General features: G+C 34.0%; 1 long non-coding RNA gene and 1 other non-coding gene across 2 annotated transcripts; both read left to right on the top strand.

Annotated features, from left to right (window-relative positions):
- Nucleotides 1–74,958: 74,958 nt before the first annotated feature.
- Nucleotides 74,959–75,066, top strand: LOC143681920 (U6 spliceosomal RNA). Its single transcript, XR_013174962.1, has one exon. It is a non-coding gene; the product is annotated as a U6 spliceosomal RNA (small nuclear RNA).
- A 5,291-nt stretch (nt 75,067–80,357) lies between these two features.
- On the top strand, nt 80,358–227,325 carry LOC143679352 (uncharacterized). Its single transcript, XR_013173678.1, has 3 exons — nt 80,358–80,465; nt 103,600–103,644; nt 226,678–227,325. It is a non-coding gene; the product is annotated as an uncharacterized LOC143679352 (long non-coding RNA).
- Nucleotides 227,326–288,358: the final 61,033 nt, after the last annotated feature.

Genomic DNA, 288,358 nt, shown 5'->3' on the forward strand with positions numbered 1-288,358 from the left:
TACAAAAATATTCTGCTTTTTATTAAATTTGTACCCACTAGTTTTAGAATCAATCGATATTTTAGTAACTTCTGTATCTATACACATTGTTACTCTACTATAATAGAAAAAGTTGTCTTGTTGATAGTTGTATTTGTTCATGTTTTCCTTTGAATTCAAATGGATTTTCTTATTCCTGTATTAGTCAACAGGTTATAATACACTACCATTTACTTTTATGATCAGATTGCTCCACATTTCGCCAGTAGAATCCCTTTTCAAGCTGGCTTTTGACTTTTGATATGTTCCCATTATCCTTTGACTATATACTTAAAGGCACAACAAGATAATTCAGATTTATCTGTTCATATTTTTCATATGGATACTCAGTTTTCTGTGATTAATTGATGAAAAAACTGTTTTTCACACTAAATCACATTTGTATATTTCTCAAAGAATAAATGATCATGTGAATATTTGCTGATTTCTTAACTCTCCTTTCCATTCCATCTACTGTTATCTTCATGCCAATGCATGCTGTCTTTATAATGTATCTTTATAGTATATCTTGATATCGAACAGTTCATATCTTCCAATTTTGGCTTTTCATCAGCAGTTTTGGAGTTTCAGTTTATAGATTCCTTGTATTTCCAAATAAATGTTGCAATTAGACTGCCAATTTCTTTGAAATTGCTACTAGATATATGGTTGGAATGGAATTGAATCTGACATTATGTGTAGAAATAATTACTCAGTCTTCCTTTCCTGTAAAATAAAATAACTCTCTCCATGTATTTAGGTGTTCTTCAATTTCTTCCATTAGTACTATGGGATTTTGATTTTTAATGAATATGTACTGTCTGTGTTTTTATAAAATTTGCCCCTCTGTGTTATATATTCGAAACCTTTGTGAATGGAATATTCATTTCATTTGTCCCAGCTTTTTTTTGCTAACAGCTAAAAATACAGTTGAATTTTATATTGGCCTTTCATAATGCAAACTTGCTAATCCCACTATAAATTCTAGTAGTAATTATTATTCTTTAAGATTTTCTGTATTAGATAATGCTTTCTGTGAATGGATTAAAATTTTGTTTCTTGATTTCTAATCTCTATGACATTTGTTTTGACTTCATTAATATACTGACTTAGACAAAAACTAATAATGAATGTGAATAACCAGGACATCTATCTTTGCTTGATTTCAAGGTCTAAGAAGAAATTATTTAGTCTGCATTTTGGTTTGCTAAAGCTGTTGGAATGCAATATTCCAGAAATAGAGTGGCTTTTATAAAGCGGATTTATTAAGTCGCATTTTTATAGTTCTAAGGTTATAAAAATGTCCAAACTAAGGCATCCAGAAAATGATACTTGATTCTGAAGAAAGGCCAATGTTTGTAACAAAGAACACACGTGGCTGGTATCTGAGTCCCTTGATCCTGATTTGTTTCTTCCAGCTTCTGATTCTAGTGGCTTACTCCCCAAGTGTCTGTGGGCACTCACGTTTCTTCTTAAAGGAAAACTCTGGGCTTCATCTCTTATCTTGGCATCTCCCAGGAACAGAGATTTCTTCTTTTCAAGTGTCTGTGTCTTAGTTTCATATGGCACTCCAAGCATCCCCAAATGTCTGCATCTGAGCTTTCTTCAAAATGTTTTCCCTTTTAAAGGACTCCAGTAAGCTAATGAAGATCTATCTTGAATGGGTGGGGCCACACCTCCATGTGGCAATAATCTAATCAAAAGACCACACCCACAATTGGGGGTGTCACATCTCCATGAAACAATCTAATCAAGAGGTCCTACCCTACAAAATTGGATCGAGATTAATAGAACATTGCTGCTTCCACAAGATTGAATTAAAATTCTGGAGTACATAACAGTTTGAAACCAGCACAATCTGTCACCATTTCAATGCCACTCATTATAATCTGATCTTTATTTGCTATTATTTTATTTAAAAACAGCATCTTCAAAAAAAGGAAAGAATGAAAAACTCGCATCATACTCACATATTTTCAAAACTTTTTTTATTGTATAATATAACATATATACAAAGCAAAGAAAGAAAAAAAGCAATAGTTTTCAAAGCACTCTCTAACATGCAATTACAGGACAAATCCCAGAGTTTGTCATGGGCAACTATGCCATCCTCTCAGATTTTTCCTTCCAGCTGCTCCAAAATATAGGTATATTCACATATTTACCATTTCGGGTGCTCTCATTACTTTCTGGAAGTCAGAGCTATACCATCTGGTGTTAAATCTCACCAAGATACATTTTTGTTTGTTTGTTTGTTTACTCTCTCTGGCCTATTTCTTTAAGTGCAAAGTGAATATTACTCAGCTCATTTTGAAGTGTTTAGCACAGTGCTTGGACCATAACTCATGAGTAAAAACCAGAATCTTTTTCTCTCCTACTCCTTTTCCTTTTTGCATTGTTATACAAAATGTGTTCTCCTTGGTGAAAAGTTGCAAGACTTCAAATAGAAGTGCATCATGTGACAAAAACATATCTGCATATGTTCTCCTGCTTACCTGACTTGATCTACAGCTTACATTTTTAATCAGCATTAATTTAGTTCATAACTTGTTTCCTTTTTTCATTAAATTTTTTGATATGCTGAAAAATTTGTTCAATGTCTGAAGTAATTTGTCTCACATAGTATAAGTACTGGTTTGAAACTGCTGTATGCCCCAGAAAAGGCTCTAATACTAATCCTCATTTAGTATTGCTGGTTGGGATATTTTTTATTGTTTCCATGGAGGTATGACCCACCCAATTGAGGGTGGAACCTTCATGAGGTACATTTCCATGCAGATGTTCTCCATCCATTCAAGATGGGGTTGCTACCTGGAGTCCTTTAAGAGAGAAATGTTTTAGAAAATGCTTCAGACCCCACAAAGCCAGACCTTTGGTGATAAAGAAGGAAAACTGCCCTTGTGGAAACATTTTTAAATGAGGAGAGAAACCTGAAGGTGTCTCCCTGTGCCCTCCCAGCTGAGAGAGGAACCCCAAACTTCACTGGCCCTTTGCTTGAAGTTAAGGTATCCTTCTCTGGATGCCTCAATTTGGGCATTTTTATGGCCTTAGAACTTGCAACTTAATAAATTCATTTTTTAAAAGCCATTCCATTTCCGGTAGATTACCTTCTGGAAGTTAGCAAACCAAAACAGTATTTTTCAAAACTTGTTATTTTTACAAAGGGAATTATTCTTCTACCAGTTACTCTATCAAAAACAAAGAAAATTACTTTTTCTTGAGGAACTTAAATAGAACATTTAGGAAGCCTCTATACTGTTAGGTCATATTCACATATGTGTTTACATTTTATGTGTATATAAACAATTCAAATGATGGTGTTTGATACTAAAATATCAACATAGGCCTGACACAGCTAGACCACATGACACTCTTTTTGCAAATTCCCAAAGGCAACCCTTAAACTACTTCATATCCTGGGATGCAGACTCACAAGTGGAGCTCAGGCTGGATTTTTTTCCATCTACCCCTTAGACCTGTGGAAGACAAAACATTTATTAATATTCCTGGCAATTCTTCCCACTGGTAAACTGAATAAATCAATTGTTTTTATTTAGTATCCATCTTAGGGAGTTTCATTGGTTTGTCTAAAATTAGTTACTCCTTTATGTTTATAGTGGACTGCATAATGTTGATGTTTTGCTATAACTTGCTATTTTTGGGGTGTGTGTGCTATATGGTGGGGTCACATTTGATTATTTTTCTATGTGACCATTCCATTATTGCAGCACCATTTGCTGAATTTTTTTTTCATATGTTTTGTTTGTTTTGCTTGTTCGTTAGTTTTTTTGGAAGTGCATGTGCTGGAAATTGAACCCAGGTCTTCTGCAGAGCAGGTGAGAATTCTACCACTGAACTATCCTTGCACCCCTAGAACTTGCTATTTAAGAAATGTTCTTTAATACATTTTCCAACTAATTATATACCTGAGGGGATAATTTTAGTTTTATCTCAGCATTTGTTCACTGATATTTTGTTGTTCAATGCTAAATAATAGCAAACTTTGTTATATTTATAACCACTACACTCCCACAACTGGCAAATAGAGCTTTCCATATTATCTTTAGCTACATAAATCATCCAAAATAACTATTATTTTTGTTTTCAGACTGTAACTCAGTCAAGAAAAACTATGAAGGTTTACTTTGCTTAAAGTTAACTCTGTCATGTTGCTAGAGTTTTTAAGGGAAAGGTGACAACTCCATTCTCAAGAGCATTTAAAATTGGATCTGGCAGATGGCTTGTCTATTTCTCTCACAAATTAGAAAATAATTTCAGTTATTTGATGTGATATGCTATAAGCTTCAAGTTAGAATAAGTTTTCTGTCTCCTTGGCTTCTGTCCACAAAGATTGATGAGCTGATATTTCCTAAATCCAATCTTAAGTATTAGGGATAAAATTTCTTAAACATTCTTAACTTATCGTTTCAGTTTCCTAAAGCTACCAGAATGCAACACACCAGAAATGGGTTCCTTTTTACAATGCAGATTTATTAACTTACAATTTGCAGTTCTTAGACCATGAAAATATCCAAATTAAGACATCAACAGGATGATACCTGAACTCTGAAGAGAGGCCGCTGGCATCTGGGACACCTCTGTCACATGGGAAGGCACATGGCTGCCATCTGATGGTCCTTAACTGCTGGGTATCATTGTTTTCAGCACCTTGTTCCAGTGACCTCCTCTGAACTGTAAATGCTCTCTTAGCATCTCTAAGACTTTTCTCTCTAAACTCTTTTGGCTTTTTCTGTCTTTTAACATCTCAGAAAGGACTCCAGTCAAAGATTAAGACCCACCTTAAATTGATGGGCTGCATCTCAATAAATTGGCACCCACAGGAATGGATTAAAATAACAGGCCTTTTCTGAGATATGTAACAACTTCAAACCTGTACACATCATGAAAGGGTGAGGAACTGTTGGCTTTGCAGGCCAAATTCATTGTGAAGGATGTTTTATTTTTCAGTGTTAAAAACAAAGAAAATAATGGATGGATATATTCTTAAGCAACAGCATCAGGCTTCTCTTTGCTATAGATGGCATCATCCCTCATTATTTCATTAAACTCTAACTGATCATATAATTCATGTAACCTACAGTCATCTGTTTTGTAACACTTGATTTAAAATTAGTTTAGGAGCAACAGGTATACTCTATCTAGTGTGTACTACGATTTCTTTGCTTACATTCATGAAAATTTTGCTTACTGTTTATGACACTGTTTACAGTGGGAATCTGAATTTTTTCTCCTTTTCCTTCTATATCCCCTTCTACTTCCCCTCTTCTTTCTGTCCTTCCTACTTTGTTCCCTTCTATCTTTTCTGTTTTCTCCTTCCATTTTTATCTTACAATTGAATAAATATTTGTAAGATACTCTTCTAGATATTTGGATTATAGCAATGAAAATTGTTTACATTCTAGTGAAAAGTCTTAGCTATTCTGATTCTTATGGAATTAAACATTTAGGCTCACAAAAAGAGCTAAAATATTTACAGTGAAAAAATAAAAGCAAACTACTCATATAAAAAGGATATTAAAAAGAACAGTCTCTTCAACAGGTGGAGCTGAGACAACTGGAAATCCACATGCAAAACATTGATTTTGGACCCCTAACTTTTACCATATACAAAAATTAACTAAAGTGGATCAAAGATCTAAATATAAGAACTAAACTATAAAACTCCTTGAAGAAGTAGAGTAATATCGTAAGAACCTTGTATTAGGCAATGGATTATTAAATTTTATATCAAAAGCACAGACAACATAAAAAAATATATAAATTGAACTGTATCAAAATTTCTAACTTTTTGCATAGAAATTTATTATCAAGAAAGAGAACAGACAAACTACAGAATGGGAGAAATTATTTGGAAACCATATATCTAATAAGGATTTAGTTTTCCACAAAATATCAAAACAGTAACAGAGAGAACCCAATTTTAAATGGGCAAATGATTTAAATAGACATTTCCCCAAAGAAGATATACAAATAGCCAAAAAGCACATGAAAGAATGCTCACCATTAGCTATTAGAGAAATGAAAAGCCAACCCACAATGAGATACCACTTCATGCCTACTAGGGTGGGTATCATTAAAATAATGGAAAGTAATAAGTGTTGGCTAGGATGTAGAGAAATAAAAACTCTTGTAAATTGTTGATGGGAATGAAAAATGGTGCAGCTATTGTGGAAAACACTTTTGAAGTTCTTCAAAATGTCAAAAATAGAATTAGCATATGATACAGAAATTTCACTTTTAGGTATATAGCAAAAAGATTTGAAAACAGGGACTTAATCAGGTATATGAGCATTGATAATCATAGCAGCATGGTTCAAAAACACCAAATGGTGGAAGCAATCAAAGTATCCATCAACAGATGATTGGATAAGCAAATTGTGATATTTACAAACAGTGGAATGTTATTTAGCCTAAAAAGGAATGAAGTGCTAATCCATGCTACAACATAGATGAAATTTGAAAATATCATATTGAATGAAATGGTTCAGACAAATGAGGACACATATTTTATGATTTAGCTTATATGAAATATTTAGAATAACCAAATCCATAGAGACAGAAACCTGAATATTGGTTACCAGGGCCTAGGAAAGCTGCGAATGGGGAGTTATGCCTAATTAAAGGCATACTAGTTTCTGTTTGGATGATGAAATTGGTTGACAGTTCTGCAACATTCTTGATTATCTGCTGCAGATTGTAGAACTGTACACCTAAAATTAGTTTGTTATATATGTATATATATATATATTTCTCCTAATTTAAAAATAGAGAAAAAGAAAGCTAAATCCCAAACATTACTAATTGGACATTTGGATACATTTTGAATCTTCAACTATTAAATACTCATCACTAATACATTTTACTCAGATAGTAAAAACAAAAATTTCCATTAACTATTCTTTAAAAAATAATTTTTCTCATTTAGAAGTCATTGCTCACTTCCAGTCATGATTGTGTTATTTTTTACCTCTTTCTAATATATTTTTTTTAATATAAATATTTTTCTCTATCAATTACACAGCAGATATTCACAAGTAATAATATAATACCAGTTTATAAAGTTTAGGAATTACAGAAAAGTTGAAATGACATTTTATTGGATTTATAAAGTTTGGTTGAAATCAAGATAATACTTTTTTTTCTTACTCTTGTCTACCTGCATCCTAATCAATTATATAATTCCTCCTTTTTTTTGTATTGCTGCTACCTTATTAGACAGAGGCAAAGAAATTTAGCATAGTTGAGCTTATTAGAGAAGCCCAATTAGGTAAAATTACAGAATTGAATTTTAAAAATTATGAAAAGCCTTGTTGATAGGAAAAGAAAATAGATTTTCACAAATATGTAGAAAATTATCAAAAGACTACAATTTGTGGCCCAATATGAGTTGGCTATTTTAGTATTTTAAACTACCTTGGGTTTTATTAGTTATTAGAGGTTTGTGCTTTAGTTCACAATTATGATCATTTATTTGGGAATGCAATATTTTTTTAGAAAGAAAGAGTTAGAATCCTCATCTAACATAGTTAAGATATTAAATTGAAATTGTGTCTTCACACACTCTTGCTAAATAATTTATTTTGTCAAAATAGCAATTACTACAGTCGTATTTTATGGACTCTCAAGATTATTAAATCATTGATTGCATCAATGACCTGAGAAGTGTTTAAAATTAATCTGTTGAAATGTAATGAAAGGAAAAATTACAAAATTCCAAGATCCACAAACTATTAACATTTTTTTGTTGTTGTTTCTACTCTCTCTAAACATGTCATTGATCCATTCACTCTTTCACTATACATTGTCAAAATCTACTTCAGTCCATCATCATTTCAGGCCTGGATAATATAAGAACCTCTTAAATAGTCTCTCTCCCTCGATTTCTACTCCCAGCAATTTAATTTTTTTTTTTACTTTTAATAAGAAGGTTTATAAAACATTAATTTAATGTTTAAAGATGGGAATTCTTCAACAGAATCTCCAGAAAGCAACACAGCTCTGCTGAGACCTTGAATTAAGTCCAAAAAGAATCATGTCAAACTCCTGGACTATAGAATATGTTATTAGTAAATTATATTGTTTTAAGCCTCTAGTTTGTAGTAATATGGTAATATGTCACAATAGCTATAGAAAGTCAATATTCTTCTTTTAACAATTTATACAAGTGCCTCAACTTCAATGCATAATTTTATTCTTAAACTTCTTGTTCAATATTGAGTTTTTGAAATGTTTCCAAGTTAATTCTTATAGTTGTAATTCATTCATTTTCATTGTTTCTGTGTATATTGCTACACTTTAAAAAATACACAGTAGTTTATCATACATCATACAATAAATATAATGAAATTTGGGTTTTTTTCCTGCCTGAGACAATTATACAGAGATCTTCAATGAATATTCTTATTTATTTACCCTGTTATGCCTATCAATGGATTTTTCTAAGATGTAAGTTCGGAACAGGTTTGCTTAGTCATAGGGTTTTTATGCCTTAAAAAAGGCATAAAACTTTACTTATATATTCAACTTGTGTTTTGATGATATTGTGTCACTCCATTTCACCAGTGCAGCATAAGATCTTGTTATGCATCTTATCCCATACTTGGATTTTTAGACATTTTAGTTTCAGCCAATCTGATGATTGTTGTGATGGAATGAAATATTTTGCATGTCAAAAGACATTTCTTTTGGGGTCCATAGCATGGAGTGTGGTGATTTGGAGATGCATGTACACAAGAAATGCATATTTTCTTCAATTTAATACATTTCTGTGGGTGTGAACCTGCTGAAAGTAGGAACTTTTCATGAGGTTACTTCAGGTAAGGTGCGACCCATCCAATCAGGATGGGTCTTAATCCTATCAGTGGAGTCTTTTATAAATAGAATGAAATTCAGATAAATGGAATGAAAGCCACAGGGAGCAGCCAGTAGTTGAAATTTGATGGAAACCAGAGGGAACAGAAAGTCCAGGAAAAGTTGCTGTGTGCATTGCCATTAGACAGAAGATTTTGTGATCAAGGATTGTTGGCAACTGGCCCCAGAATGCCAGTTTCAGGAAGAAAACAAAGCCTTGCTTTGGACCATCTTCTTCTCCAAAACAATTAATTAATAAATTCCCAGTTTTTAAGCCAACCCATTGCCTAGCATTCGCTTGAGCAGCCAATGAAACAAAAACAGGTATTTAATGAAGTCTTAGCTCACGTACGTCTTTTGGTGGGTCCAGGGGATTCTCAAAGCCATCCTATAATTATTTTCCCAGATCAGAATGTATAATTGGAACAGTCTACTCAGCACTGTCAGAATCCCCACATTGTTTTCCTGACCTGTGGAGTGAGGGTTATTAAGGTTGCAAAGGTCAAGTTGAAACTACTAGATCTAGCTCCACCTAGGAAAATAATTTTCCAAAGCAATACTGCATTCTTGGAAGGATCTTCAGAGATGCAATACTTGCTACAATCAAGTAGTAAAGTAAGTAGGGGTGGTAGGTCCCACCATATACTCAATCAACTCTCCTGTTGGCCTGTGGAGAAAACAAATTAAACTTGGAGAATAGCAGTGGAATTATTGAAAATTTAGCCAGATGGTTACTTCAATTGCAGCTGCTGTCTAAATGCTATATCATTGCTTGGGCAAGTTCAGACCTCCTCTGCTACCTGGTATGTAGTTTTTGAACTAGCAAAAGTTTTTCTTCTTGATACCTCTTAGTGAAGGCCACAGAAACAGTTTGTTTTCACCTGGTATGGCCAGCAATATATTTTTACATTTATTAATGATACTCCTTAGAGGTGTATCAATTCTTCTGTCTTATGATATAATGTAGGCCACAAAGATGTTGATCAATTTCCATTACACAAGTCCTCACACAAGTCTATTTTAATACGGGTATCATTACACTTACTGGTCATGGAGAGGAGATGTGGTAACTACTCTAGACGTATTGATAATATATTTATGTGCCAGAGATGGGAAATAAATGCAACAAATTCCAAGGTTCTTCATTTCTCAGTGAAATTTCTAAGTATCTAATGGTATGGCTGTGTCAAGATATCCCTTCTAAAATGGAGAAAAACTGTTATTTAAAGTCTTACCTGCAACAAAAAAACAGATGCAATGCTGAGTGGACTACTTTCAGTTTTGGAGTCAACTATTCCTCATTTTGAGGAGTTTCTCTGAGATCTGAAAAGCTGCTAGTTTTGAGTAGATTACAGAACAAGAGAAGGCTCTGCAACAGGTCCAAGCTGCCACATTCCTGGACCTATGATCTGAAAGATCCGCTGGCGCTTGAAGTGTCGATGGTAGATAGAAATGTTATTTGGAGTCTTTTGCTGGCCCCTATATGTGCATCACAACAGAAACCCTTACAATTTTGAGGTCTCAAGCACCTTCTCTGCAGTTAACTACTCTTCTTTTGAGACTCACCTTATGGTTTACCACTAGAACTTCAGATAGATTAAATGCTTATCTCTGGTCCATCAAGTTACTATGAAACATGAGGTTCCCATCATGAACTCAGTGTTGCCTGACCCACCAAGCCATAATGTTGAGTGTACACAGCATCACTCCATCACCAATTAAAGTGGTATAAAACAGACCTGGAAGGCACAGGTAAAGTACACAGAGAAGTGGCTCAAATGGCCATGACCCTGACTCCTTCTCTCTGCCACATTACTTTCTCTCTCCCAGCCCAAACCTACAGACTCATGATAGGCCAATCTGAGGAAGAGTAAATGCAGCCAGCCTGACAGTTGGTCCTGTGACAGCTCCATTCAGAATTCCCAGCAAATTGTCCTCCACTATAGATTTTTAACCTACCATTTCAACATCAACTCTTACCACAATTTCCAGCCTGAAGTCTTCTCCTAAGGATTTGGGATTCACAACTGCAACATAACTTTTACCTTGATTTCCTACCTACCCTGATGATTGCAGGCTTTGCAGGTTCCTGCACTCATGTGAACCAAGTTCTTAAAATAAGTTTCTTTCTCTGAGGAGTCCTGAACAATGCACCATGTTTCCCTAGATTTAAGTTTACATGTTATACGCTGTCAAGATCATTACTTAAAACTTCTTTGTCTTTCACTTAATGTGTTTCTCTTATCAGCAGCATTTAGGTCATATGTTGAACTTCTTGGCATTATCTCACAGCTTCTCGTTATCTGTTCATTTTTTTTCCAATCTGTTTTATCTCCAAATTGAGATTGCATGCTTTCATTTGATCTTTTTAATCTTCCTGATTCTTTCTAATGTCATATACAAGATTCTACTAATTCTATGCAGTGATTTTTTTCTCTTAATTTATTTTAATTTTTTTATCTTTAATTTATAATTGTTCTCTATTTACAAATTAAAACAATATTTTCTCAAATCTTTGGACATAATTTTCCTTAATTCTTTGAATGTATTTTAATAGATTTTTTTAGGCTGTTTTCTGCTAACTACAGCCTTGGGATCACTGTGAGTCAATTTTTACTCAGTGTCTTATCTTAATTGCAAATGTCACTTTTTTATTTCTTTAGATGCATGAAAATTTTGGTTGAAAAATGAAAATTATAGATAATATATTATACCAAATATGGATACTCAGAAACAGTATTTCTTTTTCTGCTAAACAGTCACATTGCTGGGATTTCAGTGCAAACTTAATCTTCCATGCATTAAGCAGCAGCTGAAATTTCTGTTTAGTGCGTGTGCCTTCCAGATGCTGTTTTTTCAGCATGTCCTCCTGAGGGTATCCATAGTTCCTCCACAATTGGACTGTCAGTCTAATAAAAACATTGGCATACTCACATTTTGAGGCCAACCCCTTTGTGGTTTCCTTGTTTCTGGGGATTCCTCCTAATCCAGGTGCTCCATCACCCTTAGGTTCTTATCTCTGGACCAAAGTCATTAGGGCATCAGTTTTTGTTGCTCAAGCTGCCCATGTTTGGGGAACTCATTCACTGAGGCCACAAATGCCCAGAATGCCCATGGCACAGTTTATCATATAAAGACTGATTGCTTTCTGTCCTCTGTCTTCTTTTCAACTGGGGCCTGCAGTGCATATGTGCAGTTTAGTGTTGAGTCAGATATTTAAGCTATCTATTCCCAGATCTTTAGCTCACTTTTTATAACTCTCTCATTTATAGTGTTTTCTGTTCTTAAATTATTTAGTCTTGAGTAGTTTTGTCTGTAGACATAAGGGTTGGATAGTGAAAAGCCACTAGCATGCAATTTTTACGTTTCCTGTTATAATTTTTCAAAAGTAAAGTGTCTTCTTCTGCTTGTTTTAGATACTGTCTCCTTCCTCTAAACTATATTTTTAAATCCTTATATTTTGTTCATATGTTATGATTGTTATGCCAAGATGTTTTTGCTGGACCAATGACTCAGCCACCATTTCTATAAGTAAAAGATTATTTTAATTTATTTCATTACAAATTATTTACTGAGTAACTATTTTATGCCAAGAACTGTTCTAGAATTGGGAGATATATCAGTATATGTATATTTATGTGGCTTAAAATGATTTCTCAATTGAATGTGTGTGTGTGCGCGTTTCTATGTTTGCATATGAGAAAGAAACATCCAAAGGGAGAGAGACAAAAAAAAAAATAGGAAAGAGGTTGTAGCTAGAGTCAGAGAGTGAGACAGAAACAAAGACACAAAAAAAGAAATGAGATCAAAATTCAGTTGTGTCTTTTATAGGAAAACACTTTTGATCATCCAACTATTCTACTGGGGTTCTTTTAATCACTTACATAAAAGCTTTTCCATCCTTATCTTAGCTCTCATTACAGTATATTAAAGTTACTTATTTACATGCCCACATTATCTAATAGATATAAGCCCTAGTATCTTTTTGAAGATATTGTACATATTCAAGAATTAATTGCTGACCAAATGACTCACTGTATTAAAATAATTTTCTGAATGAATAAACTAATTAAATTATACTAACTAAACTAAACTAACTAACTAACTTAAAACTAATTCATAAAACTATCCACATAACTCTAATGGTCTCTTCGATTTTGGAAAAGCATCAAGTGAGATAGAAATGGATAACACATTACATTTTTAGAATAAAACAATAGTCTAGAGTTTCCATGTAATTGTACTTATACAACTCACAAGTGAGAGCAAAGAAGTTTCCAATTAAAAGGAGCAGCACTATTTTAAAATTTTATAATCAAATTCAGTGTTAGGTATTTCAATTGAATTTTATACAAAAAGTTTTTTAATTCTGTGTTAATGATTTGGAGTAACAGAGGCAAGACGAATCAAAGGGATCATCTACGTGTGAAGATAAGATTGCAGGCTTACCTGGGATTCAGTCCCAATTTTGAGACATTAGCTATGTCATCAAACATATTTAAAATTGTTGTGACTCTATTTCTTTGTCCTTAAAATGGGATGATAATATTACTTAAATTCTAGATATGTATTAAGATTTAAAGGAGTTAAACTTTTAGGAAATATTAAGCCCAAAATATATGCATGCATCTATGTCATCCTGAGAGTTGTTGAGATGAAATTATCACAGCACTGACACAAATATCAGTATCAAGACACAAGGAATTGCAGTATTTTAATTTTTCTTTTCCCTTTTTTTTCCACTGATGCAATCACTGGAATAATAATTATAGGTAATTCTGAAAAATATTCTATTTGTAGATTTTACAATTTCATTATGGGTCTGAATATTTAGAAATAAAATGATGCCTTGGAAAACGCAAATGAGAAGGTAAATTAGTGAGCAAGAGTTGTAATACTGCTTTTTAAAAAATATCATCTGAGACTATGAGACTTAAATGCTATTATAGTTCTTGACATATGGTCAACCATTGTATAGACACTTTGGGTTGCTAATGCTAAGACTTGTTTAACTTACCACAGAAGAATAATGTCCTCAAATTATTAAGGATGGGATTTTATTTAACATATTATTTCACCTTTTGTTCTTAAATGTTTCACACCAATTTTCTTCTCTTGTGAAGTTTAAGAGCTATATTTTGACATTTTAAAGTCAGGTTCATTCCTGGGGGATTCACTGGCTAAAGTCGTTTCTGAATTTGCTGATATGAAGCTTCCACCATAATATAAATCTTTTATAGAGTGTCTTTTGAAAATGTGTGGATATGTATGTGTGTGTGTGTGTGTGTGTGTGTGTATGTGTGTGTGTGTGTGTGTGTGTGATGGCAGGGGTGGAGGAAGTCAGATGAGAATGGTAAATTGAGCCTGTAACATCATACTTTTTGACATTTAATAAAATAGGGATCACAAAAACTACATGCCCAGAAGCCTTGTTATGCCATCATAAGTGTGAACTTAATATCCATGTCATAGGTTTTGAGAAGTAAAAACATGTTTTGGAAAACTGATTTCACTTCCTTTTATGGAAAAACTAACATTAATTCTATTTCAGCTGTAAGGGCCTTAACAGTGATTCTTCAAACCAGTTCTATATATAAAATATTAAAGCCAAGTTTATGCCCGAGTATATATTTCTACTTTACTGTGATTATCTGGATATTCATAAATAAAACAAAGAAAGTGTACAGTTTGCAATATTTGTTTCTGAATTCTAAAGTTAAATTTAAGGCTTGTTGTTTTGTTTTGTTTTTTTTTTTTTTTGGCAGGAGATTTCTACAGCTAACCTTACAACTAAATAGTCTCAAAGTTGGACTTTTAGTTTTGGGAAAAATTGATGTAGACTCACTTTTACTTACTGCTCCCCTGTAAATACAGGGAAATAACCTTGAAGTAATTCAACAAATACAATTATTTAAAAAACAAACAAACAAAAAACTTTGAAGGTGGAAAGAATAAACAGACTGACTACAGGTCTCAGGATTTCAAGAACATTTAGCAGTGTTTCCTGGGTTTTCCTTTTATCCCCCATGTATCTCAGGTTGAGTGCCAGAGAGAGGTACGCAACCAGGAACCACCAATGGGTGTACACAAGCAAACAAAGCAGGGAGAGCCTGCTATCTGTGACTAATGACATACAGAAAATACCAACCATATATATATTTTTAATTGGTAACATGGGTCTTTTGAAAACATGGACTTTTTTTTTTAATCAAAAGACATCATCAAGAAAGTGAAATGGCTTTTGCGATGAAAATATTATACATATATTGAACAAAGGACTCTATGCAGAATATATAAAACCACCTACAAATCAATAAGAAGGGACAAAAATTGAACAAATACTTATCAAAAGCAGGATTACAAATGGCCAGTATTTCATATGACAAAGTTTTCAACATCATTGTTTATGAAGTAATTGTAAATTAAAATCGCAATGTGGTGCTACTGAATGGCTTCCATGAAACTGATTGACAATAATAAACATTGACATGGATTTGCTGTAACTGGATTTCCCATCCATTGCCCAGGAAAGGAGAAATTTCCATTTTGTAAAACTGTTTGGCCATGTCAATTGAACTCAGCTATAGACTTACATTATTAACCGACATTTCCAATTCCAGTTACATAAACCTGGTAAATAGGCACATATAATCATGAAAAAAAATGTCCAAACATGTTTCTATCAGCTTTATTTATAATAACCTCAAACTGAAAACAATCAAAATATTCAATACTAAAATGGATTCATAAATTGTGGTGCATTCTTAAGGAATAGCATACAAGAGTGACAAAAATGAAAACAGAAATACCTTACTGATAGAAACGACATGTGTGATTCTCACAGAAGCAATGATTATCAAAAGCAACCAAAAATAGGAGAATAATATGCTGACTGATTCTGTTTATATGAAATTCAAGAATTAAAAAAACTACTGAATGGTCAGCTATTAGAATAATTACCTTTGGGAGAAATGTTGACTGAGAAGTGGCTGGAGAAACCATCCCAACCTGCTGGAAGTGTTTTATATCTTGAACCAAATCACAACCACACAAATATTTATATTTATAAAATTAATTATATGCATTAAATATATACATTTGCATTTAACATTTAGCTCCTTCTTAAATGTAAAGGATACCTCAATGTTAAGATAAAAGAAAACAGAAAATATAAAAGTCCCTTCATTAACAAATAGAAATCAGAAAAAAGTAATATACATGTATATATAAAGCACATAAATATAGGTCACTCTGATCAGCTCTTTAATAACATATATACATAGATAGTTTATTTTAAAAAGGATTGAAAATCTAATTTTTCAACATACTATAGGGTACTGAATATATTAAATAATGAACATTTCTAAAGTTTATTTACAATATGTATTGTACATTTTTATACTCTAATTCAACATTACTATTGAGATGAGATCTGAGCATATGTAGTCCAAGAAATTGTTCATTGTAGATAGTTGAGTTTAATTGTGAACTCTACAAATTAAAATAGTTATCTCTCAGTCTTATATTTTGATGTAGATTTTTCATGTTATATTTTTACCATGAACTTTTCCTCTATGTATCAGGTTCTTCTATTTACAAGATATTTTCTAAACTCACAATATTGTGCATTAATATGATTGATATGCCAATCTACATTTACTGTGAAATTACATATTGCCAAGCTTTTGACCAAAACATTTGCTGTTTTAAACAAGTACTTGCTATTTAAAAACTATTCCTTAATCTTTGAAAAAATATAATTGAATGAAAAATAAAAAATAATTAATAGATCATGTGTCTTCCTAGTAAAAGAGTTATTTATGAAGGAAAAAAATTTCGAATTTTCTTCCTTGACATAGTTCCATTTCTAATTTCATCAATTTATGCTAGAAAGAAAGATAGGAAGAATGGTGATAGAGATAGTCAAATCGACATATAAATCAATAGATAGATGGATTAGAAATAGAAACCGTTATAACTAAAGGCAAAAAAATCCAGCAGTTTTCTTTAAGAAATATAGAACATTTTACAGGATATTTTATTAGCTGCTCAACTGGAAATATGTTTTTATTACAATGTAATGTCATAAACTACTGATTTATTTCATAAACTCTTGTAAAATATTACTTTTCAGATTGTAGGTCCTTTGTCCCCTTCAATGGCAGCTAGACATTTATAGAGGAAAATCCAGATATTCTTAATGAGTTATGAGTCAGAAAGCAGTATCAGCATTTTTCCTGCAGTATCTTAACAGTTATCAGTTATCAACCACCACATCAGATTTCCTCACCTGTTTTTACTTTCTATGACTAGCATTTTAAATTCCATGCTCCAACCATGTTAATTGAAATATAGGAAGCAACTTTGTAAACTTTGTCATGTCTTATTTTATGTAATTTTCCTAATATCTTTCCCTCTCACTATAGATTGCACAATAAATGTATACATGAACAGAAAATAATCTTGCATTTATGATTTGTGGTCATTTTTCTACCTGATTATTTATCATGCACAAAAAATATGGAGAAGTGATTATCATATCATGAAGTCCTTATAATCAAGGGACTGGCATGCCAATATCAGCATGCTTGATCTTCCCAAGAGTTACTTCCCTGATTTTATTTTTTCAACTTATTCTCTTACTCACTCATTTTACTCAATATATGGAGGCCTCCTTGGTGTTCCTCTGCCAGCTCAGGTGATCTCATGTCTTAGGGTCTTGGACTGCTTTTACCTTCTTTCTTGATCATTCTTCCCCTGGCACTATTTTAGAACCATATTCCTAACTACTTACATGTTTTCATTCTAATATCAATTTCTTAATGAGACACATGGGTAACCCACACTACAGATACACACATAATCATGAGTCCCCTTAGCCTCCTCTCTTTTTTTTTCTCATCACATTTCTCCCTCCATCATATAATACACATTTGGCTTATATACTATGCTTATTGTTTATTCTCCCTTCTGCAACAAAAATGAAAACTTTTTATGTGCAAGGGATCTTGTCTTGTGCTGTGATTTTTTTCCAAGTACCTAGAATGTAGTAGGTGCTCTTTAAAATTGGTGGACATAAATCATATCCATAGGCAATTTTCTGGTCTACAATAAAAAGCACGTATATTACTACATTGAAGAACCAATTAAAATTATGAAATAGCTTCCATGAATGTTAATTTCATACACTTACCCAAGTAAGTAATTATTTATATATTTATAATGGGTAATTAAGTATACTTCTGCATTTAGACAAGATACATTCTTCCACATGGGACAATTTTTACTCTTCGATTAATATTTAAAACTTTAAATAGTTTATCTAGTTAATAGCTGTTGATTTTAACATCCAGACCCTAGTGGTTAACAAATTCCAGAACTATTCATAAAAACAAACATTGAAAAAGACTGCACTAATTGCTTAGTTAATTCTTTCTTGTCTTTAATTTTTTCTTACTTTTATTCTTTAATCAGATCATCTTGAAACCTGGCAATGTTTTCTTTAGATGAAGGAAAGCTATCACAGTAGTGAGAATTGAAATAGAATACACATAGCATGTGCAAAAATCAGAATAGTTACACCTCCACATAAGGGATGTGATCTTTTAGCTAAAATAGTAATTAGAATAAAAAGACATGGGTGTGCCCAAATCCATATACATGTACAAAAGGAAGTGGTTGGTTAGGTAGGTGGGTTAATTTATTGATAGCCATTTCTATAAACAGAAAATCAGTTCAACTATTTTGACAAGGTTGAAAAAAAGTGTTCTGAATGAGTAAAGCAATCAAATTAGTTGATTCCATCAAGGGTAAAATTGAAAAATTGATTGAACACTTGTATTAAAATGACCTATGCTTGTTTATGGTCTCTTGGAGATACAGCCTTTGGCAAATGAAATAGTTGAACACATCAATAGTGTTGAGAAGCAGGGCAAAGGATTCTGTGAACATTCAAACATGTAAGATTGAATTTTGCCAGTAAATGTCAAGTTTTTTCAGACAGTTCTTTGTCTCAGCACAGTGTAATACATGTTAATCAATCCTGAAACCAAACTGCACAAGTTGAGGTCACACTGAGTGATTGCGGTGCCTTCAGGTGAAAACAAGCTGAGATTCATTGCAGTCACATTGGATAGGGAACCCCACAGGTCTTTTGGACACTGGTTAAAGCTGGAAATTTTATGAAGGCCCAAAGTGGGTAGAAAAATCATATTTGCCCTGAGTATAATTAGGAATTGTAGCCACTAACATGAATTCTAAGTTGTCTAAATTAAATCCAATAAGATCTTGTTAGTTCCCCTCAGTAGGATGTCTCCAGACAATCTGTACCAGATTAAGTTGGGTGCTAATTTTTAAAATGCACATTAGTAGATCCCGCCACAATCTTATTGACTCAGATTTTTGTAGGGGCCTGAAGATATGCTTCTAAGCAAAGGTTCCAGTTAAGTCATATGTCCACTGCACTTCAAGAATCATTGAACCAAATCAAATAGTCCTTGAGAACTGCTAAAGAGATATTGTTTTGTGTGTGCATGCACCCGACATGTAGTTACTTATGGCAAATATTTCAAACATATTTTTAAGGAAATTAATCCTTTAAACTGTAAAATCTTTCAGATTGCTTCATCCTTTATTGTTAACTTTCAGATTTCAGGAATTGTGCTTTTCATACAGCAGACTTGGAATGAGTAGGATCTACCCTTGAGAAATAAGCCATGTTGGATGAAGTCCATTTTTAGCTGACATTTTCCTTGAAGGCAGTCCCTAGTCTTCCTGGTTCACAGGGGATAGAGCTCAAACAGAATCAGAAGTGTTGCTAGGTTGATGAATTATAAGTCAAATCTCAGTGATTCTAGAACAACTTGGCTTGAAGGAGAAATCCCAAAATGGATGGAGTGACAAAAAGGCCCATGGAAGAAATGTTCATTTAAGAACTGCTGAACTAAATTAGGGTAATAACTCAAGATACCCAGTGTAAATAACAAGAAGGTTGAAAGAGGTGAATAGAAATTTCTGTGCTGTGCTGGTGGTGGAGCTAATTAAACACCTTTGCCTTTTCACTTAAACAGTGAATTTACCAGCTCTAGGCCCATAACTAAGAATTCACCATAGATGTAAAGGGAAAACCATAATACTCCCATTCTAAGAAAAGCCTAAAATCAAGACATCACAAGATCAAGGTAATTTGCCAGTCATTTAACTGCCTTCTGGAGCAAGACTTAACAATCTTCAAATGAAAATACCATCTATAGTCTCTGCAACAAAAAATACACAATATGAAATATAGAATAAAAGTTACTAGACATGTGAAGCAGGAAAATATGATGTACAGTCAAGAAGAATTTTAATGAAAAAGAAAAGACTTCCAGACAAGCAAAGAGAAGGATTTTAGAATAACTGAAAAGTATGTTAAAATATCCACAGGTAAAGACAGATATAATGGTTATAGAGAGGAACATTTTCAGAATTTAGGTGAAAGCTCTATGAAAGAACCTAATAAAGCCTTTAAAACTGAAAGAAATTCCATGAAATTAAAATTTCATCATAAATGATTTACAGTTGATTGGATAATGTGAAGGTCATGTGAAGACAGAAGGTTAATAGAAAGTATTCAAGCGCATGTGTAAACAAGAAGATGTTTGAAAAGCAATGAGCAGTCTTTGGAATACACAGAACCACAACAATATACAGAAAGGAGAAATAAAATAGAGCAGGAAAATTATTTGAAGAAACATTGAATGTAAACTCTCAACTTGATTGAAAACATAACTATTGCTATTCAATTACACATAGAATTCATTGGAACTTCAAGTATATGAAATGCATTCTATAATGCCTTAAGTGAAAACTAACACATATAATATTTTTTATATCCTCAAACTGGATTTAGACTTGTGACCTGCAGTCAATACCTGAGCACATCTTTGCTTGAAACCCTGATTTTTTTTTTTGCATCAGCTAATATTATATTGTATATGTCTCATTACACTCATGAGTTATATGAATTATATTTTATATGAGTCTCATATTATATATGAGATACAGCCTTTGACAGGTGAAATAGTTTCTTCAAAATTTGCATTTGAGTACATATGTGTGATAGTTTTGCAGACGTAAATAAAAGGAGGTATGTCACTAAATAATTGTCTCATTAATGTGGTGTATACATAGGACAGTGTAAATTTTCAAAAGAAGAAAAGGTTTCCCTTTTTCACTGCTCACTCAACAGTAAAAGCAGAAGCAGTGGTGACCGCTTGCTAATTATTTTTCTGATTTGTCCTATTGATCCATTTTTGAAAGATTGCATGTCAGTACAGCTCTTTTAATTACATATTAGAATTTGAAGAATGGTGAAAAGAAGAATATATGTCTTTGGATTACTGAGATAAGGTATGGAGTTTGAATATTAAAAGTATTTGAACTTATCAATATGCCAACCTTATTAAGAGTAATGTGTCTATTAAATTAAAAAGATTACATACTGAAAATATTGGCTGCACTATTTATTATCTTTGGTTTACAGTATTTCATGTCATGACATAGCTATATGAAAGTGTTGACATTGCAACTTAGGCACTTATTTAAATTATAAGTTCTTTCTCATTTTATGAATTACACAGTGTACTTCATTATAACATGGGCTTGAAAAAGCTTATATTTAAAATAACATATAAATGGACTGGGCGATTGAAAGTATAAGAAGGAATATCAAAATTACATTTGAGTTGCTTTGTCCATCATGAGAGGCATTAGAGTTCCTGCCATAGTCTAAGTAAGTTTTCAAAGATCCGTTCTTATAGAATTACATGTACTCTATTTAGAGTCCTTGCAATCTCAATCACTGCTTCATGGACCAGGAATGTATACCTGACCGAAGAACAGTTATCTTTATTTATCCAATTGGCTAAGAATTGGCCCCATCCAGACTTTGCAGTACCTTAGTTCTGCTGAACACTACTCTGCCTTCTTAGGAGAGCAGATTTTCACTCAAGGCATATTATCACAGGACCTAGAATAACAATTACTTGGAACTATTTGTCAAAAGAGGCAGACAGAGAGAAACTGAGTGGATCACTAGCATCAGACAGCTCAAACTTCTATTTATTAATTTCATCAACTACTGTGACAATTATTGAGTTATAGTAATCTAGTAATATTATTGTTTGCTTAGAGAATATCAGCATAGCTACATGTTTTGTTTTCCTTATATCAGTTTATAACCAGAGTATACATCTGCCCTTAACATCGAGTTTAAATTATACTAAGCATATGAACAAAATGTGGAAGAAAGTTCTCTAAATAATATAGTGGTTTTAAATAAAGAATTAACGTTACTTACATGGGTATATTCTGAATATTTTAGTTCTGAATAAATAGAATTGGTTTACTATATATATTTGAGAATTGTAATATTCTGAGGTTGAATTGGTTGGTTTCAGAAAATACCTGGGAAAATGGATGAAAATATATTTTAGTGCTTTTAATAAGGAGGAAAGAAACAATTTATATCATGTCAGACTTTCAACATGTATTACATGACTAAAACCTGGTTTTTATCTGATCTGTTGGCTTTATTAGATTAGAATAAATATAAATTTTTGCTGGATTGGCTGCTTTAACTATGTTTTATACTAATTAAATTTCATGTCAAATATACCTTATTTATATAGAAGAAAAAATTCAATGTCTTGGAAATTAGTAAGAACCTTGCATTTGCTACTTGACTCAAGAGAAAGTTTTGTTTGTTTTACAGGGAGGTATCTTGATTTGTTAAATGCCACCGGAATGCAGTAAACCAGAAATGGAATGGCTTTAAAAAAATAATTTATTAAGATGTAAATTTACAGTTCTAAGGCCATAGAAATGTCTGAACTAAGGGATTTAAAAAAATAACTTGACTCAAGGGAGATTGATGTCTGTCATATGGAAAGGCACATGTCTGGTGTCTGCTGTTCGTTGCTCCTGGTTCTGTTGCTTTCAGTTTCTAATTCCAATGGTTTCTCTGTAAGTGTTCATGGGTCCTCATTTAGTTGTGAGTTCTGGCTTGCTTAACATCTCACGGGAAGGCACATGGCAGCATCTGCTGGGCTTTGAATCTTTAAACATCCGTATCTAGGTATTTGCTCTCTCTGTTGGCAGTCCAAGCATCTCCAAATGCCTGTGTCTCTTTCAGTTCTGAAGGAACTATGTTTTCTCCAAAATGTCTCCTATTTTAAAGGACTTCAGTAAACTATTCAAGAGCCACTTTGAATGGACACAGTGACATTTTCATCTAGACAAAAGGTCATACCCACAACTGAGTGGGTCAATTTCTATGGAAGCAATCTAATCAAAGGTTTCTACCAATCAATACTGGATTAGGATTAAAAGACATGGCTTTTCTGAGGTACACAACACTTTCAAACCAGCACAGGATGCTTATATGGAAGCTCTGGAGCTATATCTCCCCAGGAAAAGGTCTTAGAAATTGATAAGATCCTTGCATTTGTTTCTTGAATCAAGTGAAAGTTTTGGGTTTTATTGGGAGGAATATGTGGGAGCTTCTGGAGCTATATCTTCCCTGGAAAATAGTAAATGAAAAATAGCATATCATTAGGGGTATTAAAAAGACTTCAACAATGACAAACACTAAAGGCTTATAAAGCTGCTTCTCAGAAGATTCACCTTAAGTTCTAAATTTTACATCCAAAGGAGTATGTCAGTGAGATGTTGCCCATGGAATTAATCTTACCATGTACTCATTCCTAAGTGATAGTACCATGTGGTACATCAAAGCCTGTAAAATGATGATCTAGAAAACATGATGTGGTAAATGCTTTGAAATAGAAGATAATATAAGGTGTTTCCTTTTCCATCATAAGAATACTGAAGTCTGGGAACGCAGAGGCAGAAGACGGTTGGGAAATCTCATTCTTTTAGAAATAAACCAAAAAAAAATGTGCACCTATTCATCACATTTCTAGGGTCTGCTATCTTAGAGCTTTTAGTGCTCAATGGAAAAATTCTTACACCAGTAGACATATCAACTATTCTACTGAATTAGAAGTTGAAATATCTATCTGATGAAACTACATAAGTAGGTAAAAATGGAATTATAATTGACTGACAAACAAGAAAAAGTAAGATTGTTGTCTCACAGTAAGATCTAGAAGAATAATTGTTTTATCTGAGGATTCTTTTGGATAATTTTGAGTGCCATTTTCACTGAGAACACTTAAAGAAGTTTGTGGCAATAGTATGGGCAGGAACATCAAGAGTTCAAATGCTTCAGGAATGAAGACTTGGCTTAAACTAATGCTCAATAACCTCAACCAGATCTGGTGCCAACTGAAGGTATACAGAGTGTGGAATGGGATGTCATAAAACAAAACAAAAATAAAACAGATAAAGCCTTCAAACTGGTGCAGACTTGAGTAATGTTGAGACACACTTATTTTCAAACATTCACCATCATTCCTATAGCTTTTTCCTCTTTATGTCTCCCTTTAAATATCTTTGTCATTTTAGGTCTTCAAAGAATCAGATACCAAAACAGGATAAGATGTTTATAAATGTTTTAGGGAGAGGGATCAAGAAGAATATAGGGGGAGGTAGCAGGAATAGTCAGAGAGATTTACAGGGTGATTCAGGCCTGACACTTGTGAAAGATAGAGAAGGATGGGGTAGGAAAAACTTCAGAGTGTGGTGCAGCTATGTTAGTGTCATTAAACAGAGTGCAATTTGCAGATGAGTTCATGTCATTTCCCCAAAATGCATATTCCTTTAGCCAAAGTTATCTATAAAAGAAATGAGCCAGTCCTAGTAGCTCCAATGTAACCAGATATTGACTGGGCACATCCTCAAGAAAGCACAATATCATTTGAACACGGTGATGGATTTGAAGTCAGAAGCTGGGTTTGTCAGTTAATTCTGCTTATCACAGCAGGTTCTCTTGAAGGGAGATCTGAGCTATGTACCTCCATGGCCACAATATCACTACCTACATGGGTATCTCTTGGCAGGAAGTAACATATGTTGGTTAATAGGATACCAATGGCAAAATGACAGAGCAAGAATGGGCAGTCGTGAAAGATATTGGAATTAGAAAATGCTGCAGCAAATTTTGACCCTAGGTATTTAGTTAAAATATTCATTTTTTTCCTATTATATTAAATTTTACTCTAATCCCAAACAGGAAAAACAATAATATCCCCTCCTAAAAGAGAAATTCTTAACATTTGCTTGCTATCATTTACTTTTCAAGAACTATCAGTGGATGACCTACTGTGAACTAAACACTATTCTAAATATTGTGAATGCCAGAGTGGTAAACAATCGCATTCTTCCTTCTGTGAAGACAGACATTTGAACAGAGACCTGTAAGAGAAGGGTAATGAACTATATGAAAATCTGTGGGAAATGCATTCAAGACTGTAAAAACAGCAAGTATAAAGATAATGAGTCAAGAAGAGTCCAGGGAACTCTTTTCTGCAGTCCAGGAAGAGAATTGTAGAAGAAAGGAAAGTTAGATCAATTCATTTAGATTTTTAAAACTGATTTCAATTGTCACACTGAAATTCTCATGAATGTTGGTCCTTCAATCACTAATGTATTCCTTCCTGCTTTATGGGAAGGAATGGCCTCTGACCCTTTGGGGTACATAGACATAGTCTGTGGGTGTGTTCTCTCGTCACCTAATAAACCTGCTCTAATGTACCACACCTCTTTCTTCAGTGCTGTGTCATAACAGTTTTAGCAGCTCTACTTCATTTAGTATAGATTATTTTATTCAACATCAAGGAGTGGCCTGACTGCATGGCCTGACTGAATTAAAAACAGTTCTGGATTTTATTGTCCAAATTTTATATCCCAAGTCACACAATAATGCCCCCATATCAATAAATTCCTCCACATTCAACTTTACATTGCCATCTCCACTCCAGTTCAGCTAACACAAAATCTATTTGCAAGGTATGTATTTCCAGTTCCTGCCAGTATATTAGCCAAACTTTACAGCTCCTTTGTTGAATAATCCTTTACTTCTTAACAGAGGCAGTGCTGCTCTAATAAGGTCATGCTGAGACCTGACATTGATCTACAAGCCTGAGGGATATTAAGGGCAGATCCTGAGGATGTCAAATTAGAATCCTGCAAGAAACTCAGCTCAGGTGAGGTCTTTGTATAGTCTGCAGTAAAGGGAAAACTGTCATAGTCTCAGAAGGTGGGAATGGTCACTAATACAAGCACACATGACTTAGGATACTTTGGACTTCAATTATCTTAAGCACAGTAATCCAGGTATCTCTGTCAAAGGTCCCAGCACTCCCTCATCCTATGTGGGCTGTGACTTTAGAGTAGGCATTCATTCAGTCGTTTGTAATGCTGCAATGCTCACAATTAGATCTCCTGTCTGATTTTCAGCATATCTACTTTCAGGCTATAAGAGATAAGGAAAAACTCTTTAAAAACTGCCATGAAGGCATTGCATTCTGGTTTTCACATCATGCCCTAAGTTGATATTGGCTCTACTGGTATGTTATTTTCTAGGATTTTTGTGCAATTTACGGTAATCAATCAATTCTAAATGCGACATTGCTCCTCATATTTCTTAAGTTCGAATCCCTATTCACTTCATGGGAGAATCTTCACAATTCTGATGATGCAGCATATGAGGTTATCAATACCCTTTTTAACTACCAGCAATCATTTATTAGTTTCCATTTGACTAATTTATTCAATTCTAGAGTCTTTTCCAAAGTCTTTTTCTGCACCTCAGGTCACTTTTTTAATTTTTTTTTTTATGGTGAAATATCACACAGAAACAAAAAAGCAATACATTTCTGAGTACATTTTAACAAGTAGTTAAAGTACAGTTTGGTATGGGTTACAGTTCCACAATTTTTTGGTTTTTTTCTAGCTATTCCAGGACACTAGAGACCAACAGAAATATCAATATAATGATTTAGCAGTCATATGCTTTTGTTAAATCCTTTCTTCTATATTACACTCTTCCTTCTCTTTAAATAACATATATACATTAAAACTATAAATTTCAAAGTATATCATAATGATTAGTTGTAGAGCAGATTTAATAGTTTGGTATGAGTTACAATCCCATAATTTTGGGTTTTTATTTCTAGATGCTCTAAGGTTCTAAAGGCTGAAAGAAATATCAGTATAATAATTCAGCATTCATACTCATTTTTAAACCCAACCTCCTCCATATAGCTCAATCATCACCTTTGATCTTTCTCCCACGCTTTATGGGTATTTGGGCTATTTCCATTCTAACTTTTTCATGTTGGAAGGGTCTGTCAATAATGTAGGATGAAGGATGGAACTAGTTGATGTTCTGGTAGGGCTGAAGCCTCTGAATTTCAGGACGTATCTGGTCCAGGGACCCATCTGGCAGTTGTAGGTTTTGGGAAGTTACCCTAGTGCATGGAAACTTGGTAGAATCTTATATAACGCCTTAGGTATTATTTAGGGTTGGCAGGAATGGTTTTGGTTGGCATTTGGCAACCGAACCCCAGGCATAGGTAGCGATGTCTAAATGAAGCTTGCATAAGAGTGACCTCCAATGTAGCCTCTTAACTATATTTGAACGCTCTCAGCCACTGTTTCCTTTTTTGGTACACTTCTTTTTCTCCTTTTGGTCAGGACAGCATTTTTGACACATGGGACCAGAGAAGGCTCATCCCTGGGAGTCATCTCATCTCCTACACTGCCAGGTAGATTTTCATCCCTGGATGTCATGTCCCATGTAAAGGGGAGGGCAATGGTTTCACTCACAGAGTTGGGCTTAGAGAAATTTTTTGGTCTCATCTGAGCAAAAAAAAAGATCCTCTGGAGGTGACTCTTAAGTCATATAAGCTTCACAAGAGCAAGCCTCAAGACCAAGGGCTTGGCCTATTGATTTGGATGCCCCTAATGTTTGACACATTATCTGAGGCTTCCCTGGTGGTAAAGTTTAATTGTTTCATAATTTTTCTCCCATCCCTCAAGGGACTTTGCCCATGCATTTGTATCATCTGCTCAATATACTTTGGGATATGTCCAAGCATTACATTAAGTTATTGAGGAGTAAAGGCTCTCATTCTCATTCTGGGGTCCCTGTATTTGCATTGTTTAAATGATCTATCCAGACAGGTTGAGTTAGATTACATGCTACAGAAAACCTAAATTCTGGATGTAATCGAACTTTCTTCTTTTGGTCTCAAAGAGTAAGTGAAATTCTAAAATACAGGCAATGTTTTCCTTACCCCTGTATTCTGAATTACCTTAGTCCTGACCTGATCAACTTCATACTCATCTCTGTATACCAGGTTATATATATATATATATATATATATATATATATATATATATATATATATATATATAACAACGCCTCAAAATCCATAAATCACAAGTACCACTGCAGACTAAATATGACTGCCATAAGAGCTTATAAACTAGGCCACAGTTTTCTTATAAATATTTTCTAAATTAGATTATACAATATCTTCTCTTTTGTTTCTGGCTTATTTTGCCTCACCAAATGTTCCACAGGTTCAGTCACATCACTGCATACCTCACAACTTCATTCCTTTTTGTAGCAGCACCATGCTTGATCATATGTTTACACTATCATTTGCCAATCTACTTTGCAGTCAGCGTATCTACTAGGCCTGATGTATAATGTCCAAAGTCAACAGTCCATCCACACTCTCTATTTTAGGTAATTTAATTGTTCCCATGAGAAAGTAAACACACTCTCACCAAATAGAAAACCCAAACCTCCCCCTAACCTTTGTCCCTCCCCCCCATTCCATACCCCTGGTATTGCTGTGGTGCTGTCTTCCTGGTAAACATAGCCAGAGCATGCAATATCGCTTTCCCCCTATATCCCCAAATTATACACTCTTTGTGAAAGATTTATACTTTTGCAGTAGTTCATCTAAGAACTTATTGATATTTGTAGTGTTAATCAGTGGGACACATGGGTCTATACAATCCCTTTCAATTACGTTCATTTTCAATATGGCAATATTACTTATAGACCCACTAGGGAACTACCTTCACTTCTGTCTATTCCCTTGTCATTAAGTTCAACTTCATTAATAAACTGTTCACCCATCTCAAGTTTCTGTCTATCCTCTAGGTCCCCTGTATTTTGAATTGTAAGCCTCTGATTTTACCATTACTGTAGCCATAAAACATGCATCATACAGTATCTGTCCTTTTGGGTTTGGCTTATTTCACACAGCATCATGTCCTCAAGGCTCATCCCTTTTGTCATATGCTTCAGGACATCATTTTGTCTTATGGATGTATAATATTCCATCATATGCATATACTACATTTTGCTAATCCACTCATCTGTTGATGGGTACTTGTATTGCTTCTTTATTTTTGTGATTGCGAATAGTTCTGCTACAGCATGGATGAACAATCTCTGTTTGTGTCACTGCTTTCAGCTATTCTGTGTATATTCTAAGTAGTGGTATTGCCAGGTCATAGGGAAACTTGATATTAGTTTTCTGAGGAAACGTCCATAGAGGCTGTACTATACTTTCCCACCAGCAGTGTGTAAATGTACCGATTGCCACATCCTCTCCAACATTTATAGCTTCCTGTTTGTTTACTAGCAGCCATTTTATAGGTGTGAGGTGGTATCTCATTGTTGTCTTGATCTACATTTCCTTATAGCTAATGAGAGTGAGCATCTTTTCATGTTCTTTTAAGCCATCTGTATTTGCTGTTCAGGAAAATATCCATTCAAATCTTTAGCCCCTTAATAATTAGATTTCTTGTTCATTCATTGTTGAATTGTATGATTTATTTATGTATACAGAATATCAAACATTTATCCAATGTGTGATTTCCAAATGTTCTCCCTTTGAGTTGGCTGCCTCTTTATCTTTTTGAGGCACAAAGATATTTGATTCTGAGAAGTTCTCATTTATCTATTTTTGTTGTTGTTTTGGTTGTTGCTTGTGCTTTGGGTATAAGGTTTAGGAAGCTACCTCTTTTTACTAGGTCTTGAATATGTTTCCCTACATTTTCTTCTAGGAGCTTTATGGTACTGGTTCTTATGTTCAAGCATTTGATCCAGTTTGAGTTAATTTTTGTATAGCGTGTAAGATAAGAGTCTTCTTTCATTCTTCTGACTATTGATATCCGGTTCTCCTATGCCTATTTATAAAAAGACTATTTTGTCGCAGTTCAGTGGATTTATGGATCTTGTCGAAGATCAGTTTAACGTAGATTTGGTAAGCTATTTCTGTGCTCTTTATTTGATTTTTTTGATCAGTACTTCTATCTTTGAGCCTGTACCATGCTGCTTTGACTACTGTGGCTTTATAATAAGTTTTAAAATTGGGGAGTGTGAATCCTCCCACTTCATTCCTCTTTTTTAGAATGTTTTTAGTGATTTGGGGTCTTTTTCCCTTCCAGATGAACTTGGTAACTAGGTTTTCCAAGTCTTCAAAGTAAGTTGATGGAAATTTTATTGGTTCTGTGTTGAATCAATAGATCAATTTGGATAGAATTGACATCTTGTCTACATTTAACCTTCCTATTCACAAGCATGGAATGTCTTTCCACCTATTTAGATCCTTTTTTATTTCATTTAACAATATTATGTAGTTCTCTGTGTACAAGACCTTTCCATCCCTAGTTAAGTTCAGTCTTAGATATTTGATTCTTTTAGTTGCTATTTTGAATGGAATTTGTTCTTTAATTGACTCCTCAGTTAGGTCATTGTTTGCATATAGAAACATTACTGATTTTTGCCCGTTAATTTTATAACCTGCCACCTTGCTGAATTTATTAGCACAAGTAACTTTGTTTTGATTCTCAGGATTTTCCAAATATAGTATCACGTCATCTGCAAATATGAAAGCTTTACTACTTCCTTTCCAATTTGGGTGCCTTTTATTTCTTTTTCCTGCCTGATTGCACTAGTAGTACTTCTAGTATAATTTTGAATTATAGTGGTGACAGAGGGCATTCATGTCTCATTCTCAATCTTAGGGGGAAAGCTTTCAACCTCTCACTGTTGAGTACAATGCAGGGCATGGGTTTTTCATATATGCCTTTTATCCTGTTGAGGAAGTTAACTTTGATTCCTTACTTTGATTTGTTCTTCTCAGAAAAGGATGTTGAACTTTGTCAAATGCTTTTTCAGCATCAGCTGAGATGATCATATGAATTTTCTCTTTCAATCTGTTAATGTGCTATATTACATTAACTGATTTTCTTGTGTTGAATTATCTTTGCATTCCTGGTATAAACCCCACTTGGATATGGTGCATAATTCTTTTAATGTGCTGTTGGATTCTATTTGCTAATATTTTGTTGAGAATTTTTGTATCTATGTTCATTAGGGTGATTGGTCTGTAGTTTTCCTTTCTTGTAACATTTTTACCCAGTGTTGGTGTTAAAATGATGTTAGCCTCATAAGATGAGTCAGATAGTGTTCCTTTTTCCTCAATTTCTTGGAAATATTTAAGCAGGATTGGGGTTAGTTCTTTTTAGAAATTTTGATAAAATTCCCTGTGAAGCCATCTGGCTCTGGGATTTTCTTTGTAGAATGATTTTTGATGACTTTGAATCTCTACTTGTGATCAGTTTGTTGAGACCTTCCCCTACTTCTTGAGTCAGTGTAGCTTGTTTTTGTGCATCTAGGACTTTGTCCATTTCATCTAAGTTTTCTAGTTTCTTAGCATATAATTGCTCATAGTATCCTTTCATGATTTTTATGTTTTTATTTCTTCAGAGTCTGTGGTAATGACCCCTCTCTCAGTTTTGATTTTGTTTATTCGCATTGTCTCTCTTTTTTACTTTGTCAGTCTTGCTACTGGCCCATTGATTTTATTGAAGAACCAAGTTTTGGTTTCACTGATTCTATTGTTCTTTTCTCCCATTCATTTGACTCTGCTTTAATCTTTGTTATTTCCCTTCTTCTACTTGTTTTGGGGTTAGTATGCCATTTTTTCTCAAGTTCCTCCATGTAGGCAATGAATCCCTCAATTTTTGCTTGCTCTTCTTTTTTAATACAGGCATTAAGGTAATAAATTTCTCTCTCAGCACAGCCTTTGCCACCTCCCATAAGTTCTGCCATGTTGTATTCTCTTTCATTCATCTACAGATAGGTACTGATTTCTCTAGCAATTTCTTCTTTGACCAACTCATTGTTTAAGAGTGTGCTATATCTTTTTCCATCCTTTTACTTTCAGTCTATTTGTATCCTCATATCTAAGGTGAGTCTTTTGTAAGCAGCATATAGTTGAGTTATATTTCTTAATCCATTCTGTCATCTATAACTTTTAATTGGTAGGTTTAGTCCATTAACATTCAAAGTTAATACTGTAAAGACATTTCTTGAATCCACCATCTTATCCTTTGGATTTTATTTGTCAGATGTATATGTTCTTTTCCCTCTTTCTCTTTTTTTTTTTTCACTCCACGCCTCCCTCTCCATTTTTTTTTCCAGCTGGCAGAACTCCCTATAGTATTTCTTGTAGAGATGGTCTCTTGTTGACCAGTTCTCTCCTTTGTTTGTCTGTGATAGTTGTAATCCCTCTCTTGTATTTAAAAGATAATTTGGATGGGTACAGAATTCTTGGCTGAAAGGCTTTGTCTTTCAGGATCGTAAATATATATCATTCCACTGCCTTTTTGCCTCCACAGTGCCAGTTGAGTAGTCCAAACTCAGTCTTATATGTTTTCCCTTGTATGAAGTAGATTGTTTTTCTCTTGCCATTTTCAGCTTCTCTTCAACATTTGACAGACTGATTAGTACATGTCTTGGGGTAGGCCTATTTGGATTTATTCTATTTGGAGTTCTTATTGGACTTCTTAGATTTTGCATATTATGTCTTTTTAAAGGTTGAGAAGCTTTCCCCCATTATATCCTCTGTTAATCTTCCTAGTCCTTTACTCTTCTTTTTCTGAGACACTGATGATTTTTATATTTGCGTGTTTTATTGTATCCATCATTCTCCTGAGATCCAAATCAAATTTTTTAATCTTTTTTTGTCATTTGCTCTTTTGTGTGTTCAAAATCAGTTGTCCTGTCCTCTACCTCACTTATTCTTTCTTCTGCCTCTTCAAATCTGCTGTTGTGTGTCTCCAGTATACCTTTGGTTTGGTCTGCAGCATTGTTAATCTCTGTAATAACTGTTATTTTTCTATTATTCTTCCAAATTCCTCTTAATCCTCTTCCAGTGTCTTCTTGAACCCTTATATGTCATTAGCCATCCCACTGATTTTATTTAGTAAAATTATATGAACATTTTTAATTAGTTGTTCCAAAGTCTGTGTTTTTTTCTGGTGTTTGTGTTTGGTCATTAGACTGGGTATCTGTCTGCATCTTCATATGGTTAGTGATCTTCTGTTATCTTCATAGAAACATCTTAATAGTATTACTTTGGATGTTGATTTCCTTCGGTAGTCTGAAGCCTTGTATTTGGTGGATGATATGGAGCAGAATGTGGGGCTTGGGGATGGGCTCAACAGTCTGGTGACATGTTGCGGTGTAGGTATATGCACAGCAACTCTACTCCGGTGCTCCATGTCCCCATTCCCTGTCCTTGCGCTCTGATGGCTCTGGGCTTCCATCTGGAAAATCCATGCAACTCATTTTACTGCATCGTTACTTGTCCGTTTATTCTTAGGTTGTCCAGTCAGATGTCTGGACATGGAACTTTGAAACAGTTTCTTTCTTTGAAGCTTTTTAAAGTGCTTAAATTCTCTGGAGTCTGGGCAAAAAAGAGAACTCTGATTTCTGAGCATCTAGACTAAATTCAATGTCAGATCATTTTTGATATCAGCTATACTACCTTTCTTGGTTTGAACTTCCCCAGAAATAGAGCCTGCAACAAGAATTTAGCTGCAAGTGGGTTATCTGAGAATTAATTCCAGGAAATAATTGGTAGGAGTGGAGAAGTGAAAGAGGGAAGTGAGGAAAGCTAAGGAAGTGTGAGTTATCAAGCCTTTTACCAGCGTAGGTAACTTAAGGTCAATTTCAGGGGTGAATTTGCTGCCAATATGGACCATGAACCTTCAAGATATCCTACCATATGTAGAAAGAAGCACTGGTATTTATCTCCCAACTCTGTCTACCATTGGTTAAGGGATGCTACTGGTATCAATATCTCTTCAGCAATTCTGTCTTTCCCTATATGAAAAAGAAGCCTGTTTCTGTGACCAGAATCAGGGCTTGTGACTCTAAAATATAGTAATGAAGAAATAACTCCAATGAATTATGATGCAAGCATAACACTTCATTGTCCACTTGATATGAAGTAAAAACAACTCCAGAAGAATGCACACTGTCTTCTGGACAGTAAAAAATGGCATAGCTTGTTGATCAGAGTCCTGAAAAGAGCAAGGTTAGATGTGGAGATCTAGAGGAAAAAGCATGAATGTGGACATTTGCAAGTGGGTACAGAGTATGTGAAGCTATCTTATATTAATGATCTCCAAACACAGAACAGGAGACATAACACACTGATAAGAACATATCCAGTGTATATCAGCTAGTATCTATCATCATCTTCTCATATCTTTTCAATGATTTGAAGAAGAGTGTCGTAATGCTAACACTGAAGGAGGCTAGGGGCAGCCTTTAAAACCTAGGGTCTTGGGCTGGCTATGGTGGCTCAGCAAGCAGGGTTCTTGCCTGCCATGCCAGAGACCCAGGTTCAAGTACCGGTGCCTGCTATGAAAAAAAAACAAACAAAAAAAACCCTAGGGTCTTCTCAACTGAGAGTAATAACAGGGACTAATCTTAGCCCTTTTATATGGCATGATTATCAAGGAGATAAGCCAGTAACTTAGTGCTAAGTTGATTATGTTCAACCCTTCCCACACTCAATTGGTCAATGATTTGTCCTTATCAGAAATGATATCTACTTTGACTATGAATTTACATCCCCATCATTTTTTTCCTACCGGGATCATTATTAGAAAGTTTTCCACTTGTGTAATGCAATAATCCCAGTAACCTAGTGCTTAATTCCCAATGTGGGATCCTGTATAATATTGCCTCAGAATAAAGAAGCAGTTTTATAGCAAAGTGGATAAACACAGAGTGAAGGACAGCTAGACAGAATACCAAATGCTCTATCACTGGAAGGAGCAGTCCTGATAGAATACTGGATTGAGCTACAAATTGCTCAGCTAAGGGAGCAGCTCAGAAGTAACACTGCATAGAACCAGTGTCCACTACATAGAGTTTTGTCCCTCAGAGCTAAATTACATTGGTCTGAAAATCAATGGGTGGAAATAGAATGGGTTTTGCCTACCAATATTCCAGTGGCCTATTCATAGAATTTGTGATTTATATGCCCATAGCTTTGGTCTCTAGGGGGCTCAGTTCCTGAGCATGTGAGGGATGCAGAATAGCAGGAATGACAGCTCCCTGGGGTCCTTATCCTGGTGCACCATGAGGGAAAGGAAGAAGTACATATATCAAGGGGAGTATTGACTTTGGTTATCACTAGGAGCTAGGACTGAAGGTGCACACTGCCATCAAGGATGAATGTTTGAAATGCACGTATTTACTGAACCATCTCTTGGTGTTTCCATGTAGAGTATTAAGTGACTGGGCTACTGAAGGAAACATTGAAAGCAGGGGTAAGAAGGTCTGGATCACCCTATCTAATCTAAGTGACTTAGATTAGTTAAAGTGCTGGATGAAAGTAAGGGACATTTTTAACAGATTTAGTGGAGGGTGATGATTAAAATTAATTCCTAGCTTAACGACAAACTGCAGAAGAAGGCACACTTGTTTATTCAAAGTTGGGATGAAAATACCTTATAAATTAACAGCAAATAAAATTAGAAACTAAAACAGATTTTGGTTCTGAAACATGACAAATTTAAAAAGAGTCACAGGCAAAGAAAGGACTGTCTTACCCAAACTAAAAATAAAATACCAAATGATGGAAGTAAAAGTAAATATATAAGTATGAAAAAAGTGTTTAAACTCTCCTATTAAAAGAAAAAGACACTCAAATAATAATTTTACATCTCCATATGTTATTTACAAGTTATAAGGTAATGAAAAAAAGCTAAAAATAATGTGCAATGTTCAAAGACAAGCTGTGAGGCAGAAAGTATTATGCTAAAAATGTAATCGACATAATAATTTACTAATTAGGGAAAAGGTGGTTACAAATTTGTATGAAAAATACAGGTTATAATTGATATAATGATCTTTTTATATAAACATGTGAAACATTCAAGAAAACTGCAAAGAAAAATAAAATAAACATTCATTAACCAATGTCTAGATTTAATGAATGCTATGTTATTCTATTTGCTTTGCATCCTTTATTTTTAAGTGAGCATTTACAGATAAAAATGAACTTCTTTGCATCTTTCCAAAGTACACCTGTATTTTGAAGTGTTTATGATTTTCTATCCAATTTTTTAAAAATTTTACATGTATAACTATATTCTCAAATATGTCATATCATTTTGTGTATTCATTAATTTCCCTCAAAATTATACCGTGATTTTCATCATTTTTCATTTGGCTAATTTTATTTAATTATATGTCTGAGATTTATCCATAAAGTTTATTCACTGTAAAAGCTTGAGAATATTCTAGTGTTTGCACCAAAAATAACATATTCAGTTACATATTAATTGTTATTTAGATTGTTTACTGTTTGCACTATCAGAAAGAAAGGTTGCAAAGTATCTTGTTCCAAGGGTCTCTGTCAAAGCGTTCTGTCCAAGGGTATCTTTCAATCACAATATAGAAATGTAATTGAAAGCTTCTGTTTATTAGATATTATTATTTTCTTTTACCAAAAATTCACACCAATTTTTATTATCTACCAAAAATATTTGGGAATTACTATTTATTAATTATTTCTAGTGCTGGCACTCTCTGACAAACTTTTAAAATTCTAAGTATATGAAATACTATCTAATTTTTGTATTAATGAAATTTCACCAAGATGTGCCTTTTTATATGGTTTTAAGAATTTATGTTTACTTTAATATAGTTTTATCATGCCTCACAATTTTTGAATGGATGCTTGACAGTGTAGATTTTAAAATGTAAATGATTTTGGAGATGGTGCTTCCAACAAAAGATGATTAATTATTTTTTAAAGCAAATAGTAATATATATTCCAAATTATGTACAAGGTTGGCTGTTATTTTTTCATCTTCATCATTTTATCTCATTTTGTTTATTTTCTTAATTACAGCTATTTCAAACTGCTTCTCAACAAACTTCTGTAGATCTTTTTCCTTTTTCCTTCTTGTTTTCGGTAATATACTCTCCAATTTTGATTTATTGATACTTTTATCTAAATGTTACACATTTGGAATGAAAAGTTAAAGAAAAGATTCGAGGCACTGAATAATGTTAATTTTTTCCAGTGAAGATTCCTATTGCCTTTGACAATAGATATTGAAAAGGTTGAATACTGAAGACAATCAGTGATTGATCTGATTGGGAAGACTGGTCTATTTTAGCTTTACCCTATTTCCCAAGGTGAATTCCTGAAAATTTCCTACTTGAAGCCAGAAGTGTTCACTAGATGTCTTCTATCTTACTGGACCATGAAGTCTAAATACCAAAACCTCCAGCCTTATTAGAATTCTGATAGTTTTACTCTTTTTCCTAGAAACTTATAAGCTGTTTTCAAATTGCCATATATTGAAAAGAGGAAATGACACCCTCGATTTGAAATGAAAGATTATGTTCACTCTCTAGGCTTCCTTCTTCCTTTTGTTTTGCCTTTTCAAATTTGTTTGTTTCATTGTGTCTCCTCTGCCTTTATATACATTTAAAATATTTTTCCTTGATTTTCTATTTTTCTTGACGTTGTATTAGTAAGCAATAAGCTGGTCTCCTATATCCAGACAAAATTTTGTTCCTTTTCCCTCCTATTTTGGTTTGGTTTCTGTTGATTTTTTTCTTTTTCCTCTCAGTTTGTATTAACAGGGTTTAGTGGTTTACTTGTATAAGTACTCTGATTACTATTTCAGAGCATTTGTAATGTTAAAATCAATGAATATTTGAAATGTCAATTTCATTAGGAAAGCAATAGTACATGAGTAAATGCAAATGCCCTTATTACTCTTACTAATATCTCTATTTACCTGTTTTCATGTAAATATTTTCTTTCTTGCCTCATGTGCCTATTCTCTGACTGTTCTAGCAAGATGATAAAAACTAAATTCTTTTTACAGTACCAGTCATTTTCAGATAAACTTAAAAATTCTCACCCAGGTACAACAGAAGTCTTAGGTTAGAATAAAAATTTTGGTTTGTTTTTATTTACTGCCAATTGGCACTAAATCAAAACATAATTTTGTTTATAAGTTTTCACATATCCTATACTGGTTTGTGCAAAATGGGATGAATTTGATATGAGAAACATATTGTTTTAACCGCTACACAAAATTTAGATTTCAGGAGTTATTCTTTTATGATGATAAAATAATTGCTACCAGATGAGTCCTCTCATATGAACATAATAATAAGCAAAACCTAAATAAATTAAATATCTATGTATTGTTTTACGACATAAAATCAATCATTAAAGTGTTGTGATCCTGAGAGAGAAGTCGTTGTTTGCCAAGGCTGTTATACCAAAGTGCCACAGCTTGCTTGGGTTAAACAGGCATTTATTGTCCCATGGTTTGGGAAACTGTAAATTCAAAATCAAGTTATTGGCAGGCCAATCTTTCTCTGAAGTCTGTTGCCTTCTGGTGGTGGCTTGTTGACAATAAATCTCTGCTTCCATCATATAGTTATTTGTCTCTTTTTGTCTGTTCCAGGTCCTTCTGTTTCAGTGTACAAAATTCTTTTTGTATAAGGACTCCAGTCATATTGAATTAAAGCTCACTATAATTCAGTGTGGCTCCCTGTTAGTAGGATCTGCAAAAATCCATTTACAAATGAGCTCACACTCACAGGACCAGGGTTTAAGACTTGAATACCATTGTGGGAGATATGATACAACGTACTACAAGGGGGAAAAGTTATCAACTCAGTGTTCTAACTGGGGAACTGTTTCAGTTTGCTACAACTGCCAGAATGCAAAATACCAGAAATGGGTTGGATTTTTCAATGGTAATTTATTAGGTTACAAATTTATGGTTCTAAGGTGGTGAAAATGTCCCAATTAAGGCGTGAAGATGAAGATGCTTTCTCTGTAGAAAGGCTGCAGGCATCCTGGGTTCCTCTCTCACAGGAGGAGGTACATAGTAACATCTGCTGGTTCTTCTCTCCAAAATGTCTCCAAGCTTCTGTGGGTTGTTGCTTGTTTCCCCATACACGTTTCTGTCTAAGATCTCTGGGCTTTCTCCAAAATGCCTCTGCTTTTTATCCTGTCTTAAAGGATTCCAGTAAGGGGATTAAGACCCACCTTGAATGGGCTGGGTCATATCTCCATGGAAACAACTTAAACAAAAGGTCCCGCACACAATAGGTCTGCACCACAGGGATGGACTAAAAGAACATAGACTTTCCTGGGGCACACAGCACATTCAAACCAGCACAGGGACCTTCCCAGATGAATGAATGCAGAAGTAAATCTCAGGTAGAGCACACCATTCTCACCTGAGTAGAGCATACCATTTTCACCTAAGTGGGAGAGGCAGAGACCAGAACTCAGTGGCCAATTTTGTTGGATTTTGCAATGCCAGCTAAATGAGTGAAAAAAGTGGCACAGTGAAAGATCTACCAGAAATCTTAGCAATTTCTGTATTTGATTAATTAGTCAACAGTCTATGCATAAGGTAAGATTTTATTAAACCTTACAGAAAATGGCGAATGAGTATCTATGAATTGAATAGAAATCCCATGTTACATATAGTATTAAAAGAGATACTAGTTCCAATCAGCCAGAGGTAAGCAAACTTAATGAACCCTCTAGGCACTAAGTTGATACCCAAAAAAGTCCATGTCTTAAAAATAGAGCTTTTAGAGTAAGGGCTAGGTCCATTTGATTCGACTTTATTTTTAGGTTTTGAAATTATATAAGCTTCTATAGTTTATCCATCAGTGAAGTAAGTTTCTACCAAAGCAAACCTCAACATGCTGTAAAACAAGCAAAAAGATATATTCTCAGAAAAATAGCATGCAAATTATCCAGTATATGAAGACTTATGAGAAACAAGAGAAAGAGAAATTTGACCATTAGCCAAAGAACAAAAAAAAAACAGTCAGTTGAATCTTACATCAAATTGACACAGATTTTATGATTAGCAGACAAAGAAACACAAGATAGTGATTTTAAATATGTTAAAAAAAAACTTAAATAAAAATATGAACATGAGGAATTATCACATGAGTGACCTTGGTCTAGAAATGAAAGCTATAAAAAAGAGTAAAATAAAATATGTACAATGAAAAATAAAATATTGAGTAAAAAAATAAGCCTAAGTATATTGGTAAAAGAAAGACTCAGAAAACTTGAAAATAAAGCAATAGAAATTATCCAGTCTGAAAAATACAAAGAAAAAAGTGGGAAATAATGAAAAGAATATCATGGATCTGTAAGATAATGGCTTGTCATCTATGATACACAGAACTGAATCCCAAGAAACAGATGATATGAAGCAGAAATACTCTTGAAGAAATAATAACTCAAATTTTCCAATATGTATTCAAAAATAAATGATTTTTCAAATTCAAAAATTTCCTGATTGCACAAGGAAACCTTTCTAAGCCAGATAAATGACTAAAAATGAAATGTAAAGAAAGAATCTTGAGAACAATCAAGAGGGGAAAACAATAAAAATGACAACGGATTTCTAACTAGAAGTAATGGAAATCAGAAGAAAATGAAATGATACTGTTGGACATATGAAAAATGATTTCAATGTTCTAAATTTAAAGTGCTAAGTCCTGTTAAAATATATTTTGAAGAAAAGTAGACTCATATTTTTTTGAGATATTATTGGAGAAATTTTTTGATGCAAACGTTTCACTAAAAACAAACTAAAGTAAGTTCTTCATGCTGAACGGAGTTGAAACAAATAAAAAATGAAAAGATTTCACACATCAATGGTAAATGTGTGAAAATATAGCAAAGATCATGTATCTTTTGTTTCCTTTATTTCTTTAAAATGTATGTTGATTTAGAGCAAAATTTCAAATAATGTATTTTGGCATATATTTAAAATAAAATGTGAGGCGCATACAAATATATGCTGTATTTGACATGCAGCATATATGATATATGGTATGTATATGGTTTATGCACAGATTCAACATATATGTCGTGGATCCAAATTTAATTACTACTACCACCACTAAAAATTAATGCAATATTTACAGTTCAAAGGACAACAGACAAAAAAAATTAGATTGAGCCAAAAGAAGCTAGAATATGAGAGTAAGATGATGAAAAATAAGGTGGGCCAAATATTAACAGCTAAAAATGTTTTATAACTAAATATAACAATATCAATAATTGTAATCATGAAAATGAGTCAATGAATGTAATTGAAAATTGGAGATTGTTAGGCTAGGAGATTGTGTATTTTTCACAGGAAAATATTCACAGGAGGCAAACATAAATATAAAAATACATGGGAGTTGAATGGATAAACAGATGTGCCTTGAAAACACTATGAAAGAAAGATGGATTGGCTATATTAATTCAAATCACTATGCATAATTCAAATCAAGAAAATAAGTATTATCAAAGCTAATGAGTGGTGATGACTTACAATGATGAAAGTCCAACTTTTCAAAAACTCATAACAATCACAAATGTGGATGCATCTAAATTCATAGCTTCACAATACATTAAGGATATAAGGATAGCTGACAATACTATTGGAAGAAAATTAGAAATCTACAAGTGTATTTGGAGATTTTAATGCTCCCTTTTCAGTAACTACTAAAAAATTAATAAAAAATCCATGAAAAGTCATAAATGAATTATGCATGCCCATATATCACTATTTAATTGATGTTTTGGACAGTAAATATAAGAGCTACAGTATAAAAAACTTTTCAAATCTGTATGATACACTTACTATGGTAGACCACATACTGCATTGCAAAATAAGTCACATTTACTTCAAAAAGATTGAAATTTATAGAGTATATTTTCTATTCAGAATATAATTAAATTAGAAATGAATAACAAAATATATTTAGAAAATCACTACTTAATTTTAAATGAAATAATGCCTGCAAATAATGCTGGGGTCGAAGAAAATAATCACAATGGAAATGAGAAAATGTGTTAAACTGAGTGACAATAAAATCACAACATATGAAAATCTGTGGGATGCTGCCAATACTATGCATAGAAGGAAATCTGTGGGTCTAAATGTATTTAATCACTGGAATAAATCAATTCTCTGATAATTTATGATTCCTCACAAGAGCTCCTTTTCTAAATTCTTACCAAATACTTTTGAATGTATGTACTTTATTAAAAATACCACAGTACATACCTTTTAATTATTAACCCTATTTTTAATGAATTCTGACATTTTATGCCTTAAATTGTTGCTGTGCAGAAGAAATAAGAAAAGCATTTGTAAACATAGAAAGAAAGAATCAGTACTCTCCAGGTCTTATTGACCCAACTGTGGGTCCTCTGATGCCTTCGTATCATGTATTCCAGATCAGGGCTTATGGGACAAGGAATTTGTTCGGCACAATTACATCCACTGATAGTACTACTTAGCTTTGACAGGCTGTAGTTTGCCATAAATAATAAATAATAGACAGAATCTCAATACAGTGAAACAGCTGTCACCAGAGCTAACAGTAGAACCACTCATGAGGTCAGACAAGAAATATAAGTGGAAACACACTCAGACCCCAGGTGCTGGGGCTAACAGAACGCATTTCTTAACATCTGGGAGATAGTGGCTGCCAAATATTTCCCATAAACAGCTTTGTATGTTGACTTCAGTCCTTGTAGAAAGATGGAGAAATAAGCACTTTGCAGATTCAAAACTGCTCAAAATAGAAAGGAGAATGTGCCAAGTTAACACTGATTTTTTATCCTCCTTTTCACTTTTCTAAATACCGTTTTTACTTAAAATTTTTTTTATTAAAGTAATATGTGCAACTCAAAATTTTCTATTTTAACTACTTTCAAGTGTACAACCGAATGCATTAATTATATTCACAATATTTTGCTACCATCACCATCCATTGACAAACTTTCTTATCACCGCAAACAAAAACCATGTAAACATTAAGCAAGGACTACCCATTCCTCCCAGCTGCTGGTCTCCCCATGATTTGCATTTCCCTGTGACCACTGATGCTGAATATCTTTTCATGTGCTCATTCTCCATTTGCATATTTGTTTGAGAAGTGTCTACTCAAGTCCTTTACTTATTTTAAAAACTTGGGTTATTTATTTTTGTTGTTGTTGTTGTATTGCAGCAGTCTGCTGGGATCTGTCAAAATCCCAGCAGACTACTATGCAGATATAGAAAGAAAACATAAACCTGCAAATCAAGTGGAATTGCAAGGGACCCAAAATAGCCATTTCGATATTGTAAAAAAAGAACAAATTTGGAGAGCACATACTTCCTGATTTCAAAACCTACCACAGAGCTACGGTAGTCAGAATACAGTGGTACTGGTGTAAAGACATAAATGCAGAACAGTGGAATAGAATAGAGTTCAGAATAAATTTGGCCAACTAATTTTCAACAAGGCTGCCAAGTACATTAATTGGGAAATGAACCAATAGTGCTTCTATAAATGGATGTTCACATGCGAAAGGATGAAATTGGATACCAACCTCTTACCATATACAAAAATTAACTCTAAATGGATCAAATAACCAAACAAAAGAACAAAAACCATAAAAGTATTGAAGAAAATATAGCTAAAACATTTTAACTCTAGATTTAGCAGTGATTTCAGAGATGATACAAATACTCCAAGCAACAAAAGAAAAAATAAATTGGGATTCATCAAAATTAAAACATTTGTACATCAAAGGTCATTATTAAGATAGTGAAAATGCAACCTACAGAATTGGAGAAAATAATTGTTAACCCTATATCTCAAAAGGTTTTAATGTTGACATTTTGATGCATGACTAAGGTTTTTATTTTTGTTAAAGAAGAAATATCCTTTAAAAAAAGATGATATAATCTAATTGGACAAGGACTATTTCTAATATTTTCTTTTCTCAATTTTAACAATTAAGATAATCATTTAATTTAATATAAATAGCAAAAACCCATTGTGTTAAATTGTTCAATTCTGTGTTCACATAGAGCCACAAGTCTATTTCATGAACACATCAATGTCATGGTCAGGTTCATGTGTTAACTTGGCCAGGTGGTGGTGCCCAGTTGTCTGGCTGAGCAAGTGTTGGCCTGTATTTTCCTAAGAGGACATTTCTTGGACTTAAATCATGACTTCATTGGCTGCATGCAAGGGGGAGTGTCTTTTGCAAGGAGTGATGCTTAATCTAATCACTAGAAGGCTTTTAAGGAGGGTTCAGAAGAGACAATCACTTTTCCTGCTTCAGCCAGCCAGCCTCTCCTGAGAGTTCTTTGAGGACCTTCACTTCATGGCCTGCCCTACAGATCTTGGACTTTTACATCCCCATGGTTGAATGAGAAACTTTTATAAAGTTTATATTTACAGAACTCTCCTGCTGATTCTGTTTCTCTAGAGAATCCTAGCTTTTACAATACATATTAATGAAAATTATTTTCTGAATTAGAAAGTTTTGAATTCCTTTTATTCTTTATTGGTTTTTGGTCTAACTAAAAATATTAACTTTTGCCATAAAATTATGGTGCATTGCTAAATAAAAAGACAACACCTTCACAGTTGGCACAAGTGTAAATTTATATCATAGAAGGAAACCAATAGATTTAGGTAAAATATAAAATTTCAAACATATTTAATGTACTTCTCTGGTGGGGGACACATTCATATATCCTCTGTCATTATAGAATGGATAAAATCATCAATTCATTAAGAAGATATAACCATTTAAAAATAAGTGCACCAGACTATATGAAGTAAAAAACGAAAGGGAAAATAGACACATCTGCAATAATGGTTGACTTCAGTACCCCTCTTTTAATAATGGATAGAACCAGACAGGAGCTCAACAAAGAAATAAAGAACTTGACGTGCTGTCCAACAGTAAGACCTAACAGATACATACAAGGCATTCCACCCAATAAGAGAATATTCTCACAGATGGATCATATCTACGAAATCATTATGTATCTTCTCCTACCACAGTTCAATGAAATGATAAATCAACAACAGAAGAAAAAAATATAAATTGACAAACATGAAAAATAAACAAAAAATAGATCAAAGGAAAATTGCATATGATTGAAAAAATAAATAAAGATTATAAATAAAACAAAAGAGTATAGAAAAACAATAGAATCAATGAAACCAAAGTTGTTTCACTGAAAAAATCAACAAAAGTGACAAATCTTTCGCTAGACTTACTGAGAAAAAGAGACCATGCAAATAAATAAATTCAGAAATGGAAATAGAAAATTATTGCCAACATTATAGAAATAAAGAGGATTAAAAAGGAATATTATAAACAATTTTAAGCCAACAAATTTGATAGTCTTGATGAAATGGGCAAATTCCTGGAAATATACACATTAGCAACACTGACTCAAAAAGAAGTAGAAAATCTGAACAGACCTATAACATTAAAGAAATTGAATCAGTTATCAAAAACTACTAAAAAAAGAAAAGCACAAGACCAAATGACTTTACTGAAGAATTCCTTCAAATATTTCATGAAGGATTACACCTATCCTCCAACTCTTTAAAAAAATATATGAAACAAAAAATAAGAATTGGAGAATTAACACCAATCTTCCAATTCTTTTTTTAAAAAATATGAAATGAAAGTAGGGTTCCTAATTCTGTAAGACTAGCCATCCTCTGATATATTATTAGAAAAGAACACTAAAAATCAATATACCTTGTGAATACAGATGCATAAATCCAGAGGAAAACTAGAAAATCAAATTGAAAAGCACTTTTAAGGGATTATACACCATGAACAAGTAGTACAAGAGTGGTTCAACTGGAAATCAAACAATGTAATACACCATACACAAAAAATAAAAAGAAAAAGAAGAAAGAAAAAAAAACCTCATGATTATCTCAACTGATGCAGAAAAACCATTTTACAAAATCTAACACCCTTTCATGATTGAAAAAACAACAACTCAAGAAGCAGCTAACATTATACTCACAGGTATTGAAAACTGTGGCCCTGTACACGGAAGAAGATAAGGATGCCTGCTTTCACCACTGCTATTCAACATTGTACTGGAAATTCTAGCCAGAGCAATTGGGCAACAAAAAAACAAATAGCATCCAAATTAGAAAAGAAGAAGTAAAACTTTTATTTTTGCAGATGCCATAATCCTTTATAGAGAAAATTCCAAATAATCTATAAAAAATTACTAGAGCTAATAAAAAATAAGCTGAGTTGTAGGATACAAGGTCAACACACAAAATAAGTTGTGTTTGTATACACAAACAATGAGCATTTGAAGCGAAATTTAGAAAAAATAATCCTCCATTTTCAAAAGAATGAAATACCTAGGAATGTACTTAAACAAAGGTGTGAAAGCTTCATATGATGAAAACTATAAAACATTGTTGAAAGTAATTAAAGACCTAAATAAATGGAAAAACCGAAAAACCTGTGTTTGTGGATTGGTAAAATCAATGTTGTTAAATTGACAATACCCACCAAATTGATCTACATGTTCAGTATAACCTCTGTAAAAATTCTAATGGTCTTTTATTGAGCAGAAATGGAAAGGCTGGTGCTGAAATTTACATGAAAATGCAAAAGTCCATGAATAGCAAATAATCTTGAAAAAGAGCAAAACCAAGCTTAATTTTATTTACATATGTCAGCAACAAAAAGTAATACCTTCAATATTTGAGAATTCATCATTTACAAGGGTATTAAAGATAACAAATGCCTAGGAATAAATGTAACAACAGATATAAAAGACTTCAAATTCAAAATTGACAAATCAGTATTGAGATAAAGATTTCCTAAATAAATGGGAGAACAGAACATGTAAGTGGATTAGAAGGCTTAATATTTCAAGAATGTCAATTTGCCTAAAGTTGAGCTATAGACTCAATGCACTTCTAATTATCATCCTACTGTGGAAAATATAAGCCTGATTCTAAAATCTACATGGTAATGCATAGGTCCAAGAATAATCAACAAAATACTGACAGAACACAAAGATTGTGGACATTCACTGTAAGTTTTCAATATTTATTATAAAGCTGCAGTAGCTAAGAGAGCAAAGTATTATGGTCTTCAAAGAACAGAAATATAAACCAAGCAAACTTAAATGAATTCCAGGAAAAAAATTCACTGAACATAAATGGACAATTAATTTATAACAAGGTTGACATCAATAAGGAGTTAGCTGGGAAAGAAATATTTTTTATTAATTAGTGCTAGACAAATCTGATAATCATATGGAGCATAAAAGACTTCTATTTCAGTCACAGAAGGATCACTGATCTAAATACAGAAGATCAAATAAGACATTTAGAAAATGACTTCGGAGAGTATTTTGACAATCTCTAAATTGGAAAATATTTCTGAAATAGGGCACAATAAACACTAGCCATAAAGCACTAACCTTATTCTATCTATTCTGTTACACTGTCCACTTTGGCCAATTAGCACCATGACTTTGCATTCACATTGACAACAAATTGTGGGACATACTACTCTGTACCCAGAACCAAGATTGCTTACCTTAAAAGAAGATGTAGAAATACAAGAACATAGCAATCATGTCCAAGGTGGGGTGGGGATGTGTTACTCTCACAAAGCTTTCCATGTCATGTTCAATTTAGGTGTGGGATGTGCATGATCATGAGACACGTCTAAGGAGATTCAGACAACTACAGCTCAGATGAATGACATTTACTGTGGTTCTCCTTCAGCTGCAATATATTGCTAGTCCCCTCACAGCTATGTAACTAACTTCTGTTTCTCAGAGTGTGTTCGCATCTCATCAATACAATAAACCCATTAATTGATAAATTCAACCAAGACTAATAGCTAAATATGGTTTATAGTAATCTTGACAGAGTTCTTATTCGAACTCTGGATTTTATGATTTCCTTGAGTTATTGTTGAAAGGGGGAAAGAACCAACACTACACATTTTTTCCTGATACAGAAAGAGAACATACAATCTATAGGAACTCTTTCTCTCTTTATATATATAAAGCTAAATTGTTATATTTGTATCTGTATCTGAATCTATATTGATGTCAATTCCAAATGAGTCATGTTATGTACTGAAGGAATTTTAGGAGTCACAAAGAGAACATTGAAGAAATTTGTTCTATAAAGTATCAAATACATGATTAAAGTGATGGAAGTGAACTCGAAGAGAGCCCTGTCAGTTAACAAAACAAATAAATATTAACTAGAGAAAAACTTTACCCTTTCTATTTAATTACAGATGAAAATAATATTTAAGTTTACTACCTTGGTTGAAAATATGTATCTAATGATTTGATTTAAAATAATAAAAAGAGGAGATTTTTGTTGTTTGTTCACTTTATGTTAGAAGTCTGCTAGGAGAAGCAAAAAACGAATCCTGATGACACATACTACACATATTATAGGCACCTCTTAAACATGAATATCTAAGGTACTCAGTTTTATGATGGTTTTCTTTATCCTTTTGATTAGACTGTTATTGTTTACTTTATGAATATTTATTTTGCTTACTTTTATTTCATGATGGAATATATACAACTGGGAAAAAATGATCACAGATCAGCTGTTACATTACATAATAATTTACATCAAGATGTTTTTACTACAGATTTTGCTTAAGTGGGAAATAAATGGTACTTCTCCCTCCCAGTGATTCATTTTGGATATAATGTGCTCTGTTTGCTTGCTGCTGGAATGCAATATACCAGAAACAGAATGGCTTTTAAAAAGGGGAATTTAATAAGTTGCTAGTTTACAGTTCTAAGGCTGAGAAAATGTCCCAATTAAAGCAAGTCTATAGAAGTGTCCAATCAAAGGCATCCAGGGAAAGATACTTTGGTTCAAGAAGATCGATGAAGTTCATGGTTTCTCTCTCAAGTGGAAGGTTACATGGCGAACACCGAGTTTCTCTCTCATCTGGAAAGGCACATGGTGAACACGGTCAGGGTTCCTCTCTCATCTGTAAGGGCACATGGCAAACAAAGCGTCATCTGCTAGCTTCTTCTCCTGGCTTCCTGTTTCATGAAGCTCCCTGGGAGGCATTTTTCTTCTTCATCTCCAAAGGTCGTTGGCTTGTGGACTCTACTTCTCATGGCTATGTAGTTCTGCTCTGCTCTGTCTGAATCCCTCTCATTCTCCAAAATGTTTTCTTTTGTAGGACTCCAGAAATTTATCAAGATCTACCCAAATGGATGGAGCCATGTCTTCACCTAATCCAGTTTAACAACCACTCTTGACTAAATCATATCATCCAGGGAGATGATCTGATTACAGTTTCAAACATATAGTATTGAATAGGGATTATTCTGCCTTTATGAAATGGGATTTAGATTAAAATGTGGCTTTTCTAAGGGACATACATCTTTTCAAACCAGGACATAATGGAAGCAATGAATATGTCTCTAAATTAGTTACCCAACTTCTGAAGAAGTAAGAATATGATTTAAGGGACAATGTGAATCTTTATGTCTATGTATGCATGCTTGTGCATTTATTCAAAAATTTATTTTCCATAAAGATAAATATCTGCATGGTGTCGGGGCTTGAGATTAGGCAGAGAGTACAGATTTATTCTTATTTTGTGTCTACTGATGCTAATGAAAACTGTTGACATAAAAGCCCATCAGCATAAAGAAGTGTGAAATTTTGCAACAATTATTGTCCATATACAGGTTCTACTAAATTTTATTTGTAATTACCTTTCTCAGGAGGTGGAGAACCAATACTTCGTAATGATGGGGGTGAAGAAAGAAAATTAAACTGTATTTTTATCGCCAACCTCTGAGCACAAGAGTATATTTTAGCTCCTACTTTCTAAGTACCCTCCTTTGTTCTTATATGATTTTTTCTTGCATTTGCAGTCATTCTTCATAGATTTTTCTGAATTAATTTGTGTTTCTAATTTCACTATTTTTGCCATGTTGCTAGAAGGCTGTGTTTTGATCTCAAACAAAAATTGTCAGAAGGAAACCTAATTTTTAAAAGTTTAATTTCAAGCGTACTAAATATGGATAATTTTCAAATTCTAAAAGAAATAATATACAGGAATTGTGGTTAGAGATGGTTTCACAGTCTTTAGTTACTTTGTTTTCCTGTTGTTCATTTCCCTCTACTTTGTTCTCCCTTTATTTCCAAAAATATGGAAAATCTGTAGTAAAATCTAATAAACTTTATAAAGAACTGTGAAAGGGGCCAAACAGGAGCAAGAACTCAATCAAGAATGGAAACTAAGCAGAAATAGATGCTGAAGAGCATGAAAGCAGCGAGGAGAAAAAGAGAAAGAGAAAAGAGACTAACACAATAAACAGAGGATTGAGAAGAAACATTTTACAAACCTGGAAACAGAACAAAGGTAAATATTCAGGAAAGGGTAAGAATGAAAAAAACAAACTTTCCTTCTTTGTCCAAGTAAATAGCTATCATGTTTTTGATGGGCAAGTGTATGTCTGCAGTTTTCATATTCAGATTCATACGAACATATCTTCATATTCAGATGTCCCTTCTTAAATATTTTTACTCCTTTCTAGAAACTTATCAATCTGCATGATAGTTTTTGGTTCTCTCTCAGAAAGTCTGACTATTCTGGCAAACAAACTCTGAAATAAAATCACGGAGAAGGATTGCTTACAATATTAATTGTGGCACGTATAATAAGAGAAAACTTGAAAACCATAAATTTCAGGGACCAAGCTTGACTGAAGTGGGATTGAAGAAGTGAAAAGCTCATAAAGGTTGTGGAAATGTAGTAAACACTACCAAAGGCAGAATAATAAACAATAAGAAAGACTTTTAGTGCTTTTACAACAGTTCTACCATATATTTAAGTTATAAGCCATAACAATAGGTGGTAAATCAGGAGAATAAAAAGTTATTCCCACAAATGACCCTGTGATTTAAACTATAAATTAACTGAAACTGTAGCAAAATAAAATCATTGAAAGTTGACTTAAAGGGTATTGAAGCCAGGTCATTATAATTTAGGAAAATCCACTTTCTTGAGGTACAATTAACATAAAATGAACTGCATCTATTTAGAATGCACAGCTTGACAACTTTTGGAATATGTACACATCCATTAAATCATCACCACAATCAAGATAGTGAACATATCCATCACCTTTCTCATGTCCCTTTGTAAATGTTCTCTGCAACCCTTTCGGCACCACCCATCTCTGGTAACCACTGATCTGCTTTCTGTTAGAATTTAATAGTCTTCATTTTATGCAGTTTTAGATAAATGAAATCATACTGCACATACCCTGTTCTGTGTGACTTGTTTCACTTAATGTAATTATTTTGAGATTCATTAATGTGATTGTGCATGTATTATTTTGCTTGGACTGCTGTAGCAAACTGCCAGATACTGGAATAAAACAAGGGAAATCCCTTGTCTCAGTTGCGCAGGTTGGAATTCTAAAATCAAGGTATTAATGAAGAGGACCATGTTTTCTCTGAAACCTGGAACGGAAAATCCTTCTTTGCCTCTCCCTAGAATCTGTGGATTTCAGGTAATGAATGTCATTCCATGGCTTGTGGTAGCATAACTCCAAATATCTGCCATCACATGGCATCTTCCCCTGTGTCTCTATCCATGTCCAATTCTCCCCTTTTTCGGTCAGCAGTTGCATTGAATTAGGCCCCGCATAATCCAGTTTAGCTTCATTTTAACTAGTAGCAACTTCAAAGACCCTATTTCCAAATAAGATCACATTTACAGGACTTAGAGATAGGATTTGAACATGCCTTTCTGAGAGTCAACCCGTAAAGACATTATCAGTAATACATTAATTTTTAATTCTTATACAGTGATTATCAATTTTCCTGTTGATTAATATTGGCCATTTCTAGCATCAAATAAAGCTGCTATGAACATTTGTGTACAAATATTTGAATAGGTATATCCTTTCATTTCAATTCAGTGATTACTCAGGAGTGAGAAGCTGGTTCTCATGTTGGCTGCATGCTTGAAGCTTTAAGAAGCAGCCAAATTGTTTTCCAAAGTGGTTGCAACATTTTACATCCCAGACAGCAATACATGACAACTGCGTTCCCTCCACTTTTTTGTCAGCATTTGATATGGTTAGCCTTTTAAATTTTAACCATTCCAATTTGTGTGTAACCATAGTTCATTATGGATTTAATTTGCATTTTCCTAATGACTGATGTTGAACACCACTTATAAATTTTTAAAAATAAATTTCACACATATACACTCTATCCACCAGACATACAATCCCCGTTGTTTCCTCCTCCCATCCCCTGATAAACTGTTATCCACTTTTCATTTCTGTGAATTTGCTGTTTCTTACATCTCTCATAAGTGACATCAAGCAATATTTGTCCTTAAGTGTCTTACTTATTTCATTGAGCGTGAAGTTTTCAAGGTTCTTCTATGTTGCAGCATGTCTCAGAATTTCATTCTTTCTTATGGCCTAAGAAATTCCAGTATGTGTATGTACAAATTTTTTATATATTCATTCGTTGATGGATTTAGTTTGTGTTGAGTATCATTTGATGTATTTATTTCTATCTTTACATCTTCTTTGGCTATGTGTCTGTTCAGTTATTTTGTCTATATTTCAATTGGGTTGTTTTTTTGAATTTTGAGAGCTGTTTATAAATTATGAATGTAAATTCTTTATCAGAAATATGACTCACCTGGGAAAACTGGACATGTACATACAGAAGAAGGTAGTTAGACCCCACCTCACATCATAAAATTCAGCACAAAATGAATCAAAGACTAAATACTAAAGCTAAAACTATAAAACTCTTAGAAGATAGCTTAGGGTCAAATCTGTATAAATGGAAATTTGGCAATGGATTCTTAATATGTCACCAAAAATACAAGCAACAACAACAACAAAAAAACAGTAGGTAAATTGGACTTCATGAAAATTTAAAACTTCCATGCATTGAAGGAAGTTATCAAGAAATGGATAAAACAACCTACAGAATAGGAGAAAATACTTTTAATAGTCAGAATATGTAAAGAATTTTATGATGCAATAACAAAAAGACAAAGAACACAAATTAAAAGTGGGCAAAAAGTTGATTGCCCAAGTCTTTGATTGGGTTGACCCTGAGCCTCTTTTGGACTTTATTTGGTACTTCGATGTAAAGCCAAAGTGAACTGTCACACAAGTCGTCAACAGGAGAAAAGGAGCCAGGCGTTACCCTGTCTTCTGCCTCCACACATCTGCACATTCTATTTTGTTCACGTTGGCCTGTCCTACAACTTGACTAGGTTGGGGTTCTGGTAATAGTGGCAGACATGAAATTCTTGGTCAGAATTTAGAGAGATGTAAGACTTCCAATTAGTGTCTTATTTACTTCTTCACGTGGATTAGTCTTTGATATATGTGCTGAATCAGAAACCTAAATAAAGATTATTTTTTTAATGTAAAAAAAATGGCAAAAAGTTAAGGAGACATTTCTCCAAATAAGATATACCAATGGTTGATGATCTTTAGCAAAACATTTGATCTTTTGCCATAAAATATACAAGGTGTAGGAATTTTGTAGAAGGCTTAAATGATGTTGAGGAGTTCCCTTCTTAGCTGAGGGAACTCAGTTTATTAAGAGTGGTTATGAGAATGATATTGACTTTTTTTTCTGTCTTGTGAGATTATCAAATGAATACCATATCTTAATTTGTTAATAAGAATATAATATTGATCTTCAATTGTTAAAGCAACTCCACACCCCTAAGATAAAGTTCACTCTTATATTTCTTTTTATATACTCTTGGATTCAATTTGTTAAAATTTGTTTCCAATTTTTCATTTATTTTTGTGAGGGATATAGGTTTGTAGTTCTCATCTAGTGTAATATAGTTATATAATTTTGGTATCAAGTTGATGCTAGTTTCATAGGATGCCCTGGAAAATATTCGCTCCTATTCATTTCTGGAAAATTTTGCATGGAACTGAAATTAATCCATCATTATATGTTTAGTAAAATTTACCAGTGAAGCCACTTGTTTCTGGGCATTTCTTTCTCAGGAATTTTTTACTATTAATTCAATTTATTTAATATGTATATTTTTGTTCAGGATATCTATTTTTTCTTCAGTGAGCTTTGGTAATTTTTTTCCTTAAACTGTCCATTTCATCTATGTTTTAACATTTATTGCAACAAGTTTGGTTATAATATTCTCCTACTATCCATTTAATCTTTTACATTTTGTACATTGGTGTGTTTTAAGGATCCCACTGTTTTCATTCCTTTTAATGGTAATTTATGTTTTCTTTCTCTTTTCTTCTTGTGTTTCTTTTTCTTTTGTGGCAATTTGTTGCACAGCACTAGAACAATGATCTGTTCTCCTTAATAAATGATAAAATAAGTACTTAGAAAATCATGGTGGCTATTGAAGATTTGAACAATATAGAATAAACGTCCTTTTCATATGCACGTAGACCATTTACCAAGATAAAACATGTTTGAAAGATTTTAAGTTATATCAAATATATTATCTGACCAGAGTGTAACAAGTATTAGAAAACAATAACAGAAAAATTTCTAGAAAATCACAAATATTTGGAAACTAAAAGCCCATCGTTCAAAGAAAATATCAAGGAGAAAATGTGAAAGAGCACTCTTTGATGAGCTCATAGTTTTGTAAGTCAGATGTCATGTTCTATTCAATTTAGCGTCTGATACTTGTCTCAGAAAACCAAAGTTAAGATGTTCACCATGTTGGGCTTTTATATTGAGGCTTTGGGGAAGAATTCCTTTCTGAACTCATGGAGGTTATTGGACAAATTCAGTGATACAACTGACATTCCTACTTCCTTACTGGTTGTGAGCTGGGGGTTGTTCAGAACTCTAAAAACTCACTTTCCAATTCTTGCATTATGCCCTCCATCTTAGTCAGCAATGGCAAGTTGAATAATTTCCATTCTATGATTCTCTCTGATTTTATTTTTAACTACTAGTCAGGAAAATTTTTTTGAAAGTGTTCATGTGAATAGGTTGGACCCAAATGGATAGTGTAGTCTCTCTATTTTTAAGGTCAACAGTATCATAAAACATAACATTTTCATAACAGTGACATTTCATCACATTTAATGTCCCACAGATTATGCAGATGGTGTATATAAGGGAAGTGTGATGAACAACACAGAACTCCAAGTACTTGATGTTATAATTAGCCAATAAATAAACTATATCTTCTTTACTATTTATTTAAAACCTTCAGTTATAAATCACTATACTTCATGTTAGTTCATAAATTTTGAAACATATTTTAATCAAATTGTTTATATAAATAGGGTTCCTGCAAAATATATTTGTTTGTGGATCCACATACCCCATGGATAGCCCTGTCCATGACACCTGCCTTGGGTTTGCCGTGGACCTTGATTTCAGCACCACTAGGTTCCTGTGAGTCCACCAAACGAGGCCCTAGTGTGGATTATCAGGACAGAACTTTGTTCATGCTTTCCTCAGTTATTAGGCTAGCAGTTTTCTGGAATTTTTTCCACTCTTTATGAGTTTTTATGTCTTAGTCACATATTATTTATTTTATTGTTTCTGCCTAGATTATATAAGAAATACATATTCATTGTAGAACATTTGAAAATGCTACTATAAATTAATGTTATCCCGTTTTAAATCATTCCTCCAACACAACTACTGAAAATGGTTGAAAATACAACACACCAATCTTTTGTCCCTATGTATGTACTCACACACATTACCATTAATATAATTAATTTTTCCGAATGACAATCTATGAAAACTATTCTACAACTTGCAATTTTCACTATGTAATCAGAACTATTAACATGTCTATTACTTCAAGTAGAATTTGAAGACCTGGGAAGACACTGTGCTTTATTAAACTTTAAAAATCGAATATCTTGTACAATATTTTATACATAGTAGGATTTAATAAATATTTGCTAAACAATGAACAGATTAGTGAATATGACACTGATTTTCCTAAAATTTATCATGAATAGCTTTATATGTTTGTCCATTGAACCATACTTCATTATTCCAGGGTTACTTAGAATTAGTTATATGAATGCAATTTATTCAATAACCAATAATGTGTACTTGGGTCACTTTCAAATTTTCAAGGGACATCTATATCTATATCTAGATATCTAGATATATCCATAGATGCCAATTTATGGAAAAGTTGATAAAACAATTTTTAAAAAAGACTGCTATACACCCATCATTCAGGGGTTAACACTTTATCCTCATTTCGCTCTCTCTGTCATTATTTTTCTGAATTTTTGGAACACAGGTTGCAGACATTATATTCCATCATCTCTAAATATTGCAGTGTGTATTTCCCCAAAACAAATTCACTATGCTACATAGCTCCCATGACTCCAGATCAGGAAGTCAACCCTGGTACAACACAACATCTCATCCGCAGATCATGTGCAGGTATTACCAACTGCCTTGATAATATGTCTTTTTCTTCCAGTTCAGGGGCTTCTCCAGTAATATATATTGTATTTAGATCTTTTATGTCTTCAATTTCCTCCGTTCTGGAAAAATTCTCTATCATACCTTTTCTTTTGAGTTCTCAACAATTTTATGGGGAACAAGCCTTACATTTTGCAGTGTTACCTTCAGGTCGGATCCACCTGATGTTTTCTCATGACCAGATTCACGCCCTGCCTCTTGGAAGGGATGACCAGAGGAACGGGGCTGTGCTCTTTCAGCACATCTTTTAGCAGGAAGCATAGAGTGATGACTCATCCCAGTACTGTGGAGATGTCAACCTTAATCATCTGGTCATGTCGTTATCCACCAGGTTTCCCAACCTTAAATTCACAATTCCCTTTTGTAATTGAACTGCATGTTGCAGGGAGGTTTTCTCAGATTATGCCAATTTCCTGTTCTTTGCCAAACCTCCATCCAGCAGCCTTAGCCTCTCAGGACAACTTCTGTATAGATCACTGAGATGGTTGCCAAATGGTGATTCTTTTATTTCTGTCATTCCTTCTACACTTACTAGTTGGTACTCTATTGTAAGAAAAATATCACCCTTGCCTCCACTTACTTATATATATGTATCTGTATGATTTAATGTCTTCCTGTTTTATAATCCACTTCCTTTATAACTGTGATATTGAAATTCTCCCAGATTTTGTCAGTGGGGCTTCCAATGACCGTGTTTTGTTTTGTTTCCTTGTTGGAAGATTTAGTCAAATAACTCAGCCAACCATTACCAGAAAGAGTATACCCATTATTTCCAATGTTGTCTTTGCATACTAATGTGCTAGAGAAGATTTTGTGTATGTCTCCTATTGTACATATCCAAGAATTTTTCCAGATACCTAAAGATGGAATAGATGTGTCACAGGGCATGCATATTCTGTACTTAGATATTGTCAAATGCTTATGCAAATAGATTAGAATCATATGCCTATCTGCTGAACATTTCTGTTGTTCCACCTGCCAAATTTGGCATTCTCAGAATTAAAAATAAAAGCTTATCCATGAGTAAATGTTTTTCTTTAAAATTGTATTTATTTTCAATTGATTTTGTAGTATCTTACAGAAATTAAATCATTTTTAAGTATTTGAAATCATTAGCTAGTTCCTTTGTGATTTGTGCATTTTATGAACTTCCCTATCAAAGGTCATGAAGATAACTTACTATATTTTATGGAAGGGGGATAAGGAGATATCTGAGAGAGTAGACACAGATTAAAACAGAAGAAAGGAAGGGATTGATTAAGAAGAACTTAAAATCCAAATGTTAATTTTCTTCATAAAGAAAAAATTAAAAAAGCTGCCTCCCCCCAATTTAGGAATAGGTTTATCAAACATTGCAGATTGTTATGCTTAGCTTTCAATGTCTGATGATTTATCATATATAAAATATGTATGACTTACTTTCTTTTCTAACATCTGAAATGGATGATTGAGTAACTAAGAAAAAAAATGGCAAGTGTACCTGAGGGTTCAAGTTCAAACTGTACCATTTACCTTGATGTAACAAATGTGAATTCTAAGTAATTGATTATTATTTGAACTTTATGAATTTTTCTTCAATTAATTTTTTCAAAGAGTTCTATTTATATAATCATAAATGAAATCTTCCTTTTCATGTTGTCTAGGTTTAATTCCCTTTGCCCGTCAAATAAATATTCATTTCATTTTGTCCTTGTCTACTTTATAGTTATTAAATTCACATATGGACAATTTCTTATGAAAAACTTTAAAACAGAGTCTTTCCTTTATGAGGAGCATTATAATGGGAATACTATGGAGGTTTTGAAACAAACATCTTGCAAATTTCAAAAATCTCGTTCTCTTTCATTTCCACCTTTCAAAGTCAAAGAATTGTAATATAAGATGAGGGAAAAATAAATCTAAATAATAAGACCCTTCCTCTAAATCTTTTGTCACACTTATTTTGTTGTATCTATTCTCTCCAAAAAAAGAAAATAATATATATTTATAGACTGTCATGTGTGAGAATTTGTTCTGATAGCAGTTTATAGAAATGATATCTTCTAATTGTAGGAAGAAAATGTTGATTTATTAAAATAAAAGACTTTTTTAATTTATTTTTTCTTTATTAGAGAAGTAGTGAGTTTACAGAACTATCATGCATAAAATACAGGATTTCCTTATAATATCTAATTATTAACACCTTGTAATGGTGTGGAAAATTTGTTAAAATTGATGATAGTACATTTTTATAATTGAACTATCAATGACAACCCATGTTTTAACTTAGGGTTGTAGTCTAGTGATATGGAATTTATAGTTTTTTTATTCTGTTATCATCTGTGTAATCTGACATTTCCACCTTTAACCATGTTCAGATATGCATTTCAGTGCTGCTAATTATATTCACAATGTTGTGCTACTATCACTGCCACCATCGATTACAAAAACATTTCTATCATTCCAAATAAGAACTTGTACATTTTAAGCTTTAACTTCCCATTTCCTACCCCCACCTCATCCCCTGGCAACCTATATTCTAGATTCTGAATCTATGGGTTTGCCTACTCTAATTATTTCAAATCAGTGATATCACGCAATATTTGCCCTTTTGTGTCTGTCTTATAGCATTCAGCATGGCGTTTTCATGGCTCAATCATGTCATCACATGTACCAGAACTTTATTCCTCTTTATGGCTGGATAATATTCCATTGTATGTATATGTTACATTTTGCTTATACAATGATTAGTTAATGGAAACTAGAGTTGTTTTAATCTTTTGGCAGTTAGGAATAATGCTACTATAGAAATCAGGATGGAAATATCTTTTTAAGTCCCTGCTTTCAATTCTCTGGGGTATATACCAAGTAGTGGGATTGTGCTGGGTCATATAGTAGTTCTATACTTAGCTTTCTGAGGAACCACAAAAATGATTTCCACAGTCACTGCATCATTTTATGTTACCATGAGCAATAAATGAGAGTTCCTATTTCTCTGCATCCTCTCCAACTCTTATTTTCTAATTATTTAATAATAGTCATTCTAGTAGATATGAGGTACAATCTCATTGTGGTTTTGATTTGCATTTCCCCAGTGGCTAATAATGTGTAACAACTTTTCATATGTTTTTGGTTATTTATATAACTTTTTTTTTTTTTTTTGGAGAGCTGTCTATTTAAATTTTTTGTCCATTTTTTTAAAAATAAGTTGTTTGTTCACTGTGAGTTGAAGGATTTCTTTATATATACTGAATTTTAATCCTTAATCACATATGTGGTTTCCAAAAATTTTCTCCCATTGTGTAGGTTGTCCTTTTACTCTCCTGACAAAAGCCTTTATTGCACAAAAGGTTTTAACTTTGATAAGGTCCTTATCTGTTATTTCTCTTGTTGTTTGTGCTTTGGGTGTAGTAGGTAAGAAACTAATACCTTATTCAAGGCCCTGAAGATGCTTCCCTAAGTATTTTTCTAGGAGTCTCATAGATACAGCTCTTATATTTAGGTCTTTGTTTCATTTTTGAATTGATTTTTGAATAAGGTGTAAGATGAGGTCCTCCTTTTTTTTTTGTCTTGCAACTGAAAATTTTTTTCTTAACAGTATTTGTAGATGAGACTATTATTTCCCCACAGAGTAGTCTTTGCCCACTTTTCAAAAATCACTTGGCCATAAAAAAAAAAATCACTTGGCCATAATGTGAGAGTTGATTTCTGAGCTCTCAGTTCAATTCCATTGGTCTATATGTCTGTCCTTGTGCCAGTACCATGCTGATTTTATTACTATGTTTCTTTGATAAGTTTTAAGGTCAGGAACTGTGAGTATTCTAACTTCATTCTTCTTTTTCAAGATGGCTTTAACCCTTTATCCTTCTATACAAATTTGATGATTTTTTTTTTCCATTTCTTCAAATGTTGGAATTTTGATTGGGAAGAAAATATTTTCAAATATTTTTAAAACTTAATTTTTTTTTACTATAGTTAAGATAAAATAAGCCAAAGGCAAAAGCTTGCATTTAAAACCCATAGCTGTTACTCATCATATATAAGTTTTTAAGTAATTAAATTCTTAATGCTAAATTGTCTTTTTAATCTCTACTAAAACATATTATATATACATCATATACATATATGACCTAAATATAAATTATGTCAACTTTTAGAAATATATTAGGTACATATAATCCTATAAATCTATAAATGGATAGATGGATTTAAGTATAGACACATACACACAGGTGACATAACTTTCCCTATGGCTCTACCATTTTAATATTAATAACAAAAGGCCTTTGAAAAATGTTCAAGTTCCATCCATCACATAAGACAATGATTTTGAAAGCATATTTAGAATTGTTGTTATTAAAATATGAACAACTTTCCTCAAATGAATTTTAATATATTGACATCATGCATCAACCAAGTTAATGGTTAAAATACTCTGATAGATATATTGCAGATGATTATAGATATGAGAGTATGTATGCATGTAAGTAGGTAGGTAGATAGATATATAGATATACGTAGGTAGGTAAATGAATAGACAGATAGACCAGATAAGTGATAAGGCAAGATATATACAGGTAGAAAGAAAAGAAGAAAAAAAAAAAAGGAGGAAAGGGATAAAAGGAAAAAGAAAATTTTATATCTAAAAAATGCTAAGTGAAAATCTAGACCAACAGCATCATTTTAGAATGTAGGTGACACCATCAAGTCCATCAGTGACACAGCTATTAGCTTTTGATGAACCTATTTACTTTTACTATGGCAAGGTGGGATTGAAGAGAACTGACTCATAACTTAAAATGAAGTCCACCATTATGATAATATAGCAGAAAATTATTTAAGATATTTTGATGACTTTAACAAAATTAAAAAATATATAAGACTAATCAACAATGGTGTAAATAAAACAAAATGTAAAAAAATGGCTTTACCTCATAATGCTACTCTCACTGGAAACAATTTAACAATGAGATTGTCATGGATTTGTCCTTTACTTAACTAATTAGATATATGTACACTGAAACCCCCAAACATCTAGATGATATTACTAATCTTGAACTTCTTTAGATGGATTTAGACTCTCTAAGGGCCTTTTACCTCAATTTTCTTATGCATAAAATATGATAACAATAGTTATAATAATAAATTATAAACAATAATTCCAATGCCACTCTTTAGTAGTGCTGATTATTTTTAAGAATGTAGACTGCTAGAAATGTGTAGTTAGGAAATGTGAAGGGAATGTAATATAGTCTTGCTAGGTAATGCTTATTGCTTAACCCATTTTTTTAAGTACTATTTAACAGGAGGGGCTATCTTTGAGTACAGATATATATTTGCATTTTTAATTTTTGCTCATAAATTATGTGTTAACATGGATAATGCTGAGTAACAGAATTAAGTAAATTATAAGAGGTGATATTTAATGCTTTCTTATAAACTACAAAATTTGTGGTCATTTTTCACTCCATTGTTTACACTGAGTAAAAAGTTATTTTGGTGTTTGAAGAATTTCTTGTGTAGGGCTCAATGTTTGATTTGAAAAATTCAGAAACCTCTCAGCACTTGTGCTGTAGCACCTTTTCTCCTCAGGCAGAATCTGAATTCCAATTCCTCTGTGTCACACATCTCCCATTAAAACCAAGTCTGTCAGGCATACAATATCCAAGGGTGCAGTCTTCAGTTCCAAGGTGGGAAAAATTGCACCTCTTATGTGTTATATACCATTAGAGGACTAACAAAAGATGGCTATGCATGTCCCAATGTGTTACAGTGCTTTGGTGAAATATTCCTCATCATGTTGATTTATTGTCCCTCTGTTCCCAATTTTCTCACACATTCATCTAACAGTGCTGCACCAAGCAATACACTTGAGCCATTAAAATCCAGGATCTTGGCAGGAAAGCAAATTTATCATAAAGACTAGCAACTGTGTAAGCCAATACCACACAAAAAGTACAAGAGGAAGAAAGCAGGTATGAAATATCCTGATTTTCTTCAACACTCTCTGCTATGAGTTGAATTGTATCCCCCCAAAAGATATATTCAAGTCCTAATCCCTAATCCCATGAATGTGACTTTATTTGCAGAAAGAGTTTTTAGAGAAGTAATTAATTCAAATGAGGCCAAAGTTGATCAGGGTAGACCCTAATCCAATATGACTGGGCTCCTTTTAAGAAGAGAAATCTGGACACAGAGACAGATGGCAATGTAGGAAGTCCACATGACGATAGAGGGGCAGAAATAGGAGTGATACATCTACAAAACAAAGGACACAAAGAATAAGTTGGAACACACCAGAAGCTAAAAAGGAAAAGGACATTTTTTCCCTTTCAGGTTTTAGAAGGAGCATATGACTAAAGACTCTTGTCTTCTAGCCTCCAGAACTTTGTTTTACGTTATATTATAGTATTTTTGCAGAAGCCCTAGGAAGCTAAAACACTCCTTTTGCCCTTTATCTACCTCTTCAAACGTAATTGGAAGCCAGATAAGAACTAATATTGGGTGACAATAAGTAGAGACGAACATCTCAGCAGAGAAGGTAAGTCATGTACATGAGAGAGAGACAGAGAAGGAGAAAAAATCATTTCTGACTTCTAACAAACATGAATTTTTATTTTATTTAATTATTATCCAAAGAATATTCTTTTCAAGGAAGTTTTTAGTGGCATTTATAAATAGTTCTGTTTGACAGATATAATTCAACATGCCCAAATCACCATTTTAGGCATAAGATGTGACCTATACACATACACACACACACACACACACACACACACACACACACACGAGGGGGGAGGAGAAGAGAGAGAGAGAGGGAAAAGGAGAATGCCAAGTGTATATAGCTCTATAACTGGGTCAAGTGTGTATAGAAGAAATATCTAATACTATCTCAAATCATCAAAGGAAGCTTCATAAAGCACTGGAGTCTTGAAGGACAAGTGGGAATTAGATGTAACTATCACAAAAGTATAAGGTTACGGATGAATATAATGAGTCCAGAAATCTGAAGTAGCATTAATGGGATTAAAACATAGTTTAAATGGAAGAAATTACTTGGATAATGGTAGTACAGTTAAGCAAAAGGGAAATCATGGAAAACCATGTATACTGAGTCAAGGAATTTTAATTTTATTCCATAGGCATTGGAAAACTTGATCAGTTCTGTGACATGGTTAGCTTTCTGTGATTAGAAACAGATTCCTCTGTCAGAAACTGTTCTAGCTGCTGGAATGCAATATACCAGAAATAGAAAGACATTTAAAAAGGGGAAATTTAATAAATTGCTTGTTTGCAGTTCTAAGGCCAAGAAAATGTCCCAATTAAAACAAGTCTGTAGAAATGTCCAAACTAAGGCATCCAGGGAAATATCCTTGATTCAAGAAGGCTGATGAAGTTCACGGTTTCTTTCTCAAGTGAAAGGGCACATGGTGAACACAAGCAGAGTTTCTCTCTCATCTGGAAAGGCACATGGTGAATATGGTCAGGGCTCCTCTCTCATCTGGCACATGGCACAGAGCAAACACAACGTCATCTACTAGCTTCTTCTCTGTTTCCTGTTCCATGAAGCTCCCCAGGAGGCTTTTTCCTTCATCTCCAAAGGCCGCTGGCGGGTGGACTCTGCTCTCCATGGATATTTTATTCTGCTCTACTCTCTCTGAATCTCTCACTCTCCAAAATGTTTCCTCTTTTATAGGACTCCAGAAACCTATCAAGACCCACTCAAATGGGTTGACACATGTCATCACCGAATCCAGCTGAATAACCACTCTTGATTAAATCACATCTCCAGGGAGATGATCGGATTACAGTTTCAAACATACAGTAGTGAATAGGGATTATTCCGTCTTTATGAAATGGGATTTAGATTAAGCATGGCTTTTCTAAGGGACATGTATCTTTTCAAACCAGCACAGAAACTTTAACAATTGTTTGGAAAGTGGCAAACCAAAAGTTGAGAGCAAGCTGGAGAGAGTAACATAATTTCCAGGGAAGTGTTAAAGGTCTAAATTAGAGGTGAAAAAGTGGTCATGGAAAGGAGTGGGATATTTTTCTTGCACAAGTTCAACCCATGGCTATTACTTCTCAAAGTAATTAACCTACAGCACACTCTACTCTGGAATGTGTTCATGCATCTCTACAGAGCTCTATAAAATGTTGACAATGTTCATGTGAGTTCTGATGAGAATTTATTGATGAGAGTGTATTTGTGATGGTGTGTTTTAGTGATAATTTTTAAAATTTGTGTGCTGATTTTTACTGTCACAAAAATAATCACAATTGTAAAACAGGAGGTGGGGGCTAACACCCATCACAGTTGTTATAAGATATATACAAAATATGGAAGCCCTTATCTCAGTAATTAACATAAAAAGTAGGCAATTCTCTCTTTTCCTCCCTCTTTTTTCTCTGATTAAAATCTGGAAATGCCTAAGTTTGCAAATTGTATTAAAGGAAATCATGCTTGGATTTCAAAGAATTTTTCTGTAAGAGTTAGGCAGCTGTTTTGTTTAGGTTTATGTACTCAAATGCTGCACAAATACACAAAACCATCAGAGTTTATTAACTTCCATGGTATTCTGTTGTGTTGGTATTTAGTTATATAGATGGATGGATGGATGGGGGAACGGACGGATAGAAACATAGAAGCAGCAATGATAATTCTTCATCCATTGATGTAAAGATTGCACAATAAAGAAATTGTTATCTACTATAGCAATTGGACAACGGGGTGTTCATATCTTCTTAATAATCCAAACAATGCTCCATTGCCCTACTTGTCACTAGTATAAAGGATAGGAAAGTAAAATAGCATTTGGCCAACATTTTTAACAGAAGAGCATTTACGCATTCAAAGACAGTAATAACGAGAGTTTATAAACTTCTGAATAAGCTTTGCTTTAGATCAATTTATTCTAACAATTGATCATTAAAGCTTATGTTAGCAGATAAAGCTATAAATATAATGTTCTGTAGAAATACATTGTTTAAGGAGACAATAAATATTGCACATTGTTTTAGTTTCCACATTCAGAAACAGAACCTATTTTTTTAAGAAGAGGTAAATAGATTTTATATTCAAGGAAATTTCAATAAAAATACTACAAAGGAGACCTTTCATTTAAGGTTGATAAACGTCTACATAACAGCACTTTGATTTTTAAATAAGAAAGACTCTTTTATTCTCAAGAGCCAATACCTAACAAACAGAGATGGAAAATGTATTTGTCAGGTTTTCCAGAGAGATAGAACTGATGGGACATGCATGTAACATATATATATATATATATATGCATGTATGTTAATATTAAGAGAGTTCTTGTAAGAGTTGTCTCATGTTACTTTGGAGATTGATACTGCCTCATGTCCATAGAGGAAGCCAAAAGTTGGGGACTCAATGGTGACATTGAATTCTCTAAGAGAGTTTCATGGGTGGAATTCCTATGAAGTTGATGATGAATTTCCCAGGAGAAACTGGATGGTTGAAATAGATAGAAATTCCTCTGACTGACTGCTGAAGTCATCTGTTCTCCCTTTGACTCCTTCAATTGATTGCATGAGACTTCTTTCATTGCTGAAGGAAATCTCTTATTGATATAACCAGCCATAGATACAATCGACTGACTGATGATTTGAATTCATGAAATACCCTCACAAGAATAATAGGCCAATGCTTGCTTAACCAAACAATTGGGCACCATAAGCTAGCTAAGTTGATACATGAAATCAACCATCACTGAAAATAAAGATAAATTGTTGGAACCGTCACACTGATAATAAACATTATTAAAATTGATAGCTGGAAAATATATCTATTAAAAATTCCTTCACTGAAGCAGATCTGGATCTTCTAATACCCTAGCTGCACTGAGTTTCTAGTAATCCAACCTTAGCAGTCTACTCCCTGTACTTAGTTCCCAATAGGACATTAACCAGACCTTCTCAGTTCTGCTTACAGGGAAAGATAACATATTAAAGCCATCCAGATAAAATAACATCAAGAACACACTGTAATTCAGTGAATTAGTGAGTTTCTCCTCAAAAGACCAAAATTTGATGTTCCTGAGTGGTCACTTGAGAAAACAGTCTTAAAGACCGCACATAAGAGCTTGCACATTGATATCTAAATCTAAACTGTGACTGATGAATCACTGAAATTAGAACAACAGAACATGCTTGAGACAACACAAGATTGAGAAATGTGCTGGTGCCCTCCTCACAAAGGCCCAATGTCATAGCTTACCTGACAAGAATAAATCATGTGCTTTAGTTAAAAATAAATAAATACATAAAACCAAGTTGTGTTTTTTTTTTTTTTGACTCCTAACCCCCTTTCCTTTAACTATTATAATCTTAACTCACACCCTCAACTCAAGATGATTTGGGGAAGATTCCTCCAGTTCCTTGATTATGCACATGCAATAAAGTCACCTTCTCAATGAAAGATAAGTTTCTCCTTTGTAGCACTGATCAGGCAGGCCCTTCTATAGGAAAAAATGCTTATAGTTTCAAAGTCTGTGGCTTTGTGTCAATTTCAAATGTGCCTGTCATTGCTCTTTCATTATCTCTGTATCTCTCCTTTTCTCTCTCTCCATCCATCCACCCTACATCACCCATCTAATCATTATTAGGGAAGATTTTTTGCCTGTTTTGTTTGTTGTTGTTTTTTTTTCACTTATAGTATCATAAATTATTATAATGAAATTAGGGATTGATTCGATGTTATGCATATGGGAAGGAAATAAATCAATGGTGACATCTCAGCTTTTGCTGGTGTTGCCATGTGGTGAGTCTGAGAATGTGAAATAAGGAACAGCTTTTGTCATGAAAATAACACCTTCAGTTCTGGAAATTTGGAGTTTGAGGTTCTTATAGATCACTGAATTGAAAGCATTTATATGCATCTTGGGAAACCATTTCAATTTCAGGGAAAAAAATCTGAACTATGTAATATTGGATGAAGAATATTAAGTGCAAGTATTCGGCTTAATGTGAAATTAAAGAATGTATTGTAGATTAAATTATAGTAAAAATCAAAATATAATTCAAACTGTCGTAGTGAATCTAAATATTTTATCTATACAATGAAAAATTAATCACATCTGATTTATTTACTATAGACACTCTATCCTTTACATATAGTAAAAAGTCAATAAATATGTGCTGAATAAATAAATTGGTTAGGAACTATCAAAGCTGAAATCTAGAAGCAGGTGATCTAGGGAATTATTTTGTCATCACTTATCACTAGATATGTTTCATTTTGCTGGAGAGAAGACATAGACTCCTATGTATACACTGAACATTTTTATTTTCAAACAATCTTTGTCAGTTCAGAAAAGATATAGTATATTTCTTACAGTTAACTTATGCCAGTATATACCAGTTTTAGAAATCAATGACTTCTACTGCTCCTAGTTGTAAACTGCTTTTTCCTTTGTAGAAAACATTAAAATAATAAATTTAATTATTTTAGCCCATCTTTGAGGGCTTCTAAAAATCTGTGCTGCAACAATACAACGTGATCAAAAAGCATGAAAATGCTATATAGAAGGAGAGTACATAGGGAGCTATATGTTCTTTCCTGGTTTTAAGTCCTTCTAGAGACTTAGCACAAAATAAAATGAAATTGTACATGTCACAGTCAGGTTCATGTGTGAACTTGTCCAGGTGGTGGTACCTGCTTGTCTAGTCAGGCAAGTGCTGGCCTGTCTGTTTCATGGACTTAAATCAGGATCACATTGGCTGCATCCACAGCTGATTGCATTTGTAATCAGCTAAGGGGAGTGTCTTCTGTAATGAGTGATGCTTATTCTAATCACCCGGGGGTTTTTTAAGGAGGATTCAGAAGAGACAGTCACTCTTTCTGCTTCAGCCAACCAGCCTCCCTGAGAGTTCATTGAGAACTTCCATGGTAGCTGCCAGCTTGTGGCCTGCCCTACCAATCTTGGACTCTTACATTACCACCATTACCATAAAAGTGAGACACTTTTATGAAGTTTATATTTATGGATAACTCCTGTTGATTCTGTTTCTCTAGAGAACACTAGATAATATAGTATATAACATATTTGTTATGAGAGTTGTATTACCAGTAATAGAAATATTAATATACACACATCACGAACTCGTGAGCTCTTGCCTACCTTTCCTTGAACATAATCTGAAGAAAGTTTCTATAGGGATTTAAAAGCATAGTTAGTTAATTTTATATGTGTATCAATCTTTGGCTTTTCAGCCAAAACTGTCAAGAATGCAATCGTCTCAATTTCAGAAATTGGTTTTGTGATCTATCTCCTCTTTAAAAATTAGGATTTTAAGAACAATTCCTTTCGCATAGGTTGATAAATATTCAGAATTGCTAACCACAGAATACTGAAATACTAATTAAGATTCTCAAAGATTTTCTAATGCAATTGCCTTAAATTTAGATGCAGAGAGAAATATATTTCTCTGAAGCATTTATCACCTCAATATTAATAGCACTTATTTTGAATATTTACCACTGTCTACCTGATAGAAAAAGAGAATTTGCTTATTTGAGGTGTCACTACGTAAGAATGTGGGTAAAACCAATTTAAAGAGGCTCAGAATCCAAATGGTTTTCTTAAACCGTTCAAAATTTAAAAGCTCCTTAAACATTTAAAATTTATATTTTAAATTCAGATTTCCTTAAATATGAATCTAGCAACATCAAATTCAATAAGGATTAGCACTTGAATAGACAAAAAAAAAGACAGAGTATAAGTAAATTACTCACATTAATAACATCTGAGTTCAAAATTGAAATCCTAGCATCATGAGTCAGTAAATGTTTCTATGTGTAGTAGAGCTATATGTATCACTGTACATAGGACTAATGAATTGAAAATGTAGTGTAAATCTGTCCTTAACTACCAGCCCAGAACTCAGAGTTACACGATTAATTAACTATGTCCTTTGGCCTTGGAGGTATTGTTAATTTCATAGAGACTTAATTTCTTTCTGTGCACAGTAGTGGTGAGCACATTGATCCAAATTACTTTGCAGGAATTTGATGGCATGTATAAAATGGCTGCTGAGTCAAGATAAAGACAAAAATGAGATTTAATGTTTGTGTTTCAGGAAAGATATTTTATTCAGTTACAAAGTATTACATGCTAGAGGGTGGATTTAAAATTAGACTACTCTTACCCTCTGATCTAAAAGAGCTTCTGGTTTTTTATCTCAGATTGGAGGGAGGGGCTGATAGAACAGAAGGAATCCCATAAAATAGAGTAATGAGGTATATACATGGTGGAATTCAAAAAAAGAAACAGTTCAATGTGCCTGGTAGAATTGAAGAAGTTTTAATTTTCATGGTAGAATTTACATGGAATTTTGAATGATTAGAAGAATTTCAATCAATCAAGAGTTGAAGAAGATGGTTGTTAATCAATGAAATACTATGAGCCAAAGATGTTTGGAGTCTTTGTAAGAAATTGAATCAGTAGAAGATAACAGGAATAGCATGCCATCATGATGGAACTTCTTCTGTAGGCTTATACAGAATATAAGATTCTATAAGGACATTTTTTGGCTTTCTTTTACAATATTACCAAGCAGTGAAGGACAGAGTGAAAAACAGATGAAAAGAGATAATGAGAGTTGGATAAGATCTGAGTAATCAGACCCAAGGTGGGGTCAAGGAGTATTTGGGAGGCAAGGATGGTTAGAAAGAAAATTGAGGTGAATTAAGAGAGTGTGAAATTAAAATAGGGAGATAAAGTTCATAATTCTTGCTGCAGATTGTTTCTCCTGTGTTTCCTAAAATGTCTACACCTCCCCTACACTAAGGAACGTAATTTATTGCAGAATTGCTACAGATTTTATCCATTGGTAAAACCTATAATTAATTACAGTTTAAGCTGCTCTGCTTTGCATTATTACTTATGAAATTATAAAGGAATGTAATTTTCTTATTAAGGATTTTATGTGAGGACATATTAGGAAGAAGAACCAAGTATTTTAAAACAGATTTATTCTCTTAAACATTTGTTTTGAAATAACTTCAAACTCAAAGAACAGGTGAAAACTGATACAGAACTCATACAGAGAACTCCAGCATAGGACTACCCCCAAATATCTAGATCTACCAATTTTAGCATTTTGCAGCAATTTTTCATATCACTTTATCACTCCATCTATCAATCCATCTATGGCTATCTATCATTTATCTACCTATCTATCTATCTAATCTATCTAATTTAAAGAAAAACACATTTTTTTATACAAGCATACCAGGGTACACCCGGAAATACCTGGGGATTAACCCCAACTGTGACTCATTTGTTATGTGACCTTGAACCCACCACTTATGTATTTTAAGCCTTAGTTTTCTCAGATGTACACATGGTTTACTAGAATCTATCATAGAGGTTGGTTGAAAAAAGTAAATTATAATAAAGTGCTTGGCATAAAATACTGTTTATTAAATTCTTATAGAGATTCATGAACCCATGTAAATACTTTTGATATGGAGGATAAATTTAGTTCTCTTATTAGTATTGTGTATATTTTAAGTATAGGGCCATTTCACTACCCACTTTCAAGATGAGACAAGACTAAAATAAACTAAAAGTGATAAAATGTATGACATCTACGAAACTGAATTTGACATCTTTCATCACATTTTTCACTATAGTTTTGATACCTGAGAATTAGCTGATCGTTTCAAAATATGAGTACAGTTATATTACTTAAACAAAGAAAAAGATCATGAAACAACATCCAATAATATAATGAACAATAAGTCTACAAATATTGAGAAACATTATCTGAAATACACTTGACAGATATTTCAACTATTTGAACATAAATCTGTGTTAGTAAACACACACTTTGGTAGTTGTTGATTTTCCTTTCAACTTCTCCCAGCCCTCAATTTTTTAATCTATTTCAGTATGTTTGTGGACCTCAATAAAAACCAGCAAAATGATGCTTTGGTTGGAATCACTATATCATAATGAAACAACATTAGCTTGCTTAAAATATTCTATAGTTGGAAAGACAATTTTGGCAAGTATAGTATAATGGAAAAGCTTATTTACTGATAATTTAAACAAATTCCTCCTCAAAATTTACTCAAAAGAGAAATGCCCAGAAATAATTTTAAAATACATATCAAGGTAATGACTAAGGAGAGCATGTTTTCAAGGAAGGAGAGTTTTAGTGCTTGTAGAGGTAACTGAGGATGTCTCACTTTTGTTCTTCAAGAGCATAAGCACTAAATATATGCATACAGGTATATATACACATATGCGTGCACATAATACATGTAAAGCATTGCATACATATACATATACATAGCCACATGCTAGGATCTACAGTTTAGATTCTCTATAAAGGTTATAGAAAACTTAAAGGGCTTTGGCAATTGCACTTCCCTCTCCCATTTTCTTTCCTTTACCTCTTCTCTATTTATTTAATTTGTTCATTTTTTTCTTTGTGCGTAAATTTATTTTATTCTTTTTTATTCTTTTGTTTTTTAAACTTTTCTCCATAAGGAAAAAAATGAAAGATTATATTCCTCTTATGATCATATATTCAGTTTTACCATCTTCTACCTTTCCTCCATTTCATCATCTTTGAAATTCAATATCATTACTCCTTACACATTTAAGAATACCAAGTGGGCTCTTCTCAACTCCAGGTTCTTCATCATCCTTGGTGACTTAACTTCTAGGAGATGATGCATTCAATGCCTAGTCTCAGTTCTTTAACTTCTCCTGTTCAATGTTTACTCTTTCCCATCACTTTAGATACCAGTTCTATGGGCATATCTTTTCATTAACTATGACTGCTTTGCTAGAAAATCAGTCATGCCATCACCCCGTTACATAGCTTCCCACATCTACCTTCTACTTCACTTGGTCAACTACTCCAAAAAAGAAACCTCTAGTTATTTTTTTTTTTCAGAAGTCATAAGTATTTAAACCTTAAAGTCTCTCCATCTAAAAAAAAAAAAAAAATCTCTTCTCTCTTAAAGCTCTTTTTCCAGTTTATATTACATGAGAGAAAACTTTCAAAAAGATTCTTGTCAATATCCTAAAGTCCTATGCTTTTGTTTTTTTTTCCATCACACTAATCTGGAGAACTAACCTATGCGATATGTCTATATAAGATATCAGGACAGATTGTTTTCAATATGAAGTGATCATCATAAAACTGAAATAATCCCCAGTTTCCTTAGATGAGCATTCATATTTAACCTTGTGTATGTCAGTGCTGTTAGTTGCATACTGTCAGTTAAAGGTAGATACATACTATATTATTAAGATACAGATTAGTTTATTTTTCAAAGATGATACTATAATGCTATAATCTAGGAAAGCTTAATTTTATGCTAGTTCTAAGTAGGCAAATAATGATACTTAAGAGACACGTTGTCCATGAAACATTGCATATGTTAATTTTTTTTTTAAGTTTTGTTTTTGGACTGTGGTGACAATACATAGATAAATTCTCAAAATATGGAAAAAGTAGACTGCTTTGCATGTCTTGCAACAAGGTTGTTTGAGCATTTATATGATTTCTTATTTTTTATAAAAATGAACAATAAAAACATGCTGGTTTTGTATCATGAAGATGAAGGAACCATTTATTCAAATATATAAATTCTACGAAAATTGTAACAGTTGCCTGGGATTAAGTACACCTAACATTTTTAGACTTCTGTGACTATCAACAATTTACAAAGATTCTCTTATTTTGGACCTTGTTGTGTAAGATCTCATGCATCTTAGTGGAAATATTTAAAAGTTAATGTCCTAGTTAGGCTCTCAGCATTTTCAGTTCTTATGCATTCCTTAACAGGTATATCAGATTTTATTGCTTTATTGCTAAGTTTAAAATCACATTCAAAGTTATTTCACTTCATTGCTAAAGATGAAATAATTTTGAAATTTCATCTAGGCCCTTTTAGAACCCAGTAACTAGCATACAATGGAACTTCATTAACAAACATACTATTTAAAAAATAAAAAAAAGATAAAATGGTGATGAAATAGGGTTCTTTGAGAAATCACGATTTAAAATTGAATAATGAAAAAGTTCAAAAAATTGAATAAAAAAGTAAAGGGCACACCTGAGAGGGCTTTTAGTTCTTTACATTTGGGACATAAAATTTTTGTTAACCTTTAAACTACAAAATGAATTTTTTAAGGTTTAGAGCTTGTATGATTCAAGGTTTTCAAACCCACTAAGCAGACTTAGATATTCAATACAACAAAACAAAATAAAACAAATAAATTAGAGTGCCCCAGGTAGCTCAGCAAAAGTGATACAAAATCAAGGAAAAGTATGTGGTTTGGAGATTAGCTAGTAGGTGTGATGGATAAATTAAAATGTCAAGGCTAGGACCACTTTATTCTTATCAGGGTTGCAAATATTTGTAAACAGACAAAGCAAAACAACTATAATAAGTAATACTTTAATGAAACTGAAATATTTTATAACCAAAAATATTTTATGCTTTAAAATAACACTGAAAAGAGAGTATGTTATTTCTCAAAAATCAATTTCATTTCCATATATTAAAGCCTAAGTATTAGATTATCAATAATTATATACTTTGACTATAAATGAGCTACTCACTGAATCTTCAAAATTTCAAGAATGTCTCCATTTTACTTGAGAAAAGTAGGTAAATTATTAGTTTACTGATATAATCCGATTTTAGATATTCTTGTTTACATTTTGTCTATAGAAACCATCTCAATGCTATTTTTCAATATTGTGTTTACTTAAAGACTTATGGATGAAAAGAAGATGGCTTTGAAGGTTGATTTCTATCCACTTTTTCTGAGATGCCACACTGCTTCAATCAGCCACTGATTGATCTGCGTGTAAACAGAGCGGACTTCCACCATGAGAAGCAATATAATCAATCTCTGCATATTTGCAACTGCTTTGCTCTTTAGTTGTTGTCTCGTTCTTGAATTTATTACAGTGGGATTACAGACCCTTTTTTAACATTTTATGAACTCTCAACAACTGCACAAATAATGTTGTACCATTTTAGTCATCTAACCAATTTCTCCTATTACCCACTACTACATTGAAAGTACCCCAGTGTGTAATTTTTCTAGAAACTTCATTAAAACTTGACCTTCACAGAAAAGAGCTGCAATGTGAATCACATACATTTCATCCTCAGTAACCAAAGATACTTTATAGTAAAGAAATTTGCAGGAGAGTAATTTTGAACATCTCATAGTGTTACTATGGAAGGCAATCTCTTATTAATTGCTGGAGAATGTCAAAGGGAAGTGAAGTACTTTAATTTGCCATAAACCATCTTGCTTAACATTTCTACATAAATGAAAGAAATTTTATGATCCCAGAGGACTTTTAAGAGGTTTGAATATGTACCTAGACAAGAATTCTTGGTTCTCAAAAATTACCAATAAAGAGTGCTCGCTTTGGCTGCACATAAACTAAAAGTGGAATGATACAGAGAAGATTAGCGTTGGGCCTTGGGCAAAAATGACACGCAAATTCATGAAGCATTCCATATAAAAAAAAAAGAAAGCAAAAAAGAAAAGAAAATTATCTATAAGGTGTTAATTCATTATATGCTTTACTGAAATCTTTTAAAAATAATCCTTCTTTTTGGGGGGCGTGTGTGATTTTATATACAAAGAATATCCTTTCCAACTATTGATGTTTTTAAATATAAGGATGTCTAGTATTGTTTATCATTGCTAATAAAAATAATATTAATAAAAATTATGATAGTATGATCATGGTTTTGGTAACTTATTGAGCAATACAAGTTCTAGGTCTGTACTGCATGCTTTATAATTTTCTCATATAATCCTCACCACACTTTATGGGGTAGCTTTTATTATAAACATTTTACATATGAGGACATAGGCTTAAGTTTGCTAAGTATTCCATTTTTATGTATTGGAGCTGAGATCCAAACATCAGCCTGACTCAAGAATGTGCTTAATAAATAGAAGAGAAAACAAGAGTTTGGATCAGTGTGTTTTTTAAAATGCATGCCACAATCCATTAATTTCTCATGAAATCAGTTTAGGGTTCAACATCAAATTATTTTAAAAAATAAAATGTAATAAATTAAAAATTCAGACCATATCACATATACTAAAGGCATGGTTGCTTTGCAAATTTATTTTCAGTTCATACAATCATGAAACTAAAGATATTAACTTATCTAAAATATTTTACAAAACTGAGTCTATTAGTTGGCAGGAAATGGTACACACGCGTATAAAAAAATTTACTGAGTAGTTTTCTGAAGGCAAAAAGTCATTTTCTTAGGTGCTAGCAAGTGAGAAGTTCATGAACATTGTACTAATTAAGCCTTAAAAATTAGTATCCTGGAGAGGATGGAGTAAGTCCATTGATCTGCACACAGTTGGATAAAATGAGTTCCATTGCTCATTGATTAGAAAGTCTCTTCACTTAGGTCTAGTAAGGGTTTGGCATCTCAGGGTTACTCAATATTCATGGTCATTTACCAGCTTCAGCTGACTAATTCCAAGGTGATAAAACACAGTAATCAGTTTTGATACTTTCCAGGCAAGTGATGCTGTAGGAACAAAATTTTTCTTATAATCCTTACTTTGATCTCCCTTGGCCTGAGACAATAGATGATGACACAAAAGATTGACAAATGATAATTTTTGGGAATCAACACCTCCATTTTAGATTTAAATGAATCCTCTTAATGCAAAATCATCTGATGTACAAACTAATTTTCTTTTATTTGGATGTACCTCAATCATGCAAAAACCTTCCAAAGATTTGCCATATTTTGGGTTTCTTTATTATCTTTACATAGAGTCCCCTTGACCTAGTGTGAAGCACAATAGAGGGTCTGATATTTCACCCCACTTACAAACTAACAAGCTAGACAGCTATAGTTTCATGATAATACAATTCTTGCAATACTCTAGACTCAGAGACAAAGGGCTTTATTACTCATATAACACAAGTAGCATGAGCATATTTCTGTTAGTTGCCCTTTCCCCAAATCTCATGGGAAACAGGTGTGTTCATAGAAAGCCAGCACATACAGTACACTGAGTTACAGGAGACAAACCCTGAGTTTAGGGACCCCGAATCGTTTATAATGGATTGCTGGCATGTGTAGCTCTTTGGACTGAAGGGAGTCAATATGTTTATTAAATCATCAGTAAGTTCATTGCATCTATGGCTGACCCCATTTGCAATCAACTGTGGATATTGCCTACAGCAATGAGAAAAGACTTATCCAATCAGTTGAAGGCTTTATGAGGAAAAATGATGATTTCATTATTCAGAAGAAAGAATTTCCATCCATGTTTCAGGCAGCCAGCTTCTCCTGGGGAATTCATTGAAAATCTTCATTGGAGTTCTCAACTTGCAGACTGCTGAATGGAATTTGGACTTATATACTCCTCCACTCATGTGAGAAAAATCTTTTACAAATCTTATAATATTTGCAGATCTCGCCAGTGGTCCTATTTCCCAAAAGAACCCCAAATAATAAACCCAGGTAGAATTTTTTCACAACACTTACCTTTAAGCATTTTTTCCAAACATAAAGGGAGATTTACTTACTGATGATTTAAGCCCATGAACTGTCCTTACAGTAACAAACAGGGCAGTGATTTCTTGCCCAAACAACTGAACACCAAAACTTGGTCGAATCGCAAGTTTTAATTATTGCAATGGGCCTCTCATGTCAGTGCTTGTCTTGTGAGCAGAAGCTCTGAAGAAGAGCCTTAGAACATAAAGATATTGACTGCCTTCAGTCCAAAGGGCTGCACAGGCCAGCAGATGATGACACAAAAGATTGACCTATGATAATGTTTGGAGGTCAATACCTCCATTTTAGATTTAAATGAATCCTCTTAAATGCAAAAGCATCTGATGCACAAACTAATTTCCTTTTATTTGGATGTGCCTCAATCGTGCAAAAATATCCTAAAGAAGGTATGTCATACGTTGGGCTTCTTTATTAACTTTCTTTCCTTGGCAACACCAACAAAAGACTTCTCACTATAGTTTAAATTAATTAAAGTCTAGGAAATGAAAAATATTTTAAATGTGACCTCTCTCTTTTTGTAAGATGAATTAGCAAATACTATTTATGAGGTAGCTGCCCAGGAAATACCAAAGATACCAATTGCAAAAAGCATCTTAATTCCAATATAAGACATGTATTGGAGAAAAGCAATATCAAAAAGAATTTTCAGGTCAGATTGGTCAAAAAAAAGAAGAGTTGTTTTGACTACCTCATTATTCAGAGTTATCATACAACGTATACAATAAGCATTGCAGCAGTAAACATTACAACCCTTAAGAACATTAGAACTTCTGGCAGTGAGGAACCCTTTCTGTCTCATTTAAATATCTTAGAAGCATGGGAATGGGAAGTATATGAGAAGCACACTATATAATCCAAGGTTATAATTTTCCATTAATTATTGGTCCTTTCCTTTCTGACATACTATTGTATATAAATGTTTAAACATATATATGCAGTCATGTTAGATAATTTTAAAATAAAATATATTTCAGCCTTAAATATAATTAACCTTATTAAGAAATTACAATGTACAAAAATTGCATGGATTCTACATTTTTATATAAATCTGATATAGAGCAAATATTTGCATAAAATATGCAAAAATATTGTATGAGTTAAATTTTAGTGTAATTATGTATACATGTCTCTGTATGTGTGTATTATATATATAATACATAGCAATGATTGTAGTATGTTTGCTCTCATTCCTTAAAGAAAAATATTATAGCTGCTGCTATTGGAAATTCTTCACGAAAAAATGGCATTTTTACAGTATTTCTTTAGATCCACAAAATTTGCTGTATATTCTACTTTACAAGAATAAATGGCTTCTATGAAGATAGTGATTATATAATTAAATTTACTTGAACATACAGATTGACATTTTCAAAACCCTAAATAGTTTGGGAACATTTGATTTCAAGATTAAAAAAGTAGAACATTCACTTTATTTACATTTTCTATGAGAAATTAAACCAAATCTCTCATGAACTAGATTAGTTGACATTTTTACACTATCAAAAAATCATGGGGAAGTCATAAAATTGCTTTGCCTTTAAAGGTTCACATTAGATACTTTGCTTAGAAATTGTACCTCTTTTTTATATATATACAAGTAGCAACTTTATTTTAATCACTCAACTAGTTGCATTTCTTAATATCTCTTATCCAAGAGGTAAGTAATCAAAGATTTTTATTTTCAGTGCATTTAATGTTCTGTTTGTGTTTTAGATGTTTCCTTGACAAGTCAATTGGGTAGTTTCCTTAGAAGACCACAAACATTTTACGCATTGTCACTTTATTTTAATCTTTTTGATATTTATATATTCTATTTTAAAATTAAATGAGTATAAGTCTCAATAACTAATTTGAACCAGAGGTACATAAAATTTAAGAGATTTTGTTATCAGGTTATTATTTTTTCCTATTTAGTGTTACATACAACAGAACTAGATATTCCTAGAATGTGCATATATAATGGCAAAGTATAATACCAATTAAAAAGGTTTAACCTTGTAGAAATAAAATTGTCCTCATGGAGGGGTTCAAAGTGTTGTAACTTTCTACTTAGCAATGTAACAGACCCAGAAAGGATTCCTTATATAGCCAAATGACAGAGTTTAGATAATCCTAGGAAAAGGCAGCAATTACTGATCTTTCCCATACAAATCAGAAAATAAAAGGTAATAAAATGAGACTCAAATCTCAGTAGCAGGGAATGATGGCTAGAATTACAAAATAAATTAGGGGCTTTAGTAACGCAGAGTTGAGTGGTCTAGTCTACCACCTGAGTAAACTCAACATAAACTCATGTAGGACTCAATTAATAATCAGAAAACAGTCAACACTGTGAGTCTCACCCACTGCACAAATTCAAGGGAAGACCAAGCGTGAATGGCAGAGAGCACAGGGAAGCCTGAGTTCTGATCAGACTTCCTCAGCACTGGAACCAGTTAAGTGAGACCGGCACAGCAATTGTGGTGGAACTCATAGACTGAGTTAGAGTAAAGTGAAAGCCAGAACCAAGTAATAATGCCAGCACTAATCCTGATAATAACAAAACGAAGTCTATAAACTTGCAAGGCAAGGGAACAGGCACCAGTGAAGAAATTTACTGAGTAAATTGCTGAGTGTGATAATCTGGAGCTTTAAGCCATGGAAAAAAGGTGGCAGATTCTTGCCGATGTGCTCAAACAGCCAATTCCAGGGACACCGGGGTTTCAAAGAGGGAAAACTTTATTACTAGCTGCGTAGCAGATCAGATGCCCAATCACCAAAAAATCTGTCTCCCCAAACTGCAGTAATTCTGATAGTTTTACAGCGTCAAAAGATAGGCAGGTTTTAGTATTATAATAAAGTATAGATGACTTACAGGCTAAAACCAAACTACTGCACATGTCAGGCAGGCCCATTCTGTTTAGATCCAATCTTGGTTATCAACTCAACTTTGGAATTGGGGTGGATTGGTTCTGGGCTGACCTAGGACCCTTCATTACAAATGTTAGGGGTTAACTTTAGTGATTATGAAACTCTGAAGTAAGAAAAAAACTGGATACTGAAAGGTTTAGGAGGTGAAAGGATGAGAAAGAAGGACAGTAGACCGGAAAATTTAAAGCGGGCGGGTTTATTTCTGCGCTCCGGGTTGAGTTCACCCAACCCAAGATAGAAGGAGGTGAGTCAGGGCTTGGGTGATGGTGTGGGCAGCTTTTAAGGAAGGAGGTCAGGTGACATCCAGAAGGGGCGGATCTCGAAAAGTCAGGTGGTTGGAAGGGACAGTTCCAGAAGCCATGTTGGGAGGGGCGACACAGCTCCCGTAGCTCCAGTTGCAGTGCCCTTCCCGGTTCCCCCGACCTAACAGATACATGGATACAAGTGAAGGTTAGTAACAAGCTTTTTACAATCACGAGGGCTCAAGATACAGGCTATACAATCACCAGAGATTCGGTATCCTGTTGGTCCTGTGTCCTCCATTTGGTCCCATAAATGAACGGCATTCAAACTACTCACAGGTCATAGTATCTTATAGTCATCTATTTAGATCTAATTTTAATGAAACACAAGGACCAATTCTGTTATATCCCAGTGAAGCACTATTGTACATATGTTTATGTATAAACTAGCTTATAATGCAAAATACATTTCTTATTTCCATTCTCTAAAAATCTGAATGCGACTGGTTTAAAAGTTGTGTAAAATGATTTTTCATATACGTGTTGACTCTGCTCCAGACTCTGAATGCCCCAAAAGTCCATTATTTTAAAGTCCCAGTTATTCTTTTAAAGATTAAAAGGAGAAAAAATGCTCAGGGATTTTTGTGAAGAATTATTTGCTAAAATTAGTTTAGGATAAATGCTATGTTTTCTTTCCTTTGCTGATCTGCTTATATTAAACTAGAGATATAGAGAAGGAGCTTTTCATAAATTATTTTTATTAGCAAAATAAAGAGAAATGTTCAGATATCTGCTATCAATGTCACACACTGTTAAGAGAAGCTTTACTAAATCTTAGGATAAAAAAGATGTCCCAGGTGCTTATCAGCAAATTCAATTACAAATGCAAAGTCAGGGAGATATTTATAAATGCAAAACTAATAACAGGTTTAGATAATCCAGGGGCCCTTGGGTTGCTTCTTCATGGGTCTATACCTAAGCTTGATGAGATAGGAGTAAAATGGAAATCATGTATTCATAGGCAAGGGTACATACATTAAAAATAATGAACTTAGTCTGCATGCAGTAGCTTAGCTAGCAGATTGCCACAGCATGTTCCGTCATTAGGATATTTCCTTGAAACTTAAGATTGTTAGCATAAACAAGGCAGACATATCCAAGTGATAAGGGCTAGACATGGGTGTTCATCTTCAAACTAATCTGGTCTTTGAAGAATAAGGTGGTTCATGGAAATTCTAATACTTATGTATAGTCTCTATGCCAGCCACATTAAATATTATCACAAACTTTAAATGAGTCCTGTGTGTTCCAGCTTACTTACACTAACAGCTTATGAGACAAGTTATTTTCCTTTCTGTACAGATATTTGAATAAGCAGTTTCCACTGTTAGGGCAGCCACAAACACCTGTTAAGTAATCATCACCCCAGACCTCATATACCCACACACCCTTTTCTGGAAAAGTCAAGAACACTGTAAGCAGCCATCTTTAGACTTTCACTTCCCCATCCCCTTTTCCAGTATGTGCCATTCTGCAGCTGGGGAAAATGTCAAGTCTGAGGAAAAAGCCTGGTAAGACCTTAAACCTGAAGACTAGGCACAAGCCGCCCAGATGCTGATCAAGGCAGGAATTCTCAGTGGCAGGGCCTGAGGTGGATAAAAACCATACTCAAACAGTGTATTTGCAAGGAATAAAAGGTCATTTTCTGAAAGTTTCTCTTGTGCCCTGACCCTGTGCTCCCACAATGTGCCAGTGTAGCAACTTGTTTCATACTCAAAGCAGATTTTCCTTCTGAAAATTGTTTTTCCTTTAATTTGGTCTAACATCTGGCTTTGCAGTCAAGATATATGAGCCTTCATAAGAATATCTAATGTCCTGTTTAACCATGCATTTCAAAATTCCTTAAGGAAAATTTTTCTTTTATTTTTAAAGACAATATAATGGGTCAAATGTTTCTTTATTCGTTTATTCATTCATTCTTATCATTTTTATGTGTGCATCACACATAGGGTAAATTAAATATGCTTTCCAACATCATTTAAAAGTAAGATATACAATATTCTAGTCATATATAAGATATATCTTGAAGTCTTCAATTATATTTCATATTTTTTGTTACTTCAACTTATATCAAAATTAAAGCATTATGCTCTACTTCTGTTTTCCCCTTTCTAGTATTTATGCTGTAGCTGTCATGCATTTTGATTCGATGTATGTTATGTAACCAATAATACATGGTTATTATTTTTGTATAAACAATTATTTATAAAGTGATTTAAATGAAAAGAAAGAAAATGCTTCTTTATCCTTGCAGTGAGCACTTTTAATGTTCTTTTTTCCTTTGTATGTGTTCAGATTTCCATTGTATATTTTTCCTTGTTTCTGAAGGACTTCATTTAACATTTCTCGTGATAATTTCACAGGTGTATACATATGTCAAAATGCATCAACTTGTACACTTAAAATACATAACAAGAAGCTGTGAAAATTTAAAATAATAAAGCAGTATTCTGCTATTTACATATGTATATATATATGAATGTTTCCTAAATTATCTATTTATTGTTTTCAAAAGATTTAGCTAATTTTTATTTCTGTTCAGTTCAGAAAAATAAAAATAGTCCATCAGCTTATTTCTTATCTCTGAACAAATAGGTGGGCATTATATACTTATTTTGTCAATGTTTTTATCATGTATACAATGTATAAATTTCTTCACTGTATATTCTAGCTGAGATTGTTTCTGATTTGAAATCGAAGTGAAGGAAATGCAAATATTTTAGGATTCTGGTCTCAGAACCCAAAAGGACTGCCATTGTCTTTTAAATTTTGATAAATACTTCAAGATGTTTTTACAATTAATGTCAGGATAAACTGTCCTTTAAGATGGTTTAAATATGAGATCTAAAAATGTTTCAGTTATAAAATGACCTTTAGGGCAGTGTGACGGTGACTCAGTGGCAGAATTCTTACCTTCCATGCTGAAGTCCCAGGTTCAATTCCCGATGCCTGCCCATGTTAAAAAAAAAAAGACCTTCAAATAGTACTTGAAAACCCAGAATCAAATCCATATTTATGTGTTCGTTTCTTATGTTCATTTCTCAGAAGGGTATTTGTGACTTTAACTAAATTTGCAAATGGTATAGAGTTCCCTCCAATTTTCACAATCACTGCTTTAAGGGGGCAAAAGTCATCAAAGCTGGTAAAACATAATTATCAGAGTCAGTAGCTAGTAATGTTGCTTTTTCTATTCCATACTTAAATTATTTTCAATCTAATTTAAATTATATTGAAGGAAAGGTGCCTTGTATGCTGTGGTTCTGAATATTCACTTGATAGGGCCATACGGCACCTGAGACCAGTAGTTTGACGTTTACCTGAGTTCTTGCATCAGGGAAAAAAAGCAGAACCTAAATAAACAAGAAGGGCATGCAGAGACTTTCCTCTCTTCTCTTCTTGTTCAGGAAAATACATTGTAGCCCCCCCACAAAAGGTAGTAGTGAAAACAGAGTTCAAAAATTAATGTATAGGAGGGCAGCCATGGTTCAGTGGCATAGTTCTTGCCTGCCATGTCAGGTTCGATTCCTGGAATCTGCCCATACAAAAAAAAAAAAAAAAAAAGAGGAAAAAACTAATTTATAAGGTGGGATAAGATATCTCCTGAACATCATATTCAGCAAATAAAATGTCAGATCCCCTTTGCTTAGAGCTCTGGTGGACAATAGAGACTGGGAAAAAGGAAAATATCAGGTAGGAAATTTCTGTCTGAAACTGCTGACCATCTTCCCTCCCCCTCACTCAGTTCCATGCAAATGCAAAATGGACTTTTGGAGCTCAGAGGCAACAGCCTGGATTCCTTCCTCCCACCAGGAACAAAGACAATAAAGCAACTTGTAGCAGTGAGTTAGAACCCCACATATATCTGGACACAGGGACACAAATCCACAGAGACTAAGGATTGAACACAAGCCTATAAGTAATGTTTCATACAAAACAATGGCTGTCACATGGTGTGCTCCTTCATTCAGTTACTGTCAGGTAGACCATCTAAATGCAAAAGGGACTTTTCTGAAGTACCCTACTTTTCCACATTAGGCCCATCTAGCCTCTCATAGCAGGATACCTTAATAATGAATAAACTGGAAAAAGTGGGGCAAGGGCTTAAACTAAACTGATATAAGACAGGACAGTCCAAGAATTGAAGAGTATAAAGAAATCAACACTGAGCAAGGGAGAGAATTTAAACAAGTCATAGGAGCTGGGAGAAAATTCTGCAAAAAAAAAACACACACAAAAAAAAACCAAATAGAATGATCAAGATTCCCAGAGAAAGAACAAAGAAACAGAAATGTTTTCTTGTAGGTGAGACAATTACACAAAAAGGACAGTCTTAAAAATGTTAGCACATATACAGGGCAAGAATTTTTGAAGAAGAGCTGAAAAAATCTGACCAGTTAAACTCAGGCTATTCTAAAGGTCTAGAATAAATTGGACGAATTATCAAAGAAGAGCCAATCAAAAATATATCACAAGACAGAGAAATTAACCTGCATAGTTACCACATCAAGATAATCAGATGCCCAGACATCAGCAAAATATTACAAGCCATACTAAGAAACAGGGAATATCTGGTTTTTAGTCAAGAGCAAAAAAGTAAAAGAGGAGATGCAGAATTTGAAACAATGTATCAAAGAAGTTCAAACAAATCTCTTAAATCAGTTCAAGGAGATGAAGGCGAATATGCATAAACAGATAAAGGGTAGACAATGTGAGCATAAAGAAGAACGTTAAAGTATAAAAAGAAACATTAAAAATAATGTGATTGAAAACCACAATAATACAGGTATACATTAGAGACATACAACAACAGATTTGAAAAGACAGAAGAAAGGATTAGTGAAATAGATGATAAGGCATCTGAAATCTTACAGCCAAAAGAACAGACAGAGGAAAGAATGTAAAAAATGAAGTAATGTCCAAGGGAATTGAAGAACAGCATCAATCAGCACAGACACATGCATCATGTGTACCCCAGGAGGAGAAGAGTGGGGAAAAGGAGCAGAAAAAATATTTGAGGAAATAATGCCCCCAAATTTCCCAACTCTTATGAAAGACATAAATAATCATGTCCAAGATGCGAAGCATACTGAAAAGAGAATAAGTCCTAATAGACCTACTCTGTAATACATACTAATCAGAATTTCAAATGCCAAACATAAAGAGAGATTTCTGAAAGCAGCAAGAGAAAAGCAACTCATCACAAATGTCAATTCTCAGAAGGCAGTGGTATGGTATATTTAAGCAAAGTTTCCTGTTAGAAACTATTTATCCAGCAAAACTATCCTTCAGAAATGAGAGGGAATTAAAAATATTTACAGATAAACATAAATTGAGAGAGTTTGTCAACAGACGCCCTGCCCCAAAATACATGAGGCCATCACTGGCAAAACTGAAGGGACAAATGGACACCTCTACAATAATATTTGGAAACTTCAATACACAACTCTTATCAAGAGAAAGAGCATCTAGAGAAAAGATTTAAAAAAAAGAAACAGAAAATCTGAATAATATCATAAATAAATAGTCTTAGACACACAGAACATTGCACTCTAAAACATCAGGTTATACATTCTTTTCAAGGGCACATGGATCATTCTCCAGTATAGAGTGGGTCATAAAAGAATTCTAAATAAATTTTAAAAGATTGAAATCTTACAATGCATCCTGCCTGTCATAGTGGAATGAAGCTGGAAATCAATATTAGGCAGAGAACTGGAAAATCCACAAATACCTGGAGTTAAATAGCACTCTTAAAAAAATCAATGGATAAAAAAAGAAACTGCAAGGGAAGTCAGTAGATATCTTGAGACAAATGAAAATCAGAACACAACATATCAAAACTTATGGGATATGGTAGAGGCAGTGCTGAGAGGGAAATTTATAGCCTTAAGCACTTATATTAAAAATTAACACCACAAAATTAATAGTGTTTAGCTATAAGTGGCAAGATTATAGGTGATTTTTAATATTTTATTCATTTTTTCTTTCATAAATTGTTTATTCTGCAACCAGCACAGCTCAGTGTTGGGACTGAAGGGAGGCAACAGGGGATTGACAAAGAAACACAAGAGACAAAGATATAGTTAAAGCTGGGACCAAATGGGACTCTGAGCATGGATGGAGACTCAAAGATGCCAGGAAGTTCACCACAATTTATTTTATAGGGCTGCGAGATAAAGTAAAAAATGTAACTAAAGAACGGGAAGGAAGAAGCATCAGCTGAAACATTGGCTTCCTTGTGGCCGGATGAGTCAAAAGTTACACTTTTCCCAATGTCTCCTTCCTCCCTAGATTCAAGCAGCTTTGGTGAACACTTTAGGCTTTTCAGGACATCACCTGCCTATTTCCACACAGTCAGCTTTGCTGTATCTTTGCAGTGAGAATGTGCCCTCTGTCTCATCTGTGCCCAACAATTTGATATTCATTAAGTAGTACCCACATTTTGTCAGGGTCACTTTAGAGTCTGGGAATGCATAAGTCAATAAGTAGATCAAGGTTCTTTCCTGCCATAGCTTTAATGGAAGTATGGCATCAACTGGTAAATAAGTTAATTCATAAGATAATTTCCACAGGGTTAGGTGCTATGAGAATGTGAAACCAATGTAGTAATGTGATAAAAAGTGATTGGGTAGGGTGGGAGAGGCAGAATCTCCTGCATATACAGAGTAGCAAGGAAAGGTCTAAGGAGTTAAAAAATAAGCTGAGACTAGGATGACAAGATGAAGCCAGACATGTGAAGAGTGATCCAGCAGTGCCTGGGATGAGAACAATCCTGTCCCATCCAATGCATGGGATCTGACCAAAGCAGAGTTTGGGCGGTCTGGAAAGGCTGGGGGTCTGCAGAACAGACTGAGATGGGAGTCGGAATATATGTTCTTCTTAATTTCTGTTAATGTTTGAATTTCCCTATGCTACACATATTATGTAATTTCAAATATTTTCACTGAGATATAGATCTGTTTTATTTAAGAAGGGCAAAGATACCAAAAGCAACAGAAAATAAACCTGGAGATGCATTATAATTGCATTATGTGCCTGTGAACATGCATTTGGATAATGGAGGTATCAAAAAATGTGATTGTGTTAGTTAATTAAGTGACTTTTTTTTTTCTTTTTTGCATGGGCAGGCACTGGGAATCAAGGAAGGCGAGAATTCTGCCACTGAGCCACTGTCATACCACCCAATTAGTTGACTTTTAAAAATCAAAATCCTTTGTATTTTTGCTAATTAATATTTAAAATAAGGTAAAGAAAATATGTTTAATTTCAAAACATCTTTCCTTTTCTCTATTCCTGGAGGCTATCATTATGCTTCTCTTCACTATAAACAAATCTGGATATGTTTAGTGACAGTCAATTTTCCTGACCACTTATAAGAAAAAAAATGTGTAACTCACAATTACTTAAAGAACTGTACACTTTAAACACCTTAGTTTAAAGTTATAAATGATGATATATATTTGCAAAACAGTATGCAGGGTAATTCTGTTTCTTGATCCAGCAAATTTTAGGATTAAAAGTAGACCTTTCTCTTGTCTGCTCTGGCATATGAATGACTAAAATGAGGAACTTCAATTACTCTCTGAATGCCTTAACACAAGATAAAATGAAATGGTAAAATGAGTTGAAGTTAGGGAATTTACTGCATTTGATGTGAACTTGTTGCAGAAAACCAGCCCTGGAATTTTAAATGGTTGGAATATAACAACAGCAAAACAAATTTAAGGTGAACAAGTTAAAGAACATGTAGATGATCATTTTAATAACTATATTTGGCAAATGAGATGATGATAGTCCCTGATTTATCTTCTGAAAACCTACATATATGCACACATGCAACACATATATTTGAAATTGATGGAAATAGATAAATATATATGTGAATATATATAAAAATAGATATATATATATTTATAAATATATATAAATAAAAATAGATATATTTGGAATGAAGATGTGTACCTAATGGTATTTAATTATTTTAACAGAATATTGGCATATAAAATTTATACTCTGGGATACAAAGAGTTTTTCAGCTTGTTTCTCTCTTAGATGCTTCCAGTGTCTGCCCTGGGATGATTCAATCCAGATTAAAATTATCCAGAGATAAAATTGCATTCAGTTGGAAATACATCTTTAGTATGGATTATCTCTGGGTAAACTTGTAGGGACTTTGTGTATAGCCTCTATAATGTTTACTTATTGATATTTAACAAAAGAACTAGCAATTGCATGCAAATCAGTTTATATAATTTTGCCAAACTAAGTAAAGTGATTTAAATAAAATAACATAAACTAAGAAATACATTTGTAGGAATACACATTTTTATACATATAAACACAAACACACACACATGTACATATGAGAGAGAGCATCTGAAAATATGTAAAATTGACATTTTTGTTTTATAGTATATTCCAACACATGTATCTCTTCTCTTACCACAAGCTGTGGCTGTTATATAGATGGTATTGAAGTCCAGTTACTCTATATCCAGGTACACATTTAGAAGCAAAATTAGTTTAAGTTTGAAAGGTGATAACACTTTAACAGTGCAGAAAACATATGTTTAGAATAGATTATTTGACATTTTACAAAAGTTGTTGCAAATGCAAAATTCAAGAGCATGCTTAAACTTTTACCAGATCAAATTCATAGTATTTTCATGTTAATTATAATGGTGAATTAAATATTTTCATATTTGTCAGAAATGCTTACTATAGCTAAAAAACATGAGCTTACCAATGGAGTAATTTTTTAGCTCAGCAGTTTGTTTATCATATGATGCAAAAAGATGATGAAAGTCTAGGCACTTTTATCAAAACATTAAAAGAAATTTATCTATTTCAGAGTATAATCAATGTTAATAATGTTGATAGTGCTAAATAAATATTCCTCCATGTACAAGGACAGTAAAAATCTTTAACAGATAATTTTACGCTAGCTTTGAAATAACAATGTTGAGATGATAAATCTCAATAGGTATGTATGTGACAAGAAAGTACACATGGGGACATTATAAAGCATATTACGACTCAATAATAAGTCACTGGTATCATATTTCCATGTGAAACTATAGGTATAGAATTGTATTGATTTTGTTTGTTTGTTTAAAATGCTATATGCCTAATGTCCCCTCTTACAAAGAATTGCCAGACGAATTTTCTTATATTCCCTAAAGAAAAACATAGTGTAGCAGCAGTTTTAAAAATGTGATCCTGGGGTTCTTAGTTGTTAGCTGTTTTCTCCAAAACAATTGTCAAATTATTCTTTGCCTCTTTAGCATGTTAGGGTTAATTATTTTCAATTCTGTACAGTATCTTTAACTGACCATCTTTAGGCTTAGTCACATTTCAGAGCCAAATCTAAAATTTACCTCAATTCTACATAATGCCACCGTTTCACCCGGTGTGATATTGTGAAACTGATTATTCTACAAACGTTATTATCATACTCATATAAATATGTTACCAAAAACCTTATTTTACAATATATGTAATCATCATTATGTTTATGTAATGGGTTTATGATTTCCTGCATGTGTTAGGCAAGAAAATGTCTCAAACCAGTAGGGGGTCTCAAAAACATGCAATAGTTCAATGATAGTTATTAGTTGAGTTTGACTTAATATAACAACAACAATCATTATTTGAAACAAAATGGGTCTTTGTTACATTGTAAGGTAACAAGTATAGAGTTAGAAAACACATGGTCAATGTAAATGCTGCCAACCACCGACCATCTTTTTTCTGGTTTTCCAACCAGCATTCAAAGAAAACAGCTATCAACTGCCCTCCATGATAACTACTGGTGTTTCACCCATTACATGTGTATTCCAGGGAGGGAAAAGAGGAAGTGCCTAAAGAAAAAAAGCAAATCAAGTATATTCTTTTTTTTTTTTTATTTTTTTATTTTTTTATTTTTTTATTTTTTTATTTTTTTATTAACGGAAAGAAAAAAAAAGAAATTAACACAACGTTTAGAAATCATACCATTCTACATATGCACTCAGTAATTCTTAACATCATCACATAGATGCATGATCATTGTTTCTTAGTACATTTGCATCGGTTTAGAGGAACTAGCAACACAACAGAAAAAGATATAAAATGTTAATATAAAGAAAAGAAATAAAAGTAGTAGTAATAGTAAAAAACAACAACAACAAACAAACCAACAAGCAAACAAAAACAAAAAAAAACCCTATAGCTCAGATGCAACTTCATTCAGTATTTTAACATGATTACTTTACAATTAGGTATTATTGTGCTGTCCATTTTTGAGTTTTTGTATCTAGTCCTGTTGCACAGTCTGTATCCCTTCAGCTTCAATTACGAATTGTCTTACCCTGTTTCTAACTCATGTTGAACTGTGTTACCAATGACATATTTCAAGTTTATTCTCGAATGTCCGTTCACATCAGTGGGGCCATACAGTATTTGTTCTTTAGTTTTTGGCTGGATTCACTCAGCATAATATTCTTTAGGTCCATCCATGTTATTACATGGTTCATAAGTTTATCTTGTCTTAAAGCTGCATAATATTCCATCGTATGTATATACCACAGTTTGTTTAGCCACTCTTCTGTTGATGGAGATTTTGGCTGTTTCCATCTCTTTGCAATTGTAAATAACGCTGCTATAAACATTTGTGTGCAAATGTCCGTTTGTGTCTTTGCCCTTAAGTCCTTTGAGTAGATACCTAGCAATGGTATTGCTGGGTCGTATGGCAATTCTATATTCAGCTTTTTGAGGAACCGCCAAACTGCCTTCCACAGTGGTTGCACCCTTTGACATTCCCACCAACAGTGGATAAGTGTGCCTCTTTCTCCGCATCCTCTCCAGCACTTGTCATTTTCTGTTTTGTTGATAATGGCCATTCTGGTGGGTGTGAGATGATATCTCATTGTGGTTTTGATTTGCATTTCTCTAATGGCCAGGGACATTGAGCATCTCTTCATGTGCCTCTTGGCCATCCGTATTTCTTCTTCTGGTAGGTGTCTGTTTAAGTCTTTTTCCCATTTTGTAATTGGGTTGGCTGTCTTTTTGTTGTTGAGTTGAATAATCTCTTTATAAATTCTGGATACTAGACCTTTATCTGATATGTCGTTTCCAAATATTGTCTCCCATTGTGTAGGCTGTCTTTCTACTTACTTGATGAAGTTCTCTGATGCACGAAAGTGTTTAATTTTGAGGAGCTCCCATTTATTTATTTCCTTCTTCAGTGCTCTTGCTTTAGGTTTAAGGTCCATAAAACCACCTCCAGTTGTAAGATCCATAAGATATCTCCCAACATTTTCCTCTAACTGTTTTATGGTCTTAGACCTAATGTTTAGTTCTTTGATCCATTTTGAGTTAACTTTTGTATAGGGTGTGAGAGATGGGTCTTCTTTCATTCTTTTGCATATGGATATCCAGTTCTCTAGGCACCATTTATTGAAGAGACTGTTCTGTCCCAGGTGAGTTGGCTTGACTGCCTTATCAAAGATCAAATGTCCATAGATGAGAGGGTCTATATCTGAGCACTCTATTCGATTCCATTGGTCGATATATCTATCTTTATGCCAATGCCATGCTGTTTTGACCACTGTGGCTTCATAATATGCCTTAAAGTCAGGCAGCGCGAGACCTCCAGCTTCGTTTTTTTTCCTCAAGATGTTTTTAGCAATTCGGGGTACCCTGCCCTTCCAGATAAATTTGCTTATTGGTTTTTCTATTTCTGAAAAATAAGTTGTTGGGATTTTGATTGGTATTGCATTGAATCTGTAAATCAATTTAGGTAGGATTGACATCTTAACTATATTTAGTCTTCCAATCCATGAACACGGTATGCCCTTCCATCTATTTAGGTCTTCTGTGATTTCTTTTAACAGTTTTTTGTAGTTTTCTTTATATAGGTTTTTTGTCTCTTTGGTTAAATTTATTCCTAGGTATTTTATTCTTTTAGTTGCGATTGTAAATGGGATTCGTTTCTTGATTTCCGCCTCAGCTTGTTCATTACTAGTGTATAGAAAAGCTACAGATTTTTGAATGTTGATCTTGTAGCCTGCTACTTTGCTGTACTCATTTATTAGCTCTAGTAATTTTGTTGTGAATTTTTCTGGGTTTTCTACATATAGTATCATATCGTCTGCAAACAGTGATAGTTTTACTTCTTCCTTTCCAATTTTGATGCCTTGTATTTCTTTTACTTGCCTAATTGCTCTGGCTAGAACTTCCAACACAATGTTGAATAATAGTGGTGATAGTGGACATCCTTGTCTTGTTCCTGATCTTAGGGGGAAAGTTTTCAATTTTTCCCCATTGAGGATGATATTAGCTGTGGGTTTTTCATATATTCCCTCTATCATTTTAAGGAAGTTCCCTTGTATTCCTATCTTTTGAAGTGTTTTCAACAGGAAAGTATGTTGAATCTTGTCAAATGCCTTCTCTGCATCAATTGAGATGATCATGTGATTTTTCTGCTTTGATTTGTTGATATGGTGTATTACATTAATTGATCTTTTTATGTTGAACCATCCTTGCATACCTGGGATGAATCCTACTTGGTCATGATGTATAATTCTTTTAATGTGTTGTTGGATACGATTTGCTAGAATTTTGTTGAGGATTTTTGCATCTGTATTCATTAGAGAGATTGGTCTGTAGTTTTCTTTTTTTTGTAATATCTTTGCCTGGTTTTGGTATGAGGGTGATGTTGGCTTCATAGAATGAATTAGGTAGTTTTCCCTCCACTTCGATTATGTTGAAGAGTTTGAGGAGAGTAGGTACTAATTCTTTCTGGAATGTTTGATAGAATTCACATGTGAAGCCGTCTGGTCCTGGACTTTTCTTTTTAGGGAGCTTTTGAATAACTAATTCAATCTCTTTACTTGTGATTGGTTTGTTGAGGTCGTCTATTTCTTCTTGAGTCAAAGTTGGTTGTTCATGTCTTTCTAGGAACCTGTCCATTTCTTCTAAATTGTTGTATTTATTAGCGTAAAGTTGTTCATAGTATCCTGTTATTACCTCCTTTAATTCTGTGAGGTCAGTAGTTATGTCTCCTCTTTCATTTCCAATCTTATTTATTTGCATCCTCTCTCTTCTTCTTTTTGTCAATCTTGCTAAGGGCCCATCAATCTTGTTGATTTTCTCGTAGAACCAACTTCTGGTCTCATTGATTTTCTCTATTGTTTTCATGTTTTCAATTTCATTTATTTCTGCTCTAATCTTTGTTATTTCTTTCCTTTTGCTTGCTTTGGGATTAGTTTGCTGTTCTTTCTCCTGTTCTTCCAAGTGGACAGTTAATTTCTGCATTTTTGCCTTTTCTTCTTTTCTGATAAAGGCATTTAGGGCAATAAATTTCCCTCTTAGCACTGCCTTTGCTGCGTCCCATAAGTTTTGATATGTTGTGTCTTCATTTTCATTCACCTCGAGGTATTTGCTAATTTCTATTGCAATTTCTTCTTTGACCCACTTGTTGTTTAAGAGTGTGTTGTTGAGCCTCCATGTATTTATGAATTTTCTGGCACTCCGCCTATTATTGATTTCCAACTTCATTCCTTTATGATCCGAGAAAGTGTTGTGTATGATTTCAATCTTTTTAAATTTGTTAAGACTTGCTTTGTGACCCAGCATATGGTCTATCTTTGAGAATGATCCATGAGCACTTGAGAAAAAGGTGTATCCTGCTGTTGTGAGATGTAATGTCCTATAAATATCTGTAAGTCAAGTTCATTTATAGTAATATTCAGGTTCTCTATTTCTTTATTGATCCTCTGTGTAGATGTTCTGCCCATTGATGAGAGTGGTGAATTGAAGTCTCCAACTATAATGGTATATGTGTCTATTTCCCTTTTCAGTGTTTGCAGTGTATTCCTCACGTATTTTGGAGCATTCTGGTTTGGTGCGTAAATATTTATGATTGTTATGTCTTCTTGCTTAATTGTTCCTTTTAATAGTATATAGTGTCCTTCTTTGTCTCTTTTAACTGTTTTACATTTGAAGTCTAATTTGTTGGATATTAGTATAGCCACTCCTGCTCTTTTCTGGTTGTTGTTTGCATGAAATATCTTTTCCCAACCTTTCACTTTCAACCTATGTTTATCTTTGGGTCTAAGATGTGTTTCCTGTAGACAGCATATAGAAGGATCCTGTTTTTTAATCCATTCTGCCAGTCTATGTCTTTTAATTGGGAAATTCAGTCCATTGACATTTAGATTTATTACTGTTTGGATAATATTTTCCTCTACCATTTTGCCTTTTGTATTATATATATCATATCTGACTTTCCTTCTTTCTACACTTTTCTCCATGTCTCTCTCTTCTGTCTTTTTGTATCGGACTCTAGTGCTTCCTTTAGTATTTCTTGCAGAGCTGGTCTCTTGGTCACAAATTCTCTTAGTGACTTTTTATCTGAGAATGTTTTAATTTCTCCCTCATTTTTGAAGGACAATTTTGCTGGATATAGGAGTCTTGGCTGGCAGTTTTTCTCTTTTAGTAACTTAAATATATCATCCCACTGTCTTCTAGCTTCCATGGTTTCTGCTGAGAAATCAACACATAGTCTTATTGGGTTTCCCTTGTATGTCACGGATTGTTTTTCTCTCGCTGCCTTCAAGATCCTCTCTTTGACCTCTGACATTCTAACTAGTAAGTGTCTTGGGGAACGCCTATTTGTGTCTAATCTCTTTGGGGTGTGCTGCACTTCTTGGATCTGTAATTTTAGGTCTTTCATAAGAGTTGGGAAATTTTCAGTGATAATTTCTTCCATTAGTTTTTCTCCTCCTTTTCCCTTCTCTTCTCCTTCTGGGATACCCACTACATGTATATTTGTACGGTTCACGTTGTCCTTGAGTTCCCTGATACCTTGTTCAAATTTTTCCATTCTTTTCCGGATAGTTTCTGTTTCTTTTTGGAATTCAGATGTTTCATCCTCCAAATCACTAATTCTATCTTCTGTTTCTTTAAATCTGTCATTGTAGGTATCCATTGTTTTTTCCATCTTTTCTACTTTATCTTTCACTTCCATAAGTTCTGTGATTTGTTTTTTCAGTTTTTCTATTTCTTCTTTATATTCAGCCCATGTCTTCTTCATGTCCTCCCTCAATTTATCGATTTCGTTTTTGAAGAGGTTTTCCATTTCTGTTCGTATATTCAGCATTCGTTGTCTCAGCTCCTGTATCTCATTTGAACTATTGGTTTCTTCGTTTGACTGGGCCATATGTTCAATTTTCTGAGCGTGATCCGTTATCTTCTGCTGGCGTCTGGGTATTTAGTCAGATTTCCCCGGGTGTTCGACCCCACAGGTTGAAAGATTTTTCTGTGCAATCTCTGGGTTCTGTTTTTCTTATCCTGCCCAGTAAGTGGCGCTCGTGGCACACGTTTGTCTGTGGGTTCCACCAGTGAAAGTTGCTGTGGGTCCTTTAACTCTGGAAGATTCTCGCCGTAGGGGAGGTTCGGCAGCCGAAGCGTCTTGGAAGAATGCCAGCCGGCCTGGGGTTCCGAATGCGGGGAGGGTCACCCGCCGTTGCAGCACAGGAGAGCGTCCGGCCAAATTAGCTAGTCGGCCCGGGGCACCAAGCGTGGTGGGAGGGCGCCAGCTGTCGCAGCCCGGGAGAGTGCACTGTTCCCAGCCGACGGGGGAGTCACGTGTTTGGAAGGGATCCCCCGGTCACTGTTCTCTGCAGTCTGGGGATTTCCAACCCAACTATCTCACTTGTTCCGGGGGGCCTCGTGTGGTGGGGGCACCAGCCACCGCGGCCTAAGGGGACTGCCTGCCCAATTCTACCAGCTGGCCTGGGAAGGTGGAAGGGAGGGACTCCGGTCGCTTGCTGTCCCACCCAGGAAAGCCCGTGCCCCTTGGTGATCTCACCGGAGCTGGTTCTCCCAGATAGTCAGCCATTCCAGGATGGGGTACGCTGTCCCTTTGATCTCCCTCGTGACTCCGGGAGCTGCTCTGTATTATCTCCACTCCCCCAGTAGCTGTTCTGGAGGAGGAAAGGTGAGGGCGGCAAGGCTGTCGAGGCTGGTGGCGGAGGAGCACGGTGAAGGCGGGGGAAGAGGGCACCGTGGTGGTTGGAGAGCAGCCGGAGCAGGACGGGGAGGAGGGGGGAGAAAGAGGGCGGGTGGCTCAGCTGCTGCGGGGCGTGGGCGCCACGCGGCGGGCCGGCGGAGAAAGAGAGGGGAGAAGGAGGGCGGGCGTCTCAGCTGCTGCGGGGCGTGGGCGCTGCGCGGTGGGCCGGCGGAGAAAGAGAGGGGAGAAGGAGGGCGGGCGGCTCGGCTGCTGCGGGGCGTGGGCGCCGCGCGGCGGGCCGGCGGAGAAACAGAGGGGAAAAGGAGGGCGGGCGGCTCGGCTGCTGCGGGGCGTGGGCACCGCGCGGCGGGCCGGCGGAGAAACAGAGGCGAGAAGGAAGTATATTCTTTTTAAGCAAACTTTTTTTTTCCAATTCCCCAAAGCCTCAGTCAACCACTTAACATTTAGAAAAATGCAGGTATTTTCTTCATTTTTTTGGCAATTTATTTCTGAGCTTATTGCCTCAGCACAATCAGTCTTTTTGGAAAAGATAAGAAAACGGACATTTTTGGGCAACTAACTACTGCTATTAAAAATAGATTTGCAAAGCTAATGCATGTTGTGATCTGTGCAGGGCTCAAGACACAGAAACTCATCAAAAAACTAGTTTTCTAGTTTCTTTAACTAATAAATGAATGAAAACAGTTTACTTTGTAATAATTTGAAAACATGACTAGATATTTTGACCAATAAATTATAAAAGATATTCAACCATGTTAGTAATCAAACAGAATTAGAATAAAAATAACAAATTTGAATATCATCAATAAAAGAATAGAGTGCATAGGTGGTTCAGTGGTAGACTGCTCACCTTTCTTGTGGGAGATCTGGGTTCAATTTCCAGACCATGCACCAAAAAAAAGAAAAAGGATCACCCCTTTTGGAGATGCTTTCGTTATTGCACACTCTCCTGCAGGTTATTTGGGCATAAATTGTTGATATCACTGTGGAGGGTATTGTGTTAATATTTATGATAATTAATGAGATACTTTTCCTCTGACTTATAAATTCCACTTTTAAGAATTGGCTTTCCAAAAATCAATAATATCACATATTTGAAAATACATGTGGATAGGCAAAATGTTGGCATAGTTTGTATTAATTTTTTAAGGAAATGACCTAAGTATCTATCAATCAAGATAATATGCACCTATATAATATACTACCTCTGCAAAAATGGAAATTTGTAGATCTATATCTACTCCTCTGGGAGTGCATATAGACATATTGTTGTCTCTGGCTTTAGTTTTTCCTTTATATACTTTCCCCAGCATTTATTTTGCATATTACTTTTCAAGGGTGTGGATTTCAGTCTGTTCACAAATTCTTCTCTTCTAAGATATGGAGATAATTCCCTATATAACATTAATGACTGTTTTAGTTGCATTTTATATTTTTAAAGATCTGCAGATCTTCAAAGAGCCACTTAGATGAGTCTTAATTGAAATGCTTTGTATTGAGAATATTTTCATATTATATAAACATTACTGCAAAAAGTAGTGATAGCTTCCCTCAAAACTAGTACAATTGGGTTTAATGAAAATCTTGGAAATAAAGGAAGGGGTGGGGACTTCCAATAAGGTACTTGTTCATTTAATTCTAAGGGAAAAATTCAATAAAAAGTAAAGAAAATAGAACTATTTATCTGGATCCAGGTATGTCCAAGTTATTAATAAAATCTAAAGCATTTATTTCACTCTGGATAAATGTGGGTGCTTATTATTTTTTTATGAAAAATGAACTTTTAGCTTTATATTTATAAGCTTTGCATGGTTACACTCTCCAGAATGTAAGTTATATATTTTCCCATGTATATTCACTATATTATTAGAACAACCTGACTACAATGTTAAGCTGATCCAAAATATGCAGCACATCTGGAATTAGTTAAGACTTGGAGTGATTCTTTTTTTTTCCTTTAACAGTCCAACTGTAAGCTTACAGTTTACTGTCAATATAGGTATCTTATACATGTGGTACCTGAGAATGTGGTGTTTCTATTTTCTTCTTTTTTGTATCTACATGGTCGAAGTCAGAGTGTTCATATTATATTCATATTCTTACCTAATGGAAGAGGTAAGGAGAGAGGAAACGAAAATAACCAGAATGTGATAACATGGCAACACAATAGGAAGATGAACAATATTTTTTTCTGCCCAAGTGGAACACGGTGTGCCCTTCCATCTATTTAGGTCTTCTGTGATTTCTTTTAACAGTTTTTTGTAGTTTTCTTTATATAGGTTTTTTGTCTCTTTATATATTTATTCCTAGGTATTTTATTCTTTTAGTTGCAATTGTAAATGGAATTCGTTTCTTGATTTCCCCCTCAGCTTGTTCATTGCTAGTGTATAGAAATGCTACAGATTTTTGAATGTTGATCTTGTAACCTGCTACTTTGCTATGCTCATTTATTAGCTCTAGTAGTTTTGTTGTGGATTTTTCTGGGTTTTCGATGCATAGTATCATATCGTTTGCAAAGAGTGATAGTTTTACTTCTTCCTGTCCAATTTTGATGCCTTGTATTTCTTTTTCTTGTCTAATTGCTCTGGCTAGAACCTCCAACACAATGTTGAATAATAGTGGTGATAGTGGACATCCTTGTCTTGTTCCTGATCTTAGGGGGAAAGTTTTCAATTTTTCCCCATTGAGGATGATATTAGCTGTGGGTTTTTCATATATTCCCTCTATCATTTTAAGGAAGTTCCCTTGTATTCCTATCTTTTGAAGTGTTTTCAACAGGAAAGGATGTTGAATCTTGTCAAATGCCTTCTCTGCATCAATTGAGATGATCATGTGATTTTTCTCCTTTGATTTGTTGATATGGTGTATTACATGAATTGATTTTCTTATGTTGAACCATCCTTGCATACCTGGGATGAATCTTACTTGGTCATGATGTATAATTCTTTTACTGTGTTGTTGGATACGATTTGCTAGAATTTTATTGAGGATTTTTGCATCTATGTTCATTAGAGAGATTGGTCTGTAGTTTTCTTTTTTTGTAATATCTTTGCCTGGTTTTGGTATGAGGGTGATGTTGGCTTCATAGAATGAATTAGGTAGTTTTCCCTCCACTTCGATTATGTTGAAGAGTTTGAGGAGAGTAGGTACTAATTCTTTCTGGAATGTTTGATAGAATTCACATGTGAAGCTGTCTGGTCCTGGGCTTTTCTTTTTAGGAAGCTTTTGAATGACTAATTCAATTTCTTTACTTGTGATTGTTTTGTTGAGGTCATCTATTTCTTCTTGAGTCAAAGTTGGTTGTTCATGTCTTCCCAGGAACCCGCCCATTTCATCTAAATTTTTGTATTTATTAGCGTAAGGTTGTTCATAGTATCCTGTTATTACCTACTTTATTTTTGTGAGGTCAGTAGTTATGTCTCCTCTTCCATTTCTGATCTTATTTATTTGCATCCTCTCTCTTCTTCTTTTTGTCAGTCTTGCTAAGGGCCCATCAATCTTATTGATTTTCTCATAGAACCAACTTCTGGTCTCATTGATTTTCTCTATTGTTTTCATGTTTTCAATTTCATTTATTTTTGCTCTAATCTTTCTTATTTCTTTCCTTTTGCTTGCTTTGGGGTTAGTTTGCTGTTCTTTCTCCAGTTCTTCCAAGTGTCAGTTAATTCCTGCATTTTTGCCTTTTCTTCTTTTCTGATATAGGCATTTAGGGCAATAAATTTCCCTCTTAGTACTGCCTTTGCTGTGTCCCATAAGTTTTGATATGTTGTGTTTTCATTTTCATTCACCTCGAGGTATTTGCTAATTTCTCTTGCAATTTCTTCTTTGACCCACTCGTTGTTTAAGAGTGTGTTGTTGAGCCTCCACATATTTGTGAATTTTCTGGCGCTCTGCCTATTATTGATTTCCAACTTCATTCCTTTATGATCAGAGAAAGTGTTGTGTATGATTTCAATCTTTTTAAATTTGTTAAGACTTGCTTTGTGACCCAGCATATGGTCTATCTTTGAGAATGATCCATGAGCACTTGAGAAAAGGTGTATCCTGCTGTTGTGGGATGTAATGTCCTATAAATGTCTGTTAAGTCTAGCTCATTTATAGTAATATTCAGATTCTCTATTTCTTTTTTGATCCTCTGTCTAGGTGTTCTGTCCATTGATGAGAGTGGTGAATTGAAGTCTCCAACTATTATGGTATATGTGTCTGTTTCCCTTTTCAGTGTTTACAGTGTATTCCTCACGTATTTTGGGGCATTCTGGTGCGGTGCAGAAATATTTATGATTGGTATGTCTTCTTGTTTGATTGTTCCTTTTATTAGTATATAGTGTCCTTCTTCATCTCTTTTAACTGTTTTACATTTGAAGTCTAATTTGTTGGATATTAGTATAGCCACTCCTGCTCTTTTCTGGTTGTTATTTGCATGAAATATTTTTTCCCAACCTTTCACTTTCAACCTATGTTTATCTTTGGGTCTAAGATGTGTTTCCTGTAGACAGCATATGGAAGAATCCTGTTTTTTAATCCATTCTGCCGGTTTATGTCTTTTGTTTGGGGAATTCACTCCATTAACATTTAGTGTTATTACTGTTTGGATAATATTTTCCTCTACCATTTTGCCTTTTGTATTATATATATCATATCTGACTTTCCTTCTTTCTACACTCTTCTCCATACCTCTCTCTTCTGTCTTTTCGTATCTGACTCTAGTGCTCCCTTTAGTATTTCTTGCAGAGCTGGTCTCTTGGTCACAAATTCTCTTAGTGACTTTTTGTCTGAGAATGTTTTAATTTCTCCCTCATTTTTGAAGGACAATTTTGCTGGATATAGGAGTCTTGGTTGGCAGTTTTTCTCTTTTAGTAATTTAAATATATCATCCCAATGTCTTCTAGCTTCCATGGTTTCTGCTGAGAAATGTACACATAGTCTTATTCGGTTTCCCTTGTATGTGATGGATTGTTTTTCTCTTGCTGCTTTCAAGATCCTCTCTTTCTCTTTGACCTCTGACATTCTAACTAGTAAGTGTCTTGGAGAACGCCTGTTTGGGTCTAATCTCTTTGGGGTGCGCTGCACTTCTTGGATCTGTAGTTTTAGGTTTTTCATAAGAGTTGCGAAATTTTCAGTGAAAATTTCTTCCATTAGTTTTTCTCCTCCTTTTCCCTTCTCTTCTCCTTCTGGGACACCCACAGCACGTATATTTGTGCGGTTCATATTGTCCTTGAGTTCCCTGATACCTTGTTCAAATTTTTCCATTCTTTTCCTGATAGTTTCTGTTTCCTTTTGGAATTCAGATGTTCCATCCTCCAAATCACTAATTCTATCTTCTGTCTCTTTAAATCTATCATTGTAGGTATCCATTGTTTTTTCCATCTTTTCTACTTTATCCTTCACTCCCATAAGTTCTGTGATTTGTTTTTTCAATTTTTCTACTTCTTCTTTTTGTTCAGCCCATGTCTTCTTCATGTCCTCCCTCAATTTATCGATTTCGTTTTTGAAGAGGTTTTCCATTTCTGTTCGTATATTCAGCATTCGTTGTCTCAGCTCCTGTATCTCATTTGAACTATTGTTTTGTTCCTTTGACTGGGCCATATTTTCAATTTTTTGAGCATGATCCGTTATCTTCTGCTGGTGTCTGGACATTTAGTCAGATTTCCCTGGGTGTTGGACCCAACAGGTTGAAGGATTTTTCTGTGAAATCTCTGGGTTCTGTTTTCTTTATCCTGCCCAGTACGTGGCGCTCGTGGCAGACTTTTGTCTGCGGGTCCCACCAGTAAAAGGTGCTATGGGTCCTTTAGCTTTGGAAAACTCTCGCCGTGGGGGTGGTTTCACCAGCCGAAGCAGCTTGGAAGAGTGCCAGCCGGCCCAGGGGTCTGAACGCGGGGAGAGTCACTGCAGCCCGTGAGAGCGCCTGTCCAAATTTCCTAGTCGGCCCGGGGCACCAAGCGTGGCGGGAGGGCGCCAGCTGCCGCCGCCCCGGGGCACCAAGCGTGGCGGGAGGGCGCCAGCTGCCGCCGCCCCGGGAGAGTACACCGTTCCCAGCCAGACCGGGGAGTCATGTGTTTGAAAGGGACCCCCCTGGTCACCGTTCTCCGTGGCCTGGGGATTTCCGATCCATTCTCTCAGTTGGTGTGGGGGGCCGCGCATGGTGGCAGCGCTATCCGCTGCGGCTTGAGGGGACCGCCTGCCCAATTCTGCCAGCTGGCCCGGGAAGGGGGAAGGGAGGGACTCCAGCCGCTTTTGCTGCCCCACCCGGGGAAGCCCGCATCCATCGGCGATCTCAGCGGAGCGGGTTCTCCCAGCCAGTCAGCCGTTCCAGGATGGGGTACGCTGTCTTTTTGATCTCTGTCATGGCTCCGGGAGCTGTTCTGTATCGTTTCTACTCCCCTAGTAGCTGTTCTGGAGGAGGAACTAAGATCTGTGCGTCTTACTAAGCCGCCATCTTCTCCGGAAGTCCACCAAAGAGCCATTTAATAAAACATATATTAAATGTATGTAATACATTAGTAAATCATTACAGCAGGTAATTAAAATAGTTCATCATATAATTTAAATTTATTAAGGAATATATAATATAATCATATTCATGAGTACCTATGTATGTACAATGAAATACAAAACAAAATAATAACAGATTCTCTCTGAGTGAGGGTGGAAATAAAATTATTTTTTCCTTTTATTGATAGTTATTTTTTATTTTGAATAATTTGTCCTATATATGAATTATTCTTAATGTAAACAAAATTAAATGCTATTACAAATAAAGCATATCTGCCTGTTTAAAAAACCATAATGGCTTCACATGAAAAGGCTTTTTTAATGAAGATTTTGTCTTTATCTGTAAAACAATACCTAAGACATGACTGGCATATTACTCCTATATGTAATAAAAGGAATGGAAACCACTCAATATCTCTATCAGACTTTTAAGCAAATGTATTTATGACTATATGCACCAATCCCATGTCAATAGGCTTTTTCTTTGGGGTTCAGGGATCTACTATTCACATGAGATATTTTGATGGGCTATTTTAATCTGTTCAAATAACATGTAGAATTATCTCTGTTTACGTGCTATTGTGATAGGAAGAATGTATCTAATTTGCATTGGAGCCTGAAAGTGGTCTGTGATATTAAGAACCACTGAACCATAGAACTAGCATCTCTCTTTCAGAATGTAGTTTCTTAAAGCAAATGTCAGAAACAGAAGAAAAAAAAAGAGGTCAAGAAAGAATTAGGATAGCAACTTTAAATTTGACCTTTCCTTACGCAGGCTATGGAAACCATCTCTAGTCGGAGTGAAGATTGGACATCTCCTGTAAGGTTGGCGGTTTTGACACTGTTGATGTATGGTCCTCACTCATTTCTCTCCTGAGGAAAGTTGCAGAAGCCAAAGCTATTACTTCTGCAGTCATTCATACTTAAATGTGCCTATATTTTCTTACACGGCTGTAATCCAACACTAAGTGGAGGAATACGTGCACAGCACAAAGTTCTTTTGAGGCATAGACCTAAGATAACTCTAAAAATGTGGAAATATTTTGGTAAATAGTCTCCAATCTCTAGATGCCTAAAAGTTGCTAGTGTGTTCTAAAAGGCTGAAAGGAGGGGGCACAAATGAAGGGTGAAAACATACCCCATTATGTAACTCCAAACAGATCATCAATAATTTCTTCTATAAGAAAAACCTAAAACGTCTCTGCTTGGTTTCTAAGGACCAGAGCATTCTGATACCTCCCTAGCTACACAAATTTTCTAATATAGTTATAATAAATAATAATTCTTACCTTGCTTTTATCAAAGAATTTATTTTACTGTCAAAAGAATTATTGTATGAAAACATGCTTGTGAAGAAAAGAAACAATATAAATAGTAACATCAAAATTCTTGTTTTCAATGGCAATAGCTACCGAATAGAAAGTAGACCATGTATGCATACTTTAATAAATGAACAGTTAATGGATGCAAATAATATGTAAATTTTACATTTAAGAACTGATTTTTAAAAAGGGTAGCATTTAACCCTGATAATATTAATTATATTCCATGATATGCATTTTACAACATTGAAACTATTTGGTGTGGCCTTAAATATAATTACTATGATCACTGATTATAATTGTAAATTTGTTTCTCCTGAAAATTATGATTACAGTTTTAGAAACTTGGATTTTTATAATAATTATTTAAATAAGCACAGAGCATACATGGCAACCTAAAAATTTAATTTTATTATCTACAGTTGATCATTAAACTAAGATGATAAAAATCCTTAATAATTAGAGGAAATTGAGTATGTTAATGCAAAAAATATATACAACATTTCAAAATGAGGACTACAAAAGGATAATAGATAACGTATATTGCAGTTGCAGTTTAGTTCCCTAAATTTTATAGCAAATTATTCTAAATTAAAATCAGTTATAAAAATGCTTGCCTGCCATGCCAGAGGACCTGGGTTCGATTCCCTTTACCTGCCCATGTTTAAAAAAAAAATCAGTTATAAAAATCAAATATAACATATTCTTTCATTAATTGTCATTCCTGTTGCATTCATCAGTTGCTCCATATTTGAAGAATAATGTTCTCATTTTTAGTTCTAACATGAAGAACATAAAGGTACTATTTTTAAATTTGTTTTGCATATTCTTGGAGTTGTGTGTATTTGAGGTTAAATTTAATGATACATATATATTTAAAAAATATTTTACCTGTTGATATTTAAAATAACTGGGTTATGACTCTTTCAATTTGGTTATAATTAAGTATATGTTCCTGAAAATAATAAAATATTTGGCACTTTCAGACTGGGATATTGAAAGGAACCTTTCTTTTTAGTAACTTTTTCTACTACGGGTTACAAAAACACAGTAAGTATTAATTGCGACATTTTAAATGCAGTTAATTTTTATGGCATTTTGTAGAGATGACATTTTTCAATGAAGTCAGAGTTAATAATTTATGGGTTTTTTCATATTTCTATGCAGTCACACATAGATCAAAAATACAAGTTACATTCTCATTTGTGAAGGACTAAACTTTTCTTTTCAATATGAGAGTAATAAAACCAAGTTTTAGTCTTATACAATATAGAAATCATTAGTTTGAAAAAACTAAATATGCCTTGTTTTGAAAATATTATCAAATGTCTTTATAATGTAATTAAGATCTCTTTAATTGTTTTTCCTGAGTCTTGTTAACATGCTTATTGTGAAGGTGGTTTGTAGGGGACAAAGATTAAGAAATACAAAATAATACTGGGGAAATATAGGGAAGAGCACTGACAGTTATATAAAGAAACTGGTTTAAGCTTACATGAAATGGATAATCACTAAAATTTATTAAATCCACTCAACAATGTTGAGAATATTTATTTTTCTCTGAGTATTAGTCCTTTTAGAAAAAAAAGCAGATCTAAATTGACATTATTATTCTGTTGAGTGGTTTGATTTCTATGTTTACCTATTTCTTCTAACATTTTATTTATTGCACATGGCATTGTTTCTAAGTCAAAGTGCCAGTGGTGGCTTGGAGTTTGTATCCCAAAAAACATGATCTTAGACCTAATTCATTCATGTGAATTTGAACCCCTTGTCAAAACGACCCTTTTATGAGATTAGTTCAGTAAAGGTCTGGGGCCCCACTGAATGAGGATAAGTCAATCTTATTGCTTTAGTCCTTTATTGGAAGAATGAAATTCAGATACAGAAAGCAAAAGCCACAGGGAGTAGTCAGAAAGTAGAATCCAAGAGAACCTCGAAAAGAAAGAAGACATCACCATATGTACTGCCATGTGACAAAAAAAAAAAAAAAAGAAAAAAATCATCATCTTGATGATACCTTGATTTTGGACTCCTCCTCACCCCAAAACCATAAGCCAATAAATACCCACTCTTTAAGCAAACCCATTGCATGGCATTTCTTTAGCAGCCAGGAAACTAAAACAGTGCTGTTCCTTCTTAACAGGATGGGTCTTAATTCATATACTTGGACTCTTTAAAAGTGGAATAAATATCTAGAGAGAAAAAGCAATGGAAGCAAGAAGCTGAAATCAATTAAACATGAAGAGAAAGGAAAGAGTAGCAGATGACGTTATTTGCCTTGTCATTTTCATGGCCTCAAACTTGTAAGTTTGTAAGCTACTAGATTCCCATTGGTAAAAGTCCACCTATTATATGGTACCTGCTTTTGGTAGTCTAGTACACTAAATTACTGACTTTTAAAATATACTGTTCATTTCAGAATAGTAGACTCTGATAACACTGACTCTGAAGGCAAGTTACTATAGTCTGCTTTCAATTTTCTATCAAGATAGGCTGCAGGGTGAAAGAAAGGAAAAAATTATACTTTTTCATTGACAGATCAGAAGTCTTTATCTTTTGAGTCCTAATAAACTATCTATTTCATTTTATTTAAAGGCCAATTTTTGATACCTTATTTCTTTAACCACTGAGCGTTGTAATGGAGAGGTAGCATCCCTAAGAGCACGGCAATCCTCCCAGCCCAGCCACTTGACCTGCTTGGATTCACTGGGTGTTGTAATTGACCCCGAACCATATGCTATGAACATATACTTTGTTTTTCACAATGGTAACATCATAGACTAGCAGCATTTAGATCTTGTACACTTGTAGATGGACACTTTGTGAATTTCTCCATATCACACACTTCCCAGTATCCCTAGGAGACACTGAATTGCAAGGATAATGACCTCAAACTGTTAACTCCAGCATTTCATTAACAGATGGGGTCTACAAGGGTGTAGAAAAGAATATATATATATGAATATAAGAAAAGACTATATATATATATGCTTACCTCATAGTTTTTCTTCTCAATGAGTGTGGTCCAAGTTAGAAGTGATATTACCAAGAGGGTGTTTGCAATTCACTTCAAGGAATCATGTCATTTGTAGTGGTTCTACATTTTATTACCCAGAACTCATCTTATGTCTGGACAACTGCCTTCAATAAATGGCTCAGGCTTACGCAAGGTGGCTCTCCAACTTGGTGTTGGACTGATCATAATTTCATTCCCCTTCTAAAGTTTTCACATGTTTGTACCATTTAATCTTCATTGGAAAATAAAGCCAAAATTTTCTAATCAAGTTAGAAGACGTGATTTGAAAATTACATTGCCTTTTAATGTATCTGAATCTTAACACCTTAAATTAGGAAAGATTCTCAATTAAAGAATTAAGCTGATAATACTAATAAAAATGAATGATTTTATAATGTTTACTGTGTATTGGCATGAATGTACTCATCTGTTACTTGCAATAACCTGTGGGCCAATATAGTTATTATTGCTATTTCGAAAACAAGGAAACTGAGGCATAATATGTTAAGCAATTAGTTTAAGATCACATATTCAGTAATTGCCAAAGCTGAGTTTTGATCCCATGCTGTGTCAAGTTTAGCCACCTTCAAAGTTAGAGGAAACAGTCCTCAAGATGACCCTCACTGTTAACACCAACTGCAAGCTTAGTTGGTTCTCACAACCAAACTTGGGTGCAAATTGACCACAAAGACTCCCAGTACTCACTGACAACTATTATACTCAATGTAAGAGTTTATTTTAGGGAAAGGATACAGACCAAGATCAGCCAAAAGAAGTGATGCATAATATGGAATGCAGAAGTACTAAGCGTGGAGTTTCCATTGTCTTCTCCCTTTAGAGTTCAGCATGTAGTACTGCCAACCAGACATGCTCACCTGAACCATGGTGTTCAGAGTTTTATGTGGACCTGATTGTGTAGGAATGATTGATATAGTGATTGTGAACATGACTGTGTAGGAATGATTGATAAAGTGATTGTCCACATGGTCGATCTCAGTCTTCAGTCAACTAGAATGTCTTGGCCCACAGCCCCAACTCTACATCACATTGCTGGTCTTTTTCATTTGGTAAGCCCATAACTTTACCCGGTGTGGCCAGCTACCACCCCAAAGACGCATCTATCAAGTATGTCATTCCAAGGGAGAAGACAAAGGGCAGATCTCTTTGGTCGTGGTTAAATTCTTTATTGCATAAAAGCCATTTGATCCAGAGTTCTTGGTCCCTATCTGACTTCTCTTAAGTGCATCTTCTAAGGTATGAATGCCTTATGAACATGACTTTGGCTTTGTTATTTTTCTGAAAATCTAAGTCATTTTTAATACTTAATATGAAAAATTGAATAGGATCTAATATTATTCAACCGTTTAAAATTTTTCTTTTAAGTCACAGAAGGTGAAAAAGACTGTTGGACATTTCACATTATATGCATTTAATCATTATCCCAAATGCATTACCCTTGAACATGTTAATGCCATGTATAATGCAATTGGGGCAGTATATGCTTTGTTTCAAATGTAAATTCATACAAAAGTTCAATGAAGTTCAAATGTCCATTTCAATTTTACATGATTTCCCATAGCTGATTTGATTCCTTCATGAAAACAATATTTTGCAATAAAACAGAACTTGCTGTCACTAGTAGACACCTTAAATCCATGATATTTGAAAACATCGACATTTTATTTTGAAAAGTATACTGAACCCAAAATAAAGATCATAATAAAAGAGCAATATTTACACATATATGTGAATTTAGAAATCAATAATCATGCAAGAATGCTACATTTTTAAATGCTTCTAATTTATGAAAATGGTTCTGTTTTTATTTTATTGAATTGAAACATCCATTCATCTCTTTAAACATGCATTTCTGCACATTATAAAATATTTTGTTTTAAAAAGCAGTTTGTGATTTGTAGTTTCCTTACCTAGCTCTTTTATAACTGATATATATTATTACACATTGCTCAGCTGCACCATTTATTAGCACATACTGTACATGTATCTGCATTTATTAATGTGGTGCATTGCTTCGTTGTGTTAGCCTTTCTAGATTAATGGAAATATCAAGGAAACTTGAATTTAAGGGTCAGAATTTTCTGGTATCTCTCTTAACCCTGCAGGGGGATTCCTCCCACTGCAGAAATGTCCCATTCAATCACAGCATACTCTGGTGGCATTTGTCATGGTCTTGACAGGTTAGATAAATAGTGAGTTAAAAAAGGGTGAAGGTCAATAAAGGACAAGTCAGGCATAGCTAAATTAAAAGCAAAATACCAGTTATAACTCTACCTATTATGGAAAAGCATCTACAGAAACATCCTGTCAGTTTATAAGTTTATAAAAATAGATTTTAACTCTACATTATGACATGATTAAAATCACAACCCTATTTTTATATAGTGTTATTCTCAGGACCTAAGGGAACCTGATGTCATCATATTTATTGTAAATGCAAGGAGAAATGCAAGGAGAAAATGAATAAATAGGAAACAATAAGTGAGGTGCAAAAAAAATGTAAAGAATTACATGATAATTTAAAGCTATAAGTAAATTGAAAATGAATGCCAAAGTGTTACTTTATGTCTGACTAGGAAGTTTTAGCAACAAGAATTGAATTGATCACTTTACAATAGTTATTCAATATCAATTAAATATGTGTTAATCATTGTGCTAAGAAAATGTGCTAATCCCTTCTTTCACAAAAATGCTAGTCTACTGTAGGAGACACTGGCTTTCATTATTAAATTAATTAATTAAAACAATTCATTAGTTCCTACAATAGAAAAAAAATGAAATGAGCTATGTATAAAAGATCCTTTCGAAACCAGTTCAATTATAAACAGATATACAAATAAATGAATAAATTTATTTCATACACTGGTAATTGTTTTGCAGAAATGGTTTAAAATGGAGATATTATTTACTGAGACTGATGGGATGGAAAGCATTTTATATGGGGATCAGAGAAAGTCTTTTTGAAAAGCTAATAGAACTGTTGTGATCTAAATGGCAAAAAGGAACCAGACATTTGAATAATTGAGGCATGAGAAAGACTCTAGAGCAAAGTATCTAGGGCAAGGATGAATAAATGTTAAAAACAAAGATGAAAAAGCCAGTGGTATAGCATGGAGAATGTCAAGCACCAAAAGTGTTTTCACAGTGGTAGCACCATTTTACAATGCCACCAGCAATGTGTAAGTGTTCCAGTTTCTCCATTATTATTTTCTGTACACCTATTGTTTTCACTTATGACAGCACAAGAAGTAAATAAAGCAGGTGGGCATTAGTTGTGATTCAAAAGTTAGTTGGCATTGAAATGACCTTATGTTTTGCATATAGGCTCTGTTTTGTCTTGTAATTTTCAGACGTATTCATCAAAAAAAAAAAAAAAAAAAACCCATGAAAATCTTAACCAAAGACTAATTTCAAGTCATCCAGTATAATGGTTGGAAATGGTTTTCATTTACAATAACTTCAGTATTTGTCATGAGATTAAATAATCACTATCAAACTTTACCATTGCTAAGCCATTTTAACATTATATGGTAGGTCAGGATATATGGCTTCTATTTCTGATAAAAGCTCATGGAACAGATCATGGATAAGTCTATGACAGTGAATGAAATCCACTATATATACTATAGCTTCAATAATATATGCCGCTGATAGCTTCAGCCGGGCCGCGCGACCGGTACACTGGGTGGGTTTGGGGCGAGCTCGCAGGAATTAACCTGGGTAAGCTGGAGCCGGCGCTTTCCCCAGCCGGCGATCGCGAGAAGTCGTCACTCAGGCCAGATGCGGGTTTTAAGCTTTTATTGTTACACTCCGGGATGGGCCACCCGGGAACCCAAGGAGTGAGAGGTCTGGGGTCCGAAGACCCCGGGGCTTGGATGACCCAAAGCGGGGTAAGCATGGGGCTTAAGTACTCTCGGGAAGGGGTGGAGTCTTGGGCGCACACGTCAGGAAGGGACAGCCAATCACACAAGGCAGGAGGCAGTTGCTAGGCTGAGGGCTTAGGTTAGGTATAGAGGAGTGAAGAGAATAACAGGAAGGCTTGCGGTTTAGTGGTGAGCTATGGAAATGGGCGGTCTACAACAAGAGGGGGAAGGGGGGAACAGAGAGGGGGGTTACAGGTACGGAGGGCAGAGAGTGAATGTAGAGAGGGAGAGAAGGATTAAAAAATTTTAAGCATGGTTAGGCTCCAGTCCCTGAGAAATATGCCACAATTCCTCTCCTTTTTCTTTTAAAGGCTCACCTGTGTGACAGGTGGTGGGCATTAACCTTTGCTGGGAGGGGTAGGGATGAGATTCCCCTTGCACTTGAGGCTCAGAATTTCAGGGGAAGGGTATGTGCTGAGCCGACCCTTATGCAAATCTCATGTGCCCCAGAAGAGCCAGAGGAGGTCTGTTAGAGAGACCCTCTTCTGCGACTACTTTGTGTCACACCCAGCGGTACCCATCTGGTAGCCGTGTGGCGGCCCCAGATGCACGTACTCTGGTAATGTGCAGCCCCCGTGGGGGAATGGAGAGGACAGAGGAGTAGCGGAGGCACACAGCTTGCTGGGCCAGTATTACAGCAGTATGGGGCAGGCTCCTCAAGGTGATCAGTCTTGAGGGCAAGACCCAGGCCCCAGGGTGATCAGTCCTGGGGGTGAGCGACACTAGTTAGCCAAACTTGTGTTTGCCGACGATTGTTTGTACCGGCAAAGGGATTTTGGAGCTCAAGAGCAGCTAGGGCTAGGAGTTGAGTTTGTCATTTATGGTGAGATATTTTTGAGAAAAGGCACTAGAATAGGAAGAAGATGCAGATGAGGATTATTAGTATAATGCCGTAGAAGATGAGATTAGAGAGTTGAAAGAAGGAAGAACACTTGCGGATGGCCTGGAGAGTAAGGGTGTTGAGTCCGGTCTGCACGGCACTTCAGCGGTGGTAGATGTTTGGGTGAGGGCGACGGCTGCGGTGACGGCTGCTGCTACAGAGGCGATGATGGCTGCAGAGATGGCGGAGGTGATCCCGAAGTCTCGCTTCACGTGTGGGCTGAGCTGAGTGACGGAGCTGTCCATGGGCAGTGCAGGAGCGACCCATTTGGTTGTGTTGAGGGGGATCCACAGGAGTCTAGGTTGAAGTACTATGAAAACTACTGAGAAAGAGGTAGTTAAGTAGGTGACATGTGTCAGGGTGACTATAGTTTGAGCAGGAAAGGAAGTAGAACGGAGGGCTTAAGAAGACCGTGGAGGTGAGGTTTTCGCTGCCTAGAATATTAAACGCGTAAGAGCTCGTATCGATAACTTTATTACCCTGAGTAATGGGCTGCTGGGTGTTGTGGTAGGTGACCAGGCACCATTGGGATTGGGTTGTTCCGAGGAGGGGACGTAGGTCTAGGCAACTGAGGTTTCCACAGAGAGAGAGATGCGTGAAGCCGCTGGTACCATAAAGAAAGGGGGGGTTATAGGGAACGAAGAAGTTATATTTGGAAGAGTTGAAAGTTCGAGGGGGAGAATGACACGGAAGCCACGGGATTTCTGTAAAGGAAGTCGAGGGTGTAAAGCTGCCAGGCGAGCAGAGGGGAACTGGGGGCCGCACCGGCAGGTGCGGGCGAGTTCGGTTATATCCGGGTGCAGTTCCTCTAGCTGGCCAAGGTCCTGTGAAAAGGAGGGCTTCATTGGGGGCGTTATGGGAGTTTTTATTGAGTACTCCGGCGCTTATGGTTCGGGAGTAGATAAGGTGGATATAATTGGGCCATTGAGGAGAACACGGGAGCCCGTTTTCTGCTTGTCCTGAAAGATTAGTGAACGTGAGGTTGAGTAGTTTTTTGTTTGGCTGGGAGACTTCGGGGAAGGCTTGCATTGACGAATTCTGCAAAAAGGTAAGGTTAATTGCTAGGGCTTCAGGAGGGGGGGAGAAATTAGGGAATAACGAGAGGTGGAGAGGCACACTAGTGGGGAGAACATTGGGATCACACGGGAGGTCCAGCAAACAATTATCAACAAAAGGTTGTGGGAATGTGGGGGAATCGGGGGTGAGGACCAGTAATCCTGGGGGATATTGGACTGCGGCCCACACTTCGCTTTCAGGAGGGTTTGCAGAAGTGGCTGTGGAGAAAATTAGAAGTGTTACAGGGAGGAGTCGCCAGGTGGGAATTCCGGAGGGGCGTGCTAGGGAGAACATTTTTACTGAAAATAATAAGCAGGTTAGCACCTAGAGGAAGAAAATGAGCAGGTCAAAACACGTGATGATGCACAGGAAAATTATGGCAAGTAGGATTCTTTCGAAGAGGCTCCAATCCTTTGGAGCAACTGTTGCTGGGTAGCATAGGGACCGGTAAGCCCATCCTCTTTGAGGGCGTTGCGGGGATGGGGTGAGATTAATGGGGAAGAGCGCTGCCTGTGTCAGCGGCAGCGGTTGGACTGGGGGCCAGAGCTGTCCAGGTCCCGGGGAGGGGTTATTGTTAGTGGGATTGTAGCAGGGCGGCCGGGGTGGGCAAGATGGCGGTTGCCCTGGGCACGGCCCTGCGTAAGATGGCGGTGGGGGAACATAAGATGGCGGCTGCGCCTCCGGGAAGAAGGGGTTGGTGTTGCTAAGGGAAGGAGGACAGGCAACCGGGGGAGGGGCAGAGGGTGGGGGGGGCAGGACGTCCCGCCTCCGCATCCTCAGGGAGGGTGGGGTAAAGGCTGTGGCCCTTTTCCGGTCTGGGCAGTGGGGAAGAAGGCGGAAGGGTGGAGTTAGTTTTTCTGCCCTGAGGCTCTCCGCCATAGTCCTGTAGGGGCGGGTGCCTCTCGAGCCGCTCCTCTAACTGTTATCCAAGAGTGCGGCTAGGGTGCGCACCTGGGGGACCTGGCTTTTAGAGAGAGATTGACCCATAACAGAATTTAGAGGGGACTACTCACTGCTTGTAGAACCTAGGACTGCGTTTATTTAGCAGGAGAGTCTAGTAGGCTTACCTTGGTTCAGAAGAGAGGTCCTAGGATCCAGTGTCCAGTCAGCGACGGAAGTGTAGAGGGTCCCTGTTCGGGCGCCACTTGCCGCTGATAGCTTCAGCCGGGCCGTGCGACCGGTACACTGGGTGGGTTTGGGGCGAGCTCGCAGGAATTAACCTGGGTAAGCTGGAGCTGGCGCTTTCCCCAGCCGGCGGTCGCGAGAAGTCGTCACTCAGGCCAGATGCGGGTTTTAAGCTTTTATTGTTACACTCCGGGATGGGCCACCCGGGAACCCGAGGAGTGAGACGTCTGGGGTCCGAAGACCCGGGGGCTCGGACGACCCAGAGCGGGGTAAGCGTGGGGCTTAAGTACTCTCGGGAAGGGGTGGAGTCTTGGGCGCACACGTCAGGAAGGGACAGCCAATCACACAAGGCAGGAGGCAGTTGCTAGGCTGAGGGCTTAGGTTAGGTATAGAGGAGTGAAGAGAATAACAGGAAGGCTTGCGGTTTAGTGGTGAGCTACGGAAATGGGCGGTCTACAACAAGAGGGGGAAGGGGGAACAGAGAGGGGGGTTACAGGTACGGAGGGCAGAGAGTGAATGTAGAGAGGGAGAGAAGGATTAAAAAATTTTAAGCATGGTTAGGCTCCAGTCCCTGAGAAATATGCCACAATATAGATTCAAATATTTTGTAAATAACTACCAATGAACATTATAAAGAATAATACGTTCATAAATTTGTAAATATTCAATTAGGCCTTTTTCTACTGCACATGTATTTTTTACTATCAGTAAGCTTGAACAAACAGGAAAAAAATCTAGCACAGTTTATATATTGCTCTGCAGGCTACACTGTTCCAGAAAGGGGTGCTCTGTAACACCATAAGGAAACACAATTTTCTCTGTGACAAGACTTTGAGAAGAGTGTCTCTTTGCTCACTTTATTTATTAGGAGTGATGCCCCAAGATGTGGCCCTATGCTAATACATATGCAATGGTAGATGAATGCATTGGATCCATGCGGCATTCACAGATACTGTTCTAACTGCATGTTCTCTTTTCCTAGGAAAGAGAAATACATCTAGCTTAAAAATAATCAAAATTTATATTCCCCCAGCCCCTTTGCAGCTAGAAATACTGAGTTGACGTGTTATGCTAATGTTGCATAAGTAAAACTCACTGGATGATGCATTTGAGAATTCTCTCTTAAATATCACATAATTAACTGGAATGTGCTATTTTTTCCTTTTTTTTTTCCCGCTTCTCGTGACCTGGAACATAGATGTAAAATTTGAAGTGTAACTGTCTTTTATAAAATGTAAGGCTACAAACTATAGGCAAAGCATGGCTGAACATAATGTTATAAAGCCCCATAGAATTTTATAATCATGGAGCTGGCCTGTCTTGGCCTATTTTCACCTAGGAAAAATAAAATGGCTAATTTGTTTAAATTGTTTTATTCAAGTTTACTTTAGCTTACAGTTCTTTCACCATGGAGCTGGAGGATAGGGCACATTTGACTACACAGTCTGGATTTGGATTTATTTCATGTCTCCCATGCTTCTGCCAACACCGCTCTCTTTCTGTATCACAAAATATACCTTCTGATCAGTATAATCTAAAAATGAAAGCAATAGAACCATTGCCAAGAGGACTCTAATGTTTTATAATAGACACGATAATTCTGAAACAGCTGGGCCTATAAAATAAAATTGCTTACTGGAGCCTCAGTAACTGAAACATTTGCAAAGCTAGAGGGATGGACGTCTGGGTACTACATATTTTTTCTGTTCTCTTTCAAGAACCAAGATAAAGGATCTTGTATTGTTTTAGATCACCAAAAGGATACATAAGAGACAATTTTTTTTTTACTTGTTAATGACTGAATCCTTACTCTACCCTGCGAAATGAATTAAAATTTGCCTGGGTTTACAATTTTAGAAGCAAATTAATTTTCCTCATACTTTTGAAGGCACTGCTGTACTGTCTTCTAGCTTCCAATATTGTGGTAGAGAATTCTGTGGGAATTTTGACAGCAGACCTTTTTTTTTTTCTTTTCTATAAAAGTTTTACTATTTTCATTTCCATTGCGCTGTTAACACTCATGGTGCTGTGTCTTGTTGCAAGTTTTTATTTTCCCAGACACTCTGATAGCTCCCCAGTAGCCCCATCTATATGACAACTTTGAAACACTTAAAAAAATAAATGTCATTGTTCCCTCTCTTTAGAACTCTTATTGTTTGGATGTTGAATATGTGTAACTAGATTGATAATTACTTTATCTTTGGCTACTATATTTTAACTTTTAAGTTTTTTCTTCAGTTTTAGGAAATTTTCTCAAATATAGCAAATAACTGATCATATTATTATTATTTTTAACTCTGGTGTCATTTAATGTTTTTCTCAGGCCTTATTTTTTTATTTTCTGATTTTTACTTTTAGTGGTATTCTACTTTTTTTTTGTTTGGATGTATTGTATTCTCTGAGAATATTCATGATAAGATGTCTGAGGTGGTTTTTCACCTGCATTGTCACTTTATTCTTTTTCACCTGCATTGTCACTTTATTCTAAACTCTCTTTTTTATTCGGTTTATTTTAATCTCTGCTTTTCACCTAGAGGTTTTTTTTTCTTTTTTCTCTTCAAATACTTGTTTTTTTCCTGCATGTTCAATGATATTTAGTTGGGACAATTAAAAGCTTTTAGGAGGATCTGTATGTGTATGAATGCTTAGGCTGTGGCAAATGGTGGGCTTCTTTGAAAGGTTATCTCTTTAGGTCATTTCCTTTGGCGGGTGCAGTGAATTAAAGGTGGCCACATGCTCTTCGAAATTTCTTCCAGGGAGATTTAATCTATGTTCCTTACCCTTGAATCCGGGCAAGCTCTGGTCTGTTTTGACCAGTAGAATACAGCCAAAGAGGTGCTCATCATTCAATAAATACCTTTTATCAAATCATCCTCTCAGTGTGGAATTCCTACCCTCAGCTATGCCTGGTGATATCTACTCCAGAAATGCCATATGTTAATTTTCTAGAGTAGAAATGCCCAGTTTTTTCTCTGCATGAATTAGAGGAGGATACCTGGGATGTCTGTGTGCTTCTTTAAAAGGCTTTAAAAAATCCTTTGGTTTTCAGCATATTTAATCTCCTCTTTAGAGAGTCTTCATTCTGATAATCACAAGGCCAACAGGAGTTTCTTAGGGAAAAATTCTTTGCTCCTCAGAACATTCTACTGTTTTCTTGGATTAAACTTTTTTGAAATATTAATTTACACTATTTTTTAAGTTTAGGAAGAATGGATGTAAAAATATTATTCATTTATAATAAGAAATTCTGAGAGATTATAAAAACTAACACGAGTACTATCTAAAACTTCTAACAAAAAAACCTGAGGTAACTTTATTCTGATAATTGCAAACCAGAAAGAATAACTCATCTAAAAATGGTATAAAATCATGTTTACTTTGAAATCATTTAGCAAAGCATGATTAGTTAAGTTATATGGAGTGTCCAAGTAGAGCAAATACACAGAGTAATTTAAAGGATTCTCAGATGTAGTTACAAGATTATCATTCTCAGATTAAATATTTATTTTCTCTTTTTCCATAACATCTATGATAAATTAATAGAGAAAATGAGATGTTATTAAAATATTTTATTGTAATTTGTAAAAATGTTGGTAAATAAAAAGAATGCTTAGATAATGAATAAATTATAAAGATTATGGCTATAAAATTATTTTGCAATACTGAATTTGAGATTAACTGGAAAATTCTTATTTACTTACTACATCAAAAGAATGTTAATTTGGGGGAAAAGCTAATTTTTCTTTCATGTTACTGTTATAAATAACTATGATTGAGAATTTCTCATGCTTTTTGCATTTTAATTTTAATTGATTTCTTAATACATTTTAATTTCAGTTGTTTATATTTTTATCTCAGTACTAGTTATGAAAATATTTTCTAATTTTGAATAAATTTTGTATGAATAATTTTAATCATTAGTAGAAATATATATTTTTTCTACCTTTATTATTAAATTATGATAAAATATATGCTTTAGAATATTTTTAATATTTTGGTATACCTGGGTATCTTCATTGACATTAGAATATATTTTTACTCTGCAGGCCAAAAACTCTGTGTTTATATACACAGATTTAAACCTCTTGATAATTTTATGCAAATTCTTCATATTATTACTAATTGTCCTATCTTGCCTGTAACAAATTGATTATATTACTACCTGTAAAAATAGAAATCAGATATTTCTATTTTAAGTTTTAAATAAATTTGTTATATTATAAGCATTTTAATTTTGCTACTTCAATACTATAACATCTAATATGTAAAGTGTATTATTGTTACCACTTCTTGATGGATTAATTTGTTTATATTACATAATGTCTATAACTTGTTTAATGCTTTTGGCAATTGCATTAGTCAGAGTTCTCCAGGGAAACAGAGTGAATAGATTCCCTAGCTTCGGAAGTAAGTACCATGCAATGGGTGGACTTAAACAATGGCAGTTTATTTGCTCACAGTTTTGAGAATAGGAGAAGATTAAGTAAGAATGTGTGTTTTTCTGGGGAACATACTACAAACCACCACAGTAATGCATAACTTTTGGCTGATATGAATATTTCCATACTAGTCACCCTTATTTTTTAATTATATAATATAAGAGACACCAAAGGATATAAGCATCATATATGTGAGCTTAAAAGCACAATACCACATGAAAACTCATGAATTAAGTATGCAATTCATGAGCCAAAAGACCACCTGTGTCTATCTTTTCTGTTTACTCTATCCTATATACTTTTCTCTATCCTAGGGTTAACAGTAACCTAAACTTGCCTAAATGCAGTAATTTTCTATGCGTTTACAAATTCACAATTGATGTTCTCCAAAACACTTTACATATGCTAACTACATATTCATATATACTGCATATGCATATATATATACATGTATGTTTATATGTATAGTTTGTATTTAGATGTTTACATTTCTTTCTGCTATTTAAAAATGTCACCATATTTTATGTAGTCTTTTGCAACTTTTTTCATTATCAATATATTTTAATTATTAGATGCATCTGGAACTGTAGTTTCACTGCTCTATGATATTTCTTTGGCTATACATAATTTGTATAGCCATCCTGCCTTCAACGGTTTTTAAAAATATTTTCTCCAAATGCAAAAACAGTTTTTCTGTGGACAATTCTGAGAATAAACACTGGATGTTGATGTGAAGAAATTGCTTATGATTCTAGGAGTGGAATTATTGCTTGTTAGGGCATGTGGATGCTTGACCTTCCATGATAGTGCCACAGTCTTTATTAAAGTACTTGCATCAATTTGAATATCCGCTAAGGGTGATAGTCAATCTTATATTCAATCTTACTATTAAGAGTGATAAGATTATCTGCTGAGCCACGTTTTACTAACATGATATTTATTACTAAGATTCTTAATTGTGTCAAACTATAAACCCATGTCTCATATTGGTTTTAATTTGCATTTTCATGATTACTAATGAGGAGTAGCAATCTTTCATATATTTATCAACCCTAATTGTCTTCTATGAAATGTTATTGCTTATAATCTAGGAGTTAGCTATACTTTTAAATTAATAAGTAGCACTTATCTACCTGTAATTTACATTCATCGTTTTTTAGGGTTCAAATAACTCCTCCAAAACTATGACTTCTTTTCCCTTTATTATTATTTTTTTTAATTTTAATACTTCTTTGTTGGGATTTTTCATACACACACAAAATTAGAGAGAGGTTTATGAATACCACATTACCATATGTATCCATCCTTTAGCTGCCAAAGATATCAATATTTTGTCAATATTTCCTCATTTAACCCTGTAGTACATTGAAGTGTGTCCCCATGCCTGCCTCTTGCCAAAGATATGTTGAAGTCTAAATGGCTAATACCTGTATATTTGACTTTATTTGGAAATAGAGTCTTAGCAGATGCAATCAAGTTAAGATGAGATCATACGCATTAGGGTAGACTCCAAATTCGATGACTGAGGTCCTACATGGAGAGGAAGATATTGACACACAGAGGGTAGAAGTCATTTGGCCACAGAGACAGAGATTGGAGTGATGAATCTATAGGCCAGGGAACACCCAAGTACTGCTGGTAACCACTCACAGTTAGGGAAACAAGGAAGGATTCTTCCCTAGAGCTTTCAGAAGAAGCATGTGTGTGCTGACACCTTAATTCCAGACTTGTAGGCTTCAGAACTGTGAAAGAATAAATGCCTAATGTTTTAAGTCAGCAAATTTGTGGTACTTTGGTATGGGAGGCTTGGGAAACTAATGCATACCCCTATTTATATTTAAGGGGTATATTAAGGTGGGCCTAGAATAAAATACTGTAAACATTTCAGTAGTCATCTGTAAAAAGGTTTTGCTTTTAGATTACCATCATGCCTTTATCATTCCATACCAAAATAATATTTTTTTGTATCACTATATATCTATTGCACATCACATTTTCCCTATTTTCTCAAATGCTTATATGCAGTTGGTTTGTTTGAAACAGAAGCCAAAGCTCAATCATTGTAGATAGTTAAAATGTGTCTTAAAATTTTCTTTTTTTTTTTCCTGGGATAATTTTTTATCATGAGTTTTGTAAACACAAGCTCTTAAAGTTAATGCTCAATCTTCTTTTATAGTTAACACTTCTGTGTCTAAATTAAGAAATTTAATTTCCAAACCAATGCAAAAAAAAGTTTGCTCCTATTTTTTTAAACATAATTAAATGATTTTGTTCTTCATCTTTAATTCTTTATTAAAGCAGGAATTTATTTTTGCGTGATGTGTCAAGAACAAAATTATTTTTTCCATAGGACTAATGTTTTAATACTCTCCTCCCTTTAAATATCTATGCTGTGGATTCTTTCAAATAAAGAATTTGTACAAATATGGGATATTGGGTGGGCCATGGTAGCTCAGAAGGCGGAGTGATCGCCTGCCATGCCAGAGACCTGGGTTCAATTCATGGTGCCTGCCCTTGAAAAGAGAAAAAAAAGAAAGAAAAAAAATGTGGTATTGATTCTTACCACTTTAACCTATTCCATTGACCAATGTACCATTACTATTCTAATACCAAATGTTATTTCCTATACCTTTACAAGCCATTTCTACATGGTATGGCTGGACTCCCAACTTTAGTGTTTTTCCCAGCAAGTCATGGCTACTTATTTTTAATCCTATTCCCTCCACCAATTAGATTAGAAGTTAAAGTTATACATACACATAAATGCAAAGTAAAAATGTTCATAGGGTCATGACATAATTAAAATTGTTTAATTTTAGAGATCAATTTAATTAATTTATTAATTTAGAGATCAATTTAAAGAAGTTGACAACTTTATAAAGTATTGAGTTGAAGCCTTCAGTTAAGATGTGGCCAATATGGGTCTTAATCCTCTTACTGCAGTCTTTTACAGGAGGAAAAAACATAGAGAGGAACAACCAGAAAATCTCACAGGGTTAAAAAAAAAAAAAAAAGAAGCTGAGAGAGGACACACAGTAAAAACAGAGAGTAAGCTACTGAAGCCAGAAGCTGGAAGCAACAAAACCAGGGAAAGAAGGACGAGCAGATGTCAGCATGCACTTTGCTATCTGATACAGAAGTCCAAACTCACTAGTAGCCAGGATTCAGGAAGAACTTTTCATCCTGTTGATGCTTTAATTTGGACATTGTCTTGGCATTAGAACTGTGAACTTGCAGGCTAATAAATACCATTTATTATTAATTCCATATATTATAATGCAAATAATAAATGACATTGCATTTCGTCAATTTTAGCTAACACACACATAGTGTATATCCAATTTTCATCATATGAAAATGTATTACACTAAATGCTTGTATTATAAAAGAAAAATGAGCAAAAATTGAGGACTGATCTACTCACCTGGAGAAACCAGAGAAACTAACCCCTGGAGAAATATAAGAAGAGCTATTACAAAGATCAAAGTAGAAATAAATGAATTGGAGAACAACAAAAATGATTGAAGAATCAATAAAACCAAAAGTTGTTAACATGGGCATGGAAGAAATAAAAGAAGTAATAAGGCTATACAATGAGCAGCTATACACCCACAAACTACACAACTTATATGGAATGGACACATTCGTAGAAACAATCTATGCTGAATCAAGAAGAAAGAGAAGATCTCCACAAACCAGTCACAAATGAAGAGATTCAATCAGTCATCAAAAATCTTCCTACAAACAAAAACCCAGGGGCAGGTGACTTCACAGGGGAATTTTACCAAACATTCCAAAAGAACTAATAAAAATTCTGTTCAAACTCTTCTAAGAAATTGAGGAAAATAGAATATTACCTAAGTCATTTTATGAAGCTAACATAACTCTACTACCAAAACTGGATAAAGATGTTACAAAAAAAGGAAAACTACAGGCCGATCTTCCTAATGAATATAGATGCAAAAGTTCTCAACATAATACTTGCAAATCGAATTCCAGGACACATCAAAAGAGTCATATACCATGACCAAGTGGGGTTTATGCCAGGCATTCAAGGTGGTTCAACACAAAAAAATCAAAGTAATACAGCAAATTAACATATCAAAAGAGAAAAATCATGCAGTCATCTTGATTGATGCTGAAAAGCATTCAACAAAATTTACCATCTTTTTCTGATAAAACACTTCAGAATATAGGAATTAAAGGAAACTTAAATGATAAAGGGCATATATTAAAAATCCACAGGCAGCAAACATACTTAATGGTGAGAGACTGAAAACATTACCCCTGAGATTGGGAATGAGACAGAGATGCCCACTGTCACCACTATTATTTGATAATGTGCTAGAAGTTCTAGCTAGAACAATCAGGCAAGAAATAGAAATAAAAGGCAACGAAATCAGAAGGGAAGTAGTAAAGTTTTCATTATTTGCAGATAATATGATCCTACACATAGATCCTGACATGTCTATGATAAAGCCACTTGAAAAAATTAAAAAACATGGCAGGATATGAGATAAATGTACAAAAATCAGTAATGTTTCTAAATACAAGTAATAACCCAACTGAGGAGACAATTAAGGCAAAAATTACATTCACAATAACAACTAAAGAACCAGGCAGTTAGGAATAAACTTAATCAGGGATATAAAGAACCTGTACACAGAAAACTACAAAACATTGTAAAAGAAATCAAAGTAGGTCTAAATGGGTGGAAAGACATTTCATGCTCAGGGATAGGAAGGTTGAATATCAATAAAATATCAGTTCTACCCAAATTGATCTACAGATTAATCACTGTATTAGTTAGAGTCAGTTGTCAACTTGGCCAGGTGAGCATAACTAGCCTTGTTGCTGCGGACATAAGCCAACAGTATGTGAATCTCATCTGTTGTCAATTACATCTGCAGTCAGCTAGGAGGTGTGTCTGCTGCAATGAGTGATGTTTGACTGAATTGGCTGGTGCTTAAATGAGAGATTGCAACATAGCAATGCTAAGCAGCTCCACATTCCTCATCTCAGTACTTGCAGCTCAGCCCAGGCCTTTGGAGATGCAGAAAGAAGTAACCCCGGGGGAAAGTTGTTGGAATCCAGGGGCCTGGAGAGAAGACCAGCAGAGACCATCACTGTGCCTTCCACGTAAGAAAGAACCTCAGTGGAAAGTTAGTTGCCTTTCCTCTGAAGAATTAACAAAATAAATTCCCTTTTATTAAAAGCCAATCCATCTCTGGTGTGTTGCATTCCGGCAGCTAGCAAACCAGAACAATCACAATACTAATCAACCTACCTTGAAGACTTGGAAAAACTGGTTATCAAATTTATTTAGAAGGGAAAGAGACCTCAATTAGCTTTTTCTCTAAAAAAAAAAAGAATGAAATGGAAGGACACACTTCCTGATTTTAGAGCTTATCATAAAGCCACTGTGGTAAAAAAAAAAAAAAAAAAAAAAAAAAAAAAAAAAACATTGTGGCACAAAAATAGAAGTATTGATCAATTGAATATAATTGACAGTGTGTAAATAGGAAATAGAACACCAAATCTATGGTCAATTGATCTTCAATATGGCCCCTGAATCCCCTGAACTGGGAAGAACACTTTTTACTATAAATGGGCCAGAGAGAACTGAATATCAATAGTCAAAAGAATGAATCCTACCATTCACCCTAGTGAAAAATTGACTCAAAGTGGATCAAAGAACTAAATCTAAGAACCAGTACCATAAAACTCCCAGAAGAAAATAGGGAAATATCTTCTAGACCTAGTAATAGGATGTGGCATCTTAAACTTTACACCCAAAGTTTTAGAAATGAAAGATAAAATAGATAAGTGGGAATCCTCAAAATCAAATGCTTCTGTGCCTCATAGAAGATTGTAAAAAATATGAAGAAGCAGCCAACACAATGGGAGAAAATATTTGAAAACCAAATGTTGGATAATGGGTTGATATCCATTATATATAAATAAATCTTACAATTCAACAGCAAAAGAACAAACAACCCAATTATAAAATGGACAAAAGATATGAATTGACATTTTTCTGAGGAGCCCATACAAATAGCTAAAAATATATGAAGAGATGTTTATCATCATTAGCTATAAGGGAAATGCAAAGCAAAACTACAAGGAGGTATCATCTCACTCCTATAAGAATGGCTGCTATTAAACAAACAGGAAACTACAAAGATTAGAGAGAATGTGGAGAAATAGGAACACTTATTCACTGTTGGTGGGAATCTATAATGGTGCAGCCACTGTGGAAGACAGTTTGGGTGTTCCTCTGCAAACTAAATATCAACTTACAATATGACCCCATAATATCACTGCTCAGTTTATGCCCAAAAGAGCTGAAAGCAGTGATACAGATATTTGTGCACCAATGTTCATAGCATTTTTCACAACTGCTAAAAGATTAAAACAATTCAAGTGTCCATCAACAGATAAGGTAGATAAACAAAATGTGGTATATATATATGATAGATTATTATGGAGCAGTAAGACAAAACGAATTCCTGAAGCATATGACAACATGGATAAACCTTGAAGTCATAATGCTGAGTGATATAAGTCGTATACAAAAAGATAGATACTATATGAATTGGCTACTTGTGAATGTGATAATGGTAAATTCAGAGTCTTATAGTTTAGAGTATAGGAGACTTATAGATACACAGAAGCTAAAGATAGGTGAATGGTTACCTAATAAGGTTGGTATTAAATATATAGGAATGGATAGAAGTGATAGTAGTTCATTAAAGGATTTATAAATAATATTGGCACATTGAAGGTGAATGTGATTGAAAGGGGTTGCATAGAGCCTTTATCTATCTGATTAACACTACAAATATACGTTTTTGCATGAACCACTTCAAAGGTATGAATCTTGTATCAAACAGTCAATAATAGAGGGATATAGGGGAAAAACTATATTTCAAAGGTAGACACCAGTACCATAGCAACACTAGAGGTAAATAATTGGGGGACTGTGACATGATTCTCAGGTACAGGGCTGGAACTTGGCTCTATAGGGTTGACATTACATTCCTGACAAAAAGTGAGAAAAGAAATGTAGCAAAATAAGGTATCAGTTGCTAAGAGATTTCAAATAGAATCTAAAGCCTATTCTGGAGGCAAATCTTAAGCAAGCTTCAGCTTGATATTGTTAATTGCCATGCTTTGCCAAACTCTAACCAACATCACTCCTGTTAACCTTAAAGAATTTCTAGGGCTCTACCTGGGGTCCTAAAAAAGTTGCATATATTAAGTTTATTTCTTAGAAACCCAAAACCTTCAGATGGTTCCTAGATGAGACAAGTCGAGAGACTGGGAGATGCCAGTCTCTCCAAGAACATCATCAACCCATTCCATCCCTCTATCCCATTTTGTCAGCACCTATTTTCAATATGAAAAAGTTAGAAGAGGCATAATGGAAATATCCCTATAGACTGGGAGAAGGATCAAAGGAGAATGAGGAGTTATAACAGAGAAGTTTGTATTTAACAAATCAGTATGACTGCTGAATTATGATACTGATATTTCTTTTTAGACTCCAGTGTCTTGGAGCAGCTAGAAGGTAAAACCTGAAATAATGGAACTGTAACCCATACTAAACTTTAATGTCTGATCTGTAACTACTTGTTAAAATGTACTCTGAAATTTGTTGTTTTTTGGTAATATATATTATAATATTGCAATAAAAAATGTTTAAAGAGGATATTGGATACATGAAGGATAATTGGAGGATTTTAACACATCTAACAGGATTCGAGAATAGAACACAACAGAATATGGGAGGTGATATTTAAAATTATAACGGATAAAAATTCATCAGACCTGAAAACACTAATCCTTAGATTCTGGGAAGAAACCAGTGAATTCAGAGTGTAGTAAACTTAAAAGAAAGCTATACCTATTATTATAAAATAAGGTAAAAGGAAAATTAAGATAAAAATTATACAATTACATTTAATATATACATCAAAAAATAGAAATGGCAAGGACGGAATAAAGTTTCCCACAAGAAAACAAGATTTTCAGACCAGATGAAAAATGAAATTCAAATTTATTTTAACTAGGAAAAATAAGACTTTCTAAAATCCAAGGATGTTTGAAAGTAAAATAATTGAGAAAGGAATCCCAGAAAAGTACTAGCCATAAAAATCCTGGTCTATTTATGCACATATCAGTAAAATAGACTTTAATGCCCCAAATAAACTAAAGATTAAAAGGATCATTATATGCTAGCCAAAGTTTTATTACATTATGTTTCAGTTTTAAATCTAATTGCTGAGATTAAAATATGTAAAGCAAAACTGAGAGAACAAGGACTTCTATTGTTCATTCATAGATCAAATGCACAAAAAATATGGCACATGGATAGAAGAGTTGAACAGCAAAAATAATAAATATGGAGGGAATAAAATATATAGAAAACATCAACCCCAAACTGGAGGATATTCATTGTTTTCAAGAACTCAGGATGTATTTATGATAACTGACTATGTGATATATTATACCTTATCAAAATATTTTATATTATTTAGGGCTTATACTCTGCCCGTATTGAAATCACATTTCTAAATCAGTAACCACAATAACAACAAAATAATATAAAATATCCTATGCACATTAATATTTAAGAAGTCCAAAGAAAAAGTATCAATACTTTGAAATTCTTCAAAACTCAATAATAATTGAAATATGACTTATTGAAATCTATAAAATTGTAGGGTCTGTAATTATCAAAATATTGTCCCAAAACTCTTCTTAACCAGTGTATGATTTCTCTTTGTATGGATGGAATAACTGAAAAAAGTAAAAAATTAAATTAGATAGCTTTTAAAATATCTATCAGGTTTATTTAACATTCTCTATATCTGAGTTCAATATCAATCGCTGTTAAGACTGTGGACTTAGAATTTTAATTGTGTTGTGAATCTGCCATTATGTGTCTAAACAACATTATCCATAATTTTCCATTGCTATGAGTCTTAATTTTTAATTATTGACTTTCAGAATATCTATTGAGAAAAAAATCAATATTTTCTAAGTATATCTTCTATCATGGTCAGGTTTAGGTGTCAACTTGGCCAAGTGGTGGTATCTGTTTGTCTGGTTGGGCAAGTGCTGGCCTTTTGTGATGAGGACATTTCATAGAATTAAATCATGATCACGTAAGTTGCATCCACAGCTGATTCCACTTGTAATCAGCCAAGGGCAGTATCTTCTGCAATGAGTGATACTTAATCTAATCCTTGGAAGCCTTTTAAGGAGGATTCAAAAGAGACATGCTTTCTTCCTGCTTTGGCCAGCGAGCCTCTCCTGTGGAGTTCGTCCAGACCCTCCATCGGAATCATTGGCTTCACAGCCTGCCCTGCGGATTTTGGACTCTGCCACGATTACATGAGACATGTTTATAAATTTTATATTTGTGAGTGTTCCCTGTTGATTCTGTTTCTCTAGAGAACCCTAACTAGTACATCTTCTATTACTTGTAATACAGAATTCCTCAAGACATGTTTCCCATTTCATCTTGAATGCAATATCCTTCTTTTTATAGCACAAACATTACTTAGCTTAGTGTTAGTGTTTCATTTCTATATTTATATATATTTAATTAGGGAAAGTTGCACAGGTTTATGCTTTGAGTGGATAGATGAGCCTATAAATAATTCACTCCTCTTAGCAATTTTCTTATTGTTTTTAAAGTCCTGAATCAAATGCTAACTTATTTGGGTGGGGGAACTGTCCTATACAACGAGATTCTATTTCATACATTGGGTCTTGATAAATCGTATTCCTTAATTATCCCCCTAGCATTTATATGATACATATGCGATGAAAATATCACACAAATCTTGCTTTTGAAAGGACTCAGACTCTTTTACAAAACAGTGTTACTGAAAAATTTGATAAGGGTTATTGAAAAAATTGACCTTGAATAATTGGTATGGTTTTAAAATTTTTGGACACGGAAAATGTAAAAATGGAATAAATAATTATATTGCGTGACTGGAGATAAATGCTTTATTAATTGTTTGGTTTTGGAAATAAGTGAAAATGTTTGATAGCATAATTTGTTTACTTGGGATAAAAATCTCCTGTGTCTTTACACTATCAAAAAGATTAATTAAACAGTCATTATAGCTGACTACAAGTTTTAAAAATTGTCTTGGCTAAATGGCAAAATTGTGGCTAATAAATGTAAGAGAAAATAAATATATAATATCGTGAACCAGCATGAAATACGGAATTTAACTACCTTAAAATTTAGTATTTATTGATATTCTATTTATCTTCATTTTCAAGATGGTTTTGCATTCACTTATTTATGTTGAATTAGCTCTCTTTTACAGAATAATTTTCATATTAATAAAAGCTGCCAACATAAATTTATAGAACAATAGTGCTTCCAAATAGGTTTGTGTCAATACAAGTAATTCCCAAGAGGAGGTGAGTCTCCCTAGAGTCTTAGTACTTATTATCCTCCAAGAATGAATAAAACAGATTGGGTTACCTTCATCAGTAGGCAATAAACTCAAGGGAATAACTTTCATTATGAGCAAATGTTTGAAAATTTGTTACTCATTACTGAAAATTAAAGACTAAATAGATTCATTAAGGACATTAATTATATAGACAAGTAGCTGGTGTCTTGAAATTGCTTAAAATGATTTCATTAAAATAATTTTAAAAAGTATGCGGATGCCATTGCCAATTTTAGATCTATCGTACTTACCTGGTTATTTCCTGAATGTTGGAGGAAATATATGAAGCTAAAAGAAGTATCCAGCTTATATAGGAATTACTTGTCTTAATAAATTAGTTTTAACCAGAATGTGAATGTTGTAGTTTTAAAACACATCATGCTAGCAGGTCATTAATACTGGAGAAAGTTTAAAGTTAGACTGAAATATTCATTGAAAGATTTGGAACTATTTGAACAATGACTTTGAAATCTCTGAATAATTATTAAGGCCAGTTTTGGATCTAATTTTTAAAATTTATTTAGAACTTTGCTTGTTTAGGAAATGGATGATAGCCAGCGATGTGATTGACACCAATTGTAAAGTAATATTTTCCACTTGCCTGGGAGATAACAAAATTGACTAATATATTTCAGCGGAACTAATTATTTTTAACCAGCTGAAGCAGATAAAGAACATCCCTGCTCATTAAACAATGGGACTATTTCAACCTTCTGTATTTAAAGTATGGATCCATTCTTGCATGGCCAAAGTCCAGTTTTAAATTCTTTAAGAGCATAACCACTATAAAATGCACCTTAAAAACCCTGGTTCTCCTCCCACAGTGAGCAGCTCAGTGATTCCTTCTCTGGCATAATTTCTCTTTCCTGGAAAATTTATTAGATTCAACATTTTATACATTTGATCTTGTTCTTTGACCATAGGTATGTCCCTTTTGTTTTATTTTCTTGTTGCCTGTTATGTAAGATTTAGATTAAATAGCATTACTATTCTGGATCTAGGCTTCAAAGTAGCTATTTCTGAGGGACGTATAGGAAGAAATTATACATAAGTGAAAGTGACAGTATAGATGAATCTGATATATCCTTGTAAATTAGCAGTTAGATATCAGGACCTCTGATCAGGACCTCTCTTGCTCAAGTAAGAAAGTTTGAGTTTTAGACTCAATATCCTGTGCTTCTTTTTTGATGAACACCCTTTGAGGCTCCAACTGAATCTTTGCTTCAAGATCTTAATATTTCATGTTTAGGAAAGACACAGCAACAAAAAAATGTATAACACTAGAAAAAGAAAAGTGATTTCTATGCTCTCAAAAGACATAGAACGTTATTTATCTTAGATTTCTCTTCTTGACTTGACAAAGAAACATACAGTTTTCTAGCAAGAAAAAGCTCAAGTAGTTTCCATTCCAGATGTTAGGGAAAAAGAAAGTCAAACAATCATAAAGAAAGTCAATGCAGATAAACAGTATTCTCTACATATGCTTCCCTTTCATCTCTCATTGCATATTCCTTTTCCTTGCTGGTAGTTCTCCTGGCTGTCTGTAAAAAGAAGAGAACAGAAAAGTATCTCACAGGAAGACAATCCTATTAATAAAATAACTGATGTAAATTCATTATTTATAACAAAATTTTTAATGTTCATTGTAAGCCAATTTAATACATGAAGAAATCAGAATCGAAACCATTGTTTATGATATTATTGCCTGTGTTTAACATGAAAAGCCTAATAACAACAACTACAGTTGTCTAGAGAAATTTCATGTACTATGTCAAACAGTTAAAAATCTGAGGACATTTTATAAGATGCATATTATAATACAATTATTAATGTTTAATGAAATATTTTAATAAAAAGAAAAACTTATTCTAGTCTTGTGCCCTCAACTCCAGAAATGTAATTCCTAACACTCTAAATCTGATAAATTTAATTTTAAAAAGGAGCATATATAGCTAATAAAATAAGTAAAAATGATATAAGATATGATAAAAAATAGAAATGATTCTTAAGATTAAGATTAATAGTGAAAATGACAAATACATAATGGTTTTTAATGAAAGTTATTATTATGAAAAATAGAATTCATTTCAATTGGATATTAAAAATAGGATCTGTTTTCTGGATATCAAGATTAGATTAATTATACAGCATTACATACAGGATGACTCCTTATATTTGCATGCATATATAAGAAAATCAGAGAATAAATAATGACAAGCCTCATATGATTTATGGTTCTAAAAATAATGTAGAAAAATCGATACTTTAATATAAAAAGGTTGACATAAACAACTATACACACATAAAATGTTAATATTAAAAACATACATAGAGTGGAGAAAATAAATAAAGCAATGAAGAATTTATAGAAAATAGATGTCTTAGAAGAAAATTCCGGGCTTTTTTTTTTTTTTAACATTTTTTGGACAATGTACTATGGTACTATAGAAGTCAAAGATTCATTCATCCATCCCACACAAATTTCTGGCCCTTAACAAAACAGTATCATTAAATCAGTGTGCTTTCTATATATTTTTTACATTAAACTTTCAAATTTTGATATAGCTTTAGATTCATAATTATTTGTAAAAAATAACATAGGGAAATCACATGACCCCTTTGCCCAATTTTCTCCAGTGGCGACATCTTGCAAAGCTGTGGTTCAATATTACGGAAAGGATAGTGCAGTCGAACAGGCAAAATTTAGAATTTTTCCAATACTGCAAGGATCTTGCATGGAGCCTTTTATAGATACGCCTATTTCCCCCAAGTGCACACCTTCTCCTTAAGTCCTGGCAAAGCGTAATTTGTTCTCTATTTCTGTAATTTTGTCATTTTAAGGATGTAATATAAAAGGACACAATATGTAACATTTTAGAATTGGCTTTTATTCACTCTGGGTAATTTTCTGATATTTATCCACACTGCTGCCTTCATTAATAGGTTGTTCTTTATAGTTACTGAATAGGAATCCATGGATGGGATGTTTGTTGAGCCATTTACTCATCATTGGATATCTGGATTCGTCTTTTATGAATTAGTTGCTATATACTTTCACTTAGTTTGTGTGTGTGGTGTGTGAGCATAAGACTTAATGTCTCTAGTGTCAAATGACAAATGAGAGTCAAGTTGCAGATTACAATGTTTTATTCAGGGCACCAAGATTGTTACAGCAAGGAAACCAATCACTTCATAGAAATGAAAGCAGTTTCAAGGCCAAAGAGTTTGAGGGTAGGTTTGTAAAAAGAAAGAAGGAAGTTGGCTAGATTCTGATAATTGGAGATAGGAACTGCTAGTCTTATGGGGCAAATTAACTGTGTGTTTTTAGTTGGGCCAGATGTACTTAACTAGAGGCTTAACTGGCTTTTTCTAGTTGGTCGTCTCAGTATGGATTTTCCTAAGAGAATGTTTGCCACATAATTCTGCATCTTGGGAGGTTTAAATTTTGGCTTGGTTCTGAGAAAACCTAGAAGCTGTATTTTATGATATTTATCAATAGAATAAAAGCCCAGAAACGCAACTGATGGTTGCATGGTAGTTTCATGTTTGTGTTTTTTAAAAGAAAATGCCAAACTGTTTTTTAAACCAGTGGCTACACCATTTTGTATTGCCACTACCAATGTATGATTATCCAGTTTCTCCACATTCTAACCAGCATTTGGAGTTGTTACTATTTCATTTTCAGTCTTTCTGATATGTGTGTAGTGACAACTCATTGTGGTTCTGATGTGCAGTTCTCCAAAGGCTAATGATATTAACCATCTTTTCATGTGCTTATTTGCTATCATATCCTTTCAGTGAAATGTCTCTTCATGTCTTTTCTCATTTTCTAATTGGGTTGCTTTTTTTTTTAACTCCTGCATTTTGAGAACTCTTTTTATATTGTAAGTACTAGTCTTTTGTAAGATATGAGGTTTGAAACTATGTCCTCCTGCTGTGTAGCTTATACTTCATTTTACCAAGGTATCTTGCAGAACAATTGCTAAATTTTTAATCCTGATGAAATCCAATTGATCAATGTTTCCCTTATGGATCATAATTTCTATATCAAATCTAAAAACTCCTTATCTAGCTATAGATTCAGAAATACTTTCTCTTATTTTTTCTAAACACTTCATAGTTTCATATTTTACATGTAAGTCAATAATCCAAGATAAAGACAAAATATGAAGACTAGAAAGGATGAGCCTCCTGAATGAGAAGGCCACTTAAATCTATTTCTCCTATGTATGCCTGATTCTTCCCTCAAAATGTTACTTTGTTTGATATACTTTATGGCATCATTTGAAGTGGGCATTAAGGAGTACACTTGTTTTTGTTGTTGTATATACTGTAAATGTGAATTTAGGAGTTCAGAAAACCTATAGGAATTTAATAGACGCAGGCTATTTCAGGCCAGGCTTATTTTTTTTATTGTTTGTTTGCTTTAACGATTCTGGCTCATCTAACACTTAAAAGATTTTCCATCTTCTTATTCCTGACTCAATTCATGTGTGAGTCACCTCCAGGCATAGTTTTAAAATCTAAAGATGATGGTCTTAAATTTATAAATTTATTAGTCCCTGTACTTTACCATCACCTAGTCCTTTAATTACTGCTACTGAAGAACGAATTTCTATCTCTTTTATTTGCCCTTCTTCTTTGTCTTATAGGAAAGTCTTCATGGAAGACACTTGAGAAAGACTTCAGGTCAATATATTCTCATGCTCAGATTGCTGTCAGAGACATAATTAAATATTCATTGTGTTTAAGATCCATAAGCAAGTAGATTTTCAATCTTACAAGTTTCCAAAATAGAAGGATTTCAGAAAATGTAGATTTCAGGTTGCAGAGAGCACTGGCATTAACATATGATTTGTCAAATTATAAGTGTAAGCCTACAAGTTAAACCATTTAGAAAATAAGGATATTTAAGAGAAGGAATACAAGGATATTTAATGATTAACGATTAATTTGAAGTTAGTGAAAAACACATAACAGAACACCTTTAAAGTTATAGAAGAACAGCAGGAAGTGAATGAATCATGAAAATAAATACATAAACACTTAAAGAGGAATGAAATCAAAGAATTATTCTAAAAATAAAACTAATTGCTAATGAGCTAGCTATTTAACTCTGAAACTTGTATTCACATCTCACTCTATTTTGCATAATTTTCATTTAGCTATTTATCCATTAATTCAGCAAATATTTATTCAGCCCCATATGCTTGGTACTGTCCTAGGTACTGATTAGACAGAATTTAGCAAAATAAATATTTTTCTCAACTTTGTAATTCGTATTTGTGAGGGGAAGCTCTCTAAACATTCAAAATACTACTTTATAAGAGTTAGGTCAGAAAGAGCACATTGTGTAGGTTATGTTTGAATAGATATGTGGGCATCGAGAGGAGAAGTGCACCATATATAGAGGGAAAAGAAAGTATAAAGCATGGGTCAGAAGAAAGTGCTTCATGTTTGAGGAATATCAAGACAAGCTGATGAGAAAATATAGTGAAAATAAAGAAGACATGCAAAACTTGAAGTTTATATAGAGACGATGTGGGACTAAATTATCTAGGAACATGCTGGTCATTATAAACAAATTGGATTTCACTTTGTGTGGGTAGGAAATCTGTTAGAAGCTTTCAGGCAATGAAGAAGAAATAATCTGAAAATTTTAAAGAATAACAATAATTTCTATGTCAGAAACAGATTAGGGGCTGAGGGGAAAAGCAGGAGACTACTTAATAAGTCATTAGAATAGAAATAGAGTAGCTTGAACAAAAAGTACAACATTGCATGTTAGTGAGAAATAGCCAGATCCTTTAATAGGTATAGACAAATCTATTTGAAATGGAATAGACATGGACTGTGAGATAAGGATGGATTTCAAAAGTTATTCAAGAATTTTTGCCTGAGCTACTGGAAGAATGAGTTGACAATTTTTTGGAGGTTGAACTGTGGGAGGATTAGCTCCTCAAGTGAAAATTATGAAAGGTATCAGTTTTTCAAATGTTAAGTTTGAAACGACTGCAAGATATTCAAGTTAGGATACTGAGTAGGCATTTGGATGACTTTTGAGTTCAAAGTAAAGTTATAAGCCTGAGATATAAATATGACAGTATTCAGTGTATAGATAATATAAAACAAAAGAGTTTGAATACAAAGTGAATGTTAGCAGAAAAATAAAAGATGTGTGTGGAACATCAATGTACAGGGGCTCAATTAAATGACCTCTTGAAAATTAAAATTTAGGAAACTCAATTGAATGCTGGAAATTTAGAAAGATGATATTCATAATCCAAAAGTTTATGTAGGTTCATTAAACATCATGCCAGGTCTTTTGTAGGAAGCATTTCAAAACACAGAAGTTAAAAATCTAGGGAATATATTTTCCATACCACTTGACTAGCTTAAAAATCAGTAACTCAGCAGGAGAAGAGACTAGGGTTTATCTGACAAGTACAATGATGATGGAGTTGGATTTGTCTCAGGAACTTCCTACAGATTATAGATTTTAGATGGCAGATAGAAGCAGCAAAGATTTACTGCTGGAAAAGGTTTCTGGTAAGGCTTACTGTTGCTGCATTACTTCTATCTGTATAACACTTAACCTTGATTCTCTCCCGCTCGCAAAATTCTTGTAATCTTACTAATAAATTGAAATAAATATTCTTAAGTGGTAGGAGAAGAAAATTCCACCGTCTATAATTTGGAATACAGACTGATGCAAGGTAGCAAGCTTTAGGTAAGGAATACTTTAAAAACTAAACCTCATTAAGAACCACATTATCTAAAACCAATAAAGCATAACCCCTGTGATGAGATATTTGTGGGTAAGATTCGTTCAGACATCAACCAGTGCGGTTTTCTCGCAGTTGCTGATGGAGATTTAGGTATCTTTGTTGGATTCCTTCTGAAGTCACTACTCAAATTAATGCCGTAAAGCCAAGAGAGAAGATTACTGATTGGAAAAGAGAAGGCAAATGGCCAGAATTTCAATAGCTTTCGATGCAACTGTAAAACATGAGGAAAACAACTAAAAAAAGCTTTTCTTCTGCTGAGAGAGAAACCCTGAACTTCATCGGCCTTCTTGAACCAAGGTATCTTTCTCTGAATGCCTTAAATTGGAGATTTCTATAGACTTGTTTTTATTGGGACATTTTCTCAGCCTTAGAACTGTAAACTAACAAATTATTAAATTCCCTTTTTAAAAGCCATTCTGTTTCTGGTATATTGCATTCCGGCAGCTAGCAAGCTAGAACGGATTTCAATTATTTTAATCAAATAATTTTATTCAGGCTACGGATTGGAATGCTCTTGTATCTAGGAGTTCAATGCTTAAATAATAAAAGGGTCATGAACTCTGTAAATTATTTTTAAATGGTTCCGAAAATAAAAGCAAAAACATTATTACTTATGCATTATTCTCTATGAATAAATATATATAAATGTATCTAGGTAGCTTTAGAGAATTTGGATGAGAGAGAGAGATATAACTTACATACATGTAACATAAATTTTAAATTTCTATATTATACCCTTACCTTTAAAACAACCTCCAAGGACTGAAGAATCCCTCATTAACATTATATTATTTTTACAAATGTTATTTTACATTAATGATTAAAGAAGATAATTTTGGGGAAATATTAAATCACAAGATAGTCTAATGGCAGCATGCTCTTTAGAACATCTGTTCATTTGCTAGATCAATTCTGAAAAAAGTTAAACTTGTGAGCATTGATTTATAATCTATAATTTTAAATCCTGTCCTTCATCTCTTCAGTATACTGCAAACTGAAAACATGCAAAAATTTCAGGGCAGGTGTAAAATAGATTAGCTAGGAGTTCATCAAATATTCTTTATCTCCTTGTGAACATAGAAGGGCTCCATCTCCCAGTCATTCTGTGTTCTGGCAAGGAAGTGTGAGCTGAAGTGCTGAAGCTATACTCATCAAAGTCCATCAGATTCAATTGTCTGTTTTTACCTCCTACTATTTTGCTAACAAGCAGAGGGAGACCTTGTGAGGAAGATGATAGAACAAGATGAAGGAAACTTGGGTTCCTGAATCACTGGAAGATACTGGACTGTTGATGAGGCCCAGGTTCCAGGCATTTGGAACAAGAAATAGAGTTGTATTGGGTTAAATCACTGCAGCAGATAATGTTATATTGTCTACTATAGAAAATTATGACTCTAAAACTTGATCACTGTATCTCAAAAATTAGAATCTTTGCATACATTTTCCTCGTGCATTACCTAAGAGATAAGGCTGTTGTGTTTTCCTGTATACTCAACATTTTTTAAGAAAAATAAAAGCAAGGAAACATTTTCAAAGATGCTCCTGTTAAGCTATCATCTGATTTACAGTAGCTGCAAACTTCCTGGACAGTTAGAAAGCCTTTTTTGTAAAGGAATCAACTTCAGAAAATGATGTGAAAGAAGTGCTTTTAACAATTGAAAGCAGTGGCCACACGGAACAAAAGAATAAATGGTGAGGATTCTGTATGATGTTCATATTGAAGTTCTATTCTTTTAAAACTCCTCAGATCAAATGTGATGAGCCACTTGTTACTAAATAAAAGGATGTGGGGCTTTAACTTTCACAAAGCCAAAGAATCAAATTCCTCTTTCTTTTATAAGTACTACTGGAGATTAAAGATTTAGATTTTTTTTTTTTAGAAAAGCAACATACTAACTTCTTCCTGCTATGGGTTGTGGAATATTAGTGTCCTGATAGAAAAGGCTTCTTTTGAAAAGTGCCTAAAGGTTCTACAATTTTGTATCATCCCATTCTGCCACCCAAAATTTAAAAGAGGTGAATGAGAACTACGGATTTTTTTTCATTATCTGCTGATTCTGCATTTATTTGACAACTGAACAAGATATACTGCACCTTTCATTATTATTACTAATATTTCTCAACTCTAATAATTTCTTCAGCCAGGTTTAGGTTATAGAATCTTAGAGCTTGCAGGCTATATATGATACATTGTGATCATACAATAAAAATTACCAAACATGTTTGGAAATAGTAATGCAAAAAGTACAATCTTATCCTGAACAAAATCTCTTATTTCTCTCCACATTCTTCAGTGTGTCGTAGGGGAGAATCCTGGGAATAAATAGAATATACTTTAATTTTCTGCTTACTTGTTTGATCCTAATAGTAATCTGATTCACTTCTTAATAAATTCAATCTCTTGCTCTGTCCCTCAAAGCATATGCATATATATGTATATATGGTTTTTCGACTGTGTTATCGTCTCAATGCCTTTAACTCTTCTTTTCTAATGATTTTGTATTTTACCCTACCCTGGCCATTCACCTCCTTGGGCATACACTGGTCATGTTTTTTATCTATAACTTCAAGTATCCCTCTATCTCAGTTTCATACATCTCAATTTTAATCACAAACTCATACATTTCCAATAAACCCATTAAATAGCCATGGGTTCAATAATATTTCCCAATTTCCTAAAATGTCCAATTCATTGATTTTCACTCTCCTTCATCCCTTAATATTCTCTCTTCTTTCTTTACCCTGCTAAATTCCTGATCAATCTTGACAGTTACCAGCATGCAAATAACTGCACCTTCCTCGCCCTTTCTCAGTTTGCAGTACTTGCCTAATAAAGTTAAAGCTTTCTCATTTTCCTGATGGAAATTTAGCATTCATTCTTCTTCCTATATGATTAAAAAAATCTTTATTTTTCTCATTTACTGCCAAGAACCATGTTTTTTTTTTTCACTGACAATATTTAAACAATCAGAAAAGAATGTCCACAGATTCCTACTAGAAAATCAGTCCACCCTTCAGCATCCACCATTAAGGAAATAAATTATATGTGGTCCTATACAAACCCTGCTCCTGTAATTCAGCACTGGATAGCACAGTTCTGACCCAGTAAGTCTCTGGAATTATACTTTGCTTATATTGATTTATTTCTATTCTGTATTGCATCTCTATTGGTTTATTTCCATAGTCATATAAAGTATGAAGTTATTTTTCGAATATTAAAAAGTGAGACTTTCATTTGGCCTAACTTCTGTTGCCAACTCTTTTTCTATTTTTCTACTTCTTTTAGAGAAAGAACTTTTTGTGTGTATTGTCTTCACTGTCTTTATTTTGACTCTTCTATAAAGCTACTCAGGTTAGCCAATTGTCCACACTGCTCCCGCCAATGTGCATTTTTCCAGATCTCCTGTGCACTGCAAATAGTAAATCAAGCAGTCAACTTCTATTCTCTTCTACTTGAAATTAACTGTTGCATTTGAAACAATTTACCATGTTTTACATAAAAATTTTACTGATATTTAATTCACATATAAAACTCACCCATTTAAAGTGTATGATTCTGTGGAATTTAATAAATTCACAGGGTTCTGCAACGGTCTCTGTTACATCGCAATGTTACCACATTTTCACAACCCCAACAAAAAGAACCTCTTCCTTTTATCAGTCACTTCCTGTTTACTTCTTTCTCAAGCCCCTGGCAACAACTTTCTGCCCCATTAGACTTGCTTTTTCCGGACAGGATATAGACTGTTTTTCCATTCATTACTTGACGTATACTTGTGTTATTTTCACTTTTTGTCTCTCATGAATACCATTGCTATGAATGTTCATATACAAAGTTTTGCCTGTATATGTTTCGTTTCTTTTGGGATAATAACAGGAATGGAATTGCTAGGTAATATGGCAGCTCCATGTTTAACATTGTGAGGAAATTCCGAACTATTTTCTTTAGTGGTACTATCCGAAAAACAATGTTTCTCCACATCTTCTCCAACACCTGTTTCTGTCTGTCTATTTTATTATAGCCATTCTTGTGTGCATAATGAGGTATCACATTGTGGATTTGATTTGCATTTCTATAATGGCTAATGATCTTGAGCATCTTTTAATGACATTTTAACCATTTACAAATATAAACAAATACAAATATAATCATTTGTATATCTTCTTTGGAGAAATAGCTGTTCAAATCCTTTGTCTGTTTTTTATTTGTGTTATGTTTTCTTATTATATTGTAACCACATTTGCATATTACATTATGAAAGTCCCTTGGTCAGATGTGATTTGCAAATATGTTTGTTCACTTTGTGAGTTGTATTTTCACCTTTCTGATAGGGTCTTTTGAAGCACAGTAGTGCTTTTAGATTTGATGAAGTTCACTTTATCTGCTGTTTCTTCAGTCACTTGTGCTTTTGGAGTCATAAATAAGAAACCATTGCCCTCTCCAACCCCAAGTTCACAAGATTTGCTCCTATGTTTTTTTTCCTAAGAGATTTATAGATTCACCTTTTATATTTAGAACTTTGATCCATTTTGAACAAATTTCTTTTTATGGTATAAGATAGGAATCCAAACCAATTATTTTCCTAGTTCATATCCAGTTGTCCCAATGTCTTTTTTTGAAAAGACCATTTTTCCGCATTGAATAGTCTGCATTTTTCTGAACATCAGTTGAGCATTGATGTATAAGTTTATTTCTGGACTTAGAATTGTATTCTTTTAATCTACGTATGTACACTTTTGCCAGTACTGTACTTTCCTCAGCTTTGTAGTATGTTTCTGAATTAGGAAGTGTGAGTCCTCTGATTTTGTTCTTATTCAATCTTTCTGATACTCTAATAGTTGCATTTCGATGTGAATTTCAGGATTAACCTGCCAATTCCTGCAGATTGCCATAATAGGGAAAAGCATTATACTGAAGCTGTGGATTGATTTGATGTATATTGGCACTCTAATAATATTAAGTCTTCCAATCTATTAATGGCATAAATTTCCATTTATTTAGGTCTTCTTTAATTTCTTTCAATAATGTTTTGTAGTTTTCAGTTTAAATGCATTGTACTACTTTTGTTAAATTTGTTCCCAAATATTGTTTTTGATGTTATTAAAATGGATTTTTTTCCCTGGAATTCATATTAGGATTTTTTCATTTTTAGTGTAAGGAAATACATTTTTTTTGTGTGTGTGTGAATTGATATTGTACCCTGCAACCTTCCTTTACCTCCTTAAATTAAATGTTTTTTTTCCTTTTGATAGATTTGTTAGACTTTCCCAACCTCTTTTCTTGTTTTCCAGACTCATTTATCCAACCACATATTTAACATATGCATTGGTGGAGCTAATAGATACCTCAAAAAAAAAATGCCACAAACTAAACTCTTGAGTTTCCCTTCCAAAATTCTTCCTACATTCTTCCTTAACTCTGTTAATACCAATTCCATTTTTCAAGTTTCTAAGGCTAAAAATGTAGAAATACCGTTGAGCCCTCCTTTTTAACACACTTTACACATCCAATCCAAACAAAGAAGCTTTATCTCTTAGCAGATATACAGAATGTGACAATATCTCGGCAGTTTAACTAGGCGATGTTAGCATCATTCCTTACTCAAATTATTTCCATTGCCTCCTGATTGGACTGTCTGATACTTTCTCCATTACACAACAAAACTTTAAAAACATAATTCAAATCATGTCATACTCTTGTTGCTGAAAACTCTACGCTGGATACCCACTTTTCTTAAAGGAAATCTGAACTTCTTGAAATAATCTGACAGGTTCCATTTGTCTAGACCCAATTTGAAAATATTTTGTGCTTCTCACCTACTCCTCTGCCACTCCTTGGCTGCTCTAAACCTCACTGGCTTCTTAGCTAACCCTTGAACATACCAAATTTCTGTGTACCTTAGAAACTTTGCACAAGTCTTTCCCTTAATTTGAAATGTTCCTTGTCAACATATCTATCACTAAACACTCACCTACTTCAGTCGTTTCAAATATGCTGTTGTGGTTCAATCCCTTCTACTCCCAACACACAGTTCATAATTGCATCTTTATTCTTTCTTCAGTATTCCTGAAATGAATTTCCTGTTCCTTTTCCCTCAAGGTATTTAGCATCTTTAACCTAATGCTAATATTTAATACCTATCTTGCTTATTGCTTATGATCTATTTCCAAAGAGTAGAGGATAAGTTTCATTAGGTAGGGATATTTGAATATTTTTGTTCAGATGTAGGCTAAGCCCTTTCTACTGCTTCTTGTAGATGATAGGTACTCACTAACTATTTGTTAAATGAAATCTGTTATAAAATACAATAATCAGAATCAGGGGAGAAGGTTTCTTTCTGAGTCCTACTTATTATTTTGCTTAGCTTTCAGCTGTTACAGTCTCCTGCTCAGTAAAATAATATCTGTAGTCTTTTTTTTTAATTTTTACTTCACTTTTCTTCTTTTTTCATTTATTTACTCACAATCTCTGCAAAATAACTAAAGACTAGCACACTTTTCTGGATATAAATTAATTATATTGCTAAGCAACATAAAATCTCTATCACATCCTCATATTCTCTGCTAAATGACTATGTATTCCAAGATTAATTACAGGTCTAATGTTTGACAAGTCTGGGGTACTGTGCATTTTGATCATATATAGGTTGTTCTGACTAACAGATTTAGTAAAATATCTTCATTGGGAAAACATTATCAAGCTACTTCATCACAACATTGAACTGAGTATCTATATATCTGGGAAAAATCATTTGTTACGCATTCGTTCATTTACTAAGCTTATATGTGTTGCATACCTAAAGAGTGACAGATCTTGGACTAAATTTTATGGATATACACTAAAGCAAAAAAGAAAAGATTGCTGCTCTTATGGAACTTTTGTTTGGAGGGATTTTTAAAAGCAAATATTTAAGCATAATGGAAATGCCCTCACAATTAAATATAAAAATAGGGATATGAATAATTGATTATTGTTATCAAAATTTTTCAAATTGGAAAATGGCTAACATTTCACTTAAATCTGTCTGATGAGGTACACTATTAGCAGATGAACTTTTGAAGGGTTATATGAATGTATATAAATATTTTATCAGAGGTAGAGAACACAATGTTTTTATATCTTTACACATAGACTAGTGGTTGCTCATATACTTTAGAATTTGTCTCAGAGATTACAATATTATGTTACCTATTGTCCAATGTCTAAAAGCCATTTTCTCATATATTTTGTTATTTCATAAGGGTTTATGCCTGGAGAGTTAGTCCACAATCCATTATGGCCCAAAGCAGAAGTATCTATGCTTTTTTTTTTTTTCATATATTAAGATTTTATGTAATAGTGCCTTTTAAGAATGAAAGTGTCCCCTATTTTTAAAACAGTTTTAAAACTACTGAAGAGACTGAAGACATTTTGAAATAATGAAATTACATAAGGTATATTTTGTTTTGTAGTGTGGTCATCTAGGAAAGAATATATTCCTAGATATAGAGACTATTTGAGAAGTTGTTGAAGTTGTACAGATAAGCAATAAGGAGGATGTCAGATAGAGCAGTAGTTGCAGGAATGGAAAAGAATAGACAGAATGCTCAATTTGGTAATATGGAAATGTAATCCAGTTAGTTATTTGTAGTGTATTGCAGTATTACTGATGTACACAACTATAGTGATTCTGATAAAGGTATAGCAGAGATTGTGTTGTCATAAAACCATTTATTTTAATATAGACCATCAAGTTTTTAAACCTACCTCCTCAATAGCTCTAAATTCCCGTTGGATTCCAAAATCGTTAAATAAGTTTCACTTTTCCTGATGCTACTCAGTGAATCCATATATTGTAATTTTTCTTTACAGCTTAATTAGAGAAATAAGATTTACAAAGGCCTAGAGGTTGAATCGATGAAATAAGAACACTGTAATTTGTTTCACTGGGTATATGGATGAGTTGTGACCAAGGGTGAGGAAATCATGGTTGAAACTATTTCCAGTGACAAAGTAACACCCATAGGACTGAAAATTAAGCAAGATAAGCTACTCTACTCCATTGAACAATACATAATTAAGACTTGGGGTTATAAGTATTCAGAAACAATGATATGAGCATAGTTGCTTCTGAGAAATTACAAATCAGTCCCATGATTTTTTTTGCACGGACAATAACATGAAGCCCAGTTCATAATCACGCACCTCACAAAAAACATATTCATGTGCGAATCTGTGCTCCTGTTTGTAAAAAAAAAAAATTACAAATATGTCCTTTGAAGATATTTTTACTTACAATGTGGACACATTTGTGAATAGGATCTTCAAAGAGTCTGTTTAGATGAAGCCACATTTAATCAGAATTGGCCTTAATTTAAATGACTGGAGTCCTTTTAAGGCAGAGAAAATTTGTACATGATTAGTCAGAGAAAACTGCAGGACAAAACCAAGAAGACAGATTGCCATGTGACAGACAGAAATGGAAGTCAAGAAAACCTAAAGATTGTGACAAGTCAAACCAGCGTGGGATGGAAGTAAGTCCTACCAATGCCTTGATGTTGGACTTCAAGTCTCCAAAACCACATAGGAATGCTTGGGAGATAGTCTTTGTCATAATCCTCCCTTCAGATGATAAGGTTGCACAAAAGGACCCCTCTGGGAGCCGACATCAACCCGAGAAGCTTCTGGATGCTGCATTATGTTATAAGGCCAGTAGTTCCGTCATGAGTCCAATTATGTGCCACTTTTTCATATACAGTGGGTCCCTGGGTCTGATGCAAGGTTTTTTGCTTGTTTATTTGCTTTGTTTGTTTTTAACAAGGTACTTAGTTATATTTTCTCTGTGCATTTTGCAAAGCAGTTGGGACTGATATAGGAATAAAAAGAAAAGCACCTCCTATGGTATGGAAAAAATTACACTTAAAAAATAAAAAAAAGCCTGAGGGAATTAGTGCCTTAGCTCCAGGGAGCAATGGCAACTTTGATTGGTCTGAGGCATTGAAAAGCTACTGGGGAAAAAAGGAGAATTCACTGAGAGAGAGGGCTTGGAAGTGGGCCACGAGGGGGAACTGGAGTATAATCTGATGTCAGGAGATCAAACAAGTCCTCAGGCTGTGCAAGCAGTAAAGGTAAGCCTACATTCACATACATGTCTATTCCTTGAATACCAAACAACAATCCTTGCCACCAAATTTTTGTGTGGTAATTGAATATCCTATCATTTTTCTCTGTTCCTGGCAAGTTAAACACTGGGCTCTGCCAATAGCTAGAGTAGCATTGGTAACAGGAGCTCATGCTGTTGGGCTCAGGTGTTGTCTCCATCTTTGCCATTATGGCCATTTTATTCATATGCCCATTAGGTCAGCCTTGCTGCTGTGATTACAAAAGCTTGCTAATGTCCACTTGCTGAGCTGTTTTGGCTGCTCAGTGGATTGATCCTTCTTCAGAGATGGATGTATTCAAGGGAATGATACTGTGTGGCACAAAGATCTTCACATACACTTCACATATCACATACCTGTATCCCAGCCTTTATTTTCCTTAATATTGCATTTTTACTTCCTTTCAGGATCCTGACCAACTTCCTAGGTCATAAAACCACTACCTGTGAATCCATGTGAATTCTCTTCTTGGGTCACTTCTGTATCCACACAAAGTGAATGACCAGCTGTATGGTTGAAGATTTGACTGTTGGGAGACTTTTCCCTTGTCACTGTTTTACAGTGTAAAAGATGTTGGATAGTGTGATGGTGTAGTGCAGTTGTCAGTGATTTTGGCTAGCACCTTCATTTCAGGAGAAACCATCAATAAAGCAAATAGAGGACTTGTTCTCCTCTTTGAACTTGTCATAGAGGATTCCTATTGATATGAACTGAGTGAGGGACACTGGTGCCACCATATAATGGGCAACAGGCTTCCTGCACATGTGTCCTGCTGCACTCTCTATCACTGATTGCAATGCATTCCAAAAAATGTGCTACAATATCCAGGTGATGCAACATCTCTTCTGACTAAATTATAAAAGAACAGGAAAAGTTAACATAGCAATGGAACAAATCTGTGACTGTATATTTTTGTTTATCCACATGAATATGAACTGTTTCTAGTCTTGTATTCTTATTGGGAATCAAAAGAACACATTTGTGTTTCATGCCATAAGATTGATGCCCTATTAATCTCTTTAGCAGAAGAACCATATCTCTCATGGCTTTTGCAAGTAAGACTACAATTGGGTTACACTTCCAGTAGTCTGCAGTCATCCACCAGCATTCATCCTATTTTCACGGACTTAAAGTGGGTTTTATGGGAATCACCACCCCTGCCATATTTACGTTATTAAGGGTGAAATGAGCATTCACAAGGGGCAGGGATGCAATATTGTTTCTGGTTTGTTTGTTTAAACTTTTTATTTTGAAAGAAATTTAAACTTACAGGACAATTGCCAAAAAAGCCGTACAAAATCCACACAAAGAACCCCAACATACCCCACACCCAGGTACCTAGATCTACCAACTTTTACCATTTTGCCTTATTTGCCATATCACTCCATTTACTTTCTTTTCCAGGGGAGAGGTAGTTTCAGAAGACTTTCCCTAAACTTCCCTATTATGACAGCTCTTACTCTATAGACTAAGGACATAATGCAATAAAATGACCACCAGGTCATGTCTGTTAGGTCTGTAAATCAGACCTTGGCCAAGATTCTATTAGCCCCTCACGTGGCTCAATATGCATCACTCCTAACAGAGAAAGGTAGTGATGTTTTAGATCTCTCACAGGTCAACACAGACTCTCTATCTAGCATTCTTCAACATGTCTTGGAGTCTCCATTCCCCAGTCTACAATTACCAGACTACCAGAAAATGACTGAATGTATCTTTAGTGAAACAAAGGGGAATCCATTTTTGCATGGGCTAACTATGGTTTTACTCCTGGAGACTTCTCAACTTTTTCAGGCAAAGGATTCCAGGTCTCACAACCAGCTCAGCTCTCAAAATTGTGAAAGGAACAATGACTTTTTAATGGGCTAATTGATTCAGTCTACTGGCCTTTCATCATTGATTTCTCCTGTTGATATAAAATGAATAATAAGTTTTGTGGCTGCCCATCTGTTTTCCTCAGGGATGTTGTATTCCATCACCCACTCCATATCCCTCTGCAGGTTAGATTCCTCTGGCTGCTATACAAAATTTTCTCATTTTTGTAATGGTTATGATCAACTCTATTGTAATGGTTAAGAATAACCACCTAGCCTCTATTGTCTTGCTTTTAGTGAGCCAAGTTCCATAACAACCATTCCTACTGTCAATGCTAGTCTCAGAGAGTGACTTTTCTACCAGTGCATTGCTTAGGATTATAGTCTTCCAGCAGAACATTCTCATCTTATGAGCCTTCAGACTGCATATGGTATATCCAGTCCAGCATGCCCAACCTGTTCCTAGACCATATCCCAGGAAATCCCTGCATTTTCTCTTCATTCAGAGGCCATTTGCTTTTTATGGTTATGGCTGGCATCCTACAAGTGAGTTTGGCGACCTTTTGGGATCCTTGCCAGGGTGTTATATCTTGTAACTTGGGAGAGCACTCCCAAGTCTAATTTTATATTCTAGCCCTCAATCACCCTCAGAATCTAGTCTTATGTTAAACTCACAGACTCTCACCTATAAGCAGCAGGTCATTCTTGCAGTTCCTTTGCGCTATAGTCTTATTTCATCCTTCTGAGGGCCATTCTGTCCCCAGATTGATTATGCTAAAATCTCGGTTAGACATGCCATCCAGGAAAGTAAATGGGCATGTCCTTAGGGCCCTCAGGATGTGAGGGTTTGTACTATGCTAATTCACCTAAACTGGATCTACATATGCTAGAATTCCTTACGCTATATGGTCCTTGGTTAATTTTGGCCGTAAAAATAATTGCCTCAGAATTGAAAAGTGGTAGTGAAGTGTAAACTTTTAGGATGATAAAGTAAAGCATCTCTAATAAATGGTTATCATTTATTAGAGATAGTAAAAGATTGACAGAGCCCTAATAGGTGCTAACTTGTTTTCAAATTTCCCTACTTTATTTGCAAATCTGCTACCCTCCCATTAGCTCTACTGACTATGATCCTAGACCCACCAACAGATGCAGTGCTATGAACTTATATATATGTTAGCTACAAAAAGCCAACACCCTTCCATAATTTTCTGTAGCTGCCTTTCCAAAGTGGAACTTCCACAACTTTAAATGCCTAATTTCCACTGTTTCAATTTATTCACAGCTTCAGTGTTCGTTCTTAATTTTTTCTTATAGTTTTCAGAACTTTTCTGTTCCAGTTCCACCCAGAATTGTATAAGATTTATTCTCTATAATAAACAAATTTTTCCATAATTTATAATATGTGTGCTTCCCTAATTGATTCCTACAGATTTGACGTAGGTTTTGACTCTCCAATAGAGTGTTTATTTGTTCAATAAATTAAAAGCTATTGAATGAGCCTCTATAGCACAGTAATTGAGACTTTAGTCTCCTACCAGGTCCTATCTCAATATTTAATGTTCTGTGCTAAAAGTGATCATGTACTTTAAGACCTTTAATACTCCACCTAGAATTTTGTTAGTTTCCATATTCCATGCCGGGATCCTTAGGTGACTTTGCACAGGGCACGTCATAGGAATTTGCATCATCAGATTCTCAGTTTCTTGCCTCTAATTCTTTTCCTCAATATACAGAATAGGCCAATGCCTGTAGGGTCAAGAGAGCTAACTGAGGTCAGCTTACTTCTTTAAATTTCATTAATATCTTGTTTTGTACATTTTTTAGTTCTTCTTGACTCAGTACTCTCTTTTGGCCTAGAATCGGTTTTCCAATTTTTCTAAGCAGATGTTTCTAAGCTGGTTCTGCCACCAGCTATTTCATTACATTCAAAATAAAAGTTCCATATGATATGCTTTAACTGAACACTGTTATTATGATAATAGACACTGCTCTTATGATAAGTAATAAACTTAATTGTTTGCACATATTTCTGTATCCCACTGATGTACAACTATACAACTTCTGTACTATATCTTCCTGCCGGGGGCAAAGACTAAATTTCATCATTGTTTTCTCAATATCCTCATGATGCCATATAAATATGTGCTTATTAAATGATTGGGAATAAAAGAACAAATTAAATTTCAGTCATGACAGATCTTTGAATTTCTCAATTTTCCTAAACTTTCTAATAATGCATGAATATTTTAAATGAGTTTTCACACCAGACAAGAATTAATTTAGCCTTTGTAATGAAAGCACATAAGCTACCTCTAAAGCAGGAACCAAATATTCCTTTCAAAGCCATAAAAGCATTTAAGCTGCTGTATGGACTTCACTAAAGGGATGAAGTAGATTAAATAAAGCATTTTCCTCAGACATGCTCCAAAATATATATTCCTTCTTAACTTGATTTTCTACTATTTTTCTTTCCCACTTGCAAACCTGATTTGATATTTATTACATCAAATTATTTAGGGGAAAATAGATGGAATATATGATATTTAAGATCATTTTGTATCATATTTCCAAGAATAAAGAAGAAAACAAATTACAGAAAATAGCAAATAGAAAGTGAAACTTTCCAACTATATTCAGATTCTCACATAAATGTATAATTTTAAGAAAGAGAAATGAGTTTTAAGGTCACTTCAGAAGGATTGAAATAGAACATCAATGCTATTACATTATCATTTAAAATATTCCAGAAACTTATTTTGTTGGTTTTATTTAAATTTGGTAATTTATGGATTTTATCACTAGCTAATTTGGCTTTATTTCTGTGAATTTTTGTTTAATTAACTGCAAAGTTTTCATAGAGATTTTGTGAATTGCCAACAACCAACTTCTCTCTTGAGAACCTGCCTTATCACAGAATGTCAGTGGAAAGAACAAATATTATAATATGTATATCTTTCTACAACTGCATTGCCTGAGCAGTGCTTTCCAAGAAGCATATTTTTATAGAAAGATAGGAATAATGTAGAGAAATGTAACAGCATGTCATTTTGCCTAGGGACACAGTCACTCAATTCATTTGAAGATTTCTTTAAATATATACAACAATAAATATAATGTAGGATAGATATTTTTATACTTGCAGGTGACTGACAGCTTAAAATTTCTCCAGTGAATAATGTTTTATATTGAAGACACCTCATATTTAAACAGCTTTAGGATTTATTTATGAAATATTGCAATGTTCATTATTTACCTAGTATTTGTCGTTTAAAAACATACTTTATATATGTCTGCTGGCAATTTGAGGGTGTGTGTGCAAAATTCAAAATTAAGAACATAAGTTGGTCTCTATTGTCTTACGTATATTTGGATTGTATATATAAAATAAGTGCCATTATTCTGATTCGGTTTACACAGTTCCTAGAAGCTTTTTATTTTAATTTTTGTTTTATAAACATACCTGGATTATAAAACAAATAATTTGCTTATTCTTGATATTTACTTTTGATCTAAGTGATTTTTGCATAATTGACTAATATTCCATGAAATAGATATTTCAAAATTTGTTAACTGTTCCCTATTGGTACAGTTGGAATTCAAGTTATTTTCACTTTTACATTAAAGGTGTTCTATTATACTCATGGCACTTGTGCTTTTTAATGTTTTATTGTAGTTATAGAACTAAAAAACTCAGAAATGAAGAAAGGAAGGAAGTAAACACTATTTTCTTGTCACTCAAAGGCAGCCATCCCTAAGAGATTAATATATATCTTTATAGTATTTTTGTGCTTATTTGTTTTATTTGGTTGTGAACACATTTTAACAAATAATTTTTATGGTGAGTGTTTTTAAGTATTATTCAAAATGTCCCATTAAGCCTCCTCAAAAATATTTTTTTGTATATGAATAAAGAGATTCCCAGGAATGGTATTGTTGGGTCAAAAATATGTGTATTTGTAATAGTAATTGATGCTGCAAGATACATTTCTAATAACATTATGCATTGCACATTTCTGTTATTGATTTTTAATGGTAAAAACATTTGCCCCACTTTCAGTGTTGTTTTTTGCCTCGAGGTCCAACAGTATAAACCAACTGGGACTTACTCTACCCTATAACTCAATTTCCCAAGAGAAAAAGTGTGATATAAACTTAGTGATGAGATTGACTGGCTATTTATATCTCTTACTTTCTCCTCCCTTACTTTTTTGCAGAGGGTCTATCTCTCATGGGCATATATTCCTACTGTGCTGCCATACAATGAAAGGCATATTTCCAAGGAAGAACTCTGCTCTTGTTAGAACCATCTGTGTTTGGTTGTGAAGACTGTCAACTACCGATAGCTTTTCTATTTAGTAAAGATAACTTTTAATTCTCTACATGCTCTTGCAATTTTCAACTGCTTCCACAGTAAGCAGTGGAAGAGGGATGCCGTTTATCTGGTCTCTGGCAAGCCAAACTTCTTATGCATGGGCAGTAATTCTGATACACTAAGAAAGAATGGACTCTCAGCAAGCAAATGTGAGGAGATAAAGGCTTTTGTGACAGTGAGGAAGTGACTTCAATTATTGCTTATGATAAACTATGCACAAATGGCAGGGGTTTTCAAATCAAGAGATGACTTTAGCCTAGTCCACAGGGTAGGGGCTGATTTTATGTAAACAGGGCAGTGGGTATGCCCCATGAAAGTTCTAGCGTTAAGGAAAGGCATGAGGAACGCGGAAAGTTTATCAGACTTAAGCATAGATGCATAGTTTCATAACAATGCAGGAAGGTGTCCTGGCTGTATGCGGAATGTTTACTATATGGGATAAGCCAGCGTTAAAAAGAAAAGTATATAGGTCACATTCGCACACACCTGAGCAGAAAGACTTTAAAGAATGAACCAAGAAGAACTTGGGTTAAGAGGGTTTCATGGGTCAGCCTGAGCCATCTGAACTTGACCTCCACAAAGCATGTATCTGGAGCCCAAAGCCACAGGTTCCCTTAATGAGATGGCAGAGCTGTAAAATGTGATCATTCAGTGAAAGGAACTTTTTGCCTGGGAAAATCCTCTCTTCAAAACAGAAAAGGCTTCAGGAACATTGTATGCTATATTTGCTTTCCTTTTTAAAAAGTCCAAATCCCCCCCCACCCCCGCCAAAAAAAAAAAAATGTAAAGGCTTAGGTAAGCAACCAAGCAATGTAGGTGAAACACTAACTACTCATTCTGGTTCCAGGCAGGAACTATGGAAATTTATAATTGTAATCATGACTGTCTGAATTTGAATTTGATGACTAGTGTTTTTTTTTATTTTTTTATTATTATTTTTTTATCTAAGCTTTGGATTTGGAGGACTTGTGGAAGTATGGTAGATTTTATCAATGAATGAATGAAAGAATAATTGGGGTCTTAGGTGTAAAATGTGTGTGGCTGGTATAAATAAAAGTTGAAAAGTTAGTGCAGATCCAAAATCCAGTTATAAAATTAAAATAACTTGTGTATTTCTTGTAGGGGGCAAGGAGAGGGTGACTTAACCTAGAAAAAACCATGAATTTATATAAGCTGATTAATTGAGAAGTTGATAAGGATTGACTGAGGAGAAATTTTGAACAGAATAGATATACATTACACAGGAGAAAGAGAGATCTTCGATGCAGAACTCAATAGATACAGAAAAGCATTACTTCAAAGCGTGGAGGAAAAGAGGAATAGGAAAAACTATATTGCCTGGTAACATCTATCTTTCTAAAGCTAACATCTATCTGATCAGAGAAACATTAGATTTAGTCTCTGTGAAACTAGGAAAACAAGGCAATGATGCCCATGATTTTTTCCTCAACACTGTACTGGAAACTCTAGGATTGTAGTAAGCAGGGAAAAATAGAGAGGGCAGGGCAGGAATAGATCAAAGAAAGAAATCAATCACCATTTATTGATGATATGATATTCATTATAGAAAATTGGAGAATATATACAGACAAATCATTTCAAATAATCAGTGCTTAGCACTTTTTCTTTTTAAGTATTCATATACAATTACATTTATACTCTGATCATTCCAACATAATTAAAAAATACATACACCATTTACAATAACAAAAAGTATTTAGGAATAAATCAAAGATAATGTATAAAAGTTTGTTGAAATGCAATAACAAATTAGTAGCAATGCAAAGCTAATTCATATACTGATACGCTTTTACAAGAAAGCTGATTGAAAAATTGCATGAACAAATAAAAAAAGAATATCTGCTTAAAAAACCAGAAGAGGACTTGCTCCACTGGGTATAAAAGCAGTCTGTAAAGACAGGTTCAGTAATTATTACAGGGTAGTATTGACACAGGAATTAATTAATTAAAACTACAAAATTAATACTTAAAAGCAGCCACACACATCTATAGAATATTTATACATATCAGAAGTGGGATTAGATGACCAAAATGAAGATTATTCAAAAAATAGTCCTGAGACAATTAGTTATACTCCTAGCGAAAAATAAAATTTAAACTCTATATAAAATCTTCCCCCAAATTAAGTTCCTAGTGTCTTACAGTTTTCAATTTAAAAGCGTACCTTGAAACGTTTTTTGAATATAATAAATATTTCTTAAAGAAGATGTAAAACTGCTGCTCATAAATGAAAAGATTGATAACCTCAACTATATTAAATTCAGAATTGCCTCTCAAAAGGGACGTCATGATGCAGGTGAAAAAATGGGCCGCAAATTGAGGGAAAATTTTTTAACATATCCAGTCTGAAAAATATTAATATGCAAGACACTTTAAGGGCTCTTGAAAATTATATATATATAAAGACAAACAACCAATATAAAGAATGGACAAATTCCTGAAACATGAATTCATTTCATGGAGAAAGAAATGTGATGAATGGTGAATAAATATGGAGAGAGATGTTTAATATCATTTGTAATCAATAATTGCACATGGAAAACCAGTAAGATGTGAGTTTGGACTTGCTAAATGGGCTAACATTTAGCATCTGTCACTGTAGGATTTGATTAGTGAGAGTTTATATAAGATCCTTCTCTGTATTGGTAAAAACACTTTGAAAAATAATCTGGTATTTTCTGTGAATTTGAGCATTTACATTTCCTGTGATTCAGTTTTCCTTTATTCCATCCCAAGAGTATGAGCTCATACGCCTGTTCTAATTCTCTTTCAATAAGCAGAGTATCCATAATGAATCTGTAGATGGAAAGGAAAATAAAAGAAATTATCTGAAATTAAAATCTGGATCAGTGGGTTTATTAAACAATGTTGTTATTTTTGGCTTAAAAATGGAGAAACTTTTTTCCTCAGTGATAGTTTATTCCTATCATAAAACTTACTTGTGATTGTATTTTCCCTACTTATTGTATCTCTGTTCAAATTGAGTTCACAATATAAATCAGATCTCTGGAAAAAATTCTTATATTATTCTACCCTGTCTGGTTGTACTGAATCAATAAAAAAATTAAGTGATATTTTATATTTAAATTGTGTACAATATTTCTTTATGTAGCCTTTACATAAGTCTATTGTTTCCACGTCAATTTTATGGCTTTATTTTTTAATGCATTTGTGACTCTTAATCTCTATGCTCTTGAAGAAATTGACGTAATGATTTTTTTCATCAAAACTACTGTATTTTAATAAATGAAAGCCAATTTTTATGAATTCTGCAATTTTTATTTGGTGCTACTATAAATTCTCCTATACAAAATTCTATGAGATAGAAATATTCCAGCATATACACCAATATACTCCATTTGAAAAATGTATTCATAATAAATGTTTAAATATTTTGAAGTTACCATGAAGTTAAAATCTCAAATTGCTTCAAACATTTTTTTATCTTAGCAAACTTATAAATGTCATCAAGATCAATTAACTATTAATGAAATAAATAGATAAGTACTTCTGGAAAATTATGACCTAATTTTCAATGTTCTCTGCACATCTTTTACACCAAATATCAGTGAAGTTGGTATTAAATATCTACCTCATTTAGAATACAATGTACACTAATAAACAACATAAACATATTTAACATTAATATATTTTTCTTCATATTTTCCATATTCAGCAAATATTATATTATGTTAATATGGTATGCATTGTGCAATAACTGGGAGCTCTTTTATAAAATGAGCATATTTCAAACCAAAATACAATTAATGTTATGGTAATTTTGTCTTACTCTATTTCTCACTTGCAAAATCTTTCTATGAATAATTATTCATTTTTCAAGTGATTCATCTAAGTGTTACTTTGACCATTTCTTTTTATATGGATCCACGTGGTTATTCTTTTTCAGGTCTATCAGTGAAGGATTTGGGTAAGATTATCTTTAAAGTAGTATACATATATATTCTTTTTTTTGCATTTTGAATCCATTAATCTTATAAGATGGTATAAGGTAATAGCAGAATAGATATTCATTCTTATTAAAGGACTTCAAGGCAATTCAAGCATTGAGGAAGGATAGACTAGAATCTGTGATAATAATATTACTCTTTCCAAAAATATATCACACAGTATGATAAAGGACATACATACTAATTCATTTAAATGTTCTTTCATGTGTTTTGTATCAATGGGATACATATATTTTCTTGAGATTCTTTGAACTGTAAGAATCACCTCTTTCCTTTTTAAAAAATATATTGAGCACTGCTGAAATAAATTAATGTTCATTATTGGCTATGAGATCTTGGCAGCAAATAGCAGACTATTGTACTAACTATGCATCAATCACTTAAAATATCCCATTATCATGTGTGAGAAGATGTCTGGAAAACAGGAGTTATATGTGTGTAAATTCACTGAAAAATCTTATCAAGAATCCATGGTTATCTGATATTTTGCTCAGCTAGCTTCAGTGTTTTGACATGTAATCCTTAAACAGGTTGTCTTATGTTTGTGAGAAGGCTGCTGCCGTGCCAAACATTTTATTTACACAATTCCATATTAAAAGAGGCAGAGACAAAAAGGAATTTTTCCTTTTTGATTTGGACTGGCTTCTTTTTCATGTGTGTGTGTGTTTGTGTGGGTGAGCGTATGTGTTTATCTTGAGGAAAATTTATTTCAGAATCGGTCCATAAAATTTCTCTCAGCATTCGTTGTTCAACTGGGTCATATATACACTGTCATTTGTTACCTAGAACTGTCAAAAAGAACTGATAAATTATAAGGATTCAGGCTAATAATGCATCATTTTCATTTAGAAGAAATGGATAGTATGTAATTTTAAATTTTACACTGAAAAATAAAAGGAATAGGGTAGAAAAGAGAGAGGGATGCTGTGGTTAAAGCATTGTAAATCTTGATACTTATTTTTCTTCCCAACACCTTTTCCCCAGTACAAATATTTTACTACAAATGGCAAATAGGAATTGTTAGATATCTAAAACTTTTTGAAAGATTTCTACCTAATACCATATTTTATTAGGATAAAAAAGACTATCTGCTAGTTTACTTCTATATTGGCGGTATATTAAATTGTGAATTTCAGAGTTAAGCAGATTGACAAAAATCTTTCAATTTAAACATTAGTGAAAATTAGAGATTATAGCATTATAGTACTTATTCATTAACATAACGTTATATAATTCATGAATAGTGCTCAACAGTGATTTTTAGAAGCAGACATTATTTCAATAAAGTAATCCCTTAAAATATTATATCTGTGCCGAGACGCACTTCTGGGATTAGGTATAATAAAGAAATTTCCCAAGAAAATATGCTTTTCATCACCTAATTGCATTTTTAAAATAGAGGCATTATAGTTCACATGTTGCAGTAGAGAGACTGAGTCAGAATAACTTCAATAATTAACTCAGAGTCACCTAACATCTAATGGGTAGAGGCGATAGTGAGAACTAGTCATGAGTCATTTTTTTCTTTTCTGATTTTGAGCAACAGAATTTCTGTTTCCGACAGTGGACAAAGAATCATGATTTTTGGTTTGCTTTCAATTTTGAAAGGAAAATAGTCAAAGCTTATCTTTTGTTTTGTCATCTCAGTAAATATTTTTTGAGCTAATACCTGCTCAAAATCTTCAAAGACTCCTTGGAATTTGAAAGTAATGTTTCTTAAAGTGGGATTCTCAGACTAGAAGCAGCAGCATTACCTATGAACTTGTTAAAAATGCAGAATCCTGGCGAGACCTTCGCATACTGACTCGGAATATCTGGAGGTGGAGCAGGAAATTATCCTGCCAAGCGCTCCATATGATTCTTATGCATGTTAGAATTTGAGAATCACAGTTTTTAAAAAAATTGGTGTGAAATTCATATAACATAGTTAAACATTTTAAAGTGAATAAGTCAGTGACATTTACTACATACACAATGTTGTGTAACCAGCACCTCTATCTAGTTCCAAAAGATTTTCATCCCCTCCAAATAGACATGGTATACATTAAGCAGTCACTAGCCATTCGTTCCTCTTCCAGGACCTAGAAGGCACCTATTTGCTTTATATCTCGGTAGATTTATCTATTCGGAATATTTCACATAAATAAAATTGCAAATATATAACTGTTGCACCTGGTCTTTTTTTTTTTTTTTCTGGTCTTATTTTGTGTTTAATTTTTTGTAGTGTACCATTTTGATTTTCTCACTTTAAAAAATAAATTTTAGCGATTTTCTTAGTGCTTGCCTGTGTCCCTGTCCACAGGGGCCTTTCCAGCCTAGAGACTACAGAAGGCACTAGGTAGGGACTAAAACATGAACTTTATCATAGGAATTTATTTACAGGAGTAAAGAAAGAACCTTATCAAGGAATCATGCTGTTCCCTGATTAGGTTGATTCAGAGGTGAAAGGACCCTGTACTTAGGCAGGAATCAACAGGGTCAAATATACGGGCTTGACACAGACATTCCATTGAGTATGAGAACATGGGTACAACCCAGGCGGCCCGTAACACACAGGTAGGATTGGTTATAGTTTGTGTGCACAGGGAAAGGATTACAGGCTGCTTTGTGGATAACAGTAAACATGGGAATATCACAAGGACTTCAGGAAGAAGGTAGGGTATAAATTAACATCCTGGGCAGAGAAGGGTCTGATCTCTTACATCCATTGGCCCTCTACACATTTCTTCTCGCATAGGGGTTAGCTGAAACACAAATTGATCCAGGTCATGCAAGCAGCTGCGTGCTTTCGAGTTTTACAGACTTTGGGAATGGCTCAGTCTTAGGTTCCCACACCCTGGAAATTACCGTTAGCATCTTAAATTGACAAAAATCTAGTTGGGATCAATCCTAACTTAGCTTTGTTAACATACAAGATCTCTACTCCCCCTGTCTCTCCAAAAAGCACTCTACTCCTACCCAGCTCCATCTCTCTCTATTTTGTTACTGTAAGAACTTATATCCATACACATTGTGTACCCATTAACACAGATGTATAATTATTGTTTTATGCATTTGCCTTTTAAATCATTCATGAGGAAAAAGGAGTTACAAACCAAAAATACAATAATACTGGCTTTCATATTTACCTATGCAGTAAGTTTTATGGGTGTTCTTATTTCTTCATATGGCTTCAGGTAGTTATGTAGTGTCCTTTAATTTCTATCTGAAGGAATCCCTGTAGTTTGGGGCAGATATACTAGTGACCAACTCTCTCAGCTTTTATTTATCTGATAAGTCTAATTTTCTCTTGCATTTCAAAGGATAATTTTGCCAGATATTAACTTCTTGGTGGATAGTTTTTGTTTTTCAATATTTTAAATATATTATCCCACTGCATTCCGACCTCTGTGCTGTCTGTAGAAAAATTGACTGTAAATCTTGCTGGGGATCCCTTCTACATGGAAATTTGTTTCCCTATTGATGCTTTCAAGATTCTCTCTTTGTGATACTTTTGACAGTTTGATTATAATATTTCTTAGTTTGGAACTCTGCATTTATACTATTTGGAGTTTATCGAACTTCTTGAATGTGTAGATTTATGTCTTTCATCAAATTTGGGAAGTTTTCCTATTTCATCATATTTGGGAAGTTTTTGGCCATTATTTCTTTAAATGTTTTTGCTGCCCCTTTATTTTCTCTCTTCTATCTGGAACTCCTTGAGGTACTATCAGTGCACTTGATGGTGTCACACAGGTATCTTAGTTTCTGTTCTTTTTTTTTTTTCATTCATTTTTCCTTGGTTCCTTAGACTGTATAATTTCAATTGATCCATCTTCAAGTGGGCTGATTCTTTCTTCTGTCTACTCAAATCTGCTGATGAAACTGGTTAGTGAATTTTTCATTCCATTACAGTCCTTTTCAGTTCCAGAATTGTTATTCAGTTCCTTTTTATAATTCCAATCTCTTTATTGGTATGCTCTATTGAGACATCATTCCCGTGGTTTCCTGTAGTATTTTGTTTCTGATTTCATTTAGCTTTATTAGAATATTTAAGACCATTAGTTTAAGCTCTTTTCTTGTAAATTCAAAATCTGTTTACTCAGAGAAAGTTTATGTTTATTATTTCTTATATTCCTATGAATGGGTCATACTGTCTTATGTTTCACATGCTTCAAACTCGGGGTAGAAAACTTGGTATTTTCAACATTATAATGTTGTATCTATGAAATTATATTCTCCTTCTTCAGTTTTGTTATTGTTGCTTGTGTGGTATGTACTTGTTTTCTATTTATCGAGTTTTTTAAACTCTTTCTACAACCTGTATTCATTGTTGTATATATTTTCTGTTCCTTTAGCTTGTGGCCAGCTAGTAGTTTGAAAGAGATTTACTTAAATGCCTAGAGGGAGGGAAGGTAGGGGAGAGGGAGAGAGAGAGTGACAGAAAGAGGGAGAGAGAGAGAGAGCAAGAGAGAGAGTGAATGAAAGAATGATTGAATGGATAAATGAATGAAATAAGGAAAAAAGAAGGGAAGTGAAAAGAAGCGAAAATAAGTCTCTCTTTGTTTTGCTACATAGACTCTGCGTTTTGAATTTCTTTAGCACTTAGCCTTAGGCTTCACTTTCTGCTTCTGCTGAGAAGAAAGAACACCCAGAAGTGAAAGGTTTAGCTTCTTCTCAGGTCTTTTCTGGCCATGAGTCCTGCCCTGGGCATGCACATGACTTTCAAGATTCCCTTTTATAAGCAGGAATTTTTCAAAGTTCTTATTTCCCCAAGGTAATACTCTCCTCAAGTTCTTCTACCAGGTTTTTAATATGTTTGTTGTTTAGCCTATTGGTAATCTTTCTCCCCTGGTGGCAGCAGCTTTTTATTTGACAGGAATGCACTCCCTTAGTCACTTATCTGTCCCAAGGGAGGTCTGATTTGACCAAAAAGAAGCAAGCACCTTGCATTCCTTCAGGCTGGTTAAAATAGACAAATGCAATTCCTTGAGAGCAGAATACACCCTAACTCTTCTGACACTATGTATCTACAACCAGAAAAATGTGCTTGGGAGGAGAATGGATCAAGGGTAAGTTGAAACTCTGCCATACTTTCCTGCCAAGTTTAAGTATCCCTTTTCTTGATCCAGCTGTCACTTGATTTATGTGGCTGGTTTCTAGAGTTCAAAAAAATTGTATTCTAACAGTTTTGCCCATTTTCTTAATGTTTCTGTGGCAGCATAAGCCCCCGGAGCTCCTTGCTTCATAATTTCCACTGACTTCCCTCACTAAAGTATAAGTTTTAAATAAAAAAAAAGCTTCAATACAAAAATGTTCCACAATTTTAGCCCTTTAATGATTTTTTTAAACCCTAGATTGAATTTCATCTTCAACATAAACTTAATATAGGGCAAGATTTATTCTCTATCATAAGACATTTAAAAATAATATTTATTCATTTCATCCATAGTTCAGAGAATACAAGAAAATATGCAAGAATGCCATGAAATTCAATTAATTCAAGACTAGTCCCACACGTTGCCCACATAACGAATGGCTAGAAGTCACTATGTATGCATTTACTGCATATGCATGTGTATATATATATATATATTTATATATATTCTTATTAAATACAAGAATAATGATTTTTGGCTTATATAGAATTCTATTTTTGCAAATAATTATGCTTTGAATACAGTGTACCAAGGATTAATATTTTACCATTAATAGCATTTATAATCTGATTAACTACATTTTTTTCTATTTCAATATTTATTGCATAATTAAAAGTATTATGTTATGAATAATTAATATTTTTAAAGGCCTGTTAACAAATTTATGTATATGTATTAGAACAGATATTAAAAGATGAGGAAACTCAAAGAAAATTAAGCAACCAGCTTCAGTGAGTTTATTTTCCAAGATATTTTGAAGAATTTATAACACTGACTGCACTATGAGCTCTTCTATTCCAAGAAAAATTGCTTCATCCCAAGCCATACTGGGGACAGGGAACCCTGGGGCTTTATTGAAAAAAATCTCAACAAATTTTACCAAAGATCCAGCTGATGGGAATAACTTTGATTATCTGACAACTGCTACTATTGGCATGACTTCAAGAAATATACAAATAACTTATTTAACTCATGACCTGAATTGGCACCAAATACTCTGTCCAAATGAGTAAAAATAAATTATATGACCAGCTTTTTTTTTCAGGACTATATGTTGGGAAATATGGACAGATGATGAATGAAAAAAACTAAAAGTAGAGAGAAAAGGAGAAATACAGAGTGCAGTGTTAAACTGAAAGCAGACTTTGAAAACCGGGATGCAGAATAAATTTATTGAGCTAAGTGACATGCATTGGAGCAGAACAAAGCAAAGTGGTAGGGAAGCAATATACCTGCACAGAACAAGGATAGGGTATTGGGGAACAGGGAGAGGGAGGCAAGTAGGATGTAAGCTATGTGAGTTGTCTAGGACAGGGTGTCCTTGGGTACTGTGCTGGCGTGTATGTACCCCAGAAAAGCCGAGTTCTTTAATCTTCATTCCATATTGCTGAGAGGGATCATTTTAATTGTTTCCATGGAGATGTACCCACCCAATCTAGGTGGTAACCTCATTTCCATGGAGATGCGTCTCCACCCATTCAAGGTGGGGTTGCTTACTGGAGCTTTTTAAGAGGGAACCATTTTGGAAAAGGCTTCAAAGCCACCAGAACCAACAGAGCCAATGGAATGGACAGACCCCCAGCGAAGCCACTGAAGAAGCCTGGAGAGAAAGCTATAGCAGACATCTCCATGTGCCTTTCCAGCTGAGAGAGAAATCCCAACTATCGCTGGACTTCTGGATTAAAACACCTTCCCTGGATGCCTTAATTTGAACATTTTTATAGGCATGCCTTAATTTGGGCATTTTTGTGGCATTGGAACTGTAAACTTATAACTTATTAAATCCCCATTTTTAAGGCTGTTGCAGTTCTGGTACATTGCATTCCAGCATCTTGCCACCTAAAACAGGTACCATAAATCTGCAAAAACTGCCCAGATGGAATTTTTGCATAGGAATGGGCCTATCTAGTGTAGGCAAGCATGTTCTGGGGTCAGCATGACCTGTTCATCACAGTTCTTCCCTTCTGGTGGAGGCAGGGATCTTGATTAGTACTGCAAAGGTTGTTGGTATGTTAGTTGCTTTTTATTTTTTCTTTGTAGTTTCCCGAGTAAAATTTGAAGTGTTAAGCAAATTAAGATGATTAGTAAACCTATTTACCATTCTAATGTCACAATAGCTTACATACATTAAAAGGAAAGCCTAAAGTGCATTTCAAGGACTCCACCACCAGTGTCTTGACCAAAGAGTTGGCCTAGATCCTGAATGAATTTCTAATTTTAATGATCATTGTCTACAGGAAAATCCCCTCTTTTTTCCCCTTATTAGTAGAAGTGCATCACATGATAGCATCATTACTTTATCGAGGTTCACAGACTCTCTTTTCTTGGAATAAATACATATGATATTGGTTATGGTTAGAATAAATTATTATTATTCTAGTATGAATTATTCCCAGCCCAGGTTGTCTTAACTTGGTAACCATTGTGGTTTTCGTGAAATCCAATAATATAAAATTAGAGACAAGCCTTACAGGTGTATGCTTACATGGCAATTTGTGGGGAGAGAGGTGGCAAAGGGTTACTAATTTTATGAATACGGGAAAGACATTAATACTAGTATAAAAACATGTTATTGAAGGCTATTCTGCCAAGTTTGTATCAGTGTGTCTCAAATATTTTTGCCTGGATGTCCTACCTAAGAATTCCAAAGACTGCTTTCTTATAAATATAGATTCATTTCCTAGTCTCCTACTTAATGGGTCATTATTTTGAAAGTGAGGCCAGATGTTACAGCTTAACCAATATTCGTATATATTTCATGCACAACATAATTAGAAAACTACATGAAAAAAATTTCTCCTATACTCTACATCATCATCAATTTCAACATTGTGACAATAGGACATTATTTTTTAATAGGACCAGAATCTATTCCACATAAATAGGTGCTAATTGTGATAATAGGACTAGAATCTATTCCACATAAATAGGTGCTAATTGTGATACTAAATCAGTGCCTACTTGTTTTTGTAAAGCCCTTTGAGCTAGACACATCACTAACTCTTTCTTCTATATTTGATCATGTGGACATAGAGTCAAACCCAAGTAAAAATTCATAAACCTGGCATTAATTGGTACCCACTGTGGGAATAAATGATCCTTAAAAAAATTTCAATCATTTAAGAAATAGAGCTCCATAATGCTTTTAAGCCTTTGATTCATAATTTTCATAATGCTACTAGAGATATATTATGACATATTTTGTTTAGGTACTAAGGACAATAAATCAGAAACTCACAGTGGGTAGATAATGTAGTTGGCACAATGCCTGCTAGAACATAGACGTAGAAGGGGTTTCTATCATATTGATTTATATCAGGCAGACTGTAACTAAGAGAATCAGTTGGTGATCAAAATATAATAGAGAGCATGTAAAGAGTCTTGTTGAAGAAGTGGCTAAGAGACAGTTGGATGCACATGTAGGAAAAACAAGTATCTTGGATAGAAATCGTTTTCCTTATTTCAGGTCTGTTGTTATTGTTCTATGTGTGAAAATATCTTGGAACATTGTTAGCTGGTTATTTTTACACTGAATGAATGTTGTTTCTTTTTTATTTGTTTTAAAATGCTGGTATCAGTTGGAAAACTGTTTTTAAACAATTAAGTAAACCAACCAAAATAACAGTAACTTGCAATTCCTTATATAATTTTTTGTCGTATGATTTTTTCAACCTTAAATGCAATCACGTTTGTTGTTTTACTTGGTCTATAAAAAAGCTTGGGCGGGCCACTGTGGCTCAGCAGGCAGAGTTCTTGCCTGCCATGCCAGAGACCCGGGTTCAATTCCCTGTGCCTGCCCATGCAAAAAAAGAAAACGAAAAGCTTGAATAGATTAATTCATTAAAATATATATGTCATACCTTTGTAAATACATGTGCAATTTATTCTTTGAGGGGGTGTTCTGATAGCAGCACTATTGTAGGTGGTTAACACCTACCTTGTATGACTTTTCTTTCTGTTTTTTTTTTTTTTTTTTTCACATGGGCAGGCACTGAACCCAGGTCTATGACATGGCAGGAGAGAACTCTGCCTGCTGAGCCACCATGGCCTGCCCTACCTTGTATGACTTTTAGGGCAGCTATTACTTCCCTCTACCACCTAAAATTCTTTAGTACTGTGCTCTTCATTGTATGGCATTTACAATTACATATGTCTTCTTTAACTAAAAATTTGACATCTATCTTAAAAAAAGAAATTCGTAAAGCAGGGATTAAACATTTATTTAAATTTTGAAGGATTTAAGGGGAGCATTTCTTGAAATCATATTGTCTTGAAACTATTAAAATTGGTTTCTTGAAGAGTAGACTACAGAGTGGAATGAAAGAGTGGAATAAAACTGTGATTCTCGCTTCAAATAGTTTAGTCTTAGAGGTTATATAAAACATTGCATATCAATTTCACAACATACTAAGTGAAGGCAAGAATATAATTTAAGTAATTATCAAATTCTAAGAATAAATAATATGATTTCTTGATTCTCAGTAGCTGCTCAAATTTTACAACTTTTAGCAGAGGCATCTACAGCAAAGGTCAACAAATTTTTACGTGAAAACTATGTCTTAAGCTTTGTGGACTAAATAGTCTGTCTCACAGCTACTCAACAGTGACATAACAGGAAAGAACCATAGATAATATATAAGCAAATAGATATAGCTATCTTCCAATAAATCTTTATTTAGAGTAACAGGTGGGTAGACCAGATTTGACCTGTAGCCCATAGTTTTCTGACTCTTGGAAGAATTGGCAAATTGATATTCATGAAAGATGAATATTAGAGGTTTGGTGTTAATCTTTAAAGAAATGTTTGGTAGCTTCTGCATGCCTCTTTCCTTGATCTGTCTCATTAAATATTTTCCATTATAAATTGTGTGTTTCCCTACTAGGATGATCTTAAATCTTGTAGATTTTCTGAAACTGTAGTGAGCAGTAAATAGTTGAACATGATAATCAGAATAATAAACTCAGTAAATTGAATGATGGAACACATTTATTTTAGTTAAACAATTAATTCATAATATAAATTAACAAGCATAACATATGATGAACAAAACCAACTGTCTAAGTAGAAGAAAAAGGGAGGCATAATTTAACATATGTGACAAGATATATGTAGATTTCTGTCTAGTATTATTGCTATAATTAAGAATTTGAGATTAGCAGTGGAGAAATAATTATTAGAAGACCTGCCTTCTAATTCTGACTCTGCTTCTTGAATAAACATTTCATCTATGTCTGAGCTGCATTGTCCTTATCTATAAAATTAACATGAGCTATCTCCTCGAATATTCATCTCTTGACATACCAATTTTTTCCCAATGTGGAAAAACTATACCTTGGATAAAAATAATGATAATATCTACCTGCCTGATGAGAAACAGGTGTGGATTTTACCTAATCTCCTGATAATCCCTATTTATTTACTTTTCTGAGATACATATATCTTTGACTTACGTCTAATGTATTTATAGCCAATGTTCAAAATCACCAGAGAAAATTAGTAGCCACTTTTATTTTTCCAGATATTTACTGGCATGCAATTGTCCATATTTTGTTCTTGTTAAAGGAACTTACTAAATTTCTACATGTATTGTTTGGTGAGAAATGCAAAATATATAATTCTGCATTTGTATAACAAACATAGACAACATTTCATACATACTATACACCCATTACATAAAAACATTAAACCTCTGCCTTCATATATTAGTTTATGCATATTTTTACATTCAAAAAATTGTGTACATATATCTTATGCATACTTGTTTCTAACTATACAAATTTTAGAATAGACGTGTACTCATAAATTTATTCCATTACCTGTGAGAGTGGATTGGGAGGTTATATATGTCATGTGGGAATGAGTAGGAAGAAAGAGATTGGGGACCTTTCAATAAGTATCAGGTAAACTTTGAGCAAGCACATAGTTAAAGCAGAACAGAATGCAGCAAAAACACTAACATCTTAGCTATAGAAAGGACCATAAACAAGATGGCTTCTAGATACAAGCTGTTGTGTCCTTCCCAGAACATCTCCTGTAGCCAAGTATGTTATGTTTTATAACAAATTTAAAAATGTTCTTGAAGCAGTGAAGTAAATTTACAGTTTTCATTCTTAACTGATGCCTGTGTTTCATTCCGATTTGACTTAATAGGATATGAACTTCATCATGATAAACATATTTCCAGTATATGTGGCTATATCATGATTTATGCAAAAACATAATTAATTAAATTAAATTAAAATTTAACAACTTTGCAAATCCATTGTTTATTAGGCATATCTTAAATCCTGCAGGTTTTTTTTAATTGATTAAGTATTATTTTTAAACTAATAATAAATATTAAGTGCAATATAGCTATTCCAACACAAGTGACTATGATTCTGCAACTTTGAAGCCCAAGAAAAGTCAAGGCTCAGGGATCAGTGTACATCAAACTCAAATTCAGAAATCCTTAATTGCTATTAAGTTTACTATGATTCTGAAAGTCGCAATGTGATTAGTTAAGGAAAACTAGGACTAGTTTTGATGAAAACTCTAGCAATAGACTTTAATAAAAACTCTCGTGCAATAACCACTAAAAACTAAGGAAAACATTTATTTTTATGGAGGATTAATAATAATAATTAAAAAGCAAGAGTGGCAAAACTTCATTTTAGTCCCATGGAAACAATTTAAAAGAATATGAAAACCTTGAAATTCTATTAAAAGCTGCTACTTTTTATCTCTCATTATTTATACATTATTTTTCAGATGATTAATCTTTCTTTCAAAAGCTACAAATATTTTTTTTCTGACAGAGAGCAACTGATTTAAGCCGTATGCCAATTAAACATGATTCTCTGCTGTGAGAAACAACCAAATAGGTCTCCAAATTTAAGAATCCATAAAATTCTGAAAATTGACGTTACAATGATTGCTGATTCATTTATTTTGCTGCACTATTTCATTCCAGATAATTACTCTGAAGTTTAGTTACTCTGAAGTTTGTGCCAAACTAAATTGCTATCCATCTAAGTTATAGTGCTGCTAAAAATCATTGTCTTGTTGAAGGCAAATTGTCTTGTTCAGAAGAAATATCAGTCATGGATATAAAACTGAAGGTATATTTAAAAATACGGTAGAACAGCTTAAACTGAGTGAGTGTCATGTACTTAAAATAACAATTCTGTTTTTCTTAAACCTGAATTTTAGATTATGAAAGGATATTAAAAAAATAAATAATTACCACATATAAAGTCTAGGGAAGAGATGATTAAATATTTTCCCTTTAGGGTCAAAATTCCTTAAGATTATAGTTTTTACGTCCAAATTTATCGCACCAGAAAGAAAACAAAAATATTGCATGAATCTTTTTTCCTGAGTACTATTTTAAAAATGTATCTCTATGTCTCCTATAATGTTATAAATATAGTTAATTAGTATTCAAATAGATTTAAATATACTGTCTGTGATCATCTTGATAATATTTAACAGCCCCCTAGTGCTACTGGAATTTTCTTTCATTCTTTAAGTTATTTTTATTTTCATTCTTCTAATGAACAGTTAATTAAGGTTCTAAATCTATATTTGAAGAGGAAACTCTTTCACCAAAATATTTCTGTCCAAAATATTGGTCTTTGAAATGTTTTTTTCAACTATATTTTTCAAGTGATTTTGGAACTTTCCTGTTCCTCCCCTATCATCACATACACAGACACCTCTTCCTTCTCCACATCCCTCAAAAATTTCATCATCTAACTCCCTAGCTCTCCAATGACTTCTGCTTCATTATTCCTTAAAGAATTTCAGGTTCCAGATTCTTACTTCTCATAAAAAATTGCTTGAAGAAACATAAAAATTACTTTCATAGATGAAAGAAACGGAATCATCCCCCTAAATATGATAAAGAGATTCTATCCAGAACCCAACAATTTCTACTAACTCCAGTCAGGGCAATCAGTAACCTGGGTTACTGAAATACGCTTCTAAACTGGTCTTCCTGCTTCCACGGTTGCCCACTTTGAATTCATTCATAACGGAACACCAGAATAATCCTGTCATCACAAAATGTGTTCTCAATGAAGATGTGTGTGTAACACTTTAAAAATGTAATCCATATCTTGTCACTTTTATGCTAACGATATTCCATCTACATTCTCTCAAGGTAAAAGCACAATATAATGTTTAAAGGATATGTTTTTTGGCCCTTGTTACCTTTTCTCAATTATTAGACTTTCTATGTAAGTTTTCTTTATACAACTGGCCTTGTTGATCTTAAATATGACATCTTAAGGCATTAGCATTGTGTGTTTCTGCCTGTCTTGCATTACCTTTAAAGCTAGCTTTTATGTATATGCACGGCATGAGCTATGGTTCTGCAATTGTTTTTAATAATCTGGAAAAGTAGAACATCACTGGTCATCTCAAAATGTATGCAATCAAAGTCAGTCTATTATATTGAGAGAAATAGAAAGAAATGCTTTGAGTTATTTTTTAACAGTATGGCAGAAAAATGTCATTCCATCCTTGCATTTCCTAAGCTAATGCATTAAGATAGGATCCATTGATCTTGGTCCTGCAATGGTACAAGGGCCTGTTACCATGACACACACACAAACCCTTACTGATTGAGTACCAGCAAGCAGTGAAGACTGTAGGCCATTCATCAAAACTCATTTCTTCCTCATGTCATTGTAACAGAACTACAACTGGGGATATTGCCATCCAATAATGTCTATAATTCCCAGCCTGTTTGCTGTGAGGTTTGGCCATATGACCAATTTAATAATAATGAAATGTGACCAATACGATTTATGACAATTTTGGTTCTGGTCCTGAAAATAGTGTCCATTCTCCCATATTGTCTGAGTCTTTCCACAACCTTAAAAATGGCCAATAGAGACTCTAGCTTTGATATGTCAGACAAGGCTAATGACCCAAGGTATAAGAGACAAACAAGGTGGAAGAAGGGTCCTTGATTCATGAATGAATGCATGGAGCAGAACTGTACCACCAACCTGGATCTCTTACCTCAAGACTGCTACAAGGGACATAAATAAGCATCTGTTTTCCTTAGCCCGGCATATTCTGGGACCTATTTGAGGTTTGACCACATTGGAGAAAGTATCTGTAAATCATTCTTTTTCTTGACTGAATAATATCCCACTGTGTGTATGTAACACAATTTGTTTATCCATTTATCTATTGATGGCCATATAGCCTGTTTGCAACCTTTTGGCTATTTTGAATAGTGCGTCTATCAATATGTGTGTTTATGTTTTTTTTTGACTGCCTGTTTTCAATACTTTGGGGTATTTATCTAGGAAAGAAATTGCTGAGCCATATGGTAACTTATATTTAACATTATGCAAAGCTAACAAAATCTTTTCACAGTTGATGAAAACTTTTACATTCCCACAAGCAATGTATGAATGTTCCAATTTCTCCATATCCTCACCAATATTTGTAATTGCTGTTTTTTGCTTATTGCTGTATTAGTGGGTAAAGGGTTAACTGTCTGTGGTTTTAATTGACATTTCCCTAATGGCTTATGATGTTGAGCATCTTTTCATGTGTTTGTTGGTGATATGATGTTCTCCAACTGCCTTGTGGAAATGTCTACTCAAGTTCTTTGCAAATATTGACTTTTTCTTGAGTTGTAAAAATTCTTTATATATTCTAGATGCTAGACCCTTTTCAGATATATTATTTGAAATATTTTTCCCATTCTGTAGGTTACAATTTACTTTTTAAAAAAATGTCCCTTCATATAAAAAGATTTCAATTTTCATAATCCAATTCATTTCTTTTTTCCCTCTTTCTATTGGTGTCATATCTAAACATTTATTGTCCAATATAACGGCATGATTACCTACCCTATGTTTTATTGAAAGACCTTTTGGGTTTAGCTGTTATATTTGTGTCATTAATCACTTTTTTTTTATATGCTATATGATGCGGGTCACATTTCTTTCTTTTTCCACATGGTTATCCCATTATTGAAGCACCATTTATAGAAATTTTTATATAGTAATATTTAGGCATCAAAATTCCTTTGCTTTTAGATTGGCCTAGCACCATTTTGATGTGACCATTCTTACCCCAGTGAACACTGCTGATACATTTGTCAAAAAAAAAAAAAAGTGGCCATAGATGTATGGGTATATTTCTGAACTCTAAGTTCTGTTCTGTTGGTTTGAATGCTTAGCCTTATTCCAATACCACACTAAAGTATTTGCTGTGGTTTTGTAGAAAGTTTTGAAATCAGGAAGTATGAGTCCACCAATTCTGTTTTTTTTAAACACCATTTTGGATTTTCATGGTTCCCTACAGTGCCATATGATTTTGAAATTTGTCTGCACGCAAAAATCGACCGTGGATTTTTGATAGGGATTACATTGAATCTGTAGATTGCCTTTGGTAAAATTGCCATTTTATATATATTAAGTCTTCCAATTTGTGAACACTTGATGTATTTTCCGTAATTTAAGTCTCTTTTAATTTATTTCAGGAATATATTATTGACTTGGGAGTACAAAGCTTTTACCTCCTTGGTTAAAATTTATTCCTGTATATTTTATTTTTTTTTTGTATCTATTGCAAATGAAATTTTTTTCTTTACTTACACAACCCTGTGCATGTTGATTCTGTGCTCTGGAACTTTATTAAATTTGATTAGTAGCTATAAATTCATTTGCAGATTCTTTGGAATTTTCTCTAAATAAGGTCATACCATCTGTGATAGACATAGTCTCACTTTTTTCTTTCCAATTTGTATGCTTTATTTCTTTTTCTTGTCTATTGCTCTGGCAAGAACTTCCTGTACAATGTTGGAATAGCAATGGCGAAAGCAGGCATCCTGATCTTGTTTCCACCTGGTCATGATATATAATCTTTTAATAGCTACTGGAGACAATTTCCCAGTATTTTGTTAGGGATTTTTGCACTTCTAACTAGGAGGGATATTTTTTCTGATGTTTTCATTTCGTATGATGTCTTTCTCTGGCTTCAGTATCATAATAATACTGGCCTTGTAGATTGAGTTAGGAAGTACTATCTCCTTTTCTACTTATTGGAAAAACATGAGAAGGACTGCTATTAATTCTTTTTAAAATATTCATTAGAATTCACCAGTTTATTTTTTTAGAAATTTTCTTAGTGGTTACCCTGGGGATTGCAATTAACATCATTAATCTATAAAAATCTAATTTGAATTAGCACCAATTTAACTTTAATATATATATATAAAACCTCTGCTCCTACATAGCTTCATCTCATCTTTATTTTGTTATTGTCACAGATTAAATCTTACATATTAGATTTATACTAAAACATAATAAATTAAACATAATAAAACAATTGTTTTTATTCATTTGCCCTTTAAACCATATAAGAAGTTAAAAGAGGAGTCACAAACAAAAAATACAATAGTACTGGATTTTTATTTATCTGTGTAGTTTCTTATTTCATTGTATGGCTTTCAGTCACTGTCTAGTGTCCTTTAATATCAGCCTGAAATATGCCCTTTAGCACATCTTTTAGGGCAGGTCAAATAGCAACAAAATGTTTCAGATTATGTTTATCTGGTAGTGTCTTAACTTTGCCCTCATTTTTGAAGAATTTTACCAGATATAGAATTCTTGTTTAACAGCTTTATCTTTGAATGCCTTTTAGCCTACATGGTTTCTGATGAGAAATCAGCTGAAGTTCTTCTGCTGTTACTTCTACATGATGCCTCATTTCTCTCTTGCTGCTTTCAAATTTATTTTCCTTTGGCTGTGACAATTTGATTATAATGTGTCTCAGGGATAACACTTTTATCCTTGTTGGAAAGTTTTTATCTTTTTGGATGTGCAGATTTCTGGTTTTTATCAAATTTGGAAACTTTTTAACCATTATTTCTTTCATACATTTTCTCTCCTTCTTTAGATGTTTCCTCTCATTTAGCAGTCCCATTACATGTATGTTGGAATGGTTGCTGGTCTCTCATGGTTCTTTAAGATTTGTTCATTTTTCTTCATTTTTTTTCTATTCCCCACGTACATAAGTTCATGTGATCAGTCTTCAAGTTCATTACTTCATTTTTCTGCCTGCTTAAATCTGCTTAAACCTACTTTTGAAATTCCCTAGTGTGTTTTTCATTTGTTATCATAATTTTCAGCTCCAGAATTTCCATTCAGTTCCTTTTCACAATTTCTCTCAATTGATATTCTCTATTCGTTCACACATTATTTTCCCAGTTTTCTGTACCTACTAATTCATTATTTCCTTTATGTCTTTATACATATTTAAAATTGAGTGATTTAAAGTCTTTTTTATCTACTACATCCAAAGTCTATGCTTCTTCAGGGAAAATTTCTGTTAATTTAGTTTCTTCTGTGAATGGTCCATACTCTCTTCTTTCTGTACACAATTTGCAATTTTTTGTTTGAAACTGAATATTATAATGAATATTATATAAAGAATATTCAGTTCTTAATACTCATAATATTATTGCTTAATATTATAATGTTATATCGAATATTATAATGTGATAATGTTAGAAATCAGATTCTTCCCCAACTCAGTTGTTTTTCCTTTCTGATATTTATTTTAGATTGCACTGTTTGTTTGTTTTTTATGAGTTTCCTAAACTTTTATTGTAAAGTCTCAATTCTTGTACTGTATAAATTTTCTGAAGTCTCTGTTCCTTTGGCCTGTGTTCGCAGCATTCTGACAGAGATTTCATTGACTTCCAATAGAAAAGAGAGAGAGAGAGAAGAGGGAGGGGATGGGAATGGAGGAGGGGAAGGGGAGGAAGAAAAAGGAAGAGGAGAAAGAGGAGAAGGAGGAGGGAAAACTAAACAACCTTCTCTAATCTTTGAAGAATAGCTCTATCTTGGGGCACTCCTTCAACATTTATTCAGGCCATTTACAACTTTGCCTGAGCCTTTACTTCCTGCTTGTATTGATCCTAGAAATGAAAGCCTAGAGCTTCCTCAGGTCTTTTCTGAGCATGTGTCCTGCCCTGGGCATTTGGATGGCATTCTAAATTCCCCAGAATCCATGAGCAGTTTTGAAGGTGCTAATTGATCAATGGAATTTCTTTCCCATGTTTCCTTTCTCTAGCTTTTGCCACTCTTTTGAATCTCTTGACTATAATATTTTGCTTCAAGTGGCAGTGGGTTACTCATTTGTCTTAAAAAGTTTTTAAGAAATGCCTCTTGATTTTTCTCCCAAGTGACTTCCTAGTTAGATAAAACAAAGGCAAGCATCTGACATCAGTTCTTCAGAATAAAGTCTGTTCCACTCCATGTGGATGTAGGGGTCAGGGTCCCACACTAGTAATGCACACCACTGTTTTTCAGTCCACTGTGAGCTAGGGGAAAGCTGTTTTTCCTTCTCCTTGGAGAAGAGAGGCAAGGAGAAGAAAAACACCCCAGTGTTTTCCTATCTTCAAAAATAATTGATCTTTATTATAGATCATTTTTAGTTTTACAAAAAAAAAATTCAGGTTATTTCCCTATAACCTTCCTGTGGTAGTTTGAATCAGTTGTCAACTAGGCCAGGTGAAAGCACCTAGTTCTGTTGCTGTGGACATGAGCCAATGGTACATGAACCTCATCTGTAGCTAATTACATCTGCAGTCAGCTAGGAGGCGGGCCTGCTGCAATGAATGATATTTGATTTAATTGGCTGGTGCTTAAATGAGAGCACAACGTAGCACAGCCCAAGCAGCTCAGTATACCTCATCTGAGCATTCGCAACTCAGCCCATGTCTTCAGAGATCCAGAAAGGAATCACCCTGGGGAAAGTTGTTGGAACCCAGAGGCCTGCAGAGAAGGCCAGCAGAGATTACCCTGAGCCTTCCCACGTAATAAAGAACCTCAGATGAAAGTTAGCTGCCTTTCCTCTGAAGAACTAATGAAATAAATCCACTTTTATTAAAAGCTAATTCATCTCTGGTGTGTTGCATTCTGGTAACTAGCAAACTAGAATATTCCCACACATATAATTTCCCGTTTTATTAACATTTTGCATTAGTGTGGTACATTTGTCACATTTCATGACCAAACATTGATAAATGACTAGAAACTGAAGTCTATAGTTTATCTTAGGTTCAATTTTGTGTTGTATAGTCCTATGGGTTTTTACAAATGCCTGATGCCATGCATTCACCAGTATAGTACCATATAGGTGCATTTGTTGAAAAGAATGTTTTTTTATCCATTGATTGCCTTTGCTCCTTTGTCAAAGATCATTTAACTATATTTGTGTGATCTATTTTTTGGGTCTCTATTCTGTTCCATTGATGTGTTTATCTATATCTTGCCAATGTCCTGCTATCTTGATCAGTCTACATTTATAATAAGTCTTGAAGTCAAGTAGTTTCAGTCCTCCAACTATGTCCTTCTTCAGCATTGTGCTAACTATTCTGTACTTTTGCCTTTTCATGTAAACTTTAGTATCAATTTTTCATTATCCACAAAATAACTTTTCTGGGATTTTGCTTGATAGCTCATTGAATCTAAATATGTTGGAAAGATCTGACATCTTAACAGTATTGAGTCTTTCTATTCATGAGCGTAGAATAGCTCTCCATTTAGTTAGAATTCTTTGTGATTTGCTATTTAAGATTTGTAGTTTTCTTCACATATATCTTATACATATTTTGTTAGATTTGTATAAAAGTACTTGATTTTTATGCTAATGTAAATTTTGGTTTGGTTTTTTATCTCAAATTCCAATTTTTCATTGCTAGTGTAGGGGAAAGCAATTGGTTTTTGTATGTTGATTTTGTATCCTCAACCCCTGTTGTAATTTCTTATTAGTTTCTGGAGTTTTTTGTTGTTCGTTGTTCATTTTGGGATTTTATACATAGGAAATCATATCAGTTCTAAAAAAAGACAGTTTTATTTCTTCCCTCCCTTTCTATATAACTTTTATTTTATTTTCTTGAAGTATTAGCTGGAGCATCCAGTTTGATATTGAATAGAAGTGCCTTGTTCCCAGTCATTGTGGGAAAGCATCTAGTATCTCACTACAGTTATGGTGTTGGCTGTAGGTTTTTTGTAACATGTTTTTTTCTTCAAATTATGAAAGTTCCCAAGTATTTCTACTTTACTGAACGTTTTTAACATAAATGAGTGTTATTTTGTCAAAAAAATTTTCTGCTTTTATTCATATGATCATATACTTTTTTGAGCCTATGTGTTTCATCTCTGATTTCTCTATGTTGATTAGATTTCTGTTCATTCTCAAAAAAATTAAAACTGTAGCCACTGAGTGATTTGAAGCTCACCTTCCCTGAGTTCCATTTCTTTAAGATGGAAATCATCCTAATTAAGGGAAAAGGCAGGTCTCTTTGCTTTTCATGTTCTCTTTCCTGGTTTTCCTAGTAATTTTCAAGTGAGTACTCAATGTTTTGCATCAAGAGATATTTTGATACTCTTGTTGATTATGTACTTCTCCAAAGTGGTTGTAATTTCGTTGCTAGCATGCAGTTAGAATAGAGACTTATTATCATATTGTTTCTTACTATTAGGCTTATTAAGTATTATTATTTTGTTTTACTATGTGGGTATATATCTGTGTAAATATAAGCACCTATCTATGCATCCATCTATTATCTAATTCTAAAGACACACACATATGGAGAGACAGAGTAAAGAGTGATTTTTAAAGATTTATTTGATTTTTTTCATGTATATTGGAATGCCATCAATTTCTAACAAGTTTCTCAAGCAATATAAGGAATTATGCTATTTATGGTGCATCACATATCTTGTCTCTCTAATGTTTTTTTGTTTGTTTTTTAGACTTGAAAACAGACAACTCTTTATGATATGAAGTATATGTTAATGTTACAATAATTTTCAACATATCTATCATCTTTGAGAGATGTTTTACTTCAAGCTGGATTGGTTTTAAGCATAATATAACTCTTTGTTTTGAAACTATTACAATAAACACAAAATTGGAATATATTTAGGACATATATGTACATATTTTTGATAAAGAAAATACTGTAAAATACTTAATATCTTTGGAATATGTTATTTAAAATGTCCTTTATTTTCCTCTTCACGTCTTATTTCTACAATAACAAGTAACTACAAACATAGTGGCTAACAATAACCAAAATTATTATCAGATAATTCTACATCTCACAATTCTAAAGTAGGTCTCAAAGACTAAAGTCAGAGTCTCAGTAAGTCTGATCCTCCCCATCAATAAAGCTCTTTCTGAAGGTCCTATAGGAGAACCCATTGTTTGCCTTTTTCAGCCTCTAGAGGCCACCACGTTCCTTGCCTCAAGGCCTCACTCTCTACTGTCAGGCAGTAGCTGGGCTAGTGGTTCTCATGCTGCCATCTCACTGACCCTCTGCACTTTTCTTCTCCCACGTTTAAAGATCTGTGATTACAGGATCTTTACAGATCCTGCTTTACATTCAGTTAATTCACAACTTTAATTCATCTGGAACCTTTTGTTTTCCTTTGCCATGTAACCAATCCTATTTGCACATTCCAGGAATTAGGATGGAGATATCTTTTGGAGCCATTATCTTTGCAACCACAATTTTTCAGCAAAAAAGAAAAATAATAAAGAAAAGTGATTAAAATAGACACAATAGAAAGAAACTAGCTCAAAACAAAAAACCATAAATTTAAAGTCCTGAATACATGAAATAACTGAAAAGGAGCTATAGAATATGAATTTATACAGAAACATGACAACACACAGAAAATAAGGCCGTTTCTTACTCTAAGTATTTTGATAGACAGAAAATTAGTATCTGCAAAGTTTTATGTTTGGCCCATCATAAGAGCTCTGGGAGTGTAGGTCACAATTTTTATTAATAGTATTTTTGTCACATATTTGTTGCTTGTAGGGGATTGATTCAAAGAAGAATAATAATATTAGCATGATTGGGGTGTTAGGGTGACTAAAGAGAGGTAAGGAATTATAAATAAATTAGTATATTAAATATTGTGCTTTTAAATACATGCCAGACTCTTTTCTAGCATTGCAAATAGCCTATGACATTGGGTATCTTGAGCAAATTAAAATTCAAGATGGCATATGGTAGAACTGAATTTTGAACAAAAGCTTTTAAACTGGGATGTAAAGTAATCAATTTCGCATTTTCTAAGATAGCTGCAAAAGCAGCTTATATGAATATATTGAAAGAGATAGTGACTTGGAAAAATCATTTAGCAAAGTTGACGACAGTCAAATCCCATTCCTCTCTACCGAGAGGACAAAGCTTTGGCTATCACCATTCTGAGAGTCAACATCTGAAAGAAGGCATCAGAAAAAAATTAATCAAAGCACAAGTGTCATACATTTTTAAAGTATAGTTCTTTCTTCAGAATTATTAAAGCTGCTCAATTGCCTTGAGAATTTCACACAGAAGGAATTCATAAGTAGAGTAAGATATAATCCTTGGTTTCTTTTGTGAGCTATACTGATGGGGAGGATACAGTTATACTAGACTAGCATTGCATTATTTTACAAATCTCTCATTTGAACATTTTAAATAGAATGGAAAATTTCCATTAAATGTACTGTTACTTGAAAATGAATTTATGTAATGTAGGTTATCCTTAGAGTTCTAAAGGATCTGTACAGTGTTGTACAAGAAAGCCTCTCTTTGATCAAATAGAACAAAAGCATAACCAAGGAAAGAGAAAAGGCTCTTCTTGCCTCATTTTTACTTCGCTTCTGCATTTTGTGCATAAAATATGACTGATAGACCTATGTCACATAGCACTTATAAAAGAGTGCGTACTTGGAAGATGGTTGTTTTCCATCAAATGCTATGATGCTATTAAAAAGAAACACATTAGCATGTAAAATAAGTAATCATTATGCAGTGTGCAATAATAAAAAGAAGAGGTAGCTTAGGTGTAATTGTGGTGGGTTTTTGTCCTTGTTGGGAATTCAGGAGCTTTGAATTGTGCCATGAAGATATAGATCTTATGCCAAAATGCTTGGTTTGAATCACGGTTCCATTTTTGCAATCTGTGCACGAGCAACTTGAGCAAGTTACTTGTTCTGGCTGTATCTCTATTTCTTCATCATTGAGAATGGAGTTGTAGTGAGGATTAAATATAAAATGCTTATGAGAGTGTCTAAAATGTTTAGTAAATGTTTGCCATGATTATTATTAGTGCTATTATTTATATCAATATTTTACTATCCTTCTTAGGAATCAGACTTACAGAGACCTTCCTCTCCTTGCCTGTCACTCACTGTCTTTGTTTGCTTAGACAAGTAGCATAACCCTTAGAGAATACTTCTCTAGTATTCAGTGAATCTACAGTGAGTGTACTTAGATAATTAGCATCTTTCGAACTGCCAAATTCTCTACTGATTAAAAAATTAAAAAAAAAAAGACTCAATCTCAGTATTATTATTTTGAGAGGAACTTTGAAGGAGCTGTATCAAAGAAGATATCTAAATGTCCACTGAGGTCAGCAAATCTATTGCGACCCGACTATCTGCTTCAAGTAAATTCTGTTGCCCGGGCTATTTGTAACATGTTATTTGATTCTTGGTGAATCATCCAATGTTCACACACAGACACACACACACGCATGCACATACATACACAAATTCACACATGCATGCACACACACACACGTACAAAAGAACCACAATGGTTTTGTCTTTGTTGAGCTGAGGTTTTGTAGAATTCTTATAATGAGGCTAAGGTATTAAAACTGAAAAGTTAAAGGTAAAATGTAACAGTTTGTCACAATTATGTTTCATATTGGCAGGTGCTCTGAACTTTCTGTTTGATAACTAGACATATAAATTTCAGTTCTTAAAGCTTTGCAGCCAATTTAAGGGCTCATTTATTTCACTGACAGCAAGATGTATGTGCAGCCTGGCATACTGGATGTCTGGGGCCAAAATCGGCACTTTGTTGCTTGCGTGTCTCACAGGGAGTAAATAGTAGCAATTTTTCAGCATAGACTTACTAACACAAGGTGTTTAGCAAATAAATGAGCATAAGATGACCTGTGGTGTCCTGAAATTACTAAAATTCATGAATAATAAAATGATCTATAGATTGTTAGCAGAGGGCTACAGCACAGGCTAATTTGCAGCCAGTGAAGCTTTGCAAGATAATTTATAACTTTTGAAAATTTAATGACTTCATCAATTTTTACCTATTTTTTACCAATATAATCTCCTGAATACCACTTTCAGCTATGATTTCCTCCCAAGAAAGTATCTAAGTCACTTACATATTTAGGTTATTGAAATTAAAGTTCATTTAGTTTGTTTATTGTTTTATATAATTTAGAAAATAATAGGGACAGAACAAAACTTTAGTGGCTGTGTGTGTTTTGTTTTAATAAGACAATTTGTGCAGGGATAAAATATAATGTCTCCATGAAAAAAAACTTGATTTTATATAACTATTATGTAGTTTGATACTATTCTTTTGGAAGCATATCATCTAATTTTTAATTTTTCACTTTAAACTCAGATGTCAACACTAATTGTTATTTTTTCTTTACAAATATCATAGAAAAACATAAGCCCATAAATATATATATATACTCACATATGCCTTCTTATAGTCAGATTTCATGGAAAATATTTTTGAAGAATCACTGTAAGCCAATTTTTAAAAAATGTTTAGTTTTATGTTTTCTCACAAAAGTCAATTTATTAAAAATTCCAAAACATGTCTGCAGGTTTTATATCTTAATATTTCAATATTTTACAGATAATTTGTTTAGTTTGCTTTTTAGATTACATTTAGTCTCATACATCATGAAGATATTCTTTTGTCTGAATTTTGTAATGGATAAAATTGAGAAACTTATTGACATATATATACATGTGTTGCACAACTTTTTAGAGAAAAAAACACATGCTTTGATTTTCTTCAATAATCTGTAATCTGTTCATAGAGGATGGATTATGGATCGGTTATTGGCAAGAACTAAATGTATTTCCTGATAATTTCTAAGCAAATTAATCAACAAGTTGAATAAAATCTAGATGGTATCAAAATGGATATGTGTAATACAAATATTTTTACAAGTGACTCAGAAAAAAGATAAAATATAATTCAAGAGGAAGAATTGCAATTATATTTTGAATAATGGCATTGTGTCGGTGCTGGGTTTTAACAATATGTAAACTATTTGAATTTTGGTGGCTTTTTTTTTTATTCTAATAGGATTTTTAAAATTTATTTTATTTATTACGCATACCTACATACAAACACAAAACATTCTTACCATATGATCATTCCATTCTACATATATAATCAGTAATTCACAATATCATCACATAGTTGTATATTCACCATCATGATCATTTCTTAGAACATTTGCATCGATTCAGAAAAAGAAATAAAAAGAAAACAGAAAAAAGCCCTTACCCCTCCCTTTCATTGATCACTAGCATTTCAATCTATTAAATTTATTTTATCATTTCTTCCCTCTATTATTTGTTTATCTTTAATCCTTATGTTTTACTCATCTGTCCATAAGGTAGATAAGAGAAGCATCAGACACAAGATTTTCACAATCCCACAGTCACATTTTGAAAGCTATATCATTATACAATCATCATCAAGAAACAGGGCTACTGGAACACAGCTCTACATTTTCAGGCACTTCCCTCCAGCCTCTCTATTACTCCTTAACTAAAAAGGTGATACCTTTTTAATGCCTAAGAATAACCTCCAGGATAACCTCTTGACTCTGTTTGGAATCTCTCAATCATTGACATTTTATTTTGTCTTATTTCTCTCTTCCTCCTTTTGGTTGAGAAGGTTTTCTCAATCCCTTGGTGCTGAGTCCCAGCTCACTCTAGGATTTTTGTCCCATGTTGCCAGGAAGGTCCACACCCCTGGGAGCCATGTCCCACATAGAGAGGGGGAGGGCAGTGAGTTTGCTTGTCCTATTGGCTGAGAGAGAGAGGTCACATCTCAGCAACAAAAGAGGTTCTCTTGGAGGTGATTCTTAGGCCTAATTTTAAGTAGGCTTAGCCTATCTTTTGTGGAGTTAAGTTTTATGTGAACAAACCCCAAGACTGGGTGCTCAGCCTATTGCTTTGGTTGTCCCCACTGCTTGTGAGAATATCAAAAATTCTCCACTTGGGGAAGTTAAATTTTCCCCCTTTCTCATCATTCCCCCTAGGGGACTTTGCAAATACTTTTTTTATTCACTGTTCAAATCACTCTGGAATATTGAATAGATCAGTTGTTGGCAAATACCAAATGTATTTCCTGATAATTTCTAAACAAATTATTCAAAAAAGTGGGTAAAATCTAGATGGTATCAAAATGGACATGTGAAATACAAATATTTTTACCTGTGATTCACAAAAAAGATAAAATATAATTCAAGAGGAAGAATTGCAATAATATTTTGAATAACGACATTGTATCAATGCTGGGATTTAATTATGTAAACTATTTGGATTTTGGCGGCTTTTTTTGAAATGAAATTAGTTTTAGTGACTTTGTTTTGTATTTATTTTCATGGCATTCTTATTCACCAGAGGTAACCAGGGAAGGTATTTTTCTGCAAGGTTTTGTGTTTGGAGGGATTTATTTTCACAAAGAAATATTTCATTTTTGTTCAAAATAAAGTTACATTACATTGCAATATTTGAGTAAATGTTTTATTTACTTTATTGAATAGGATCAGTAGATTTCTACATTGTACATTGATGTGAATTGCAGGTGAGGAGTATTTACTAAATATATGATGAATGTCATAAGTAATCATGCATATACTTTAAATGAACTCAAGATATTATATAAAAACTGTTTTATAGTATAGGTAAACATATAGAATATTCGGGATTCATCCACAAGGCTTCCTTTCTCTTTCTTGATGAGAAGTAACATAGAAGTAAATTCCTTAATTTATCTTTCTTTGAAATGTTATCTGATTGTTTTTTCCTTCTATGCTTTTCCCTTACTCACAATAATAGCATAAACATGAGTTATTTTTGTTTTCCATTTTAGTTTATTTGCTTGTTGTGGCCATAACTAATTTTTTGCCTCAAGATCATTAAAGTTAAATTTCATATTTACAAGTTAAAATTACTAAATAGACAAAGAAATATTGTTCCTTAGTGAAAGGCAGTTGAAAATGGTCAGTTGTTATCAGATTTTCATAAATCTCTATGCCTTATATGAGTCCATGCCTCAGATAAGATTCAATTTAATAGCTACAGATTTTTAAATACAGCATGTTATTAATATGCATATAAATATTAGCAAATATTGTTCAGAAGAAGAGGCCTTGCTCTTACTGAGGAACTACTATGATCCATGAACTATAACAAGAATTTTAAATATTATTTTATTAACTCCTCCTGACCTTGCAAAATATAAATTTATAATGCAATTATTTACTAAATGAAACAAGTAATGAAAGGCAATTTTTTCTATGTCCAAAAAGACCCAGCATTCAAATGTGGTATGCATGTCTCTAAGTTCTGTGTTTTTTTCCAAAATACCTAAAAGTATCCCAAGGTAATGAAATAAGCACCTATGTTAAATGATGTTTTTGCGTTGTATCTAAAATATGTAAATTATTTTTATGGCATAGTTTAAGACATTTTTAGTGACTTACATTATATCTATATATATTTTCAAGACTTAATTTTGTTATTTCTGTCAACCAGACTATGTATTTTCTGAATTTAGGAAGCGCTGATAAATATTATGGTGTCATTTAATATAATATAAGGAAGATAGGAATAAAAGAGTATGCAAATCTTGTGTTCCTACTTTTTAATTCCTGGGCTTTAGTTCTCCCTTTCTTGAACAAGGCATACTAATACAATTCTTTATGGCAGTCTTGGAGATTGTGAATTCCACGTTGTGCACATTATAGCCACAAAATACACCGATTATAATTTCTTTGAAACAAAGAACTACTGACTGCCAACTAGAATATCCAAAAATCATTATGCTCTAAAGAATGTCAATAATCACCACAATAAACCCAAGAGAAAGAAAGAGACAGAGAGGGAGGGAGGGCGGAAGAGAGTGGAGGATAAGGGAGAAAGGGAGGGAAAGAAAGACAGAGAGACAGAGAGAGAGAGAGAGAGAGAGAGAGAGAGAGGTCTATTTGAAGACAGGGCAATTAATTTCCACTTGAGTGATCCTAGATAATTTTAATAACTTACTTGCTAACTGCCAAAACTTATGCAATGAAAATGTGGCTTGTCAGAAAAGAGATTTTAGAACCAAAAGTGTCAGAATGAATTATCTACAGTCACAACTTGGCTTGGATATTTATTTACTCTTACATCACATTTTCATGGGTGAACTGTCATTTATAAGGTCCTAAGTTGACAGGTCAAATAAATTAAGAAGGTAATTGAGCAAGTAATACATGTTGAGATATGTATTCTCCAGGAGAAATGTACATGCCAATATACTAAAATGCAAATGTTTCGTGAAATTAAGTATTATTGCAGTCAGTTTAACCAATGCATCATTAACTATCAGCACAAACAATTTGGTGTGTGGGAACTCTTACTTAAATCCTCACTTGTTTCACTTGACAGTGAATAGTGGAAAAATAAAAAGTATTGAAGATTTCCTCAAACTGAGAGTCAAACTGGGAAGAGCTGCAGAGGGGTTTCTCTGAAAGAAAAACCAGCAACAGGAAATTGAATTTTAGAGTGTTCTCATTCAATCCTTTGCCTCCAAATTTTTCTGTCTTGCCTTTAGTATTTATTCTTTGACAGCTAAGAGTATCTCCCAATTTATATATTTATGTTCACTACCAAAGAGTGGATTGTTTTTATTTATTTGATTACAGTTCAATAATCTCAGGGAAACTATGGGATTGTTTGGCTTGCTTGATATATTAGCCCCTGGAGCCAGTGGGAAGGGTTCCATGGCTAGCAGATCTTACCTGGAACAATACCATAGGGAAGACGGGCGCAGATTTGCAGATATTAAAGTCTCATGGTCATCCAATCTGTCCAACCTATGTTTTATCTGCTAGGATGAATCATTATACAGAATCTCTCAGACTTTTTCTTGCAATGTAAAGTGCTTTTCTTATAAACATTATATTACATTTCACATTCCAATTCTCCTTGAATTAAGGATTGGCTAAAATGCTGAAAATCAGATACTACTTTGTCAAGTTTCGAGTTTTTCTGCAATCACATGACTACAGGTATCACTCTATGGATCTTTGTTGACAGAAGGTCCATACCAGAGTTCCTGATGAGTCATCTACAAAACTAAAAGCTCTTTAATTGAAGTCTTTCTTCATTGATTATAGACAGAATGGATACCTCGAACCATCTAATAGTTGGCCTATGTTATAAGACATTGACAATGGCTTCCAATCTCCAGACAACTAACTAAAAGTCATGTTACTGCCATGGCTCAATCTGGAAAGTGACTATTATGCCCCATGCTTTGTCTCAGTTGAGTACAAACTATTATCAGACAAGCCTGCAGAGGAGTGCTTGGGAGCTATAAAATGCTTTAAATGCTAGTACTCTAATATGCATGATGCACTGAATTTTTAAAAAATATTTATTCCAGGAAATGGAAGAAAACGTTAGATAATTGACTCAGGAAAAATTTTAAAAAGGATTATGAAATGAGAAATTAAACAATTTAATGTGATGAAAAATAGCTGACAGAGCTAAGAAATGAAATTGAAGAGAAAAGCAATGTAACTGCAGACTTTAAAATCTTAATGAGACTCAAAATTTTCCCAAAGAAAAAGGCAAAATTGAACACCTTTGATTTTGAAATTCTGCACAGCAAAGATGAAAAAATAAGTGATGGCTCGGGGATCTTTTCCATGCATATAAAAATAATTCTGTTTCTATAAAGCTTTGGTTCTTCTTTTTTTTCCCAGTGAATGTGAAGTGCTTCTTTGTGTTTTCTTTCTTTTTTAAAACTTCTTGATTAGAGATGCTGTGGGTTTACAGAACAATCATGCATGTATACAGGACTCCTATACAATTCCACTTTGCATTGGTGTGGAAAATTTGTTGCAAGTAATAATATAGCACATTCTTGCAATTGTCCTGTTAATTAAAGTCCACGGTTTAATTTATGGTTCATTATTTTTGTAGTGTAGTTCTATGGATTAGAGAAAGTATTCTTTTATCATATATGCAATCTAACATTTCCCCTTTTACTCATATTGAGCCTTATATTTCATTCATTAATTGCGTTCACAGTATTGTGTTACTATCACCACCATCCATTACAAAAACATTTCCATCATTCCAAGTAGGAACTCTGCACATTTTAAGCCTTAACTTCCCATTCCCTATGCCCATCCTGTACCCTAATAATCCATATTCTAGATACTTGTTTGAACTGTTTCAAATCAGTGAGATCACACAATATTTGTTCTTTTGTGTCTTGCTTATTACATTCAACATGATGTCTTCAAGGTTCATCCATGTTGTCCCTTGTGTCAGGACTTCATTCTTTACAGGTAAATAAAATTCCATTGTATGTGTATTCTACATTTTATTTAACTATTCATTGGTTAATGAGTTACTTCCATCTTTTGGCAGTTGTGAGTGATGCCACTATGAACACCAGTGTGAATATATCTGTTCAAGTTCTTGCTTTCAATTCTTTTGGGTATATACCTAGTAGAAGGATTTCTGGATCTTGTGGTAGTTCTATACTTGGGTTTCTGAGGAACTGCCAAAGTGTCTTTCACAATAGCTGCACCATTTTACATTTCAACCAGCAATGAATGAATGCCCTTATTTCTCCACATCTTCTCCAAAACTTCTTATATTCCTTTTGTTTTTACATAGCCGCCATTCTACTGGATGTGAAATGGTAACTCATTGTTATTTCTTTTTCATCTAATTATGATGAACACCTTTTCATGTGCCTCTAGCCATTTGTATATCTTCTTTGGAGAAATGTCTTTTCAAGTCTTTTGCCCATTTTTAAAATTGGGTTGTTTGACTTTTTTTTTCAAATTTGAAGGATTTCTTTATATATACTGGATATTAATCTTCTACCATATATGTGGTCTCCAAACATTTTCTCCCATTATGGACATTGCCTTTTACTTTGATGATTAATCCTTTGAGGAACAAAGCTTATTATTTTGATGAGATTCCATTTATGTATTTTTCTTCTTTTGTTGCTTGTGCTATGGGTATAATATCTTAATGAATACAATTAATTAGAGGCAATTGCAGTTTAGCAAGAAAAAATATTATATGGCATTTGTCCATCTAGGAGAGTGAATTGCAGGCGCACTTAACCAGTAAAAGTGTCTTTCCTGGTACTGTCTCTCCTTTCTTCTCTTGCAATTCCTTTAAACAGTAAAAACTGCTCTAATGTTCTAACATTTCCCAAGTCCCCTAACTCTCCAGCTTTGGTGGTTATATGGTCACAAGAAGATACAGTAAATATGGGCCACATTTGCAAGAGAAAAATGTGAATACTATAATTTTCTAAAACTTGGGGATGGCTGGTCAAGACTAACTTCATTTTAATTTGGCTCAAAGTTCCAGCATTTAGATCTGGTAATTATCTTCAGCTACTAATTTCTGCTTTAAAAAATTTCATTTTTGTTTTAAAAAGTAGAAACCAAGGTCAAATTAACATAAGATTAAAAAAAAATCGGTTAATCCAAATAGAAAATGGAAAAGTTGCAGTGTGACCCTGTTAAAAATGGGGAACAGGAATTTAAATGTTCCCAAACCTCACTGTCTTTTTTAGGAAAGATCCAGTTCATTTTCAGTTTTGCTAATGGAGAGACAACCACTGTTTTCTTGGTTTAACCTGAGGTCTAAGACAGGACCCTGCTTAAATTGCCATTTAGCTTCTCAAATAATTGTGCATTTACAGACTCTTAGGATCTTTATATTGCTTTTTATATAAAACTTCCTTTTGCAATATTGCAATAACTATGTCTGAAAATTGAGTTTTTATTGTGAGGATTTTATTCTAATATCAGGTTTGCACTCAATTACCATTGTAAATAGGAGTTGAAGATATATTATTACAGGTGGGAATAGGAGAAAATGATCCCCAAATGTACTACTTAAAATACAAAACAAACAAAATAAACCTGTTCTTTCTCTTTTTCATGCCGTCTTTCACATGACTCTCTAAGTTGAGATATAGATACGTGTTTTCTCCCAGTTCTTTAATTTTATCCTAACCTGGTTTCTATAATTTAAAAATATATATTTAATAAAGAGTATATGACAGAATTTTTAAAGGATCTCATTCTAATTTTGTGAATATGATAGAAATTTTCATCTCTCTAGATGCTACTAAGAATTTCAGCAAATTCCTTTGCATTTATAAATACATAATCCATTCAGGGCAGTTTTTTATTTTTATTTTTTTTTTAAAGAGAGAGGGAGGAAGGGAAGGAAAGACAGAGAGAAGGAAGGAAGGGAGGAAGAAAGGGAAACATCTTTAAACATTTTCTTGTTTTATTGTATTTTGTTTGTTTGTTTGTTTTTTACATGGGCTGGGGCCGGGAATCGAACCGAGGTCCTCCGGCATGGCAGGCAAGCACTTTGCCCGCTGAGCCACCGCGGCCCGCCCCAGGGCAGTTTTATAAGATGAATAATTTTCTTATAGAAATTGTAAAACTTGCAATGCAGCATCAATTACTATTGGCAGAAATGGATATCTGTGCATTTTACAATAAATGCTTTTGTCATCTGATAAAAGTCTGCATAATAATAACATATGAAGAGAAAAATACAGTGGTGGATTAAAGAGCAGTTTTATGATTTATTGATTTAGGATACCCAAGAAATATTAGTACATCATAAATATGAATTATTTATCTCCATAAATTATTTATAAATTCATGATTTTACTTTAGTTTCCTTATTTACAGGGTAAGCTAATTTTTTGCTTCCTCTCAAAATAATTATTTTATTTGTCTTAGTCCAGAGATTCTTAACTTGGGTTACTCATTTAATAGGTTACTTGAGTACTAAAATATTAGTGTCCTCAGCTTTCCTATCTTCAGTGCAGGTTCTGGCCTGATTCCTGGCAGTATTACAGCAGTCATTTCAGTTTCCCACAACCCAGTATATAAACATGATTTCTATATGTGACAAAATCCTCTCCCTCTCACCTTGCCACTGAAAAAAAAACATTGAGGATCAGTTTTTTAAGTAATGTCTGACTGAGTGACACTGAAGGGCATTTTTGTTGATTTGGTCCACACTGTTTCACTGGATTCACAAATGGGAAAAAGTCATCACTAACTAAAGATAAGTGCTGTTTTATTAAGTAATGTTTTTACTGGTGGAGGAAGGAAGGCATTTAAGAGCAATTGCAGAGATAAAGTAAGTAAAATTAAATTACTTTTATAGTGCTACTGATATATAGTATGCGCTCAACAAATATTATTATACTTACGTTGCCATTTCAAATTAAGTATATTGTATATTGTTACTCGGTTTGTTAGGTTTGGTGAATGCTTTGGAGCCTGGGAGGAATCTGGGTGCTACTGGCAATCAAAGGGAAGCCGGTATTTTCTTCTAGTACTAGTATGGATTAATTTTTAAATTATGTTTTGGATCCATTTGAATTTCATTTTTTTGTTGAATATGAGGTATGCATTCAAAAATATAACTTCCCCAATTTTTATCCAGTTGTCACAGCACCATTTAATAAAAACTTATCGTTTCTCAGTGATTTTTGGTGCTACTAATGTCGTGTACTATGCTATATATGCATTGCACTGAACTGTGTTTTTATGTACCTGTACCTCCATTATTTTAATTAAGGAGGTTTTATAATACATTTTAAGATGGCACAGGCTAGTCAATTCCTCACAGTATTTTTTTTTTCAGTGTTTGCCAATTTAGACTTTCTGTGGGAGCTCAAAATAGTTCTGCTGAAATTGGGTTGCAATATTCTGCTTAGAGGAGATTTGAAGTTTGTAATCTTCCCTTTCTCCTATTTATGAAGAAAGGTGTGGATTTTGCATGGGCTTAATTGTTCTTTTTGTTATGTGAAATTCTCTTGGGGAATGTTGGGAGTGATTTGGATTTAAGTGGCCACTACTTTCCTTGAGTTATAAGAAAGAAAATGAAAACATTTCAAAGATGAAAATCAAGGTTGGCACATGTTCTAGTTTGCTAAGCTGCTAAAAGCAGATACTGTAAAATATGTTGACTTTTAACAGTGGGAATGTATTAGTTTACAAGCTTTCAATTTTGAGGCTAAGAGAAATGTTCAAATCAAGTTTTCATTATGTGATGCTTTCCCCCCAGTGACTGGCTACTGAGGATCCTTGGCTCATCTGTCACGTGCCAAGGCACATGGCAGTGTCTGCTGGTCTCTCCCTTCTCTTCTAGGTTGCATTGCTTTCAGTCTCTTGCTTCTGCGGCTTTCTCTTTCTTCGTATGAATTTCATTCTTTTATAAAGGATTCTAGTAAGAGGATTAAGACCCATTCTGAATGAGTAGGTCACATCTTAACATCTTACTCACCAAACGGTTCTACTTAAAATGGGTCTACACCCACAAGAATGGATTTATTTTAGGAGAACACTTTTCTTGGGTACATGCAGTTTCAAACCATCACAACACAACACTATTATTTTGAAAAAATTGCATAAATATTTTGTGATAAATCTAGGAAGCAGCCTAAAGAATAAACTACATAAATACCTTTTTATAAAATAAAAATATCAGGAAGTAAGAATAAATTTTATGAAATATCCTTGGCCATCCATTAAATTAATTGTACATTGAATAAACTGATGGATTATGTGGTTGTGCTTTCTAACATGAAATTTTACTTAAATAACTCAACTTAGTTTTACTCAAGAATTGTAATAAGTTGTTTAAAGTTCTACCGTTTCTCATTATTCACTTTGTATTTGTCAGACTTTAGTGTGGTGGGTAATTTTTACGTTTTAAAACTAATTGTGAATTTTATGTCTTTTCCTTGCTCTGGGAAGAATAGATAAAATCTATATGACTCTTCCTAATAGCTAGTAAAGAACTCACATGTGAGACTATATCCATCTATTAGCCTTGGATGTATTATTTCATTTGATAAAGTTTTTGACTTATACTCACCAATATTTCACATGAAAATTTCTATTTCTTATTAAATCAAATGTGGTCATTTTCAGTTTTGTTGTTTTTTGCTTCTATTGTTATATATGCCACATTTCATTAACATTACCAAATGTATTAACAGAAGAAATTCATAGAATTCTAGTCTTTTTAAAACCAATATCTTCGGTGTATTTTATACCATTTCAAAAGCATTTTGCTATGAAATGGTAGTTCTCTACACTCTTTTGCCAGAACTCCCACCAATACTAAATTATGGAGTTTCAGGAGAAGAAAAGAAAAATAAGTGGTATTTGGTGCTGTTTTTAAATATTCATTATTATTTTCCTTATTATATTTTTCATTGTTTTTTATTGTCTTTTTCTAGTTTATTAAATTTTGTGTTAAATTGATATTTTTCAATAGAAAATTATCAAAGTTTATGGATTTTTCCTTTCAGTACAAATTTCGCTGCATTAAAAAATCTTTGATGAATTTCTCTAAAGTATTGAATTTTTGACTAATGTTTATAGTTTAATTATTTTCTTAGAGAGGGAAGATCTGTTTACCCAGCATTTTTTTAAAGAAACTGTCAAATACTGTTTGGTTTTCAATTCAAAGATTTTAACCAATGAATAAATGGAAATGTAATACCTGGTTCTTTAATTGTCCTTAATCACAGATATTGTAGCCTATGGACAGAGGAGGAGGGGATAATGTAGATAGAGGTAATTTCCATGGAGAAACATATCTGCATGCAAAACTTTTTTTTTCTTTTGGGAAGGAAGCTGCCTACAATTTGTTGTGACAGTGTTATAATATATTTTGCAAATTAATATCATCTAGATTTAGAGGAAAAATATTACAGTGCCAATAATATTTTTGACAAATGGTGCCAGTACAACTGGATACCTGCATGCAAAATAATCAAGTTGAAACCTACCTCATAACAAATACAAAAATTAATTCAAAATATATAAGGACTTAAATGTAAGTGCTAAAATTATTAAACTCTTAGACAAAAAAATAAAGGTATACATCTTTGTGACATTGTCCTAAACAATATTTATTTAGATAAGACACCAAGGAACAACCAAATAAAAACTGATAAATTGGACTTCAAAATTAAAACGTTTTTGTGTCAAAGGGCACTATCAGGCAAATCAAAAGACAACCCACAGAATAGAGAAAATATTTGCAAATCATATATCTGATAGGTATCTAGTGTCCAGAAAATATAAAAGACTCCTACAATGCAACATTAACAAAGAAAAAAAATAAAATTACAAATTGGGTGGAGGATTTCAACAGTCATAATTTCAAGATATACAAATGACCAACAGGCAGTTGAAAAGGATTTCCAACATTATTACTCATTATGGAAAAACAAATCAAACCACAATGATTTCAAACCAATTTGGTTGGGTATAATAGTAATAATAATAATAATAATAAATGTTGGACAATAGCACCTGTTGCTGATGCTGTGCTGAAACTGGAACCCTTAGATTTTGCCGGTGGTAATGTAAAATTGTGTCGCTTCTTTGGAAAAGGGTTGAAAGTTTCTCAACATGTTAGGCATTGAGTTACTAATTGACCCAGTGATGTGGAATGAATTGTATACCCAAATTTAGACAAATTCTTGGTCTTGGTCCACATTCTGGTGGGTTTGGACTCATTGTAAATATGATCTCTTCAAGGAATTACCTCAGTTATGGTTGTCAAACTGAATCAGGTTGGGCTTAACTCCGGGTTACTGGAGTTCATTACAAGCAGAGTGAAAGACAAAGAGAAGCCATAGAGAGCAGTTGGAAGCCAGAAGTCAATGGAACCCAGAGGAGAGAGAAGACACTGCTGTGTATATTGCTATGTGACAGAAAATCCAAGGAATCTAACAGATTCCTGGCCAGCTAGAAAATAATGACCCCAAGAGGAAGCAGGCCTTCTAGCCTCCAAAACCATGAGCCAATAAATTCCTGTTACTACACCTACCCAGAGCATAGCATTTGTTTTAAAAACTAGGATATTAAAATACTGCATAATTCCACTTCAAGTCATATGCACATGATAAACATATGTTCATGCAAGTATTTGTGCACAAGTGTTCATAGTATCATCATTCACAATAACCAAACACTGGAAAGAATCCAAATGTTTATCATTTGAGGAATATATAAACAAAATGTGGCATTTACATAGAATGGATTAAAATGAACTTGAAGAATCCAGCTGATACATGCTACAATGTGGATGAACCTTGAAAATATTATGCAAAATGATTGAAATAGACAAAAAAATTCCAAGCATTTTATGATTCTATTCATATGAAAAGTAGAAGAGAAAAAGCCGTAGCAATAAAAAGCAAATTTGTGGTTGCCAAGGACTGGGTAAAGAGAGAATAGAGAGTGACTGCTTATGGGTAAAGGGCTAATTGCTGGTATAATGAAAACATCCTGGGATTAGATAGTGATGGTGGTTGTACAACCTTGTTAATACACTAAATGCCACTGAATTGTATATCTTAAAGAGTAAATGTTATGCTGTGTGAATTGTATCTCAATAAAAAACATGAAAAAAAAGAAATAGCAATGTCGTGTTTGTGAATGGGTGTATGTTTATTATGGTTTCTATTTCCCCGTAATCTGGGGAATCAAGAGATTTACATCTGGAATGTCTGCAGGTGTTTGTGGAAATTGTCAATGAATGAGATTTCAAATGAGGTACAGAGAGAAAATTTAGAGCTTCAAAATGTGGATTTTGAGAAGGATAGTACTTCATGGGGAAAAGAAAAGAAAGGATGCTAGGTATGTACTACTGAGAATCTCTGAAAGTTGTATCAATGCATCACCTTATGTTTATGTTTAACGGTGAGCTAAAATCAGTCTGGATGTGCCCTCCTGTTTAATCCAGATGAACGTCACTGGTTAACTCTTAACTGTTGAGCTTGCTAGTAGTACATATTTATGTTAATCGTTTGATGATTTCCTTAATCTGTTAACATATGTCTACTGAACATAGGCATATCACACACAGTGGTCCACGCATAAGAAACAAAATATTTAAAAAGCAAAATTTCTGCCTTTCGTGAAGTTCACATTTCAGTGATGTCAGACAAGCCCAAAATTAAAAGAGGTATATGGTGTTTCAGACATTTATTAATTCTGTGGAGAAAAATAAAGACAGAAAATAGGAAAGGATGCTGGGGTCATCTTGGGGTGGATGAAGATTTTCATTAACTTTCAAATTTAATTTTAAATAAGCATATAATTTCAATTCCAGGCAGTAAAGGAGACATGATTTGGAAACCATATTGGATAAAGACTTAGACATCATGATGGACATGTTAGGCTTTGGGACAAAAATTGTTTCAGGCATAGGAATAGATGGTTTTCAATATCTCAAGCATGACTCTATATATTATAGGAGCTTGTAGCGTAAAAAAGGCTTCTATTTTTTACAATATTTTCTAAGCACACAAGTTAATGCTAATATGCTCACCTAATTATTTCTACCTGTATTAATCTGTGGTTTAAGTGCATGTATAATAAGATATATCTTCTGCAGTGACACACATTTCCATAGTGAAAAAAAAATTTACAAGGATTCAGATGTGTTTCATTTCCACATAATCAATTACCCTAAGAGTTTGTGACAATTGGAAGACTTTCTGAAAGTCTCTTCTATTCTTCTCCTGAGAGAGGGCTGAAGAAGCACCTTATGGTATACGTTTTGCTACATATACCTAATTTACAGTCATGGGACTTAGATTTGTAATTTTCCTGTCATCAAGTAATAGGATTACACAAAATGATTTAAAAATTCACTTTGTTTATACATGGTGAAATGTGAGCAATCCATAAGGTATTAATTAAATGTATTGAATTGGTATTCTTATTATTCCAAATAGCCTATTATCTGTCTTTGCTTACATCTTTCATGAGTCAATGCAATTTAATGTAAAATTATAATAAGAATATAAGGGTAATGTTTTCACCCATTATTTCTCCTCTGGTGTTCAATAAAATAACAATACTTTCTCACAGTTGTGACAGCTACAAAAGGATGTGTATAGTTTATTTTAAACAAATTGCAAAAGTAAAATTGGTAAGGTAATTTTGCTACCACACAATGGTTTTTAAGTCATTTTCTTTTATATGTGAAATTAATTAAACAAGCAAGATTGCCAGTTGACACACAGAGGGCTTTATTCCTTTTGCATAATGTAGCATATTATTCGTCTATGAAATGAGAATATTCAGTTGTAAGCTTCCTTTCATTTTCTTCTATTAAAATACCTGAAGTTTTAGTTAATGATACATAGCATTCTGTAGACATTTACTTTTTCTCAGTAATGTATTTTGTATACAGATCAGACACTTTCACATAACATAAACCATAAGGATTTTTCTATGGCAAAATCCACTGCCTACGTGCAGTTGGAATTTTTGCAGACATTAAAAAGTCAATTAACATGAATTTGGTTGTAAGACATAAATAGCTTTTGTAATATCCTCAGAGATGCAGAAGATAATAATTTTCAAAGCATATACCCCATCAATATCATCACTGGAAACAATTTATTCATATATCATTCTTTCACCACACATTCTAGCTATAAAGTATTTAAGGTGGGATACCATATCTAATTGTACAATTTAAGACAAATGCAAAATTTACAGTTTTTAAAAAAATCATTGGCTAGCACTTCATCTGCTTGCTAGTTGTTTTTAAGAAAACAGGGCTTTTACAAATAACATGATTTATTGTTGAAAGCATTTGCAATTCTTCAGATTCAAATAGATTTCCTTCATCTGCTTTATCAGCTCATAATAAAGATGAATTTCTGTATAAGAACTATAGCAATATCATTTAGATTTATGCCTTTGTGTTTTTGAGCAATTAAAGCAGGCTTATCGGCTACTTATGCAGGTACCATCTGCTGAATCAATGCATTTACTAAATATGTTATGGAAAATATATGCTTAATGTATAGAAAAAATAAACAAAAAAATTGCAATTACTAGGAAATGCTGCATCAATTAATTTTCTAAAGTTATTTAGAAAGAAATCAATTTTCTCTTTCTAAAATAAGAAAAGAGCTTCTTTTACCTGAAAAAAATTGTTAAAGAAATTCAAAATTTATTTCTAGGAGTTTTCATATCAGTGAACTTTACTTTTGGCATGAATATTTATTTTTATACAAATATTATATTAGATAAGCGAACTTGCAAAAGTCTTAATAGCTATTTTTTCACTATGACTACCTATAATTTCATTTTTAAGCTTGCTTTTCATTGTCACTAGGTGGAGCCAGTAAACCTTATAATTTCTATTAAGGCATTTTTGTCCTATATGTAAATGCTGTTAAACTCTTCAGCAAAAATTGGGGAAATAGTTTTAATACCTCAGATTCTTCAATTCAACAACTCCGAGGATGTACATCAAAGACTGAGTAATTAATCTATCGACACTGTGGGAAAATGATTGTTCAAACAGAAAATAACCAACAATAAGAGCAAAAACCTGAGTAGATCAAATATATCAAGAGAAACATTTCTTTAAACTTCATTTGGAGGGTTGACTTCTTTCAATTTATCTACTTTTCAGTTGATGATATGCTCTACAAAAGTAAAAGAACAGGTAACAGGACTCATAGGTAGTTATAGAATAACATCCTTGGATAATAACAGAGTAGCATTCTTGGATCCATCTGTAACTTCATTTTATGGATTAGAAAATTGAGACATAAAGAGTTTAATGGCTTTTCCAAACACAGCTAGCTTTTAGAGCTGGTTTGTGATCTAAAATGCTGTTCTCTTAGTTCCTATTAAAAAAAAAAATAGTCTTACTGAAGTGGAGTATGAGGAGACAAGTGGAAAGCAATGTACCATAAAAAAAACAGGATATGTCACCAAAATGCTTGAATAGTATACAAAAAATGTTCCCAATATTGATGATAATTGCAACCCTCATAATTGATTTGGTATTATACACAGGAAAAGGAGATCCAGAAGAGAAGAAAGGCAGAATAGGTGCTGAAGAAGTATTATCTTTAAACACAGTGCTGGAGAAATACTATTCTGCATGTATCTGCTGAAGAGTTTATTCAAACATGCAGATTTGACCAAATTTATCAAATGCCACAGAGCAGAGTTAGTAAGAATAGGACTAAGGGCTTTCTACGGAACTTTGCAACAATGTTTGTGCCAAGTGTTGCTTTAAGGAGTAGAATATTCTGATCTTGTAGATCCAATTTTCAGAAGCTGATTATTAATTGGGGTATTAGAATCTTGATTTTGAACATAAGACAGCTTAAGAAAGATGTATACAAGTTTAAACTATAATTGGAAAAAGACAATAGAGGAAAGCAAGCTTGTGTATGCTAGAAATAAAGGGAAGAAACTCACTGAGTGAAGATGTTGAGATGTTTCAAGAGGATTTGAGTCAAAGCACAATTAGATTGATTTGTTTTTCTTAAAGTCTTTAGAAAATATGAGAAAGGATGGTAACTCATTCAAATGTTTTGAAGCTAAAGTGAGCTTCAGTACAATATATAATAATTGTTTTCTAGAAGTGAGAGTGAAATCAACTTTTGAATAGAAGTGAATTTTGCTAAGTAGATGATTAAGGAAAGTGTTGAAGACTTGAATTATCACTATGCAGAATAATGGTGGTTTAAGGCCCACCATCGTTCAGTCTGGGCACACCTTAACTGGTGGTGAAATCTTCAAATATCCTCTTTACAAATGGGTTCACACCCACAGGACCAAGGGCTGGGAACTGAGCCCATGCCTTTCGTGTGGGACACTCACCAGCAACTTGTCTTTTTTTGTGTGTGATATGTAAGGAAAATGTCCAGAAACATTGAATATCTCTGATTTAAATCAGGATCATCTGCAATCATATGAATATTGTGGAAATATGTCAAACTCTGTAGGACTCTCATTATATGTAAAAATAGAATGCACCAATCATAGTCATAATAGTGAGTTGGTCGCTTGCGCTAAGGCAGGAAAAGTTAATGGACACTTTATATAGAATATTGTTGATGAGTCACTGTCTCCATCTAAGGATGTGATTTATTTTTTCCTTTTAAATGAAAATGTCAGCAAGCTAGAATTTGACCTCAGCATACAAAAGCACATCACTGGAGGTGTAACCTCAACTCTTTCAATTAAATTTGTAATTATGCCTAAGCATCGGGAGACAAGAACATGAGAGACTAAGAGACAAACTCATCATTATCACTCATGACCTACCTCAGCATTAGGAACTGTAGAATTAATTAAGAAACCAACATATGATTGTCAAAGATATTTGTTCACAGGAAAAAATGTAGAAGAGATGTCTGTAAATTTAAATATATATATATATATAAAATGGTAAAGAGAAGAAAAGGAAGAAAACAGCTGAATAAGCTAAATGAGCTAGATGAAAACAGAAATCAGAAAACGCAGGGCAAATCTTCATATTTGCATGCCCTGCATCAGCTTTAACATTTCAGACAAAATTTAAAACATCAAGCCTTCAAATCCGATTTCAGAGAGGTTTGTAAAATCAAAGTAGTTGTGGTTGGGGGGCAACACCTCATCCTTTAATTTTTTGAAATCTCCAGTTCATGAAAAATAAATCCTTCTGGTCACTTTCTTTCATTTATAAGTGATCCCCATGCAAATTATTGGAAGCATATAGTTGATTAAGGCACAGCTTTATCTATTTGAAGCGGTTATGAAATGTAGTATAGCAAAAAAGAGAAAATACAATGTAAACACATCTCTGAAAAGGGATTACCTCGCCCAAAATGAAAATCGAAAGGAATGGATGGCTTAAGTCACCTGTTGATTGGGGTTCTGGGTCCATTTCTCTGTGGTTCTTTTTACAGAAGTTGTTCTCTTGTAACTTGGCTCCAGATTAATTTCCTTGATGCCAACAAAGAGGCTGAGGCAGTTGTAGCCCTTAGGTCTGCACACCTCATCGCTTTGGGCAAGTGAAGCTCTCTCTCCTAAACAAACTGCATCTCATTCTGATGGGATCAACCTGGGCCTGTCATTGTGGGACTAGAAACTGAGATGGTTCTACTCCTAAAGATAGGGGCGGATTTATTCCCACCCCGATTGTATTGTCCTCCACAACACTGATAGGAGTGAGGTGAATGTGGGAATATGAAGCCCCAAGATGAGGCATACCATGACATCCTTCGTTACCATTCAGGAAATATGGGAGTCAGTAGTGTTGTTGGAAGGGCAGTGGACAGGCCCACCCAGGAAGAAGGAAGCAAGTTGTGCAATTTCTCTAAAGAATGAATGTAAAAATAACAATAAACCCAATTAAAAGAAGCTCTGTTTCTTATTATAATCATATTCTGGCAATCCTAAACAACGTGACTGGTAAACTATTCGCCTCTAAAAAATACTTTGTTGGCCCAACTAAATTTTAATTTAAGATATGTGCAATTTACAAATGATAGAATGCACATAATCAAGTATACAGCTTGATGAGTTTTAACACGTATGCACCTAAATAACCTCTAACCCCCTCTCAAAATAAAATTTATTTCCCTTACCTCTGAAAGTTTTCTTGTGTCCTCTTCTGACAAGTCCTCCTGACTTCCCAAACCCAAGCAGTGTCAGGAAGCCTGTCATCATATGTTAGTGCTCCCTATTATACAACTTTATATATCATTCATACAGAACCTGATCTAGTTTCTCATGCTGAACACAATATTGTAAAGTATCAGCATTTGTCCTGTTTGTTGAGTAATACCTCACTGCATGAATAAAGCACAATTTGATTATCCATTCCTCTATTTATAGACATTTGCTTTTGTCCCCAGTCTTTGGCTATCATGAATAAAACTACTATAAACATACTTGTATGAGCCTTTTTATAGACATAGATTTTCATTTCTTTGGTGCAAATAGCATACTTGTATATGGCCGTAGGTAGGTTTATGTTTAATTTGTAAAAAAGAAAAAAACAGAGAGAGAATAAAAAAGAAACTGACAAGAGTTTTTCAAAGTTTTTGCTCCATATTCAATGTCCCTAAAAAGTATGTGTTCCAGCTGACCCATCTCCTTCCCTGCATTTGTTACTGTCAATTCGGTCAAATTGAGGCATTGTATGTGGTGTGTATAGCTAATTTATTGTGGCTTAAATATGCATTTCTTCAATGATTAATGATGCTGAGTACAATTTGGATAGACATTTGGATAGCCTTCTTTCTGTAGCCCTGTCTTAAGTAATAACTCCTCAAACTCTACAAATGATGTTTGCATACATTATCATGTTAAAAAAATAGAATGAAAAAGGGAAAAAACAGAATCTCACCTCTCCTCCTAGGAGCCTCTCCTTTTCAGAATCTTGGCTTTTCTATTCCTGATTGCTTAATCAGATAGCTGAAAACTTTGATTGAAATATATTTAACTTTGGTTTATTTGCTTCTCTTGTTAATTTGAGTTGGTCAGAGGTAGAGACAGGGGCAAAGCATTTTGCCTGCTATGATCTATACTGTTTGCTCACTCTCATTCTAAAATTATTTTTATTCTAATTCTACATTTATTTCTGTACCTGAAGCACCTTCACTTTAAAATTTGCATATTTATCTGTCCCTTCTAACAGTTCTATTTTACTACATATTCCACTTGCTCTAATTTTATCAGAGTCTTTTTAACTACTCAATTAAAACCAGTAAAATAGAATCATTTTTGACCCCCATATTACTGTTTTAATCAAACACTTATCACTCCCAATAAGTTTATGATTATTTTTTATTTATTTATATTTTCTCTCAGTCCTCTGAGCCCTGCTAAATTGTAGGGCTTTGTAAACTTTTATAGAATTTAACAGTTGCCTTCATTATTGAATGCATGCTTGGTCAGTCATAATTTCCTTTCAACTTGTGGGTATCCTCTACACTGCATGGAAATACAGAGTTATGCCCTACAGGCCCTTGATCTTTTATGGCTACATCCTGAGATAATCTAAGAGACAAGATGATCCAGACATCACATTCAGCTTTGTCTAGCTTCTGTGGGGAGGAGTGAAGACTTGACACACTTTTTGGTTGGACCAACGAAAATGTCCCACCTGGAGCCCCAGATTCTTAATGGACAAGCTTTCCTAGGCTCTGTATCTTCCCACTCCTTTCCTGCTATCTCTCAGGCAGCTTGCTAGGGATCTATCCAGCCAAAGCATAGGAACTCTATACCATTGTCTTTCTCTTCGAACAGACTACTAAGAGAGCCACAGATCTCAAATAAACCCAGGTGCCCTTGGTCCCAGTATTCCTTCAGTTCAAAAGGGGTAAAGTGCTTGGAACTTTGAGAAAAGGGAAAAGATACCATGTTTATTTGCTTTACTCTTAGAATCTATTATTTTCTTTTAATCTTCTAATGAAATCTCCATACTTACCTAAATCATTGTCTCTTGGTTCAAAGCCTGACATCCTATCTGAAACCACCCTATGGAGGGAACAATACAATAGAATAACAATCTATGATATTTTAATCAGGACGTTTCAAAGCAAAGACACTTCTATATAGAGAGTAGTATTTGATGTTTTGAGTGCAATGGCATAAGATAAATTGTATTTGATATATTATCAATTTTGCTTAGCTGTAAGTCCCACTTTTGAAGGAACACTCCAGCTAGCCCACCCAGAGCTTGATTTCAACTAGCAAGATATGAACCTTCATTTGGTTTGGATGGCAAAAGCTACCCTCCATTTCTCTAAAAGACCTTTGCCTCTTCTGCCCTTAAGGGCAGCACTGCACTAGCAAGGCAGGTATCTATCTCCATATGGCTTGGATGATAAGAGCTGCCCTTAGTTTGGCCCTTGCCTCTTCTACTTTTCATGACTTTATTTGGAACTGCCAGTCCCCAGTATTGGTGAGAAAACCTTGTACCTCCTTTTTGGGTCACAATAAAGACAAAAGCCCTTGACCCATTTTTGGTCTCCCCGACCCTCCCTTCCATGGGCCCTCACTGAAGCCAAGGTAAGATGAGCCCCAACCTCTTTGTCTTCCTCATTCTGTGCCCACCCCTCTTCTCCTCCAGGGTCTTTGAGCTAACAAAACTGTTCTTTCATGACTTCTTAACTGCCAGACTGCCTGTGTTTGCCCCGTTTCACAGGTAGAACTTCCAGGTAATATCCAAAACGCTACAAATATCCTTCCCCTCCATTACTATTCTATTCAAATCTCAATGATAGAAATTATACTCTGTATTATTCTCATATACTTATGTGACTCTTTTCCTTGTCAATGAAATTCATTCATTTCATATAGCAACCAAAATCATTCATCTCATAATTTCATAGACAATGTCTACTAAATATTAAATAAATTAGATAGAATCTGAGGGAGAAGGTTCAGTTTAGAGTACACCTGCATGTTGAAATATCGAATGTCTTTAATTGCAACATGCTGGGTTAACAATCCTACAAAGGAATTAAAATTTACCTTGTCATATATAATTTTATTCAATAAAGTTAATTAGCAAACATCTGTTATTTGTTAACATCTGTTATATGTCCAGAACTTAGCACAGTGTCCTATAGATATTATCTTGGTGAAATAATAAATATTATATAGTCACTTATAAAATGAGAAGGCTTCAGGGCTTCAACTTAGCAGTCAGTGCCTTTAAGATATCCAACTAGAGACACCGGTATTAATGAATTTGACCCTCTTTTCCTAATTCTTAAACATGTTATCATTGTAAGGAATCCCAGATTAGATGCTGCAGTGTCATTTGTCAGTGGTATTTTAACAAATTTTTAAACTGTCATTGTGTGGGAAATGCATCAAAAGAAGTAATGAAAAAAAAGAAAAGGTAGAAAAGAAAGCAAAATAAGACAAGTTAGGCTGGAAAACCACAGGTAACAAAACAAGCTAGGCTTTTATGTCATTACAAATATTTGATACTTTATCAGAGCTTACAATGAAGTGACCTGGGCAGTTTTGTTAGCATATTAGAAAATAATATGATAAATATACCCAGTAAAGAAAGGAAACATTTTCTTTAACAAAATCAAGTCCCTGTAATTTACAGTTAATGTGTTTTATAAATTTAGACTAATTATGCTTTTATTATTCCACTTCAATTGTTTCCTACTCTCAATGTAAAGTAGCAAAAGTTAAAAAGGAATCATTCTGATTTTAATAAATTGTTACATTAATTAGTTCAACAACCGTTTTCATTATTTCTTAATGAAAGTTTTTATAACCCATTTGCTGGAAACTGTAGTGTTAGATGTGCTAGTTTATATGAGATTTTTAAACTTAGAAATAGTTGTTATATTAAATAAAGTATTAATGATATTGATATTTACTAATTATCATAGCAATTAATGAATTAATTAATACCACTGGAGATTCTTAGGTACTCATAAAAAGCTTCACATTACTAATAACAATACTCAGAGTTGTCTTGAAGTTCTGATGACTTAGAAAGCAAAGCATGGGTAATTGGATATAGGCTAAAGAAGCATTTATAAAGATTTTTATAATTATGACATAAAAACATACTTCCCAAAAGAAATCATTGCAATTTTAATATTATCATGCGCAATTATTTTCAGTATAAATGCACACACACTCCATCATTTTAGCTATATAAACAAATAGATAAACAAGAATGATCTCAAATATACTACCTTATTAGCCCTTTATGATGCTCTTATAAGATCATATTCAATGTTGAAGCTTGAAATAGGTATAATTAATTACCAAACTCATTTTCTCTCATATTCTGTTAGAATACTCCTTGCTAATTCCATAAAAACCTAGAAAACATTTACTTTCAAAGAAATTTACTACTCTGTTATGAATTTAAAACATAATTTTAGAATATTTCTTGAATACTATCATTTTAGTATTATTAGGAACACACTATGCTAGTATTATTTTCAAATTTGGTGGTGAACTTATGATATAAACCAAACAAAGACATAGCGTTTAAGATTCTAAATTATAATTTACACTTAAATGTAATTAAATATATAAATTTACAAATCTATAAATAACCATTATCAAATATATTATGAAAACTGGAGTCTGAGTTGCCACAAAATAAATTCAATAAAATGAAAGCACAAGAAACCACATGCTCAAATCACAAACTAAACAAGGAAAATTAGAGATCTAATTTTAGTAATATTTCTATCTATGATTGAAATCAAGGTTTGGTCTTCCAAAATTAAGTCGATGTCTATATTAAAGTATAAAAGTGTGAATTATTGACTGAATATCATAACACAACAAAATTATTGCTATCTCCTTGGGAAGCTTTATTATTACTCCAAGATGAAGTCACTAAAAATGCAATACCTTTAGCCTACTTTTCAAGTCTGATAGTTTTAACTATTAATATAATTTCAGTATTACTAAATGTTGCTTATTCATCAAAAAGGGTGAAATACAATACTTTCAAAATGTAAAATTCACTGAATAATTTTGATATTGGGCATTTGTAAACATTTTAACAAACATGAATCGATTCCATCATGAATTCTTTCATGAAAAATTGAGATTCTGTTATATATATATATATATATATATATATATATGAAGCTTTTTTTAATAAATTTAAAAATAGTAGAGACAAATACTGAATTTTACAACCAAGAATATCTTATTTAAAATGAATTTCATGAACTATTCTATAAATAATCTCTATTCATCTTTCTAGTTTAATTAGAAATAACATTATTTAACATTATGTAAAAGGACTATACTAGTGAATCAGTGAGCTAAAATTTAATATTCCAATAACCTCTCTCTATTAAATAAAATCTCTTGAAATTAAATGCATCAATTGCTCTAAATAACCTCGGATGATTGTTTGCTGTCATATATTCAAGGATCTGAGCTTCATAATCTACTGATATTTATTTGGCAAATTCCATAAGTACACCAATTAACTACAAAAGAAGTATCTAATGAAAGTATTGTACAATGTAATTGTGGTTAAAGCATTTTTTATATTGTGCATTTAGAAACTTATATCTACTTCTACTTATCAACAATATTGGGAAATAGGTATTCCTATACTAATTTGTCAAATAATGCTTGGGATTTATATAATACACCATAAATTATAAAATAAATATTAGGACTTAAATCTAGAGCTTTTAATAATAAAGTTAATATCTCTTCCAAAAGATAAATTATTTCAGTTTCTGGGTAGCTCACCTTCAAGGAAGTTTTCTTTGAGTGTAAAACAGAAATGAAGCCCAACCTATGCAAATATAAATTTTAAAAATTCAGTAATCCAGAATATATCAGGAACTCTTAAAAATCAATAAAAAGACACATGCAACCCAAATAAAAATAGGTCAAATTCTTGAACAGTCACTTTGTTGGGAGAAAACTCTGTATGACAGGTGCATATCCTGTATCAGGTGTTGTTCTGTACTATATTTTCAGCTTATTTATATAGTAAACAGCTTGGAGATAGAGACAATGTCTTTCTCCAAGGCAGAGGGTGTATTTGTTTCCTAAACATTGTAATACAAGCAATGTTTTCCTCCCAAAATAGGGCAGTCTTGCTAGCAGTACCCAATAAAAGCTTCAGAATCCTCATCTGTGATTCAAAACCATTGTGTGGGGCGGGCCATGGTGGCTCAGCAGGCAAGAATGCTTGCCTGCCATGCCAGAGGACCCGGGTTCGATTCCCGGTGCCTGCCCATGTTAAAAAAAAAAACAAAATATTGTGTGTGCAGCACCCGTCGGGACTCGGGACAAAAACACCCACTGCCAACATGAAACCCATGCTGGCTGCTGTGCGGTGAATGATAAAGTCCTTACCCCTTCCTAGATGCTTGGGTCTTCTGCCAGGCATTATAAACTTGCATTAGGCTAACTTGTTAGCTTATAAACAGAATAAAATCTCAAACACTTCACAGTCTTGACACACATAACAGAAAAATAAGATCTAAATATCCAGTATATATTTAAAATAGTGAAAAAAAGCACTATTCAGTAAAATTTATGTTAAAATCACAATGAGATCCTAACGCATGAGCTAGATTAATAAAAACATTTTTGAAATAAAGTTTGATACTATCAAGTTAGGCAAGGATATGGAACAATGGGAATTCCAGTACACTATAGAGGGTATGTAAATTAGAACAATTATTTTGAGAAACAATGTGGCATTACCTAGGGAAATTGAAAATATCCTATGAAAGATCAATTCCACTCTTGGATATGTAACCTACAGAACTTACATACATGAAGAAAAATGCAAAAAACTGTTCAAAGAAGCAGTGTTTGGAATAAATGCATTCTGGACACAATGAAAAGTTCTTCCACAGCAGAAAATATTGTGGTATGTTCATACTGTAGAATATTATGTATCTATGCAAATAAATAAATATAGTTAAAAATAAAATATGATGATTCATATACTCATTGTTAGGTACAGAAGAAAACCATAACAATTAGTTTATTAATTATTCTACTCATTTTAAGTTAAAACAGGCAAAACCAAACTAAAACATTCTAGGATGCATATGAAGGTGATAAACTATGAAGAAAATAAAGACCTGAGTCACCTGAGAAAGAGTGAAAGCAGAGCAGTTTGTGGGAAAAATCAAGAAGAGACAGATTTGTAATATTAAGTCACATTTGTCTATAGAGTGAAAGAAATATCTGGACTGCAGATTGTTTTAGTTTGTAAGCTGCCAGAATGTAATGTACCAGAATCAGGATGACTTTTATAAAAGGTATTTAATAAGTTATAAGTTTACAGTTCTAAGTCTACCAAAATATTCAAACTAAGGCATCCAGAAAAAGATATCTTAATTCAAGGAAGACCAATGCATCTGGAAACACCTCTGTTGCTGAGAAGTCATGTGGCTAGGATATGCTATGGTCCATCACTCCTGAGCTCCATTGCTTTCAACCTCTGTTCCTATGGGGATTCCTCACTTTGCTTCTCCAAGACTGGTTTTCATCTCTTGGCTTTCTGTAGCTCTCCCCAGGTTCCGTCTTGCTTAATATCTCATGGTGATGTCTGCTGGGCTCCAAGCATCTCCAAACACTCGTGTCTCTGTTCTCTGAAGCAGCTGTTCTCCAAGCATAGAATAACAAGCTCTCTCTGTTGGCTCTCCTTTGTCAGCTCTGCTCTGAAATATCTGTTAGCTCTCTAATTTCTGTCTCTTCCCCAGATGTTTCTTCTTATAAGTGTTCCAGTAAGCTAATCAAGACCCACCTGGAATTAGCGGCACACATCTCCATCTAATCAAAAGGTCACATTCACAATTGGGCATGTCACATCTCCACGAGCTAATCTAATCAAAGCTTTCTGCCTGCAATGTTGAATAAGGATTAAAAGAAATGGCTGCCTCCACAGGGTTGAATCAGGATTAAAACATGGCTTTTCGGAGGTACATAATATTTTCAAACTGGTACAGAGATGTAACTATGGGGTTCTTTCTCTGTCTCACTCTCCCTCTCTAACACACACACACACATAAACATAGTGATTACTAAGGACAGAACCCCAGAGTTTCTCAATAATAGTAAATAAAAAAGAGAAAATCATCATTAAATACAGTAAGGTGTGCCAGTGAAGTACAAGGCAAACTAGAAGAGTGAAGCATCTCAGAAGCCAAGTGAGAAATTTTACCAAAGAGACGAGAGTGGTCATTTGCATCAAATGTTGCTGAATGGCCAAGAAAGATGAGAACTAAGAATACTCCTTTGCATATAGCAGTGTGGAGGTCATGTGACCTTGGTAAGTGCTGTTTTGGTAGGGTGCTGAGAGATAATAGTTGATTCAAGACAACATAGTGGGACAAGGATTGTCAAGAAGAAGAATAAAAAGATACTTTGACAAGCTGAAACAAAGAGTTTGAAGAATAGCTGTCAAGAAAATGGGTTCAAGAGAATTTATCTTATAAGATGAGAATAAGTTAACACGTCTTTACCCAAAGTAAATGACATAACAGACAGCAAGGAAATGAACACAAATTCTAACGATGGGAGTGATGGCAGCAAAAATGGGGGGCAAAGGGCTCTCCAAAAATCTTTTCCATAAAAGCAACATATAAAGTTATGAATGTTATTGGAACATTATTTTTCAGAACTCTGTCAATCAACCAAAAGCTTGCAGAAATCTGGGAAGCTTATACTCAAGAAAAAGGGCTGAATATTGGTAATAATAAGGACATTTGTTGTTTTCTTAACTTGTCCTAGACCTATTCCCCACTCTCCATCTCTACAGTAGGCTTGAATGCCAACAGCCTGCATTCCGTGTGAAGACTAGCAGTCTGCAGCCCCTGAGAGCTACAAAAAGAGGCTGGAGCTCCTGAAAAGTCTCATTTCAAGGGAAATGACATTATTTGTCCTCATGGTTCCAGAAGACCTCACATGCAAGGCTGTTTTTGACTTGACTCAGAGCTTCTTCAGAACAAAATATCTTTGCTCCAGGATACTTTGTCAAAAAATAATTAGAGCAATTAATTAATTAAGTTCACAACTTCCTGAGATAGTCGAAAATAGTTGGAAGAAATTGTGGACTAGCCAAACAGTTTATCATACACATGCATACTGCTGTGTGCACACCCAAGGCTCTGACTCACCCAGGAAAGACCTAAGACCTGAGAAGGCCCTGAGCTCTCAGCTGTGGTTGACCTTGAGGCTCTGAGCAAGCAAGAGTGAAGGATTAGACAGAGTGTCATCAGCTTGCCAGAGTGTTGAAAGTATGCTCCAACACACATACATAGAGTTCCCTGGCAAAAAGTGAGAGATTTTTGGTCCCATGCAGTTAAGGAAATATCTATCCAATGATTAGTTTAACGCTAATTTACCTGAGCCAGAAAATTTGGTGGTCATGCAAGGCAAAACAAAACAAAACAAAAAAAAGCATTAATTTTACAGAATAGTTCAGAAAAGTTACTAAAACAATATGACTAAAGTGACTGGCAACAGCAAATGCTGGAGAGGGAAGAAAATCTGTTTTTCAGTTCCTGCAATGCATTATTTAAATCATTCATTTTTAAACAAACAGAAACAAATATGATATGTATCAAAAAAGCATAGCCCATACACAAAAAATAAAGCACTGCATAGAAATTGCATGAGGAATTATAGACATTGTATTTACTATCATAAAGATTATAAAGCAAAAAAATTGGCACATTCCTAAGTCAGGAAAAGAGAATGTATGTTCATAAATACACACACACACAATTTTACCTGAGATCTCTGATCTATTGTGATAAAAGTACTAAAATATATTCCTTTGAAGGTTATGCTATATATTTTAAAGGATAATATATATGGACCAGGCAGAAAAATTGACACTACGGCACATAAACAGCTCTCAATAAATGCAACAATCATTATGAGTACTATAGCTGTTGTAATTCCTATATGAAAAATAATTGAGAAGTTTATACATGGTAGATTTCCTCCATAGTCTTTCATTGTATTTGTATACCTGAATTTCTTTTTCTTGATCTGTCTCTGACCTCTACTTTCTTCTACTGCTATTTAAAATAAAAAGAAAACTTTGATACCATCTATTTTGAAGACATTAAGGCTCAGGCAAAATAAATGACTGATTACACAAATCAATATAGCAATCAAAATTGAGTAAATAAAAGTAGGTTAAAGCAAGAAATCTACACTCAGATATACCTGGATTCATAAGATGATTCTGGGAGAAATAAAGGCATTACTCTGTGCCATTATTTATATTTCATGAGCCTAATTGTCTTCTTCTGCAATTTAAAGATAATAAGAAAATCCACTCCACAGAATTATTGTAAGAATGTAATGAGGAAATAAATGTGTTCACAGAACAGAGCTCATAACTTAATTAAGACCAATACATATTAGCTGCTGTATTTATTATAAATATTGCTATTTTACCCATGACTCTCATTGTAAAAGTTAGTTTATTTTATTCTGGATATGTGCTAACCATTAAATTTCTTCTATTAACTTCAAAAGTTTTACACTTGTATTTCATTCTAAAGCTAGATCCCTGACAACTTGACAAAACAGGCAAGAACAGAACAAAGTAAGGAAATTGCAAGCCAGCTAATTATGAACCATCGAAAAGGAGTCTGTCCAACATTACTAAATTTAGGAATTCAGTCGTTGGAGACAAGTGCATACTGTGGGATAGTCCTTAACAGTCAAATTAATGATGAACAAAATTTTCTGAAAGTGCTCCTTGTGCTAGAGTTCATGGAAATTAAAGGCTTCATTGTGATCTCCCTGACCTCAAGACATGGCATTGTTGGTGCACTAAGCAAATGGTGGTTCCTAATGAGAAAATTCATGTGAGATAAATAAAGGCTTATTGAACCAATTTGCATATAGTTGACTCTAAAACAAAGACTGAAATTAAAGCAATGCTTGGTCCCTTTTCTACAGATTTGACTTTACTACTTGAATTCACATTTATCCCCACTTAGTCTCACTTTAATTCACTTCTTCAATTTCATTCAAGGAGACTTTGTACTAAAAAGTTCAGAGTTTAAGACTAGGGTGCCTGTTTGAAAGGATGTATGTACCCTAGAAAAGCCATCTTTTAATCGTAATCCCATTTTGTAAAGGCAGCTGAGTCTTCTAATCTCTATTCAGTACCGCATGTTTGAAATTGTAATTAGATCATCTCCCTGGAGATGTGACTCCATCAAGAATGATTGTTAAACAGGATTAGGTGGAGAGGTGTCTCCAACCATTCATGGGTCTTGATTGGTTTACTGGAATCCTATAAAAGAGGAAACATTTTGGAGAATGAAGGAGATTCTGAGAGGGCAGAATGACGTAGCCATGAGAAGTGGAGAGTCCACTAGCCAGCGACGTTTGGAGATGAAGAAGGAAAATGCCTCCTGGCAGCTTCAAGAACCAGGAAGCCAGGAGAGAAAGCTAGCAGATGATGCTGTGTATGCCCCGTGCCTTTCCAGATGAAAGAAAAAGCCTGACCGTGTTGGCCATGTGCCTTCTCACTTCAGAGAGAAACACTGAACTTCATCAGCCTTCTTGAACCAAGGCATCTTTTTCTGGATGCATTAGATTGGACATTTCTATTGACTTGTTTTAATTGGAACATTTTCTCGGCCTTAAAATTATAAACTAGAAACTTATTAAATTCCCCTTTTTAAAAGCCGTTCTATTTCTGGTTTATTGCATTCTGGCAGCTAGAAAACTAGAAAAGCTAGATGAATAAATAACTTGAGCAAAAGAAAGTGCTCTTACAGATAAAAACAAATGAACAAATAAGTTGTTGTATTGGAGTTGTATAGCAGCAAATCGGGGAATTGCAAATGAATGACAGAAACAAGTTCAGAGCTATTCTTCTAAAATGAAAAATGAAATATATATATATGTTTTAATGACAGTAAAGTTTACAAACACAAAGAAAGAAAAGAACTAGGAGATCCTGAGAGCATATAATGGGAATTCCATCAGATGTGAAGTGAAGACAGAGGAGAAAAGTCATCCATGCATCCATTCATTTGTCCATTCCTAGAGCATTTGAACATATTTACACACTCCTGACACCATTCTTAGAGTTGGAAATAGAATAACCCATTTGAAAAAAAAAAAATCCGTCTCCTGAGGTGCTCAATAAAATGAATAATATGGCAGGTAGGGTTAAGTGCTACAAAATGAAGAAAGACTAGGTTATAAAGGGCATTGTGTTATATGGAGTTTTGGTGTGAGTGAATATCGGTCTGCTAGTTTTGCTAAAATATGTTATCTATAAAAGTGGCATTGGAGCAAAGCCTGAAAAAAGTAGACATTAACATGTGAATTTAGTGTGCAGATCAAGTGAGTTAATTATAATTCTGAGAGGGGTATTCCAGATGAAAGAAAAAATATGTGTAAAGCTCTTATGGTAAGAATGTGTTTGCAGTATTTGAGGAGCAACCGGAAGATCTGGTAAAAGTGGAGAGGTAGGAAGAAAGTTAGAAGTAGCTAAACAATAACGCAAATATCAAAAGATGTTGGAAAAATAAACAAAAAAAAAAGTTCCCTAGATGAAGAAACATTTTAGTGTGCAGATCAAGTGAGTTAATTATAATGGCAAATATATATGAAAATAGATTTGTGCTGTGAATAAAACTGAAGAACAAGATTAAACTTTACAGTCAAACAGACAGAAATGTTGAAATAACGAAGCTGGCCTTAGCTGGTTCTATAACACTAAATGTCAGAAGACAAGGGCTCATTATCAGCATTATGTGAAAGAAAGATCATGTGTCCTATGTGACATAACCCATGAGGCTGCCTTTCATGTGGGAGGATGAGAGAAGGAGACAATTTGACATGCTAGGAGTCAGAGGGTATGCCATTTCTGTAATCTGCTTATGAAAAAATAACAGAGGCCACAGGATATTAATCAGCAGCAATTAGGAGGAAGATGTGTAAAATAAATAAAGAATACCAATGACTCTAATAATATTAAGAAAAAATCTGAAAAAAAGTGGTGCTAACGTGAGTATGAAATAGTAAAGATGTTGAAAACTCTTAGTATATGAGCTATGATGAGCATAGCAATACAATCTGAGCAAAATAAAGTTTTATTCTGACATAATTTTGCATGATATAAGGGGTGGATAAGTGTAACAGCAGATGGAATGGTGGCCAAAAACATGTTTGTAACAACAGTAATGCCAGTATGAATTGAATAGTTATATGCCAGGCTTTGGTTTGAGAACATTTATTTAGGGAAAGATTTCATGGCCCAACCCTATAACATATGATCCAGTATTGTCTCCAATCAAAACTGTATTTTTTAATCTTAACTGACTTTTAAGGAGGAGAAATGATTTTAAAGAAAAAATAAAAGAATCTTAATTTCAGAGTAATTCTTCATTTATCTAAGTAATGACTTCTGCATATGCAAAAGTTATTCTGACACTTAGTTTAAGAGAAAGGGAAATTTGAAGGAGGATAAAAGAGAAATGGAGAGATAGGAAGGGGCAGGAAAGGATGCTAGAAACGGGGAGAGGGGGAAGCAGGAGCAAGGTGATCAGTAAGCAATCAGCTAGTGAGATTAAAGTGTCCAAGAAACACTTTCAGTGATAAGGATAACAAATATGCAATTTTTATAACAGGCAGTGAAAAATGCAACTTCTCATGACATGATCACAAAACTCAAATGCTCTGTTAGGCATAACAAGGCTTTGTTCCTGACCTCTTTAGTATCAGTACGTTAAAATGATAGAGGAATAGTTAAGAAAAGCAGTACAGTGAATGCAAAGGAGTTAGCAACTTGGGCCAGAAGTGATTGCATTTTGTCAAGGACATTGGACTTTCTACAACACGGAGAAAAGAGACTTAGGTCAATTTTATATGAATACTAAAGTAATCATCTTGCAAATAACTAATACTGTAATTTTTTTTAACTATTTTGAATATATGGCATCTATAAACATGCTCACCACAGCACTATTTATTAAAGGAAAGTTTTCCAAATGCAAATTTTATTTCCAAATGAGGGAGTAAATAAATTACCAATATATATGAAAGAATATTATTCAGCAATATGCTTTACATTAACGACAATTATTATTAAAGCAATGTTTGCCAGGACAAATTTTTTAAAATAATAGACAAGTAGTTGTGCTGTGTAGCATACTTAGAGACAGTGAATGGTGCTTTGTTATCTCATATCCTTATGGTTTAGGTCTCTTGTAAACATTATTAATGTTTTCAAGATCTAGTTTTCCTTTCCTTGCACATATATAGAACACTGCTTTCCTCAGCCCCTTGTCAATTGGGTATGCCCCATGATGAATTCTGGCTATTGGAAATTAGTGTAAGCAGCATTTAATTGCCTAAATGAGCATTTCCTGAACTTTCTTGCCTTCCTATATTAATCATATAAGAAATCTCTTATTACAAGGATTGAATATAATATTGAAGAAACTTGCATACTTGTAGTGCTTTGAAAAATCATTGGAGTCAAAGCAAACTTTACAAGGTCAAAAAATAAACCTTTGCCATAATAGGTAGTCATCATTTGGTTTTGTTGATGTTTTGTTTTACTTATTTACTTGTTTACTCAGCATAACCTCAGCTACTGAACATGAAAAACAGCCCACTTCTGTTCCTTCTTTGAAGTTCATACCTTTCAGAAATTATCTCAAACAAAGGCCATGCTTTTTCATCTCTAAAATCAATTTTATTCAACTTGCTTTATTTATATTTTTCTCCTTGGATTAACTTTTTTATAGTTTATCTAAAGTTATAGCATTTATAATATTTAATTTTCTAGACTCACATTTCTATTCCCTCACCTGAACACTAAATAAAATATTGATTGGTTACTATGGACAGTGATCTCAAAGACAGTTATTTATCATAATATTACATATCAGAATGGGTTTCATTTTAATAATTTCCTGATTATCATTATACACTACCTTATTCCACTTGTCAAACATTACCATGGAAAACAAAACTGATTCTGTAATAAAATGGAATATGCAATAAAATAATTCTAAAGTAAAATTAAGTTAAATTCCTATATTCTTGGAAGAGATTAGTTTCATCTCTTTTGTAACCTCGATTTTAGTTTGCTAAGGCTGTCAGAATGCAATACACCAGAAATGGAATGACTTATAAAGGGAATTTATTTAACTGCAAATTTACTAATTTGGGAAGGCACATGGTGACCTCTGCTGAGCTTCTCTCCTAGCTTCTGAGTTTAAATGGCTTTCCCCACAGTGATGTCTTCCTGCGTCTCCAAACATTTGAGTCTGAGGCAGCTCTGAGCTCTGAGCTGAGGTGGGGGGGGGCTGCTGAGCTCTGCTGAGCTCTCTTCTGACCTCTCCTTTTAAGCCTGCAGCTAATTAAATTAAATGTCATTCATTGCAGAAGGCCCTCCCCTCTGCCAGCCACAGATGAAATCAGCCATAGATTAATTTTACACGTTAATTATTTAAGTCTACACCAACAGAACAATTGGACACCACCACCTGGCCAAGTTGGCACCTGAATCTAACTACGACACCATCCAAGGTAGCCAATGAAAAAATTCTAGTGAAAGTGCATGTTTTGGTTTATGACGAGACTGAGGCATACTTCTGCATCTGTTATTAAAATAAGCTTTAATTTTATAATTAAAATATATTAAGCTATTAACGTTTGAGTATTCTGCACTTGCCACTTTTATCCAAGCATTGGATCTTTGAAAAAGTATTTCTTATACATTAAAGAGGCATCATAAATTATTTATAGTAAATCACATTTTATAATTTTTCTTAATATTTTCATAAATTGTCTCCATTTAATTCTCTTTGATTCTCTCTGCAGAATGTTAATGCAGGAAAAAGTATGGCTTTTTTTTCTAAAAAATTAAAATTTCTCAAATATTTTAACCTTACATACAGTATTTTCTGTAGTCAATTTCTTTAAAAAAATATTTATTTTTTATTTTCAGAATTGGAAAATATTCTTTCTTACAGAAAATTAATGTAGTTATAATTAGAAAATGTTAGAAAATTTGATATTTGTAAATATTCTTTTCAAGTTGTTAAATTTTGTCTTGTAGTTTTAATTTGTAATTTTAATTTCAATATAGCTTGTTGGATTGACTAAATATTGGTGTTCGAAATTCTTGCCATAACTAGTGAACCTTATGCTTTTTGTGTACTTAACCCTTATTTTATTTAAGCAGTTGTTATATTAAATGATTATAAAATATGGCATTAAACACATCCCATGTAACTTTATGAAATCCACAAATTTTATGAAAAGTATTATTCTACTCCACCAGATTGAAGTGCAATACTGAGTAAAGTTCCTTAAATCACCAAATCATTTGAAATTCTCTTTAACTTTCTCATATTTATTAAAACTATAGTTTCCCTCAAGGAAAATTTTTACCGCATTCTCAACAATTGAATTTTCTTTTCTACCACTGAGCAATGAATGAGGTTTTATTCACTATTGTAATTTTCACTCACAAATTCTCTGTTCATCACTTTGGTCACTATAATCTTTCACCCTGGCTGTAGCCTATGCTGCCTTAACATCTCTTCCTTTCTCTCCTACAGCTTCACATTTTCTCGTTTGAGTGCAATGTCACAACATATATGCGTGACTGAGTTAAGCCAATGAAATTCCTTTTTTTTTAAGACCTTATCCTTTTCTGGCTAGTACTCCAAAAAGTCTTTGGCCACAGACCCGCCACTTCTTCAATGCACATTTAGTCTTCAACTGACTAAGTCATGGATAATCAATGTTTCCATTTTGCTAAATAACTGATGATAATATATTTTTCTATTTTCTTGTTATTTATTATTCTGTAGCTGCCAGTTCTCCTTCTAAATTTATTGGATTCTTCTAGTTCTCTGAAATGATTCCAGTGTTCCTTTCTTCCCGAAGTGAAATCTTTCTTTAAGAAAGAGTTTTCTAAAAATGATCTCCGTCATTCTCAAGCTTTTAAATTCTATTAATATGGCAATTACCAACTAACACAAAGTCAATCTAGGTATCTTGTCTGAGCTCAGACTCCCATTTATTATTGCTTATTTGAAATTTTAACTCATCTTTGAGTATCAAATGAAGCAATTTCTAAACTGTACTTGTGGGACTTAACTCCAGTCTTCCTCTTCTCCTCCCCTCTTCAGTTAGTCTACCTACTGCTCAAGATAGAAACCTTCAAGTCATTTTTAAGAGCATCTTGTCATACCTTCCATAAAAACAAAACAAAACAAGAAAGTGTGTTAATTTAATGTACAAACATGCCCTGGTCCCTACTCACTTCCTTACTACACCGTCATTGCCTTCGCCTCAATCCAAAGAGGCATCTCCATCTGGAAGTGATTAATGCTCTAATAAGTTAACTGGTCCCTTCATCTCTACACATTCCTTTCCATTTTCTCCATACAGTAGCAAGGGATATTTTCTAATATGCTGAAATCCAAATTCCACTTCCAGATTACAATCTATTAGTTTCCCCTTGTGCATGGGATAAAACCCAATTTTCTTAAAGTTACCTAGAAGGCACTGCATGAGCTGAACCCTGCCTTCCTTATTACTCTTCATGCACTCTAGTTTTAAAAAGGTTAAACTCTTTTCTGATTTAGGTTATCTGCGTGTGCTTTTTACCCTCTGCCTGAAATGCTGTGTCTCCTAATTGATTTATTATCCTTGTCCTGCTTAAATATCGCCTTTTCAGAAAAATTTCTCTTACTTGCTTTTTAAATAATAGGTCCTTTACTTTACAACATTTTACCCTATTCTTTGTTGTTGTATATATGTGTATTCATCATTTTCTCATTCAATGTCCCTCTGGCACTTACTTAATAGAATTAGGCAATAAAGCAGGAATCATATCTCTTTAATTCACCTGTTGACCTAATTTATGGGGTATAGTTGCTGTTCAGTGTATATTTGCTGAATGAAAGAATGTCTTCTCTTCTGCATGCCACATCATCTTCTTGTAGCAGTTATTTACCACATATGCTTCCTTCATATACTCTCCATAATTTACTTTCAAATACTTACTTTGCTTCAGATCTGACTAATAGCTAAAACTATAAATGCTTTCCCTATTATGATACATCTTAATCCTTTACTCCTTCTCAGTTTGCTTTAAACTCTTTTCTAATTTATGTAAGACCTCTGATATCATTTCATTTTCTTTCCATTTTTTCCCCAGTAATGTACTAATTCAACATTGACACATTTTCAAAATTTTCTATATACCAGTTTCGAACATTGATTATTTCTCATCTTATCCTATTCCTGGTACCAAGATTAGCTAAACTTGCTGAATGAAGTCTTGGCGGTATTCTGGTTGTGATTTCAGTGAGTTTGTGGCATTTAACCTCAATTACCTCATAATAGTACTTTATGAAAAAGATAGATTCTAAACTTTTTCAATTATATATCGTTTCAATATTATTTCCAGCTTAGAAATCCACTTGGCTGCTAGTAAACTTTGACAAAACTTCTCATAAACTTTTAATTATAGCAACAATGAAGCCATAACAGAAAGTTAAAATGATCATTAAATACTAGACACAATAGCCAAGTTCCAAGAATAATTTATACCAGCCACTGTGACCATGAACCTAAGACATGAGCTAAGAATCCTATGCTTTCTAAAAAAAAAAAAAAAAAAAAAATCCTGTCTCCCAGGCCTCTAGGCCTCTAAAATACTGAGGAATCAAAGTATGGTGCTCTATCGCAATTGCCGCTCTTTTACATTTTCTCTTAGTCTTCTGAATTACAAAAGTTATCTATAATCCTTGGTTTATGACATATTACAATATTTTTTTCTACAAGAGTCCATATTTCCATCCATTTGCCTCCCCAGTAGTGGTAATTACTACCCTGAAAATTGATAAAAAGATATCAAAGTATGTTTTATGTGACTTTCTTTTACATCCAAGAAATATCATTTAAATCAGATATATTGAATGCAAAATGGCTCCAATTAACTACCCTTTCCTGTACAAGTCTTTGAAATGTGATTTTTAAATTTCTTCTATCAAAAGGCACATTTCATTTCCACACACCTGGAATTTGGGTGTCCCTGGAATTTGGTTTTCTTTGGCCAATGGAATGTTACTATTCTGAACTTAGGCTTCAAGAAGACTTGCATGCATCTACTTCTTTCCTTAGAGCCTGCCACCAACAAAAATGTGAGTACATTATACGTTGAGAGGTCACATGGAGCAAAATATTATTAACCTAACCAGGCCATTTGTCCCAGCCAAACCCTAATCAACCCACTAGCTGTTCACTCATTAATAAACATGCTGAGTCAAGATAAATTGAGCCCGGTAGTCAATAGAACTTCGCAAACCTGGACAAACTGCATGAACCAGAAGAAACCTGGGTCATAATGAATGTTTACTATTTTATTACACTGTGGGATAATAGTTGTTATTTCAGCAGCATTATTATGGCAAAAAAGGCTGATGCTAATTTTCTTGTTCAACTATATGTTTTTCTGTGCAGCTACAGTTCATTCATTTTCATTGATACATATATATATATATACACCATTTTTATCAGTTTTTGCAATTACAAATTTGCATTATTCTTCCATTTTTAATGCTGTGCTCTTTTTCTGTCTTATTTTCCACACTTCTTAATAATTTTTTTTCTAACTTTTCTATTGGACTTTTATGTCATTTATTAGGCTTCCTGCCTAAAATAAGCATTTAAGTATCTAAATTTTCCTCAAAATTTAAATTTTGCTGCACTTACAAGTTTTATGTACAATATTTTTTTATCTTCATTCATGACTAAATGTGTATTTTAAAAATTTCCGCTATGATTTTTTGTTGATCTATGCCCATGTACAAATGCATTACCTAATTCTTAAGGAAATAGAAACTTTAAAAAGTATTTTCTCTTTATAATTTCAATTGAATTGCATTTGTTCAAAGCATGTATGATATATTCCATATAAAAATTATTTTTAAAAATGTTCTGACAGTTGCACTATGGTCTAATATTGAGATCAAGTTTTATGTTTCCTGTGTGCTTATTAAATATATATATCCTAAATTGTTAGAAAAAAAAATCCATGTAGTTTCCTTGGTTAATTTCATTCATTGTGTTGTTCAATAATCAAGTGAGATGTGTTAATTGTATGATGCTGTGATTTCCAATTTCTCCCTACTATTTTGTTAATATTTTATCTATGTATTTTAGTTTATTTTATTATGTTTCTTCATATTTAGAATTATGGTTTGGGAAAATTCTGTTATATATTATAAATAACCTCTCTTTCATTTGTGATTCTCCATTAGTTAAAATTTGGCATGTCAGTCATCAATATTGACACAACATTTTGCATATTACTTGGCATATACTTTTCCATCCTTTTATTTCCCCCATGTTCTAATATTTTAGATGTATCCATGGAACTAGCTTGACAATGTTTTAATTCAATCTGAAAATCCCTTTTAACTTGAACTTGTGGTAATTAGCAATATACTTGTACTTCTTTCTACCACATTATTTTGAGCTTTTCTTGGATTGAGATTTTTAACCATGCTTATTTTTAATGCTTCTCTTAGTGTCATAGTCTAAATTGTACCACAATATCTTTAGTTCTTAATACATGCATTTGAAGCAGTACGTGTTTCTTAAACTCTGGATAAGAAAGGTAATGGATTACCCTATGTATATTGCTTTATGTCAACCTTTTTATTTTGTTGAATGACTTTAGACTGACTATTTCTACGTACGAATTAAGAATTATGTTGCTTAATGGATTTAATAGGGTTTTTTAGTTATCCATTTCTGTAGATAAATCACTGCAATTTTCATGGAATAAAACAGCAAAATAACATTATTGTTTATGATCCCAACTACTTTTTTTACTCGAGGCTGATGTGGTTGCATTTAGATATTGGCTAGAAGTGTAGTAATTAACCTCAAATGAACAATATTCCCAAGATGACTAACTCACACAGCTACCAGGTAATTATGCCCTTTAACTATTAGATCATCCAGGGTTTTCCGCTAAAACACCTATGTGTAGTTTCCTCTTCCTTTGTGTCTTGCACATTTATCATGGAAGTTGGGTTCCCAGTGAGAAACCCAAAAGCAATCCTCCTAGGATGACCAAAAACAAGCTCCAAGTCTTCTTATTATCTAACCTTGACGGCATCAGAACACTACTTCTGACGTATTATATTGGTCAGGACGAGTCCATAAAGCATGCCGCAATTCAAGAAGTAAAGAATTAGGCTCTGTTACCTAATATGGGGGGTATGGACATACAGAAAGTAAAGGAATTGATTTTGGCTATTTTTTTACAATTGACTACAAGTCTAAGTTTCAGATAAATTGTTTTTACTAAATGGGAGGACTAGACATGAGGTTGTAAATCAGTGGGATGATGCTGTCCACAGACATTCTATTTAGGTGTGAGGGCAGGAAGTGGGCTGGCTAGAAATAAGGGCTGGTAATGTAAAAGATAAGCAGGATTTTGTTCAGGGATGGAATGTTTTTAAAATTTCACTTCCTCGACGGCTGTTGTGCAGTCAGTATTGGCTTTATTGCTCTTCTTGGTCCAATTCCAAGGCCCCAGTCATTGATCAGACCTCCCAAATCTCGTAATGTTCTTAGAAATCAGATCGGAGATCTACAAATACAGTTACCATGGCTTGATATATGTCATGTAGCGATGTCGAAGCAATCAGCTGGACCAACTTTTGCTGAGATAGTTCTCCAATGTAATTAATTTTAATGATCATGCATTTCTGCTTTCTTAATCTGATTCAAATGAGGCTTGACTTGTTCAGGACTCACAAATGTGCAATTATTTCGGCAATTGTATGTATTGCATTTTATTTTGCTCTTATTTGTAACTGAACAAAAATAATTTGCTTTCTTTTTCTCCAAAAATTCTAGTCTGCTCTTGATAACATTTCTTGTTTTCTCCACAGCCATATATATTCCAGGGAATTTTTGGAGATTCAAAAAAAAAAAAGCAAATTAGCTTGAACCAGAGTTCTTATATGGCATTTACACAGAAAAGAACTGAACTCAAAATTTCTTGAAAATATCATCCCATTCAAAATTTAACATTCAAATCTAGAGAAGTTATACTCTAAAAGGACTAGTAATCAGGATTAGGTACAGGGTGGTTTCTTCTTCCAGGAAGATGGAGCAGATATCCTTGTCCCTATTCTTTCCATTGCATATGGCTTGAAATTTTGAGCCATATACATAAAATAAACATAAGAAGACTCTGTAATGTGGATAGAAAAAGCCAGATATACTAGGTATCTCAGGACTTGAGGAATAACATGGTGGTAAGGTTACTGTTCTTTTTTGGGTCATATATCCCAGACATGGATCTGGAGAAGCTGGCAACATGGAAATGTATAGACGAAAAGAGCCCCCTCTCCCCAAAAGTCTGCTCTCTCTAGCCAAAGGATGAGGAAGGGGGCAGCCTAGTGAGAAATGAAACTTATAGTTGATAAAAGCTTAACATGAAAGAAAAAATTGTGTCCCCACTTCATCTATACCCATAAAAGCCAAGTGCAAGCCAAAACCTATACTGCCACAGGACTAGAACAAGGCACTCCAACATCTTTGTTGCATTGGAGTGAGAGAAAGTCAAATAGGTTCTGTGCTTTCATTCTTGCCACAAAGAATCAGCTTTTCTTCCGAGATATAAGGGGAGACCACTTGAGGAACTTTCACCTTCATCTCACAATCCTGCTCTCCATGAGGCTGGTGGCACAGTAGGCTAGTGGAGGGTCAACGCTGACGCCATTGCTCAGCTGTAATAGGCCTGACCCTACCAGGATGTCAATGGAGGCCATGGGGTGAACCAAAACTTTCCCAACTCTACAGAGCAGTAATGAGGAGACAGACCCTCTTCAGGTCCCAATGGAGGCAGTGTAGAAACGTAGATGTATTAGATTCCTAATTACTGCAAACTTTGTGTCTTAAAATAGAACAAACTCATTATCTGACATTCTTAAATTCAGAAAGCTGGACTGGGCCTTGCTGCGCTAACCTCAGGGTGTTGGCATGTCTGTGTTCCTTCCTGGGGCTCTGGGGGAGAATCCTTTTCTCTGTCTGGTAGGATGGTGTATTCTGATAATAGATGTGAAGAAAAACATATGAAGAAATTCAACAATAGTCATGATAAAACCTCTCAGCAAACTAGGAATGGAGGAGGACTTCCTCAACTTGAAAAATAGCATCTACAAAATATCTGCAGTTAACATTGTGCTTAATGATGAAAGACTGGGATGTTTTCCCCAATAAGGGCAGGAATGAGCAAGGGTATCCAGCAAAGGGCTGAAAATTCTAGCTAGGCCAAGAGGCACAAATGGAAATAAAAGGCATACAGATTAGAAAGGAAATTTAAAAAATGACAAAACATAGTTTTATTTGAACATAACATGACTGTCTATATTGAAAACCCCAAAGAATTAACAAAAAGTCTGCTAGAATAAATAAAACAATCAGCAATATGACAGGGTGTAAAATAAACACACAAAAGTCAATTGTGTTTCTTTCAGCTAGTAATAAACACACGTCCACCAAAATACTATTCCTAATTACTCAAAACATGAAATATGTGTAAAGTGAACAAAAAATACAGAGAACTTACTTGCCAAAATCTTCTCAGCAATGATGAAATATATCAGAGATCTAAATAAATGGAGAAACATGAGACTGGAAAAATCAACATAGGAAAGTGAATCCCCATCAAACTGACATATATGTTTCATTCAATTTCTATCAAAATATTGGCAAGATTTTTCATAGATATAGGTAAATTACTTAAAAATTTATATGAAAAGGCAAGGGAACTAGAATAGCTAAAGCAACTTTGAGAAAAAAGAATGAAGTGGGAGAAAACAGTACTCCCAATTTTGAGGTTTATTATTTAACTATCATAATCAAGACTGTGTGAAATTCTAGATAATCAATTCGAAGGAACAATGCATATATCAGTAGAGCAATATAAAAAACCCAGAAATACTTCCAAATAAATATGCATGCAGTTTTACAATATACAAAAACAATTCAATGAAGATAAGAAAACAAATGGTTCTGGAGAAATTGGACATTGATTGGCCAAATTTAAGTAAATAAATGAATAGATAAATTTGGCCTTTGTCTTACACCTTACATAAAAATTAACTTAAAATATATCATGGAATTAAATATGAAAAAACTTTTTTTAAAAAATAGTGAAAATCTTTGTAGCTATCATCTTACAATTCCTGGATACATATGTGTTGATTTGTTTCAGCTTGTAAACTTTATTTTTTTAGCTTCTGAAACTTTTAAATAATTATTTCTTTTTTTTTTAAGTGTAGTACATGTCAAACCATTTTCATCCAGCACCCCAAAAAATGTATGATTTTCTTTTGTTTCTCCAACTATAATATTGAATACTGCTTCAACTCCATTTATTTTCTTATCTTCAATGCAAGAATTTCAAATACCAAATCCTCACTATCTATTGCATGAATTTTACTCGTTTATATTTTCTGCTTGCACTAATAAAATTTTCTTGTTCTATGAATGCCATTTCCAAGTGAAAAATGAAGCATGTCTTCCAATAAGATAAGAAGATAAAAGAAAACTGAATGTAAATGAGTGAAATAAAATTTTTAATAATCATGTATTTTTAAAGAGTGAAACCACATGAATAGTCAAAATGCATACTAGAACTAACAGTGATAATCATGTACCTTATTTTAATGACAATTAAAAATAACATTGTTTGGGAGTGCAAGGGTAGTTCAGTGGTAAAATTCTTGTCTGCCTTGCAGGGGACCTGGGTTCAATTTCCTGGTCCATGCATCTCCCCAAAAAACAAAAAACAGAAAACAAAAACACGCACAACAGACAAAAACAAACAAGCAAACAAAAAAATTCAATAAATGGTGCTTCAATAACAGGATACTCACGTGGAAAAGTACTGCAATGTGACCATGCTATACAGCATACAAAAAAAAATAAGTAAATAATGTTGTTTAATGTGAATACAGATGTAGTGTGTTCTAAAATTAGCACAATCTTTCTAAAGATAATTTTAAACTATTTTGTTTTAACTTTTATAAATAAGAATATATTAAAAATAGTGCCTTAGCATTTTTAATGTAAGCAACGTTTTAATAACTAAAATGTCCAATGTTAAATTATGCATTAATATATTGATATAATCACATGACAGTATATAAAGGGTAATAGGAAATTACAATATAAGACATGTTTGTGATATATACTTTCTATTAAAAACAAGATATATGGACATATACATGAAGTGCTCACATCTTAATAATGTAATGGTCTGTTCATATAAATTGATTTATTCTTTATATTGTCAATATTCTTTTTGTGATTTTTCTTTTGCTATTTACCAACAATCAGCATGCACTGCTTCAAAAACTTTAAAAGTACGCTTCAAAAATTCTGTTGCATGTGTTTCTTAAAGTAATTTATAAAGACTAGGTATTTTAAATATAATAAAAAATATTAGCAGTAACTTCTAAGTAGAATATATATCTGAGAATAAAATAGGAAAATCACATTTCAGTTTCTCATTCTGAAGGCTGTCTCAGTGCTTCTTACTTGTCTTGAGTTCCTGAATTAACTAGAAATTGACATAGGATGGTTGTGAGGAAATTACAACCAGAAATTGAACTTGAACAGAAATTGCTACATTTTAATATTCCTTCTTGACCACAAAAGTAGCTGCTCAATGGACTAAGCTTCTCATACTATTTGAAGTATTGTCAAAGTATCCACAGCCCACAAGTGGTGAAAATTCTACCCAAATATCCATTTTCTCTAAGTGTTCTCTTCCAGTGTCTTGTTTTCTCCTCAGAAGGGATCCACTTCACTGAATTTTATATACAAAGAATACACATAATCAATGGTTTGTTGAGTCCAGTTAGTCCCCAGATCATTGGCTCTATTATTGGAGACTAGCACTGAAGGAGACTGGGTGGTACCCAAAGGATGGTGAGTAACCAAAGGGTTGTTTGGATTGTATGGTTTTGTCAAATCACAGGCAAACTTGTGGTAATGACTATATGTTTAAAGAGTATTGGGGATAGAGGTCTTATAAAGGTCATGGTTAAGGAGACATATGTGATACATTAGCAATCTAGAACCTTGAAACAGAAGAAAGAAAAATGCCTAGAATACGCAAACAAACAAGAGCATACAGATGGAAGCATGAATACCTTTGGCCCCAATCATTTGCCTCTTGTTCACAAGTCTTGGATGAAGCTGTCTTATTTCGCACAGTCATTCAATATCATGCAAAATATCAAGAACTTTTGTACTTTTTAAAATTTTTCAACCCATATTAAGGTAATAAATACAAATAGGGAAATGTCTTATGTTTATACCAAGTGTTATTTATTTGGGAATTAGATATATGTGTGTAGTTATATATAGTAAATTGAATTTTCATGATCCTTAAGTCTGCCCATTAAATGTATTTTCTAACAAGGAAATCTTCCTCTATTGGAACTAACTGCTATAGCTTGCTTTGTGAGGCCTAAAAAGATTAACTGAGAAATTAATTTAAAGTTCTGTATCCATGATTAAATGTCCTCAACACTCTTAGTAGGCCAATTAAAAAATAAAAGCTGGCTTGGAGAAAATTATTTATCACTATCTTTTCTTGGAAATAGGAAATAAATTTCATTTTTAAAATTGAAAAATTGTTTCACTATAAATCAAAGCCATAATGCAATTCACTAATAATTTACTAATAAATTTAGTTACATAGGTTTGCTTTCATTCATTTGGCTAATGAAATACTTAAAAGCTGCCTTTAGTATTCATTAAACTTTAATAAATTGGGAGGGTATAAAAAGGCTCTTTTGAGTATTTTTTAGGGAGAAGCAAAGAGCATACACATTTTTCTTTATAAACATTTTCTCCTGAAATTCCTATAGGAGGTATACATAGAAAGAGAGGAAAAAACCAAAGCAATTAGAGTCAATATTTTTAAACAAGCTAAAATTTTACCTCTAAAATCCAATGCAGGATTCTAGTGAGCTCTAAGCAACCCCGGAGAAATCTTTGCCAATAAAAATTGTAAGCAAAAGTCAAAACCCATAGATTACAATTTCAATCTGAAGAAAGGACACAAAACACATGCTAATTAGAATATCTAAGGGAAAAAAGAGAAAAGACAAATTATCAAGAGAGTATATTCTCTAAGCAGTAATAGTGAAGGAAGAAACTCTCAAGTGGGAGCTGGACATCTCACCCAGTTAAAATAATATGTGAATAAAGAAATGGGCATGACAGGGCTATTTTGCCAATCTGGACACAGTAGAAACACAGAAAAAATAATACAGAAGCTATATACCCATATATTTCAAATTCTAAGTGAAAAGATCTGTACTTGTCTTTTAACTTGCCCTTCATAAGTGTATCTGTAACTTACAGAAAAAAATCTATATCTCTGACATTTACCCATTTTAGAGCTTCCATTCAGCATTTTAATTGCCTATCAAAAGTCATCTCCATAGCATTCAAGAAGTATCACAGGTTAAATATGTCAAAAGTGGAACTCTTTTTACACTTTTCTCCTGTTCTTCCTAATTTGATTAATGGTGCTATCAGCAGCCTTAAAAATCTCTCTTTTTTATACCTTTTGTTTTTGCCTCCATCTCCAGCCAATAAGGTAATCTGTTGATTTATTCTTCAACATATCTCTCAAATGGTGATATTCATGATCATTTCCATTCTCACTGGCATTTTTTTAATGTTTTTATTTCAGGGGATGTAATAATTAAATAAAAAACGAAACACAAAATAAAATGAGATACCAATACCTCTATACCTAAGTCTAAAATGATATTAATATTTTATGTATTTCAGATGTTTTATTGGAGTAAAGTGCTTCCAGTTCCTGACCAAAAAGAAACAAAATTATCTATATTGCTGACTGCCTTTTCTGAACCACAAATTGACGGTGACTTAGAAGTAAAGGATCATGAATGCATCTGACAGCCTACTGTAAAACTTTAAAAGACCCTTGAGAGAGAACATGTATGTTATCCGGAGCAGGGACAACTGGGAGCTAGAACAGTGTACTGAAATAAGGAAACTTTTGAGTTATTCTCCTTGCTCTTTTCCTCCTCTCCAATTGATTTTAGATATATCATTGACCTGATATCACCAGCAGCCCATCACCAGTGCTTCAGTGTTGGGCTAAGAATGGATATCGTCAGCAATGCCAGAAAACACGCAGTCTGCAAGGGTTCCCTTCCTTCCATCTGTTGTTTCGACATGCAAAATGTTAGCTGAGGACAAAAGTTAGCACAAGCAGAGTGGAAGAATAGAGGTTATTCTACAAAGGGTTTTTCCTAATTGCATATTAGAAACCGTAAAGTCAAGGCCAAGAATCCTTCCTCTATGTCATGCCTCTACTGCCTAACTCCCCAGGTAGAAAGAAACTATCTTTGTTTTCTAATGCTGCTGTGACAAAACATCACAGATTTATGGTTTAAAGCAACAGAAACTTATTATCTCACAGTAAGTCTGAAATCTGTATCCTTTCTCATCGCTTTCAAGTTTTTGATAATTTATAAGCAATTCTCAGGCTTCATTCTCTGCCTCAGTCAGCACATGTGTTTTTTTCTTTTTCTTTTTTGCATGGGCAGGCACTGGGAAACCAACCCGGGTCTCCAGCATGGCAGGCGAGAACTCTGCCTGCTGAGCCATTGTAGCCCAGCACGTGTTTTTTTATAACATCAGTCATATTGAATTAAATCTATTCCAGCATGACTGTATTTTGACATGCCTAATTCTTCTCTAACAATTTTGTTTGCAAATAATGTCACATTCTAAGGTCCTGGGGATTAGAACATCAACATATCTTTTGGGGAAGCACAACTAAATCAACAACAGAGACTACAGCTAAGATTTTGGCCCTTTTCACTTAATATATTTTGTCAACAAGTTAGTGTTATGGCAAGCAAATAGAAATCACAAGAAAAATAATCACCATCAGAAGACTACAGCTTCCGTTAAAAAAAAAAAAACAAACTGAGCACATGGTATCAAACGAAATAGGATTATTACTCCAAACTGCACAAGAAATTAAAAGAAGCATAATAAATTTCACTATGAAATTAAATGTTGATAACAACAATAAGTAAGATAAAGTAGCTATAAAAGATAAAAGTAGAAATATTGAAGATAATTGTGTAATTGAAGTGAAAAATAAAAATATCATGCTGGTAGAATGTACAAAGACTGATAACAAATTCTCACCTGCCAAACAGGAGACTTGGGTTCAATTCCTGGTACATGCATTTCATAAACAAACAAATAAAAATTCAACAAATGGTGCTGTGATAACGGGATACTCACATGGAAAAATAATGAAATGTGACCCCGCCATACAATATAAAAAAAAAAAAAAGAAAAGGGATAGGATGGGTAACTTTACCAAAATGCAGAAAAGGACAAAAAGATGGAGAACACAAGTAGTAGTGATGAATTTGAGGGTAGTAAACATGTCCCATATCTGTGAAATACAAATCTTAACATATATAAAATAATGGAGTGAGACTGGGGATTTTCCAGAAACAAAAGAAAAAGATTTCAAACTGCAAGTGAGCAACAATCTTCCTTCTTCCTTAGAAATATCTGAAGGAGTTTTGATTCTAATCAGAGTATTTTGGGAGCATTTATCATAAAACTTTCTATCTTAAAAGTTTGCTATGTACTTATTATTAAGTTAAGATCAGTTTTAGTAGGATATATCTAGTCTGGGCAGATTATTATAACTAAATTGCAATTTGTAGATGTGTGGATGGGCAACACTATTGTATTTAGATATAAAACTGGTCAACCCCAAACCTCTCTGATAACTCATTATAGACTCAGTTCACACCTCTCTCTCCAAACCCAAAACATATCCAAGTGTGGAAATATGGACCAGGGAGCTGGGCATATGTCAATATGGCTTGTGGAACTTCACCTTTTGGTATGCCTTGACAGTCAGCAATAAAGCTTGGTGCTAGATAAAATTTGAATTTTACATGAGTCAGACTGCTAAATCAACCGTAAAAAAAAAAAAAACAAAAAAAGACAAATGACCGAGGTGCGTAGTTTTTCAGACCCACAGTACATAATGGCTAAACAATTGATTGGAAGAAATAGGAGGGGGCAAAAGAAACAATGAGAATTTTATATCCAGATAGTTATTAACTCATGAATGGTTTCAAATGGTAAAAGCCTTTAGCAGATCATAGGACAAATGTCCTGTTAATGAAATTTGAATGGAAAACTCAAAACAGGCAGATTGATAAGTCATTAGAAAGAAGATGCTTGCTCAGGAAAAAAATATATACATTTTTCCCTGGTGGTTATTGACAATACTTACTAAAATGAAACTTCAAAAGAAGGAAACTAAAATGCTCAGAAAGATATACATCAGGTTACCGATAAGCCTGCTGATGTTTCCATGAGTACCAGATAAAATGGCTTATTTGTGCTTAAAATCACTTAAGACACTTTATTACCTGAAAAAAAATGTATAGGTAGACTCAGGTCATTAAGAAGTAATGACAGTATACAGAAGATATTCTGTTTAGAACCTGGGGTACATTATAAAGAAGTACTTTAGAGGTCTGATTACTCCCTATATTTTAGTTTCCTAGACTGTTCAAGCAAACACCATGAAATGGGTTGGTTTAAACAACGGGAATTTATTCATTTCTGATTTTGAGACTAAAAGAAAGTCCAAATCAAGTTATCATCAAGGCCATGCTTTCTCCCCAAAGACTGTGGTATTTTAGGGCTGGCTGCTGGCAATCTTTAGCTCCTCTGTCACATGACTAGGCACATGGTGGTGTCTCCTGGTCTCTCCCTTCTCCTTTCTCTTTTCACTGGATTGCAGACCCACCCAGATGGTCCTGAGTTACCTCATCTCCAGATACTTAATTACATCTGCAAAGACCGTTTTACAAAATAAGCTCACATTCACAGGTATGGGGATTATGAAATAAACATATCTTTTGACTTGATACCATTTAACCCACTATATTGCCCAATGCACAAATGCTGCAAATTGTATGAACAGACACGTCCCAGTTGCATACAATTTAATTAATTGCAGTGAACAAAGAAGGTAAACTTGCTCCTCAGATAAAACTATAGAAGCTGGAAAAGTTTGAGCAAAGGGCCAATACGTGCTTACCCAAACCCTGGTGGAGGATGTTAGGACATATGCAGTATAGTAATTTAGTGGCTTAAGAGAGGAAAGACTTTTGAATATTAAATATATTGCTAATCCCATGGAGGAAAAAGAAGAAACTCCAAAAAGATAAAAAGCCCAAATAAGAAAATCAAGGACTAGAAAGTTACTATGGTATAAAGCTGCAAAGTGATAGCTAAATGATGAATTGAAATAGAAAACTAGAAAAATTATCCTGTGGTTGAATTCTCTTTACCAGATTTCATAATTGAATGAATAATATGTGAATAGCAGGAATTTGTCACTTTCATTCTCAAATTAGATGTTGACCAAATTCTATCCTTTACCGAGTTTTGATAGAGTATACCCAACAGGAATCTTTGAAATTGTCCAAGTCTTACTCTCTAGCAACTATAGAAAATATTAAATCACATGGAATTCCAGGAAGATAACAGGAGCTTATTGATTGTATCAGTCAGGGTTCACTCAGAGAAGCCCAATTTAACAAATTAAAATACCACACTTTTCTAATTATAAGAATCTTTGAAGCAGGAATAGTGATTCCCACTAATACCAGTTACAATAGGCCAGGATAAAAAGCAGGTAGTCTATATGGACTGACTGCAGACTCTCAGTCTATATAAATCTCAAGAATTTAGACTTTGTCTTGGTTTCTGTAACAATAAAAAATGTAGAAGAAATACGACACGATAAGGATGGTGGTATGTTGTAATAGATTTACCAAGCACTCTTTTCTCTAAACCTATATTGGAAGCCACCCAAGTACAACTGCTTTCATGAGAAATAACCCCTAGTATTTTCATGGGCCTTCCACAGGATATTAAATTTACCAGAACACTGCTAAAATATAGATGGTGGTTCTTTGCCATTAAAAGTAAGTTTTACCACTAACACTAAGTTTGGAACCAATGTTGATGACGCCATGACAATTGTCTTCACAGAAGAAGGAGCAAATAAACACAGGTCCAAAGAACAAATAAAATCTTTGAAGTTTTGAAAACTCCATTTGGATGATGAATGTGAGTCCAAATGGTCTTAATCACGATAAAAAACATGCTATCCCAAGTGCGGCCACTAGACAGCGTGCTCTTCCAGAAAACCAGCAACAACTAACCTTTCATTTTGAAACATAAAGTCATTTGTTACTATTTGGGTACTTTCCTATGCAGACAGGACATTTTGTGCATTAACAACAGTGGGAGAAAACTTACATTATGATTCCCCCCAAAAGCTTATTTAATATGGTAATCACTCTGGAATCAAAAGTGTTTAAACGTGTGTAGTTAAAAAACTTAGAGACCCCAGCTACAGCCGGACATTTGTGGCAACACTAAGATAAACCTAAACTAGGGAAGGTCAGGTATGGACAGTGTAGACTTTATTTATATAATTTTATGACTTGAGTTTTATATATTAAAAAAATAATTTCCCAATTGTGAGCAATTTGGAGATGTTACACAATGAAATCTGTAAACCTGGGATGTTTAGATGATGTACTGTGATATATATGATATAGTTTGTCCAAAACAACTTGGATTATGGAATATATTAAGAAATGGTCTCTAGTAAAAAAACCAGGAACTAGAAATATTTGATACATGGAAAATGATCATTTCTTTTAGGAAGGAATGGGAAATGATACTGTAATTGCTAAGAGCTTTATTGAGGTATAACTGATATACAATAAACTGCACATATGGAAAGTGTGTGACCATTTGTGGAAGACACAGGACATATGCTATGGCATTGCTTTAGTGTCCCAGGAAGGGAAAAGAAAACTGTGTGATAATAGATATTACATCAATATAATGTGATTCACCATATATAAATAATCTATAAATTCCTATATAATCTATGAAATAACTGCATGCAAGGTAATGAATGTCATGGTTAGGGATATGTGTCAACTTGGCCAAGTTGTGCTACCTGTTTATCTGATTGGGCAAGTGCTGACCTGTCTGTTGCAATGAGGACATTTCATAGAATTAAATCATGAGCATGTCAACTGCATCCACAGCTGATTCCATTTGTAATCAGCCAAAGGGGAGTGTCTTTACAATGAGTGATGCTTAATCTAATCACCCGAAGCCTTTTAAGGAGGATTCAGAGAAGACAGGTTCCATTCCTGCTTTGGCCGGTGAGCCTCTCCTGTGGAGTTCATCCAAACCCTCCATCAGAACCTTGGGCTTCACAGCCTGCCCTGTGGATTTTGGACTCTGCATTCCTGCGGTCACGTGAGACACTTTTATAAATTTTATATTTGCAAGTGTTCCCTGTTGATTCTGTTTCTCTAGAGAACCGTAACTAATACAATGAACATATCCAAAAACTCCTAATATTCCCTTGTGCCCTTTGCACATAAATCCAAAAATAATTATTTTGAGACTCATCTATATTCTTGTGTGTATCAAGAGCCTATTCCTTTTTATTCCTGAGCAGCATACTACTTTATGGATATACTCTAATATTTTTATACATTAAGTTATTGATGGACATTTGGATGATTTCTGTTTGGGGCCATTAAAAATAAAACTCAGACAAACATTCTTGTGTAAGTTTTTGTTTGGATGTATGATTCCATTTCTCTCCAGCAAAGGCCTATGAGTGGGAGGGCTAAGTCATATGTTAGAGTTCATCTTTTTGAGAAACTGCTAAACTTCCAAAATAGTTGAATCATTTTACCAAGCAACAACATATGAGACTTCCAATTTATTCTTATCTTTTCCAGTACTTGTAATGCTTAGTCTTTTTTAATTTTAGACTTTCAAAAATGTGCATTTGAAGTGGCATTTAAAAAATGACTAATGAGGTTAAGGATCATTTTACATGCTTATTTGCCACCTGTATGTCTTGTTTGGTGAACTATTTGTTAAAATATCTTAGCCATTATTATGGATTGTTTATTTTCTTGTATTGAGTATTGAGATTTTTCAAAATGTATTCAGGATATAAGTCCCTAACCATATGTTGGGAAGAAATGAAAAGGATCTGAAGTTTTATTCTACTAACAAGTTGACAAATTATCCTGGCATGGTTTCATTAATGTCAATAGAAAACATGAGACTCTTGGGCCAGAAATGAGAGACAGTTCATTACTTACAGCAACAGCAGTAGTCAGAATATCAGCACTTTTGTGCTTTCTCCCCAAGCTATAATTTCCATGCAAGAAAAGATGATACCTGCATATGCATTGGGTTATGTTACAACAGAGGAAGAGTAAGCTTTGGAAACTCAAATATTTTTGCTTGTTTTGCTTCAATAATTGCTTGTTTATCAGAGAAGTTTACAGAAAAATCATGCAGAAAATACGGAGTCCCCATACAACCCTCTCCCCATTATTAACACTGCATTATTGTGGTACTTTATTGCAATCACCATTCAGTATTCGGTTTTATTACAATTGATGAAAGAATATTAAAATTGTGCTACTGATTATAGTCCATAGTTTATATTAGGGTGTATTATTTTTGCCCATATAGCATCCTACTATGAGTGCTATCATTAGTGTGATATATTGTTTAACTCATGAAAGAATATTTTTATAATTGTGCTATTAAACTATAGTCCATCATTTATAATAGGATTCATTTTGTTATACAGTCCTGTTTTTTATTTTAATTTTTATTCTAATAACATACATGTGACTTAATATTTCCCATTTTAACCACATACATGTATCTAATTCAGTGCTGTTAAGTACATTCAAAATGTTGTGCTAACATCACTATTACTCATTTCCAAAACTTGACAATAAGACCAAACATAAATTCTGTACAATTTATGCATCAACACCTGAATTCCAACCAGCAACTCAGCCCCTGTTAACTTATAGATTCTGACCCTAAGAGTTTGCTTTTTCTAATTATTTCATATCAGTGAGATCATACAATATTTATTTTTTGTCTGGTTTATTTTACTCAGCTTGATGTATTCAAGGTTCAGCCATGTTGTTGCATGGATCAGAACTTCATTCTTTTTTAATACTGACTAATATTCCATCCTGTGTATCCCACATTTTATTTATCCATTCATTGGTCGTTGGGTGCTTGGGTGTTGCTTCCATCTTTTAGCAATTGTGAATAATGCCACAATGAACACTGGTGTATAAATATTTGTTCAAATACCTGCTTTCAGTTTATTTTGGGTGCATATCTAGTTAAGGCATTGCTGGGTCACATGGTAATTCTATACTTAGTTTTCTGAAGTGTTGCCAAACTGTCTTCCACAGTGCACCATTTTACTTCCCCACAGCAATGAATGAGTGTTCTTAGTTCTTAGCGTTGTCTCCCATACTTATAATTTTCTGATCTTTTTTAGAGTAGCCACTGTAGAATTTGTGAAATGTTATCTCATTATTGTTTTGATTTGAATTTCTCTAATAGCTAATGGTGTTGAACATCTTTTCATGTGCTTTATAGCCATTTGTGTATCTTCTTTGGAGAAATGTCTATTCAAATATTTTGCCCATTTTTAAACTGGGTTGTTTTTTAATTGTTACATTTTAGGATTTCTTTATATAGTCTACATATTAAACTCCTATTGGGTATGTGGTTTATAAATATTTTCTCCTGTTAAGTATTTTGTTGTTTCAATTTGCTAAAGCCGCTACAATGCAATATACCAGAAATGGATTGGCTTTTACAATGGGGATTTATTAGCTTAAAAATTTGCAGTGCTAAATCCATGAAAATGTCCAAATGGAGGCATCAACATGATGATACCCTCTTTGAAGAAAGGCTTCTGCTATCTGGGACACCTCTGTCACATGAGAAGGCACATGGCCAGTGTCTGCTGGTCCTTCTCTCCCAGATGGTCCTGGCTTCAGTGACTTCTCTCAGTTTCTGTGGATGTTTTCTTACCTCTCAGCTTGTCACAGCCTTCTCTGATCTCTCTGGATTTTTTCTGTGTATATTTTATTCTGCTATATAGAATTCCACAAGGGGATTAAGACCACCTTGAATCAGGTGGATCACATTTCAATTGAAATAGTCTAATCAAAAGGTCCCACCTATAATAGGTCTGCACCCACAAGAAATGGATCAAAATAACATGACATTCTATGTCAATACTGTAGGGTGTTGAAAATAGATGGTAATTCATATTCTAAAACTTTAACTTATGTTTGAAACTAAAGCAAAAACTGTTTATTTGGTACAAAATTTACATTTTGACTAGTGTGTTTCCTAATGTAACTTATGTGGACAGTTTAATTGAACACCATAAGTACGTGGAACCTTGAGTAGGACATGAGATCTGGTAGGTTTGTCCAGAGTGGTGTCCCAATAAATCCCAGAGTGATTTGAACAGTGAATAAAAATGTATTTGCAAAGTCACCATGGGGGATGGCAAGAAAGGGGGAAAATCCAACTTTCCCATGTGGAGAATTCCTGATATTCTCACGAGCAGTGGGGACAACCAAAGCCTTAGGCTGAGCCCTCGATGTTGGGGTTTGTTCATATGAAACAAAGAATAGGCTACGCCTACTTAAATTTAAGCCTAAAAATCATCCCTAGAGAGCCTCTTTTGTTGCTCAGATGTGGCCTCACTCTCTCAGCCAACATAACAAGCAAATTCACTGCCTTCCCCCTCCCTACGTGGGACATGACTCCCAAGGGTGTAAACCTTCTTGGCAATGTGGGACAGAAATCCAAGAATGAGCTGAAACTCAGCATCAAGGGATTGAGAAAACCTTCTCCACCAAAAGGGGGAAGAGAGAAATGAGACAAAATAAAGTGTCAATGGCTGAGAGATTTCAAACAGAGTTGAGAGGTTATCCTGGAGGTTATTCTGAGGCATTATATAGATATCGCCTTTTTAGTTAAGGTATAATGAAGAGGCTGGAGGGAAGTGCCTGAAAATGTAGAACTGTATTTCAGTAGTAATGTTTCTTGAAGATGATTGTATAATGATTTAGCTTTCGCAGTGTGACTGTGAAAACCTGTGTCTGATGCTTCTTTAATCTACCTTATGGACAGATGAGTAGAACATATGTATTAAGAATATGACATTTTCTGGGACACATGCACCCTTCAAACCACCACCGTTGTCTTTTCACTTTCAAGATAATATCCTTTGATGTACAAAAGGTTTTAATTTTTGAGTTAGTTCCATTTATCTATTTTTCTTTTGTCGCTTGTATTTTTTTTTGCGTGAAGTCCAAGAACCATTGCCTAACAAAAGGCCCTAAAGATGCTTCCCTTTAGGAGTTTTCTTTAGGAGTTTTGTAGTTCTGGTTATTTAGGTGTTAGGTTCATTTTGAGAGTTAATTTCTGTATATGGTGACAGATAAGGTTCCTCCTGCTTTCTTTTGCATATTGATATCCAGTTCTCCTGGCACCATTTGTGGAAAATATTATTCTTACCCAATTGAGTGGAATTGGCAGGGATGTAAAAAATCAATTGGTGATAGATGTGAGGGTCTATTTCTGCTCTCTCAATTTCAATCCCAATGATCTATGAAATTATTTCTATGATTATACCATGCTGCTTTGATCACTGTAGCTTCGTAATAAGTTTTAAAATCAGAGAAATCAGAAGTGTGAGTTCTCCAGTTCATTCTTCTTTTTCGATTGCTTTTGTCTATTTGGAGTCCCTGTTCCTACCAAATAAATGTGATGAATGGCTTTTCTATTTCTGCAAGGTAGACTGAATTTATATTGGGATTGCATTGAATCTGTAACTCATTTCAGATAGAATTGACATCTTAACAATATTTAATCTTCCAATCCATGAGCATGGATTCTCCTTCCATTTATTTAATCTTTTTTTAAAATTTATTTTAATAAATTTTCTTGATTTTTCCATGTATAAGTCCTTTACATCCTTGGTTAAATTTGTTCCTAAATATTTGATTCTATTCATTGCTACTGTAAATGGAATTTTTTCTTGATTTCCTCCTCAGATAGTTTGTTACTTACATATAGAAACACTGATCTGTGTGTGTTTATTTCTACCCAGCCACTCTGCTGAATTTGTTTATTAGCTCTAGTGCATATCTTATATATTTTGATATATTTTGTTCCTGTTTTCATTTATCTCAAGATAATTGCTGAGTTCCCTTGTGCTTTCTTCTTTGGACCATTGGTTATTTAAGACTATATTATTTAACTTCAATATATTTGTGGATTTTTCAGTTCTCTGCCTGTTGTTGATTTCCAGCTTCATTTCATTATGGTCAAGGAAGATGCATTGTATGATTTAGATATTTCAAAAATTATTGACGTTTATTTTGTGAAACTACATGTGGTCCATCCTGGATAACAAACCATGTGCACTTGAGAAGAATGTATGTCCTGCTGTTTTCAGGAACAATATTCTGCATGTGTCTGTTAGGTTTAGTTCATTTATTGTATTAATCAAGTTCTCTGTTCCCTTATCGCTCTTCTGTCAAGCTTTTCTATTGATAATTGCATATTGTTGTCTCACATTATTATTTTAGAGGTGTCTATTTCTGCCTTTAGTTTTGCCAGTGTTTGCCTCATCTTTGTTGGAGCATCATGGTTAGGGGCACAAATATTTAAAATTGTTACTTCTTCTAGGTAGATTGTCCCTTTTATTTTAAAGTATCCTTCTTTTTCTCTTGTAACAGCTTTTGACTTAAAACCTATTTTGTCCTATGTTAGCATAGTTTTCCAACTTTTTTGATTACTATTTGCATGGAATCTTTTTACATATTTTCACCTTTAACCTATTTGTTTCTTTGGGTCTAAGTTGCATCTTTTCTAAGAAACATAAAATTGAACCATAGTTTTTCTATCTGTTCTGCCAATCTGTGTCTTTATATTGGGGAGTTTAATCCATTAACATTCAGTTTTATTACTGTAAAGGCAGTATGAACTTCAATTATTTTGACCTTTGGTTTTTAAATGTCATATTTTTTTCTCTTTTCCTTCATTTCATCCCCTTTTTCTGTAACTTTTCTGTGATGTTGATTTACTGTGATGCATCTGACTGATCACTTTCTCATTTCAGTTTCTGTATATTTTTAAAATACTTTATCGGTTGTTACCCTGGGGCTTTTATTGCACAACCTGTATCTATAACCTACTATTTTGTAAAGATACTAAGCTTCAGTTCCATATAAATTCTCTGCTTCCATATCCCTCCGTTTCCCCTTTTTATGTTTTTTTGTCCCTCATTATCTCTTCATATTTTGTGTGTCTACTATCAGGAAATATGTCTTTTTCTTGTTCAATTGTATTCTGATTTATAGGAATAAAGAGTAGAGTTATACATTGAGGATTCAGTAATATTGAGCTTTATATTTTTCCTTTAAGTCACCTTTACTGAAGATTATCACTTCTTCACACTACATCATGCCACACTCTGTTGTATTTTTCTCTAACATGAAGAACTCCTGCTAGCAATTCTTGGGGGTGGGGTAGGTCTTTGGCTGACTAACTCTCTCAGTTTCTATTTATCTGTGAGTATTTCAAACTCTTCATTTTAAAAATGCAGTTTTTCCAGATAAATAATTTTGACAGGCAGTTTTTTATTTTACAGCCCCTTAAAAACATCATACTACTGCCTTCTTGCCTCCATGGTCTGTGATGAGAAAATGGTGCTTATTCTTATTAATGATCCCTTATATGTGGCACATTGCTTTTTCTCTTGTTGATTTCAGGATTCTCTCTTTTTATTTTGCATTGGGAATTTTCTGATTAGTATGTGTTTCAGAGTAGGCGCATTAGAGTGAATTCTGTTTGAAGTACATTGAGCTTTCTGGACATGTATATTTATGTCTTCCATAAGAGTTGGGAGATATTCTGCCATTATTTCCTCCAATATTTTTCCTGTCTCTTTTCCATTCTCTTCTCTTTCTGGGAATGCATAATAGGTATTTTTGCATGCTGTTGCTCATGTCTCGAGATACTGTTCATTTTACTCTATTCTTTTCTTTATTTGTTCTTCTTACTCTGTGACCTCTTTTTTCCTACTTCTGGTTCACTGATTCTTTCTTCTTTTTATATCTGTTGATGCATGCATCTAGCATATTTTTTAACCTCCATTATTGTGTCTTTCATCCACATGATTTCTATTATGTTTCCTTTTATGCTTTTGAATAATTCTTTGTGCTCACACATTGTCTTCTTCTTCTTATTATTATTATTTTTTAAGTATGCTGCATGGGAGGTCACATTTCATTATTTTTCCATGTGAGTATCCCCTTATCACAGCACAATTTGTTGAATTTCTTTCTTTTTTTTTTTTTTTTTTGTTCGTGCAGTTTTTAATTTGTTTGCTTGTTTGTTTGGGAAGCACATGGGCTAGGAATCCAACCCAGCACATTTTCTTCTTAATATCCTTTAGCTCTGTATCCACCATTAGTTTATTTCTATTTGTATTTTCTTTCATGCCCTTTAACTGATTTAGGAAATTTATTTGACCTTTTGGATTAATTGTTCCAAATTCTGAGTCTTCTGTGAAGTTAAATTGTTTTCCTTGACTGAGCCTTATCTTATCATTTCTTGGAACAGCTTGTAAGTTTTTTCTATTTTTGGTGTCTGGGATCTGATCATTTTGATGTGTTAACTCAAAAGCTCAGTTTTCTCCTCTTGTCTAGGATTTTAGTGTTGATTGTCCTTTGTTAAAGTTCTTCTTTAATGGTTTTTCCAACTTACTCTGTAGATGAGAGTAACCCAGGTTTAGCTGTTCAGGTCCTGCACCTGATTCTTTCCTGAGATACATGTTGTGCTTTTCAAGTTTTCCCTTTTGTGTGTAATTGTGTAACCTCCAGGAGAAAACTTCCGTTCCTCTGCTCCTTCTATGGCAATCTTGATCTGTTCTGTTTGCTGTCATGCAGAATTTCCCCTGGAATTTATTTAAATAGGCTTCTACATTCAGTCCTACTTTTTCACTATACTTTCAGTTCTGGGTTCTTTCCTTTCTTATAGAAATTTAGTCCCCCCATCTTTTATTTTATATGAGGCTTTTTGGCTGATAATTTCTTCTCTATTAGATAATCCTGCCCTCAGGGATCATGGGGTCACTCCATAAAGGTCAATTTTGCATTTAGATGGTCCAACAAACTGAGTTGGATTGAGTATGTGCACCTTTCCCTACAGCTATGCCATGCTCTGTTTTCTACCCTAAGGGCATTTTTGTATATGGCACTCCTCAGCCCCTTGTGTTCCACCCCGGGTCCTTGTGCCTGCATATGCATGGGGTTCCAAGTCACTGTTGTGAGTGGTTCCATACTTCACATCCACAACAGGAAAGACCCCAGCCATGCTGTCTCTATTGTGTGGGACAGTGATGGGGAGGGGTTTGGATTGGCAGGTCTAGGACACAAATTTCCCTACTTATTTTGGAATTTCTTTTCCTTTTTCTTTGATTTGGCAATTGTGATGTCCTTCTCCATTCTCTATCATATTCCAGTGTTCCAGTCAAGTGGCATTTGTCCTTTAGTTGATTCTGAGGAAGCTTTTTCCAAGGGAATTCTTATATCACCATATTGATGATGTCACTCATCTGAAATGTTTTATAATGGGCAATAAATATTCTTGCTCTTTGTCATGAAGGAAGATACAGTTTGTATATTCTGCAGAGCTTTTCTCTATGTAAATTTCTCAGAAATAATAGTTCGGAACAAAGCACAGTCAGAGTCTCATGCATAAGATGTTCATAATTGGTAGATATCCTTTGAGAATTGTCTCTTAATCTCTTATTTCTACACTGGCTTGGCTTCTGGTGAACTTTCCCATGAGAGCTCCACTCTAATTAGTCAAACCAATTGAGGATGGGACCAAATCCAATTGATTTATCTCATAATGCATTTAATTAAAGCTGCTATCAACATGACTCCAAGAAGAAGGAACATGCCAGCCTACGGTAGTCATCTCAAACATGCCCCTAAAGACGTAGACCTAATATCAATATCTAAGAAAAGTAGGTGGTTTTTCTTATGTCTGTATTGTCCTTTTCAGTGGACCTGTGGCACTGATCCAGGTATAGCAGAATGTATTAATTATTACAAAGACTCCACTTTTGCTCACAAGGAGGAAGTCTAAGGCAATTCTATCTCCCATAAAATCCCTAAACAGTGAGCTGAGACAGTCAATCCCCTGCCGTTTTCAATAACCTACTCACTACTGTTAAGGGACTATCAAAATCAAATCATTTCATGGGGATGCCAGATCCAGCAGTTAGATAAATTGAAGGCATTTGTAAAAAAAGTTTGGGAAAGCCACATCAGACAATTTTTCTTCCTGAGGAAGACTCCAGAGGTGACCGTGAAATATGGCTATCATTACTGTCCTTCCCTCCCTCCTATCTCCTGGGGTCTACATTGCTTGCTCCCTAGAAACCTAGGTGGTTGTTCTCACACTGCCACCACAAAATTGATGTTTTCAATCACAGTAGCTATGGCTTCACTGTTTCCCCCCATCTTTCCTTATTTAAACTTCAATCTTCTGTACAGAAGTATCAGGTACAAGAAGGAGAAGGAGGTTTTTGGAAAGCTTAAAGAGCTCAATTATGTCTTCCATGGTGGTCCATGTAGGCCACTATATAGGGCCTTAACACACAGTATAGTCAACCAACTACTTATTATTCTTATGCTCTAGGAAGATGTCAATCCAACAACAAAAAATTTAAGCTTTAAATCAGAATTGATTTTGAATCATCTAGGCCTAATTTTGACACGTATGTCAAAGCATTGGGAGTGTGCTGCAAAGGGTGTGACAACCAGACCAGCCTTGTGCTGCCATCTGGGGAAAGATATACCCTTCTCAGGAATGGTCAAGGTGGAATAACAAATTTTCAAAATAGGCTTATATAAATCTCCAGTTGTTCCATAGCAATCGTGATCTGGGATATATCAGGGGTTCAAGCAATTCCCTAGCATCCAGGTGGCTGTCAGCTGCTAGGTTTTTTTTTGCCATACTTCTGTACTATCTGCCATTAAAGAATAATGAACCTAAATAGATTAAGTCGGTTCATTACTTACATCAAGAGTAACTGCTTAGCGTCAGTTTCCCTGAGCTCACTTCCCACAGTGTGATGTGATGTGGGCCAGGTATTGCCTGCATAAGCATTGCAAGTGTGTTGCAGGAAAATAACTCTGATATTTGAAGAATGATCAGATATAGAGCCTGTTAACAAACCTACCCATTCTGCCATCTAGAGAGAGGCATTCTCTTTATTATCCAATTCGGGAAGTAAATCACACTTCTTCTCCAGAGGAGACATGATCTCTGTTCTCCCAGGATGTATGTCACATAAACATTTCTGAATAGTTATCCTGGTAAAATAGCTATCAAAGATGTTTAGAAACACCATGAAGAATTGCCTTCCATGATGAAGTGCTCAAAAAGAAACTGTCCCTTTCTAGATACAGCTGCATTCAGTAACCAAAATGCTGTACTAAACTTTGTGTAGCTGAGAAAGGTAGAATCAAAAATAATTTGAGTTAATTTGGGAGGAAGTTTTTCCAAAGCTCAAAATTTTCAGATGCCTGTGGATGGTAAGAAGTATGGAAGATCCATGAAATATCTTGTCTGTCATCCCATGCTTTAGTAACTTTTGCAATATAAGATAAAACATCATCTGACTGAAGAATAGTCCAGAAATGCAAACACATGATAACTATTAGTTTCAGTGGTCACAAGTGGCCAGAGTGTCCAATCAGACTTGAAGAGTAACAATGTCAACAGTAGTGAGAAACCAAAATTATCTCCTAGAGAGGGACGGAATTTGATGTATTCAATCCGTCAGGAGTTGGTGGGTGATGCTTCTTGCTATATGGCCTCTCACTGCAAGAAAACTCAGTCAACTTTTGGCAGGATTTTCAAATCTGGCATACAGTAGTGATTTCTGTGTCAGAAGCATAAAGAACTTTATTTTGTGCCCAGTCTAAGATGGTTGATATGTTGTTATGACTGGTAAAATTTTGGAAACAGATATCAATGGTGACATTCTGGGAAGTACAAATTGAGGGGCAGCCTGTTTGCATTCATCATCATCAGAGAAGGAGCCCCTATCATGGGTATCTACACGAGTGACCTAAATGATTTAATGAGCAACCATTATTTGTTTCCAGAGTTCGCTGCTGCAAAGACAGACATACCTATTCTGACATTATATTATTTTCCAATAAGTGGTAGACAAAATAGCTAACCTACTCACTATAGCTCCAATATTAGTAAATATACAACAAATTAATTGAGAAAGGTTTGACCAAAAATAGGATAATGATATCTACCTACTGAAAAAAGTGACCTTATCCACTTTAATTCAGCATAGCTGCCACTAAGGGTAAAAATGAGCATCTGCCCAATGTACATTCTTTGGTTTCATCTTAGTTGAGCCTTCAGTGAACATATCACAATTATTTAGCAGAACCTCAATGAACTGGGGATCCCAATTAGCCAGTGTTTTTGCTTCATTCATTGAAGTGGGGATTTACATTTCATCCAAATGAGTAGTACCACTTTTTCATGTAAATCCAGATGGGCTGTGTTCTTTTCCATTTGATATTTCCATTGACAAGAGAACTTGCTTGGTCCTTCATACCTTGTTAGTCATTGAGACTGAGTTGATCCATTCCAGCATGGGACAATGGAGCCAGAGAACTGTAAGACCTCAGTGAGTCAGATAATTAGTTCAAACATGGTTTCATTGTAATGCAAATCAATTGTTTTCCAAAAGGGTGTATCCAATAGCCGTGTCTAGTACTCCTGAACCAACCAACCACATCTGTGTGCTCTCAAACTCTGTATACACTCACTCTGCATCCAGATAGACCTTTGAAAATTTTGTCAATTAAAAAATGACCTGAGATGTCTACTGTGAACAGGAGGGCCCTGTCTAATCAGTGGTCTCCAGTGTGACACCACACCGGTGGTAAGCAAGCCGAACTGATAAGTGAGGGGATATAATGTGGAACCACCATTAAATTTTTATTTCATTTCTTTAAAATTTTTATTATTTTTATAATGTGCACAAAGAAAACAAACAATTAAAGCAAGTTAGGCCCCAAAAGTGGAGACTAAGCCACAGGTGGCTGAAAAGTTTTCAACATGGTTTATTGGTTTGGGCCTCACTCAAATGATGGTATTTTGTGGACCAAGTAGAATGTTCAAGTGCATCATTTAATAATGAAATGCTATGTTTTTATACCTCCAGTTGATGGCCTGCAGATATATTATTCCTTAACCTTAAAAATATAAATTATATATATAATTAATTTGCATTAAAGATTCCCTCCTTTAAAAAGAAATAGAGAAGTGCTGGCAAAATATGTCAATATTAAAATGACTCATTCTTTATCCACTTAATTGACAACTATCAAAGTTTATATCATCTTTTAACCCATCAACTTTAATAAAAAAGCCATAAAATTTTTTACTGTTCTCTCTTGACCTAAGTGGATTCTACTACTTTTTCACAATTATACCTTTTTCAATTATGCGATGGAGCCAGATGACAAAGGCACAGTGACCTAAGAAAAACTGTTATTTTTTTCTAGGAACTTTAATTGTGTTTTATTCACCTTTTTCCCCCTGCAATATCTAACATTTTGGCTTGTACAGATGGGTCTCAAAAATATTTATTCAATTCAATAGTTATAAGAAGAGTTATGAAATTATTTGAAACTTTTTAGCAATATTCGTGTTCTTTTGTATTTATTTGTGAACTTTTCATAATAAATGCTGCCAACATGATAGTCTATTTCCATCACTTTAAAAGATATATGGGAAGTGGAAAGGCAGCAGATGGGAATCCAGTTTTGAGTTGAAAACAGCTGTGTAAAGATTATAAAACACCAGGTTCCTTTGGTATTTTTATTCAGTGAAGGGAACTAGTTGGGGCAGCAACGTATTTGATTCAACCTCCAAAGACTCAAACTGAACACAAAGAGAAATGCCAAAATGGATCAAAATCAATAACAACTGCTAAGCTGACATAGCCTGTTCTAATAGGCCACTGAGACAAAAACAAACATAATATCTTATGTGTCTGTAACTTCCATTAGGCACTTTAAATGGAAATGATATTATTTCTAAGATTTCTCTCATTAAATGTCTCATATTCTATTCTTTGCTGTACTTTGTAGAATTTGAAAATGATCTTCCATAATTGGCATTACAAAAGGATTTGTTGCTTTTGCCAATCTATGTAAAGGCAGCTTTGATAGAAGCTATGTTTCTGCACTGTCTGAACCTGACAGCAAGCCTAAGTTGGTTCTCATGGATATCAAACTGAGGCTACTGTCACCAGGAAGAGCAAGAAAAGGCAAATGGTTATTAGATACAAATGAGAAAAGAAGAGTGTAAGGGCCAAAGGGAGACTTTACCCAGTTCCCATATTTGGCTCATGCATCTTTTATGCAATAACTTCTTGTCTCAAAGAAACCAACTTATTTTCTCCGTCTTAGTATATATGACATAAATACATGATTCCTAAAATAAGAAGTAAATTTTAAATTATCTAGGCAATATCACCTACCAATTTGAGTACATTTTACATCATATCTCCAAAGTGCTTTGCATATATTATTTTTATTGCCTACAATAATCCTGCATGATAAGAATAATGAGGTGGAAGTTAAAGAACTAAAATAATTTTCACAGAGAGCAAGGAGTGGTTCAGGGAGTCAAACATAGGTCTACTTTTTACTAAAACACTTTAAGACTTCAGTCACATGCCACTGGCTTCTAAATCACATATTTATGCTTTATCCAAATAAGTCTTTTAGTAAGCACATTTCAGATAATACTTACCCTTTATTATTTCATTATGGCTGAAGAAATAATCAAAAATTCTATCCCACTTTTTCCTGGCCTAAATTAATGTTGTTGCTGTGTTAATCCAAAAACCACAACTTATTCATTCTTAATCATTTACCTCTTCTGGTATTGTTTCTCTCATCTCAACTGTCAGTATCTTAGCCTCTAGCATTAGTCTCATCATCACTTAGCCCAGTAATTTAGTATTCCATTTAAAATGTATCATGACCAGAGTGCTTAGAGGGAAAAACTTCATTAACAAATTGCAGATTATCCTAATCTTATTCTTCAGGATTTCTTCGTGCAAATTGATTTTTATCTCCTTTCACATCCCCTTCTGGGCTATCATTCATTCTCAAATTCTATAAATAATCGATGAGCAACTATCCTGTGCCACATAACTTCTGAGACCCTGGGAATACAGCACTTAAGAAAACAGACAAAATCCAACCTCCATGGAAATGTCCATAACAGTGGGAGCAAAAGATTCAAAAGTCATAAGTTCTCTGTAAAGAAAAATAAAGTAGGAATGAAGAGAATGGGATAAGATAGCAATCACAGGATTTACCATGTTAAACCTTTATTAAAATTATTCTTCAATCATCTGTTTAGTTTCTAAACTGAAAGCCTTTGAAAAGCAAGTACTATGTGTTTTTTTCCTTGCATTACTTATGGCTATGCTAGCATTCTTTTGCTGAAGTAACACATTTCCACAGTGACTTTAAACAATGCAAAATTGTTGCATTACAGTTCTGGAGGTCAGAAGTCCAAAATGAAGGGAAAGGCTGCATTCCTTCTGGTGGCTCAAAGGGAAAATCTGTTTCTTTGCCATTTCCAGCTTCAAGATGCCACCTGCATTTCTTGAGCCATTCCTCCAACTTCAAAGCCAGTGGCGTAGCATCCTCAAATCTTTCTCTTTCTGACTGAGTCTCTTGCCTCCCTTTGTGATTGCATCAGGGATGTCTGGACAATCCAGAATGATCTTTCTAATTCCGATCTGCAAATTCACCTTTGCCATGTAAATTAACATAGCCACAGTTTCTGGTGATTAGGTGGTGAGCATGTTTGAAGGGTCTATTTTGCCTATCATAGTGACTATCACAATTCCTGGTAAGTTGCATATTTATATGTCTTATAATACATAACTATAAATATACATTTACATGTATATAAGTGCATATAACTTATATAAATATGTTCTGTATAAGAGTGTTTACATATACCTTACATGATAAATTCATGTATATGTATACTATATAATGCAGCATGTGATATACGTATAAAATGTGATGTGTTTGGTGTGTGTTAACACAGAGAGAGATATGCTTTAAGAAGATAATGACATTTCTTTTGAAAAATACATGCAATTTGGACTCAAAGGACTGGTTGCAAACACTTAAAGTGTGTGCAAATCTTTTAACTCTTCTGTAAATACCTATTTCAAAGATGTGTTATCAAGCTCAACAAAAATCACATTTATATTCCACTGACCTCTAAAATTACAGCTTACTCCAGGAGAAGTGAGATATTATGATAATAATAGAACATCCCTCAGAAATAAAATAGACTGGAGTAGTAGACAAAACACGTGGTTGGAGACAGAAGAGGATTTTTGCCCTGTTGAGTTAAGCAGATGTAAATAAGTTCCAGTCCCACCAATTTTGCATAGAGATCCTGAGCAATGTGCTTAAATGTTCTGTTCCATCAATTTCTTTCTCTATCTCTCTATCCTATCTCCTTCCCTGCCTGTATTGAAAATAACAATAATGCCTAAAATTGTTAACGTAATTCTAGATTTTCCAATACAGTGAGGTTGATTAGCATTAATAGTTAATGCTTTTATAATGATTACTTTATGCCTAATAATTTGAGTACTTAACATACTACCTTCTTTAATTTGCAAAATATTTCTCAAATAGGAAGCATTTACTAAATATTTTGTTGATAAGGGAATTTGAAGCACAGAGAGTTTAAGTAATAAGGCCAGAATCAGAGGTGGAATATGAATCTATGTAATCAGGTTATAAATCCTGCATTCTATTCAATCTGCCATAAGTGCTGGTTCTCTTTTTCTTTCTCCCACAACTAACAAGTAATTTGACATCTTCAACCATTAGTTCATTACCTGAAAAACTAATGCATAATATTTTCTGTCTTGCTTCCTGAATTAATTTGTTGTGAGAATAAATGTGAAGTGCAAGTGATATTAATAAGGTCTACTACATATATTTAGCACATTATAGATATTTTTACAAATAAGGAAGTAAAATTTAGAACACTGATGACTCATTCCAGTTGCAGACTCATGCAGGGATATATCTGATTCTCAAGTCTAAACTAAATTCACCTGAATACCTATTTCCTGATGAAATAAGATAATGTATAATACAACAAATATAAATATGGCAACTATTTTAAAGAGATAATGAAAAAAAGAAGCTAGTATTTCCTTGAAAATGGCAAGTATCTATTAAACATGTAGCTGTTTTTACCCATGTGGAACTGAAACTCTTCAGACTACTTTGAAGCCAGAGATTGTTTATATTCAGCAGGTGATATGGCAAGATCCTCCTAAATGCTTAAAATATTCCTTCACATTATTTGCTTAACTGAACAGTTGGCAAACTTTTGGTTAAATGGTCAGATAATAAATATTTTATATTTTTCAAACTATTTTTGTTTCTGTTCTGATGTTTCAGCTCTTTTGCTATAGCACAAAAAGATATTCATAGGCAATGCACAAGCAGACCATAGTCAAATAAAACTTTATTTCCAAAAACAGATAGTGGGTCAGATTTAGCCCACAGGCATGGATTTCTGGTTTAGGAAATGACCAAAATTTAAAAGCTATCAAAAAAGTCAATATATATATCAAATGGGCAAAGAGAAAAAAAGATTATCTTGTTCCAAAAATAATATTTATTAAATCATAGTAACAGTTAACATTTATATAGCATATACTGCCTGTTCTACAGACTCATTAAAACTTTATAAAATTTTATAAGCAAGTACATTTTATGGAAGAAAGACAAATAAAATTTCCTGGGTCACACGGCTAATAAGTAATGAAGCTGAGCTTGGAACCCATTCAATCTTGACACATTGCACTTTCGCATTTGTGCCGGTTTGAAAAGGTTTACGTACCTTAGAAAGGTCATGCTTTAATCCTAATCTCATTTTGTGGGAGCAACGATTTCTTCTAATCCCTATTCAGAGCTATAGAAACTTGGTTAAATTATCTCCAAGGAGATGTGACTCAATGAATTGTGGGTATTAAACTTAATTAAATAGAGACATGCCCACCCATTCTTTATGGGTCTTGATTAGTTTACTGGAATCCTGTAAGAGAGGATAAAGTAGGAGATTCAGAGAAGGCAGAGAATGACAGAGCCACAGGAAAGCCACAACACAGAATGCTGCAAAACCACAAAGCAGAGGGTCCACCATCCAGTGACTTGAGATGAAGAAGGAAAACGCCCCCTGGGGAGCTGGAGAGGAAGCTAGCAGATAATGTTGTGTACCTCATGTGCCCTTTCAACGAAGAGACAAACTCTGACCATGCCCTCCATGTGCCTTTCCACTTGAGAGAGAAACCCTAAACTTCATCAGGCTTCTTGAATCAAGGTATCTTTCCCCTTGACTCAAGGTATCTTTCCCTGGATGCCTTAGATTGGACATTTCTATAGACTTGCTTTAATTGGGATATTCCCATGGCCTAAAAATTGTTAACTTGCAATTTATTAAATTCCCTTTTGTAAAAGCCATTGAGTTTCTGGTATATTGCATTCCAGTGGCTAGTGAACTAGAACATCATCTCTTCTAGTAGAGCCATTGACTCTTCCTTTTACAGGTAAGGCTGGCTAAGCTTTAATTGAGACATCCTATACATTTTTGAGGTTTAATAACTCAACTTTTCCCCTCAAAATAATGTTTCATTTTTAGTCATAAGTAGATTATTATGTATCTGGAAATGTTTCATTTAGGAGGCTTATCATACAGTCAATAAAAATCACATTATAGTACAGTGATTAATTTACCTGAAACTGTATTTGAGATTGTTGGTCAAAAGGCAAACACTCGTAACTAACGTTGTAAATATTATGACTATGTGAAACATAAATAACTAAATTATTAACTTGAAATTATAAGATTTTTGAGAAAATGTAAGTTAATATTGTTTGGGTTTGTAAGTCCATTTTCTAGAGAATAGTGCCCATTTAATACTGTTCTGTGCAATGGCTTTATCATTAATTGAATTTATCTGCAGAATAGAATTTAAATAGTCTTTCATCTTGGCAAATAATTTTCCGTCTTTAAGTGGAAGTTGGTTTGTATAAATTAATATTTAAAATAGTAGGCAAGTTAATATTATATTCTCTTATGGTTGATACAAGCAAGAAAACACACATTAACACGAAAGTATTGCTCTTGTAAAGGGCATACAAATGTTAGCAAGCCTCTTAATATTATAAGCTTCATAGTGGCATATGTCTTAAAGCTTACTTTGCTAGAAACTGGAAAAAGTTTCTGTAGGGGTTTTAGTAAGCATATACGGACATATAAGTTGTGTTCTAAAAATAGCAGTTGCTAAAAATAAAACTTTGATGTCGAGTTTGCATTTAACATCAACAAATTCTGCCATATAGCATTTAAAAAATTATTTTGTTTTCTTACATTATTCAGTATTTTTTAAATAGATGTTAATTATACTGTTATGTTAAAAAGCTCAACACATTATTCTGGCAAAGCTTGGGAAAAAAATCCAATAAACTCACTTCAGTCTAAATCACCATCAAGGGAACAGAAACAAGTATATGTCAGTATGTTCAAAATTGTAGCCCAGGGGGACATAACACTTGCTCTGTGTCGGGAAGAAACAGCAGGACTTTTCAGTAAAAAGGAGACAGAGGGAAAACTTGTGATCACAAAACAGCAAAGCATATTGCTGATAAGACATAAGAAGCACAACCTCAAGCTGTGTTTCTCCCAACAAAAATCTCATACTAATTTACACAAGGCAATTTTAGTTGCACAGCTAGAAAGAACTGTGAAAAATGAAATTAGTTGTTCTTTTACTAGAAGATAATTCATTGCAAACTTCTGAAATGTTTTTCTCTTTTGAGCTATTTTGAAAAAGCTGACGCTTGGATTACCTTATAAAAATTATTTTTTCAAAAAGGAAAAATCATGTTTTAGAAATACATTTAGATGCATTCCTACTTTTTCCCATAATAAATAATTTTCATGAAGCTCTTATACCTGGAAGAAAGGAGGATTTAACCAGCCTTCCAATGTTCCTTGGAGGCTATGCGTCCTTGCCTTAATTAAAGATCCACCATCACTCATAGATAGACTTTCTTTATTTTTCTTTCTGGAAAAGGAGTATAAACAAGAGCAAATGTATTTCATTTTAGTCATCTCTAATCTTAATTTTGCACTGTTTCTTGGTCCAGAATATGTAGATCTGTGACACTGAGATGTACAAACCAAGGGTTGTCTCTCCATATGAAAGTCAATGGTGTTTGTGATATTGTTAGACAACATGCATTACAAGGAAGAAATAATTGAGTTAAACCATTATGTTGAAATAAATCTTACAGACTGTATAGTGGAATGTTCCATATATTTGTTATCTTACAGAAGTGATTTATGTTTGGCTATGGTAGCCTGGACATAGGTTTACTTGTGGCTCATTATAAAGTTGCAGTTAAGCACATTTTTTCCTGGTACTAAGAAAGCCAGGGGGAAATTCTGCATATATTTGGGGGGGGGGTGGTGAAAGGGGAATTTTACAGGAGTGAGTTCACAAAAGAAATTGAGGGGATTCTGACTTTCACATACTTATTGGTTTTCCTCAGACCAAATTGTATTCATTATTTTTCTATCATGAAAGAGTTACAATACCAGAGGATTTTTAAAGTGAAGTTCTTGCTTTTGAAACCCTCTGTTTCTGTGAACCAATCAGGCATTACGCATGTTGACAATGTGTTGACGAGAGTCCTATACCTAATAATAGTAATATACAGCATATCCAGGCACTATTCTCTTAGCCCCTCATATAATAATATATCCATTCAATTTTCTGAAAACTTCTAATTTAGGTGTAATGGTAGTAATTTTTCATATGAAGAAATCGAGGTTCAGACGTATGAAGAAATCATCCAAATACTTCAAAGATGAATAGTGGCTATTCTAAGACACTGTTATTATTGAATTTAAAATACATTTCTTGAAATTTACTTGTACACACCTATAGGCTTCCATTTTTATTTGTACCATACAGTTTTTCTCTCTTTAATTTTTTTCTATCCTTCTTTCATTAAATTCTGCGGCTAAGGGCCACGGTGGCTCAGCAGGTAAGAGTGCTTGCCTGCCATGCCCGAGGACCTGGGTTCGCTTCCCAGTGCCTGCCCATGTAAAAAAAAAAAAAAGAGTCATTAAAAAAATTCTGCAGCTAAGGGTATAGTCCACAAACATAGCCTTAGCATCCAGATTTTTTAAATCGCCTATAACCTCCTGATTTCTCTTTCATCTGTGAGCTGTATAGATATAAAATGACTTCTGTGAACCTAATTTGTTCTCTATTTTCTGAAATTATCCTTCTTTTAATCACCCTACAGAAATTTCCAGGTACTCTATAAGCCTTCTTTTTTGGTGAAATGTGTCAGAAACCACACAAAACCTGATGTCACTTAAAATACCTGTCAATGAGGTAAGAAATAACTTTTCCTGCCTCCCGTTTATCTATACTAATAATGTACCTGCATCGATATAAAAGTTGCTAAAATGTTGAAATGCCTCCCTACTTGTTATTAAATACAGTACTATCTGAAATACTATGGAATATGATGCTGATACATTTTATCAATGGTTTGATAAACCTTATTAGTTCAAGATATTTTTCATAGGATTGCATGACAACCACTGATACATTTTTCCCTTTTGTAGCATGATTTTTTGGTAATAGAGTAAGTGAATCTATAACAATCTTAGCTAGTATTACCATGCCTAGAAAATATTAATGTCGTTGCTGTAAGTTCAGCAGAAGCTAAGAGTCAAAACAATAACATTATTGGCTTTAAGTGAAAATCTTCATTACTAGAAAACAAGTGCCACCTAATGATGCGATCTCATATCGGCCATGTAGTCAGAAAGAAGCTAGGAAACGATGGGGAGGGGGGATGCGTAGCTCCTGCTCACAGTTCCTAGGTGGTTCAGCCTTGATGGGCAGACAGAAGACCAAGAAAGAGGCAGCATTGCTGCTGCAGGCCAAGGTATACGCTTTCTGGGTCCAGGAGACGTGGGAAGTCTTGGCCTTCAGGTTAATATATAGACATAACCTTTTCACTACCTGAAGCCTGTAAGGACCTGACGGCAGTCAGCTGAATTGTTGGAAGGAATTTAGGGAATTTTCTGTGTCAAATCATATCTCAGATAGGGGTACCCTTTGACTAGTGACACCAATATCAAGCAAAAAATTCACCTCAAAATTTTCTGAAAATTGACAAATTATTTGAATATTGTTAGGGTGATATGATGAAGGATTCATAATATATCTTAGTCCATTCAGTAAGCAATTAATAATGGCATTATATATAACACACATACATACACGTACATACACACATACGTACACACACACATAGCTCAGTTCGACTTTTTAAGAAATAAAAGATTTATTTTTAAAAATTATTTTTCTATATGGAACCAAATATTAATTTACATAATAGTGTCAGGTATTATTTTTATTAGTGAATGGTTTTCCTTCCTGCTTTTCAAATATTCCTTTGGATGCTTCTATCTCTGCTGTTTCCTTTATTACTTTTATGTATTCTTCCTTCATGTCTTTCTATCATATATTGAAGGCAGTTCTTTGTTACCTTCTGGTAACATTGACACCTTAGCTCTAGGTATATTTGCCTTCCAGATAAATCTGCGGATATATTTGAAAGACACAAACCAAGTCAAGAATCCTAAATAGGAACGTTAGTTGCTCTTCCCTCTCTCCTTCTTTCTCCTCTTTTCTTTCCTTTCTTTATTTCTTTCTTTTCCCTTTTTTTGAGGCCATGTTTTTACTTGTTCCATTGAGTCTATTCTTCATACAGAAGCCAGAATAATCCTAATCCTTTTAAAATATAAATCTGTACTCAAAGCATGTTCTCCTGACTCTGAATAAAACCCACACCCATATCTTGATCTAAAACTCCCAAAATGATATGGCTCCTGATTTCCTTTTTCCTCTTACTCCCCATCACTTTCACTCTTGCTTATTTATGTATCACATACACTGTTTCCAAACAGTTTCGCAAATACCCCAAGTACTTTATTTTTGTGACCACTGCATTTGTTGCTCCTCCTGCCTATAATTGAATTGAATCCTTCAGTTCAGTCAAGGTGGTACCAGTACCCAAATATCCTTGATGGACAAAGTTTTATTCACAGCCCTTTCTAAACCAGGCTGCTATCCCTGTCTTCTTACCCTCGCTTTTTGAATGCCGAGCAATTATATCCATTTCACATTATACAGCCCTCATTTAATGTGCATCTCCCTCACTAGGCTGTACCCTGCATGATGGGAATTGCTGTATCTATTTTGTTAAACACGCTATCCTAATGGCCTCATAATACTTCGGCATGTAGTAGAAGCTAAATATATATTTTTGAGTGAATCAATTTAAATCTCACTCATTAAAGGTACATATTGACAGATCCACTTTAATATGAAAAACAAACATATTCAGTGAACTGAAGGGCTTAATTCAAGTTATTTCATGAATATCTACCATCTATAAAATGCTGTGCTCAAACTCCAGGCTTTGAATAACTAGCATTCTATTAGAAGATAAAAATATTAGTCAATAAGAATAGAAACTTTTTCGGGGTATTCTGAATGAGTTGTATTCAACTAAATTAATAAAATCAGGATTTGCTTTTGTAAAGAAATAGTAATCTAACTTATCTATGATTGATCTATAAGAGTTATTAACAGCAAGAGGTAGAAGGGAGAAGATTCCATGTAAAAGGATAGAAATTTGAGGTGTGTCATGAACCTTTGTCTTTCACAAATCTCTAACCCTGGCTGCAACATGAAGGAGGGATTGAATGCAGATGATGAACAGGGCAGGCAAAAAGGTCCAAGTAAGTGGAAAATTAAGCATAGTTATGAAGTGAAACACTGGATTTGATTCTATTTATTTCTTATTTATTGGCACAATAGGTATGATGTTTGTCTCTCTTCCCCACTATACTGTTTGCTCTCAGAGGGCGGGGACTCTGTTTGATCTTTATATGTCCAACTCCAAATTCAGTGTCTTAAATATAGTAGGCATTCAATAGATGCTTGTTAAATAAAAGTACAGAATACTGCAGAGGAAGTTGCTACATTGGTGCATCATGTGATTGCAGGCAGAGGGCACAACAGAAACGTTTAGCAAATGACCCCTTTACTAAACAGAATGAAGACTCCAGAAACGGCACATCTCTTTGTCACTTAGCACAGAGTCCATAAGAGCAAGGAAAGAAATTGCGTCATGGCCAGTCTCCCGAGATGACTGAAAACTGCTCCAGCCTGTGTAGATAGATGGCAGTTTCACAGGCCCCGCTTTGCGGTGAAGAGAGACCAATTTATAATGTTAGAGTGTGGGCCTTATCCACCTTGGGGCTAGAGGACCTGCCATTGAGAATTCTTGGTCTCATAAACTTTGGGATTTGTTTGTTCCTGGTTTCCAGGTTTAAGTTCTGGCTGGAACTTTTCATTCTAGCACAGTTTTGGAATAGCACACAATACAAAAGAAGTAGGCGGAGCTGAATGCCTTAGGATGGCTGCTTAGCCTGGGCTTATAACTCCCGGAGAATGAAGTGGGGATTGGTGAGATCTGAGTGATATCTGCTGATCAGATTTCTGTAACTTCCCTAACAACTATGAGCCTTTTAGAGATCCCACTTGTTCTAGTTTGCTAGCTGCCAGAATGCAACACACCAGAGACGGATTAGCTTTTAATAATAGGGGGTTTATTTTGTTAGTTCTTCAGAGGAAAGGCAGCTAACTTTCCACTGAGGTTCTTTCTTACATGGGAAGGCACAGGACCATCTCTACTGCCTTCTCTCCTAGCCTCTGGGTTCCAACAACTTTCCCCAGGGTGATTTCCGTTCTGCATCTCCAAAGGCCTGGGCTGATCTACAAAGTGCTGAGATGAGGTATACTGAGCTGCTTGGGCTATGCTACGTTGAGTCTCTCATTTCAGCACCAGCCAATTAACTCAAACATCATTCATTGGAGCAGGCAGGCCTCTTAGCCGACTGCAGATGTAATGAGCAACAGATGAGGTTCACGTACCATTGGCTTATGTCCACAGCAACAGAACTAGGCATGTTCACGTGGCCAAGTTGACAACTGAATCTAGCTACCACACCATTCAAATGAATAAAAGCAAGTAGTCTTTCTGGGGCCAGATGCAAATTGTAGGCCCATGGCAACAGTTGAGACAAATATGTTGAAATCCATGGCTAGTACTTGTATCTTACAATGATCTAACATTTATATCTTTCTACTTTTTTGCCCTATCCATTAATATTTAATGAATCTCATATTTATGAATTGAATGATGAGCTCCAGAAAGTGAATGGTGTGTGATAAGATTAAACTATATTTGTTAAAATACATATTCTTGAGCTGCTAGAATCGGGTTTATTTTACATAGCTAAAAAAGAAAGAAGAAAATACCTTAAGTTTAGCATTCAACTATGTAAAAAGCTTTGTTTCTATAAAATAATATATATGCTAGATTACATCTTTAGAAAGAAAAAAACATATTTGCAAAACTGCAATCTAATAATGTCTGCAATACTATGTGTTAGTCTGTAACCACAATCAAGACCATAGAAAAATGTTTGCTTTTATGAAACAAATTCTTCAAAGTTTCCACGGAAATCTAAAAGTAATCTTGCTTGCAATATATATTTTCAGGTGTTCTTACTACAGGAAATTTAAACACAAAGAACAAACTGAAATACTTACAAATTTATATATTTGAAGACTACGGATTTTAGTTATGCTCAGAAGTACTAAGTTATTTATTTCCAATGATAGAATATCTTTTTGCATTTGAGAAAATGATGACAGTTCATATGTATCCTATTTCTTAGAATCTTGTATAGTATTATTTCACATGTTAAAATGAAAGCAAGTAATACATGAAATATCCATTTTAGGAATATTTACCTTATGAAATTTCCACTTTTCTTCACATTAGATTTACTAAATGTTTTTGCACTTAAAAACTTAAGGCATTCTTCATTTTTATTTAATGGAAATTTTAAAAAAGTAAATAAAATAAAATAAAATAAAAACTATTCTGTTCACAGTACCTCCTAAAAGATTAAAATACACTCAGGAATAAATTGAATCAAGGAAGCAAAGGCAGCATGCACCAAATACTACAAAACACTGTTAAAAGAAATTAAAGAAGACCTAAATAAATGTAAAGATTTTCTGTCTTCATGGATATGAAGGCAATATAAACATAGCAGTATTACCCAAAGTGTTCTTTAGATTCAATGCTATAACTATCAAAATCTAGTACATTAATTGAGAAAAGAGAAATCTCTTCATCAAATGGTGCTTGAAAAACTGGAAATCCACTCATAAAAGAAGGAAGACTCCTACCTCACACCATGTATAAGAATGAAATCAAAATGGATCAAGCATCTAAAATAAGAGCTAGAAGCGTAAAACTCTTAGAGGGAAACAGTTGAGAGCCTTTATAAACTTGGATTTAGTTGTGATTTTCTAGCTATGACACCCAAGTACAAGAAACAAAAGAAAAAATAGATAAATGGGACTTCATCAAAACTAACAACTTTTGTGCACCAAAGAACATTATCAGGAGAGTAAAAAGACAACCTAAGGAATGGGCGCAAATAGTTGTTAACCATTTTTTGATGAAGGTTTAATATCCACAATATATAAAGAACTGCTGCAACTCAATAACAAAAAAGATAAAGAACCCAATTAAGAAATGGAATATGGACTTGAATAGACATTTATCCAAAGATATATAGATGCTAATAAGCACATGAAAAGATGCTCAACATCATTGGTTATCACAGAAAAGCCAATCAAAACCACCATGAGATACCCCTTCACACACATCAGGATGGTTATTATTAAAAAAATAAATAAATAAAATAAATTTGGTAAAGATGTGGAAAAATTAGAACCCTTATACATAGTTGGGGGCATTATATAATGGTACAAGTAATTTACAAAGATTTTGACATTATTTTCTCACAAGATAGCACCTAACTGTTATGTTAACTAATGGGAAAAGTAATAATTATGCTGATTGATTTGTTACTTTTGTTTTAAATCCATAAATGATTGTAAACAGTAAAACAGGAATATAAATCATAAATGAGAAGAAAATGGAAATAGAATGTAGAACTTTAACATTTTAAAATCTAATTTGGTTCTACTTATAACAATGTCAATAGAAATTATAACATCATGGATAAATGGAAAAGGTGGTGATGCATCTTTAAGTTAGCTCTCTTCTGTAATCTTAGGTGAGCCATGCAAATTACATTGGCTTCACTTTCAGTGGAAATAACAATGCAAGCTCTACCATACTGTGGTAATTGTTTTAAAAGAAAAATAGAAATGTCAAGTTTTCAAATTGAAAACTAAAAAAATGCTAAATATTATACATGTGTAAATTAGAATTTCTATTGAGTAGGAAAAATAGAATTTCTGAAACAAGAAAATGGCCAGAGCAAGACTGAAACAAACAAACCAAAGACCATAACAGGTCACAGGATCAAGACATTTCATTGCACCAAGGTAAAAAAGAAGGTATTAAACAGTTCCAGGCTTTATAATTTAATAATCATAACCAAGATATGCTAATATTACTTTATAATATCAATGGATGCTGAGAAGCAATGTAACAATATTTCAATCTTCTGAGTGTGATGATTTTCAATACTGTTCTCCCTACAGAAACTATTAATTAAATTTAACAAAAATATTCTCATTGAAGGATTTGATGCATATTTGGGAAGGTATTAGAGGATGTGTTTCAGTAAAACAGGAATATAAATCATAAATGAGAAGAAAATGGAAGCTACGGGATCTTGGGTACCGGGGCTCAACACAGAAAGCAGCTAAAGAAAGTCCTTAGATGCCTGCTGTGCACTGATATAAGAGAGAAATCAGTCCAGTTAGCAGCAGAGGAAAGGATGCTTTGGTCTTACTTCTACAGAGTGAGGTAAAATCAGAAAGAAAAAAAAAATGCTGATCTACTGGAAGTTTGGGAAATATATCGAGGACAATGATGATGCAAAAGCTAAGTGGAGTTTTAAAAAAAAAAAAAAACAGTAGTGTTCTGAGCTCAGTTCCCAGAGTTTCAAACTTAGTAGGTCTTATTTGGGGCCAGAGAATTTATACTTAATGTAATTTCCCGGGTGATGCTGATGCTGCTTGTTCAGGGACCACACACTGATAATGACTGTATTATATGGCATTTTGGAGCAATTGGAAATAAAATGGTCATACCTATGTGAAATAAATGCAAATAAGAAAAATAAAACTATGAAAATAAAAATATTGCACCATAAAGGAACCATAGTAATGAATAATATTTGCATAATCATCATGATAATAACCCCTAACTTTTAAGTTAATTTTGAAAAAGTAGTATTTGGAGTTAGAGTGTATGGAAGTAGGGAGGTGTTCTAGTTTGCTAGCTGCCGGAATGCAATACACCAGAAACAGAATGGTTTTTAAAAAGGGGAATTTAATAAGTTGCTAGCTTACAGTTCTAAAGCCAAGAAAATATCTCACTTCAAACAAGTCTATGGAAATGTCCAATCAAAGGCATTCTTGGTTCAAGAAGGCCGATGGAGTTCAGGGTCTCTCTCTCAAGTGAGAAGGCACATGGTGAACACAGTCACAGTTTCTCTCTCAGCTGGAAGGGCACATGGCGAGTATGGCATCATCTGCTACTTTCTCTCCTGGATTCCTGTTTCATGAAGCTCCCTGGGAGGGATTTTCCCTCTTCATCTCCAAAGGTCGCTGGCTGATAGACTCTCTGCTTCGTGTTGCTGCAGCATTCTCTGCTCTCTCTGCATCTCTCTCATTCTCCAAAATGTTTCCTCTTTTATAGAACTTCAGAAACTAATCAAGACTCACCTAAATGGGTGGAGACATGCCTCCACCCAATCCAGCTTAACAGCCACTCTTGATTAAATCACATCTCCAGGAAGATGATATAATTTCAGTTTCAAACATACAATACTGAATAAGGATTAGAAGAAACAGCTGCCTTTACAAAATGGGATTAGGATTAAACCATGGCTTTTCTAGGACACATAATTTCAAACCAGCACAGGCAGTAATAATATAAGAGAATTAAATACTCACTACTTAAAGAGAAAAGAAAAATATAGGCTCATTATTTCAAAAATGGAAGTGAAAAAAATGCATGTAATTGTCAAAATTTTACATTTCAACCCTGTATAGGAAGCAGGACAAGATACAGAATTGAAGTGATAAAGAGTCTACTCTCTATCATTAAAATATACATACATCAAACATTTAATTCTGTTTGATTTTCAAGTCTATGCATATATTGCTGTGATTAAAATTTTAAAACATAGTCATTTAATTTTTAATAATCAGTTTTTAAAAAACCTTCAAAATAAGTGAACCAAGGAGTAGTATATATAGAACAGAGGAGATCACTAGAAAAATTAAATGAAGAAATATGGCAGAATGAATTATAGAGTAGTAAATAATCAATAGTATTGAGTAAAGAGAAGCAGTGGAGGACAAAATGAGTTCCAAAATATATTTAAAAAGCATTTCAGATGGAGAAAACTTTTAAAATGTGGGAAAAGCAAGGCTGAAAAAATTTTGAATGGAAATATTAAACTACAATTTCCCCTGAAATATCCTCTTAGCAGAAGCAGCCCCATCCTCTTTACTATAGGAAAGAAGTCACACTTCACTTGGGTCTCTGCCAAGTTCTTACCTCAGATAGGCGTCTCCCAAGAGAACACCTGTCCAGTTAAAGTTGATCCCTTGCCACCACTCAACCTAATAAGCATATGCAGGTCTCAGAAGAGACCAAGCAGGGAGGTGCAGTCTGTACTTATAAAGGAAAGTCCTATATGCCAAAGGAATTATAGGACAGGGGATAATATGTACCCATAGGAATAATGAAAGTAGATGCTAAGACTTCAAGGGTGTTTTACTAGATAGTTGGGGTGGGGGGGTGGGTGCAGAATATAAGGCTACAGAAAGGAGAACTTTTCAACAGGAGAAACTGACCCATAACTCAGTATGCAATTGTTTTGGCAAGAGCACCTGAAGATGATCCTCACAGTCTGCTGGGATGACTGCTGCTTGAATATGAAGATGGCCTTCAGTAAATGAGAAGATGCTGGAATTTTCCTGACATTATTGAAGAAAGGGACAAAGGTTCAGGTAGGTGCTAATGTTCACATGAATTTATTTTTGTACTGAAAAGAGTAAAGGGCTGAGAAGGTTAGCTGAAGATATAATCGGGGAAACTACCTAACCCTTAAAAAAGAAGTAAATACTCAAATCAAAGAGGCACAAGAACCACCAAATAGAATAAATCTGAACAGACCCACTCCAAGACACATACTAATCAAACTGTCAGGTGTTGAAAAGAGTCAGAAAGTCCTGAAAGCAGCATGAGAAAAGCAATCAATTACATGTGAGAGAAAAAAACCTAAGACTGATTTTGGACTACTCAACAGGCACCATAGAAGTAAGAAGGCAGTGGTATTATAGATTTAAGATCTTGAACAAAATAAAGGCTTCCAGCTAAGAATTCTTTATCCAGCCAAGTTATCCTTCACGATGATGATATCCATCAACATGAGACCTGTCCTACAAGTTATACTAAAGGAGCCCTGTCAGCTGAAAAAAAAAAAGACAGGAGAGAGTGGTCCGGAGGAGGGAATAGAATTGAAGAATAAGAGTAATGGTAATTTAAAGGATAAGAAGAGAGAGAAGGAAAATAATATAGAGATCTGGCAAATAAAAACTAAAGGACGAGACGGTAGAGTCAAGAAGTGCTTTTATAGTAATTACTTTGAATGTTAATGGATTAAACTCACCGCCTGAAAGATACAGACTGGCGGAATGGGTTAAAAAACATAATCAATTTATATGCTGTTTACTAGAGATGCAGCTCAGGTTCAAGAACACAATTAGATTGAAAGTAAAAGGATGGAAAAACATCTTCCACGCAAGCTGTAACTCAAAGAAAGTAGGAATAGCTATATACCAGACAAAATAGACTTTAAATATAAAGAATTGTAAAAGACAAAGAAGGACCCTAAATATTAATAAAAGGGAAAATTTACCAAGAAAAAATAACAGCCATAAATATATATACACCCAATCAAGGAGCAGCAAAGTACATAAGGAAAACATTAGAAAATATGAAGGGAGCCATGGACATAACAATAATAGTGGGAGACTTCAATACACCGCTCTCCACTATAGATAGAACAATCAGACAGAAGATCAAAAAGGAAATAGAGAACCTAAACAATAAGATAAATGAATCAGAGCTAGTAGAAATATATATATATATATATATATCATTACACCCTAAAACAGGATATACATTCTTTTCTACTGGATATGGAACATTTCCCAGCATAGATCATATGCTGGGACCAAAACTGAGTCTTTATACATTTAATAAGATTGAAATTATCCAAAGCCTTTTCTCTAATCACAATGAAATAAAGCTGGAATTTAATAATCACCAAAGAACCAGAACGTTCACACATATATGGAGATTAAACAACACACTCTGAAGTGATCAGTGGGTCAAATAAGAAATTGTTAGAGAAATCGGTAAATATCTGGAGATGAATGATAATGAGAATAAAACATATCAAAACTTATGGGATGCAGAAAATGCAGTGTTGAGGAAAGTTTATTGTACTAAATGTCTATATTTAAAAAAATGAATAAAACTTGATGATTTAACTGCTAAACTGGAGAATTTAGAGAAAGAACAAAAACCTAACCCCAAAGCAAATAAAAGAAGAAAAATAATAAAGTTTAAAGCAGAAATAAACAAAATGGAGAACAATAAAACAATAGAAAGAATCGATAAAACCAAAAGTTGTTTTTTGAGAAAACCAATAAAATTGATGGCCCCCTAGCTAGGCTAACACAGAAAAAAGAGAGGATGCAAATAAACAAAATAAAAAATAAGAGGGGGGTCATTACCACAGATCATGAAGAAATTTAAAAAATCATAAGAGAATATTATGAACAACTATATAGCAACAAAGACAAATTGGACAAATTCTTATAAGCACATGAATTACCTATACTAACTTGAGAAGAAATAAAAGATCTCAACAAACCAATTACAAGTAAAGAGATTCAATCTTTAAAGAAATTCATTAACAATCTCCCCACTTCAGATTATTCAGCCAAGTTGAAAACATGAATGTCTGATGACTTAGCAATTCCACCCTTAGTATGTCCTGTGAAGAGATTTCTGAATATATAGAGGAGTATTCATTGTGATCTGGCTCATTACAGCCCCATACTGGAGGCAGCCCATATATATTGCAACAGAAGAGACAAATGAATTTTGTTACATGAACAAAATGAAATATTGAGAGCTTTGAAAAGGAATAGACTTCAGCTATACACAATAATTCAAATAGATGTAATTGTGACAAAGATAATTTTAACATACATTAACACGCAAAAACAATTAAGCAGAAAATACATGAAGTTATACTAAGATGCATTAGTAAATTATAAATCAATAAAAGTCAAAATAGATGGTATATGGGAAGGAAAAAGAATGTGCTAACCATTAAGGAACACTCGGCAACAAAGGGGGTAGGAGATTTCTAGGGGCTACCATCATTCTATTTCTGGAACTGGGCCTTATTTACCCAAGTGTCTGTTTTATAAATATTTGTGAAATTGTACATAGGTTTTTACACATTTTTCTGTCATGTTATTCATTAAAATAAAAATTAAAAAAAATTTAGCAATATAACTTTTGTTCAGAAAAAAGATAAATACACATAAAGAGAGCTGTATGATAAAAATGGCATTAAAATATATATTTGTTCTTATTCTTATAGCCATTGTATGTATTTTGTAGCTCTTCCTTACATATTTGAAGAGCCACTCATTCTTTGGAGAAGATAGCAGATGGATAGACATTTTAGGTCTAATTACCTTTTTGGTAAACATCATCTAAATAAAAAAAGTTATTGTAAGTTCTTCCTTATGTAAGAAATGCAATTATTAGATATTTTTCATCTAAAGAGCAGCCATCAGTCTCTGAACAGTCACCTTCTCCTTAACCTAAAATGTGATTTCTTCTGAACACATTTGTTTTACTATGCTTGTAGGTTACTAGTAAAATTAGAGGATTCAAACCTCAGAATAGTGTAGAAACAAAAGAGTAAATTTCAGGTATACAAATAATTTTAATATCCGATAAAAATAAGCAATTGTTGTAATAAAAACCCATTTCACACCTGAGAAATGTTACCCATTGTAACTTCTGAAGTGTCCTGAATCTCGGCTTTGACTGTCGGTGTGTCTCCAAACAAGAAAAGAATACATCCTTGCTTCTTATGTAGATTCCAGTAAATTATATCTCCTGAGGCCACATGTTTTGTCCCCCATCCACCCTCCCAGGATTGTATAGAAAAGATAGTAGCAGTTGCAATAATGGTTCTTTTTAAAGAGTCACAAAGAAAAGCAATCACTAGTATCCTGTGTGGGTCACATAATCCTACTACTAAATTGTTATGTGAAGAGGAATCTTAGTTCAGAAAATCCAAGTTATAAAGATATCTTTCCTGCAGACTGGATAGAATATCTTGATATGAGACCTATTGGGGAATATAAATGGACAATTGCCTTGCTTGTTATAAACTACCACTTGAATGGTAAAATGATCTATCTGAGAATGTATTCCAAAATACTGTCTACCCACAGCAATAAAAGCATAAAGATACCTAAGATACTGACCAACTTTACACCATATAAAAATCAGGTAATTCATCATGATAGATCTTGTAACAGTAAATCTCAACAGCTTTGATTACAACAAACCCTATTGTAGAAAACTTTTTTCCTGAAAACAACAAATGAAAAGAGTAGACTTCACACAATTGCATGTTAGAAAAGAAGAGAGTGACCCCTTAAAACTAGGAGAATAAAAGCAATAGTGACATTATAGTGCTCCAAAGAAAATTGCTGGCTGAAATAGACTTTGTGCATTTACTCTGCCAGTATATATTGCAATTTTACCAGGTGCTGGATAGCTAACTTTAATATGACTTGTCCTACTCCAAGTCAGTCTGAGGAAGACATATTTGGGACGTTCCCAAGTGCAAAATTCTTTTTTGTTTTCAATGTTTCATGGTATGTTAGCACAATAAAACAATAGACTATGATTTTCTCCAAACTTCATTACAGCAGGCAATCTTTATGACATATCACCACAGGATACACTATTCCCTCCACTTCTTGCATGCTCACATCACAGCTAGTGCCCAGCCCTCCAAAAGCATGATGAGGCACCAGGGCAGGTGGCTCTGTGCCATCTCAGCAGAAGGGCTGTTTGAACTTTTTTAATAATAAATTCTAATTGAGAGGATTATTTGTTCTACATATTTGGTTTCACTGAGACCATGATGGGAGAACTGTTGAGCAATTTTAAAAAGTGGAAATTGGCAACTGCTGCTATAGAGCCTTTATGCATTCCTGACTCCAGACACACATTCAAGTGAAATATCTACAGAAAGCCCTAATGCTTAATGGAGTCAGTTAAAAATCTTGAATTTAGAGAAATAACCCATGTTTTCTATTTGGTAAGTCATTATTAGTTACTACGTGGGAGAAGGGGATCACAGTCAGCAATAATTGTAATCCACAAAATACTTGAACCAACTCTTCTCTAAGTGTCAGGAATACAATTATATTCTTATAAACTATGCACCCAAAATTTGAATATTGAACACCATTCCCATCTCTTGAGGATTGCTTGTAGCCTTATGATAGTTTTCACATTAGGTATATGGTTTTCGGACAATAATACATCTTAAATTGTTTAGTCTCAAGGTGAAGTGTGCTCTGGAAAGCTGAAGGCAGAAATAATAGTGCATCTGACATGCAGGGTTACATTTAATCAACAGATTATAGAATGTCATATTTTAATTTTAAGTCATACTGACTCTCTCTACACCAATACCTGTAATATTATTCCTCATTCCCTTTTACAGTAAGGAAAACTGAAGTTCTGAGATATTGCTTTTTTCCCAAGATATCAAAAATATTAGGGATGTGTCCAGTATTTAAACCTAGAGAGTCTAGAACCGAAGTCCATGCATGTAGCCATTATGCTATAGTATCTCATTGTGGTGGCTGTTGGTTTATGTTTTTAATCATTGTGAGATAAATTAATATTTTGTTACACGTATCTGTTATTTCAGATATGTTAAATAGAAGGGTATTAATTAGTTCCTGAGAGACATTTACTGTTTAAAGGAAATCTGACATCAAAAAGTAAACAGCCTCACTTTAAAAGTGCTTTAGCAGGGTGGTACAATTTTGGCTCAGTGGCAGAATTCTCACCTGCCATGCTGAAGACCCAGGTTTGATTCTTGGAGCCTGCCCACGCCCCCCCTCCAAAAAAAAAAGAAAGAAAGAAATTCTTTAGCAAAGTGTGTTCCTATTTAAGTAAGTTGCCTTGCCCCTTGTATTTGAACATGCTTAAATAAAATATTAGATTGTGTCAGTATTATATTTGAGCCAATTTTAGAATCATAAACACATTAATTTCTAAATGAATCACAGGAAAAGAAAGGACGGTATAACATGGGGCAATATGGTAAAAGTTATAAGTATATTTGGAATGAAATAAGGCTAAAGTAATTATATGAAGTAAAGTTATATATCACCTTTTCTTTCCATATGTGCAGTATCACAATTAAATATAATTACATTTTAGTAACTTTTATAGAGCCAAATAATCTTCTCCCAATCTTCAAATTATTAAGAATATAATGGGGGTAGCATGATAGCAGCTTAGTGAAGTGTGGAATTTAGTTCATCCTCCATAGCAGCAAGTAAATAGCCAGGAATAGTACAGAACATTTTCTGGGGCTACATCAGTGACCAGACACAGAGTATACCCTAGTCTGGACATGCTGGACCAGCTAAGACCCCACAAAGAACTGTAAATCTCCCAAGCCAAAGAAGCAGGCACCCCTCCCCCATGGGCATAGCAAGCTGGTTCCATGAGGGGAAAGGAAACAGACTTTATTAGCAGGAAGAGCTTAGCTCAACCAAGCTCCACTTGCAGAATTAATTAACAAATTATCATGCCTGAAATTAGGTCCCCAGCACAGAGAAATCTGGAATAAGCACTAAAGCTGATTAAAGTTTTTGCCCTGGAAAAGAGGGGGCAGGGCTGACAGAAACAATAAGAGACTTTTTGAGTTGGACAGCACAAAATACTAAAAAAGGGCTGGACTCCAAGACAAGTAGGCACATAGAGTCTGGAGATGCATAAAACCACCTATCAGCTTGAGTCCTTGTTTGACAAACCTGAGGAGCAGGGATCCCACTCTGAAAATGCCTTTGTTTTGCTTTTTTTCTATCTCTTAGCAGGTCATCAGATAGAACTAGGAGCCTTCTTAGGCTCCAACAGTGTTTAAGGTAAGGACAGAATTAAGCTTTCTGAGAGATAAAGTAACTACTCAGGTGAAAGGAGTTAATTCCCTAAAGGGTGGATCTTTTCCAAGAGAAAGTTATGGCCCAGCTCAAGACGAATTCCTCCTTCAAGAAATTGAGGCCCTAGGGACTGGAAAACTGAAGCAATTCAGTCCAGCCTACAACCTCCCAGAGTCTCAACCACGCCCCTACAAGGAGAGTCTGCTGAAATTAAAGGCACCACACCACTCTACGCTCCTGGGAAGCCACAGGCAGACAAGAGCCACATGCTAAACAGAATAGGAAAAGCATAGAGTTTAAAGGCTTCTTAGGAAAGCTGGACAACCTGCTGTGTCTCACCCTCAGGGAAAACTAATGCTGATGGCAGCTCTTTCCTCCTGAGACATGGGCCAGTCCGGTCTTGGAAATTGACTGGGGACTATAGTCTCTGTGGAGACCCTCCTCAAAATAAATACATACATACATACATACATACATACATACATACATACATACATGCATGCATGCATACATACATACATGCATGCATACATACATACATGAATACATAAATACATAAATAAATAAATGACTATGTATAGGCAGGGCAAGAAAAGAGAAGCAAAAACTGACAAATTCTGATCAGTTAAACATAATCTATGCTAGAGGTCTAAAATAAGTTGAACTGAATGCTGAATTTCAAAGAACAGATAAAGAACAAAGCCATTCAGTAAGAAAATTCTAGGCGAAAGAATTAAATTTACCTCCAGAATAAACTAATTAAGGAAATTAAATGCCTAGACACCAGCAAAAAATAATGAGTCATACTAGGAAAATAGAAGATATGGTTCAACAGACCAACAATGCAAATGAGATATAAGAGTTGAAACAACTAACTCAAGGTGTTTGAACAAACATGAAAAATCTCATGAAAAATCAAATCAATGAGTTGAGGGAGCATATAAAGAAGACACTGGGTGAACAAAAAGAAGAAATATAAAGTTTGAAAACCCAAATCACAGAATTTATGGAAATGAAAGCACAAATAAGAGATGAAAAAAATGGAAATCTACAATAGATTTGAGGAGTTAGAAGAAAGGATTAGTGAACTAGATGACTGAACATCTGAAATCTGACACACAAAAGAATATATAGGGAAAGCATGGAAAAATATGAGCAAGGTCTCAGGGAATTGAATGACAAAGTGAAGTGCATGAATATAAGTGTTATGGGTGTCCCAGAAGGAGAAGAGAGGGGAAAAGGAAGAGAAAGCCTAATGGAGGAAATTATCACTGAAAATTTCCAATATCTTATGAAAGACCTAAAATTACAGATCCAATAAGTGCAACATAACCTAAACAGAATACATCCAAATAGATATATTCCAAGACACTTACTAATCAGATTGCCACATGTCAAAAAGAAAGAGAATTTTGAAAGCAGCCAGAAAAAAGCAATCCATCACATGCAAGGGAAGCCCAATAAGACTATGTATGGATATCTCAGCAGAAACCATGGAGGCAATAGGCAGTGGTATGATATATTTAAGATTCTAAAAGAGAATAAGTGCCAACCAAGAATTCTATATCCAAAATATTGTCCTTCAAAAATGAGGGAGAGATGAAAATATTTTCAGACAAATAATCACTGAGAGAATTTGTGACCAAGAGACTGGCTATGCAAAAATTACTAAAGGGAGCAATACAGGCAAATAGGAAAAGGCAGGAGAGAAAGGTCTGGAGAAGAGTGTAGAAATTAAGAATATCATTAAAGGTAAAAAAATATAATAAAAGAAAAAAATATTAGATATGACATATAAAATCCAAAAGACAAAATGGTAGAAGAAAGTACTGCCTTTACAGTAATAACATTAAATATTAATTAATTAAACTCCCCAATCAAAAGGTACAGACCAGCAGAATGTACTAAAAAACAGGACCCATCTATAAGGTGTCTACAGGAAACTTATTTTAGAACCAAGGACAAAAATAGGTTAAAAGTGAAAGATTGAGAGGGTGGGCCACAGTGGCTCAGCAGGCAGAGTTCTTGCCTGCTATGCCAGAGACCTGGGTTCGATTCCCAGTGCCTGCCCATGCAAAAAAAAGAAATCTGATACAATTTGAAAAGAGCAGGAGTAACTATATTAATATCTGACAAATTAGACTTCAAATGTAAAACAATTAAAAGAGACAAAGAAGGACACTAAGCATTAGTAAAAGAAGCAATTCAACAAGAAGATATAAAATCATAAATATTTATGGACCAAACCAGAGTGCTCTGACAGCACTGAAGGGAGGAGTAGACACCTCTACCATAATAGCTGGAGATTTCAATTCCCTGTTCTCATCAATACTATCTACACAGAGGGTAAGCAAAGAAACAGAGAATTTGAATAATAAAATAAATGAACTAGACTTAACCCACATTTACAGAACATTACAGTCCATAACAGCAGGATGCCTATTTTTCTCAGGTGCTCATGGATCATTCTCAAGGATAGACCATATGATGATAAAGTAAATTTCAATAAATTTGAAAGCATTGAAATCATACAAAACACTTTCTCAGATCATAATGGAATGAAGGTGGAAATCAATAACAGGTAAAAGGCCAGAAAATTCACAATATGTGGAGGCTAAACAACACACTCTTAAATAACCTTTGGGTCAAGGAAGAAATTACAAGAGAAACCAGAAGATTTCTGAAGGCAAATGAAAATGAAAACACAACATATCAAAATTTATGGGACACAACAAAGGTAATAATAAGAGGGAAATTTATTGCCTTAAATTGCTATATTTAATAAGAAGAAAGAGCAAAAATTGAGGAATCAACTGTTCACTTGGAAGAACTGGAGAAAGAAGGGCAAACTAATCCCAAAGCAAACAAAAGGAAAGAAATAATGAAGATTAGAGTAAAAATAGGTGAAATTAAGAACATGAAAACAATTGAGTAAAATCAACAAAAGCAGAAGTTGGTTCTTTGGGAAAATCATTAAAGTTGATGAGCAATTAGCTATATTGCAAAATAAAATAAAATAAAATAAAAGACAGAACATGCAAATAAGTAAAATCAGAAATGGAAGAGAAGACATAACCACTGACCTGCAGAAATAAAGGTGGTAATAAGAGAATACTGTAAGTAACTATATGCTTATAAACTAGGCAACATAGATGAAATGGTCACTTTCCTAGAAATTCATGAAAAACCAACATTGACTTGAGAAGAAAAAGACAACCTAAACAAACCAATCACAAATAAATAAATTGAATCACTCATCAAGGAGCTACCCAAAAAGAAAAGTCCAGGACCAAATGTGAATTCTACCAAGCATTCAAGAGAATTAGTATCAATCCTGCTCAAATTCTTCAAGAAAATTGAAGAGGGGGAAATCTACCTAATTCATTATATGAAGCCAACATCACCCTAATACCAAAGCCAAGCAAAGACACTACAAGAAAAGAAAATTACAGACCAATCTTTCTAATGAATATAGAGGCAAAACACTCCTCAACAAAATACCTTCTAATCTAATCCAGCAGCACATTAAAAGAATTATACACCATGTCCAAGAGGAATTTATTCCAGGCATGCAAAGCTAGTTCAATACAAGAAAATCAATTAATGTTATAAACCATATTAACAAATCAAAGTAGAAAAACCACATGATCACCTCAATTGGTGCAGAAAATGCATTTGACAAAATTCAAGATCCTTTCTTGATGAAAACACTTCAAAGGATAGGAAAAGAGGGGAACTTCTTCAATATAAAGAGAATAGATGAAAAACCCACAGCTAACATCATCCTTAATGGGAAAGATTTAAAGCTTCCCTTCTAAGATCAGGAACAAGAAGACAATGATGTCCACTTTACCATTGTTATTCAACATAGTGCTGGAAGTTCTAGCCAGCGAAATTAGACAAGAAAATCAGTGCTGTTTCTATACACTAGTAGTGAGCAATCTGAGGAAGTAATCAAGAAAAAAAATATCATTATAATAGCAACCAAAAGAATCAAATATTTATGAATAAATTCAACTAAGCATACAAAAAGACCAATGCACAGAAAATTATAAGAAATTGCCACAAGCAATCATAGAAGACCTAAATAAATGGAAGGACATACCGTGTCCATGGCTTGGAAGACTAAATATAGATAAGATGTCAATTGTACCCAAATTGGCAAATAGATTCAATGCAATAGCAATTAAAATCCCAACAATTTATTTTGCAAAAATAAGAAAATCGGTAACCAAATTTATTTGGAAGGGAAGTGTGTCCTAAAGAGCAAAAAATATCTTGAGAAAGAAAAATGAAGTGGGAGGTTCTCACACTATTTGACTTTAAAGCATATTATGAAGCTACAGCGGTCAAAATCGCATCGTACTGGCATAAAAATAAATACACTGATCAGCAGAATCAAGTTGAGTGTTCAGAAATAGGTCTTCTCATCTACACACAATTGATCTTTGATGAAGCAGTTAAGCCAACTCATCTGGGACAGCAGCCTCTTCAATAAATGGTGGGTGGAGAACTAGATATTCATATGCAAAAGAATGAAAAAACCTCCACATCTCATACTCTATACAAAAATTAACTCAAAATGGATTAAAGACATAAACACTAGAATGAAGACTGCAAAACTCTTAGGAGAAAATGTAGGGAAATATCTTATCAAACTTGTAACAAGATGGGGTTTCCTAGACCTTACACTCAAAGCACGAGCATTGAAGAAATAGGTAAATGAGAACTCCCCCAAATTAAATGCTTTTATGCATTGAAGAATTTTGTCAAGAAAGTAAAAAGGCAGTCTACACAACGGGAGACAATATTTGGAAACCACATATCAGATAAGGGTTTAGTATCCAGGATATATAAAAAGATTCTTCAACTCAACAACAAAAAGACAAACAACCCAATTTAAAAAATGGGCTAAAGACATGACCAGACACATCTCAGACGAGTAAATACAAATGGCTAAAGGCACAGGAAAAGAGGTTCAATTTCATTGGCTATCAGGGAAATTCAAGTTAAAAGTGCATTGAAATATCATCTGACACCTACTAGAATGGCCATTATCAAAAACAAAAACAAAAAACAGAAAATAACAAGTGCTGGAGAGGATGTGGAGAAAGGCACACTTATCCACAGTTGGGAATGTACAACAGTATAACTTCTCTGGAAGGCACTTTGGCAGTTCCTTTACAAGCTAAGTATAGAACTGCCATATGATCCAGCAATCCCATTACTAGGTACATATTCAGAGGACCTGAGGGAAAGGGCACAAATGGACATTTACACACCAATGCTTATAGTAGCATTATTTATGACTGCCAAGAGATAGAAACATCCTAAATGTCCAACAATGGATAAGTAGCTAAACAAGCTGTGTTATATACAATTGGTGCAGAAGGAATACAGAATGTGCAATAGGACTGACCGTAAAATGTCAGATATGGATAGCACAATGATACATGATTTTAGCACAATAATGTAAGTACTGAATGAAGCTGAATGTGAGTATGATAGAGGGAGGAGGGCTAGGGGCACGTATGATACCAGAAAGAAAGATAAAGGGCAAAGACTAGGATGGTATAATTTAGGAATGCCTAGAGTGGGCAATGATGGTGATCAAATGTACAAATTAAAAAAAAAAAATGTTTTTGCGTGAGGTGAACAAATGAATGTCAATATTGCAGGGTATTGAAAATAGATGGTATATGGGGAAAAGCATAATCAATGAAAGCTAGGGTAGATAGTCAGCAGTAACACTGTAATATGCTTCCACAGAACGTAACAAAGGCATTAAGCCAAAACTAAATTTCAACAAGTGGGGGCATGGGGAAAGGGTATGGACTTTTTGTGGAAGAAAAGGAAATGTCTCTAGATAGATTATGGTGGGGAAGGCATGTCTATACACTTAGTTTGGATTGTATTATGTGTAAAGAAAACTGTTTACAACTGAACAAAGAAAATAAGTGCTAGAGAAAATGTGGAAAAAAGAGATGCACCTATTCACTGTCAATGGGGACAATGAGAGGTGCAGCCCCTTGGATGTCAGGGTGGTGGTTCTACTGGAGGCTAAGGGTAGGTTTGCCATATGATCCTGAAATGTTGCTCAGTATATTCCTGAAGGAACTGAGTGTGGGGACATGAATGGACAGTTGCACACTTGTGTCTGTGGCAGCACTGTTCAAAATCCACAGTGGATGGAGGTGGCCTAAGGGTACAAGTGAAGAATAGAAGAGGAAACTATGGTGTATAGGTACAAGGGACTGACCAGCTCCAAGAAGAAATAAAGTCATGAGGTATGTAAATAAGTGAATGAAGCTTAAGGACTGTATGTTGAATGAAATGTCAGAAACAAAAAAGGCAAATATTATCATGCCTCACTCACATGGACAAACTATAATATAAAAATTCAGTGAACTGAAAATGAAAGCATGTGTTATCAGGTTGGGGCCTATTGTAAAAGGTCCTACAACAGTCACATATATTTAAGAGTAGTAACTGTTATTTCTAAATTCTGAGATACTGAGCTGTTTATTTATGATCTGTTTGTTCCCAGAAACTTCAGGTATTTATTTGACAGCTGGGCTTAGAATTAGAACTCTGAAATTTTGAAAGTCAGCAGTGAAGGGATCTGATTTTGAGTAGAGATATGAATGAAGCTGATCTTGGTAGGACTAAGGTAAATCAGAATGCAGGGTAAAGGATGATATCCATATTTAAAACTTCAGCTTTTGTGTGAGACCCAAAGTAAGGGATGTTTATTTTGTGAAAATTTATATTTTGCATAGTGTATTTCCTAATTTAACTTGTATGGTTAGTTTAGTTGAACACCGCAAGTACATGGGATCTTGAATAGCGTATGATACTTTGTTGGTTTGTCCAGGTTAGCATGATGTCCCAATATATCCCAGAGTAATTTTGGCAGAGGATAAAGAAGCATTTGCAAGGTCCCCATGGGGCAATGGAGAGAAAGGAGGAAATATTCAACTTCCCTATTTGGATAATTTCTGATATTCTTGCAAGCAGTGGAGACAAGCAAATCAATAGGCCGAGACTTGATCTTTGGGTTTCACCCTATGAAACATTTCCTGCAGAGGATAGGCTAAGCCTACTTAAAATTAGGTCCAAGAGTCACCCCCAGAGAACATTTTTGGTTGCTCAGATGTGGCCTTGCTCTCTAAACTGATGCAGCAAATGAACTCACTGCCTTCTTGCCCTATGTGGGACATGACTTCTGGGAGTGTAAATCTTCATGACAATGTGGGACAGAAATCATGGGAGGAGCTGGGACCCATCATCAAAGAATTGAGAAAAGGTTCCTGACCAAAAGGGGGAAGAGATAAAAGAGAAAAAAATAAAGTGTCAGCGGTTGAGAGATTTCAAACAGAGCCAGGAGGTTATACTGGAGATCATTCTTATGCTTTATATAGATATCCTTTTTAGTTTATGGTATATTGGAGTGGCTAGAAGAAAGTACCCAGAATTGTTGAGCTGTGTTCTAGTAGCATTGTTTCTTGAAGATGATTATATAATGTTATAGCTTTTGTACTATAACCATGTGATTATGAAAATCTGTGTCTGATGCTCCTTTTATATAGGATATGGACAGATGAGGAAAAATATGGATAAAAAATAAGCAAATATTAGGGTGGACAAAAGTTAAAATAAATTGGAAATACTGTGGTCAAGGAAAGGAAGGGGTAAGGGGTATGGTATGTATGAGATTTTTTTTCCCTTTTCTTTATTTTTCTGGAGTGATGCAAATGTTCTAAAAAAATGGTCAAGGTGTTGAATATACAATTTTATGATGATATTGTGAGCCATTGATTGTGCACCATGTTTGGAATGTTTTTATGTTAAGAATGTTTGTATGTTTGCATGTTAAGATTTATCAATAAAAATATTTTTTTTAAAAAAGCCACAGTGGTCAAAACAGCCTGTTACTCACAAAGAGAAGTATTGATAGATAGAATAGAATACAGAATACAGAAATAGACCACTAAATCTATGAACAACTGATCTTTGACAAGGCCCCTAAATCCACTGAACTTGGACAAAATAGTGATTTCAATAAATGGGCATACGAGAACTGAGTATTAATAGCCAAATGAATGAAAAAGGACCCTTATCTTTTAATTCAAAGCAGATCACCTGAATATAAGGACCAGTACCATAAATCTCCTGGAAAAAAAAAATGTAGGGAAACATCTGCAAGACATTGTAATAGGAGGTAGCTTCCTAAACTTTATACCCAAAGCACAAGCAACGAAAGAAAGAATAGATAAATGGGAACTCCTCAAAATCAAATGCTTCTGCACCTTAAAAGATACCAAAGGTAAAGAGGCAACAAACTCAATGGGAGAAAATATTTGGAAATCACACATTGGACAACAGTTTGATATCCTGTATACATAAAGAAATCATTCAACTCAACAACTAAATAACAAGCGACCCAATTATAAAATGGGCTAAAGATACGAATAGGCATTTTTCTGAAGAACAAATAGATATGGCTAAAAAGCGCATGAAGAGATGCTTATTTTCATTAGCTGTAAGTGAAATACAGATCAAGACCACAATGAGATACCATCTCACACCTATAAGAACGGCTGCTATTAAACAAATACAAAACTACAAATATTGGAGGGGATGTGAAAAAATTGGGACCCTTATGCACTGCTGGTGGGAATGCATAATGGTACAGCTGCTATGGAAGACAGTCGGGCAATTCCTTAGAAAACTAAATATCAAGTTGCCTAATGACCCAGCTATACTACCACTCGGTATATGCCCATGTGCTGGTTTGAAGCTATTATGTACCCCCAGAAAAGCCATGTCTTTTAATCCTCATTCAATATTGCTTGGTGGAATCTTTTTTTTATTGTTTCCATGGAGATATGACCCATCCAATTGTGGGTGGTAATTTTTGATTAGATGATTTCCATGGAAATGTGTCTCCACCCATTCAAGTTGGGGTTGCTTACTGGAGCCCTTTAAGAGGGAACTATTTTGGAAAAAGCTTCAGAGCCACCAGAACCAACAGAACTGACAGAGCCAACAGAACAGACATAGCCTGGGGAAGCTGTTGAAGATTCTTGAAGAGAAAGCTAGCAGAATTTGCCATGTTCCTTTCTAGCTGAGAGAGAAATCCCAAATGACATTGGCCTTCTTGAAACAAGGAATCTTTCCCTGGATGCCTTAATTGGGACACTCTTATAGCCTTACCTTAATTTGGACATTTCCATGGTCTTAGAAGTGTAAACTTGACACTTAATAAAGTCCCTTTTTTAAAAGCCAAAAAAAAAAAAAAAGAACCTATAAGGGTAGCAGTACATTATTTCCCAAACATACTGGATAAGGCATCATGAGAGCCAAAATTTATTTCTTTTTGAAAAAACATTATTTATAATTTTTCTTCAATAATTAATTAAAATCTGGCTATTAGAACTCTAAGCAAGTTCTCAATTATTATTAAAGTTCCAATTAAAATAGAAAAATAAAAATTAAAGTTCAAGCAATTTCCAAATCAGAATTGGAAGTTATCTAATTGAATAATACAGCAGAGAGTTTGGTTTTAAATATTGTCAACACTAGCGTTATCATCTCATGCTTAAGGTATGTAGTGTGATATTAAAAAAAACAAACACACACACATACCCTAGAGGCAAAGTATCTGCTTTATAATACTTGCTTTACCACCTAATAGCTGACTTGGACGAAAAACTTAACCCCTTTGAACCCTATTCCACATCTTTAAAATGACGGTGATAGCACCTATCTCCTAGGGTTGTGAAAATCAAATAAGTTAATGTTTGTAAGGGCACCTAGAAATGTGCCTGACACATATTTGCACCATTTTGATAGTCTCTGTCTTTATGTCTTCCTTCTCCTTCCGTTATTATTTTGCTAGTATTCAATGCTTAAAATTAAAAAAAAAAAAAAATAGAAACTGCCTTTAAAATGTAACTCCTCCCACCCCCATTTATCTTTTTGGTTGTTTTTTTATATAATCTGGTAGATGATCATTTTTTGTAAAAGCAATTTTTTTCTAATTGCAAGAATGAAAAATTAACTCCAGTAATTTCAAGTGACCATGATGCGTGGTTGTAAAACACAGTTCTACAGCTAAGATTCATGGAAATTCAAAAATATCTGTGCAGCTTTTTATTGGGGTACATGCTATAAATTACTATGTTGGGTACAATTCTCTAAACCCTTAAACACTAACAATAGGAGCAAATATTTTTTTCAGTAAGTAATTCTATAAATTTCATTTTCATTTCTGAAAATTGTAATCTAAGTTGTATTTTCTTTAAGTAATTTAAAGATTTTATATCATTGCATTCTATCTCCATGCTTCTTATGTGAAATCAGTCATTGTTTTTATTTAATTCTCCAGAAAATAATGTGTCCTTTTCTTTTTGGTGCTTTTAAGATTTTCTCTTTATCTTAGTTTGACTGTCAAGTATCTACATTTGGTATCTTTGAGTTTATCTTTCTTGGGTTCGGCTAAATTTCTTAGCTATGCAGGCTGAAGCTTTTCATCAATTTTGAAATACCTTGCTCACTGCTTCCTCAAGAATCTACTTTTTGTATCCCATCTCTCTTTTCCCCTTTTGAGATTCTCATTACCCTCACACTGTATTTCCTCTAGTGCCTCACAGCTCTTAGGAACAGTTTTTCAGTTATTTTTTTAATTTTTGTTACTTTTCATATTTGTGCCCCAATTTATGTAATTTCTACTCACCTATGTTTAAGTTCACTCTGTCAAGCATCCTTAAGAAAAATCGACAGAGTGGTGCCAAGCCACAGCAGAAAAATCAAAATAGCTATATGAAGACAACAACTTAGAGACTGATACAAGAACAGGAAATTGGGGGGAAAAGTAGTAAGAAAATAGCGAATAATGACCATATAATATATATTAGTCAAAATGTGTTACTAACTTTTATCCATGAAACAAGAGTAAGGAAACATGACCACCTTTTTCACTTGGCAAAATAGAAGAAAGTCTAAACTATATAAACATAAGAAAATTATGTTTGATTTCATTAATCACCAAATATATTTTGATTACCACATTGACAAAAGTAATTAAATCAGTCATTCTCAATGATACATGACGTAGTTCTGGTGACTTTTTTCAAAAGCTACATTTCTGGAAAAATACCATAAAAATATTTTGACACTTTATGTTTTTCTCTGATAGGAATTTCTTCTGAGAGAAATCAGATTTATATACAAACATGTTCTCAGTACTGTAATTACTTGAGTACTTGATACATATTAAGATTAATTCTAAACACTTTGTATGGGTGGACTTAGCTCATCTACATAACATTCCTTGGAAATGGAGATCTATAGTAATCAGCCCATTTTACACAGCTAGTAATGAGAAACACTATTATTCATATCCTGTACCCAGTTACTTCTCCAAGCACACACCAACAATTATACTTATTGAATGTGTAGTACACTATGCTGCAGTGTACAGAGTATACTGTTTTGCATTTCATATCCAAGTTAGCATTGAACAATCATTGGAAATGTTAATTTTCCAGCAAGAGAATTAGTGCTAAATTTTTACTTCAGTGAGGTTTTATTGGAGAAGTAAAATCACTAGAGATTGTGTGTGTGTGTGTATACACACTTATTACATAGACATATTTGGACATATATGCACATACATATACCTTTACATACACATGTATGGAGTAGAAAAGGAGTAGGAATGGAACAGGAAAATTGAAAATAATAAAAATGATAAGAAAAATATTACTATGGAGCATATGATAGTTGAAAACAAATATCTCACCATGAATTAAAAATCAATTATTTTAAACACATATGCAAAACTAAGAAAACTATAGCTTAAGAAAGATATAGGAGACATTAGGTAAAAGAAAATCTTGAACTGGCCAAGCAACAGAAAATACAAACATAAAAAACCATTTTAGAAATAGACATGTTAGACATAACTGTGAAAACATGACAAAATAAAATATATTTGATTTCAAAAGAAACTAACTAAAGAAACAAATACATATATTACACAGAGTAAAGAAAGGAAAGTGAAGGTAATCAATGAAAATGAGGCAATAAATTTAAAAAATCAACAGAAAACAACTCTTAAATTCCAAACTCAAGAAAACTCTTCAGAAATAAAATATTATTTGGATTTAAAGATTGAGGAAGCAGACAATCACCCAAGGGAAATTAGTGCAGAACAGTCAATAGAAAAATATAACCTGGTAAAGTTACTAGACAGACAAGAGAAAAAATAAATCCCTTGGACATCCAGCCACCTTTCAATTTATTTAAAAAGAGAAAATAGGACTGGCTCTTCACTAAAGCAACATTTAATGCCAGTGAAGGAATGCATGCAAATGGTTCAAGAAGAATAAAATGCACCACAAAATTATTAATAAGCAACTAACTCACTTTCAAGTATAAAGACAAAAGAAGGAAACTGAACATGCAGGCACTTAGGAGACAATTTTTTTGAGTCCTTCTTTAATTAAATTGTGGCTGCTGTGCTCTAGTCAAACAAGCATGGCAAAGAGATGAAAACGTGTTGTAGAAGATCTGATAGTCAACGTTGATTCAGTTTAATGATGGGATTAAGGCAAAGTAGCTCTGAGGATTACAGTTTTTAAAAGTATATGTAAATGTAATCTGGAAGCATTAGTAAAGAAAGCTTAGAAAATGTGATAGGTAGTACGTATTTGTACTCTTTCATAGTATTTATAGTTAGGGTAAAAACTCAGTTAACTCAAGAAAAAGAAGCATTAATGTAATAAAACATATAAAAAGAACCTCCAAGAAAATAATTGAATTTGCTCAAATTGTATAGTGGTGCCAAAAGAGGCAAAGGGACAGAAAGTAGAAATATACTAATTTTATCACTGGTTATTATTTGGCATTAATAAATAAGTTATAGAGAAAAGTATTAATGGGCTATAAAAACATTATGATATATTACCTGAATACAAACAAAATTTTATACTTAAGAAAAAAACATATATATAAAACTAATGGAAATAGACAAGAATATGAAATATTTAACAAGCAAAAAAAGAAAAAAAAGACAACATCCATTTCAATTACATTATTTGATAAAATAATTACAGCCAATACAAGAAATTGTAGGCCACTTACATGTGTGTAAATAGGTCATATTTTCCAATGACAAGAAAAGGACTTCGAATTAGATGAAAGTTCAAGCAAAATTACCTGCTTTATGTAAGACAGACTATTGAAGGAAAATGACTCAGAAAGGCCAGAAAAACAAAGAAATGATCAAATGCATATTTATGGAAATAAACACATACACAAACATGCACATATAGATACATATATACATGTATATAAATGGGTATATAATACACATGTATATATAAATGACAAATGCATACCTAGAAAAAGTATCACTATTCTTAAGATCAGCGAAGAAAGTACTGAAAATTAATTACTAAAAACAAAGAATGACTATTTGAATACTACTGACGATGAAAATAGAGCAATTAACAATGTCTATGCAACAGATAACACATTACCAATATTCACAGATAAAAGTCAAAAGAAGAACAAGCATAAAAATAAAAAGTTTAATTTACATATCTGCACATGACAGGAAAATTGAATAAATATTAAGAATACAAAAGTAATGTAATTATTAAGGTTGATATAGTTATTTTATCTCCAGTAGAGAAAAACTCATAGAATAGTAATATAATTTCACTACATATTAGACAATGAATGAATTTCAGTATTTTTCAAGAAGTGAAAACTCTCCAGGTGACATTTCCTATGCTGAATGTACTACTATAAATACAAATAACTTGGCAAACAAAACAATAAAAGCCTTCAATGGTTCAAGGGTAAGAATGAGCAGGGAACACTTTCTTAATTCTCTAGCACATAGAGAAATGCCAACTCAATCACTTGCCTCAGATTACTTTGGCTTCAACTATATCCTGGCCCCAGGTAGTAGCAGCTTGTTCTGTCTCAGCCACGTCTACAGCAATCAGTACCATGTTACCTTGCCTTGTTCTACACATGAAGCAGAAACTGGAATCTCAGGTTCATGTCACCACATCTTCCCCAGTGATTGGCAAGGAAATGAGGAGATACCATCCAGAAGTGAGGAGGAATTAACTTATGAGAAACTAAATTGTCATAAACCATTGGTTGTGAAAAAACTTACTCTACATCCCTTCCTTTCTTGCTTCACATTCCTTTTCTTTTATTCTTACTTTCCTTGAATCAAAACTTGAATAGATCTTTAGAATGTAACCCTTGTATCTAAAATAATTGACAAAAAGTAATATAAGAAAGTATTCTTCACGAGAGCATTATGTAGCCGAATTTTCAGCCTGTTGGAAGACAGAAAAGGCTATATAAAGGGGATAATCAGAGTAAAAATAATATTATAGTTGCATTACAATTATTTATGATTTTACCTGTGGTTAATTGGGGAGCTTATGTAGAAGGAAAGATACTTCAAAATTAAATTAGCTACTGCACTTAATTGGTTTAGGGACAATGGTAATTTAAAAGTCTAGTGAAAAGAGACTTCCTTGACAATGTAGATGGCTTTGTAAAAAAGAAAATGATAAGCTTAGTAAAGCTAATCATAAACTCGTAAACACTGATAGCCCTTATAGCAGCTTTGAAGGAGACTTGAATTTTGAAGTTGCAAGGCTGATTAAGCTGAAAACCAGGTTCATGATTTGATTAAGTATGGCAGAAAAATAGATCAAATAAATAGCCTGGATGCTTATCCTATATGAAAATTAGATAATGGGGGAGGAAATTTTTGTAGGCAATCTTGAGAGTTTGAGTGATCTAAATTTGCAAAACACTTCAGTTTGACAGAAGAGATCTCCCTTCATCACAGAGAAAAATATACTTTCCTTTCCAGGAGAACATGTGATGTGCATACATAGAATGGGTTTATCACAAAGCTAACTTTCCATAACTACCTCCCCACCACCATGGCTACACATTTCTTCTACATTGATAACCACAGTGTGAGCAGAAAAGTTCATATAAAGCCCAGATACAGCAAAAGGTAGCCAATATATCAATGTTATAGAACAATTTTGCTGCCAAATGCCAGTGGAAACTAGTGAAAGAGAACGGGAATGGAATTTGAGGGTTTTATATGGATTGGAAGGAGTTCATAACAAAAGACTACCAGAATATCATAATTATGTTGGCAATACCCCATGTCAGTATTTTGACACACAGGAAACAGATCTTCAAAATCCGAACTTGAGAACAGCATGAACCAAATGAAGTGAATACTACTCTTTGAAGATATCTGAATGCTTGAGTGGACAATACTACTCTAGTTTTCTAATCTATTTTCTATGAATCAAACACCAGACTTTAGTCACAGAAGACCCAAAAGAATTCCCCTCTCTAAGAAAATATGAGATGCATTCATGAGGAGACCACTTTCATCTTTGGAAAGCACAGTCAGTGGCTTGGGTTGAGGCTGGTGGTGGGCCTAAGATTGATGCCATTAATGTCAACAATACAGCTAAAATTTTCCAATGGCCAAGGCCAGGGAGTGACATTAAAGCTTCAGAAGCTAAGTAGATATAAATTTTAATTCCTTAATAAGCAGCAAGTTTGCCATGGCAATTAAGATAGCTTGACTCACAGAGATGCATGGCTATGTCTAACAGATTATGGTGCTGCCAGGAATGAGAATAATGGACAGATATTAAGGATATTGCTAGATTTGCATCATCAGAAGAAAAGTTTTCAAGAGAAATCATAACATCCGATGACGCAATGGAAAAGTATTTTCTCTGACCCAGTTTCCAGAGCAAGGTCCATTGAACCCATTGATTAAAAAGAGAATCGATGCCCTTAAGAAAATATCCTTAAAAATTTTTCAACTACATATAGTAATTATTTTTCTTGTATAACCTAATCAACTTTCAGGCATAAGGTTATAGCCAAAGTTTTCAAACAATATTAGGGTCTAAAATAAGCTTGAAACTAAGGGACATGAAATGCCACTATTGACTTATGGATATGCCAGGTAAAAAAGAATTATCTGGTTTCCATCTCACATTAGGTCCATTAGACCTGAATACCTACTTTGTGCTTATTTCCATGGTAGACAAGTATATAAATGGTATAGATATATTTAATATTTGGATGGAATTTAATATTGATTTCTCTCATATGCCCATTTACTTCACCTACCTGGACTTCACAAAATTCAAATGAGTTGTGGTGGATGATAGTAAGTTAAGGTAAATTTAACCAGATCAAAGATTAAATCATAAGTGCCATATAAGAGTTAATTACTGAATATTAATGCAACTTTTAAGAGTTTGGCTATTGATTTGCCAGTTTTTATTCTTTTTAATAATCATTAGCAAGGAGAATAAAAGCAGTTTGCTTTCAAATAGAATGAATAGCAGTTTAACTTTACATTTGAGCCTTAGAACCATATTACACCTATTACTGTCTGTTATTATATAGTCTTCTAGAATCTTGCTCATTTTGGCATTCTGAAAGCATCAATCTGGTTTATTCTATGGGAAAACTCTTAAGCAATTGATGTGATTAATAGGAAGTGACAACTACCCCAGGTGGTTTAGATTGAAACTTAAGCAAGAGGATTGAAAATATACCTCCCAATGACAAGAAGAGTCTAAAATCTTGTTTTAGGTTTTCAGTGATCTGATGCATGTCAAGACATCCATTTTAAGGTGATGGGAAAATTGGTAACACCATGTAATTCCTGCTATGAGAGGTACAGCACTTAAAGACCTTCTTTGGATTTTTCAGGCAACATCTACCACATACATGGAAACTATTCCGTTGCATTTAGTAATTGAAATGGGAATCTGTCAGTTTTGAATGGTGTCATACCCATTTGAAGTATACTGCTATATTATATATACACGTATATACTTTATATAATAATTCTAGAGTTATACATGGTAAATAATGATGTATACAACCACTAAAATGAGATGCAGTGGAAATTGCTGGATTCTGTATGCATGTCCTCTGCAGTAGTATAACACTCTTCATTAGAGTGTGTAATAAACACACACAACATACAACATAAACAAAACCAAACCAGAATAAAACAAAATCAGCAAAGTAGTAGACAGCACTAGTAGGGAGTACGTGCCTGATGTTTTGGTACTGAATAATGGCCTTGTCTTTCAATTATGATGAAGGTGTTGTCAAATCTATTTTTTCATAAGGCTGGGTGGTACAGCAGAAATCTATTATACAACAGAACAAAGTACATTTTGAATCTGGTGTGATGAGACATAGAGGACATTAGTAAATTCAATGATTAGAATTCTATGACCTTTATCTCTGATGAAGGTAAAAATCTTCCTCAAGCCACCTTTTTGGGCTCCTTGGGTATTCTTTATAATAAATAACATGGGAGATGAAGCAAGGCTTCTGCTCTGACTTACAGCGGTTCAGCAAAGTACATTAGTAATAGCCAGGTCTGGACATTTACCTCAATACATTCCAATGCCTCAAAAAGATTTTAGTGACGCAAAGCCTTCTTTCTATAAAGACGTGAGCTGTATTCCATCTTCATAGAAGAATGTTTGGACTGAGGTATGACTATATAGGGTTTCCTAGGCCTTGATTAATGGCCTAGATTTTTAGTTATGGGTCTAGATGAAGCTGATTAGATCATGGAAATGTAGGTCTGGGAAAAAATGTAAAAGGAATTGTTAAATTGTTATAAATGTTACAGATCTTTTTATTTAAAATTAATATCCAGTATTGACTAACCCATTCAAAGGAAACTGTCAGAAATGTAGCACAATCTCTCCTGTGGACATTAACAAACTTTTATCCTTATCCACCTTAGAGTTTGAGCAGTAAGTCTGGGTCAGGGAAGGAAGCTATGTTTGGAGCCAACAACCGTTACTCCTTTCATCAAGAGTTTTAATTTCCCAGATGCTAAAAAAAATACCACATAATGGGTTGCCCTAAAAAAATAGGAATGTGTTGGCTAATGGCATTAAGTCTAGAAGAAGTACAAAATTAAGTCAATGCTTTCCTTCCAAAAACTGTGGCTTTTCATGGCTGGCTGCCTGCAAACCTTGGAACGTTTGTTTTTCTGTCACATGGTAGTGCACATAACAACATTGTCTCCTTTCTCTCCTAGATCCCATTGACATCCAGCTTCTTCCTTCTGTTCATGGCATTTTTTTTTTGCTTGTAAGGACTAAAACTATATCACTGGCTTAAGGCCCACCCTAATTCAGTTTGGGCACCCCTGAATCCTCTATACAAATGGTATCATACCCACAGGATAAGGGATTGAGTCCTGAACATGCCCTTTATGTGGGACATGATTCAATCCACAACACTAGGTGAAGGTGCATTAATTTAATGGTTTTGAGAAAACCAGGTATAGAATTAGAATAAAACTCAATGTGTGGGGGAAAAAATGAGTTTTAAAAAATTCAGAAGATCATTGACTGTGTTAATATTCGGAGAAATTAAACATTGAGATGAGAATTTGAACAGTACTCTTTATGATATTTTATCATTGACTAAGAATAGTGGCATGGGGAAGATTGAAAAAAGACATATTAGTGTGAATATATGTTCAGTAGAGTCTGAAATAGACACTGAAAACATGGAGAGTTACATCGTATAGGAATTTTAAAAATTGGAGAGGATTAAATAAAAATCGATATTGAATAAAATGTTATACCTTTTAAAGATAAATTGACAATTGCTCATCTGTAAAATGGGATCCTGGTAATATAAAGCTCTCTTTCTGTTGCTTTTGGATATATATTTATATATTTGGCCTTGTTATCAGTCCTAAATGCTGTAGAACATGAATTATCAATCACCGAAAGTATTAGTCATTCTTTATAGCTAACAAGGTGCCAAAAACATTGTCATTGTACATGGATAATGCGAAAATAATAGTTTATGTCTTCATTAACATAATATTATATTAGAAAATACACTGATAAATAATATTCTTATGTTCTAGATACTATTAAGATAATATTCTACTCACCATAGATACCATAGTAACAGAGGGACCAAATTTTATCTAAAAGTTCTATATCCATTGAATTAAAACAGTGAGATCTGAAGGTTGAGTAAGAGGAGTCTTAGACAAAAGAAAAGGAAGAACACTCCAGGCAGACTTTAAATGGTAAAGAGAATGAATAATTGAAAAAAAAAATCCAAATATTGATATCCATACGTATTTTTATATCTGTGTATCTATTTTTCTTTCTTTCTTTTCTTTTTATTTCTTTCTTCCTTTCTCTTTATTTCTTTCTTTCTTTCTTTCTTTCTTTATCTATCTATCTATCTATTTAATCATAAAATTGTAGAGATTCACAGAGAAATCAAGAAGAAGGATGAAATGGCAGAACAGAATTGTGATAAAGCAAGGACTCTAAACTCATTTTAAGTGTTTTGCCTTTATGCTTTTCAATATTTTTAATCAAAGGAGTGACATGATTAATCCCTTTTGTGTTGCTAAAACATTATATTGACTGCAATTAGAAAAATGGATTGCAGGATCCAAAATTGGATTTCAGAAGATTAACCAGGGATCCATTATTTGATTGCTTCTTAGTTAAAACACTTAACTTAAAAAATCTTATTTTCAAGAGTTATTTTAGAAGAAATTTAAGCAAAGGTAACCATACATTCATCATAAGAAATCACTATGTATTTTTACCTTTAAGAAGCTATGCTAGAGATCATTTCCATATTATTTTGATAGTTGTTCTAGTTTGCTAGCTGCTGGAATGCAATATACCAGAAACGGAATGGCTTTTAACAAGGGGAATTTAATGAGTTGCTAGTTTACAGTTCTAAGGCCGAGAATTAAAACAAGTCTATAGAAAAGTCCAATCAAAGGCATCCAGGGAAAGATACCTTGGTTCAAGAAGGCCGATGAAGTTCAGGGTTTCTCTCTCATCTGGAAAGGCACATGGTGAACGCAGTCAGGGCTTCTCTCTCGGCTGGAAGGGCACATGGCAGACACGGCGTCATCTGCTAGCTTACTCTCCTGGCTTCTGGTTTCATAAAGCTCCCCGGGAGGCATTTCCCTTCTTCATCTCCAAAGGTCGCTGGCTGGTGGACTCTCTGCTTCGTGGTGCTGCAGCATTCTCTGCTCTCTCCGAGTCTCTCTGAGTCTCCAAAATATTTCCTCTTTTATAGGACTCCAGTAAACCAATCAAGACCCACTCAAATGGGTGGAGACATGTCATCCCCTAATCCAGTTTAACAACCGTTCTTAACTAAATCACATCAACTAGGGAGATGATCTCATTACAGTTTCAAATATACAGTACTGAGTAGGGATTATTCTACCTTTAAGTAATGAGATTTATATTAAAACATGGCTTTCTTAGGGGGCATATATCCTTTCAAACCAGCACAATAGTCGTTGTCATGGTCAGGTTTATGTGTCAACTTGGCCAAGTGGTGGTAACTTTTTCTCTGATTGGACAAGTGCTGGCCTGCCTGTTGTGATGAGGACATTTCATAGAATTAAATCATGATCATGTCAGCAGCATCTGCAGCTGATTCTATTTGTAATCAACATGGGGGAGTGTCTTCAGCAATGAGTGATGCTTAATCTAACCACTGGAAGCCTTTTAAGGAGAATTTAGAAGAGACAGGCTCTCTTCCTGCTTCGGCCAGCAAGCCTCTCCTGTGGAGTTCATTCAAACCCTCCATCAGAATCATCAGCTTCACAGCCTGCCCTGTGGGTTTTGGACTCTGTGTTCCCATGATTACATGAGACACTTTTATAAATTTTATATTTGCAAGGGCTATCTGTTGATTCTG

Source organism: Tamandua tetradactyla, chromosome 4, assembly GCF_023851605.1.
Source record: "Tamandua tetradactyla isolate mTamTet1 chromosome 4, mTamTet1.pri, whole genome shotgun sequence".
Lineage (NCBI taxonomy): Eukaryota > Metazoa > Chordata > Mammalia > Pilosa > Myrmecophagidae > Tamandua > Tamandua tetradactyla.